Below are 258895 nucleotides of genomic sequence, written 5' to 3'. Positions count from 1 at the left end.
AAATTACAATAATAAAAATTAAAAATATGTTTTATAATTAATGACAGCGTTCAGTATTTAGGCGAGGAAAAGAAAATGTTTCAGGTCTTGCTGAATATTTTAATTGATATCAATTTCATCCCACACCAAGAGACCGTATTCGAAAAAAAATATATGAAAGATTATTATTTAATGTGCATAGACAATATAATAACAATAACAATCGATATTCACAGACTAAAATTTACTGTAATTGATTATATTACAAACTTGAGAATACGTAAAAAAAGTTTTAATACATTTAATAGATATACATATTCATAAATAACAAAAAGATATATCTAACTATAAGTTCTGCCCGCATCTTTCTCTACGTGAACTTTCCTATTGGCTCTGAATAGAAGTGTTCAAGAAGTACAATCACATTTTAAACTCGTAAAATTGTCTATCCATTTAAACTATCGGCTTTCAGTTTGACGGTGCGAACTATTACTGGGATTGCTAGAACACATCCCTATATTCAAATACGATTATGTACATGTAAAATTTAAATAAAGCTATTTAATAGATAACTCAAGTTTTCCTAATCATTATGCAGAAATGAGCATGAGCAAAACGTTGCATTAAAAAAAAAACTAAATAGGTATATCATTAATACAAAATTGTACCACTTCTTTAATATAAATGGCTTTCAAAAAATAATAATGACGATAGCTATCAATTTAAGATTAGTGTTCATCTTTTTAAACACTTAACTTAAACTTACTTAAAATGTTTCCTAAATAATAAATTATTGGGAAACCGGATTTTTTAAATTTTTAATTAAATTTCATTTAGAAACAAAGTCATTAGTATCAGAGCTAATATCTTTAGTAGTTCAATATAAACTGAAACCCACGAATATAACTCGGGTTTTGAACAAAATAGACAGGAAACGGAAATACGGTGAATTTTATTTTTAGAGTTCTGAGGTCACATGTTTTGATTTTTTTGATTACGGTTCAGAAATCCTATAAATAATAACACCTTAATCTTTGAGACGAAAAATACCCGAATTATTTATGAACTAGAAAAAGTACCATCACATTATAAAATTTTGTTATTCGAAAGTTTTATTAATACGAAGACAGTTTATTAATATAAGAACATCAACAATACAAATCAAGGACAATTTATTTGAAATTATTCTACAAACACAAACTGAAAATATAAATATTTTCACCTTATCTTTTGATTCCAAGAAAACCTACAACATACACCCGAAGACATTCAATGGACACAAGACGTTATACAATATGAATTATAAAGACAGTTTTCTCGCTAAATTTTCTATCGGAGATCAAAGAAATTTAAAATATTGTTAAGTTTGAAGGAGATAATAAAGAACAAAGCCATACCTGGTTCCGAGAATGTCTGTAGGTCGAATGTTTTGCATAATTCTAAAAGCTCGTAAAAAGCTAAAGGTCATCGGGACCCTACAATTACGTCATTGAATGATTTGTGAGAAGCTTATTTACATCCATAGCAACAGCGTTCAGAAATAAATATTAAATATAATGATTACAATATCCAAAGCAATAAATACTCCTGTCTGACTTCGCTTATAATGTGAATTGTTTAGCATACAAACTTTTTGGTTAATAAAAAAGTTCCTTAAAGAATTTCGTGTTGGTTGAATCTTTAGTGTTAGACTTCAATATACATATTAGTAGGTAGAATTGATTTTTATAAAATATTTCAATACTTTTTTAAAAATATCTAACAAAACTTTTATATATATAACAACATCTCTCTGATAGTTACTAAAACTAGTCGTAATTATTTTCCATTTCTCTAAACTCAAATCTCATAATAACAATAAAACTAAGTGTACAATTATTGTTCCTGTCCAAAATCACATGTTACCCACTTCACACGCGATAACAACATTTACGACAGATGTACAAAGCAATTGTACATAAGTACTCCAAAATTACAGGTACAAGTGAGTAATTGATTCTTTTTGTACAAAGTTGATTGGTCTTGTCAGAGAACTTGAACGTCACGGTCTCGGAAATCAGACGATAGATGGCGCTGTCACAATTTAAAGTTCATTTTCATATTATGCCGAGTTCTTTCGCTCTCTCCTTGTTAAATAAGACCTTACAGGGTTTAACAGGAATTCGCAAGCAGTTCCGTATATTAATAAAACAAAATCAATGATGTCAAAGGATAAATATTTATAATTATTTAGGTTGAAAAGTTATTGACTTTATAATGAAATAAGCAAGTGTATTTGTACTTAAATTATTTTTTGAAAATTAGAATATTGTTTGAATATACACAAATTAGGTTATTTTTGAAAAAAAATATGTAAAAACGTTATTCCTTTCTGTTTAAGTGAGATCCGAGTCTCAATAATATTTGTAAAAAATATGTGTCATGACATATCAGAGTACATGAAACGTACCCAATCGCAAGTAAAGTAAAACTAAATTAGAATTTAATGTAGATATAGAATATAATTTATTTTAATTTAAATGAGACTGGTTACAAATGAGAGCTAACAATTAAAATGTGAGCGGATCCAGTTCTTATAATAGCATCCATAGTATTCCATAGTAACGGTGAGACGAATCATTGTCATTACACGCAGCATCCGAAGACAAGAAGCAAAAACTGCACAACCATTGCAATATAACTGCTATGAATTGGCCATTTTAAAAATATAAAATTAACATTTATTTGATTACAATTTTCTGTAAAAATTAACGAAATGTGAAACGTTACCTAATTTGTTATTAACGTGTAATATAAATAGATTGTTACTTCATTAAACTATATATTTTTTCACATTTATTATAAATAATTTTAAACATGGTGATTAATTTTTACCATACTAAGCACATTTAGATAAAATATTGTAAAACTGACCAATTCAACGCGTCCGCATCGTAACCAACCGCCACGCGCGACAAGTGTTAAAGTGTCGAGATAAAAAGATAGCCAGAGAAAAATAAAAAAAAGTAGGAAAGCAAAGGTTGTCGTTATTGGTCCGCTTTCTAGCCGGCCATGCGAAACAACAGAATTAAATTGGTAAAACCTAAACTAACAGTTACTTGGACTAAGGAAACGATCTTATCTCGTTACACTTTATGATGCAACAACAATCATTCAATACAACAAGATAATAAATAAATGCAAAAACTATACTCAGCATTTGAACCAAATCAGAAACATTAATTAAGATTTAATTCAATAATTGATTATAAATTCAACAAAATTTCCATTAAAATTCCACCCACTTAACGAAATAAAAACGATACAAAGCAATTACGCGTGAGATTGCATAACAGTAATTATTAAAACAGAACAGGCGTCCATGAATGGGAACGAAATCGCCGGGAAAACGATAAAAAGCGCTCCATATTCGAGAAATGATTAAAAGAAAGAAAGAAAAAAGACGCAAAGAAAAGAAAAGGAACGAGACGCGGCACGTACCGCGTTTAAAAAGAGAACTATCTTACCGGAGCGTGAATGAAAAACGCGCCCGCTACCTCCGTAACCGTAATCTTTTGATTATTATTTTTATTTTCGGACCCGTGAACGTTTTTTTTTTTATTATTATTTCGTCTTATTATATCTGTTATTTTATTTCATCGTGCGTATGTAGGTCAGGTGTGCTCTTTTTATTCGTCGCAAGGTCGCCGCGTTGTTTTGCAGATGGGTCATTTGACTTAGATGTATAATATATTAGGTTTTGTTTAATTACTTATATTACTGTTTTATTCACTTTGGCTGTATGTGTAGTGATCACTGACGAGAATGTTTAATGACTTAAAAAAAATAGATAGAATAAAGTATAGAATGTTAAATAAGTATAAAATTACTATTCAGATTTAAATATAATTGAGACATTAAATAATGAGGTAAAGAGAGCGAAGCCTTCGCATACAACATTAATTGCCCATACACGTACGATGAAAGAAATTTTGACAAATGTGCCTTTTACATGCGTAATGATTTTGTTTAAAAAAAGTACATCGTATTTTTTTTTTCAACCTGCAAAAATAGATATTTGTCTTTGAGCTTAATTAAATAGTCAATTTAGAATAGGAATACAATGTGAAAACATGAAACTGACACATTTAAATATTTTTTATTATTTTTTTTATATTTAATAAAATTTTGAAAAAAATGAAAAACATATATTATTCACTTAAAATAAATTTTGTCATAAAAGGCAAATAAATATTTATTTTCGATTTTAATTTCATTTTAAGTAATTATTAAAAATATTATTTTATTAAAACTTTTGTAATAAATATAATTGACAGTTTTTGGACGAACTGATAATCATAAAACTTATAAATGAAGCGGTTTAGGAACATTTTAAACTGAAGTCGTTTTATAACCTCGCACTTACTAATGCGAATTTAATTCTAGCAGAGATGTGTCAATGAACTCGCTCGACACTGACACATACCTAAAAGTAAAATTAATCATAATATTACAATTATTTAATATACACATAGGATACCTGAATTATACAAAAATAATTCACATACAAAGGATTTTCATGATAATCGTTCGCTTAAAATTAAAAAAAAAAGTCTTTCAGCCAAAATCGATTTTGAAATCGAATATTATTTAATGATAATCAATTTTCTAATAAATAAAATATAATTAAAATAATAAAACACTCTCATTCAAATAGACTATGTGCTATTTATATCTATTTTTGTTTACCGTATTCATGATACATGTTTTGTTTCCGCCATTTTACATTAAGTGCATTTCAGTGATTTATTTCGTAGCCACTTGTTAATATTGTGTTTTGTGTCGCATTATGTGTTAATTACATTTATTTCATTACAATTATATTATTTTTAATCTATGGAAGTTTTATATTCATAATTTTTGATTATATATAGTAATATGATAGTTTTATTGAATACATCGAAATAAGTTTATAGTGTTGTTCTATGAAATTGTCGAATAAAACATTTATAAGTATACGAAAGTGATAATACAAATATGTCAAGATACTTTTATTTATCGTACGTATTTCAATAATGTTGAAAGAATATTAAAAAAAAAAGTATGTCTATCTTTCATGTAATACTGGAAGTATGGATAATGAGATCTTTTAATATAGTATTATAGATGTTGGTCTAAAGTTTTTTTCTACTCTTATTATATGACTTATTGAAAATTAAATATAAAGCAGTATATAAAAATTATCGAGTCTTAAGAAAGAGATTTTTAAAAGGCATATTTTTTTTCTACTCTATATCTAAAGTTTATAAAAGTTGGATTCATAATAAAGCCAAGAATATTATTATGCAGGAAGTTAATTTACCTGCGTCATTTACAATTTTGTTTTTTATTTCTGATATTATTACTTATATAGGTATATTATATTACGTATATATAATATGTAATATATTTTATATATAACGAGATATTATCTGATAAATCCTTGATTTTTTCAACCTTTATTTTTAACACACTTTCCAAATTTAAAAATACTTTTTCTTAGACCATTAGTAATAACCTACTTCTTTTGGTGAGGTGTTCGTATTTTTTTGTTTACTATTTCATCAACGTCCGTAATTATAATGCCTCGTGAATATTTACAATGATTTATGTTTGAAACATACATAGATTCAAATAATCATTAAGAGCCGACTCGCCGCTGGCTTCTTAACGTATTTAGTCATCTTTCTGAGTAAAAAAGTAAAAATAACTTGACCAGACTGCATCTCAGTCTCAAGGCCAGGCGAGAGCGGTATATGGGAACGGTGTGTGTTAGAAAAGGACGGAAGATCCGGTGTCTTCGTCCTTTGAAAAGGGAAAGTGGTAGTTGGAGCACTGGCGAGAGTGAGATGAAAAAAATACCGAAGGGCAGAGAGAAACGGATATAGGTCAATCTCATGTGTGCGATAGAGATGGATGGGAACCGGTTAATTTTGAAGGGCTCGTGGTCCAGTGATGCTGGCCTGTAATATTATATATTGATTCCAACTGAGTTATGATCAAACAAAAAAGTTAGGTCAAGTACTATTCCAAATTTGAATATTATAATCATAGTATTCTTTTTTTGGCGAATGTCATGTGAACTTTTTTGATGTTTTTTTTTTTTATGGCCATGTTTGTGTATCAGAATATATTTAAGTTTCTTTTTTACTTGTAGTGGATAGGTCAAGATTCTAATCTTCGACTTTTTTAATTATTACCTATGCTAGATATGTTCCTGCCACTGAGCATGTTTCTAGATTTAATTCACTTTCGTGTTTGTAGTTATTATAAAAGTAAAACAAACTCGATGACACTTTCGACTTTAGATTCTCTAAAACCGATTTTGATAAAATACTTATTTAGTTCATCAATATTAGATGAAAAATTTTAAAAATAGAATGCTTACGTTTTATTTATTTTCATTTTGAGTGATTTTTATCTTGCAAACTTATTTCACATTCCTTTAGTGGCCAAGTAATTAAAACTTTTTTTATTTTTACAATATTATTTATACAGTAGCTTATAAAAGTTATTTAAGTACCCGTAAAAACAGCTATATATTGTTGTTTACAACTTTATATATTTCATATTATTTATTTTCAATATTGCTCATTAAAAGACAAATCGAAAAAAGTAAAAACCTGAGCTATGTACAAATGTCATTTAAAGAAAATAGTCATTATAGTGTTTTTATTGTTAACCAAACAACAATTTATTAACTTAAATTATATTTATTTTATTTAAAACTTATTCTAAACTTCATCATAATATAGCTATTGTATGTTATAGTCTGTGTTTTTATCTGTACACAGAAACCTTCAATCCTTCCGTTCTGTCAATACCTAGAAAAACTTTTTTGTTAGCAACCTTTCCGGACGCGTGAACATGTCAAAAGTTTCATCGTAATCGATTGAATTGTATGAAACAGACGAAGTTCGAATAAAACAACTTTAATTTATATTTTTTATTTATTATAAAATACATTTAATTATAATAATTAAGTATTAGCAAATAAAAAATATATGCGGTCCTTGAAAACTGTTTTATGACAGACATATTTAAAGAACAAGGCTGCATAATGATACCCCTTGCCTATTTTTATGGGAAAAATAAAAAAGTTAGTTGTCATTCAATTAGCACGCTGAACGACAGAAGCTGGTGTAACTCTGGTTTGGTTTTGTGTTTTTCAATGTAATTTCATAAAGTGTGATTACAGCCAGCCAGGCCACAGGCTGATTCGCGGGAACGGGTCAGGCGAGCTCAAGGTCAACGGACAGGAAATTCGTGGAGACGAACGTTAAGAATAAATAATATTGGATTATTATGGCCATTGATTTGATCAAATTAGAGTACAAATAAGTTTTCATGGCTAGCTGAATATTGTTGTTAAAGTAGATGGATATTATATTATAAATGACACGGGAAGTTCGTTCCTTTTTTTGAGAAGCAGTATTTGCGACATATATATAAGTTCATCAAAAAAGTTCTTATATGTCATTAATTAAAATCGACATCAAAGGATTTTTAAACGTCCTCAACGACACACCTTCACAGATAGCGCTTGAACCTTTAATAGCATGTCATGACGAAATTTAAATCAAAGTCCAAATATGGCCGTCATATCTGTAGCTCCTTAATTAGAGAAACTTCAGACATCGCTATGAATGAAGCAGCAATTAGAGATGGCAAAGCTGTTGCATATAGTTTTTTATATGTATGTTACAATGATTGTCTATTAATTATAAGATGAACACAACATCCCTGTTCCCAAGTCAACGTTAACCAATAAGTATTTGCGTCCACTCACACAGGCGCAATGATATGTTTGCATGTGTGCGTTCTACACACTGCACAAGAATGCAACGCGTTGTTGACACAGCCAACTTCGATATTCCTTTATTTATTGCTATAAAAACCCTTTGACTATCAGTTATGTGAATTTAAACTTTCTTTTTATTAGCACTGAATTCAATTTTATATTAAGTCAGAAATCTTACGACCTTTCAGTTCTACGTAGATACCAACTGTATTATTTTAATTTTAAGCCGTATTACTAGCGGGTGAGATCGAGATTCGTTTGTTCCTTTCATTGTTTTAGGATCAAAGGAGTATAATGAGGTAGGTATATTTAAATAAGGATTTATGCGTTGTGTCTGGCATTTTGGCGAGATTCGTGGATAAAGAATCGTAGGGGATTAAAAACGAAAGATCAGCCAATAGATTTTGGGAGCACAATGGACTTGGAGGCGAATGAGTTATAACAGTTGTCCGTTCAAATGTACCGAACTACACGCGATGAATGAATGGAAAACAAATGGTTCATTCATAGCAAAAAAATATGTTTGAACTGTATTTATATTAATAAATATAACACAATAATAATAATTAAATGACAATAGTATTGTCAGCATGTGCGGACTATATCCCACGTCTAGTAACAGAGATCTCCAACGTGATAAAGTCCAAACAGGTAAGGTCGTGATGAAAACGAAAGCGCCTTATAAAACTATCGGAATCAAAAAATACTTTCATTAAACATTTCCCACCGAGGCCCCGAACCCGTTCCGATAGCGACAAAAAAAGATTATATTAATTTGGGATCACCACAAAAACGAAGATAGCCAAACGGGTAAAAAACCTAATGGCCACGAAAAAGAAAAAGGATTTATACAAAATAGAAGAAATAAAGGAAAAAAAGATTAAAAAGGTACACCAAAGAAAGGGTTCAGCAGCTACAGGTGGCTGGCTTTTTGTAGTTGTTGTTTTAAAAATGTAAATACGATTACGTTACAACTACGTGAGGCTCACGGGCAAGTGATACAGTTACCAAAACAGTGTTGTCGCTCTTTCCAAATAGAACTTAATATTCTATCTATAAAGATAAGGAAAGTTTAATATGTTCTTGCAAATAAAAAAATAGAACATTAGAGCTATAATGAGCTATAAAATTCAATACAGTTATTTGCTGGATTGATAATATTACTGGAATGTTCATAGTATGATCAGTTTCTATTTATAGAGAACTGGTGTTGAGCTTTTTGCTCCAACATGAAGTTGTTCGCGTTTATTTTTTTTTATTTTTTTTTTTTTTGTATGTAATTGAGCGATGGTAGGAGCAAATAAAATAGATTCAACACGATATTTTTACCTCAGCTATCATATGAAAGTGTAACGTCGATGGTGTGTACAAAATATTTGTACAAAATCAACATCCTGTATATGTTTGATATAAATCGTGTCAACTTTGTCCAGTCAAAAATTCTTTGTTAGGACCATTTATATGAATGCAGATATTTTATTAAGGAGACAACAGAATAGAGCATTTAGAGGGATAGAGGTTAATTGGCTGCAATATTTTTTCTTTGTCTTGTGCATAACAAAGTAAGAGAAGTCTTTATCACGCGATATTGCTTTCGAAGTGTGGTTCAGATAAGAATTTCCTGATTTAAAAAAAATTATTACGAATCGGTATTACTAGTAATGATTAATAAATTGCTGTATAGACATGTGTATTAAATGAATTCATTGCTTATAAAATTATCACAAACGAACAAAGTAGTATTATTTTTATTCCATTTTTTAATTCTATTATTTGTTTAACTGTTGTTTTTTTCATCACAAAAACCGATTATTCCTATTTTAAGAAGAAAAAAATTAGTATTTCAATTAATTTTACAGTCTTTATTTCGTTAAAGGATTACAGTTCCTATTTCTAATAATTTTAAAACAAAAGTTTGTTTCTTTCAGCTTTCTGATCTGAAGTGTTGCTAGTGTGATTTCAAATGCCTTCTACCTTAGTCATAAGGGAAATCTTTAAGCCATGCATTATCACAGTGCGTTTAATAAGAAAGATATGACAGTGGGAATGTTGGAAAAATGGTTTCCTATAAGAAATTCTGGTGCGAGCCTATTATCCCTAAGTGTTAAGACAACTAACGTTATTCTTGCGTATGCGAATGTGATAAAACTTTCCAATAATGTAGTTATATAACGAGAATATGTGAGCTGGATTTGATCCCGAAACTCCGTGTAAATAGCATACCGGTTGTATTTTATATGAAATCAGGTGCTGATCACAGATGGCGCTGATGGTTAATTAGAATATAAATTTTAAAAGCACTATTCTTTAATAATTTATTAATCTAATTTCAATATCTAGACAGACGAAGTTTCGGGTAGTTACTTGTTATTTTTATGAGTTCTATAGGAAATCGGGCTTTAAATTCAAAATTCGGTTAGTAACCGATGTTTGCCGAGGTTAGCCGATGTTAGCCGAACGCCTGCAGCTAACAGGTGCTCCGGCGTGATCGCCGGATGCTGGCTGTTAATAGTCTTCATACTTGACGTTAATATTGTGTTTTTTTTTCTTATATTTTAAATATCAGTTCAGTATATCGAGATACGAATTAACTAAAAATATTTATTCATGAGAATAACTCAAAAAATCGTTATGGATAAACAGTATTAGACCTTATACACATTATAAATAAAATCTCATATATGATTCTTAACTATATATGATAGCTGAAGTTGAATAAATAAAAGGCATAAAGTACTAATCGTATTAATTAGTAATAGTCAAAATATTTTATGCTTTAAATTATTATTATTACAGAATAAAATTTATTTCGAAAAAAAATATATAATATAAGCCAATCAAAATATTCAAATTAAGCCCAATGTGAACTCAGTGAAAAAAAAATTAAATTTAAAACTGAATAAGTTTAAGACTGTGTTTTAGTTTGTAAGTATCAAGACGGGACGAGCCGGCTACGTCTCACACCTGGACACACGATCGGATGGATCATGAAGTATCCCCGGATTTCTTTTCGTTGTTCTCATTATGTAATATATATACCTACCTGCCTGGGACTTGCCCTGGGTCACAAGTCCCAGGCATCGTTGAAGCTCCTCTCCCAGCAACGCGATGGACCCGACATCCGAGGTTTCGTCTCATGGTTATAACAAGAGATAATTATGATTTCACTTACCCGTCATAAAAAATTTCTGTTTTAAATATTTTCATCACCATATTGATAAAGTGTCTTAATTCATCTTAATTTTATGAATAAGTAGTTCTGTTTTTATAACAGTATATTTAAAAAAATGTTTTGAAATTATTAACTGGTAATACTGACTTTTGTTTTTCCTTTGTCCGACTTAAAGACCTGCTTAATAAATTTAAAATACTTGAACCCAATCGCTAATAAACTATTTATATTTATATTTACTGTATCTATAACTTTCTATGTTTTTTTATATATTATATTTGTGCCAGTGTCTAATTTCAATCTGTATTCCAAATGTATATAATTAAAAATTATGTAGTTTTTTAAAATTACAATACGTTAGAAGCTATCACGACAGATTGGATCTTTAGTTAGTATATAAATAATTGTGTTTAAAAATCAATTATTAAGAACGCTTCGTAAATTTCTAAGAAATGAGGTTGTTTTTTTTTTAGTACACAAAAAAGGCGATTCTAATTCTTCAGTAGTAACCGTGGGTCCGGCACGAGATCGAACTTTCTTATTAGAATCGATACAAAGCTCGGTTTTCTCGAATTAGTTTTCTGTTCAATTTATTTTTTTGCGAGAATTCACAAAATTCATCCGTTACTTGTGGAAACAACGCCAGCGTGACGTCACGCCCGGGTGAAAACGTCACGGATATTGAGCTGGTCAAAACCGATAGGTGCCTTTAATGATTTAATCGTCAAAAACAGTTCGTCATTACACGGAATAATTATGGAACCGTTTGTTCTTTTATTTTAAAACTATTTCTAATATAAGCCTTATATTTTGAAAGTAATATAACTCATTTCGCTCCACTGTTATTTCTTCAGTACTCGTTCACACTAGTCATAGTAATTTTCATCTCATCTTATCACCAATTATGGAATTGGAATAGATGGCTACGTCCATATTCCATAGCTTACAATTTGTTTTAATCACCAAACAAGATACACACAGTTTTAAGTGTCTAACTGTCTCATTATTTATATAAATAAACGTCCACAGATCAAACCATCATGAAATAAAAAACTCTTAACTGTCTGTATACAGTTCAAGGATACAAATTCATTCTAATGCTATTACTCCATGTAGCGATATCCATTACCCTTTATAAGTTAACATAAACCTTAAAATTTTGTTATAAAATGATTAATAAATTTCAAATTTTCTTTTAAATGTACCTCCTGATATTAAACCTCAATACATAATACGATTTCAAAGTTATACATATATTATTAAAGCACAGCTACGTCAACTGTCGAGGGATTTTTAGTTTTTTATTTTGACAAATAAATTGATATCAACATTAGTTTCTATACGTCGATTCTTAAACGATGATAAAGAATTCACAATCAGAGCACAGTTGACAGATGATATTAATTATGTAAGTATTACATTTCCCTTCATTTAACAACAGAATAACACAGATAGGTTCGGCCGCGTGTAGTTTATCTTACAACTGGGGAAACAAGCTGAAAAAATATCGTGCGCCAAGAAAAATATATCTAAATGAAAAAACAGCACCCAAAATACACTAAGGGGTGATACTTTTATATTATTATTACATTAAAATATATATTGGACGTAATTTCATTATTTAAATTTAATCATCCTTTATATGAACTGCGTTGTTTGTGTGATGATAAAGTTATACAGTAATTTCTTATTTTACGAGTGTATAATTGAAGTATGAAGATCGTATATGATTTACTCATAAAAAAATATATATATTATTCATACTTTACTTGATATTTTTAAACGATTCATCAACCCTAACTAACGTTCTGAATGTCGGTGTGCCTAGAAACGACACGCTAACATTAAATGAGTGTTTGAGTTTTCTTTCGTTTTTACATCAAAAATGTACAACGTGAGACATATTATTTTAAGGCTGTAACGTTTATTATTTTTAGCATACATATGGAAGTAGACTTAATAACTTATATTATTAATACGTCTAATTAAAAGTTACAAATTACATATGTAGAAATTTAATAAAATAGATTATATCACAATTGAATAAACATGGACGGCGGGAATAAAATTATTTAACAACAACATATCGTTGATAAGAGAGTTTATATCATTTATATATCATTTCAATAAGTTCAACAGATTTCGGAGGTAGATGAAAAAATTTGCTGAAAATCACGCAGGATGTTGATTTAGGTTTACCAAAATATTGGGGCCTGTAACAGAAGAATAATAATGGTAGGAGCGTTACTCCCGAGGAATACTAGCGACGCACGTGGATATGTTTGAACTCTCTGCTGGAAGGTTTAATCAACTTAGGTCCTTTAACTAGTGATTTCTTTGATAGAGAGATTCTCCAGCGGCAGATACAGCTAAAGGAATTTCGTATTGAAACCATTAGGTACAGCGAAAAACATTCGTGTCCTTAGAAATTTAGTTAGAATTTCAAAATTAATTAATAATTAAACGTTGTGGTTTCCTATAGTTTTGAAGATACACCTGTATATTTTTTAATTCAACTGTAAAGCTGAAACTTTCGAAAAAATATTACATATAATACAAACGAATAAAATACTCGTCAAAAACTCTGATGACAGAATGCTATTCCTTTGAAAATGTTTCATATTCGAAACTTATTATTGAAAATTAACTTTACTGAAATGTCGTAGAATATAAATTCAAATATTGTTAGCTATTTTCTAGAACGTAATTCGTATTTAAAAGGGCATGTAACTTTCTAATAATAGAAAGAAAAAAGTTGAATTACATGCACGAAAATGTGTTGGCTGAAGTGGTTTGTCATATTTGGAGCGTTCCGTTAATACAGAATCGATTTCTCGTGGACGCCACGCGCTCATCAATTCATTTCGCGTGTCGTGTTACGCACGATCTCCAAACTTTTTATATCTTTTTACATCGACTTGTTGCTTCCAATTCACCTGTTTTTTTTTTTTAAAGTTGTCGCAAACTATAGCTCTGGTTTATCATTTATCATTAACAGTTATAAATATATCATCAAATTTTACATTCAAAATTATTAAATCGATTTTTTATTTAATTTTTTTTTATATGTTAGTAATGTGTACACTTTTTATTTCACGTTGTAAATAAAAATATAGTATTCGTCTATTTCGAAATTTAAATAACATTGCAAATTATGTTTTAACGTGATTTTTTTTACATATTTAAAAAAAAACCGTTCAAAGAGACGAATGAAAGACGTAAAGCTTCATATTTGTTCATTCAGTCCATTGGCAAAGAAACTAACTCGTATAAAATCATTCAAGATTAATAGGTTTTTTCAAACAAAAAACAAATAGTCCCACATTAAAGACTTTCGATCTATTAATTATGTTTTGGTATAAAATTAAAAACACATTTGACTCTCACAGATACAAAAAACGACATACATTAGATTACTTCAATACTACTTTCTATTAAAACAGTCTGCTTACGAAAAAGCTTTGTCATAAAATATATCTCAAAATAAATTAAATATATAGCCGCTCAGATGGTTTTGGTAAAATGTGTTTTTTTTTTAACTAGGAAGGAAATGGTCGATATTAGTTGATAAAAATTTAGTTTAATGTTTTTTTACCTATATTTCAAGTTACTTTATTAATACTTCTTAATTGTTTGTTATATTATATAGTCAAGAATAAGAGCAAATATCCCTATGTAACGTTTCGATTTTGTTTAATTTTGAAATACAGACTGACTGACATTTAACAGCAATATTTCAAATCGCGTTTATCCGTGAATTAATGGCTCTATTTTGTGTATTAGTGATGCTCGTCAAACAAGCGGGTCAAAATGTTAAAATTACTTTTTAAGATCTATCAAATTAGATTGTAATATGAAGCAATTACAGTAATGATTGAAGGCATTTAGCGTCTGTACCGACTTCTGTCGGCGTGACTGGTTTAGGACGGTGCAACACACCAACATATAATATGTTAAAGATTTAAATTTATAACAATTTCTTTTTAATACCGAAATGTTTTTTTTCTATCATACTTCTTATTCAAGCTTCAGATTTATTCAGCAAAGGATAGGAAAAGACGATCTTGGTCTTTGTTTCGTTCCACTTAAATTTAGAGGTGTTTAAGGAAAGAGTGAATAGATTTGTATTGAGATGTTTCTTTTACCATCCAAGGCTATATCAGTGCTCACTATCAGGTAAAATAACCATGCATCATCCAGTAATAAAAAAATAATAATCATATAATTATTTTAATAAAGTCTTTGCTATAAAATTATATTCTAGGACTTTATTTTTCCTCCTGGCAAATTATCTTCAAAGATTTATTCTATTCATACTTTACGTTGTTATGGTTTAAGCATACACATACACACAAACACGCACACACATACACAGAGGCTTTTCGTGTGCAATCATTAACCTAGCACCCTTTAGGAAACGCTGTCAAATTTGATTAGTTACAAATGTTAACATGTCATTTACTGTCAAACATTGAATGTCAAAGTCAAAAATGGTTATTGTAAAACTAATTTCGAACGCTAATACAATCGCCTACAATCGTTTAGTGAGTAACTTCTTCAACTTTTATATCTTGACATGTGAGGAATGTAACCGTTAAGTTGAACTTAGCATGCATTTGTCAGAGCACGCAACCCTTTACCCTTTTAACCCCCGCAAACTTACTATCAAAAATTTTTGGGGTTGTTTGAGGTTGAATCCGAGTGCATAAAGGTGCAACTCTTGTGTTTAGCACATCGTCTTGGGAAAAGAAAAATATGAGGTTTTATATTTAAAAAATGCAACTAAAAGGCTTTACCTTTACCTAAGTGGTAGATAATTATTTTCAAACAAATAATGTTTTAACAATTTTTTTAGACCATTGCTTTGTCCCATATACGATAATAACAATTAAAAAAAATCCTTTTATTCTAAGACAGCATCAATTTGACAAGGATTCGAACTAGCTAGGAATGGCTTCCATATTACTTCTTAAATGTAAAGAAGTAATATGGAAGCCTTAATAAATTTACTTCCGCTATGAAAACTAGAATCTGGAAATTTTCAATCGATTAACTGTGAGAATAATATGAATGGTATAATGCTTTTTTGTAACTAACCATCTGTAAAAAAATCCGAATGTCATACAAAATGTTTGAGAATAGGGATCAGTTTACGTGGTAGTGAGTTTTAATGGTAATCGTCAAACGTAGACCCAACTTCATTGTAATTATTGACGGCGGGCGGTGTGCGAGTTGTCGGCCGAGGAACTTCTGACGGCATTGCACACGTGGGTATAGAGATCTTACCAGATATACGTACATACACAACATAAGATACGCTATAAAAATCTCTGTCCATTTCTCATTTCTGTTATGAACATGTAAAAATTAAATATTTTTTTTATTTGGTTGCGTGATATAGTCTTCTTAAAGAAATTATCACACTTCGCTCATAATATGAGTTTGTATTAGATTCTAAAACTATAGATAAATAAATCAAAGTGTTATTAATTAAAAAGTTAAGAATTTAAAAACTGCGATTGAATTATATAAAACTTAAGGTTTATATTTAAAAAATCAAGTATTCAAAATAACAACAAGATAAAACAACATTTAGGTACTTATGTATTGGTGTTGGTATTAAATCGTAGCTGTTTTTTTTTATTAAAAAATAACGATTTATTTGTAATGAAAATAAAAATTACCTTATTGAAAATACTGGCCATAGCTTGCAACATTTTTCCCATTTTTCAGGTAACTGTCGAATACCCCGTCGGAAAAACTCTTCGTCCTTGGAGGCAATCCATGAATCGATCCAATTTTGGCAATCCTCATAAGATGTTAGTTTTCTCCCTGATAAACCATGAGGCATTGATCGAAACAGATGGTAATCCAAAGGGGCAATATCCGGAGAATAAATTGGGTGGGTTAAACCTCTCATTTCATTGTTTTCAGGTATGTTTTCACTGGTTTCGCCACAAAAACAACTCTATCGTGCCGTTCGCTCCATCCCGGCCGTTTTTCCTTCAATGCATGACTCAAACGGATCAATTCTAACCGGTAGCGATCCCCAGTGATAGTTTCATTGGATTTTAACAACTCATAATAAACCCCACCTTGTTGATCCCACCAAATACAAAAGAGGAGCTTAGATCCATCAATATTGCGTTTTGCCACTGATGATGATGTTTGTCCGGACTTAGCCCATGGTCTGCGTTTCGAATTGTCGTAATATAATCATTTTTCATCGCCAGTAACAATACGATGTAGAAAACTTTTTTTGTTGTTTGTTGTGCAAGCAGTAATTCACAGGTCATAAAACGTCTTTCAATGTCTCTCGGTTTTAATTCATATGACACCCAATTTCCTTCTCTTTGGATAATTTCCAAAGCTTTGAGGCATTCTCCTATCGTGGATGAGACAACTTCCAAAAATTTAGACAACTCTTGAAGTATTTGACGTGAATTTTCTTCGAGTAAATCCTCTAATTCTCTATTTTCAATTTATTTTTTCGCCGTCCAGGTCGTTCCATGTTGTCTAAATCAAATCCACCACTCCTAAAACACGCTAACCATTTCCGACAAGTTTGGTCAGCTAAAGCATGTTCACCGTAAAGTTCTAGTAAAATCCGATGACTTTCTGCAGCGCTTTTGTTCATATTAAAATAATGCAATAAAACTCCCCGCAAAAACACTTTATTTGATACAAATATCGACATCATTAAATAGCTGCCGCTCGTTGTTATTAACAATATAAAAATAAGATGCGTCGTAAAACAGTACCTAATAACAGCTGTTCAACGATCAATTTGTTTCTGAAGGTAAAACCAGAACGCTATTATAACCACGCCATCTATCATCAAACGCTACGAATTAATTCCAACACTTTAATACTATACGCATATGTCTAATAACAAAATACTATTTATAGTATCAAAGTTCATTGTTCACAAAAACCGTTTCAACTAGATCAGCCGCAGGCTGTAGGGCAGACGGAAGGCTGTATAGTGCGGTGTCATACCAACAAGTCTAGCTCGAAAACATTATACATTAAAATATAAAAATAATATGATTTTTGCGTTCAAAAACTACAGATTACTAGATACTAAACATAGTTTTGGTATTGTTATATACATAAGTAGACTATTCAGAAGATACTGATATTTTATTTTTTTTATATTATATTGTATGTTAAAAAAAAATGTGTGTTAGTTTTAACCAAAACCAGACAACAATTAATTTTACACGATCGTATTAAAATAATTTCAACCGATTTTTTTTTCGCGATTATGTAACAAACGCACAAAAAAACATAAGTTTTTTCACGTTTTGATTATTAGTAACATTAGGAGCGGCAGAGCAACCAGCACAGCCTCAACCAATTACCACCCTGTTCTCTCTATCGCTGCCATCTATAACTGTATCGATGTAATTATTATATTATCTGTGATGGAATGGACTCGCCAAATAAAAGTTGTACGGTTTGTAACATAAATAATGTGAGAACAATAGACACAGAATAATATATGATTATATATATGATATATATATAATACAAATACATGTGTGACGCATAGAAAGAGTTTGAATTACTACCGAAAAACCGACAGTTTTAAGTTAATTATTAACTTATTTACTTAATATTCATATTAAGATTACAATTAAATTTTAAATTAACATCTGACACACGCATTACATTTCAATGGACGTGGTCGTATTTAAATTTCATTTAACAAAACAAAATGAAATGAAGTGTTGTAAGTTATGTGGTATTGTGTTTAATGTGTAATATATTATATGTTTTAATAATAATTTGTATTATTTGCTACCGTTACCGAGCGAGGCAATCCCCGCGAACACTTAAGACGCCCAAGAGCCGCACATCGTCGAATCTGACATTTCTTCATTAAAATTCTATTAACGGAAGCATTCTCCACATCTATTAGCTTGTAATTGTTTACAAACGCACTCGTACAAAAACAAACTCTGAACACTTACAATACGGTATCAATTCAACAATCAGATACACACAGTTATGTGCAAGCCCGGTTATTCAGATTTAAATAAAAATGAACCTAATTTTTATTAATCTAAGCATAAATTTCGCATATCCGATTATCATACAAACCGATCACAAATCGGAAGTTGATTTGTTACTATAAAAGAAAAAGTGCGAGCGTGGAAAGGCTTCTGAGGTTGTTAAAGAATGTATATTTTTGTTTCCAAAAAAAAACGGTAGCAGATACATTATAATGAGCCTTGATTGTATCTATCATTAAAATATTACTTGCAACATATATGCCGTATATAATACTTTCACATTCCTTCACAAATTGGTGTTAAGGGACTCTAAAATATCTTTAAAACATTTACATGTCAGTGGTATATTAATCGATGATTGAACAAATACTGTCACAGAATTTAAAGGACATAAATTTGAACATAAATTCATAACGAGAAATGCTTGTTAAATAATATAATAATATAAAAACAATTAAAACTATAGCAAAACTTGGCACATCCGCCGACAGCCACGCCGGCTACTGTGGATTTATGGTGATGTCCAAAGCTTGGAATCTGAATTATATTTTATGTGCTCATACGATTATATGAAATTCAAGAGATCACTTAGACTTTGGTACACACATAGAACTTATACGCTATAAGATTGACAAATTAATCAAAGCGTATGACTTAATTGGAAATAAAATAATGTATGTTTGTTTAAATTACGAATAAATGTATTGTTGTTTATACATAAAAATGCTTTGTGATAAAGAGAATGAAACAAAAATGCACTCTGCTTCAACTGTATTAAATAGTGATATATGTATGTATGTACGTATGAAACTAAAAATCTACCTATATTAGGTGACGGGTACCGTATGTACATCAGTTATCATGTTTTTTGATAATATTATTAATTATATCATTACAACAAAAAAATTGAATCCAGCTAAGTCACGCTGTTTAATAACGTATCTGCAAATATCTAGAAATCTAAAATGTACTAGAAAACATTTGTAAGCTTTTAGCACGACCAAGCATCTGTAACATCCGAGGAAGGTAACAGTACGAGATTATTCACAAAAGGCTGCCTACAGACTTCATTATATACAGGTCCTAAAGTGGTGGATGGACAAAATTACAGGATGAATCGTCTGTGAGAGGATTAACCGTTTATTATAATGAAATCTATTAGCAAGTTACTGCTACTAAATAATTAATATTTATTAGTTGTGGTACAAACTAATAAAGAAATATTTATTTCTATATAATATACTTATATAATTAGTTTTTAATTTTTTTTTATTTAAGTGTCTATTTTAGTTTTTTTGTATGATTTCGCCTGTAGTAAGCCTTCCACCACATAACAGTACAACCTCCTCAATGCTTGACATAATCGCGTATTAATGACCGGGTTTACCACAAAAAACCGAGCTAATGCACCTCTCAGCTAGATTTTCATTTCAAGTCATTTATTATTCTCCCAAAATATACGAGTCCGAATATAACCTTGATAACATCTCAGATCATAGTTTTCTCCGTGGACGCGAGATGAAAGTAAATGAAAGTACTAACAATTGCGGATATAGATTTAAATTAATAAGAAATGCATATACACTGAAGCCCCGATATGTCTTTTATTATATATTTTGTTCACATTATATAATTAACTAATATTTTGTACGAAGGTCATCTCGTTTTTAAACCACACAACGTTGTAAACACATTCACTTTTAATTTCCTCGTGCGTCAATTGGTTTATTTTATTGCATATAATTTTTATACGAATTTTGTTAAAATATTGTTACGTAATACATGATATATTTATTAATAGACTGCTGTAACTATACTGTCATTTTTTTTTTATTGGTATAATATGAGACCTTCTTTTTCGTTTGTCAAAAACAACTGGAACATTTGACGCCTATTAAGTCAGTTGAATTCCATTAAGTCACTGGCAGGACATTATAAAATAATTACAAGCATATACTGTAGCCGTAAAAACTTAACGACAACAAATATAAAATTTTATTATCCTGTTTCAAACCGATTTTAAAGCTTATCTTTAAATAAACTTTATCAAATTAAATGATTATTCTAAATAAGGTTCTACCACCGACGGCAAATAATATAATGGGTTGGATGTGCAATCAAAAACGTTTTAATATCTGAAGCTATTTATTATAGCAATTATATAGAAAAAACCAGCAAATTATTCGAGCAATAATAAAGTCATTTCAAAATTAAACGAAATGCCTTTCATCGAATGAATTGTAACACTCCGTCACATAAAAAATGAATCGAGACATAAATACTAGTCTTATAAAAAGACAACCCAAAAAGTTCTATCAAGACCACCGTTACCGCTTAACTACTTCTTGGACGGTAGCGATCTTTAAAACACCTTTTTAAAAGTTTTATATCAGTATTGTAACATGTAAACTTTTTGGTGCGACGTAATTTCGCAGGCTGAATGAGTTTAAACAAAAAAAAAATCACCCAATATAATCTATTTCCATTTATGGGTTATGTATTTTTTATTTGTAAACTTACAAGCTTGTTTACAAGGATACCTTTTGTTCGAATTGTACAATACGTTACTTAAAATATAACGAGTACGATTCCAAAGAGTTTTAGTTAAATTTTTTTATTGGCGTGTTACCGACTCAGTGTTGGACACCGGCCAAGATGTGTGATGAATTTATGTGCGTGAAGTCTACTGAAACTGGTTGTTAGCTTTCTTACCACTGAAACATGGCAGGAACGCATTGTCTATGCTCGATATATTAAAAATTAACAATACAATAGTAAACCATAAATCAAGAATCTCTGCAAGTAAAATTATAACGTCATATATTTCATTTTATTATTTATAACGAAGAAGTCATAATAATCGTGAACAGAATATTTCAAACATATTTATCAGGAAGTTTATTGTTAGCTGTGATAATTTAATAGTGTTATTTAAGTGTAAGTCATAATGAGTGACACTGATCAAACCATAGATTAGAAAATAAATAGAAGTATCTATAAATCCATCAATGGCTGGAAGCGAGCCAGCGCACTTAGCGCCTTCTAAGAATTATATGTATGTGATGTTGAAATAACGTTGCTTTGTAATTGAAATTTAATTTCTTTTATTATTATTTTACAATCATAATATTCAATACATTCTCGTTGGAACGAATATAGTAAAACGATTTTATTTAGGCATATTATTTGTATTAAAAAAAAAACTTTTACTTCTAGTATAGGAAATCAGTCGGAATTAATTTTCTTTATAGTAGTACTAGGCTTTATGTATTGTATAAAGATTTTATTATATCTGTATCAAACATTGACTCGTAGTCAATAGATCTGTAGTCGTTGGAGTGTTGCCAGTTAGTTCAGAGAGTTAGTCAGTATACAGTTTTCTTTCAGTGAGTAATTTTGGTTACAATGAAATAAAAAAGTACCTATTAAACAAATAAATTAATATGTTTCAATGCTTTGATCAGAGGCTGTGTCTTGTATTGTATGAGTCTTTATAAGGAACAATTTATACGTGGAATAAGGCGGTTTAATTAAAATAAATGCTAAACAAAAGGCTTAATGCCAAAGCTCCGATCATAATGAAGCAATATTCATAAAAAAATATATTTTAGGTCTGTCGTATTTATACTTTATATATAGATAATGACTATAGTCATAAAAATACTATGACTAGCCGGTCAACATATAAAAGTCATTTGTCAATTTAATTTTATACTTTCCTTTGTTTGATATCTGTTTAAATTATCATGAAAAATACTTAAACTTTATATTCAATATTAAGAATATATATAAAAACATTGAAAATAATCAATTCAAAACATATAGTTAACTATCGATTAGTTATTAATTATTTATAAAGCAATCTATTTGACGTATAGTTAGTTTATATTACTTAAGTTGAGAACAGATTAAATTATATTTATATAGTAAAATAATGTGAGAAAACGAAATATCCTTTTTACAAATTGAGGTAAGGATTATATATTATGAAAGTACGTATATATTTTTAACACTTTAGAGAGCTAAGTATATGTTTCTATAGTCAAAACACCTACCATTTACTGTTTTCTCTTTTTTCTATTACATATACACATCTAGTCTAAAATAACTCATGTTCTGAACCCGAATAAAAACCATTTTCCCTCTAGTCAAAACCATTACTATGATATCTTAACAAAATTTATTAATAATTAATTGCTTGTAACAATTGAATCAATTCTTGTTTATACTTTTCCTACAGGACAATATAAAGAGGATGTCAGTTGACTTATTTTTTTTTATCTCCTTGCGTAATAAACAAAAATATATATGCTTAACATTATGCGATTTATATATATATATGTTTGTACACTAGTAATTACTATCGGGTTTGCTTCCGAAATTTTTGTGCGTTTTTTTTTATTAATACTTTAAACAGTGAAAACTGTCTAATTTGGAATAGTTTATGATATTTGTGTCTAACTAAAACGTACAAACCAACAGTTCTGTTATGACTTTAGTTTTTGTAATTTTTTCGTCAATTAATGAAGAATGTCTCACGAAGTTATTTAATATATCAATACATTATATTATATATAAACTGTATTTTATCAAACATTTACCTAATTTCAAATATTATAATAGCAGTCATTCTATTAATTTATTAATATTAATTAAATCCCAAATGAATATTGTAATTTAAAAATGCATAACTGTATGCCGTTGACAGAGGCTGTGTAAAAAAATAAAAAAAAGACAGTTTAACCTTCGTAAAATAAATAATGTATATTTTCACCAAGGGATATGAAAATTTTATAACTTATTAAAAACCGTGCGTCCGTAAACAACGAACCATCGACACTCTTAAAACGTTATTGGTGTATAAAAATGGCCGCTTAAAAAAAAGTACTTTAAGGTCCACACGCGAATATAAATACTGTTTATAAAGAAATTAAGTTTACGCCTATAAGTTTATGAACATTTGTATACATTAATTACTGTGAGATGATGAGGTAATGTCATGCACATATAATTTATCATAAACAGGTCCACAAATCAAATTCCTAATACACAACGGTACCAATTAAGGGCAAACAGGGGGTGGCCGAAATGCCGCCAAAGTTCAACCCCCTGCCCCCAAAACGGTGCAATTTTTTTTATGGGGAACCACCCTGACTGTTTGGTGACGTTGCACCTCTTTAGTCACACCCATTAGTATTGGTCGTTTGGCATATTTAATTGTATATGAACATAATTGAATAATATCGTTTTATTTATATCAACATTGTTGACCGAGTTGACAATATCTAACATTGAATTTGAGTCATTTTATGAATAATTTAAATAGATTTATTACATATATAAGACATTTAAACCATTACAATATAATTTTTTTTTTAATAAAAATTATATAACACGAATATTTCACTAAACATCCAATCTAAATGCGTCGATGTGCATCGCGTCCATTTTGACGCGGCGATTTTTTCCCGCTTGTTTCGTTTATTTCGCTGCACACATGCGCCCGATCAGACGCGGCTTCATCGATCCATCAGGGGCCGCCCATCATATTGTACACCTCACATTGCACTTATTATATACAAACATAATATTAAGAGTTCGGCGAAACACCCTCTATTCTCGTTATTAAGTACTTCCATTACGAAGATTCGGATTTTAAATTAGTAAATGTCAAAAGCTCATTACTAAATGACAAAATATTTAAACTAACTGAGCTTTTACATCTTTTGAAACACAGACCTCGAAAAAAAAACATATTTAACGTTACAACTCTTCAGAACAACGTCTCAGGAATGCTAAGGATTATTAAAATACTTTCTACTTTCCCGAAATATTCTAATTAGCCTAATTGTAAGGCCAAATAATAATGAAGAATAAGCATAGAAGCTATAGTGGGAGATCCGTTTGTAATGGTCGTGATTAAGGCAAATTATTGGTAATGTATATATTAAGTATTAACCTAAAAACATCAGATCAGTCTCATACATGGTGCACGATCTGTAAATTAGCAATTAATGAATGCGCCAGGGCAGGAAGGGCCCCCATTGGGAGGAGTTTTTTACAGCTATAGGTAGCCTGCGATGGACTACCAGGCTCTACAGGAGATTGTACTCTAGAGATACATCTTAAGATATAATTATAATAGTACGTATTATAATTTTATACGGTGCATGTGAAAATATTTATTGTATAAGTCAATAATTGTTTTTAATGTTTACGTTTAATAACTGAAAAACAAATAAACGAGTGACCACTAATTAAAGAGTTGCTTTTACCATATATGGACTATTGACGTCAATGTAGAATTATAACGAATCAAAAACATTCTCAATATCAAAACATGTTTCAGCTTATGAAACATGTTTTGATTTTTTTTTTTATTTGTTTATGTAACAGTAGTATACAAAATAATAAATTAAAACCAATTCAATATCTCGTGATTGATCCTTGCACCGTACTACATGTACAACTGTCATTTTCAGCTTTTTTTCGCACAGAGTCCGCAGCACTCGTTTTTCTCATACCCCGTGCCTCTCCCCACAGCCTCCATAACCCCCGACCATCAGCCCCCACCTCCTCACCCCCAACCCCCGATAGCACCGTGCGCGGAATTTGATTAATGCAATGTTCACGATAATTATTCCTGTTACTATTTTTTGACAGGATAAAGTTTTTACGTTGAACGTTGATTTTTGTATGCATTTTTTTGAACGTTCTCGTGCCGGTATTGTAATAACGGTGAGGATTTTTATTTACAATCCAGGAAGTGCGTTCCCGTGTTTTTGGGAAACAATTCCACGCTGTGGTCGAGTCGACCGTCACTCACTAATATTGTTTATGGAATTAATCATGTTAATTGTTATGAATATTAAATATATAATTTTTAATTTCGTTTAAAATTTGAATAACGACTAAGTTATTTGTTAAACAAGAAGCACTAGGGCAGCATCACTCTGTAGGAGTGCAAGATTGATGCGCTCAGTGATTGATGACCCTTTATACGTATTGAAACCGCTCACTGATATAAAGTGCATTATGTTGATTCCATGTAAAATTAAAAGTAAATAAAAACTTATTTTAGAATATAATGACGTCATCCGAAGTTGCTGATACAATGTTAAGAGGCTAATCTTTATTATAACGACATGTAAGATATAACATAATTATATTTTAGTATAAAAAAATATTCATTTTAATTATAATTAAATAAAGAAACTAATGAATTGTATTGCAATATTGAAATAAAATGTCATTAAATTTTAGTAAATTCATTTACAAAACAGAAAACCAATTACGTTGTAAAAAAATATTTATATTATGGTTAATTAAATGAGTATCAAGGACTACCCAGGGTGGACTAAAATATTACTATGCTTACATACCGAGTACTGTCTTAAGTAATTCAATATAATATTATTAGCCCTTCTATAGGATCTGTATGTTTTATACACAAAGTCCAGGATCCAAAAAAAAACCTTTTTTATATAATCCACCTGTCGTTCTGTTTGTCCGGGATAATCTTTGAGCGGGGCAACCGGTTCTCATAGAACTTTCACTGAATTATAGTTTCTAGGGCAGCATGTACGTCACACTGTTTATCGGAAATCCCTCACAAAATACGCAAAAATATAATTTCCGTACCTTGGATTTCAATGAATAGTATGATAAATAATTATCTATGTTATAACCTTTGCATAAAACAATTAAAGGCTTCTTATCAAATACAGTATCCCATTCATTCAAGCGAAGCCGTACATAAAAGCTAGTTAAAAAAATTATCTCCAACCGGTAATGTTTCTTCACATTACATACAGTTTAAAGCGATTTTTAATATGCGTTTTAATAACATCGAAGTACTAATTAACTTTCTAAAGTGATGATAGCCCTCCAGTATGCTGTTATAAATGTATCAGACACAAATACATATATTTAGAAACAGAGGCGAGTTATATAATTGATGTACAACGAAAGAGTGTGGTACCAAAATGTTTTAAGACTGTCGAGATTCATATTAAGTCCACGTCTTGTTACAAGACATCTAGGTCACCCTTAACCTGAGAAACACGATAAGTGTTTGCGAACTGATGAATAAAAACTATGAAAACTTGTAACGAGGGAAGCGAATATACCGTCCGCTGTAAGAACGTGCTAATGAGTCAAAACTCAAGTTACAAACAAAATCATAATTATTTATCCCCTTCTTATTTATTTCAGAAACACTTTATTGTTAACATAAAGCTGTTCAACTTATCTAATCGTTATATTCTCATCAATATTTATTTATACATTTATGCATTGTCTATTACTATAAAAAATATATCATTATGTATCTATTGATTTCGTGAAGATTTAAATGTCATGTGTCTTTATAAATACTGTCAAACTATATTTAACAGACGAATATAAATTAGTATTTATATAAATTTAGTAACTTCTCTAATACCATTAGTGTTAAAGTGGTGTAAGGGTTAACATATATATAATATACCTACATATAAAATATATACGTAGTTGAATGATTTGTAGATAATAATTTATAAGATACGTTTTATTTATATATATTTCAATATTAATGTATTAATTTATGATGTTTGTGAATGTCAGCTCATTGTTCGTTCGAGGAACACGTGCAATAGTTTCAACACCAGAACCAGAACCAGTTACTCTTGGATCCCATTTTAGGAATGTCTCCAAGCAAATATTAAAATCTATATAAAAAAAAATCATATGAGATAACCTCTCAGCATTCCATGGCATCACCGTGAGGGTGCCTGGAGAGGAGCTTCAACATGTCTGGGACCTCACCCAGGTGTAGGTTTAAAGGCCCCTATCTAACGCGCGTTAAACGCTCACCTCCACTCTCCTTAAGCTCCTGTCTCTACCTAACCAGTAAAATGTAAATAGTTTTATATGCATTTTTATAACACGGAATAAAAATACAGTAGCAGTGTGGACTTTAACATAACAATACATTTTTTCTATGATCCAGCCATGACCACGGCACATAAGCAGCTGGCTCCAGTTAAAATTCACTCTTTATGATGACAGTAGTTAGTACCAACTACAAATATTGTGCACAAAATTTTAAATATTAAATATCTGTATAAAAATTAGTATGTTTGCGTCATTGTAACTTAAGTTTATAAAAATATAGAGTGATTACTTTAAATTAATTATATATATAAAAGTTTAAGTTTAATTACGAATAACCGAATTATTGTAATCGTGTTATTAAAAGGTTGTTATTGCTTTTTAATGACCGATTATATTTTTTTCGTAAATATTTATATTTTTAGACGCTTATAAGTAGTAACAGTGATTATTACGTGACATTAAAGTTTATTTGAAATTAAGATAGGATTGTAAAGAAAAAACGTTATAGCTAATATTAATTACTTGTTTCAATTTAGAGCAAAGAGTTTAAATAGTAGAAATCAAATAAGAATTCATTATTTACCTAATATTCTGAAATTTAATTCGTTGTATTTTTAAATCGTATAACGAAATAATTTTTATGAAAAATAAACAGTGAAAGTTGATAACTGTGACGCGACATGTTACAGTTTGAGTTCAGACTAAGGAATTTACTTTGTTTCCCGCATCTTGTAACAAGATTACTATTACAACTATTTGATCACTACGAATTCCCAGGACATTGGACATGACGGGTCAGCTCGACGATAAAAATCAAAGGAGTTATTCATAGGCTCGACAGCGTTGTAATAAGATTCATATAGTTATTATAATAAAATCTATAATCGTATAAATAGCACTTATCCTAACATTATCCTTCTTTTACAGGTCGTGACTGTCAATCGCTAGATGTTTTAAAGGATTTTAAGTTCTATTTTTTGATATCTTACGTCCTTTTCCGTTCGTCTGCTAGAGAACAGGTCGTCAGATGAGGGTGGAATCTTATAAAAAGCAGTTTGACCGGTTGGTGCGCTGGTTCGCGACCGATTTCAAGCCGAGTGAGGTATCAAATATTCTAATAATATATTCATATTTTTTAGATACCATTTTGAATGCATTAGGTTATATAAAGTTCGAATTAGAGCTAGATAAATAACAACCGCCGTTTATAATGAAAATAATGTATTTCGTATTGTTCATTTGTTTTTCATTAGTTCCTAATAACATTGTATCAAATTATTCAGAATTGATGTAACACTTAACCAATTCGTAGTCTATTGAATTTTTTATTTTATCTTAATAATAAAATGTAATCAAAAATAATGTCAAAGAAAATAAATCGAAACGAACGAAAATATATTCACAATCACATATAATAATTAAGCCACAGTAATAGAAGAACCTTGTGTTAGAAAATTTTTAAGTGTATTTGTATTAGAAATGACAATTATGTTAAAATTAAAGTCGTCCATCTGAAACAAATTAAATGAACAATTTCCAAGCCTTTAAAATTTTATTAAAGAAACAAGTTAATCGTTACGTCTGTATTGTGTTATAAATAAAATATATTCTGTAACGTAAATGTGTTTTTTTTTATAACATTTCTTTACGTCAAACGTTTAAGATCACACGTTGGAACCTTAGGACTTGGACATATGTTCAGTTCATAAAAATATACTCACCATTTTTTACGACACAAAATGATTTTGAACGCGACGATTTCAGTCGTGACTTAGGAAAATTTATAATGTATTTTGCAATTAAATATATAAATAATATATGTTTTTGTTATATTATTGTATGTATAAGTGAAATTTCAAGGAAGCCCGACCTTGGTCGGTTCAATATCAAGGCGAATCGTTAACCCCAGGTGAATGTGCAACTTGTTCTTGCATTCTTGCTCGTATTATTAATTTTAATGCGCCTGATTTTATATTGACTATAATGAATTAGAATTTAATATTATCTATACTTAATTCTGATAATATATATATTATTTTTAACATACGGAAAGTTATAATAAACAGAATTTTGTATATGAAATGTACACTAAATATTCGTTTAACAAAATAAGATATTATTATTAAAATAGATATATTAAAAAATGTATATATTTCTGTGTAAAAGCATCATGCGAGAGAATAACGAAACATAATTCCAATTTATGTTAAACAAAGCAGAAAACGATTTAACAGCATTCACGTGTCTTCGTGTAATGAGATGAACTCAGAAAAAAAAAAAACATAAAAAAAATTACGTACACACAAAAGGGCTTATGCGAATGTTAATTAAAATATAATTTGTTTTCTAAGAATTATAAATATGTAATAAATGATTTAGCTGTACGTTTGTCCTCCCGCGAATGTGTGTATGTAGTCGTATGTTAATCTCCTGAACCGACTCGTCCAGTCCACTATATGTATGTGTCGTTGAGACAGGTCGCGGACAAGGTGACGCTACTGACCATTACGACATATACACATATACATGTGACGGTACTGACCTGCCAGGTCGTCATATAATTATACCTTATATTAGACCGGTTCTATTAGAATATCATAGTTATTTTTATAAAGAAATTACATTAAAAGATCGTCAGGATGTTATCGTAATATATTACAATTGATATTATCTTCTGTACGTATATACAAACATATATATATACGTATGTGTGTGTAGTGTGTGTGTGTGTGTAGTGTGTGTGTGTGTGTGTGATTGTGTGTGTGTGTGTGTTTCTATATTGAAATAATATATCTTATATGGCAAGAATGCATCACAGACAATGAATACAAAGGTTAGTTTGAATGTTTTATTTTTATCTATAGGAAAACACTTGAGCCGAAGCGACTGCTGAGACTTTCAGAGATTTCCATAAATTAGCAGACGTCGGTATATCGTAGTTACAACGCGGGACAAACGAGAGTCCATACATTTGTTATTTAACAATAGATTTTTATTTATTCAGAAAATTATATTCCTTTTATGATAATAATGCAAATCCTTATTATTTTTTAGTCACACTAGAAAATATTTTTTTTCAAAATTCTTAGTGAGAGTAAATGGTCCTTATATTTATAATTATATTTTTTTTATATTAGTATATATATATATATATATATATATTTGTATACTTATCCTGTGTTTGAGTGTAGTCATCCGTCAGAAACTTCTCCCATGCATCCAACGAAGACTGATGATGTAAGTTGTTGAGAGTGCATAAAAACGTTGTGCCAGAAAAATACTAATCGCTTCAAAAATATATATCCTCAGCTTTTGATATTGTTATGAAAAATATATCTGACACTCGAGTAACATACTCTAAGACAGAATATCGCTCTTAGCACACACATATAACTTAAAATATATTAAATCAAAAACTTCATTACATTGTAAATATCTATATATCTATATATATTTACATCTCCCTCATAGCCAGCCAATGTAAAATAATCCAAAAGGCACTCCATTTTCCAAGTACCATCGGTCCAACGGAAACATGACAATTAACGTGGAACAATTAAAATGTGTATATGTTACGATGTAAAAATAATAGTCTTGTATTGTCTATGCTCTATAGTTTTGAATTACAATATTGGTTTTTGAACGATACAAAAACCTCTCTGTTCACGTCCACGGAGCCGGTGGCTGCATTTTAAGTGTTTTTCACGTTAACAATCCGTACGGTAGGAACATGCAATTAGTGCAATTACAAGTCGGGCCAGTTTGTAGGATAGGTCTTTGTTCCTGAACATAGAATCCTGTAGAGCAAAATCAAATTTGACAAATAAAATTTCGTTGCTGTTGTAACATGTGAAATAAATTGTCGAAGCCTGATCGCAAATTCAGTCGGACTGCATTCTATCTATTTGCGAGAGCCAATCAATTGACGAAAAAAATTTAAGCGGTTTAAGCTACTTTTAACTGAACGGGTTCCGGATGTTTTTACTCATATAGTGGATATTATTGTTCGATTTGAAAAAAATCTTTGAAAAAAAATTAATTTCAGTGAGTAATTAAAATTCCATCGTATAACATGTATTTTGAAACAAAATATAGAACATTTTTTTCTAAATAACCTCTCTGCCTTATAATAATCATGTCTGTTACAAAAATATATATATATTTAAGCGAAGTTGAAAGTTTTAGTATGTTTGTTTGATTATTATCAGCATTTTCCTCGGAACCCAACTATAATACTGTTTTCGATCCTAAAAATCACCTTTACCAATAAGGCTACATGAACAGAACGCGTTCAGTTTGTACGAATATTTTATATAAATATAAATCACTTTAAAATTTTAGATATATATTAAATTAATAACTAAATATATGTTATTTTCATGCCTTGTAATAAAGTTTCTTCTTTTACAATACAGTACACAAAATTCCAGAACATTGAACGCAGTTCGTAAAAAATTAAAAATGTTTTAAATTTCCCACATCAAAGCCGTAGTCTTCCGTTGCTATGAAAATAAAGAAAAATGAAGTAAAAATAATTAATATTTCATACAAGCATTTAAATAATATATGTACATAATAATTAATATGTTGTATTGGTCAGATAATTAAAGGGTATTTCTTCTGACTAATGAACGTCTAAATGCCAAACGTTTTTTGTCCATTTAATATATTTTAGAAAATTTTGTAATTATATTATTCACATATGGAAGGTGAAGTCATCGAGTCGACTAGAATTTATCTGTGACCACTGACGCTGCGGACTTATATATAAAAAAATTTATGCACGGAATATAGCATCCATGCAAAAATATTTTAATTTTGTATGCATCTTTAATACATCTACTTATTAAACCAGAATGCGCTAATATTTGCAGTATGTTACCTAAGACCACAGTTTTAGCGGACGCGTATATTATTCGTTTGAATCTACTAAAGAACGAATCGGTCACAACAAGGTCGCCCCCACACTATTACAATAACAAATATTAATAACATGTCTACTGTATATACAATATTGAGAACATTTCAACAAATATATAGTGTAGCATACAAGATACACGAAATATATGACGTCATTTACACTAATATCTTTTATAATCTTTCAAATTATTTAAAGCAATATTATTGTAATGCACCAGTATTTAAATTATTTAATAAATAACTATTTAAATCTGAGCTTTTATTGCAATCATTAATTATATTGTATGTTAGTTTTTAACTAATTAATAAGAAGTATGTCATCGGCAGAGTGATAATATTTTTATATTTCTCTTAACAAAGCGTGTAAAGACGGGTGTATCATTAGTTTATGTGATCTATTTATTACGTTTTACGTATTAATTACGTATCAAACATTACAGAGGTTTTAAAAATTCAATATTATCCTTTGAGATACACAAGGATATCACATCTTAATTCGAAGATGGTTGCAATAAAATGTTTAAAAAATACATATATTTTACATGCAATAAGATAATTTATTTATTACACATATTAATTTCACATGAATAAAATAAGAAAAACAATTTGTTACAGCACAAAGTTCTAGATATGTTTAACGCTGCCACCACCGGGTCAAGCATTCGTCGGATAGAAATAGCTGACCTCGTCTAAAGTGATTGCTTTAAGTTATCATCTGCAAGAAAGGAAACACACTGAAATCTCGAAAACGAAATTATGATTGATCAGTTATAGATAAAAATAATCAATATTAGATTAGAGATACAACAGCGATCGTTATAAAGTAATGTAAATAAAATAATCTTTTCTTTGAAACAAAAAAGATGGTGTTATAAGTTAGACGTTGATGTCTGTATGTGTGTTTGTGGCATCGTAACTCTGCAATGGGTCCACCGATTTTGATGTTGTTTTTTTTTTCATCTCAAAGACAGTTCTCTAGAGGTAGATTTAAATTACGTCTTGTTATTACTGGTACAGCGATATAGAAGTAAGAACCTTTTGTCAAAAAACTATTCTATATCATTTACCAACATTATTTGATTCGTTTTTATGAAATTTAATTATGAATCTAATAACAATAATTTTTCTAAGTATGTACTGTTTGTATTTCTTTCTACTGTCCAACGAGCAGGCAGTCTTCTTAAGGATGTGAGTAGTGACTCTCGTCTCTCATGAACATTTGATAGCAATAAGAATGGATGAAGAGGAATCTCAGGAGTTTTTGTACTGATCATTTCTTATTACAGATATTTCTTCATGAGATCAGTTTAACATATAGCAACAAGCTTTTATTTACGACTTCGCTCGTTAATTAAATGTTTAATGACCAGACACAGCAGCTTTAGATGATCAATATTTGTAATGTCGATGTAATTGGTTCGGTAGTTTTTGGATAATCAATAAACATACATACATACATTACAAAAGAAAATGATTTATGCAGAATATAATAAAAGCTCTACATGTTATTTAACTGTGTTGCCATAAAACGGAATATGCTCGTATAAAAGTAATATTTTATTTATGTTAGCTGCTATCTATACATTTCTCTGAAGTCTACATCATCTATGGGCATCCGTGAGCCATGGTTGGGTCATAACACAGTCTAATAATGATCTTAGTTCAAGTTAACCGTGACCGCTTCAATCCGCGCCCATATATTAAGGGCGAGTACGGGGATTAATGCATCATGCGGCGCGGTTTACGCTCTAATACTAGCGGTTAATGTTTAACGTATAAATAACAATAAATTTCTATGTATAAATTATTTGTATATCTCCTTCATTACCTATATAAACATGTTGTGGTTATAAAGGAAAAAAAGCAAAATAAAAAAACAATTTTTTTTATACGAAAAATTTCTCTGCTGAAAATATTTTTATTTATATAATAGAAGACAATTAAATAAAATGTGTATAAGTCATGTTCAAATACGGAAGGTAATTTTTATTAACACATTCTCCCGCTCTCACTAACACCACACACCAGTTCTGAAGTAGATAGATTACAGTCTCGAAAATCTACCAACACTTATAATGTACTTACTTCTAACTTAGACTTACCTATACATGATGTAATAAACTTATTTAAGTATACAATTAAGTCATATTTATCTATAGTAATATAAACATTGGTATTTATTTTAATAGTAATATGATTTATTTTGTCCAAGTCCCTAAATTCGTCTTCTATAGTTCTTACGTATTCATTGTTATTCTTGTAATTTGTTATTCATTCTATTTATTAATGAAAAATAAAGGAATGTGCTATTCTGCATCAGCACTTGCTTCGGAAATTCAATTCAGTCGTGACTGTTGAAGTAAAATATACTTTGTGATGATTATAATAGAGTTTAAAATTTATGAGGCTCGTCTAACATGCATTCTAAGTTAGTCGCTGAATCATTTCAGTGTAAGACAGAGATAGTGAGTTGTGTTTATTAAAGAAAAGAGACGGACTCTGTTCTGTACTTCAGCTTCAGTGTTGGATGCAAGCTGCGTCTCGGCTTGACGAAGATGGATGACTTCTCTTTAGCATCTGAATGAGATGCTGAGAAAGGATAAGAGATAATTAACACAAAATTAGACCTTACTTTTATTTATAACGAGTTATCTTAGAAAATTATTTAGTTCTGTCTAATTTCTGGTAACGTTTGATCGGTTCTTACTAAGAAATTATGTTTTGGTAAAAAATTTAAATCGGTAAACTTACAGTGGAAACGTTATATAAAAATACACTATAGACATTGTTTCGCTCGCATTTTGTATAGAAATAATTAAAATATAAATATCCATAATAATCTAATTCAGACGCTTCAACTTATGTCCTAATGTATCAAACTATAAGGCTCTAAACACGCGATGATTTTTATAGCTTACACATTATATGCTTGTAGCTACAAATATTTGGCAAAAAGCTAAAGACTATAAGCCGCCTGACCAGTAGTGCTTGACACTTTCATTTTTATAATTAGTAAAATGTAATTAGAATCACTCTTCGCTAACCCGCGGTTAAAACTAACACGAATTATTTACACGAGACAATTATGTTCTCACCTCAAGCATGTCTTCTCAAACATGACGTTACTATATAAAGAGTCTGGGCTGCGAATATGAATGTATTTGTCTATGCAAATGTTCATATAATTTGGAAGATTTTTTAGTTTTACAAGTATTTTCACGACAAATCCATTGATGGGATTGAATTTCAATCGGACGTGACTATCGGGAGACTTTCGCTAATGAAGATGTTTGTTTACTTATTATGTCAGCAGAGAATCCAGCGATTATTAAACATATGGGGTCCTGTCATCGGAAATAAATCCGTATCTGTAGCTCAACCAAAGATCTCAAGACAGAGTTAGCGAGTGCCTTGAATATAGAGAAATACGAGAGAAATAGAGAAATGGTTGACGGTGACAAGTAACGAGACTTAGTGATACGTGCTCTCATCTCGTCTCAAATAAACAGTTACCGAAATTAAAACTAACCGTGGGTTACACACGGAATAACATTACATATATTCATGATTGGTTGAGTTAATTGTGTTCTGATGTTTAAGTCTGTCGTTCCTATATAGTCTTGTATTTGTTTTATTTAAAAAGTAAAAGTAAAAAAGTTTAAGACCTTCCTTTTAAAATTTTAGGTCCTAATCAACAAAAATAGGAAAAGAGTATCAAATTATGTATTATAATTATAAGTAAGTTTAAGTTTATACGCAAAAAATTTTACATGATATTAGTAATTCTGTTTAGTATTTTGTACGATCTGATATAATATGCTATATCAATATTTCTTTGATATCTTCAAGAAAGTTATTACTATAGTAAATAGTTAATTGATAATACAAACATACACGCAAACAAACCGTCTAACACGTCGTAAAGACGTATAATTGCAGATTAAGCCCGGCCGAGATCATATCTCTGTCATTACTCGTTTTTATAAGGCGCCATAAATTAACATTGTTTTAATAAAATAAAAATATAATTCCCCCACAGTATATGTAGATATAAAACAATAAAAAACGCGCTGTATCCGAAACAACCTATTTTCGTTCAACTGTGTTTTGAAAATGTTATACGTCAGAATATAATTTGTTTATTAAAATAAAAGACTTCATTTATTTTAAATATAAAGTTGAGAATTAAAGAGCATTTTAAATATATTATATTTAATGTATAATAAACATTTTTAATCTAGTGTTTGAATGTGGATCGCGAGTATAGACGATGGGGATAATGACAAACAAACAAGAACTTTAACAAAATAATAAATTTTATTAGCAAAAGTGTAATTTAACTTAGATTTTACATCGCTACATAGCGTACAGTCGGGTTGTATTACAAAATTTGTCTGGGAATAATAATTAAATTGAACTTTTTTCATATGATATAAACCTTCCTTGAGATAGGACAAAAATATCTATTGAAAAATCTAAAATACATATGAATTCTTACACGATAAATATATATTAAAATATCATTTCTCCAATGTTTGTTTGTCCGTTTATTCCGGCTTATAGTAAAAACGGCTGGATCTATTTAGACTTGACTTTCACTAACGGATGGCTATTGTAATGAGGATAAATATAGGCTTCTTGTATTTAAGATTTTTGTTCATGTATAAAAAAATAGTAAGAGAAAGTATTTTCAATATACAATTGTAATAATTTTACCTATATATATATAGTACACATTGCCGTGTGTCTGTATCGTCACTCGCTACCGTGGCTCTTAGTCCAGTTATTGACCTCTATTAAAGTTTTTTCGGCCATTTTTTGTTTCATCTAATAACGTAGTATTTGGAAGATTAATACAGACGCTCTCGTATATAATTACACAGAGTGGCAGTTCTTCGAGGCGATGTGCGACCACTCTAATCAGAGCTCTGATGGGTGCCAAAAAAATATGATAGATTATATTGGGACATATTGGTCCCGAATTAAATTAAGCATCTCACTATGGGATAGTAAGTATGTGATTATTAAGATAGCTTTAGAATAATTTATGGTGGAAACAAAATATTTGATCAAATATCGCATCAGAGACCAGCGTGTCACAAGTGACTGGTCAGTAAAAGTGGTATTATTTGTGTGCTGTACGAATGTGGTCATTTAGTGCATTAAGATAATAGTGAATTGAGGAAGTGTATGAAGTGTATGAAGGCTGTGTGTACAGAGAGCGACACAGGTTTGTTATATATAATTTTTTCGATGATTTTTTTTTTTTGGGTAATTTTATGTCTACATTCTAAAGTACGAGTGCTTTATACATATATGTCATTTATAATTACATTAATCTTAATTGCATTCATAATACATAGAGTGAAAAATATTTTCTTCTTCAGAATTTTAAATGTTGTTTTATGTATTAGATTTGTGAAATACGAAAGTTATTTGATTGATTGTACGCCGATACAATTACAGTACTACATTCGTTTTTTGTCTTGAAAACTGCAACACAATTATAAAAATAATTAAAATAATAACAATTTGAATATAAAAAATATATTTTTTTATCACAATCCGTATGATTCCTATTACTATATATTTTATAATAATAAAGTAATTTAAAATCCATACTAAATGTTATGTATATGTATATAAATCCTGTAACGTAGAATCAAAGCTGGATGTAGCTCCTTAAACAAGCTGGTTTTTAATCAAACTTAAAAAATCCACTCAAATAATCTGATCCAACGAAAAAATGCACAGCGAAATTCAATTTCATATTAGTATATTCAAAAAGGGCACCGATGTATGAACAGAAAATATAGGCGAATATTCAACATGAGATTTTAGAGTAGGACCAATACCAATACCATTTCTATCTATCATTCATTAGCACAGCTAGAATCCAATACGACATTTTTTACAATCCCCGGGCACAAAGAACGGGCTGCCACCCACACAGACGGACCAGCCCGTACAAACATCAAGCCTGCGTGTGTGTGTACAGAAAAACTTGAAAAAAAATACAACTGACCCGCGCACACATGCGAACGCTCTACGAAAAAAATCACTGACACAAAGAACTTCAACCGAAAACTTCTATACGAACTTTTGTGCTTACACTATACCCGCACACACACACGCGCGGCCGCCGAGCGATGTGAGCCTGTGTGGGTAACTGCAGCTTGTACGTACGAGGGCTAAACTTAGCGCGCGTGTGTTGGTGTGCCTACAGTTGCAAGAGACCAAAACTTCGGCGGAACAACACGCAACATCCATTACCACCTACAATCAAAAATCAATCTAATGTCTAGGTTGTGAGTTCCATATTCGCTTGGGTGTATCTAATGTTAGGTCATTGTCGTTGTGTGTCGATGGGTGCGCAGCGCGGGTAGTTTTCGTATGAAACTTGTGGCGCGAGATGCAGCAAAGGGAGTTGATATATATGAGGAGTGCACCTGTCCCTGTCTCTCCTCCCGCCGCCCGCTGAGGGGGGACAGGGAGGGGGCAGAGCGGGGGAGAGTGTGAGAGAACGGGGGGCGGAGGGGGGCAGTCGTGTCGCGTTGATGAACATTTTTCTCATTTTTTTCCTTATTTTTACGCGAATCGTTTTTAAAGGGTTTCGTCATAATTGCGGAGCGTCCGATTATGTTGACGACCGATAAGCTGTCTCACCTTAATCATTCCCAACTCGCTTATTAGATAACTGACAACACATTAATTAAATTTTTTAATAAGATACTTAAAAATGTTGCCAATCTAACTTATATCTAGCAAGAGACGTATCGAGATATTAATAGACTTGTCAGCGTCGAAAGAAGTTCAAACTTATGATGTCATTACTTAATGTTATCAAATGTTTTATATTCTAAATGTAAACTGGTAACGTAACACTGACAATCTTAAGTCCTCCTACTCGGAGTCTTCTGTACGCATGTCTCGTCTCGGCGGGAAACTTATTTTCCCGCCTTTTCTCAAGGACGCGGAATTTCCGAAACATTCCGCCAATACGAATCCAATAAGAACAAAACACAAAATATAAACATTTCACATACAGCAGTAGTACTTATATAATAACGAACGGCAAAACAGCATTTCATCCAGCTCAAATTTGCTTAGATTTCAAAACGAAAAAGAATTCATATGTTAAAAAAAATAAATAAAAACCGATGAAAAGCATTCCCGAAACGTATAGAGAAATAGGAGTTGAAAATAAAAAATTATAAAAAACTTTTGGAAAAAATTCGATAATAATAAATGCGATCGGCTTATCCGCGTATGTTTCAGCATCTAGCGCTGAGGGGAAGTTGAAAAAAAAAACCCGTACAATCCCCAGTCTCGCTGACACCGCGGCGCGCGCCGCACGCTCCAACGTTATTTATTTTATTACATTTGTTACACGTGTTTCATTTCGCGTAGACATATCCGCGGTACATCGCGCGTCATGTGCACCAAATTGTGATTTCGGACGAAAATAACATTTAAAATAAATAATAAAATTATTAATGAAAATAAATATGGAACATCGTGAACACGTTTTGTCGACCAAAAATGATTTTTTCGGAAAAATTTTGTCAAACTAGCCGCAACTAAAAGTTTATCTGTATCGGTTGTTCGTTTCATTATTATAATTTATCACAAACTAATGCAGTTGGGACGTTTTCAGTTCGTATGTTTTAGTTGTTTTTATTTACAAATGTTTCTGTAACATAACTGACACTCGTTAGACAGACCATCGGAAGAATGGCGTTGGCATCTTCGGTGAGCTTATATTACTCCATAGTACAACGAGCTGCGAGGCACTACTTGGAAGACTACTGTCACACGGGTGAGAATACATTTTGGCGCCATTTACTTGCATCACACATTCTGTAACTTTTCACATTTTTTTTTGATGATTATTTCATTATTCATTCGCTTTGAAACTCAGACACAATTTCGTTGCGTTATTATTTATCTTTATTTATTTATAATTTTCAATATTTCTTTAATTGTTTATTTAATATTATGAATATAATGTTTTATTGCAGCGATTGTATTTTTGATTTAAATTATTCTGTAACTTTTATATACCTAAATCTGGATGTATCGACTTGTGAAGAGTAGGTTTTTTTAAGTTAAATTATTGTAATATTTACAAAAATATTGTTAATTATTTAAGAAACGTCAAAGAGAACTAATTATTGTTCCTATAGTCAATTTGTATAAACAAATTATTAAAACCAAAGCTAAATTTTACCCGCGGTTTCGCTTGCATGTTTAAACTTTATCATGTAGAGCAATTCCGATGATTTATGACCCGAAAATAGCTGATATGTGCTTCGTAATAAACTGTTGATCGACAAACATACACAAACTCTAAACGACGTTCTACGAACACAACAAAATTCCAAAATCTAGAATAATTTTACATTGTCAGAAAAGTTTTCCGACAATTTCAACAGAAATAAATAAGTAATGACACGTAGGAAATCCGGAAAAGCAATGAAATACTATGAGGCGATTACAAAAACACTAATACTTTGAACTTACGACCTACTTATTAATGTCATCCGAATTAAAATTACAGAAATTGTATACTTATAAAGTAAATGTGACGTTTAAAGACTATACGTCTAATAGTTGAAAACTTTTATTGATGCTGTATGTTATATTAATGTAGCTGACATATAAAACTTTAAGGAAAACATTCAAATTATATAACAAATGCAAGGAATTCATATTTCTATAGTATCGTAGAGACCTGTAAAAATTTTATTTATATTCAATATATTTTAAACATTACCAGATTTACTTTTAAACGCTATGAAGTTACTGATTTAAAATATTTTTTCTAATAATAAATGACTTATAGGCTTTCATCATATTTATCATCACACTAATATCTTAATATTTATTGTAACATAATTCATTAGTAAATTTTTTACTTCATATTTTATATAGAATAAAACGTATATAAGGATTTTCCCTAAACTTTACATTCTCTCAATGTTATTAAGCACAAATCCAAATGAATAACGAGAAAACATATGAGAGCCGAGCATAAAATATTAAAAGTATTATTTTATTTATGAAATTTTACATTATAACGGGACGTCATCTCGTCTGTCCGTGATCACGGCTGCTGCAAAGTAACCGAAACGTCGGGAATATGTAGTTAAAAAAAAAACATAACGCATAGTAATCCGAAAATATTAGTTTCATTTAAATGAATAGTCGCGAAAATCTATCAGTTAACATCAGTTAACATCGTGATAAAATTAAAAAAAAAATTTCCAATATAGGGTCAGAAGAATAAAAATATTAGTGAAAAGATATAGGTCAAAGTTAACACAATATTATGCAGCTATCATTTTCTATAATATGAAATTGTTAAAACTGTTTTTAAAGTAAAAATACATATAAAATACTTCACCTATATATATATTTTTCAAACACAGCGCCTGTTCAGGGGTTGACATTTAAGTAATTTAGCAAATAAAGTAAGCTGTCAATAATATCGCTCACCCGTTAGCAATATGTCAATAACTTAATAATTAAATTTGCAGTTTTTTTTTATATTTATTATGAACATTTTTAAGTGATCATAAAATTAAAAAAAAAATTAACGATTTTGACATACGAACCAAAGGAATTATACTTAAGATATAAATTTAAATATTGCTCAAAATTTTTACTAATGAGATATATTCAAAGATAATAAATAAGACGTGGTTAATGCTTAAGTAAAAGATATATAAAGATATGTAAAGATATATCTTTTGTGTATAACGAACAGAATCCAAACTCCGCACAACAAGTTGCGTACCGTCGCAACCAGTCCGCCGCCGGCTGCGTCTATATGCTAATGCGATGCACTAAGGTCAAGGTCGGATAGATAATGTGACCACTTTTGTTCACGATTATACTCAGCTTACACTTACTTTGACTTACTTATCAAAAAGTTTGCTCTAACTATACATTTGTAGTTTAAACTCAATGAAAGTTGTAATATATAGAACTCACTTGAAAAAAAAATTATTTAAGACTTATTGTATTTAATTACAACTATCTGTGCTCGGAAATTCGTCTGTACGGAATAGTTTTTTTTTAATTAGTTATATAAATAAACGTAAAAAAAAATTACATAAATGTACTCCCTACATCAGCTATGTGCTAAAATAAGCGTTTCAGAGATAAATCGTAACAAACAGATAGACAAAAAATAAAAAAAAACATAGGTACTTATATATCGTAAACTGGTACAAAATGTGAATAGGTAAAAACCACTCTTTTAATATAACAAACATTTAAACAAATTTTATTTATTGACCTTAAAATGCATTCATAATCCCTAATAAATCCACGTGGTTTTATATAATACAATAATAACGGATCAGTGGCCTCTAATAGATCAAGTACAGTTGCAGAAGCATGTGGTCAGACAAATTGTGGATGTTCTGCTTCACGGTACGTTAATAATCGGCGTTAGCACTTATACTTGCGGGCCCATTACTACATGCTCACAACGTCGACGCCTCTAATCTGGGTTCACAAACCAAAATTCATATAAAAAAACATATCTCTACCTATCTCTACTCATCTCTACCCTTCCGAATAGCCGTGAGAACTCGTTGAAGTTAATAGATTTATAAACAATTTCAGTCAAATAAATGTACTTGAAATATAATTTTAATGTATCATCTAAAAACATTATAATAGTGCAGTTTTAAATCGTTTTATTGTAGACGTGTAATGCATTTATTGCAGAAACCTGTTCCTATATTTGCTCACTATGTTTAACCTTTATCGAAAGTCATTTAAAGGTTGTTATGGATATTAACAAAAAAAACATCACATCCTATTTTATTTAGACGGACACTTGGCCACTTAAAATCTTATCTGTCGCAATAAAATCTTATTTTTAACATCATTATATATTGCTATGAAGATTTTATATGTATCATATGATGTATTGACATCTATTAATTATACAAAGTTATCTCAATAAATTACCGTAAATTATACAAGTTAATAATCATCATACAACCGTTCGCCATGAGATTAGTTAAATGCGAGATACTTATTTGCTTTGAGATTTAAAGTGATCGTTTAGACCACGTACACACAAACTGAAAACAATCGTTTTAACAAACTTCAGCGAGGAACCATTATCAGTTATAGAAAAACCTCATTTCACTAGCCTTTTTTATTGCCTTTTGTTTTGCAAAATTTATTACCCTGTTTTGAAAGACTTCAAAATTCTAAAGACGTACATAAAACCATGAAGTTCAAGTCATTTTGATAAGTTTAACATGTGATAATAACAGTATACAAGCCACTTTATAAAAATATAGTAATTATTTCTATTCAAGATATTAAAAATTTTAAGAACAGTTCAGAGAACGAAAAACGACTCCATAACAACTTACTTCGCAGACAGCCTTAAGGCGTGTCCATCATAAAATTCTATAAACAATTATAACAACAATAAGGCACTTATAAGAAAATGTACGTCCATTGAGAACGAAAATAACAGGAACGTTATCGATCACGTGCTAAGTCACACTTTTCCCAGTTTGTAAACATGACTAGTTTACCGAGTTAGAGATTAAACGTCCGGTAAAATTTTATTGGATTGTTATTACTATAACCGAGCGTGACGGGTAACGTGCTAGTAATGTAGCTGATGAAGTAAACATAGCTGGAGAGTGAAAGTCGATCCACTCCCAGCACCTGTATCCCTTGAACGCGACCTTGAACTTCCTAACCTTGAGAAAGTGCACAAATGTGCACCCCACGTTATAATAGGGGTGCCATTGTTCATTCCAACAAACCTCAACACAGCTCACAAGATACTATCACTTGAACTCTGACATAGAAACTAAAAAACAAAAGGTTTTCGTGCATTTTATTTAAATGTTAATTAAGTTTTTTCATTTCAAATAAAAAATTTAAAGAACTAATACATCTTCATTATAAATGAATTACAGTCATTTAGATAGTAACTAACTTTTTATGAAATATAATATTTTTTCTTTCATTTGCATCGTTTTCATATATTTAATAGACCAGAAAAAGCCAATTGGACACGTGTGATGCGCATTAAACCGTGAATGGGCATCATCCCTACATATGTTTTGTGATTAGTCGGACATGATATAGACAAATAGTTAACCCCAAAATAGTAACCCCTGACTAGACAACCCCCATAGATACGGCCCCTCTATTTGGTTAGTTGTCATAATGTTAGTGTTGCGAATTAACCAACTTTGGAACTACTGACCCGCGGTGATGTTATTGAATTAGAACACTGCTCGTTAATCTTCATTTAAAATATTTATTATCTCCTTGCATATAGCTGTCTCACACAAAGTAAATCATATAAAAACTATACGTTTGATAAATAACTTAATTTTTATGTCGCATGCAATGTAATGTACCTTCTAAACGACATCTACTCGTATAGTACACTGACTAAATATAATATTAATTCTGTTCCAACCAATTTGTAAGCACCACATCAAACACGTCAGCGCATAAATAATGTTGTAAAAAGGCATAAATAAGTCATAACGGAGTTACTATGTTTGTCTATGACGTGTTCGTTGGACTTTGAATCATATTACAACGGCTTATGATTTGTTGTATGTTCTGTGGTCGAAGACTCGTAGACACGCGACCACCGGTGGTCCCACTGGTGGCGATTTGACTTTTATACATCGAGAAGTTAGTTAATTTGATATAAAACAGGTCAAATATATTTACAAATAAATCGTGACATTACAAACTCTCTATTAAAAGTATACAATTTTAGTTTATTACTTTTATTTATTTCTATAGTTTCCGATGGCATCCTAACAAGACAATGCATATAATAATCAGTTCAACTAAGTACAGTTCCTATTTATCGCTGTAAGTGTAACCACGGACGGTTACATCGAACTATAAAGCGATAGTCCTTACAACTTAAGTTTGATACGCACAGCTTTACGGAAGATATGTTTGCTGGCATTTAAAACAAACGATCGTTAAAAAATTCATTCATATATTTAAATTACCTGTATTGTTTGTTATACTTTTTATACTGTTCTATTATATAGTTTAACCCTTAATATCGACAGTTATAAATTTTCCATTTGTCGATTAATTTTCATAACTGAAAATTACAGTTTTTTAACGATGTAATATTAAACTGAGAAAATTTATAATTTAGGATAAGAATATTAAGATATTTAATATATTATTTTTTAATTATTTCACTTCACATCAGAGTAAAGTTAAAGTCAGTCTCGTATGTATATTAATGTCGTTGGACCGTCCGTCTGTTCGTATATTTATTGATGTCAAGTAGTTGCGTAAGCGGTCAATGCCAATCCAACGAACTCTGCGTTATTTACAACACTATGCAACACGAACTGCTGCATACAAATATTAATGAGATGTTTTTTCTGAAATTTCAGAAATGTCCCTTCAATGTTACGGGCGGTTCTGTGCGAGGTGTCAATGTATAATATTATAAAACATAAATGTCTGTAAAAGTTGTAATTCGCATCGATAGATTCTGTATTGAAATCAAACATGGGTATTACATGAAAAACCGGGGGCAAAGCGTTGTCGTTGTTCGAGAGCGAACTCGCTGGACTGAAGGAAGGATTTAATTGATGGGCGAAATCATTTGGGCGAATAAAAGTAGACAACATTCAATTCTCATGTGAAAGTGTCTATTTGTATTTGTTTCAATGGTCCCTTTGTTCCCCATGGCAATAATTCGCAATTTTGCAAGAGTGTGCGTAATTAGAGGCGGAAATGCGTGACGTCACGTCCGGAGTCAATTGAGCCACTTGAGCCATTACAGAGGTCAGGGTTTTGCTTATTGGTTTACGAGCCGGGGTTTTTACTTTTTAATGACATTTTTGGTTATATTCAACATTTTTTGCTTCAGAGAGTTTCCTCTTTGTGTCCGAACAGCATTTTAATGTAATTGAAAACATGCATTTTGCTAAATTTGTGAGTGGATCACAATTTTGATTTCCGAAAAAGCTTGATTGAGTACTGCACCAAAACAATTTAAAACTTTAATAAGGATTTAAAAAAGGAAGAAAAATAATAATGGCAAATTATTATTAATTAATCTCAGTATATTTCGCTAAAACCGAAAACGAAACAATGAACGGCGGGGTATTACAATTCCTCATTAAAAAGGCCCAAAAGAACTAAACCGCGGTTCAGATCCGTCGCCTGGCAACTGAAAAATGCATTCGGTAGACAAAAGCAGGCTATTACGGCCCCAGGATTAGCCCTATTGACACTACGTTACCAATTAAAATGGGAGGGGTGCTTTTTCGTCTCGGTTTTTTCAACAGACAGTTTTTCAGGCCCCGGGCGGGAACCCCCTCACCCCTCACCCCCCTCACCCCCACAACGCTGTACAGAAAAATCAATAACGCAGCCGTTTTTTCCGCGTAAAGCATGCACCGACACGGGCTTTGTGTGTGTGTTTGTGTGTGCACACACGCGCGCGCTGCATCGGGATGTCAGGCGTTTTTTTTCTTGGGCCATTGTAATTTGTTGCGCTCTTTCTAACATACCTTTGATTAGGATGCATCCAGGGTTTAGGATCTGGGATGTGTTGGTTTTGATGGAAGTCTACGTCTCTAGATGGCGATATCCATCAAAGTAATGAGTTTTATAATGGATGGATTTATAAGACCTTCTTATTTAAGATATTATTTTATAGTAATCATGAAATAGTATAAAAGTTGTCCGAAAGTTGTCGCGTTTTTATTTTAAGCGTCCCGGCAAAGGCGAAAACAATGCCCTCATTATGTATAAAGCATGGCCATACTCCAATCTACGAAATGAAACAGTTTAAAACATTTTAAGGCCTTTTATCCGAATTCGCATCGAGAGATCGGCAGAATTCGTCCGCTAAAAGGATTGCTTGCTAAGGAAAGGACATTGAGACGTATCTATAAATTATATCGACTGTTGTTTGGGACAGACCAGTGTCGACCTTGGGCTCCGCTTCCTCGACAAACGAGAGACAAAAGCTCTCGACCATATCTATACAGTTTATTTGCATACATCCAATGCTCAATACAACCGCACATCACTAATTGCGAACGCAGACTAACGTAAAAAAGCATCACATCGAAAAAAGAAAGGCTTTATTTTTATTTAGCGTCGGCAGTGTCAGGAGTGGTATCGTCCCGCTTGCACCCCATTGTCCGCTATGGGAGCCTCGATCTCATCATCATTCCATCTTTGTCTTTCATACTTTTTTGAATGTGCAAAAATATAAAAACGAACCGGGCGGGGTAGGTGCAGTTGTGTGCGGTAATGGTTGTTTTAACTCTGGATCATAAGTCAATATAGGTATTAAAAGTCAAGGAATATACGAACGTGGGCCGTGATTACTTCGCATGATAATAGAACATTCATTTACGTCTCACACAAGCATTTAAATAATTAAGGCATTTCATAATTTAATGGGCTATTCATAGAAAATCGAAATGATATCTACGAAGATACAAACACAATACTAATACAATATATTTGGTTCACTTGAAGCTCAGTTAAAACGCATTGCAATATGTATGTACGTTAACAAAAAACTTTTAAACTTTTCTTCATTAATACTTGGAACAAAATATTAGCATCAAATTTACATAACAAATCATCACAGTCAAAAGTTCAATAATATGACAAAAACGTCTACAAGATGGGATTCAACTTTCACTAGCCGATTGTCGTTCATTATGCGCACAGCCAATGTTGCCATAATGATATTACGATTATAGTTTTTAAACATTGATCTCTGAACTTAATTTAAATTTCCACAAAGTAGAAATCATTCGTTAGTAATGAATTTTAATAATGTGGTTAAGTAGATTTATAAATAAAATGTGACAGAATAGTATAAAATTTAATATGAAATTAAATTTGTATCGTTAAATTAAAATGTCTGTGAAGAAACAAAACTAATACATATATATAGCTGACTGGTTAAGGAGTAAGTAAGCGAGTGCCGGAAAAAAACTACAAGTTGTTGACATTCTGTTGAGTGATAAGTGAGGATACTACCATTCTATGAGTACTACTACACTACATAAATAGAATTACTACTTGAAGCTATAAATGATTCATATTGGATTATAAGTTAAATAATAATATCATTAGTTCAATGCATTTTACAATTATATGTATATATGTTATATAGAATATAGAATCTCGCAACAGTCATAAGAGTTAGTTCAATAAGTCTATACACAAATAAATAGAATATAATGAAATATTAATATAAATTGTACGTTTTAAACCGTGCAAGTAACATTTTCTTTACGTCGTGTTCCTGAACGTGTAGAAAAAAGACCTGTCCATAAAAAGTTCAGTTTCGCCGACCTTACGCAGTATCGTTTTATTTCGATCGCGTCCGTGGCCTTCTTTCTTACCTCCTAACACAGTTTCTCTTGCCTCAGTTCCTTTTTTTCTTTCCTGTGTGTACTAAACTTTCCCGCCAGCTATCGAACTTTTCGAACGCAGTGTTAACTTTTGTTTTTGAGTTTTTGTTGTCAATTATCGAATGCGTTATACGTTCATCATCCGTTCGGGGAATGTCTCGAGGAAAACCGGCAATTCATTAAACCACTGTAAAAAGAAATTTCCTTTAAGCATTATAATTACGGCTTCGTTAAATTCTATACTTTGCTGAGTAAAAGGCGCTTTGAAAGGACGGTTTTAAAATTGAAAACGGAGCTTAAAAATACGTTTCTTAATTGACTTTCAGAACATAGTAAAATGTCCGGGGATTGGAAAATCTAAAATATCTGTTCCTGTATGAATGCCCTTAGGAGTAGTCCCATGTACGGAACAAACGTCGCATATATTCCTTTTTTATATAAAATACAACTTTAACATTTAAAATTCCAACATGAATAATAATAAATAAATTTCAAAATTTAAATTCCATCAGTGTCACTTTATAGAATCATGCAGATAATTCGTAATTTAAAACTACATGACACATAAAGGGGGATCGGCGTTATCCCTCGACCAACATAGATTGACCCGTACATAAAACAAGAGCGCCGGCAAAAGATCTATTTGTTCATGAATCGGGAGAGGGGTGGGGGGTCATAGATAGTGGTGTGTATGCACATTTTTGCATGGCGCTCTGCACGCGATGAGGCTTAGCTCGAGCTCGGCTCTGCACACACACACACACACCCACACACACTGCCATGCAAACACATATATATGAAACAACTGTTTGTTTATACACAAAACACGACCGAAAAAAGATATGGCTTCTGAAATATTTGACGGTATATCAATTTTTTACGTCAACCAATACTTCAGTATATTAATTATTTTATGTCTCTCTACATTATTATTTAGGAGTATTAGTGTGAACTATAGTAATACGTAGCGGTTTGTAGAATTCCGCTACACGGAATGTCGTAGCACTGTTAAGACGGAGAAGTAAAATATTCGCCTTAACAATAAAAACATACACTCTGATAATGTTTTTGTTAAGATCATTGTTATAACGTTATATGAATCGGAATAAAAAGAATCATACAACACATTTTTCAAATAACATTCCATATAATCACCATTCCAATATTAAAAAAACATAATACGAGGAGCTTTTAAATTCACTCACATACGAAAACTTAATTAAAAATGCTATTGTACATACACTGATACATAATATGAAGCGATCATTATTATACAGTACCGATCGGGGGTGACGCTCGAAAAAATCACATCTCCCCTACAGACTGGTGGTGGTGGTGAGGAGGGGGGGGGGAGGTTCGCGAGGTGGATGCAGGTGGGGCTGGCAGTGTTTTTATTTTTCGATTGGCGGATTGCACGAAGTAATGATCGATGGAATTAACGTGCGCTACTGGCCATCTAGACGAACTGAATCCTGTTCGATCATATTAAATATATCTTGTTTTCATCATTCATTTACAGATTCCCTTATTATTCTCACGATATAATTTGTATCAATAATATTCTATACATTTTATGCTGCTTGAAACTAACTTTTGTTAACCCCCAAAATTTTATGTGTAAGTAAATGCTGAATATTCTTAATTCTTGAACGTTCTAAATTCCTCGAATCTCTTGACAGTTCAACACTCGTATTAAATGAAAGCCAACTGTCAGATTTGACAGCTTGACGGAAAACGTCATCCTCTAAGCTTTACAGTAAATTAAAAAATAGTTCACCGCTTCGAAGAAATGCTAATAGCGCTTTTAAAAATTAGTAACTCTACCCGCAGAAACTTGATAAACCTGGGTTAATTGAAGATAAAATTTTAATAAAAAAAATTAAAAGTTAAATCAGAAAGTTCATCCAAATAAAGCCTTATGCAGTAAAGTAGTATTGTTTAAAACTTGTATAAAACTTATTGTCTTACGTATATAAACATCTAAACCACTAAACATTCGGACGGATGTCAACAGGAAAATATAATAATCATTTGATTAACAGTAAAGTACCTCTCGCGATATTTAAAAGCAAATCATGATAACCAAATGGGACAAATTTATTGAAGTGGAACTGGCAACATCCATATTCATAACAGGCCGTAACTGACGTAAAACGCTATTTGCTTTGTCCGATGCTGAACCATTAACTCACTCCGCCATTTTTCAATTATACCAAATGTATACGTCGTATATAAATCATGTTCACATATGTACAGGGTGCGGGGCCGGTTATGTACAGGGTGTTTAATTTGTAAACGAAATATGGATCGAGACACAATTTATCCAATACGAGGGGTGCATCGTATGAACTTTTTGTGGTCTATGAAGGTAGGCTTTCAACGGGACGAGATTTTTGGATTGTTCTTTTATGGCGGTTGCAATGGGATTGGCATTGATCGTACATACGTTCTATATTTGAAATAGAATTAGGGTTTTTTTTAATCTTTTGCAGTTATGCATTAAAGCACAAAGGAAAAAACTACATAAGTGATTAAAGGAATGCCCGATTAGTCTTGAATTTCAAAATACAGTGAGGTAAAGCGGATGTTTTGGCCAACTAAAGTCTCTGGCCAGCAACTTGACCCTCGTTAGTTATTTAGAACAAATAGTTGACAAATAACTTTCGCTCTCATCTGAATATTTAGGAATGTGAGGAACGCTTCCTGTGTTATAGTGAATGTTCTAAATAGGCATAGAATCCTTTAATGCTTTAAAATACTTTTATTTTTAACTAAGAATATACATGCAATATACATGAAAGGTTTAAAGTCAAATTAGTAATATTATCGTACAAAACTGATCTTTGTAAACTTTCCATAGTTAGATGTGTCGGTGATTATGATTAAGGCGTTTTATTCTATAGCCGCTGCAAATGAAGGCCCACCCATAAAAATATAAAACAAAATTCTAGCACTCAAAGCTTCAGGAAGCGGTGCCGTGTCTCAAACTTGTGAACCGCGCTTTCAGCGGCCATTCACCCGTCCAGACATTCTTACAAAATCTTACCGCCGTCATCTCACACTCTATTACGATAGTTGTAGAGTTCATAATCACTTAAACCGTCTGTCACTATAGTTTGTTCCAGGACAAACCTCATTCATCTCTCGTGATGCCTATGTCAATGAGGAAAGGTGCATTTTAAGTCACCACAACTTTTCACACGAAAGGAAATCACCCCGGTTTCTTTTGAGGGATTTCTTTTTAAAATACTAAATATTCGACATGAAAGAAAGCAGTTGTTTTCCCTCGATCAGTATTGAATTAAACATATTTCATAAAAATAATAAGAAAAGTTTGAAAAAACCTTTATTATATTTATACTTTCAATTGTTTTGTCTCATTACTATCAAATTATAATTTTGTTTGTCTTTATATATAAAAATTATAGAAAATAATGGAAGTATTGCATGTAATAAGAACAATAACAAAGACAATTTATCTTCACCTTTTCAACATGAATCTCATATTTTCGTGAAGGCATGTAGAGTACAGCTATCAAACATGATGTAATTCAGTTTATTTGTAAATGCCATTTAATTTAAAAGGCAAACGAGCATTTGTATGAGCACCTTTAAATTGAAAGCAAAACATCAGAAAGCTAAATCGTAAATCGTGCAGACCACCCTTTCTTATAAAGCACATAATTGGTCCTGTATCCAAAATCACGGAAGGTTCGCGTGCAGGCGCCAAACTCGTCCGTTGATCCCGCCGTATTTATTACTTTTACTTTTTAATTTATTGCCTGCAGAACATGCAATGCCACCGAAGTTTCAGTAACTTCTGCAATGCAGTTTGTCTGTGGAATTCTTTATAATCGAATGTGAAACAATACTTTAAATGTTAGGATATTTCGAGTTGCTTATTCTATTCACTGTAAAATTATATTATATTTTGTAATGGATGGATACAGAAGTATTTATTGTTATGGAAAATCATTTCAAGTTATTGAACTTCAATTTTATCAGGACACCAAAAAAATCTGACCGAAGTATAAAATGCAGTCTCATATATACCTTCTGTCACCGAAATCTTTCACGTAACAAAAAAAAATGTAAATGCATCTAGTGTAACCTAAATTAGTATCTGGTCTCATCAAACGAGTCAAGTGCACAAAAAAACCAAGGCATTGTGACCAGCGAATCTTCAGCACGCTTCGTCAGCGCGTCCCGTGCATAATCTGTTAAAAATAGAGCCCCTTGTGAACCAAGAGCTTGTCTACGACACCACATGTTGATACGCGAGGGATTATGACCCCTATTCCAAACACCATAAGTGTCATCGCGCCAGTAAGGCTGTAGATTTTTTTTTTTGTGCCTCAATGATGCTTTATTATACGGCCACGATAACTAATACAATGATGCAGTGAGTTTCTATTGAGATATTTTTATGAAATACTCTCGAGATGTTTAAAGTTGTTGAGACATTTTTAAAAGCCGTCTGAGGTTCAGTGATAAGATTTAAATTGAGACAAAAGAGTCTCAATACTTTATTTCGCTCATATGCAATCTTAATATCGAATGATAGGAAATATATAAAAAATAAATAAATGATGTAATCGAAGTTTCTACGGAACGAGGTTTTCAAAGTCGCTTTCTTATCAGATTTGAATGCGTTCGACATTAATATGTACAAAAGAATCGAAGATATATCTGGTGATATATCTCGTGATGCAGCGTCCGCTTCGTGCCGGTCATTATTAACAGAAATAGACCCATCTCTCTCCGGTGAGTACATACCGACATCCCCTCGCACCTCGTAACGACTAATTATATACACACTATAAACAAACTAACATTACTTAAAACATATCTATACGACAACATTCCCAAGACAGTGCGAACAACGGACAGTTGTTTATCGTTTGTTTTGGGCGAACTGTTGATATGATTATACTTACTAAACAGCAACGACATTAACTATGTAATCGTTTTTGTTATAGAAAACATACAACAAATAAAACTCTAAGAAATGCGCTAATATGCATGGATATATAAATTATTAATTTATGTTGAGCTCAAATGACTTTTAGAACCGAATTATCCTTCTGAGAATCTCGACACTATGAGTCATCATGTTGCTTTGTCCTAACTGGTCGATTGGTCAGTATATCGAAGACCTTGACGCCGCTGTAGGTTGACAGCAATTAAAATATATTAAAAAAAAAACATAAATCTGATTTATACACATATGAATAGTGAATGCTACGAGTACTAGTGACATTTCTTCTTAATATATAATCTATTTTTTTTTTTTACAAATACATGCAATTAATATCAAATATTTAGGATAGTTTTTAGTCACTTTTGATGATTTTTAAATAACTTAAAAAATCAAGTGCGATCATAATTTGTATTATCAAAAGTAAGTTCCACGTGAGCCGCATCTCGTTCACGCTCTACATGTTCAGAGTCGTAACCGGAGACAAAAACTATGTTCATATTGAACACATCGCCGAACCGATAACAACATATTCCAAATAGTTATATTCCGTGATATAAAGACGTATTAAATAATTATTGGTACAACAATATCGAGCCTACTATTCATCAAGATTATTTATATTTACAAAACTTTATAAATATCTTAAAATTGAATGAATTTGGACAATTGAATCATAACAAAGGGTTTGATTCTGTAGTAGTGTGTGGAGAACTTAAGTCTAATAAAAAGTTGAATATGTTAGGGCGGTAAGCGTTTATAAATCGAACAGCAATCACTGGTGTCCTAGAGGACGTTAGCATTTGTCGGGAGGCGTCTTGGACAGATATAGCTCGGAGACGCGTCGCCGGAGCACCAGCTTAATGCCGGTTATTGCAAGCTCTCACTTTAATTACACCAAACGCCATTTCAATGATTTGTGACACATTCGCAGCCGTTACAAATCATAAGCCACGCACAATATAACGCCTCCGTATAGTCCTACGTCGATCCTGTCACTAATGTTGTATAAAATCGTTCTGTTGTTGATCGCATTTAATTAGTATCTGTTAAATTGCGTTTCCATGTCGCGATACGATTTAGGGCGAGTCCAATTCATTTATTTCAGGAATAACAAACTGCATCCCGGTTACATCTCTGTATTAAACTTTTATTGGCTCCAACGCCATTCTTTAGTCGCCGCGAGTGTGAACACGTCGTTAATTACGGCCAAAACCATTTAAGAGATTTATTATTTTACCGAAAAAATAAAGAGAGCCGAGGCATTATATTACGTTTACTGCGGCCTTCAGGGCTTATTCCGGCCGTTACACACAAAACACACGCATAGAACGTGCGAAATTAAATAATTGAAGGCAAAAAATATATAAAATAGAGTGTCCACATCACAGGAGGCGCGTAAGGAACAAAACGACATCTCAAAGCCGCGCAGTCTCGCTTCATGTAAACTAATTTTAATCGCCTTAATTCGTTTGTTTTTCTTTTAATGTTTACTCTCGTTTATTCGCTAAGATCTTAGGGCTGCGAAGTGCATTGCCCCGAACCAAAATAAATCGTCGCGACGCGGTGACGCGCTTACAACCGGTACCGATGTCCAGCTGATAAAAAATTAGGGATCTTTAAACATTCTTGTATTTTATAATTAATTATGTTAATGTTTATTTTGTTCGATAAAACTTTGATAGAAATAAACGCATTTTTTTTATTATCGTTACATTATTTTCTTCTCATTCAATGTCATCTGATTCTTAACCTATTTATACATTTTTGATATTTGCAAAACGTACTAAAAAAGTTGGAATGATTAATGTATAGCAGTAAAGATATATGGTTATTCAAAATGTCACTTTCGCTTCCTCGCAAATCGCAATACACGTTCGACTCGTAACGACTAATGAATACTGAATTAAAACTAAACGAGTAATGCAACTTGTATCATGTATTATTGTCGTATTCAATGTACCAGCCGTACGTTCCACTTTTTATGCACTGTTGACAGTTGACTTTTTATAATGTAACGTCTTCATTTCATTCAGTGAATTCACTTACGCATGTAGTGCCAATGTCTTCATTTTGAATGAACGGTTACTTTGTGAATGATTTCAATTTAACAAATTTTAAATGTTCATTTCATTTTTTTTTTTTAATAATTATTAACAAATTTAAATAACGTATAATTAAAAACTATACTGCATACACCGGTGTGTTATTTTAAAAATAAGCGTTTGTGTTAAGTAAACAATACCAAAATGTGTATTTGTGAAGTAAGTCGTAACGAGGAGTGAAGTTCACTTGCCACCATTTTCAAAGTCACGAACCTTCAATGAGTCAGACATCCTTTTCATTGTTAAATAAGTTAAGTTAACGTGAATCAGCAGCTGAAATAACTCAAAGCGAACTCAAAACATTCGATAAATTACAATTATGAGTCGCCGCTGACTTATGTCTCGCGAATCCATTAAGTATCAAGACGTCTTGCGTGCCCCGGTCTCAAATCATACAGCCAACATTTTTTCAATACTAAATCGCGAGTACTCATTTAAATGAAACAAATTTTTTCGGATTACTTCGCGTTTTTTTATTATTTTTATAACCATCATCATCTCGTCCGCCCGTGATCACGGTTGCTGCAAAGTAACCGAAACGTCGGGAGTATGTAGTTTAAAATAAAAAAAATGCGTTGTAGTCCGAAAAAAATGTGTGTGATTTAAATAATGAAAGTAATCACTATGACATGATAAAACATTTAGAGACGCCAAAAAAATGCCGCGGAGCACCACATACCTCTCATCACTTCAACCGTTCGATGGCAGCAATCAAAAATAATTGTCCAAAAACGGAGGACAAACCACAAAAACTCTATTCAGATTTCCATCAAGTAAAAATTATGTTTAGTTTCTGTTTGTGTGTGAAATATAAGTTGTTTTAGATGTGATTTATTCTGTTCAGTTTAATCCCCGACTTTAGGGTGACGGATTCAACCGCTCGTGAAACATCCGTGAACCCGAATACGGTGCACAGATAATAAATATTTCGTATAAAAACAGATACAGACTTTAATATGAAAATCAAAGAATAATAATTATTATATCGTTCATATCCTTTATATACAAAAAAATATAATCTGAAGGTAAAAAAACAAAATTACGTGGTCTACGTTCTATACCAGTGTTACTGAGAAATAAATTTAATTTTATATAACCTTAACATTGAGATCAGTCAGATGTTTTTCTCAATCTGATTTAGCCTATGCCTAAAAAATATGGACACAATTTTTAGATTAAATATCGCGACGAGATAATTATAAACTAAATTCGTGTAATGTCCATTAATTTGACGTCATTTTGTATTTACATTAAATAAACTTACTGTATACAACTGTTGCTGCATTTTAACACAATGTAAGTGAGAAAGTAAATTGTACAAACCGGTTTCTCTAAATATTAACTAGTCATCAAAATCTAAAGTATCATAATAAAAAATATTTTTTCTCATTCAATGATAACGTAAGACCTTCTACATTAATAGATTTTTTTTCTTCTACTCATGAACTTATGCAGCGCATGTTTTGCTATCCGTACTTCACGGCTTCAGACGCAGGAAGGGGCGGTTCGTTTCGGACCAGTTTTAAATCTCACTGGATCCACCACTGCCTTACATTCGTCATACGTTTTTTATAGCGATTGTGATCAAGAGGAAATATTACAGATAGTTTTACTCCTATTGTCCAGTAACAAAAGAATTAACTCGGGCCATTAATAAGAGCTTTATTTCCGTTAACAATATAAAACTCTTCTCACCAAACTCCCGTTCAGCATATGTCCCGCACAAGTAAAATGTCATTACTGAAATTATACAAGTAATAAAAACTCAAGCCACATGGAAAGGGGTTGGCTGATATTCCCAGGCTCTCCCGACGTGATCTGAACGATATAATTTAAAAGGGTTAAGACAAAAAGTCTTAATTCGATATGACACCCCACATGTGAGAGGATAGGTTTAAAATTACTCCGCGTCATTAAAATGTCGCTGTCAAATAAAATCGCCTGGACGCTTCCTCCCTTATTATTTATCCCGGAGATTGTGAACAGATGTAATTCAGTTATAAATCATTGTCTTCCATAAAAAGATCTACACTCACTATCTTCTGCGCACAATTATTGTAAGGAATCACAAAGGGTATCAAATAATAAAACAAAAGTCGCCCGCGCCAGCAAACGACACATTTAATAACAATAAATATTAGAGCAACAAATTGTAAAAAAAGCACTTAAAAGATGGAAAGAACTAACCTTTACTCACTAGTTTGTGCACGGTAACTTAGCAATTAACTTAAAAATAAACGAATAGTATGTTTAAAAGAAAATCGGTTGGTAGCCAACTGGTAGCGCCATCTATCGATTCTATAGAAAATACAACAGTTGCGTCCTTGTCCAAAATATATACAAGCATAAATTATTCTCTATATTATATTCTGATGTATTACGGAAATTACTCGAATTTTTTTTTACTTTTGAGATAAAAGTAATGAATATATACATCCATCCAGTGAAAGTTGGTTGCTATTAGGATATTAGTAGAAATAAAAAAATGATACACTAAAACTAGGGGGAGAAGCTGCAAGCTAATTGGATATTTTATACCAAAAAGTTGAATCACGATAATATTATATCGAGATATCGACAAATCGATTGTAGCGATAAGGGAGTAGTAGCACGATTTTATCGCTTAGCCCATCCGAGAGGTTATTAACGATATTAAAGATGGACGTCCGACCAAGATGGATGGAATTATTTTTTTAGGATGCGTCCCAGCAAAGTGTTCTTTGTTTTCACATTATTTATAAACCGGTCGCTCTGGCTCAATTGAATTTAATATAAAAAACATTGAAGAGTTCACTAAAATAAATGTACGAAATAGTGAATGTCACAATATAGACAAATTACTTTTCACCACAGACTCAAATTGACATCATAATCTAAACCTCATACTCGTATAGCAACTATGCGGTAAATGATAATGACTGAACTTCGTTCGTTGTTTGCATTTCTTCAGAAAAGAAAATCATCGCATTTTCCGGCGTTTCGTATTAGCTTTGTGAATGAAGAAAGTGAGTGAAATTAGAAAATTATTTATTTAGTTTCGTATAAAGTTTTTATTGTTTTATACCAATAGAGAGTATCCGTAATCACTGCCGATCGATAATGTGATATTAATTTAAATTTAATATGAAGTTGGTCAGTATATTAATCATGCATGAGCGAGGCGATCTTATAAATTAATGGAAAATTTTAACGTTTCATAAAATCACTGTATTATGTGACGAGTATGTCATAAAAGCATGCAACCATCAAAAATGTCTCACCCGAATGTGACATTTTATTAAATTCTTATTTGGCAGCAATAGAGTGTTGAGACCGCGTGGCACGACATCGCCCTCGATGCACGACACCGGCGGAGATATTCCCCGACATTAAATCATAGTTATTGATTCATGAAAATAGTCTAACACTTAGTAATTTTAGATATAAGCGAACACAAAACAATTCAGCATTCTTTTCGTTACCACCACCATTTGCTATATTTTCTATAAAAAAAGAATGGTCCATAAAGTCATGACAAAGTTGTGTATTTAATTTCCTCATAGAATAAAGAGGGAATATATGGTTATCTCAATAACATCAAAAATCAATGGTTTCTTTTTGGTTCCAGATACGACAGCGCCCTACGTGCTCTATAAAGATGGCGTGGAACGCGCGCCTCCTGGAACACAGTGGGGTGGAGCGGTATTGGATGGAGGTTATCAGGCGATGCAACACCAAAGCCCTGGGGGTCCTTCCCCTCAGCCGGAACCACAACTCGCGTCCCCGGCCCCCTCCCCATACCCCCCTGCGCCCCCGCCCCCCGACCCCTCCGCGGATGAGGCCGCACAACTTGCTCAACAACAAGCGCAACAACAAGCACAGCAACAAGCGCAGCAACAAACATCCCCAGAGCACATGCAAGTCGAGCAGCAGCTACAAAATCAACCTCAGCCTCAACAACCATCGCAAGACCATCTAGACCGAACGCCATGCTTCGTCACGCAACCTGACTTACAACAGCAATACACGCCATATTTCAAAGAAGCGAGACCTGCGAGCCATATGCTCGGAACTGGTGGTTTTCCCTTACACTACCTAAAACAGAACGGCGGAGTCCTATCGTTGGAGGGTCCACTTGACCAATATGCAACGGCGGACTTGCGCCACTTACCAGATATCGTGCAACCTGAACCACCGAAACCTCGGAAGCACAACCCAAATACTGAGCTTCGTCTATTCAAATGCCTGACCTGCGGCAAAGACTTCAAACAGAAGTCCACCCTGCTCCAGCACGAGCGGATCCACACAGATTCCAGGCCATATGGATGTCCAGAGTGCGGCAAGCGGTTCCGGCAGCAGTCCCATCTGACGCAGCATCTACGCATCCACGCCAACGAGAAACCGTACGCGTGCGTGTACTGCCCGCGCTCCTTCCGCCAGCGGGCCATCCTCAATCAGCACCTACGCATCCATTCCGGTGAGAAGCCATATACGTGCGGCGAGTGCGGCAAACATTTCCGCCAGAAGGCCATCCTGAACCAGCACGTCCGCACACACCAAGGCGAGCGCTATTCACACATATATGCCCCGCCCCGGTCCTCGCGTGCGTCGCCCGCACTGACCCGACCGGCTCGCGTCAATGCCGGCGACGCCAGCGATCCTCACCGCCCTTCACCCGTTCGATTCGGTCTCGCATCCATTGGCCTTCCTATCAGACAAATTCTCGGTCCCCTCGTCGCCCGCTTAGCGGAGGGCGCTCGCGAGACGCGGAACCGATCGCCGGACGTTCCCGTAACCGTTCCTCAGTTCGATTAACCCACTCGTCGATTTACATCCTTTTGCGGACGAATCGGGCAAGTAATTGACCATAGTATTCGATTTTTCCAGACGTTTCACCGCATCTTATCTTCAAGAACGGGACGACGCCGACTTTGTGGCCTCAGGATGTACCATTTCCACCGGATGAGAACAAGGAAGAAGTTCAATCGACTTATGGCGACACAGATGGTCAGAATGGTGAACAACGAGGATCTTGCTTTTCACCAGGAGATACTGCACAGTATCCTGCTTATTTTAAAGATACTAAAGGCCTCAACCATGCCGTATTCGGTTCTAGCCTTTCATTGCAGTACCTAAAAGGAGGAAAACTGCCGGATGTATTAGGGGGACGTGCTATGCCTTTGTATGTGCGATGTCCTATTTGTCAAAAGGAATTCAAACAGAAGTCAACATTGCTGCAACACGGCTGTATCCATATTGAATCACGGCCTTATCCATGCCCCGAATGCGGAAAACGTTTCAGGCAGCAATCACATCTTACTCAACACTTACGCATTCACACAAATGAGAAACCATACGGCTGTGTGTATTGCCCACGATTCTTTAGGCAGCGAACGATTCTCAACCAACATCTTCGCATCCACACCGGCGAAAAGCCATACAAATGTACGCAATGCGGGAAAGATTTCAGGCAGAAGGCTATTTTAGATCAGCACACGCGGACTCACCAAGGCGACAGGCCGTTCTGTTGTCCGATGCCAAACTGCCGTCGCCGCTTCGCCACCGAACCCGAGGTGAAGAAACATATCGACAACCACATGAACCCGCACGCGGCGAAGGCTCGGCGGGCGGACGCGAAGACCCCTCGGCCACTGCCGCCGGCCTCGGCGGTTGTGAAGCCGGAACTGTACTTCCCGCAGTGCTACGCGCCGCCGTTCCAGCAGTTCCCCACAGGCGGCGCAGGTGAGTTCAAGCCGGCGGTCGGTGGCGGCGTAGCTTGTCTGACGACACAGTGACCCGCGCCGCCGCGGTGGCCGCCGGCGCCGCCGCACGCCCCGCACGCGCCGCCCGCGCCCCTCGCCCCTCACTCGCACCACGCGGCCCTCGCCCATCACGACCTCTACGTCTCCGAGCGGCTCTACAACTGAGGAGGAACACCAGTATACGACTCTAACCCATAGTAACGAAGTGTATTGTTAGTCGGATCGCTGTAAAACACGCTTCGATCTGTAAATAATCATTTATATATCGATGGTCCGTCGCGAATGTACAGTTGACGAGTACGTACACCATTCATTGTGTTACCGTTCAGAAAGCGAGTATAGGTAGCGTTTTTTGCCCCGTAATATTAAGTTACCACGTAAGAGTTAGGTTTGTCGGTGATTCTTCTGTCGATACGGACACAGATCTGATGAAATCCGAGCGGATCGAACCAGAGATTAGATTTAAAACTCTTCGTTGAAATATAAAGAATTAAGATTTTGCTCTTTTACCACTTAACAACAGTATTTCGCGATGAATGCTTCCGGCGCCTCGTTGTGCCTATTTGTAATGAATTATATATACATATATCTAGACGTTATGTTAACTTTATTTAGGAATGTTAGGATATAAAATCTGGCAGACGAAGTGTAATGAAAACATGAATTGATGATCGAAACTTAAAATTTTTAATAAAATTTAAATTTGCTTAACATTTTGACTACGATGAGAAAATTAAATTAAAACATAATAAATGAAAATACAAACCAAAAATTTAGGTTACCTTTTGCCATCAATACATATTTCTTTTATTAGTAAGTACAATATACAAGATTTTATTTTAAATGGAAACTTTTAACATAGCATAGCGTTTATCAATCATCAGCTAACGTGTAGGTGCCAAATAATGTAATTTCAATTGCAGTGTATTAAAGGCCTAGATAAGGTTGTTACCAGTTTTTTCAACGATATGACAATTTGAGATGCATTTATATGGACGTGAAAAGGGTCAGACTGAGAAAGGACTGTGATAGCTAGGTAGGTTAGGCGTCTATTTCGCTCACTTAGCATTAAAATTACGTATTTTCTATTAAAATGTGTTCGAGGAATCCCTTTTGGAGTCGAGTGAATGTTTTGTGAGATTCTGACTTATCTTTTTGATTGTACTATTATTTCGTTTTAACCTCAATCGACTCGTTAAAAATTGAAGTTAGTAATGTGTGTTGTATTTTAAATTTCGAATTTGTTTTGACCGACTGCGCTCTCCGCCGTTCGGCTGTAGCCTGTACGACTGATTTGATGATATAAATAATAAAATGAGTGAGATTAGCGAATTTTACCAGGTAACATGTGTGAAGACGGCAAGTGATTTTGGATGTTGGAAAGGAAAGTGAAAATGCCAGAGAAAGTTTTATTAATTTTAGCTTAGATTACCATTCGAATTACCAAGCAATTCGACCATTCATCGCGAAATAATCTTAAACCTAGAGAAATAAATTTATATATGAATTGTAAAAACTTATTCGAATGTTTTGGTACTGGGGGAGGCCTCATTTTTGTCGCGTCCACAATAGATACAGATTACTCGGAACAGCACATTTATTTCATTATGTATGACATGTATGTAAAGCCAATTTTAAATGAGATGATATATAAAATATATCAACTTGATAACGTATTGTTATAGAACACTTTCGTCGAGTCTCAACGACTATAAACTACATTCAGTATCAGAATATTCGAATAGAGACGGCGTTTTATCATCTCTGTTTTATGATAGCTTATTTTATGATATTATTTTAATGGTTTCTTTTCCTACAGCATAAGGGATGTTACGTATTAGTAGTGTTATAGCATGCAAGTGGGAGCATTGAAGTCACAACAATCAGATACCATTTATATTATTTACTACTACACAGTGTTTTCAGTTTTGTTTTACAATTATATATATTGAAGTCACAAAATCAACGTATTGGACAGTTATATGAAAAATTCTGTTTGTCAGTTTTGGCGCCAATATTAATGAAAGTTATCGTAACAGCTAACAGACACCTTCAAGGCTGATTGTTCAACTATGTTATTTGACAGATGACAGTTAATGTCTTCATTTGTTGGTTTCAAAATTGCCAAACTAAGCCGATATACTTATGTTTCTGATTAATTTTCCTATCAAACTTTTGGAGGTTTACAATCTTAAAAAAAAACATCATTATCGAAGAATATTGAATACCGTTATCTTCCGTGACTAGAATTTTCCACAGCATTTAATGTGATCCTCCTAAGGACCTATGTACCGCTCCCGACTCCCGAGGTTTACATATACAATAGACTAGGAATCAGTTCAGAATAGTTTTAATTTTCTTATCTGACCGCGACGAAATGATGTTCCGAGGAAATGAAAATCATCAAACTACAGACAACTTTTCATTCCATTTCATCAGCGTCAAGTAAAAGTTCAGTTTCCGAACGAATACAACAACCGATTGACGTCTCGGTCAGATAATTAATATTGAAACTTATATATTTTTAATTATACCTACCACAATACAACAGCCTTACAATAATAGCTATAAGTATTTTTATACAATTTAAGGTAAATATTTCTGTTATCGCCGTCGGGAGCGGCGCTTGGGCCGTAGTAAGTTTGAATACAAACACAACACAGTGCCATAGCCGAGAAATAACCTCAAATTTATACTTATTAGATTTTTATACCGAATACAAATGGATTTAATTTTTAAATATAAAAAGGTGATTAAGTATACAGAGATTAAAGATGATATTTTATACATTTATTACAAACAATATTATTAAAGGTAAATGTGGAATAGACTTAAATTATAGTGTCGTATTGCAAAGTGCTAAGTACCTTACTTAAGTAACTTGAGAAACAGGTTTTTGTAAGTTATGAGAGACGCGTCGCGAGTGGTGGAAAATTGATATGAATATTACGCGTTCAATTTTTCTCGACTTTTCCGTTGTCTCGAATATATAGGGTACGTTGATTTTAATGGTTTTAGCGATGTTTTTTCAGCGTGTTTATTGTAAGTACATATCACAGTTACACAGGCAGTGTACCAGCTCAACCTCCTTATTCTGGTTTGTGCTGTAGTCGAGTACTGGTCATTGTTGAAATTATTTACCGCACTCGATGAACCAGAATAGGAATCCTTTACGAAAGTGTCTCTTAATGATTATATTCCGATGTGTTTTGTTAGTATTGCTCACTGATCCGTTACGTTTTGCTCAATTACTCGTGTATGTATATTGTATTGTATACCGTTACTCGTCTTAGTTTGTTACATCTTCTATGTATCTTTTAATATATTATTTTTTGTATAATACTTAATAGAGAGCACGGTTTTGCTTTTCTTATGATACTACTTGTTGAGAGCTTGAGTTATTATTGTCAGTGACATTCTTGTTTCATCACAACAATCCCGAACACCATATCGTTTGGACAGTACCTACTAAAGCTGGCGTCTGGTGTCAGTCAAAGACTGCATTGACTCCGCTTCGTATTTGTCTGCCGTCCGATAATCTTTCGTCACCGGCTCGATGGCAATACAAGTTCTTTCGATTATTTTAATTAGCATATCGTTTGCTTCAACCGATACCACTGACATTTAGTTAGGTTCGTATCATGTTCCTAGCCTTTAATACGTAAAATTTATTTATAAATCGTCCAACATTGAATGGTATGCCGTTCAGTAATGGCGATTCGAATGTATTATATTTTGATTCTCGCTGCGCTTTTCTCTAACAAATGGAATCAAATTCCTTTACTTTTATATACTCCGCTTTATAAACCTAATATTATGAATATTTCTGCAGACCGAGCAGTTTTAATATAGTCGAGTGCTCCCAATTATATATCTATACCTATTTTAAGTTGTTAACGATTAAAAGGAGAGAATAAGATTGCATTGTGGATTATATACTTTGCATAAATACTTATTATATTATTGAGAGAGCGTCAATTGTATCTAATACAATAATAGAAGTGCTTGGCCAGTGCGTGGCTACGAAAATAATTTAGTTGATAGATTTGGAACGCATTGGTTGCGATGTCTCACTGGTTGACTACCAGCGCTTTTGGGAAAAATAGATTTAAAAAAAAACACGATGCTGATGTGGAATCTTTTATTATATATGTAGAATAAAACACTCTTTGGCTTATTATAATGATAAATATTATTTTCGGTAGATACATTGTGGTAGTCAGCTAGTTCCGATTCCTTTGTACTAAAATGCATTTATTAGTGATCTCAGGCATTGAATACCTAATTAATAAGATTTGGCAAATATTAAATAAGAATGTGTTTCCAAACTGTTTATATTATAGCATTTAATTTTTAAAATATATTGTATAATGGCTGCAATAAGATCAGAATATTCAAATGTAATAAAAAAGCTATATTGCACCTGTAAATACAAAATGCAGTCAAAAGGAAATTGATCGATTACAGAATATATCAAAGATGGCGTAAATTCTTTTTTATTTTTTGTCTGTATTAATGAAATTCGAATAAAAAAAAATTAAGAAAAAATCGATCAATTTCTAAGTTCTATATTATAATATAATTATAAACATTGTGCATGCAGTATGACAGAATAAAAACCCACAGAATTTATTAATTTGTACCAACTGTATCGGAGAAAATATTACTTTTTCGAACATAATATTTTCACACAACCATTGAGAATCAAAATGTGGGTGTGTATTTTTACATGCACAATTATATGGTAACCCTTAAATCGAATGTAATTTAAATTATCTATATTATAATAATATCGAACCAACCACGCGTAGTGATGTAAAACGGATTGTATTTTTTGAAAGTTGGCTACGAATTATTTTAATCGTCTTCCATTTTTAAAGTAGTTTTATGAATTTTTTAGATCTTTCTACTGTTTTGCGATACTTTTCGGTTCAACCGTTACTTGCAATCATTCGAATTGTCGCAGTGACTGCGGTTTAGTGCAATACACTTTTATTTCAGTTATATTGTATATTATATGTTAAAATAGTTATTTTTTTTGTGATTGTACAGTAGGTTTGCAAATAATTGGTAGCCAACACGGACGGCTTATTATTTTTGATCGGGTGCGATCACCGAGCTACACTGCCACACTCGCCGACCGCTGTCACAAATATTATTAACAAATAATTAATTTTTATCACAATAGAGACTTGTTGAAACAGTTCCACGATAAAATAAGAGTTGTTGAATTTTTTATAAAAAAGTAAAACATATTAGATATATGATCTTGTAGTCTGGATTGAGTTTTTTTTACAGATTTTATTAGATTCAACACTTAAGTTGCGCCGCCTATTTAGCTTATTTTTGCTACAATACTTATTTACTACAAATGTTTACTTATACCGGATAGTACAATAGATATACAGATTTTACAAAATATACAATACATTTTTATACAATAAAGCAGTGATATATTACAGATTTTTTTTATAAGGAGCGTAATGGGCGGCGTAGCTTCGCCGATATATGGTTTCAGTGAAATGGGTGCTGTTATATTATGACTTGTACATATTTATTGTAATATTAAACAATAGACTGGTAATTTTACAATGTTGTTAGGTTTCTACAGATGTATCCACCGGGGTTGGCGAGGTACGATCCGAAAGGGCGATCCGCGCGGAGATTGCACTCTCGTCTTCCATATAGTTTATAAATATATATTATTTTATACCATTTATGTTATTCATAAACAGCTGAGATTATCAAACCTGGGTTTTAGCTCATCACCTGTTATTATTACAACGAAGTCAGACGTCAATAGTTACGACAGCTATAGTTTCTTGACAATATGTGCATAGTGCTTTATGCATTGATACATTACCTGATAGGAACCCGCGTAATGCAAGGTTTGACGACTCTTGGTAGTTGGAGCAGGCAAAGGCCTAAGGATCGCGCCTCTACAACCCCGACCACATGTTACAATAGAGTATATTTTCTTACATACAATACCGCCGAAATAGACTATATACAATTGATTTTAGACAATCCCAGAATACAAGATCTAACTTTTTACACAACAGTTGAAAATCAGATTAAGTTTTTATTTGTCCATGTGTTCGTTTATTAAACAGTTGGTTGCGATATGGTCACAAACATCCAGGCGATAAAAATTAAACGTTGGCGTATTAAGAAAAAAAAAATTAAAAATAAATTGTAAATATTTTTTCTAGTTCTTCCAAAATGATATCAGTATTAAATACAAAATTCGACTTTGGTTAGATCAAAAGTGTATTTGTGATCTTAAGAGAATTTTGAATTAGAACTTCTCGGTGTAATTTTTTTTTTTTTTTATAATAGTTATTTTATAATTACATTACTTTCTGATTAAGATATATTTTTTATTGAAATTAAACTATCTTGCCTAGATTTGCATTTATGTTAGTTACGTATTATCCGTTTGAAGTTGATACCATCGTATTTATGTATATTATTATTGTATTAAGGGTTTTGTTTGTTTTTTTTTTTTTGTCATTAATAGAAGTAAAATGTTGTAAAAAGTAAGCTCGTTGTATTTTATCAAATAAACACTTTTTAGTCCAACTGAAGCAAAATAAGGCAGTTTTATTTTCTTCCCCCTATGAAAGACAATATGGACGTCACCAGTTCCTTCGCAGAGCCAAATAGCTGAATATCCTATAAAAAATAACTTAAAATTTAGTATGTTACCATGATCGTTTCTTTTTGTTCTTGTGTCTTATTGATCTCTCTATTTATCAGCAGAGTATCCAATGTAACAACAATACAATTATATTTATTTTTAATTAAGTTAAATGTCAGATAGCTAAAAATCTTTAAAAGGAAAAGCTTACTGTTGAAACACTCTCGTTAATTGTAAAAACCAATCACTGACTAGGATATAGACTAAGCAATTACGATTAACTTAACATTTACAAATTTTAATTGATATAAAATTTTAAACATACGTAACATAACCCTTATTTACCAATATCAGTGTAAAAAAATTATCATATCAGTAGGTAGCTATCAGCAACTGCTACGAAGAAAACCGAACGAAGAAGAAAGTATTATATTAAAAAGTAAAAACGTATAGTCACCGATAATAAATAGGCATATTTCATTTAAACACATTAAATACTTTTTGCGTTCTTGCTACTACTTGTCAAGAATTGAGAGATAACTTAGTAGCGACATCTATACTTTAGTTGTAGAAATCGATTGAAAAAAATTTGGATTAAATGTGTTTTTGCCCGAATGACCGGCTTTAAGAAGACGTGTAAAACAATTTTGATTTTATATGCATATATACATAAATCTTATTAAGAAAATAATTTAAATACCAATAAAACAATCAACATGCTGTACATTTTATTTTCTGGCCACTATTCACTACGTTTCAACAATTTATTTATGCTATCACTATTTCTGTACACACATATATCCATAAAGGTCAAAGCCATAAGAAGACAGTGTCCCAGCATATCTTTTTGTAGATCTTTTTGCTGTCGGAACATAGTGCACAGGTGTTCTGGAACTTTCACTTGATTCTTTGCTTCATTTCTAGAAACTTCTTGAAGTAAATTTTCTATAGTCTGTTCTGTTGACACACGTTCATTGCCCACTAGTGTTCCGTATAGTCTGCAATGAGATATGTTTCATTATGACATAAACATACATACAATTTTATCTTTTCAATAAAATTATATTTCATAAAACAACCTTTACATATCATAGAATGTCTTCTTAATTGGTGTGTATGTGACTTTATTTAAAATATTTCTACTAAAATATATTAATAAGTAATAATTTACATAATTTATCAACATCTTATAGGAGTAGGGACTGGTTATATACAGATATTAACACAATAATACGATTTTAGAATTAAGGAGGTTCTTGTTAACTCATTAAACTCTTTGTAAATGTTTTGCAAAACAAATTGAAGTTGAAAACAACTCATTCATCTGATTCTTTATATTAAAAATCACAACTAACTTACTAGCAATTCTGTTGAATCATACTGAAATAGTGTTGTGTATAATCCAGAGCCATTATATACAGATTATAAATGCTTTTAAACTTCTTGCATATTATTTTTGTAATTTACCAAAAAGAGAATTTTTGTTTAATTTTTTTTTTATATTTAAAACATTTTGACTACACTGAGGGTATCAGTAAATGACTTGAGATTGATGGTTTTGACCAAAATAGTATATATAGCCTAAAAAACCTTTTTCCTGTTTGCAAACATTTCTTTTATTTAAAAATCAATATTGGTGTGATTTTTTAAATAAGAATAATATATTTAAATTATAGCAAAATGTTTGCAACTTAATTGGAATATTTTAAACAGTCTTACTTACCTAAATGGTAATGTAGGTCTGAGGAAGTAAACTTTTTGGCTAATCTTTGTTTCGTCTTCGGAGACATTCCTAAAGAGAAAAATAATGATCAATCATGAGTTGAAGTTAATTCACCTATATGTACACAAAAAATATCCTTTCTTATACAAGCATTAAAGTATAAATATTCCAGTCAAATTGCCTATACGTATATACCCACAACATCATTAATGGAACTACCTTTTTGTATTTATTTATTTTCTTATTAAAATCCTAAATTTATATCTAGTTTCTAAGACTTTAATAGAAAATTGCAGTTGCAAAATCATAATTTTTTTAAAAAAGATCCGTATGAATAGTATAAACTCTAAAACATACCAATCTAAATGTCTAGCATTAATCAATGCCACAATCATAGCAACCAGTTGGGCTTTCTGCAGATTGACCGCTAATACTTTAGCATTACCGGGATCATTGCCACTTGCCCTTAATGTAGTAGCTTCAGCCTTTGTCACATATATGTCAGCTCGAGGCAATATATTTGTTATTTTCCATGCCTTTAATAAGATACATATATGTATATCAAATATCTTAATAAAATCATTGAAAAAATAATAAAGATCCTATAAATTCATTCTCATAGAATAAGAGATATTATTAACTTAATAAATATTTATATTTATTTTACAACTTACAATGTTTAATATGTCAGTGATCTGCATTTTCTTCCCTTCGGGATAGTCAATGCCATGATAGACCCATTGCTGTAATTCATAATTACTTCTATTGATAAACACCCAACAGACTGAACTCGCTGTTATGTATACAGCCAGCACAGACTGACAACACTGAAATTATATTAATGATTAATTGATTAATATCATGTACTTACATGAAATATACTCTATTATTACAGTTTAAAAATCAATAATATTATGAGTTCTAAATTTCCTTTGTGTTAATATGTATTAAGAAAACAATAATAGGTTTTTTTTTAATTTATTTTCCACAATACCTGTCTAACACTTTCACTTAAATTAGGTTGTAATATCTGTCCTCTAATTTTTTTAATTAAATTCTGAGTTTTTGGTTTGTCCTCTAATATGCTTTTGAATAATTTCTTAGTGTTCCTCTCTGTAAAACCTTCTATACATTCAATATCTGCTAATGCTTTAATTTGCCCATTTTTTTTCACCCACTCAGCCACATTCTTTGCTCTGGCTTTGGTTATGTCATACCTAGTGAAATATAATTTACATTTTCTGTAGTCTACTATTTTTTCACTGTATTTTTATTTCCTTAATATTTATTTAATTAAAATATTAATATAATTATCCATCCAAACAAACGTATTAAATACTTTTAGACGTTATAATACCTATCCAATCCCGACTGGTCTTCATTTAGAACTTCTAAAATCTTTTCTTGTTCTATTTCGGAGTAGTTTTGTTCGACACTATAAAATCTTTTAAACTCTGCCGATAACCTACAACGAACCTACAAAATGAGATAAAATTTAACTACAACCAACGAATTCAATACAAAAAATCTGTCAAAAAAAATAATACCAATCGGTTTCTATTTATTATTGTATGAAATATTTTAATCATGTTTATATTTTTTGTAACATAAAGTAAATAAAAGATATTCAGTACATTTTGAATGATACTTTGTTATTTGTATACATATCAAGTTTTTAAATTGCAAGAGACAATTTAATCTTCACTAATCACTTTGAAGTTTGAAGTACCACTTCTCAATGTCAAAAATGTAATTCGTTTATAAACTTGTACAAATATATTTAAATAAGTCAAAAATATTAATAAGACTGTTTTAGAAATATAATGTCTATATAAAAATCTAAATCACAAATACTCATAATTTTGGATTACACAATTAAATTCATTTTGATTAACGATAATTTTACTTTCAATGTCTCCGTAATTTATTTGGAGGCTTTAGCAGCCTCCAGAACCAAGTATGTCAAGTAAAAATTTTAGTAATATTTTGTATAGTAACTTACAGTATTATAAAAATTTTAATAAATGTTTTCGAAAAAGTCTAGTACAATAACAAGTGATGACTAAAATAATATAACTGTTCAGTGAAAATAAAAATAGGGCTTTTGTAAATGATATTGCTTTTTATATTTGTGCTAACAAGTCAACATTGGTAAAGTTTTTTTTTATATTAAAAAAAAAAATCTTCTATATGGAGCTCAATTGCATAGCGCCATCTAATTTCAACAAAGAAATTTTTTCTCTGTGTATATCACTCAGAAATTTTATTAAAGAACTAAAGATGGAGCTACAGTGCGTTGATTCATAATGTCGTAAATTATTTATTATTGGATTGCGTATTCACGGACAACAAAGTAATAATTTGCCTGTTAAAAGAAGAGAAGAATATTGGAATGCATATATCCTATTCCAATAAAATTTGATTAATGTAGGTAAAAAGATTAAATGTAGAATACTACCTACAAAAAAATAAATAGAACCTTTCATAGTAGGCTCCTAGCAACGAAAAACAATAATTTCAAGTCTCCTTATCGATTTTAAAAAGCACTAACAACCCAATTATAATCAATCAACCTAAAACAACCGAGGGAATGACGACCTGTCAATTTGACTATGGCTGAAAGCTGATAACAAAACATTGTACTCATCCTTACCGGCCATAATTTTAGTTACAATGCCTTTAATGAAATGCAATAGAGAAAAGGGAGAAGTACTTCAAAGAAGACAGACCAGAACAAACAACAAACACCTACTTAGTTGTACAAAAGTGTAGAGTAAGAATGAGTAAACAATATCTCTGTACTCCTCTAACTCGTGTAATTTCGTGTTCACGACAAAATGGCGGATCTGCCGCGCGAGCCGAATCGGCGCACGACTGTGCATTTGATTACTCTTACTCCTTAGCGTTACTTCGACCTTTACCCAAAGGAGAAGTTTGGCATTGGCGATTGAAGGTTACGTCATGTGCTGCTAGAAAAAATCTTCTACATTTGTTTCGGTAAGTGTGGAAACTAACAGGATTTTTTGTATTTTCAGGTCCCTCTGATTATTTTGTCATAAGAAGAAATAACATTTTCTTTCTTTAGTTATATACTAAAATTTGTAGAGTTGCTATCTCGATTTCTATCACTAAGTTGAAAATCGAGGTAGGTATTGCCTCCAATTCATTATGTAGATTATTCTACTTCTGTCTACCCTTTCGCTTTTGCAGGAACTGTATTTCATATTTTTTCATTTTGTAGACTTTATATTTTGGAAACATTTGCATTTATGTTTTTTCTTTTTAGTTTATCAATCCTTTCAAGAGAATGTCTTATACATCAGGATGTATTGGCCGTCCACTACAAATTATATTGTGGATGAGATGATCTGATTCACTCGTAAGACCATAAAAAATTTGCACAAATTTTTCCGTAAAACATAATATAGCTAGTTATCTTAACAGCAAACTATAGATATATTACACGTTCACCAAGTCCGCATACTATATCTGCTGCAGTAAGAGCGGCAACGTCGCGTATCGCTTCCAACGCGACACAGTGCGACGTTGCTGGCATATGATTACGTGCACAGTTGGCCATGCACAAGTTAAATGTGCTCAATTTAGTGTTTTACGATAAACCCTGAATCAATCCCTGACAGAGCTCACTCTCATTGTAATCTCATACAGCTTAGCCAGCATACTAAAGACAGTTATGCGCATGTCATGACCTTTGATAATAATTTATTGATGTCCTTCAAAACCCTCGGAAACCTGGACAACCTATAGCTACACCACCACTCGTTTTTGTTTTTCGTCTTTACTGGTTTAAATTACCTTCTTGGTTCTCCTCCCCCTGGATTCTCATGACGGTTGAAGAGTCTTAAACAGAATTTCAATAGCAAAGTATATCTATATGTTATTAATCTTCGGCTTCAATGGGTCTATCAGGATACACCAGTGATATCCTGTTCTCTCTCGTTGATTTTGCGTTTCATTAAATTTAAATCCGATTTAACCAAATATGATCTTCTAAAAGGCTGTGAAGGTCATCCGCTATTTTCATTTTTATTCACTTTATACACAATATAGTCTGAATAAATTTTTGCTTTGTCTCCAAACGCATGGCTAGCTTTTTTCCCAAAAGTAGATACTTATATAAAGTAACGATGCAAGTCATAAATATGACATTATTAAGAGATACATTTTATCGATATAAACTGTGGTACAACTCCTATTGTAATTGTAATATTTTTAGTTTTGTTACTATTCATTGCTGAATTAGTTCATGCGATTGTTTGGGAACCGGCGCTACGCGCAGTGTTGTATAACTTCCACGATATTTTTTACCTTTTACAGCATGTTTCGTTAGTGTTATATTTTTGAGTCGAAAATAATAAATATTGTTTCATTTTCCTTGGCGTTGGAGAAATTATAACCTTTTATGTGTAAATGAATATTAAAAAATTGTAAACTAACTGTACCCTTAAATTTCTATTGTAATGTTAATAGGCCGTTATTGAAGTATATCATCCATTTCTTGCGACGCATTTCATCAGAAAAAAATTAATTCTTCTTAGTTCTAGCAGCTACATGTTTCTTCTTTGGGTATTTTCAGAGTATTTCCTAATTCTTCGCGTGTATGGTTAAATACAAATGACAAAATGCTGTTAATTCTGCTAGCAGATATATCTATTTTTGTGATGACGTTTGTGTTTGACCCGAGTTCGAGCAAGTTCGGCAGTCGTCGTCATCAGTCGGCCGATATCGGTTGAGACTCAGACATGAGCAGCCCACTCGACATTCCCTGGTCCGTCCGGAGCGGCAACATCGCATTGCTTCCAAATTATGACATATTTACTTTATTTCATACCAATTATTTTGATTTTTTTTTAACACAACCTAAACTACTTTTATGATTTTTTTGTTATTTCATACTAAGACATAAATTTTATAACCATAATGTGAACACGTCATTAATGGTGATACTTAATGTAATATATTATAAATAAACTGAGTCCGATATATGAAAGTGATCCCAAACGGAGAATGCAAGAGAATGAGATTGCAGTGACGTGTCCGTGGTTGATATAACTTGGCAATCGTCACGAATAATGACGTGTATAGAGTAATATTAATTCTAAATTGAACTACAGACACACTGACGAAATCAATATGCTATCTCTGTTTTTTTCGATGTTTTATGCTATTGCTGTCCCGTTTACACGTACCTTGTAATTTATGGAAGTGTTCGCGAGACTCCCTCTATACTCGCCTGCTCTGTATTTTTTAGTTTCCGCTATCGCCACAAGGAGCGTTGCTATTTTGTCGGCCGCCATTTTCTTCTCTATCCTTCTGCTTGTCAGTGGTGTCGAAGTCGTGTGACAGTGTGCTCGTATTTCGTGTATTTAATTATCTTCTTAATTGTTCTTTTACTTCTGGATTACTCTTTGTAAAGTTATTAGGTGGGTTCTTTCATTTGATGTGAGTTTTATCGGTCACTGGAGTTCTTTTTGCCAAGGTTTATGATAGTGCATCTTTATTATTATGATTTTTTTTTATTTTATCCTAACGGCGTTATTTTTTATTCCCATGAATTTTATATTGTGTTAGTGAGTGTTTTTTATCGAAGTTACCCTACTTTAAAAATTATGGCTTTGGTCTCTTGTTCCGGTCAATACGGATCTATACCGGTTCCACCTTTATCTTTATTTTTTCCTCATCCTTTTCGCACATGTTTCAAGTCTCGTTGGTGAAAGTGGGATGGTTCCTTATTATATTTTTCTGTACATCGGACATGCATCTTTATCTACTCCATTTTTCGGGATTATTGTATTTTTACCGGCAGCTGTTGTAATTATTACATTGTTTTTGTTTTATTAATTCATAATAAGTCCACACTTTTTTTTTATATTCCATAGTTTTTAAAGTGTTATTTTTTCGTTACGTTATTTGGTATTTATTATGCATTTTTGTATTTTTTTATTTAGGATTTCATAGTATTATTTCTATTCTTTGGTTATTCGATTTGCGTGTTATATTTCTAGTAGAAATGGTGGTTACTACGAGGAATACTTATGGTTTTAATTATGAGGATAGTCCTTAACACATTAATAATTGGAAAACATCTTTGGACAAATCGATTCGCAGATTATTGTTTTATTTTGACGTTAAAGATTGTGCGGATTCTTGTGGACATACCGTAATATGTCAGATATATGAACATAGACTAAAATTCCTAGATGCTATATATAATTTAATAACACAACGATCCGCGGGTTAAGCTGCCGGAGGGATCTAGACGATTTTATTTTTTAATATTGTGTTTTATATGTTAAATGCCTATCATAACATAGTAATGTTTACTATTGGATAGTTTTGTGATTTAGATGGTTTGGTTATAAATTGTCCGCTTTACGCTGAAGTTATTACATTTGTCTTTAATAGAAATTTAATTATCTAGTTATAAAAAACATCGATTTCATTATTTTCTATAGAAACATAATATATTATGCGATAAATTCTTAGATTATATATATTTTTTTGTTTCAATTTCAGAAAATATAGCCGACAAGTTCTAAGAAATGCTGAACAATGCAATTAATTTTAACAACTGATGTAGAAACGGGTATACAGAGTAACATGTCAACTATAGAACAGAAATCTTTGGACCAGAAATTTGACCATGCTGCCTTAATAGAAAATTTGATCAAAGATTACGAAGGTCACAAGGATGGTGATGAGAATACCGAAAAAACTTTAGATTCGTGTAACGAAACACTAAAAGATAATAGCAATGGGGACGCGACTGGGGATAAGGAGGTACTATCAGACGGAGAGGACATCATAGCGGATGAAAGGGTTCAGGTCAATTCAGAAGAAAACGAAAATAAAGTTTCTGAACAATCAGAACAGTTGAAAGATTTGGATAACATTGAGAGCGATGAGCCGGGATTGAATAATATTGAAAGTGGCGATGAAGTGCAAGCAGAGGAAGAAAATAATGATCGAATAGGAAATTGTGATCTCGAAACTGATGGTGCTCAACCTGATTCGTGTGAAAAATCTAACGATGCAATTTTAGAAGTACAAAATAGGGAACAAAATGGTAAAGCAGTGGTTGAAGACAATGAGAAACAGGTTACTACTATAGAAGAACTAAATGAAAATCAGGATGTGGCAATGGATGTGGACTCGACGTGTCTGGATCGAGATTGTAAAAATGAAGATAGTGAAGTCTTTAATACGAATGTTACGTCTTATGATGAAACTAGTCATGTCAGCACGGCCAATGATGAGATCATAAACATATCAGACGAGAAAGAAGAAGATGCAAGGAACTCTGTTGAAAAACAAAACCATGACCAAAAACCTATTAACACACACACAGAAATGAAATCAAGCGAATCTGATGTATTATGTGAGCCAAAGAATGAATCAGACATAAAAATAATAGATAATGCTACTCCTAGCGAACAAAAGACTGGAATTATAACTACTAAAGATGGTGGCAATTTAAGCGTTAGCCCGGAGAGAAAAATATCTACGGAAAATAGTAGCGAAGATAAAAAAAAGCTTTCTCATATATGTAAACTTTCCAACACATTAGATATATTGTCAGACGAGGAGGACGAAATACCTCAGAGAGATGAAGAAAATGAATCTCAGAAGGAGAGAATTGGTGATAGTGACAAGGTCTGTATTAATATAGACGACGATGATGATATTATGTTGGTCGATGACAACACGCCGCTGGTGAACAGAGAACTCGTGGATGCTTCTAAAGCCGGCGATGTTAGTGAAACTTGTAAGGATGAAACAAAATTAAACATGACCCAAGAAACGAAAACATCAACCATGAAAGAAGGTATGATTATATTTCAACCCTTGTAATGTGATATCAAAATAAATAGCTACTGTTAATAAATCTGCTTAAAATAATTTAATGTTATCAATGAAGTTCCTATCATTTGTCAAAATTCATTAAAATCATTCATTCATCTCTTTTTTGTTGCAGAAACTCTAGTAAAAGCAGAAAACACAATCGAAAATGAAAGGAAGGAAAGTGAAGAAAATTCAGAATTAAAGTCTGCTGTAGATTGTAAAAAAACAAAGCCTTTGTTACCTACAAATTTCCTTAAAACATGTAAGAAGAATTTAGCAGATATGACCCGAGATGAGCTTGAACAATTCTGTATCATGAAAATAGTGGAAGGTGTTGTTGATAGAAGCAATTTGGCAGAAATAAAAAATCAATTGAAAACAATGGCTCAGAATCTTGATGAATACAAGAAAAGGACACAAATGATATCAAAACAGAACAGAGATTTGCAGGTTGTGTTGAAATCTGTTCAAGAGGAACAGAAGAAGGGTCCAGATCATGTCATTAATCCATTGAAAATTACAAGATCTGTCGGCATGCAAGTGCTAATGACAGATAAATGTGCAGCTAGAAGGAAATCAGTCGCAGGACCAAATAATAATACAAATAACAAACAGATTAAATCACGATTAATTAATAGTAAGAAGACTCAAATGATTCCCGTACCTAGGTTGGTGCCGGCGGTCACTACTACTAATGTAAGCAATAAGTCACCTACAAATAAACAAGCTTCTGGGTCATTCCTTAATGGAGTATCTGTTAAGAGTTCACCTCCGGCACCAAAGACTGAGAAAAGGACTCATAGTAAAATGCAACAGAATAATCCAGATACAGTGGACCTAACAGATGATGAACCACCAAGTAAACAACCCCAGAGAAATATTAACCCACCAGTCAGATTGGTCCCACCACAAAATTTAATGGCTACACCAAGACAAACGTTTTCTAGCAATATAAATAGTCCCCGTAAAGTATATATACCAATAAGTGGTTCACAGACTCAAAGTGTTCGTCCCGGACAAACATTCATGCTTAAAGCTATATCACCTGCACAAGGTAAGTTGTGACTTCTCTACAATCAATAGTTAACATGCAGAATATATGAATGTAAAAAAAATTTTGGTTATAGGTCCTCGGCCAAGAATGGCATCGTCACTGATGTGCAAACAACCAAGTAATGTTAGAGTTGGAAGACAATTGACAAGACATCCTGCACCTTTGCCTGAATCAACAAAGCAATTCGAACCACCAAATTGGAAATCATTGCCTCCAGCACCTGAATTAAAACTATCCAAAGTTGAAAATGGTATTGTTATTTCATGGAAGATTGATGGATTTATAGAGGAAAATTATGAAGAAATAGCAAGTTTTCAACTGTACGCCTATCAGGAAACCACATCACCTCCCAATACAGCTCTATGGAAAAAAATTGGTGATGTGAAGGCACTTCCACTACCTATGGCTTGCACATTAACTCAATTTATGGCTGGTTATAAGTACTATTTTGCTGTTCGGGCTGTAGATGTCAAATCCAGAGTAGGTCCTTTCAGTGAACCAGGCAGTATACTTCTTTTGAATAAAATGTAAGACTGAAGAATATTATGTTACTCATGAGAGCTTGCAGTGTCATACATTGCGGCTCTAATTTGAATTAGGTGACCTCACAGGTTTTTATTTATATAATATGACCTGTTTCTTTTGTTCTCTTAGAATAATAATCTTTTTGTATCGTTGTTAGTGTTAAATGTAAATATTATATAAATATAAATAGTACAGTTATAGGTGCATATTCTTTCCTCTCCGTTTTTGATAGCTTCGATTTTTTGTAGCTATAACGGTAGTCAACATGAAAATAAAATATATAACCTTTCGTTTTATTTTATGAGTATACCTATATCTAACATTTATATGCAATGAGAGCCTTAAAAACGTGATTTATTATAAATCTGGCACGTATACCCACTGTATAAAATGATTCCTGTTTTATAACGGATATAATTTCCATATTGTAAATAAAAGAAAAAATATAATTATTATATCTTTATGAGAAATTGTAAAATTTTCAGAAAAATTTAAAGATAGAATTGTTCCGCTCATTCCACGTAGACAATTCTCTTCCTGCATGGCACCAAGGTTGCCAGTATGTAAAATTCCGAAAATCAATACTTGCAGTGTACTTTTTAAAAAATGCATCTTTTTAATAAAGGTAACATTGTAACTGTCATCTGTCACTAAATGTCAGAAGTCAGTGCGGTTAAGTTGAGCAGTAGTTGTCTGTAATCCGTTGTGAATTTTACTCTTCCAGACTTCAGTTGTCGAAAGAATCGTGTCGTGGTAGTTAGAATACATGTTCAGGCCGTGATTGCAGACCTATTTATCTGAAACATTGTGGTTCATTCATCTAATATTCAAAACTTGCTTATCGTGATTAAAGTGTAAAAAAATATATACTGTCGCGACTAAAATACCGAATGTTTTAATAGATTGTCGAAGATTTGACGTCGATTGACAATCTTTTCGCAAATATTTTTAAAGGAGGTGCTTTATTTGTGTACGTTCAGTGAAAACAATACGCCAGGTGTTTTGGTGATATATGTGAAGTGTTCTAAAAGCAGTTATTAATTTTAACGAATTGTGTTGTGACGTACTGGTCGCGTGAAAGTTCAGTTTTATATTGGTGTTTGTAATTCTTGCGTCGTGTGAAAATGCTCGAACGTCGATTGTGCTACAATAATGTTTCCATGAAGGTATGTTTGCAGTGTCACAGTTAATTCTATCGAATTGTTTGTACAAGGTTTATTTGTCGATGTTATTCGTTTAATGAGTATCTTAATAGCTACTCATAACTTTAACATTATTAGTGAAACAAAGTAAATGTACGTTTCATTATCTCTAGACACGAAATTTTGTGTTGTTTAGATGAAAATAAAAACAGTAAATATACAATGTAATTCTCTTAAATTTATCACACATTATTAAATTTCACAAAAATACTTGATTGTTACCACAAAGGTAGATGAGAATAGGGTCGCAGGCCATTGTTGTTTCAAGGACTTTTCTAGTCTTGTAGGACTATGATGAAATCATAATCTTAAATTACAACCACATATAGATACAAATACATTACTCTATTTGCTTAATAATTGGTACAATTTAAATACACATATCATTATACAAATACAGTTGTAAAATTGGTACACTTATTTTTATGCTTGTATATAATTGTTTAAATATATACTAAACATATATACTAAAAGAAATCCGATCATCTCATAATAACTTATAGGAACTTGTTAATTGAAACTTTCCGAAGGCATTCTTTACCGATTCCATAAAGGAAATAAAAATAAAAGATTGAACAAGATGAAAAAAACAACATTTTAAACTCTTCAAAACTTATTTATAGTTCTAGAATTCTAGACAGCTCATGTAAATACAATTAATGATGTGTGAAATTTAAATGGAACCACATAAGTGCATGATATGAGTTGGTATTATATAGAACTATCTTAATAGTGGACACTGCCGATATAACATTTTAATGTCTTGTTTAATTAAACTGCCAACAAATGAATTACCAATCTATTATCGTTTGTGATGACCTTTATACTATTATATGTTAAGAATGTAGAATCAATTCATGTTTGTACAGCGTATAGATCTAGTTAGGACAGAACATTAAGCTAAGGGAAGAAAGCCGTCGTAAGTCGTCTCACGTTACTTTCTCTCTTTCCTGGCAACTTTCGCCAGTCAAACGCCGCGACTGCAATCGAAGCTAATAACGATTTAAATGATTGTTGAAATATTTCAAATATATCATTACGTGTTTATGTTTCATGAATTTGATAGTGTTTTATATAGATTAGATGGATCCGTAATATTGTTCTGGTGTAGGAATTATTGGAAATTATTAATTGATTGACGCTTTTAATTTTAATATTTATATACATATATGAATGTTATTAAACAGATAATAACGGCTTCGCAACTTTTTCAACTATACATTTTCTATACAATTCTATAAATAATATCTTAATACGTTTCTTGATCTTTAAGTTACGTAAGTTGAATGGTTTAAGGATATCGATTTGTTTCGCTTATTCTTTTTTTGTTTTTGCTCTGTTTATTCTTTTCTCATCACACACGACTATTAAGGTTATCTCAAAATCGTTAAAGTATTTATTGCTCTATATAAGTAATAAATTTATGAGATCATGTATCGGATACACTTGGGTCCCTTTTATGTCAGCACTAATCTTACGTGTTATGTAGTAATATAAAATGAATGGAAAAAAAATACTTTAGAAAAACGACAGCTGCAACTTTTAATATATTTATTTGTGGAGATAATTATTTACTTTCAAAGCATTTCCGTCTTTAATGACTAGTGGATAAGGATACAATTTAATCGTACGTAAAAAATTCGTACCTATAAGTACCTAAAAGTAAAACTATAAATACCGATACCAAAAGTGTCAGTTTAATATTTAAATTTTAAGTACATCTACATTAACTCAAGTGCTTACAATTACATTATATACAGAATGTGATCATTATTTTTTATCTTCTTCTAACAGCTAAATAGATTCTAATTGGACTTGTACTAGTTAGTAGCTAATTAATAGGAACGTCTTTATATAAAAATTACATAAAAACAATGTCTATAAGTAATGAGCAAGGCATAGTGCATACATATGAATTAAATTTTTTAAATTGCATACACTTTTCTATAAAATATTAAAGCGAATCTGCGGCACAGCCAGTGGGTAGGTACATGAATAATTTTCATGTAATACCGGCACAGTCGCGTCGCTAGAGGCGAGTTAATTTTATTATCAAAACATAAATATTTGTTATGAAATCAAACTTCTCTGTTCTGTGATATAAGCAAAACAAATGTTACCTTCAAAAGAAATTGACACGTAAATTCATATTAAGTTGTGATTTTATCAAATCAAATTCAAACAATCTGTTTATAAATCATTATTATCAGTTGATTACATTCAAATAGTTTGTTTGTACGCATACAAGTAAGTACGGTAGATAACTTAAATTCATCACAATTGCACGGCCGTACTAAGATCACGCGTTGTGAACACACCTGGCTTCATTAGTTTAAGCCTCACAAATTCTAAAGGACTTAAAATTTAACGCGTTGCAACTAGATCCAACTGGTTGTAACCGGTTTTGTTCGGTTCTTTATGTTAATGAGAAAAGGAACAGACATACATGAAGCTGTTTATGAGTATTGTTACAATACTTAGTGTAAATGTCGTTATCTTAGATATTAATCCTAACTACGTATATAAGCGTTATGCACGTATTCTATTTCTTATCTACGTTAAACGTAACTATAGATAACATATCTGATAACATCCACAGTTTCATTGTAAAGTGATTTCTTTACACTTTAATATTCATAGAGTTGTGAAAAACGAGTGAGTTTCTTTGCGGACTGCTGCTGAATCTAACAATGTTTTAAATGAGCAAGTTTTCAATTCTATTGATAATTTTCTTATCCCTCGTCAAATTGTTCAAAAGAATATATTTCTTAAAAATCTCATTACCTTATAAAAGTTTTGAATTTATGAAAGTAAAACAATGTTTAATGATAACCAACTATTTTCAAATAGGATTTAGGGTTCCTATAATTCACAAACAAGTGAGTAGGTAAGGCGAAATGAATGTAAAAATATTTTAATTACTCCGAGATCTATATCATCAATGCATTAAAAACCTGTTTAAAATAAAATCTCGCTTCGACGCATCAGGCAAATGTCAACTTTTATTAGACTAGCCATGAAAATTGGTTTCTTATAACAAACAGTAGCTACTCTCAGTCTTGAAACTTATAGATTAATTATAACTAAATGATGTGGTGATTTTATTTATTTATACAAAGTATTATAAATTTTTTAAATTTTCCCTAAAATCTTAATAAAAAGTTCTATTATATAAATCGGATAAAAATTGCTTTTCATTAATACTTCCGTCCCCTGTTTAATCCTCGGGGGACTTTTCCTACAAACCGGTTTTCAGCAGTTGTTCCCAATCTACTTATTCCGTGCTTACTTCATCATATAAATCTCCGGTTTATCCTAAACCTTCGTTATAATCTTCATGACAGTTCTGTTATACAATAGTATAAATCTTATTAATAGATCAAACGAAATATGACCATTGGTTTGTCTAGATATCACCAGTTTATAGAGAATTAACGAATCTGTTAAATTAATAAGAAGACTTATTTTTTTTTTATCATATCTATATAAAAATATCAAACGGTTTCTCACGTTAATATGAATACAGAATTTTATTCCGCGCGTGTATTTTTCCGTACCCCTGAGTCCAGTATATAGAGTAACGTATTCTGTGACACGTTATCCCCTCTCAGCTTTTCCAGGCGAGTGTGTCAACAGCTTACAGGTGTAAGCAGCTTTACAGTGAACCCTTGTTATTAAACTAAAAGTCATACGCTCGATTAACAATGTTTATATAGATTAATTGTTAACATCAACTTATATATTTCGTCGAAAAATTTATTTTATTCCGTAATATAAATTAAATATCATATTGTCCTAATTAATCATATCGTCATATATATTTTAAACGAATCCATCTTATCTTTGTTGAGGTGGCAATTGATTTTCTCATTAAAGAAATACCATTGTTCGGTGATAGTTGCGTAACAATTATATATATATATATTAAAGTACCTAATATATTAAGCTGACTTTGATTAACAAACATTATATTTTCCCCGCGCCTCTCTAGGACCAACCTTAAAAGAAAATTTACTTCCATCATTGCTATTAATACTCAATCAACTTTGAAGAAAAGTTGAGGCTGAGCATAAACTCATGAAGTGCATCAGTGAATAGAGTGTTTTATGTGGACTAGTTTCAGATTATTTTTAATATAAATCAGCGATGAAACGTCCAACTAGTCACTGACGGCGGATGTCGTGATGCGTATAAGCAATATACTGTTTTAAAGGGAATTAAGTTTATGAGATCGAATGGAACGTATAGACGAACAGATCGAGTGTGCTCTCGTCTATTAATCATAACGACAGTCACATCCAGTCCGTCGGTATTTGAGAAGCTGTTTAAAATCTAACGACAGCTCAGATTTTGTTTATAATGTATTCTAATATATATTTCTTTCGTTTCAGATGTACAAAGGGGCCAATATTCGTCTCATCTCATTATCATAATGGTATGTCTTATTTAGTAGTTAAGTTTAGCGATCTTTGTAGGAGGAAATTTCTGACTTTAACTGCAAAATACTCATGTATATAAATCATATATAAGAATCTATACACATATATGTATATTCTTAATTACGGCTTCTCGTGATAAGTAACGCCTTTTTAAAATAATTTTTGTACAGAACATAAATTTATATTTTTTTTTTATTTAGTAATGATAAACGTGAGTATTATATGTATTTACCTCTTATTTTTTTCTGTGAGTAAGTCCGCGTGGACTTCAGAATCAGGCTCAGACACAAATGTATATAGTTGATTAACAAAACATTCGGCAATAAACTATCGGCGACAGTTACAGTATGTGTCAGGTGACTACTTGTGTAAGTAAACTAAATACGCAAAATATTTTGTGGTCATCTGGAGATTACACTATATTTATAATTCGGGATAAATCATACCTTATGTCTTATTCTGATACAAAAACTACACTGCTGCACAGTTTAATCAAAATCCGTGTAGTCGTTTTAACTTAAAGGGGTAACAAGCAACCATACATAGTCAACAACTTTATTATATTATTATAATGAATTAATAAAAACATCTCATTATACTTAATTAAATTAAATGATATTTTTTTTTATAAATCCATGTAATGATATAGAAAATTCAACAAAAAAAAACAACATCTCTTCTAAATATTATAAATAAATACAATCTTTAAATGTTATATATCCTTTGTGGAATGTTCTATAACAAAAACTTTAAATAAAACAGTACTGTATGTTTATTTATATTTTAAAAAGGAAAATACCGTAATTAGGGTTATACCTATCATTTAAGTAATGTTTAATTTATAGCCAGTGTAAGAAAATTATAATGTACATTTGTTTTAAATGCAAATTGTAGCTTTGAGATAACTAAGAACCTCCTTTGGGTGTAGCTGTTATTAACATATCATATATGACACTGCTCTTTAAAAAGCCAGAGCAAATTTTTGAATATATATATATATATATATATATATATATATGGGGTTTTCCAATAGGGACGCTTGAACTTTGACAGCTGATTGCGGCCATGTTGTTTGAGTGACAGCTGTCAAATGCAGTGTGTTATATTCATTCCGTCCTCCCAAACCACCATGGCAGGTTACAGTGTCGAGCAGCACGTGCAAATCATAAAATTGTTTTATGAAAATGGGTCTTCAGTTCGAGCAACGTTCCGCGCACTTCGCCCGTTTTACGGTCGCGATGATCGTCCTGCCGAGTCGACTATCCGTCGATTGGTGGACAAATTCGAGTCAACCGGGTCAGTTAACAATCAGCCGGTTCCCGTGCGTCAACGTCACGCGAGATCTGCCGAGAATATCGCCGCTGTGCGCGACAGTGTCCTCGAAAACCCGCGGCAGTCAATTCCGCGTCGCGCACAGGAACTCGGCCTTTCGCAGACGACAACTTGGCGAATTTTGCGTTGTGACTTGAGCCTGCACCCGTACAAGATCCAGCTGACCCAAGAGCTCAAGGTTAATGACCATAGACAGCGCCGTGTGTTCGCTGACTGGGCATTAGAGCAGTTGGAAGTTGACGCCGATTTTGGCAAAAAAATCATCTTCAGCGACGAGGCGCATTTTTGGATGAATGGCTATGTCAACAAGCAAAATTGCCGTATTTGGGACGAGACCAATCCACACGAGGTTCACCAAGTGGCAATGCACCCGCAGAAAGTGACTGTTTGGTGCGGATTTTGGGCCGGAGGCGTGATTGGTCCGTATTTTTTCGAAAACGATAATGGTGTGGCCGTCACCGTCAATGGTGAGCGATACCGGTCGATGATAACCAACTTCTTTTGGCCTGAAATCGAGAATATGGATCTGGACAACATGTGGTTTCAACAGGACGGCGCTACGTGCCACACAGCACACGCTACGATGGAAGTTCTGCACGAGCAATTTCTGGACATGGTCATCTCGCGCGGAGGCGACGTGAACTGGCCACCGAGATCGTGCGATTTGACCCCGCTGGACTTTTTCTTGTGGGGTTTTCTTAAGTCGCAGGTCTATGCCAACAAGCCGCAAACCACCGATGCCCTCAAAGTCAACATACGCCACGCCATCGATCAAATACAGCCCGATTTGTGCGCCAGAGTCATCGAAAATTGGACCTTTCGTGTGCGCGCCACCAACCGAAGCCGTGGCGGTCATTTGAATGATGTCATATTCCATACATAATGGGGTCGATAGACCTTCCAAATAAAAAAAAAATTTCGCAAATATCTTTCCTACATGTATTTTTTTTGCATTTCAAAGATCAAGCGCCCTTAATGGAAAACCCTATATATATATATATATATATATATATATTCTTAGAAACAAGGTAAGAATTGACTTTTTAAAAAATAACATTCGATACAATTCCACTGCAAATTTATTAAATTTACATAAAAATAAAAACAATTCTAAATGAATAACTTTCAACTATCTTGATTTAAACTAATCGTTAAATGAAATCCGAATATAATACAATCGAAAGATTTAAACACACTTCGAAAATCTACTAACGACTAAACTATCACACCAACGCGCGTTACGAACGAAAAAAGAGCCCTGATGTCCTCTGACAACGGCTTATATGTCGTTTGAGTCTCTCCTACCCTCTCATATTCCTACATTGATTCTCTTCTACCCTCTCATATTCCTACACGGCCTTTCCTGACATAAGCACGTCCCCGGGCTCCTTTGTGTTTAACTTTCTTGACGTCCAAAACGTAGTATTAGCACCAAGGGCAGGAAATTCTTTTCATTCGCACTAGAAGTATTCAGTTTTGAATGTCTTGACATTCCAGACGGGCTTGATTGCGGCTCAGTCCCCTCCACAGGCAGGTCAACCTCCGGAGGCAAGTTGGCGTCATGACACAACTCTTCTCCCTCATTGTCTACGTCTGAAATTGAGAAATATAACGGCAGAAATCTTTTCGATTTTTGATTTAACTCAACAGTAACATCATGGTTAACGTCAATGTAAAGTGAGCTAAACAAACATAGCCCACACAAAGTGGTTGTAAAACATCCCAATAACCAACCACTTGGGGCGGGACTTGTCGGAAGATCGCCCCCTCACACCTCGTCAGAGACCCACAAGGAATTGCTTGAGGCATGACTTGGTGTGTGTGTGAAGGTTATTATAAAAACATATTCCAAAACATACCATCTGATACAGGCAATGTTGGCCGACCAACATCCCATAAATAAACTCATGATCTTTTACAACCACAGCTCGATAGACAACTCACTATCAAAGTCAAGCTTCCGAACATACTAAATTAATTCCTAACCAAGAGACCAGAACCTCAGGATAACGTATCCGATGCACTCCAAGATAAACAATTATCCCAGGCCTATGGTCCCTCCTGGGATAACCGAACCCGATGCACTCCAAGGTAAACGGCTATCCCAGGCTCAACGTACCTCTTAGGATAACCGGCCCGATGCACTCCAAGGCAAATGGTTATCCCAACCTAAGCGTCCCCCCCTCCGGGATAACCGGCCCGATGCACTCCAAGGCAATCGGTTATCCCAGACACAACACCACTTCTAGGACAACCGGGCCCGATGCACTCCAAGGCAAACGGTTGTCCCAGGCACAGCGCCACTTCTGGCATAGCCTGTCCGATGCACTCCAAGACAGCTATCCCAGACCCAGAGATCTAACCTCTAATACAGCGTGTCCGATACACTCCAAGACAAACGCTCACATCGTAACAAGAAACTCATGTCTCCTCGCTTTAACCCCAATACATTTAGAGATTTGTGTCAAAACAAAATTAAAATAAATAACACAATGGGATTAAGTTTCAATAAAATCTCAAAAGGAGTTTTAGTCAAAATTTCAGGCAGAATAAGGCAAATACCTCACCATCAAAGAAAGCAGAACACACATCGGGAGTCCATTCTCACTTCCACGGGACCATATATTCCGCAGCTGCTCGAGTCGATTTGCCGTATGAGCCAGCTAACATCTGCAGCTCATATCGGCAGTGTGATAGTGTCTTCATAATCCGGTATGGTCCCCGCATACATGAGTCCAGCTTCCTTGTTGACTGAGCCACCTTGGTAACAAAAATTAAGGAATTTAGTTCAAAAGAGTGAGCTGTTTACGTCTCTAGTTAGCATAGGCATCTTGACGAGTTTAGTTGGCACGAAGGAGTTTAGATGCCCTCTGACGACTCATTTGACGAAGGACTTCTCGATTACCACTTGAGCCTTCAACAGTAACGTCTCGTATCAAACTACGTATGAGCGGTGTGGCAGCTTCAGCACCTATAAGCAGGTTTAAAGCAGAATATTGAGTTGTCTTGCGTTTTGTTATGTTTAGGATTAGCTGTAACCTCAACAAAACAGCTGGCCAAGTCCTTGACCCAATTAATAAAATCAGTGCTTTGAAACATTGAAACATGCGTCCCCGATCAGTGACAATTAATTTTGGAGTTCCAAAGAGAGACACCATGGTAGTGAAGTGTTGCTTTAGTTCGTCAGTGTCTTGTCGGAACATGGGATACAATAAACAAAATTTTGAAAACGCGTCTATAATAATAAGTACATGACGGTGACCGTCAGTTTCTGGTAGGGGGCCCAAGGTGTCCATATGGACTGCCTCAAATGCTACGTCTGGTTTTCTCCCATGAATGAATGAGCCGTGAAAGAGCACGAGCTACCTTTTTATGAGAAAGGCAAACCAAACAATGGGAAATGTATTTTTTTTTCTTTGCAAATGTTCTCAACCCTGGGAACTAAAAGTGTTTTGTTATCAAGTCTACAGTTTTATCAACCCCTTGATGATCATGTTCGTCGTGAAAATACACATAAGACAGTCTATGGCCTTTTGGAATATAACAACAAAAATTAGGATTTTCACCAATAGGTGAGAGCTTGACTTAAAGGATGTCATAACGACTGAGGTTTAACTGCCCATTCACCAGTTTTTGTCTTAGAGAGTGAGTTTTCTCGTCAGAAGCCTGAGCAACTTGCGCCCAATTTAGCGGTCTTTTAATGGTACATAAGTTAACCGGATTGCGGCTAAGATAATCTGCATGGGACAAAAAACAACCTTTTCTATATTCCAGGTTAGAATCGAATTCTTGGAGGTATACCCACCACCGAGCCACCCTTGGCAACAAGTCTTTCTTACGTTGGGTAAGTTTTAACGTTTTACAGTCAGTAACCACGATGAAGTGTGCAACCACAAGCTATGCCTGAAATACTCTAATACCTTAATCACTGCCAGCGTCTTCAGTTCGTACGAGTGCTACTTCCTCTCAGCCCCCTGAGTGAGTCTACTACAATAAGGCAGTACTCGTTTACGATTTCCCTTATGCACTCTCATCATGACGACTCCGTAACCAATCAAGCTCGCATCAAACGGGGTTCTCAAGGTACGTATCCCACTTCTGATCTTAGAAACAAGGTAAGAATTGACTTTTTAAAAAATAACATTCGATACAATTCCACTGCAAATTTATTAAATTTACATAAAAATAAAAACAATTCTAAATGAATAACTTTCAACTATCTTGATTTAAACTAATCGTTAAATGAAATCCGAATATAATACAATCGAAAGATTTAAACACACTTCGAAAATCTACTAACGACTAAACTATCACACCAACGCGCGTTACGAACGAAAAAAGAGCCCTGATGTCCTCTGACAACGGCTTATATGTCGTTTGAGTCTCTCCTACCCTCTCATATTCCTACATTGATTCTCTTCTACCCTCTCATATTCCTACAATATATATAAATATTAATATGGAAAATATATATTCCCAGGGAAATCTCCACAGAATTTGTTTATGTTATCGTTTCTGTTATTCCACTTTGTAACGCGCTGGTAGTTTTAAAAATAAAACTAGTTATCTAATAACATCCGAGTCTTAATACAATTATAGAACGTAACTGTGTGCAATAAAAATAAACACGGAACCGTATGAACTATTTAAAATAATACTCTATGATAGTAAGTCACCGTTTTAATAAAAATAATATAATCTTATATTCAAAAGTATTCAATAATTTTCTTTTTATCTCTTCGTGTATTTTTTACTTAATATAGAAATACTGTTACTGTGGTTTTCATCTAGAGAAAATACTATTTCAAGGTTAGAGAATTCAGTTTGCTGTAAACTACGATGTTTAGTTATATCGTATAAAAATTATACAATAGAATAAAATATGTATATGCAATCAGAATTAAAAATGCATGAAAATCATAAAGTAATAAAATATTTATTATATGTATTTTTTAAATTTTAATTTTGATTGAAATTTTAATATGCGCTAGGTGTGCTTCTAAACGTTGCACTCGCGTCGCCTTTGACGATATGTTGACATGTGACGTCACTAGCTAAGATGGCCGCCCACACTGTCATGCGTGTTAATTGAGCGTCGGTAATATAAATATTAAAGGCAAATGTTATGAGATTCTAGGATCAGAACAAAAATGATGACGTTATAATTTAGCTTCATCTTTAATACTTCTCTTCATGTTTATTTTGTTAGTTAGTGATTCATCGGAAATAAAGTTGTAAAAGTCAAAATTTAAATGTCTTCTGATTCAATTTTATTTTATATATTTCATCATCTTTATTTTTTCTACTATACCTACTTAGTGTTAGTGAAGCGGTTACTAATATTATGATTCATATATTTATATATAAAGAAATAAACTATAATTTACTTTGCATGCGCCCTTGACTTTGTAAATTTTACTTAACAATGTCTCAAGACTGTTTTGATGAATCTGAGAAATGAAAACGAGTATTTTAAACCAGTAAGTCGACCGTCCGTAGGATCCCGTTCATTGCACACAGATGTTTTTATATTATTGACTAATACCAAGTTCTAACACGATGGTTTGTCTCTCACAGACATACAAATGACATACTTATCTGTATGATAAAGAAATGTAGTGTGATAGGAGGAATTGTAGGTAAATTGTTGATAATCTGGAATACAAATAAAAAACTTGCAATTATGCTGCGATAAATCAACTGGGATGTGACCAACTACAAGTTGTTGCTTCGAACCTTGCTGGTCTTGATGAATTCACCATCCACTAACTTCTACTTGTTATTTTGAATCACTCAGACTTAAATTGATTGAATGTTAAGAACTTACTTAAAGGAATATAGCTCTTCTGGTACAAATAATTTTAAGTATGTCACGAATATCTCTTAAGGATCCTTGGACGAGCATAGTAGAGTTACGGAGAAGCCGTGGTGTTACTATATTAGAAAAAAAAAAACAAAATGTCATATGACCGTCTGTCAATTCTACCGTCCGTTTTGCATCACAGAGTAAAAAGTTATACCTAAATCTTATTTTATAGTTACATGAACATACCTAAAGGCGTTATACCATTTTTATTATGTATGTATTTAATTTGTTGCATAATTATATTCTTTAGTGTTATGCTGCTAGTGTTGATGAATTTTTCATTCCGCACTATCAATTTGAATTTCAATCCAGGCATGCACTGCTTAAATGTCAAGTGATTATAGATTCCTTCAAGTATTTGTTGTACAATCTCGATGTTAGTAATGATGTTAAGGGTGTATGTAATTGTTTTTAATTACTTTACAAACATACAAATTGTATAACGCTGCGGTCTTTATGAAGGGTTGAACGTTTTAACGAAATTGTTTCTCGCCGAAACAAGATGGAGGGTGGTTGTTGAGTAACGAACACAAATTACTTACATTGTTCTGTCTGATTGTGTCGTTTTTTTTTATTGGTATAGAAATAAATATTTATAGACGTTTTATTCAGATAGCTTTTCAGTAAAATATTATGTAATGAAAAAGAGTTGTTAATAGAACCGTTTCAATTTTAAATTATTTTCATCATGAAACAAATCGAAATGCAAACATGATTTTGAAGTACACCTAGAACAGAAGTATTATGTATAACGTGTCATTACGTAATTATTATTAATACAATTATTACTTACTAGAAGTCATTACTGCGACATTTTCGTATTACAATGCCACTATTGGGTGGAATCCTTTGGTGGTACAACTTCGTATTCGTTTTTAATGTCAACGATAACAACGACATGGCACAAACTGTTATTCCAAACGTCGAATTCACTTAAGAGTGGTTGAATTCAGAAGACATTGCAGAGATTTCATAGGAGGACGTCGCTCTGACGTATTTCCGGGTTTTAATTTTCGTTAATACATCTATATATAAATACAATATTTAGTAAGAAGCTTCGGCTGTATATTGCATGCCGCAGCCGAGCAATCTATATTAATCTGTATTCGTAAGTTTTCTTGTCCTATAAATACCTCGATGACAACGCGATTGATTTATTATTTAATAAATTTTCTATGTGATTTATTACTTAATAAGTGTTCGTCCCATAGGTTTTAAATTATTATTCCACTTATTATTTTATAATAGGGGTCGATTTAATATGGTCGCGTTCGTATTGTTTTTTTATTACGTAATATTATTTGCTCGATATGTTATCGTGTGACGTCACCAGTGCTAGATGTAAACAAAACGGTTATTCATACACAGCGAAGTGTACACAAACAAAGAATAAATCATTTAAATTGTTATAAATTAAATTAGTATAGTAATTAGTTTGTCTGAAATAAAAGAAAAAAATATTGAACATTATTAATGATATATTAGGTATCGATACATTATATGATACGGCTTAATTGGTAAGGCGTTTAGGTAATACAACTTACTTCCTACGGTGTTGCTTACCTTTCCTTAAAAAGTGACGAAATCGTTAGGGAAGACAGTGCACTCAGACCCTCACTGACACTTCCTACCTACAGATAAAACGTTTCGTTTTTCCTCTATTTTATTTCTTTTTGTAATAGTCCTATCTTATTCTTACGAATATTCCCTGTTTTGAATATATAAATTTAAAAAATAATTCATAATATATGAACCTAATTGTCAATAAAATACCTTTATGTCTCAAATCTTTGACATATAAGTAATTATACTTGAAATATGGAGATGATTAATGATATGTAATTTGTTTCAGGGGGATCATACTCCGCGGCAGGGTCAGACCGCCAAGCATGTTGCGCCCGGAGTCACCCCTCGCTGATCACCGCAGCCTTCTGCCCCGCCGTCTTCTACCGGCCAAGGCACAAATCGCACCAGTTGATAAGAAGAAGAACAGACGATCTCTGGAACTAAACCCTCCGTCCAACGACCACGCCCCATACGACTATCCCAAACTCCTCATATCGAAGACCACTGATTCACTTAACACGGAATGCCCTCGGAAACTGATCAACAAACAAGACTCCTCTGATAGTCTCAAGCGAGCGTTGTTATCCAAAGAAGATAAGAAATGTGCATTGAAAGAAGTAGACAAGAAGGTCTTAACTAAACAGGACTCAAACGAGAGCCTCAAGAAGAACCCGCTCAGCCGACAAGATTCGAATGATAGCGCGAAAAGAAGAGACTCGGATCCGAAATGGCTGAGATCAGATGAAAAGAAATCTGTGGAGATTAAGAGAGGCGGTGATAAGAAAGGTCTACTGGAGACCGATATAGATGATGCGTGTAAACGTATCTACGAGAGGAGAACGGGCTGCGCTCGGCCTACTCTGCCTCCTGTGGCGGAGAAGGGCGTGTCCCCCAAATCACCGAACGGAAGCCCCATAACGCCGGGGGTGGTCGCTGTCGCTGAGGGGGTAGTGCGATGGGGTAGTGGACTACTGTCTCCCAAAGACGAGCCAAGACTGAGACCAGCCAGGAGCTGGTATGGATATGGAACACTGCCCACTGACGGTGACAAGGTAATAATATATACATATATATACATTTACAAATATTTATATTAAACCAATATGTAATAAATATTGTAGGCATTCCTAGACGAACTAATTAATTAACATATCAATAAGAAATGATAATTTAAATGTTATAACATTTCAAGGTATCAATATTACTTCTTCATAGGTGTAAATTTACCAGACCAAGTATAGTCACTATATGGGTTTAAATAAAGAAATATAAAAATCTATTCTCAGCGTAAAAATAATTGATCTAGCTGTCTGAGATGTTGCTTGGGTTTTCTGAAATGATCGAGGTAATAACTGTTTTAAATATTACGATATATATTTTATGATATGCGATAAGGATATTGTGTTATGATATCGTTATAATGATATTTTCCTCGTTTCAAGTTTTTATAATAAACGTGGGTTATTTCGTTGGGCTTTTACACTTCATTTTGTGTTGATATGTGAACCCCGCTCTGAAAGTGACTTGTTTATAAGAATACACTACAAAGTCCTTATAGTTTTTTACGCTGCTAAACAGCTCCTGTTCGCGTTAATGTTGATAATTTTAATTAATATTCTAATGTGTGTACGTAAAAAATGATTCGTTCGTTTAACTGCTCAGGTATTTTTCTTGAAGACGCTATTAAAATTTGGCGTGTATGTTTTCTTCGCTTAAAATTTGTTAAAAAAAAATATAAAGTTCTTGAAATATGTTAATTATTAAGTGATTTTTTTATTTTTAAGTATGCTTAAGATAGTTTCACTGTTTTATATACATATATGTATATTTATTTAAAAATAATAATTTGACAATTATTATGATATTTCCTTCAAAAAGGATAACAGAAAAAAATGGTTCACAAAAAATATAGTACAATGAGTTTATATTTTAGTTAATGAAATGCTCATTAAAATTAGTTTATTCAATATGATTTTTTTTTTCTATATAGTCGTATAAAGTCAGTATCGACTTAAAAATTTTATTATGAAAAAAATATAAAAATCATCCGAACGAAGACTTGACAGTGTTAATTTAATAAAATAAAAAGATCGGAGAAAATAAATCAATAAAATATTCATAAACAAATGGATAAAAGAATAAAATTGCAAATTTATTATTAATTTTAATGTCGTGTAATGTACGCTAGTCGTCACGATTCGAGCTCATGTAAATTTTATCTTATCAATATAAAATGCACTCGCTGCCTTATCGCCGACCGGTTTAAGATAATCTCTATGTTATTTCATTTCAATATCGTAGCGTTTGTGTTTTCTTTAAAATAATGTTATCTTTTATTATCTTTAATGTGACGTTACGATAACAGCCGTTTCAGATTTCGTCTTCAGTTGTCAGTATGAATCGTTTATGTACATGTATTTTTTTTAGTTTTCTTATGAAGAATTTAAAAATTTTACTATTAAATATTTTTTTAAGTATAAGCTGTGATTAAGCCAACGAAAGGCTGTTTGTTGATTGCACTAAGACTATCGTGAACGACATGCCTCGATGAGCGTTGGTTAGACACGTGTATAAATTTCATTACTTATAAAAGTTTTGTAGTTTTAGACAAAGATTTAATAAAATTTAATATGTTATACATACAGACGGACACATTGTTAGTCATGATGCTCAGAATCACAAATATTCGTTTTTAAGAAGGATGTGTTTTTGTGGAACTCGGTTTGTTACTGAAATAGATCTATAAAATACATCGTCTGATAAAATATAGTTAAAACATGGAATAAGATGACTACGTGATGTACAAAATTATAGTGAAGTATTAACATATAACCGCGTACCGGACGTCCGACTTATTGGCTTTTATCTCAGCTGTTTTATATAAGAATTGCGTTTAGAAAAAAACATCACTTTTTAAATTAATATACTGTCAGATAGAGATTTATTATATATATATAGAGAATAAAAAATAAAAAATGTTTCTTTTTATTGACGACGTTCTTAATGGCATATCGTTGCTTAATATTAGAATGAAACCTTGGAATTTGAATAATATTTTAATGAACTCATTAAAACAGACGAAAAAAAAATACAAGAAACATCTAGGCTGAAAAAAATATTAAATTTGAATTTTTTTTTATAGTTTTTTTTTGCATGCCTTAAATTGTGTTGTAAATATGTTAAATATAATAACTCTATATAATTATTAAAAAAATTCAAGGTTAACACACAATCTAAAACAATTTTTGATTTCCGATAATTTTTAGATCTGGTCAACTCATTAAGGTACATAATTAAATTTAAGTTTGTGGTCTTTCCACAAAGTCCTTAAACTGTTCCGCGTATTTGTTTTGTATTTTCGTTAATAGGTATAATTACGATTTTAAAGAATTCCAGCGTTTTCACCAAACGTAAGTGATGATACGAATATATCTTCAGTTTTACCTCGCGTCTATACCTATATCAGATGACAAGAGGACATGACGAACTCATGGACACTTGCATCTCGTCTCCATTTGAACACGGTTATTGCAAAATAAAAGAAAGGTCGGCTTCAAAGTTAAACAGACTTTAACTAGAAGTTAAACAGATTTTTACTAGAGAAATCGGAGAATATGGCTTAGTTAAAAAAAACAGCATAGAAAAAGTATTTCGATCAAAAGTGGTTATATGAATGATCTCGTCTAATTTATATTTAGATGCGATTGATTTGATTCTGCGAGGCTTTGTCTAGACTCTAGAGTCTAGACGAATCCCATGATTAGCAAAGATGGGCCTACGTCTACAAATTATTCGGAATGTGGAATAACAGCAGTCGTCCGTGAACTATAGAGAACATTAAATGTAAAAGGCCTTTTAGAAATATATTAATTCTGTGTTTCTTGTTCAGTGATAAAAATATATACGTTTAGGCATCAAATTGTACATCTATTATCTAGTCATGTTTTATAGATATACTAGGAAATGAGCTTAGCCATATTAAACTCTGATAAGATGAGCATTGTCATCGTTATGAGGTTTTTTCTATTTCTCAAGGGTTTTTGAATCAGATCCCAGCTTGGTAACATTACACTACCTGGGGATTATGCATTTACGATTCAAAAAGTAATCTTCATTATAGTCTTTTAATTGATGTATTTAGTAATACCGTAACAAATGTTAAGTTGAATTGTTAAAGTCCGTCTGTTGAAGTCTTTTTAGGACGAAGTAACTAATGACCTACCTGTTAGTGAAATTGCCGTCAAAATCGCTCTGGCCGTTCTAGAGATTAGTCGGAACAAGCAGGCGGACAAAAATTTTAACAATTGCAGTTTTGGTGAAGGTGTCGTATAACTTTCATGAAAGGTTGTCTTTCATGAAATGTGATTACAAACAGACATATCAATTTTATTAATTAGTACAGATAAGGCTCTGTTTAAAAAGTCATGTCACTTAATGCTAATTAGTTATAATCCGAATATGGCAGATATTATTGATTTTTGGTGGGCTTAACCAATTGAATTGTAATATTTGCACCAATATAATACTGTCTGACTTTCAAACCGTTGTCACTTCATAATTAAAAACAAATTTATATTTATATTGATTAGTTTATGTCGAGAATGTACGAAGGTATCATTAAACCACGATACGAGTATTATTTCGTCGCATCAAACGCGTGTCATGCGGACGTGGTTATTTACTGATGACTCTCATTTCGAATACATTGTTTTCTTAGCGATTACTTTGTCATGTAATCATTTGTTGCCGTGATGCAACCTTCAGTTTTATAACATATGGATGCATTTACTATATCTTTTAACTTTCTGGAATGTAAATTTCATTTAATCGCTTAAATGCTAGTTCAAATTATTTCTTACAACACAAAAAAAGATCGACAATGGATAAAAATGTCTTTATGCGTTGTTTGTACATTAAAATAGTGTATATAAATAGGCGGTCAATTTTAAGAGTTAATGTAATCAAAGTAACATAACTAACCTATAGCTGAGGCCTCGTCCAGTCGCCCAGTATAAATGTAGGTCAAAAGTCGGAACATCATTGTGTATTATAATCTGAGGTCAGTGCCTCCTGAGGCCTCTGTTCTTATTAGCCTCTATGTATACCGCTGACCCGGTTAGGTTTTAAATTTTCCTTTGTTGCACTGTTCGTATAATATTTCGTAGTGTTTTGGCTCGTATCTTTTTTGGTTTCAACGTAACAGACTCCAACTCGCTCCATGTTGATATACAAGTGTCTCTAACGCCTCACACAGCTATATAGATTGTATAAATAATCGTGCACGGCAACGAACACGTTAAGATCAAAGACGTTGAAACCTTGACAGAGTCAATGAAATCATATTCATGACAACTGTAGGAAGTGATACGGTTACATGAACCGTATAGGGCATTTAAATTCACGTATCCCGGTTTTTATATTATCAAGGAAGCGTTTACACGGCATTAAGCGGGCGGCTGTCGACGCGTGCGCACGTTACCGTGCTACCGTTCTTATCACGTGCTATATATACGTATATATTATTGTAATAGTGTCTGTGATTGTGTTGTTCTTATACTTTCTGGATTATTGCTCACAAAGATATGCCGAACGATCGTCGCTCGAGGGTGAGATAATTATGTTTATGCTACCATTTATTTTTTTCGCGGAGTTCGTGGCCCGTCAGTATTGGGGTCATGAGTTATATTTGGCACTGATAAGGGTCATGTAAACGTTACTGAAGAACGGACTCAGAACTCCTCAAAATAACTGATGGTTTGTCAAGCATAGTATTTAATTTATTTTACATTTATTACTATTTGAGAAACACTAACGAGGTTTAATTTATCTTTTATATATTTTTATTTAAGAGATCCTGAGTTAATCGTTTATTAAATAGGTCATAACACATTCACTAATGCGTTTAAAATTCCAATTGAATAAAATATATAATATATTTCTCAAATAAATATATAGTGTAAGGTCTTTATATGCCTTTTCTTGGATGTATACACATTTGGACCTTGGTGTGTTTATACATTTTATCTTAAATATGATATTCATTATATATGAATAGAGTTATTGTTGACCCACAGGTGGGTCCTTGGACTAGTGATGATTTTCTTTATGGAAACCATTAAATTATCGAGGTCCATCATAAAATATTATTTGACATTTTTTTTTATACGTTTATTATTAGTTTTCCGTAAGTTATGCAATATGCATTATTAATAAGAACCTTTATAACTGCCAATAAAATTATAAATTAAAAATATTTAATATACAATTCAAGTGGTAAATGAGTCCGTAATAAGCTGATATTGTTAAGGGTTTGTTTGTCATTTGATTACTCGAAACGGTAAAACATATTTTGGTTACAATAAAAAAAATTAATTCGCAAACCTCGCGCTGTCTAAGTTATGGTCGGAAGCCTATTGTGAAATTAGGATTTTTTTTCAATAAATTAAATTATGACCGACAAGGTTGAAATTATTTCTTTAAAATAGATTTAAGCAGAAAATAAATTAGAACATTTTATTCGGACTCCGAACGTGTTACTTATCATCATCTTAATAAATTTATGTGAATTCATAAATAGATAATGTTCAATTTCAATAAAAAAAATTTTTTTTGTCGCTTATAACTTTTTTGGGGTTTCGCTTAACAAAAAAAAACCATACAAGCATACTAACTGAACAAGTCAAGACGGACAATATTTTTCTGCTTCATATAGTATCATAGTAATATAACCTCAGAAATATAAATATTATTGTTATTCGCCATTGATATAAATACATACGATTCACGATAAACATAACCTCGACATATATAAATATATAGCCTTCATATCGATTATAGAATTTTAAAGACGTATCATGATGATGTCGTTTATAAGTTTTCGCCTATAAATATTATGAAATTGTCATCATAGCAAGCAGATATCTAGTTTAAGTAAATTTATATATATAACTATGATAGAGATAGAGTTAAAAATATGCATAAGAATTTAGCAGACGGACATACAATGAGATACATAGTTAATATAGGCTGTTAAATGTTTGTTTGTTTGTTTTATGCGGAACTTGTGTTACAGCCATAGTGCTACCATCGTGTGAGGGGAGATTTACCGAAACTCGACACACTGACCTTCATCTCGCTATGAGCGGAACACATTAGCAACATAACATATATATGTACGGTCTCATTCACAAATATATTGCATTCACAATACACGGAATAATTTACAAGGTTCTATTGTTTAAGATATAAACCCGTTAACTCAATGTATCACTGTGCAGAATTTTACATTAAGTTTACCTAGAAATACAAAATTGATAGGACTTACTAGAAAACTTAATTCGTACTGCAATGTGACGAACAGTTCGTGGAACGTTATCAACATTTTGCTAAACTAATTTAGACTTTGGTTACTCGTGAAACAATAATAATATGATCTGCGACAGAAACAAACGAAAAGACAAAAGAAACAAAGGTAAGGGATAAGTAGGAAGCAGAAACGACGGACTTATTACTGATTGACTATTTGCATATACATATATAATATATTCAACCGTTAAACAAAGAAGTGACGGAACAAATGTCCTTTGTTTAAACAAATAATTTATGCATATAGAATAATACATATAAAATTAATGGCCTATTTAAGAAGAGATATTCTGAGATGTCAATAGAACATGTTATTCGTCTGTATGTTTCTCACACGCTGAATCTAATGACGCTTACAGTGGTCAGTAGGAGTGTGACTAAGACTCGGATAAAATTAGTATGGTTTGTGACGTCACCGCTTTAATAATTGTTATCAGTGATACAATTAAAGTCTGTATGAATCATTAGATAATAACATGCTAAATATCATAACGTAATTGTTTCTTAACACGTATATATATAATAGTTGGGCGATTGTAAAAATATTAATAGCCTTTTATGTATATGAATATTTGATAAATGTATTGTTATAATCTGTTCACCAGGTAGATGCTGTAATATTGGACCTTCATGGAGAATTTATATACATAATTTATGATCTGTAAGCATGAGTTTTAGAAATAATAATTTGGACAACAAAAAATTTTGAAATCGTCCTTCGATGTAAGAATTGTAAATTATAATATATTTGTTCTGGAGATAAATAGAAGTTGTACATATGAATTAAATAAAAACCTTTGAAATAATTCAAGAAAATAAGTTCGTTTTGATTAAAATTTTTAATATTAATGAAGTCTTTTGGTCGTGTTCCTTATAAAAACAATTTAAAATAACAACGGACAAATAATTTTCAAAGGAGTCTCGGCATTTACTTTTAATTTAAATATCAATAATATTAAAGTTTTTTAGGATTCTTTTACCGCCAGCTCTTTGTTTAATATTAAAATTGCGAATTTCTAATGCAAATTATTCAACAATTTTGAAACAACAACATCTATTAAAAATATGTAAATCAGAGCATAAATTGATAAAAATCAGCACAAAATAACATTAATACTGCGTTTTATTTATCTTTAATATCAGTAAAAATAATATTTTTGATATCAGTGCATTGTTCTCTTCTATGGCAACCATTTTATTTCGATGCACATGCCTTCGTTATAGCTTTCTTTATAGAGAGTGTAAGTATCGAATAAGAAAGTAAAAGATTTTTTTTGCTACAATTCACCATCAATATTCTTTTTATGAAACATTCACTATTATATAACAATTTGAAAGAAAATCGTTTCAGTTGATTTTCAGGTTTTCAACTAACATTCGCCTAAACTCTATATATACATACATATAATAGTATGCTCTAGAAGCGTTTTTTATATATATACTGCTGAAGAATATTTTAACAGTACCAGAAATAAGTGACAAAGATATATTCATATTCATATAAATAAGATATGTATATTTAAAGTAATTAAAAAACTTCTTTTGTGAGTTATGAATATTTTGATCTCCTAGTTCAAGGGATCACAAATAGTGGTGCGCCCTCAAGTACTAATAACCTGTTAACTGTCGGTAAAAAATTCTGCAGGTGATTTGGTTTGATTAGACTGTAGGTAGCCTGAGATGGTTCATATCTTTACTTTAAGACAAAATCTTCTCCTATTTCTTAAAACCTGAAGCCACCACATTATGAACATCATTTCACGGCATCCACTACTGACGGAACAAAAACATTGTTTTAAATCTCTGGATCACCAACCTACGTGGAACCTTTGAAAGCTCCTACTCAAGCTTCTTATTCTTTTCATTTAAAATGCATCGTTTAGTACCATCCGTTCCGTTGGTAACCATGGTAACCCGCTACGCCGCGGTAGGTGCTGCTGGAAAAAAAGACATCGCTCTGGGGAATGATGAGTATCAACGCACGAGCACTCGTACCTGTGGTGTAGGGTTTGTGTCCATAGAGTCCTTTTAACTAGTCAAAAGAAAATTGCGGAATTTTTTATATTAACGATACTCTTAAGATTTGCTTTTTTTTACTTTTAAACTTACAGTCTGCTCTATTTGTTTAGAAGTTCATAGAATCATTGTATATTGTATATTTATTAAATATCTTTAGTCGTATTGTGACCTCACGCATCACCGTTATGTTGCTTCTTGTTTGTCAAAATTATTATATCAGAATAGCTAAATCTTCACCTTTATTTCACGGTTACCAAATAAACATTTATTCTACTATTTGATGATCCGAATCTTTGGCAATGTTCTCAAAAATGTATAGAAATATTTTCATCGGTTTAAATACACAAACGATTGGACAACTTCCTGTTCGCTCTTGATATTTGTAGTAAAATTGTTATCTCACATTTATCTAAAACACTGCAAAATTTTATAAACTTCTGTTTAGTAGATTTTTGTAAGAGAAACAATCATTCATACATTTTAATTTTTTGCTTCGAAAATTTTACCAAATGTTTATCGCTAGTAAGAGTTATAAATAATACCAAAATGATAAGTAAGAAATAACTAAGATTATGTTTTTTAATAACTCACCTTTTAAAAGGCGATTTCGCAATTAAGTTTGGCAATACTTCAAGGCTGTTTTTTTTGTTAATTTTCTTTTAATCTTTTTAATTGTATTTCTTGCTTCGGTTTCTCAATGCTATGTGATGTAACCTGTCTATTGTTACTTTTTTCCTATTTTATTAAAACGATCGAACCACCAACAGTTCTTACTTTGAGATGCCTTAGGTTGGAAAAAGCGTGTTTTTTTATTTGACTACTTGTTTCTTATAGTGAGCATTAAACGATTATCTGCTGGTTTCCGATCAGACTTTTAGTTCAAAAGAACCTCGTGAATCATAAAACTTTTAATTTTTTTACATCGTCACAAGATAAATCTTAATTTTATCGTATCTTAAATCCGAAACGTTTTTGTGATCTTGAAACAAAATAAGGTTGTTTGAAAAATTTTATATAAAAGAAGGGTGATGCTGTTTCATTACGATACCTCAAAGAACTTCCGAGTTTAAAGGCGGAGAGTTTTAATTCATCTCGAATAGGATTTTTATCTCATGAACGCCGGCGAGCCAAAGTTAAGCGCGCCATTGTGAGTCTGTCATAAGAGTTCCATGAATTACATCTCTAGATTTAATGCCTGTAAATGATGAAATGATTACAATTCCTTATACCTAAAACGGTAATTATATTTGTGTTTGAATTGTATTAATTTACTCTCTGTTTTCCTCTCGAGTAACGTATGAACAATGTTCATTGCGATCAGACAATAACGGTGAAGTGTGATTTTATCTCCTGAACTACTTACCGCTATCTCAATTTATATCATGAATATAAACAAGAGTCTCGGTCGATGCTAACAAGGAAATGTAAACATGGGAAGTGAAGTTGGCATTTTAAAATCTTAAGTTATTAAAATACAAATGTTTATTTGAATGGTCGTGTACGCAGAATGGTACACACCATACAGTATTCACCTTGCAGTGTCCGAAAAATACGTTTTTTAAGCAATCCAAATATTTGTTTCGGTTTAAATATTAAACATAATCACAAACGAATAATTTACTGAGTGTTTTTTTATATATTCCAGTGATTTTATTATAAATTTTGATCACAGTCCAATCAGCGATGATTTAGAATATTCTTTGTAGATGTTATATGTATTTTTTTTGGTCTCTTTGTATGACTGTAAATGAAGTCAGATTGAATTCTAAGAAATTTAACATAAGACATCAAGCAGAACAAATGTAGTGGTCTTGTTAATGTATGAATAATATAAAACGGAGCAATTTAAGAAAAAAGTATAAACAAAAGAATTTAATAACCGGTTTAGACAATTATGGTAATATAATCAGTCGTTGATGAGATTATTTCTCCCACTTTTTACGTCTTTATACATAAAATGCTAAATTCACGCAAAAAATGTTTGCTCTGTGGCATAAAAAAAAACATAAAATATGAAATACACTAAATAACTGATAGTTCGTGGACATTTGTACACACCATACGAATGACAGCTCAGTTAAAAACAATGGAGATATTTTTATTGAAGCAGACTTAAAATAGCTGATAACGTTTCAATGGATTGAGCGTTAGAATAATTTTATATAAAATGTTTTAATTGAAGCTCTTAGGATAATTTATTAATTAAATATATTAAGTTATTTTAATGAAATTGTAGTTAATTCATTAGTATATATGTTAATGGACAGCTGACACGTTTGTAGCCGACGCGACGGATAGCTAACAATTGGTTCGCCATAGAAATGTCTTGTTAACACGCACTGAGCCATAACTTTATAATTGTGTAAGTTATCGTTGAACAGTTCATTGATATTGTCAATGATTAATAAATTTTACTAGACCTATAAGGAGGTTATAGAAAAAAGTTTCATTGAGAACGTTTTTTTTTTTCAATCTATTCTGAGGTAGATGATGTCATGAATTAATGTTATAAATAAATTATCGCTCAATAATGTTTTTTATGCTGTTTAATAGTTAATTTGTACTAAATTATAATATTTCAGAATATATATGTATCTGTATATCATTTTATCGATATGCCCGCAAACGAAGTTTTACGTTTGTGTTTATAATGTCACGAAAGGTAAATTCTTATCAAATCATTTAGTTAACTGATTCCTTTTATTCGACTGTGAGTAGGCTTACAATAAACAAAAGTCCCTATACAAGTCTTAACTTATATTTATTCAATTAAAAATAATAGAAAGAAAAATATCGTTAGTACCGTTCGTATTGCATAGGACACTGGCTTGTTACAAGTCATGTATTGTATTAAAAGCAAATGCGATTAATTTATTGTTCAGCGAGTACGAAGGAATTGCTCACTGGAATCGAGCCAGATTTTTAACTAAATGTATATAGTGAATGCCAATGAAAAATCCGCATCGCCCTGTCAGTGGCCACCGCCCGAATACACTCAAACAGATCTCATGATACGACTCACGTCTCACACAGCAAGCGGAAAAATACACTAATTTTAATTGATATTATATTGTATACGAAATGAGATGATTACACGCCCGGCCTATAATATGAGTGTGATTAAAATGAAACTAATATTTTTCGGATTATACTACGCGTATTTTATTATTTTATGAAAATTACATACTCCCGAAGTCTCGGCTACTTTGCAGCAACCGTGATTACATCTCGTCTGCCCGTTTCTAAGTTACATCACGGTTTCTGCAAAATAGCTGGGAGTAAGTAGTTTTTTAAAATAATAAAATACGCGTAGTATAATCCGAAAAATATTAGTTTAAAAATATTTGAGTGAATACTCGCTAGTCTTAGATCTCATTATGATTGTGATTAGACGACAAATTTTAAGTATATAATGCCGGTTAAAAATTACGTGTTTTTATCCTACACACACATATATAAGAAAGTTTAATAGGATGTATGGGTGTTTGTTGCTCTTTTACATAAAATATATTTAATTGATTTCGAAGAACTTTTCAATTATGTCGTTTAGACATCGGAAGAACATAAACACTGTAATTTATCCCCAGTTTCCATGTAGCTTGCGTGGGAAAACATCGTAAGAATCGTATAGTATGAACACACGTATCGCAGCCGATAGATGTCGCTCTTTGCTGTTAACATGCGTATTTTTAACTGCTCAACTTGTATTCCTATATAAACACAATGCCAAAGACGACGGGGACGAAGTCGCGGATAAAAACTAGTTTTGAAATACATGATAATTGTTTGTGTAAAAGAAAAAAAAAACGGATGTTGAATATTTTATAAATTGTAACAGTTTAGTTGTGACGTCTGTATTATTGTATGTTAAAAAGTTTTTCCTTTTAACATTGTTTTCTTTATTTATATACAATAATATGTTGTCTTACATGTCTATACTTATAGTTGCATTCTGTTTAATATACGACGTTTCTGTTTGTTATTATCGTGGTTTTAAAGTATTGTGACAAACATAGATGTAACATTATATTTATCGAATCGCCTTTATAAATAATATTGTCGTTTGATGAATATTTTTATTTACATTTTTGTATAATTTGGTTTGTATACATCTGCATATGTTAGGTGACGTTACACTTCCAGCGTTTTGAAACGTAAATATTTGTGTTTGTTACGCTTTCTTAGTGATTGAGATTATATACTTACTCCGATTATATTAACATAAAAAGTAACCTTTCGTTATGATGATAAGGTTTAAAATAATAAAACACTTGGTGTAAATACGTCATTGGCATTATACGCCACCGGAAGCGGTAACCTTTCAGTGAGGCATTCTTTGTTTTTTAATCTTTGTGCTGAATTGTTGTGAACAACCTTCTTTCAAGAATTTGTTATGAAAAATACTGGAGAGACAATATTGTTTCCTTTGACAATTGGTAATTTTTTCTTAACTTCATATTTTAATATAATCAATGCTCTAATCTACTAGTTCAAATAATATTCAGACATCTAGTATTTCCGATCTTACGAGACAGTGTTATTCGAGGATTGTACTTACAAAAAAAAGACTTAATATACACATAAACAGTCCCATTTTCTGTGGTTGTCACGAATGAAATTTAATTTAAATTGACATACTTTTTCCCCGTCTCCCTCAAACACTACAAGTTAATCGAAACTTTTACTTGAATTGAACGCATGTTGTTTGCAAAATAATACATTGTAACATTAAATGAACGGGAAAAGTATGATTTGATTATTATTTTATGTTATCAGGAGCAAAAATATAATAGGAATTATACGAATAAGATCCGATTTAATTGTGATGAAGGGTGGAAATCTAGATAATATCGTCACAGATCATAATAGGAGACCTGATGATACAGTGACACGCTTATAATATTATAAATTTATGAGATGAAAGAGACGAAATTATCAACATTCCATAGATTCACCGTGCGGGCGCCGGGTCCATCGCGTTGCATGGAGAGAGGCCTTATCTAACGCGCGTTAAACGCTCACCTCCACCGCCCAAGCTCTATCTACCAATCAAAGTATAATTAAGGAAAACAAATTTTAAATGAAACTATGTTTTTCGGATGTACTTTGTCGCGAAATATAAAAAGACTAACTAACAGACACTTTGATCTCGCCCGTCCATGATCACGCTACATGTAACTGTCGGATAAAATGTAAAATATAGTAATAAAAGTCCGTAGCATATCCGATAAACATAGTTTCATTTAAATTGTTACTCGTGTATTGAATCGTAAAGTAGATTTTATGACGAATCAAAGGTCCTTCATAAGGGAATAAATAATATTTGTATTTCACTATATTCACACTACCCAGATGCTGATATAAGTAAGTTATGGATTTTCGCCTACCTCATAACGATATTTATATCTGTCTTTTATTATGTTGCTAGAATAATACTGGAGTTTTAAAATAACTCTAATAATCCTAGACGAAAACATCGTGAGGAAACCTGGTCTTATTATTAGAAATTATAAGATTGAAATCGTTAACCCGTCTTGAGCAAGCGTCGTGATTGATGCTCTAACCTTCTCCATGCGAGAAGAGCCCTTTGCTCAGCAGTTCCGATAGGCTGAAGATGAATGTTCCTAGCATTCCTTAATATAAATATTAAATTTTTCATCAGTTACAAGTTCAACCTTCAACATTATTTATACAAAATTAGCAATTAATTTTTTTCGCATTGTCAACGGTGATATAATAAGCAAGTACAAGTGCAGTATATTTTTACTCTTACTCCCACCACATAAAGCGTGCATTGAAATATTTAAACACTATGGTAAATTTTTCAGCCGTGCAAAACTAGCGGCAGCAGTATTGATTTCTAAATAGCACCGACAGCACACCTTCTATCAAGTCGTATAAGCGATCAGATGTTTCCGTTATTGATTCAGAATTCAGATATCCAATTGACTAAGTCTAAGCGTATCGGCTTTTAGATATGTTTTCTCGTAAAATAGAACGTCTTTCCTCAGCTAAGGAAATTATATCCTCCTTCATGTATACACATGAAGGAGGATATAGAGGATAAAATTATTACATATATTGTTTTAAGTAACATTAATCAGATTGAAATTGTCTAAGATGAAAAGCGATTGTTTAGACTCTGTTATCTTAGTATGTACTAGTGATGTTTGTATTGTAATAATAGTATCTTCATTCTCTTGTATCAGATGGGAGCAGGCGCGAACGGACCTGGGGGTCGTCGTGCCCTGGAGCTCATATTAAGTGGAGGCCTCAAGTCGCTCGCCAGGCCCCCCAAACCGGTCCGAAGGGCAGCCTCCAGAGACTCTGTCCTGTCACAACCGCAACCGTTGCTGGAAGGTCAGTCAAATATACTAACCTCTGAACAGTGGTAAAAATGTATTAAAAATATATACTTAGATAAAATCTTTGCAATTAGTATAGTATAGTTCTTCTCGTAAACTAATTTTACCTAAACATTTTCAAATTCATTAGTGTTGTAAAGCCTTTCTTAATATAATCACTTAAGAGTTAAACACGAATCCGTCGTGTTGCATTTTTTCCTTGTTTCACATTTATTTTGAATTAGTTTTGTTTAAATAACAATCATAGTTAATTAATATTATAAAAAATATATATCGTTGAGTTTTCTCCACATATTTGTGTTTCTTTTGGCACGATTAAAGAAAGCTCAAATCATCTGGACTATTATTTTAATATCGTTACAGATAATTTTATTATATAAAACTAAATTATTTAAAAATTGAAATAACCTTTGTTACTGTTCACTGAACGGTTCCAGAGATTGTCATCATGGTAACGTCATTGAAATATCTCAATTACTATTGATATTATTTTTCCAGGTCTTCGTAAATGTTCCACCGTGCTGGCTCTAACTGATCGTGAGAAGGCCCCAGAACCGATCAGAGCTCATAACAAACTGAGAGCACCCTCCGTCTGTTCCAGGTGTTCGTCATTACTCTCACTCGCCGGGGCTGGAGGCTCCAGGTGAGATTTAGTTTACCTACAATTTTTAATATCAATCAAGTTATATAGCTTTAAAAACATTCTTTTTGGAATTCAATTACCAATTTAGTTATTTTACCTGACGATTCGATAGCTGTTTAGCCATCGTGGCCGTGAAAAAATAAGTTTTGCTTTACTTTAGTCATAGTTATAGACGAAACCTCTTAGCATTCTATGGATATACCGTGCGGCTGCCGGGTCCATCGCGTTACAGGGAGAGGAGCTTCAACAGCGCCTGGGACTTAACTTATATTCAAACGTGTACTCGCGGAAATGTTTGATATCAATATATCTAGTCTTCGAGTATTGATCGACTTTGAATTTTTAGCCTTTTATATTCTTTTAAAATATGAACAATTCTATTGGGACTATGTTCGTCGTGTTCAATAAAACTTGATAGTCAAGAATGGTAGAGCTTCGCTTCCGCTTTCGATCGTTATGTCTGGGAAAATAATGTTAGGTTTAACCAACTATAAAAATATGTAATGGAACATTTTATAATATTACCCATTATTAATTGATTCGAGGGATGAGAGTATAGTTTAAATGAAACTAATTTTATCGCATTACTACGCGTATTTTATTATTTTTAAAAACACATCTTGTCTGCCCGTGATCACGGCTGCTGCAAAACAACCGAAACGTCGGGAGTATGCAGGTTTTATTGATAATAATATACGCGCAGTAATCCGAAAATATTAGTTTAATTTAACTGAATACTCGCGACAGTCTTAGATCTCATTATGAGAATATAGTTTCCCGTCTTATACCTTATCAAGGATATCAAATGTTGGTATGTTTGCTTAAACTTAACTGCGTAACTCGCGTCATCGTGTGTGTAATATCCCGTAGTGTATGTTATCGATTTAATATTTATATTTAAGTTAAATTCGTAACTCGAACGTCCGCCCTCACTCAAACTCGCATTCGGCACGCTCCTTGCTATCGGTAAGCCTCTCAAAATATCTGACATAGTTTCATACTAACAGAAATTTTTGTACATAAATATCGTATACAGATAACTGTCATCGGTGTATATGTATGTATGTTGTTCTGACGTATAAGCAATATATTTAAGAAATCCTTTAGACATTTTTAAGGCATTGTCAATGACAATCGCGTGCTCTCCAACGTATTATCTTTTTATTACTGTCATAAATTTTAATTTTTAATGCATCATCAGGCAACCCAACAAGTTATTACAATTTACGTTTCAGTTACGTGACAAATTACTATGAAATAGGAATATTGTGTTGTCGAGTAGCCATTGTAATGCTACACTCATTTATTCAAAGTATTCAGAGTACTGCAGCGGTCTGTGAATATTCCTCTTAATAGTACGTCGCTGAAAACATACGTTTTAATATGTCAGCAGACAGTCTTCTCATTGCGCTACACAGTGAAACGAACTCGCCACGCATCGCAACGTTAGTCATACGAGTGTCCTTAAAACATTGCTATTGACAAGTTGAAATAATTTTAAAAACACCTAAGACGTGCTCTGTTTAACGAATGCTTCGTTGTACGCGGTTCTTGAATTATATCGCATCAATTATTCGTAAATGTACGATCTCATTTAATTGTTTAGGAAAGACGAATGAAGACATCAAAGAAATTAAAGTTATTGTACAGCGTGAAATTAATCAATTTGTTAGATGTTTATTATATGCTTTGGACTGTTATAACTTTGATAACATGAGTAAAGCAGTATCATGACTATATTGGATCTGTTTGTTTATATTATTTTTCGAGTTACTCTTTACTATATCAGCGTAAAATCGACTTGTGTAATGTCTTAATGGACAATAAACGTGTCTAACGAAATCTGCTCTAAAACAATTTGTTTCATAATATTAAATCATCAGTGAAAAACTATACAACGAGCGTTCTTATCCGATTCAGCCCGGTCTGAATCTAAATCTTTTTCTAATCTCTTGTTGATATCTGCAACTCATCAAACGGTTCGTTACTTGTTAGTTAGTCGTGTCTCTAAAGGCACTGTTTTCTGTACGTTTGTTTGTGAAACTTTATTTCCTCCCTTCTTGCAGCGCCGTTTTTTTTGTTTTGTTTAACTTAGAGTTTGGTAGAATAGTTTAGCATTAATCATTACCTACTTTACCTTACAGTTACTTTAGCTGTCGAGGTCAGTAGCTTCGAGTTAGAGTTTGTGAAAGTCAAGAAATTATATTTTCCCATATATATTTTGTGTTTTTTTTTTCTTCAATAAAAGTTTTTGAAATTTAAGTCCATTTTGTCACAGAGTAATGTGCATTTAGAAGCTTGCGATAGTTCAGCCGATGTAATCCATGATCTCAATAAATCCTGTCGTGAAACAGGTCATATGTTAGAGTGAATGTATGTATGTTACTTTTATGAAAAGTACATATGTATCTCCAAACCAAATCATTCCTGACCGTGGATAATGCCGCGTGTGATATATCTGTATTAAATAGGTTTTTATTAACAAGCATCACCTTTTATTTCGCTAATTGTAATGATGTTATAATTTCGATGTAAGTTAAGTTTCATTTTAAATAGAAAAAGAATACTTATGTGTAATGAAGACATCAAGAAAAAAAACTGTTTTTATAATTAATTTAGATGAATATAATTAATACAATATGAATCGTTTTATTATATTTTTTTTTTGTAAAATGAATATATTTTTTTATCACTATCTTAAACAAAATTTCAACTTCTAATATTTTTTGGCTTGAATTTTTATGATTAAATTACACGTTCGCGTTGAAATTATAATTAATAAGTCGTTTAATATGATAATTAATATTTTTTTTCGTTTCTGGTTCATAGTAACAAAATTTAATGTATAATATATTTGGTTAAATTGTAAGTACATAGGCTTGTCAGAAGAGCAACGTTTTATCATCGTTTATTTTCTCCTCTAGTCACAATATTAATTTGGTTTTTTCTAAATATTTTTATCTAATAAACAATCCTCCCAATAGTAATGAATTATCGCCAATCAATTTTGATATAAGAGGTTTGGCTATTATGTCGCCAACTGTAATAAAAAATTAAGGTAAATAAAAAATAGCTCTTATTATATTAAAATGATCTTGCGTTAGAGTTATGAAATAGTTCAACGAACTCGGAACTGTCACAAATATTAAAAAAATAATCTAAATTTAAGGTATTCGTAACTTGAAACGAGGCCCTACATTGATAAAGATTGATTTATAGGAAAGTATAAAAGGTATTTTGAACATAGCGTGATGATAATTTGATCTCATATTGGAACAGACCTATCAGAATGCGACTCCCCCTAAAGGCCTTTCGATGTGTGTTGGAAAAACAAAAGTTATTTGATCGCGTGCTTTGGAATTATTCCGTGTCCTTGTATATAAATAAATACGCAATTCTACATGTTAATGAACTTTTTTAAATATATGGAATTTAGATGTCTTTTTGCTGTAATTCGTTACTTGTCGTTTTGCACTTGAATAATAAAGTAAATGTATTTTTTTTTTAGTTACATTTACAATTACGTTATTCATTAAATAAGCTTGAAACCGCGTTAAAATACTCAACACCAATATATTGAAGAACCACTTAAGTTCACAAAAAAATATCAAATGGAACTAGAAAAATAACATTCGTAAGGCTTGCTTCAGTCGCTTGTGATAAGAACGATTCATTGCTTGTTTACTCGCATTGGAAGCAAGGTGACCCTTTGATGAAAGTAATTAAATATACATCTGAATCTACTTTGGAAGAAAATTAAAGCACCTCATTCATCTGAAATTGCGATAAATTTAGTTATCTGATTCGAACGCTGTAATACAATAGACGGTCATTGAGAAATGATAATCGACATTTAAAAGAAAAGGTTCAGCCTTGAAAAGAGTATCTGGAAAGGTACTTTGAATAAACTCTCAATCATACGTTTATAAGATATGGAATGGATTTGGAATAAAAAGGAAACTAACGACTGTCTGACAAGAACTAAACGTAGCATAAAGAAAATTAAAAATATTGACACAATCACATATAAAGCTAACGTCATAAAGAAATATAAAAATTGAGATTGGTTTTCAACAATGGCATCTTGGAAAAATCGAGGGTCAAAAAAATTAATTGAGGACATGTTTCTAGGAAGATACTGGACCTAAAGAATACTAGTCGTATTTAATGTAAACTAATACTAAGATACTATTCTCGTTAAACTTGATTGAAGTTAGAATTTATAAAAATACTTATTTGTTATTAGCTATGTGTGAAGTGAGAGACGGAGGGTTTTTTATGCAAAACATTTTGATATTGTTTCTCAGATACTCGTTAGACCACGCCGGTGGCTTCGTCCCAGCCGCCCCGATCAATTGCAAGCTTTGCTTAGACGACGCGACCTCCGATAACGTGACCGTCATCTCGGGATGCGGGTGCAGCTTCTGTACCAGGGTAAGTACAAAATAATATAGGAATTATTTTTAAAAACATATAATTTTATGGCTAGAATGTTATCAGGTTATGAAACTAATATACTAGGAGTTGAGCAATTTTCCTTGGGAAGGTCTTGTTTTGATATGATGTCTCCTATAGGTCTCCTTATGAATATAAATTTTAGTTGTTAAGATTCTCTGTTATTCTTTAGTAATAATTTTGTGTATTGTTTACTATTTTGTATCGGGAAGGAATGGGAAAGACATCGTCGTTGTCAACAATTTTCCTTTATAAAAGATTAGTGTTTCATCTTCGGGTTTGGTATAACATATTGTTATTTTATCAATTTTAGTCTGACTTAAATACAAGTGCTCGTAAATCGTTTTTTTATTAGATTATTTTTTTTTTCATTTATTAAACACAATAAGTGGATTGTTTCGTGACCAAGGTCGTGATTAATTTTAACGTCTAAATGAAAACAACGAACTATTAATCATCGTCAAAACGTAATTGAACTTTGCTAAAATTTAACAATTAATGGGTTTTAAGGAAACGCATTAATCTTAAAGAATGAATTAAATAACAAGGTCTCCGTAAGCCGGAGATAATTTCTTATATATAAATTGTTTAAGTCACTCGCTTTGATACCTAACGAGATCTAAGACTCTCGCGAGTATTCAATTAAATGAAACTAATATATTTCGGATATATTTCGCGGATTTTTATTATTTTATATTACATAATCCCGACGTTTCGGTTACTTTTGAGCAACCGTGATCACTGGCAGACGAGATGTCGGGATTATGTAGTTTCAAAATAATAAAATCCGCGAAATATATCCGAAATATATTAGTTTCATTTAAAAGGCAGTATGTAGTTTTAAAAATAACAAAATATCGCGTAGTAATCTGAAAATATTAGTTTAATTTTTTGCTTTGATACATTTTTTTTAACCTCTGGATAGTACTTGAAATAGGTAAAATTATAATATACATTGGAAACACAAGCTGCAAACTGTTCAAATTTTATGTGAGCGTTATAAAGGAGGAAGTCTATCCCTTCTTTAATTTTGTGCGCGTACTCCTGAGAGTTTATCCTGTAGAGTACTGGCTACTCTAGGCCTAAGCTCATGGCTCTCTAAATATATTTTTACTAAGTTTCAGCCACGAGTAGACCTTTGTTCACCCTGCTATACATTTTGGTTACGATATAATTGTAATTTTGAATGTTTGAAAAACAATTTCCGAAAGACATCAAGGTTTTGTCTTACTTTCTTCGCGTTATTCTGCATTCTTACTTGTAACAACTACCTTATATATAAACTGGTAACCACTTCCGGTAAAGAATGTTAATGCGAGCCCAAAAGCTATTCATCGTTAATTTTAAATATTTTCTACTTTCAAATCCACAATTACGGACAAAGTATAAAAGTCCTATAAATATGCTCAGTTGAGCATAAATAAGCTGAAGAAATATCTCTACTTTTCGCTAATTTACATTTTTCATATATTTGAAAAAGTACGAAAAATAAAATATTAATTCGATGAATATCAGACTTGATAGGGCTAAGTAGGAGTTCTATGATTAAAACATCGCTTTCATTATAAGAAATAAAGTTCATTGACACCATTCAAATTCGCGTGATCTCGTCTAGACGCGTCTTATAATGTTGATATTAATGTCCGAGGGTGGAGAGAGTGTAATTCATTCGGACATCCCGTGGATTACATCTCATTCAATCTATACAAATAAATAATTAAAATCTGTCTGCCAACAAACAGCAATATAAAAATTAATGCTTATTTCATAATAATTTTTAACGTCTTCAATATAATTTATAACATCTTTGTTTGTCTGTCTGTTCCGGCTAATCTCAGGAACGGTTTTAGAAAAAAATTATTTAAATTACTTCCATTTTTTATTTATATAAACTATAAAAACATTATGCTCTGTAGAAGTTTAAAAATTTTGTTTTATAACAATAATAAAACGCTGATCGTATTCAGTGAAATGAAACTAACGATTAAATATAACATATATGTATATATAACGATAATGATATCTAAATGGCAAACATGGGGATGTGGAGATCGGTGTGGGTCGGTAAGACCGGCTCGGGGTCATTCAACCAACGGGAATAGACGCGAATATTAACCTACAACTAGAAATGCGGTCCCTCGCACCGGATTATAACATTTGTCTAATGTCAACATTTCACTTTATTGTATAAAGTTATAAAATATTTGATTTCCGCTTAACATCTACAATCCTTAACAAAACCATAACATTAATTTTGCTATAAATATGTTTTTATATGAATATTCCTCGTGATGATTATAACTTTATTTTATTAATGATTTCCTGATCCGATCACATGATATAATCTTTTATATTATTAATTTTATTAAGTAGGAAATATGCTAATGACTAGTTCCTTATGAACCCTTTCCTTTTATCAATATAATTTTCTTCCTGACTTTATCTCTACTGCGCTATTAGAACATTAAATTTATCTTATACAAGTCTGACATCTATATAGTTTTATGCAATATTATAGCTAACATATTATGATAATTCTCAATATTCGATCATAAAACATAACTTCTTTTTTTTTAAATTTAAAATGGCCTTCATCCGTGCAAAGACGTGCACAGTATATTCTGCCAGTGTCATGTCGAATGGAGGAGACAAACTTCTTTTCTTTCTGTGGAGTTTTTAATGACGTAAATGTTAGTGATTTGTTTTATTACTAAATGTAAATATTATTTATTTAAAAACACACTGACATGTCCGTCAACGGTTAAAAATCAATGTCACATAGTGACATAAATGAATACTTTAAAATAATATATTTTTTGTAAGGCAATAAAAATATATATGCATATTTTTGAATTTTTACATAATATCAGGATTAAAATTTAGCATATTTTATATACTTCAAACTAAATGACGCTAATTATATGGTTTTAAGTATGTAAATACGAGGCTATGATATTTTTTACATCATTTATTATTATAAGGTCTGCTATCGGTTTCTTAATCGTCAAACAAATTATAATCGTACCATAGTAATTTGTTTCAAACATTTATCAGTTATAAGAAAGTCTGAAATAAGACGTGAATTACACTGCTATGAACCTTTGGGATCTAGTTTTGGTAGTTTTGTTTAATTGTCTTTGTATAAGAATAGATCAGAAACCTGGTTTTAGGAAAGCAGCGATACATTTTAAACTCGTCTCATAATTGAACGTTCGCTGTTTATAATATAAAAAGAGTAAAAGAAAGAAACGATGGAGTGATAATAATTCTACTTTAAAATAAATTACATATGTAATTAAGACGAATGTAAAAATTGTCTTAATTTTTGTATAAATTTTTTTGCTATTTTCCAAAAACGGTTTGCTGTTGTAGAATAATGTTATATCAGTGACTAGTTGTTGCCCGTGAATTCGCTCGCATATTTAACCTCCTTTTAGATACGTGTATTCATTCTTTAGGATTTTATTAGATTTCACAAGGACCCATTCATCAAATCCTTACTTCATGGTAATGAAACTAAGCGAAGACAATGCCCTATCGATTAAAAAACAAAAATGAAAAACGGGCCTTAATTGAAGGAGTAATAGTAATAGTAAGAAAATCAGAGTCGAATTGAAAACTTCCTCTTTTTGAAGACGGTTAAAAGTGGCCTAATATATAAGTTTTTCAAATGGCTAACTACATTCTGCGAACAAAATTCTCATCAAAATTGGTCAAGCCATTTTAGAGATTAACCGGAACGTGCAGAGGAACAGACAGACGAAAATATAAGAAAATGCAATTTTTGATGTAGTTACCGTTTATACTTTCATTTGTGTGTAGTGAATATTATAGATTTAAGACTATTTTTAATTTTATTTTAATGTTAAAGCTTTAGCAAATAACGAACCGGTCTGTACGGATGAAAGTTGAACAGTTTTAGAACTGGTGGCGTCTTATTTGCGTTTTTTTTATTTAACACAATCAATAGTTATTATCATTCTCGCTTTGAAATCTCTGCGGGGTTATGTTAGAAGCATCTGTTTATTTTCTTTTATCTTATATATTTTATATTCTTGTTTATAAATTTGAACTGTGTTTTAATTGTGAAAATATTCCATCACGGTTTTAACAGATGATATCAAAGTTCTATGTATGTATGTACGTCTTAATTATCTTTAATAATAATTACAAAGTTATAATATAACACGCAGGCTATCACTGTCATAACTCACCGATTGAAATTTATCTCGTCTAATAATTTAAGTTTGTTTTCGGTTATAAATGTACGCTTCCATCACTATTTGATTTTTTTGGATATTATTATTAATAATAATTCCCTGGTCTCATAATTGTTGTATAAAAGTAAATTAATTTTGATATCAAGTAAACACATACGGCTATGTTCAGTATATGGAGACACGTTTGATCGTGTCGTATTTGATAGTCTATTTACGAATATATTAACAAAAATATAGTAAGATAATTTAGTTGTATATTTATTCAAGTGTTCTCAAATCTTAAATATTTGTATATATATAGCTTCTATAGTTATATGAAGTAAATAAAACACATGAATTTATAGCTCGTTCCTATTAAGGCGTTTCATTCTACGATGTTGCAAGGCTCGTTTACACGTAGTTTTGATTTCATCAATAACATTATAACATAGTATTCAACCGATCTATAAATTTTATTTCCCTATTTGTAATATCTGGTTCATAAATACATTTTAATACATTACTTTATCTGTTAATCATTAAATGGAACATTTAACGTATAATTAATTTTTAAAATATTTTTATGAGTCCTGTTTTAATTGGTTCCATGGCCAGAATTGATTTGTTTTCATGTTATATGTATATATTTTTGTTGTAAACTTATAGCCATTATAAAGGTTAACTATTTAATCGACCTATTTTATAAAAAAAAATTAATGTCCTGACCTTATCATACGTAGCTTTAATATTATATTATTTATAACTTTCTCTGTTTCTTTATAGTTAAACAAACTATTTTTTTTTTTAATAAAAATAGTGAGGAATATTCCTTTTGGTATAAAATACATAGAATATTTCGGGTCACTTCCGACCTGGCGCGTTCGTTGAGAAGTGTTATGGAGACTGACATTATTTTTATTAAAGCGGAAGATTACAAAATGTTTAAGTATATTTTATAATTAAAAATTGAATCTTAAAAGTCTTTGTGACATTAATATATTTTGTGTCAATTATTGTGAGTTATTTATTAATAAAAAGGTGATGTCTATTATATTTCCATAGTGATGTGTTCCATAGCGTGCGAGTCAAAACCGACAGATATGTTTCAAATATATCTTGTATGGATGATATACAAGGCGTGGCTTTGTTTTAGATACACCCGATGACTCTAGACTTATATAGTATAGTACTTATATGTACTTCAATTATTGATGCTAACAGTAACAATTAACTTGTTTAAACTTTGTGTTTCATTATTTTGTATTTTTTTGTAAATCAATATTTATTTTGTGTCTATTCATTTGAACGGAAGATCTTTAATTGATGTTTATAGTGATCGTCGTTGATTGTCAGTCACGCGTATTGAATTATTGAACTAACGTCTTACTCATTGTAACTGAAGACGTTTTATTTTTTCCATCAAATTACATACAAATCTTTTTATACATTAGTTCAATGTTGTAATGAAAAGGAAAAAACATCAAAACATCTTGTGTGTTACCACTCTTTGATTTCTGTATTCAATGGCGATTATTTTTTGCTGGCAACACTGGCTCGTTAGAGCTGGTTCATCATTAACTTAACCTTCAAATCCTTTTTTAATAACCTTAAGATTATGTCGCGGACTTAATTTAATCCTGATTTCATTATAGAGAATCGATAGAACAAATTGTATCGTGATTTGAATAAATTTATTTATTCACTCAATTACGAATATTAGCTAACAAACACGTTAGTTTGCAAATAATCTGTTTATATTGTAAAGTTGAGATATAATATTATTAATGTACAGTATCTGTAAGATTTTAGTTCTCGTCGTTGTGTATAGAGGTTGAATCGGGTCAGCCAGCCGACCTGACTGGCGGCAGGCTAAATGGTAAATGGGTCGCCAGTCACCTGCTTTACTTGTTCTATGACTGCAAAGTGAATACTAAATGGGTTGGAAGCTGGGAGAGGAACAGAAATAACACGTTTTAACGAACGATTTCGGCGCATCGCGTTCAATGTTAATGTATAAACATAACATAGCATTCTATGTGAGAGAACTTTTATAAAATTTCATTCTATACGGTCGTATTAAATTCATTACACTTTAGGGACGTCCGCGTGCAGAGGGAAAGATTGGAAATTGAATAATTTATACGTTTCGTAAGAGAGCGGGGTCGGTGATGTTACGAGGAACATTTCTTTGTTCCGTAGCTCGTTTGGAACTTATTAAATGTTATGCTGTTCTTGAATTTGACTTGTTGTTAATAAAATTCTATGTACTTAATTGAAAATCAATCTTGAATTGTAATGCCACGTTCTGTTAGGTTTCTTCTCGTGATCGGTGCATGGTGAATATGCCAGTCGGTTCTATAATATAGTTATATATGTACATTAATTCGCTGATCTAATACCGCTGACAATTACACCGTAAACTTATTATAATTTATTTCATTGCTCCGTTCCCTTTGAATGCTCTGATTGAATTCACTTATTGAGTGAGTCGGTGTCAAACGGCCGAGGTCACCGGTAGTTTTGGCATTTATTTTTAGATTAACAGCTTAGAAGACGTGTTTGTAAATAAGCGTTCCTGTTGTATAAAATGTATTTTAATTAAATTTATTTGTAACGATGTTTTTACTGTTGGTTATTATGCAAAATGTATATGTGAATTGAACATTAATATTATAATTGATGTTATATAAAAAAAATACTATCGATAATATCAAGTAAATGACCGTTGTTAAACTGTATCCGTGTACATCAATAATTATCATTAATTACATTATTAAGTTTCATGTTATATCTATGATTGTGTGATTCATTACAAAATATCAATTAACGCACAAATAGATGTATTTAATTATTATCTATTCGTAATTGTTGTGACGTCACATCACACACAAACAAAATAAAACAAATATTTTAACAGAACTTCATTACAGAGTTATATTTATGTAAACGTTAATATATTTTTTATAATAACGATAATTTATGATATAGTTTTGAGTTTTGACCGCAGAGTAGGATATGGGATACGATTTTTTCAAGAATTTCTCTTAGTCCCCGCGTGTTCATAACAATTCTATTGTGTATGAAGCTACGTGACACATACTATAGTCTATAACTAATGTCGGTGCCGGTTGGTTACTATAACTATTGTTTGATTACACTACACTTCATACCCATCTCTCTCGATCCAGTTTCAAGAGCAATGCGGACGAAGTCGCGGACAACATACTAGTCGTATATTAAAATGTATCCGCTAAATTATGTTTCAATACAATAGTTATGTTACTGAATGTTAACTTCAACAACAATTCTATTTATGGAATATTCTTCGTCACAGCACTTGTATGTGTCTGTGTTATAAATCGACACATACTCAATCGATGTATTGTTTTCCTGCTCGTTGTTAATTTATCCTTCCTCATTGTTATACTATTTGATTTTATGTTAGTACATATCTAACTATATTAAAAGTAAATCTTTTGGTAAAATAATTATTATATTCAATATGTAGTTATGTTTATTCTCGCCGATAAATAAAACGAACTACGTTACTATTACGCAACCCACACATCTCTCCAGGTACTTGTAACTTTACGATCAAGAGTTAAGGCGCGACGCATGCGGTACTTTGGAAGATCAATATAATATTAAATCTAAACAGTATACATTTGGTAGGAGCAGATATTATAAGTAACAGATAGTTTTCACTTCATGTTTCTTTAGTATTTTTAATGTGATTTAAGATAACGATGTTAAAATATTGAAATGGATTAGCTAGATTGACTTAGTTTAGACGAGGCTGACCTCTCCTTGTTAAATTATATATGTGTCATTAAGAAATAAAATAAATAATTACTTTATTATTCTAATTCCTACATGAGGTCGCCCTTGACGTTATTCGGAAGTGTAAAATATTGTTACGATAAACCTTTGACCTTGTGTGATCTTCGGCCACAAGTGTAAACTTCACTACAATGTTTGCTTATGTATAATATCTGTTTGATCAAGTAATATAAAAGCAATATAAAATTGACCTCAGTAACAGGTCAAGATTCAAATATGACGACATATGTTCCGGATGGTAACAGGATGTAGGTAACGTTTGGTACCTCTTATATCTGCAATGGTTAAATATTAGTTAAATTAAGAGGAGTTCTTAATGTCAGTATAATAGTTAGTGCGGTAGAACCTAACTGGGTTAACCCTCATGTTTAAACGCCTTCTGAACGAAGTTAAGTATTTTAAACTAGAAAATATGTTTTCTAACCAGCTTCTGCCCGCGACTTGTATTGCGTTGGAGAAGAAAATGTTTGGATATTACTATATTAAATAGTTATTTTAGGAGCATGACGCATTTTCAGTTCAACTGGAATTTTACTTTGTATTTCAGGAATTGTATTAAAACAATATTTTTTGTAGCACATTTGTAACATATCGCTCCTATATATGGCTGTATGAAAGTGAAAAGTCTCCGAGATAAATGGGAATTTCCAATTCAGAGCTCTGAAACTAGTTTTAAATTCTTTCGTATTTCCCAATATCACCTTTTAGTGACACAAATAAACAAACATTTTAACATTACAAAAGACATGCTGAGATAAATACAGACATCGCAACTGTCAACATCTTGATTAAATTAAAAATATAATTTTCATTATTCCTTTTGTAAATATACTTTATATGGATGTTAAGTAAACAGAAATTAAGAGTGCGGCAGTCTCAATCTAATTGGAAAACAATCTCCAAGCTAATGGAAAAGTTCTATTTCGTTTGTTGACTTCTAGCCATTCTTGTCAGTTTAATTTATTTAGTTGTACAAAATCTTATTAATTTCCTCAACTTTAAGTGAAAACTGGATGATTTATGGTATTGTATTTTGCAAGTTCTTGTGGTATAAATGGTTTGAGATTAATTTGTTTCTTGTTTGGACAAGTTGTTAATTCATTTAAATGAAACTAATATTTTCCGGATATACTACGCGTGCTTTATTTTTGTAAAAAAAACTACATACTCCCGATCACATCTCGTCTGCCCGTGATCACGCTTGCTGAAAAGTAAGCGAAAAGTTTTAGATCTCATTTTGTTAATTCATTATCGGTACAAGCCAGTCAGTCATCCTTCTATACACTTTTCATTTGACTCGGTCTACAAGTATTATCCAGATAAGTCACTGTTTCAGTACAATTCTATTTCCTGTAGGACGTTAGCCAGTATCATAAACATTTTATTTTATATTATAAACTTATACTAATCTGAATATTTGGAACTTATATATGTATACTGTTCTGAAAAAATATATATTAAATTGTGTTCTGACATTTAATTATAATAGCTGAAGATGAAGTCAGATGTTGATATTTAGACGAAATTAATTAAAATACTATATATATTTATATTATTCGTCAGTTTTTATAAACATTTAGTATGGTCGAATAGTTTAAGAATGTTTTTTAACATAACGGCTAGCCTTGTGCTGTCCGTCTGTTTACAACACAGATATTGACATAAGAACATTTAACGTGTTCCCGGTAATTGTGTAAAACGATTCTAATTTATCATTATTCACGGTATTTATATAATTATTTTTGTATATATTAATACATTAGTATTATAATAGTCTAATAAATTAATTTTATTCAATAGTTCTATTAATGTATTGTTTATGAGATTTTCATTTTGTTATGTTGTGTTAAGAAAAATAATACGAAGTGATGTTGTTAGGTCTTGTAATGGAAATATAATGATTAATGTATGTTGAATAAAATTTTCCAAAAAGTACCAAAAAATTTTCAAATTGAAAAAATCATTAAAGTAGAACTTTCTATCTTGTTATTCCATTAAACCTTAAAAAAATTAAGTTCATTGAAATATCTTTTAAACCTAACCAATTTAGAATCAATTAATTTAAACATTCCTTTAGTCCTTACTCCCCCCTAAACTTTATTCATTTAGATATTTTTTATTTCATTTACAAAATCGTCTTACACAAATAGTATTCAAATAAATATTTGATATGCATCATTAAGCACACTTCACGTGGCGGAGTTGAGGACTCGATGAAGGACATTTTAAATACACATTTAGTCATACATATACCTACACACATCATACTCGACACACCAGCCGACCATACAGACGTAGGAAACAATTACATACAATATAGTGTATTTTATTATAATATGGAGATTTGCTGAATAAGAAAATACATAGATCGTAGTCTTTATATACTTAAAGTTGCATGTACTGAATTAAAAATAGATAAGCCATCGAAGTACCCGTTGAGTATTTCATTGATTCAAACATAGATTTAATATAAATTTTTATATACGCGATTAAACATTTTGTATGTCCTAACCCTGCTTTACCTTCGCACTGACCTTGTATATATAAATATTTTCATTTATATTATATATTTATGTCACTCAATTAATTAAACTGTTTTGTAAACAAAGTGAGAACATTCTTTTCATCTCTCTCTTACGTAAAACCAAAAAAAATTTTTTTACTTTGTACGTTTTTGTACTGTTTGTCTATTTGCTTTCTATTTATAGTGTGCCCGTAATCTTGCTACTTCAGGTCTGTATAAAATGTAACTAACATTTAAATATTCTTTAACCGTAACAGACAAGAATCAATCAATAAACGTTGTACTTTGAATATATAATACTTTCTTAGTAACCTTATCTAAGAGATATCAAATTTAACGTTCAATTATTTTAAAGGTACGCTCGCGAAACGATCCTCGCGAGTAAACAGGAACATGTTACTTTAAACGATAATAAACTATTACGTTTGATGAAAATAAGCTGATGTCTCGACAGCATTCACCTTTTTCTGTTCTGTTATTTATTATTATTGTTAAAAACTCGAAGTTTGACCGTGTGTGATGAGTTAGCGAGTTATGTAAAGAGTTTATTGTACATACACGTTTATCTACAAACTCTCTAACACATATAACGATAATATAAATAAAGTTTTTTAAAGCAATATGGTATTGTAAATTTATGTATCACCTTTGTTTGAGACCAAACAAAAAACAACACAATAAAAATCATTTGTTTTATTCTCGTCATTATTTTCAATATGAATAATGATCGGAAACTAATTAAGGTATCACGGCAATAAGTGTGTAGAAAATAATACATTTGAATTATAAAAACGAGACTAATATATATTTATATTACTTCTCATTCTAATCAGGAACGTTCAAACTGTTGTCGCTGAATTGATAAGGAAAATTCATACTAGGGATAATAAAATATGTCAGTCTTCCTCAACAACAAAACTATAAATATATATATTTATTGAGTTATATAGTATATTATATAATATTATTCTCTATTATAAAGAGGTGCAGTATAACAAAGCCTAAATTCGTCTCGTCAAATGTTGGTCACGTTAAAATGTTTTTAACGTAACAACTAAAACTTTCACTTTAATACTTAATCCGAGTTTGTATCGTCACACAGCGCACGAAACGTCTCGCGTTTCTCATTCAGTAACACACGTTAATACTACAATGTGGGAAGATTTATGAATGAAAATACTATTAACGCTCCGTGTGCTGTGTGACGGCAATCTTTGGGTAGGCATACAGGATTAATGACTTTCACTGACATGTAGCAAAGTTTGTTCGCCTAAAGTTTTAATCACTGTTTATAATTTAAATATGGACGTTAATATCGTTGAAAGTTTGTAATCGCGATAGTTAACAATGTACATACAACTTTTATAACCATGCTGCACTTTATGTTTTTTTCTAACTTTTAATTTATTCGACATTAAAACGTCTCTAATTTCTTTAAAACCTTTTGAAACTTCCAATGCAAATTCCCAAGTATTTACCATTTTGATGTTATTCAATTGACATGAATAGACTTTGTTAGAGTCACGGCTGCCTCTCAATGTAGATTTATTTTCGCGTGAAGTAAATAAAATTTCCTTACAATTTTTGTTTCACCGTAACCATAATAACCGAATGTAGGTTAAGTTGAGAATTAATTCGTCGCTTTATTATGTAACCAAAGAAACATTTTTTTTGAGTTTTTTTGCTCATTTCTCTCTGAACTGTTATTCGGGGCGTTTCGAGTACTAGGATAGCATAACAACGCCGTCGTTTTAGCAACTGGTCCGTGCACACTTGCACAACTTACCGCGTTCGTATTCCGCACACAGCATTATGAGTTACGTCAAACGTTTTATTTAACCTTATATGTAGATCTGTTACGTGCGGTCGGCTCGGTAAAGCACTGAATGGTTCCTATGCAGTCATGCAGTCCTGGTACTGTTTATTCCAGCAAGGATTATAAAGGATTCTTATAAAAGAAATTCTCAGTTAAACCCGTGCAGTAAATAATGTGAGATTTGTTCATCTTCATCAATTAAAACTATTGTGATGAGCGCCTTAAATCTTAGTACATAACCATTATATATAATGAGTTGTTTTATGTATGAGTGTTGTCCGTCAGTGGGTAGTTTGTGTTCTGTAAAGGTAACAGGAAAAGTTTATACTATCTGCGCGTGTTTTATGTAAAGTTTAGTAGTCTCTATTGTGATATTTGTGTGTTCGTCCACACCGGTATATTATTACTATGGACCAGGTTTTTTTAGCGTCTCGTCTATAAATACTAACTTTTCAAGATTTTTAAATTAATATACTCTACAATATTACAAGTTTAAACTGTTTACTATACAAATGTCTCCGTTTCAATATCACCTATGTCTGTAAAAGTATAGTGATTGTCATTCTGGACATAGTCGCTTATGTCGTAATTCAATATATACATATAACTGTCCTAAGGATTCGACTGGCACTATTTTAACTTATGTCAAGAGCACGTGTTTCACATTTCCGTCACCCAAGTCTGTTGTATTATATGTATACGCCATTGTTTTTCAAGGGCGGTTCTTTATATCTATTGCGGTTCAAGTTGAACAGAAACTATTTTTTAAGTGTTATTTTTCACGGCCTCGTAGCTCGGGTGATGTTTTATGTTGTCAAATGTTCGGTTGCTTGCGTGAAATATTTCGTTACTTTCTTGTATTCATATGTATATGTCTTTGTGACGAGTTTAGATTAATTCGTGATTTGAAACCAATATACTGTATATCTTTATAAAACCTTCTGTATTTATAAACACTGTAATTATTCTGGTACTATTTTAAATTACTTCCCTCGTAATAAACTACGTGATTACAGAGAATTTTCGTCTTCAACGCCAACAGACAGTGAACAGTGATTCATTCATAGTCCTTCCCACGCGATGCGATCGATTTGAATTGAATTCTTATACTTATAATCGTACTGTAAGTTTTATTAATGCCTACTCTATAAAGAAAAGAATGTATACAATGCTTCACATAACCGGGTATCGTTATGACAATAAAAGTAACGACAATTGTCAGTAATCACGAGAACGGATATTAACCGAATCATCCAGTAATTCATCCGCATTAGAGTCATTCTTCCGAAATGGTTCATTGCACGCGATGGTTACTTACCTCGAAGGTAATATGCATTGTTTAATTTAAAAATCATTAAATAATATATAAAACGCATATAATATAATAGTAATATTAGTTTCAATAATATTCCAGGTACATCAGGTATAGGTAAATGTCAAAGTTGAATAGTTATGGACACACAGTCAGACACACACATATATATATATATATAATATTAACAGCAACATAAGTCTCTGCTACGTGACGTGACAGCTGTAATAACAGCATATTAAAACGTTGATAGCAATCTGAGCTTTATTATAAATAAATGTATGCAATTGATATGATTTATAGTTTTCACGTTTTTTTCTCTCTCTCTTGTCATCGTCTATTCATTGTTGACGTTAGTCAATAATTATATTATTAATAACTGTAATGTTTTTATATTTTTATGTTCGTTTTATTATTAGCAGTACATTTGTATGTATTGTGGCATGTATGGATAGAATTGATATAAAATTTATGTTTAATTGTTAATTAAATGTCACTCGACGTATATCCTTGACGTATTTTCTTTTTATATTAGTCGTAGATATGGCGATGTTGAAATTTTATGGCGTAATGTTAAAATCTAATAATTAAGTAAATTTAAAGGAATATTATTATATTATCTTATATGTATTTACATGTATGAACGTTGAAAACATTATCAGGTACAGAGTCGAGAGTTGTATGTCGTTCTCATGAAACGAAAGTAGCTATATGAGAATTCTGAACAAAAGGGAAGTTGATTTTTTTTAAGTCAAACTCAACCAACGATGATATTTTTTTTATTTATATTACTTTTAAGGATTCCTTATCTTTCTGAGCTATTCATTGCATAAATAGTATACCTACATCTTACCCCGTCTCTGTTCGTTAATCTGATTATTCCTACTTATTTCAAAATACTTGTACTCTAAGAAGTACTTTAAAAATGCAATTTTATTTTTGGAGATAATTAAAGACATGATTAGGATAATGTTAAAGTGCTTGTTAACTCAGCCGTCATTATAGAGTCAGTGACATCTAAATGATTTAACTGCTGTTAAACTGTTGTTTGCCTTGCTATATTTAAATTTTAATTGTTTTTCAACTAAAGATTGAATTTAAATTTCAAGCTTCATAGTATTAATTCGTTACTAGTTGAAACAACAATTTAACTAGATGTCGTCTTAATAACATATTATTATCTGTTGTGAGTGGAATATTATTTATCTGAATGTAGTTATGATATGTTATTTGTTATTAAATAACTCTATGTTTTATTCGTCCATGTTTTAATGATCGTGGATACAATTTCTTATAAATTCATTTCTATTATCATAGCTAAACTCTATTTAAGTTCCTAACTTGATTGAAGAGTAATTTATTTAGTATAATAACCTGTTTCGCTCGGAATATTTTTAATTGATTTTCTTTATTTCACAGTGCATGAAAGCTTACGTGGAATTCGAAGTATGCAACGGTGCGTATGAAGTGTCCTGTCCCGATGACCGCTGCAGCGCTGGCGCAGCGCTGTCCTTGGACGAGATAGGACTACTCGTTGAGCCATCCGTGATGGAGAAGCATCTCAAGTTCAGGCTTAATCATGGTGAGAACGAATCAAGAAAATATACTTTTCATTATAATATATATATGTATATGATTATTAGAATTTTGATATAAACATCTTGTTCGAAGATGTACATCGGATATCATTAAGGTATTCGTAATAACCAATAATTTGTAACAGGCTAAACTAACGTAACTTGTATACACAAGCCTTAATGTAGCTCAAGTTACATGAATAAAATCATTAAGATGAACTAAATATATATTATTTTTTATTCATATTCTATTAGTGTTAAAGTCGATGTTTTAAAAAATCTATTCTCCCATCTGAAGTAGTGTATGAAGTATAAGCCATGAGGAATATTACCCGCTCCCGAAATACGTTTCATATTTTTGGCTCCTAAATAATGTATCATAATATTTTGTTATTACATAAAAAAAAGGCATCCGTTAGAAACATTCCAGTCATCCACTCATTTATCCAAATTTTTATAGGATGTTATTTTTATCTTTACAGTAGTAAAATAAAGCTGTTATAACTGCCATTATTATAAATATGTTACAATATTATGATGAGTGAGTGTAATATATCTCTTCTTGACTATATATGTAAGACTTACTCGTTAATATTTTGATTTAGTAATTTCCATAATTACCTTATTCTATACCAGGGCTTCCCAACCTTTTGTCCACTGCCCAGTTTGATAGTTAATTATTTATTTGCACCCCCATTTTTTGACCTACTCAAAAACCACTATAAATTAGCCTTGCTAAATGAAATTATAAACCAACCCCGGCCTCTACAAAACGCCCCCCAACTTACTAATAACGATCTTGAGTTATGACCCGTGCATGTATGTCAGAGACGTCGTAGCTCCTGAACGTATAGTTTTATTGAACCAGCCACTAACGAACACGTCGGTTATTCGAACCACTCTCCGTTGTTTGTGTACTGAATGCGTACTAATTTCAAGCTCAAATCACGTGAATGCACGGCTTCCCACTCTGATTGCTGTAAAGCTGTGTTTACATGACAAAATATTTTACATAAATAAGTTTCATCACAGAATTTTTTTGTTTTTTTTTTTTATATAAAAAAGTACACAATACTAAATAATTTGATTTTTATTAAAAATATAATTCGCAGTTATTGCTGAAAAATTTAAACATTTCTAGTTTTTATTTTCTGTTGAATTGCATTTTTATTTAAGAGTAAAACATGAATGTAATTTCTGATTTAAAGTATTCTATAAACTTATGGTGGATTGGAACAGGGTTGTAATTTTATCGGAACCGAGAGCAAATTCGTTATTTTTAAATTCGATTTTTCAGAGTTGGGACAGAAACCGTAGTAGGAGATATTTTTTTTATTTAAGGACCAGGACACAAGGAGAAATATTTTTTATTCTTGTCTTCGTTGTCGTACCTCCTTTTCTTGAAAACGACTTCTTAAACAGTTTACACTCAGCCTAATCTGAATTAACTTCAGTGAAGTAGTTCTAGACACAACTTGATTTTGGTTTCATAGTCCAACACAAAAACATATTACTTTTATTAAGTCTCAAAAAATATAAAAAATCGCTGCGTATCGCTATAGCAAGTGAAAAAATAATTGGGGATAGAGCGCACGGGCATGTATGAATCTATTCATAACAGTTCTGCTTCGACCTCCGATTGAAAACTCCGATTTAAAAGTGTCTCGGCTCCGACACTTTTTCGAAACTTTTACGTCGAAACCAACGGTGTCATTTCAATCGGAAGTTCGGACTTAGAGTAGCAGTCGCAGCTCCGTAACATCCGTAGATTTTAACTGTTACTTTGACAAGTTTCATCAAATTCTCATTAATATTTTCCTAGTTAATTGAGAACAGACATTATAAACGTAAATATAAAGATAAATCTTAATATTGTTGTATATCGTATATCAGTATTTTTTTATATACGCCTTTATCTAAATATAGATGATCTATCGGTTGGTATAGTTTACTCAGTCACACCGAGATGCCAAGTTACTAGTGACCGCCCACTTCAAACTAATTTTCTAACACATAAAGGTGTCCCTACGGCCTACACTGATTAAAGTTAAATTTGACCTTAAAGTTGCCACTACTGGGTTTCCCGATTCCTATAATCAAATTTATATATACTTATAGGTGTGTTCTTCGTTTGTGAAAGATCCGAACGTTTACGACTTCAGCGATTGCTGTTGAAAAAGATACAAAATAGCACATCAATAACTCTATAGTTTCTACTTTAAATGTAAACAAATGGTTTCTCATTAAAAACTTATTAATTTTTACGATATATACTTCGCACCCATCTTAACATTAACAAATGAAATAACAAAATACGTTTTAAAATTGAGAGCAAGTGATACTTTCTCTAATATCCAAATAAAAAGTACTTCTGAATCGAATATATATATATATATATATATATATATATATATATCCATATAATAATGTTACATGAATATTGTCATTATTACCGAGTAATTTAAAAATAAATGAGTTGTCTTTACATGTACATTATAATATATTTACATTTCAAATACTTATAAATGATTTTAATGAGCAAAAACATTATTTATATTAATGTATGGACATTATAAAAGGTTTTTGCCACATAATATATGAGCAGCTTTACAATTCATGTACGTGTTATTTATTTGTTTTATTCATGTTAAATGATGTCTTTCAATAGCAATTATTGTATGTCTTCAGACAGAGAAACATGAAGTATTCTCTAATAGTCTCGCTTTGTGTACAAGGTTGTATTAACGCTTGATAAAAATACATAAATAAAAATAAATAGTGAAAGGTCAACGACCGCGCGAAGTGACCTTCTGTATTCAATTATTACAGTCCCGTGTGAGTTCCTACTTTAATACGATATTAAAATGGATACTATATTGTTATAATGATTTTTAAATTGATATCAATAAAAATATTTAACTCTAAATACAAATAGGTACATGCTGTGAGTTAGAAGTGCTTTATGGAAACTGTCGAATTCCATACGTGTAGTAAAAAATACGAGGTCATTACGTTTTGTATGATTTAAGTTTGCATCTTTTTTATAGTACACGTGAAAAAAGCTTTTTGGAAACCTGATCATACATAAAATTATTGTAAGTATAGTTTTATAGTCGAACGCTTTTTACTATATGCAAAAATATCACAAAGTAGAACCACAAATACAACACCTGTATCATAGAAATGTTGTCAACTTTGAAACGTGTATTACCAATCAACAGTTGACCGCGACTTCTTCTTTGCAATTAAATGAGAAATATTTTTTCCGTCTACGTTCACTTCTATAAAACTAGATATCTCATGTAATGTGCCACGTAGAGTCGCGTGCTAAAGTAATGCACCCCAATATTTTTACCCGCCGAAGAGCCTCACGAACGGATAAAGTTTTCTTATATTTATTGGCAGTTTTTTGATATACATACATGATTACCTATATATATTATCAAAGCTTATATAATAAAAATAGTTTTATTTTATATTCCTATAATAATTGTCAGGGTGGGTGATAAATGTCTACGAGAATGTATCTATTTATAAAAATATAATTTTTTATGAAAGCTGAGAAAAAACGATTAAACATATGTATATGTCGTAAATAAGTAATATGCACATACAACATATAAAACAATGACTTACAATGTATGAATCTCTTTGAAACATAACAACAGCTGTTGTTCCATGTATACACCACATTTATCTAAATAGATTTATGGTTCAACTCACTATCAGCCTATAGGGATTAACATTTTGTTGTAAATCGGAATTTATTTTTACGTGATATTTTTAAAATTATGTATAATATTCTATAATATATTTCTTTTATTATTGTAGTTGGAGATATTTTCAGTATAATTAGACTTAAATGTATAGTGTGAAAGATGGCAATCCGACAGTCGACGTTCTCAAGTGTTGTTGCTTTTGGTTATTATGAAGCTCGCAAATTATTTCGTCACGCTCTACTTAAACCGTCCTTGAATTTCTTGGGAGTATTCTCACTCATTATACCTCAGTCGCACAGCGAGCAAGCGTTACTGGGAGACTCGAATATCAATTAACTAGGTACGGCCTTCAAATGGCAATACAGTCTAATAGGAATAACATTTTCGTTCTGCATAATGTTGAATGTGCCATTGAGATACTTTAAATGAAATCTAAATAATTACATTCTGTTGTATATGATTGGATATAATTTATATCGGATTCTATATATATATGTTAATTTCACAATTAATTTAGTAATATATGTGTATACTTCATAAAACTGTGTAATTGAATCCAACGGGAAACAAAGTAATTATCTTCATATGCAAGTTTTATTATTATTTAATGGCTAACACGATCATTATTAATTCTTCATCATATTGACTTCCTAGATGTACTTTTCCCGGAAATCAAAAGTAATTCCTTAGTCATCTGAAGGTGAAAAGAGGAAAAATATTTTTAACATCATCGATTGTCTTCTTTTGTTGTACAAACTTTTCTTTGTCAGTTTTATTTAAATATATTGGGGAGTTTTTAAAATCTTTTGTGTGTTCAGGTTCTAGGTAAAATCGTCTATTTGTGTTCCAGACTGAGTAAAGTTAATTAATTTTTATATAAATCTAGTATTTTATATAACATTTATCAAGATATTAAATATAGACTACAGCCTCTACTTATTTTTCCGTTTATTTGTTATAAATTTCTTATTTCAAGTTTACCCGTTGACTTTTATTGCAGTGAGCATGTTCAAGAGATATAACTATTTAAATCTGTGTTACTAACAAAAATCGTTCGAAGCGGACAGAAAATCCGTATTGCCAGATAAGAACTTAAGTGGGAACTATCAACAGACATACATACAGTCTTCATCGCGTTTATATTACTAGTGCTGGAATATTAAATTAATCTCTATCCCGATGTAAAAATAATATATTTCCATGTCCGTGTGAGCGATAGCTTGCAATCACTCCCGATCATTACTTTAAAAAGTATCTTATATGCTTGACTCATACATAAAAAAATATAAGAAATTAATTAAATGTAATGTATATCCAATCGAGATACGAGGAAGTTAACAATAATCACGTCCCGTGAAAACATTTTTCATGTCGTCGAAGCCAACGGCCGGCCGTGACACAACCTCCGCTGGTAACTTTAATGCAATGCGGAATCATTAACTCATTGAACTCACTGACTTTTTAGTAACCTATCAAAGAGACATTCACGATAACGTTCCGTATAATTTCGTAGTCGGAAACTACCGACGTTAATGAACTAAAAAACATTTATAACTCTTGCAAGAGATCACTTTAGACGATGTAGTCTTCGTTAGTTTAATTTATTGGCCAAGTTATATCTGTTTGAGTGATATTTTTGCTTTGGTGAATATTTTCATTTTGAATTCTGATATACAACTTGATAATTTAATCCAGTGTTTTTTTCTCAACCACCTAAAATACTATAGAAATCTTTCCTACATATGTCTGTTTACATATTAAAATAGTGCTACCTTTTATATCGTTACTCCTAAGATAGGATAATTAAATTGTAATATCCAAAGTATATCAAATGTAATAACTTATATTCGAAACTTGAATGTTCTTGGAAATATATATTTATGATACAGTATCTAATATTGGCGGAAAAATCTTTTATATCAGGGATTCAATTCCCCGAATAATCTAGGTAGTCTCATCTATAGGCGGCGAGGGACTTGCACATTGTAATAAAAGTTGGCAAGCGTGAGCTGCTTGAGGGTTGGTAAATAGAAATAAAATAGAAATGACAGTTTTATGATTTATTGAAGACTTAATTTACCTAAGTCCTTACTTAGGTAAATAATGCAGAAGGATAACATATATGTTGTAAAACAATATATATTTATATATATTTTTACCAATATGATCATATTAAGAACGTTCATAGTTGAATGAGAAGCAATATAAAATCCCAGACGATATTTGTGCGATGGCGCGAGTCCAGACCGGACATATTTTTATATTCGCGAATTTTAAAGCGCGTTGTGATAATAGAGCTCACGGTCCCTTGGGAAACCAACATCCTCAAAGACCATGCCATCAAGATCAACAGGTATTACGAGCTTGCTAATGAACTCACTAATAATATTTCCATCGTTAATTTGTATGCGGTAGAAGTAGGAGCGAGAGGTATAACAGCCAAATTTTTCTACAACCTTCTAAAAGACTTGGGCCTGCCAAGAACTAACATCAGTTCATTCTTGGAACGTTAGTCGATGGCAGCCCTAGTAGATTCGTTTCAAATTTAGTTAGTTAGAGAGATGAGCTTGGACATCGCAGTAGAGCATTTAACGCGCTTTAGACAGGGGCCCCTTAAACCTACACCTAGGTAGCAAGTCCTAGGCACTGTTGAAGCTCCTCTCCCTGCAACGCGATGCTTCCGGTAACCGCACGGTGAATCTATGGAATGCTGAGAGGTTTCATCTCATTTATTGAACAATGTAAACGTGACAATGTATCCTGGATACATTTAAGACCCAATGCCATGTAACGCTGGCTCAAACAAGATTTTTCAGCACGAAATGTATCAGAAACTCTCGTCCATCAAATGTCGAAATATTTATTATATTTGATACAGACGTCAATGATAACCGAAGTGCCTAAAGTCTCTATACGTAATCTACGATCATCTCCTGTAGCGGATAAACTCTTATGTATAAGAGAAATTAAAATATTGAACATAATGAGATCTAAGACTTTCGCGAGTATTATTTATTTAAATGAAACTAATATCTTTTCGAATATACTACGTTCTTCTGCCCGTCTCGTCTGCCCGTGATCACGGTTGCTGAAAAGTAACCGAAACGTCACATCACATGTTTAAACTTCATCTGTATTTTCTTTGACACAAAAAATATTTATTAAAGGATAAATCAATATCATTTTTCTCGAACCGTAAATATTGGATATGTTTGTATGCGAATCGCTACGAACAGGGTTTTGATTTAAGACTAGAATAAAGATATCATTGAACTAAGTTATTTTAAAATCATGTTATCAAATAATTCACGTGCCTACTTAAGATTGTGAGCGGTTATCAAATAACGAAAAATGGTTGTTAGTTATATGGAAATATAAATATATATATTTATATAAATAATTATACTGACGCCATAATGTTTGTTTGTACACTCTGGTGTTTTTTCACACGAATGTTGGTCGGCTCATAAATACCGAACATGTTACAATATTAAATCAGTTACTTAGGAATATAATATGTTCCGTGTCAGAGACAACACCAGTAGCTATGGATAATTATTGAAACACAATACAATATGTGAAAGTCGAGATTAATTGTGCAAAACGTTGCATTCTATTGCATTACAAATAATGTACATCTCATTAAGATCTTACAGTTGAACTTAACCTTAAAAATCGATTTAGATAAAACATCAGAGGATATACATTGCTGGTTAAGTATGTAAATTTTTGAAATATTTGTGTTGTTTGTAACAGAAGTGGCAATGGACGCGATGCGTGCTTTCTGCCCTCGACCCGGCTGTGACACAGTGGTACAGGTCCGAGCAGCCAGTCCAGCACATTGTCCAACATGCAGACACGACTTCTGTTCACAGTGTAACCAAGAGGTTAGTATAAATATTTACTTACTATTATATTATTACTAATATTATATGAGACTATATTAAACTATCTATACATTCATTAATATATAGAAGCATTAATACCAAGTTTATTCAAACGAAAACACTTGTTCGTATCTGTTTTGTAAATGATTTAATCATTCAAGATCATTTATCTTAATTGCAAGTTAAATACTTGATTAGTTTAAAATCGTGAATCCTTTGATTCCATTAAAATTAATTGCCGCACTGGATCTCTCCGCGGTGACTTGGGAGGAAGATTTATCTCGCGGGATAAATGTATTAATGTCACTGCAGTCCGCTCGCTTCCACTACAGTCCAACACTGCTTCAAACCTTCCACTGAGCACATCCGCACCGAGCATTGCATGTTATTCATTCGGACGCTTTACTCTTATGAGTTATGACGTCACTAATACTCCTAATTCCATGGAGTGTTCAGATAAATCGCACCAATAGATTATTGTTAACTAGCTTTATACCGACGATTTGTTTGCAAATTTTGATCTCGTTAAATTGTGGAATGTTGTCAGAATTTGTAGTCTTTGTATTACTTTTATAAATATATATATATATATATATATTTTGTACAGAAATGTGCTAAATAGTTTTTGTGTGAGAAAATCCAAAATAAGAATACCTTCACTCATTAATTCATACACACGAACGTCAAGAAATCATTCATAATATCAAAATAGTAAATATGTATATAAATTTGAAGAAAACAAAAAATCATTCCAATTGTGATCAGTTGATCGAAACAGTTTAGTTTATACGTTTTGTTTAAAATTCCCAATCCCTGACTCGGTCAGAGTTACCCATCTACAAGTTAAAAAGATCAATTCCACATACATAATATCATTAATGATTAATATTATTATTGTAAAGCTGTAACATATTATTCTTAACTTGTATATATCAGCTGTTTAGTTCTGAACCGAGTCTTCGATCACACTAAGCCGGGATCGAACATATTGTAATATTTTATATTTACATTAAACAAATTCAATATGTCCACGAAATCAGAATTAAAGTGAGGCCCTGTTATATAAGATCAAAATATATTTTCTAGCAAAGATGTACGTTCCTAATAAAATATATATTGGCCGTTTGCCCGCTGGTATCGTATTGACCGTGGCTTTGCACATAAAGTGTCTGACAAACTTATATAAGAAGTACACTCTTATATAAATCTATTAAATTTTTATTCCGTGTTTGTTTATTTACATTTGAAACTTTGTATTGTTAAATATATGCAATCATAATAACTATATTAGTTACTAAGTTCCTAGTAACTCTAGATATTCCTCTAGATGTTTCTCGCTTGTGCCTCACAAGTCATGTTCATTCCTGTTACATTGGTATTTAGTGCGACACGGAAATGATAAATAAGAAATCGTGCGAACGTTTCATAACGGCTGTGTGTCGCTTTCCCTCCTTTGTTTTTCATCGCTTCGATGATAATATACGGAGAAAATATTCAAACATGTAAACTCAATTTAACTATGAATAACTTATACATTTTATTTAACTTCCTCAACAGTTAGCACTAAACTGTTTTGTTAACAACCCTAATAGAACTCAAAATGTTAAATAAAGTATCGTCTCAGTACTTTATCTTATACAAGATTTACTAAAATTTTAAAGCAGACCTCGCTAAAACTAAGAAAACTGCAAAAATAAACAATGCAGCGCTGAGGGTGAGTTCGGCATGATGTAGGTCGAGTTGAGTACTGAGGGCGACGCTGGCAACATTCCTGAGATGTGAATCCATTAGCTAGCTGGGCGTTTATGAGTGCCTGGTACCTACTAGACGAACTACAAACACACATACACACACTAACTCACACATATAGGCTTTTTTTAATGTCATACATACATGTTTGTACTAAACAAGATAAATAATATTTTTTCATATAATTTATATATTCTATTTATAAGTTACGACACAAATGTACTATATAATTTGTTTTGTTATAATGGGCTTGTTTCAAGACGCCGATCGATTAGATTCTGTTTTTTTTTTTTCTTTAATTATGTACGAAAACACGTAAATATATTTTATTACAGTAATTTATTACGACTATAACATATCAGAGATTATTAAATAAACGAGCTGTAATAATAGTCTCGTGATTATAAATAACATCAGTTATAACTTAGAATGTTCCCATGACTGCGCCATTGACATATTTACCCGAACAAGTTACTGCAGTTTGGGAAAGTTATGAAACATATAAAAAAATATTAATTATTGAACAATATATATATCATAGAATAGATTTGGGCCAGCAACAAGGGAATAAATAGAATATCTGGTTTCTTTTTTACGTATGATTAAGTTATAAATAACTTAGTCTTCATTTTTTATCACATAAAAGTTCAAGGCCAATCTTCACTTCACTTCACTTCATTTGTTGAGGTAACATGGAAGTTCAATCTTCGCTTCTGTTTGAGGTCTTTTATTTTTCTTTTAAACCTTTATCGGAGGCCAACAGACCTATTACATAAAGTGTCAAATTTAATTCCCTTGCACTTTAAAAGTTGATGCAGAAATTAAAATGATATTTTTTTTATTATTTTTTATAGGCGATTTGATGTTGTAGATTTCGGACGGACTTTGAGTTTTAAGAGAAATATTATTGTAACCTGTTTCACGGGTGTTATTGAAACACGATTTCTAGAATAGAAGTCGTTGAACTCGCGTGTCAAAAGGTTTTACGCGGATTATATAAGTAAAAAGAAAATATGTTTATTTAATATAAAACTAATATATTGTTTGTGTTTGAGGGACGCCAACAGACACACCCTCACACTATACTGCCTGAGAAAACCACTCAGCTTTATATTTTAGGGCAAAGTTTGTCTATGGTGTATCGTCTGTATAAAAGGCAAAAATAAACCATAGACAAATGTGTATAAAGTTGATAATTAAAGTCGATTAATAATTTACGACTTAGGTCATTCATTTTTATTGTTCAATTATATAATTTGATTTTTTTCTTGTGGGATCATCATTAATTAAAGAACATAAAGATTTTATTGATATTATCGTTTTTTCATCACTTTTTTTTGTATAATTCCTTTTTTTACTTCTACACGTTATCATCTAGTTGAAATAAAACGCAACAAGAAATACATGAATATAATGTTTTTAAATTAATACTAGTAATAAATTAATTCTCAAATTTTGTTTAACAGCATTATTGTGGTCGTTTGTGTAAAACGAAATTCCTATATCTTTTATTTTTCTGTGATATTCAAAGTGATTGAGATTTATTTTGCATTTTAATCTTGCCTTTATGTAAATTCTGTAAATAGAATTTAAATATTTTTTCATTCGGCTGTATACTAGTTGATATATATATGTATATGTATGTTTAACCCCAGTGGCACGGCGGTATATCCTGCGAGGCAGCTGCGGCGTCATCCTCTATGGGTGGTGCCGGAGCTCCTCTTCTGCCAGATTCCGAGCTGATCAAACTCTGTCCCATGTGTCGAGTCCCCATAGAGAAGGACGAAGGCTGCGCTCAGATGATGTGCAAGAGATGTAAACACGTCTTCTGTTGGTACTGCCTCGCCTCGCTTGATGTGAGTATTATATATATATAAATTTAATGTGCTAACAGTTATCTAATACTAGTTTAATTGAAATTAAGTTTTACGGACGTTTCGGTTACTTTACGGCGACCGTGATCACGATCAGACGAGAATAAGATGTCACTAAAATACTAGTTGTTGCATGCTGATTTGCATACTAAACAGTAACCACCATTTGAGATACGCGTTATAGTCCTTATGAGACTTCATTAAATTTTTCGAGGACTCTTTCGTCTGATCCTTACTTGATGGTAATGGAACTGACAAAAATTTTAAAATCTGCTTTTACTGAAGGAGTTACATCGTTACAAACATTAAGATTAATTGAGAAGTTTCTTCTCTTTTAAATAAGTTAATAAGTAGTTACTCCTTATGACATTATCTACCTACGAGTTAAATTCCCGTAGAAATCGGTTCAGCCATTTTAGATATAAAAAAATTGTACTGTCATTTATTATAATTAATAAATTTATAATTTTTCTCTCGACCTTATTAATGATATCTCAGGTTTTCGAGTATTCATTGAAGTAAAACCAATGTCGTCCCGACGCTTTGGGAGTGAGAAGTGTAAAATAATAAAACGCGTCGTGCAATCGAAAATATTAGTTTTTATTATTATATTTTTTATACTCGTTTTATAATAATATTCACCTGTAAGTTACTTTATAAATTAAAGCCTAAATGTTTATATGTTAATATAATCGCTCAGAATATATCTCCCTAACGTGTAGTGTACCAGGCCGGCTGGGCCGCCCACGTCTGCTTTATTCATGAGTTTAACCCATTGTAATTCGCTAACGAGACAGGTTGTTGGCTGTGTTTATTAATAAATATTTACTTTGGATACATCGAGCAACCCTTCGCAGCATCTAAGATCTGTATGAAGATGATTTTGATGCAAGTATGTTAGCTAAAGCCTCTATTACGGGAGCAAAGAGGCTGTTTAAAGAATATTCTGATTTATTGTTACTCGACAAGACATGTTAAGATTAATGTTTGTTATATTATTGTATGGGTCATTAATATGTGTTGCGTAATATGTCACGAATGATAGATGTTTATGAGAACGGGTTCCTTGAGATGAAAGTATAACGCTTTCTAAACATACGACCGGTTCTGCTGCTCGATAGCTTACGTCACTTTGATGTCACTTCCGTTTTGCGAACAAGACATACCAAGAACCTACATCAAATACATATACAAACTTAAACACAATATAACAGTGAAGATTAATATTGAAAAATAATATTAATTCCTTTTGTTATAGTTATGGAAGAATAAGGACAATTGATCAGATTTGTACCCGTATTGTGTTATGTCATCCTCACAGACTAAGCGATATATTGAAAAAAAATTGTTTGATGTAATAAATAGAAATAATATCAATAAGTAAATAATATAAGAGTCTATAAATTTAAATGATATTCAACATTTCAGGACGACTTCCTTCTGAGACACTACGACAAGGGACCTTGCAAGAACAAATTGGGCCATTCTAGGGCATCAGTGTTATGGCATCGTGCACAGGTAAAAGTTTTATAATAGATCTACAATTTTATAAGTTAATGATCATTGTGTTCATAAAGCTATCACCCAATACTCAACTGTGACATTTGTATGTATGTTTGTTACCACTAACCCGAAAACAAGTAGGCGGATTCTCACGAAACTACATAGTTGGGGTCTATCCAATATTGAATGTGTTATATATAATAGCAACCGAACGTTGTTTATACGTTTTTGATTTGAAGATACAAGAGATCATCAGAAACCTGCAACAATTAATGTAAAGATCAAAAATTGTACGCACCATTGGGATTGCAGATAATATTCACGTTACACTATACATTTTTCAACTAACCCTTCAAGGTGCTAACTACGTTTTGACATAGACTTAAATACTGAAAGTTTAAAGTCAAGCGTTAGTTTAAAATCGTACCAGAGCGACAGATCTGCTGCTGAGTTGTAATAATTAAATTGGGTTGCGTAAATTCAATTTCAATGACCAAATGTTTCACGTTGAAGGATTTTCGCAGCAATCTTACAATTAGGGTCAATTGTTTAAACGGAGCTGGTCCCATGATAACTTATTAGTGACGGAGAACTCTTTGCGTTTATATTATATATTAGTTTATTACTTTTCTGTTTAAATTTTTCAATATTAAACACATTTGTTCAAATTAAAACTTCGCCTTTGTATTCTCGAAAATCTTTTAAGTATGGATATCCCCAAAAATGTAATATTTTTACATAGTAGTTCGGTTTTCTTAAGGCAACGATAGAATGCGTAGGGAGTATCGTTAATAGACAAAAACCATAAGTTCTAAATAAAGTGATATCTAAAAATTTAACTGAATTTTTTGTTCCCGGTTCTAAATAATAAATCGATAATAAGGAAATTATTGAATATCAATTCCTGTTTTTGTAATATAATAATAAAACAAAGTCCATAATAAAAAGTACCAAAAGTTTATATAAATATAATTAATAAATCTCCGACAGAATAAATACTACCCTATAGAGTATAGAGTCATAAGTCATTTACACGCGCTGGCTTCGAACCTGAAATGTGTTAAATATCGTCTTCGAACGACTTTCCCAACTAAACTCTCTCGCCCTATTAATGTTCGTATATTTTCTAATAGCATAAATTTAACTCAAGTATGGGCTTAACGTTTCTTCAATGTGACCAATATATTTATAAGGCTTGTATTGTGATAGTATATTTTGTTTGCAGGTGGTAGGTATCTTCGCTGGTTTCGGTCTACTCCTGCTCGTGGCCAGTCCACTGTTGCTTTTGGCCGCGCCCTGCATCGTGTGCTGCAAGTGCAGGTATACAAACACACAACAATATTCTTTATATCCGTACATATAACAAATTAAATTAATCTATTAACATATTTATTTAATGTATGTTTTAAATTTAAATCCTTATGATTTTGATATTAATGTTTCAGACTCTGCAATCCCAATACGAAGAACTTGGAGGAAGTGGATGAGATAGAGAGCATCAGTCCCGGCCGAGAAGACGACGACGAACGTACGAGATACATCTCAGACTGACGATACTAAAGTAGACCTTATTACAAGGTATTACAGTTGCAGTTTGATCATATCGAACTCTTAACACATTCAACTGAACCTTTATCAATACGAACTATTTTTACTTACCGACAGATTTTAAAACCAAAAATCTGTTAACACTTATTCGGGCTTTAGTGACTTAATAAAAGCGGAGATGAAAAGTTGTAACGTAAAGTGAACTCTGTGCTGTTGTAATAAAGTTCACTATGGCATGTCGGTTGTAAAGTATGAAAATGATAAAGACTTAAGATTTGATCGTAAATTATAATAATAGTTTAGATGTCACGGTAAGGAGTACAAATTAAGGAACTAGCTGGTATTAGCTATCGTTAGCTAGTCATAGATACGGAGAAATTTAAACGGAAAAATAAAACTTAAAGTAATAGCTGTTAAAGTTATGCTTGAGTCATATTTTTTATCTGTATTTAATGTTGATTATATAAAAAATTAGAAAATGGCGTTTGACCTAGGTTAGGATAAGTTATTGTGCACGCGTTGTCTATGGTTAGTGTGAGGCCTCCAAAGGTGACTTAACATCGTGACGAAAATGGGCCAATTTATTATAATTATATGATCTCTGGACATAAATTAATGTTATATATATAAAGAAATAGAGTGAATACATTGCAAATGTTCTCTAATATTATATATTTTGACAGTGACGTCTACAGATAACAAATAATTTTATGACATTAAATTACGAGACGACACATTGTGGTTATTGTCAGAATGTTTAATGGAAGGTAATACGTTTAAAAACTTATCTTCATTATAGATTAGCGTTGAATTAAACAAAAAGAACTTAATGATCTGTGAGAACTCTTAGTGAATAGTTCGGATATTTGGTACTCAGTATTTTTGATGCTTATTAAGGACCTGTCGAGAATATATTTTGAAATCAAGCTGTATTTAGTGTTAGTTCCGGTTTTTGATATTCTTAAGTGTGGATTCATATAGACGTGGCTGAAAACTAAAGTCGGGGGGGGGGGGGGTATTAATGTCAGTGATAGAAAATGTCACACATTAATTAAATCATATATATTCTTCTAAATTATATTTATGTCTCACGTTATGTCAGAATGTTGTGTTTTATTATGATGTACTTACGAACAAATCCCCTGCTCTTAAAAATATCAAAAACTATTAATATGTTAGTGTCATTAGAAATATCAAATATTTTCTATAGACATTGATGTTTATTTAAAATTGTATAAGATATATGTCATATTCATGGTGATGTGGAGACGGAGTGGGTGTTGCTAGTTGTATATGGTTTGACATAGATACTGTGACTTACGTGTAAAAGTTGACTGAAGTTTTGTTAAGACAATGAGACTGATGAAAGAAACTGTCGATTGTTTGTGGATCAAAATGGACATGTAACTCAATGTTAGGGATATTATATTATGATTTGTATGGAAAACTATTGAGGTGATTCTTTATTTCATGTCATTTGAGTTATATGTTTTGTTACAAACTAGGTAATTATACATCAAGATCACAGGAGTGGCAGATATTTTTTATATAAATTAAACTACTCGCTGTTGTTATATATTTCTTCTTTGTTTTAAGTGAGGACGGGAGAGTGAAACCTTAAAATTTCATCTGTAGAATGGTTATGGATGTATCGTGTGTGGTGTAACTTGTGTAGTCTGCTGTGTGAGTCGTGAATGTTAGTGTAACTGCAATGCAGTGATACAATGCATGTTAGTTTTAATAAAATTAACTCTATATATGTGAACAGAAACGTTCGACAGCTGTAATTTATATCAATTTTATTATAAAAACTTGCACTGCTTTTTCATTTTTTGCTCTAACAGAGCGTTAAAACGTAACTTATTCATAGTTATATAATGAATATTAATTTATTGTAAATAAGGTATATTACTGTACTTAAAGCGGATCCATTTTAATTGTTATTCTCGATTTCTGTCGTTAAAAAGAAAAGCTCAAAAAAAAAAACTCGTGAACTCCAGTAACCGTGTACTGTAATGTGTTTAATGTTGTAAGATTTCTTGTATATATTTAACGAGTCTCTTTAACTCAATCGATAGCTTGTTGTAGCGAGCTAGTTGAAGCATTTGTAGATTTAGATTGGAAATTGTCTATAGTATAGAATAAGGAAGGAATTCATCACTTCTATGTAAGTCAATGGTATGTAGCGAGGGCCGCCACCATTAAATTATATTATTGGACACAGTTATATTCCAATCTGCCAATCATTTGATTATAACAAATAAAGCTTAAGTGTATTTAAAATTGCTATTCAATTGTGACAATTTATTTAGTGAATGATTTAAAAAAAAACTCTCTTTTTGTTATCTTCATATGATTTGAACTAAGTCTATGTGATTAATATCAGAAACACATATATCTTGTGTCCAATAAAACGGCAGTTGTGTAAATAAAATTACTAAAATTTATTTTTGTTATAAAAATTTTACTTTGCGTTTATTTTGTGTTGATAGAACATCACTTTGAGTTAATTATTTTTTTTTTAAGTAATAAAGATTTTCAAATAAACAGCATTTTTTTTATTTCCCTTAATTTAATCCAATTTGATGTTTAACAGCAGAAAAAATTTCTTGCTCTTTTTGTTCTGGTTTCTTAAAACAATATTTATATAGACACCTTACAAGTAATATTTTAAGCTGAACACTGTTTAACACTGACTGGGGTGATGGTCTCGGACATCACAGATGTACGATAGAAGTAAGTACAGCAACAAGCTTTGATTCTGCCAGGCGTCACCAACCAAAATGTTTACATTTTCATTGTGTATATCAATCATTCGGTCAATGAGTGGTAAATTATATATTCTTTTAGATGTAACCACGTAATTATAAATGTATATAAAATACCTACTCATTAGAAACACGTATGTAGCCATCAGGAGCGTTTAAATAATGATCCTTTAGCAATAATTTCTAAAATGTTTGGATCATTTGTGTCTAATTCCCAAAATAAAACAATGCTCCTGGACCAAACACTGTTGATGAGATCCTTATTCCTTTCAGACGTCGAAGCAAATTTAGAATGTATATCATATATGCCAAATATGGGATGATAGAATTGATTTTACGTGACCCAGAAAAAATCTTTGTGATTTAGAAAGAAGAAGAGATTTTTTACTACCTCTAGCAAGAGAGCTAGTCTTATCTGAAACATTAAGTATACAATGATTGACTACCAAGAGACCTGTGACTTACTACAAAGAGTTTTGGGTAAAGATTTGCCCAAGTCAATTCTGAAACAAAGTGATTATAGTATGTATAAAAATAAATACACATATCTATATACACTTATAACATATTATATTCAATAATGACACCTCACAGACACCAGCTCAGTTTCAAGATTTTAAATTAATTATAAAGACAAATAAGTTTAATTGATTTTGTACATAATAACATCACTCTATACATTTCTACCATGTCCTTTTCAAGCCAGCGGTTGAATCAAACAGCATTGGATTTTTGAATTCACCTCTCATATCCAACATGTAATGCATCATAGTATTTTTTACTTTTATAGGCAGCTGTACTCTAGCAATTTTCCTACTTTCTTTGGAGCACACACATTCCACTGGCACCTTCATAATCCTGTTCTTACCGAAAGGGCCGTAAGTGATAAATGTCAAATGTCTCCCTCCTTTGTTAAGAATTAAATAACGTACTGACTTAAGGGTGTACAACCATATCATGGCTAATGATCCAGTGCCTGTAAGGAAAACATGCCCATGGGATAAACTTATTTCGGATTTTTTATACTACAATTGATATTTTGACTAAATAAAAAATACCTATTAATATTGCTACTGTTCCTAAAGTATTTCTGTATTTATTTTCTCCTAAATTAATTCTTCTGAACCATGGAGTGTCTTCAGTTATTTTTGATTTGTCGACCGGTGCGTCTCTCAGAGTTTTCAAGGCGAATATCCCCAAGTATGTCCAAAACATGTATTGAACGATTGCAAATACATTCATATACATGTAAAATTTTGGATTCTCATATTTAAACAATACAACATCTTTAGCAACATTTGTATTTACATCATGAACAGTTTTGGTAACAACAGAACTAAATGGTTTTATACTAGGTTTTATTGGATTATTATAAAGTAAACATTTAAGAGCTTGAACTCTTTTTAAAGCTATTGAGGCGAACGATAAAACAGACATAATTATCACTTAAGTTACATAAATAAAAATAGAAGAGGTTTCGGTATCATAACCAAAAATTGTATTTGACAAATTTACTGTCAAGTGTCAACAGCATTAAAAGATTAAGTTTGACCTGAGATTGAAGAAGTTTACGGTTTTCAAATCAATTTTAGAAACAAAATTTGAGAATATAAAATATAATTATATTCATGTAAAATAATTTCACAAATAAGTTAATTAAAAGAATAATGCTGAAATTTTAGTAATAAGTAATTATCAATAATTCTAAAGTGATATTCATAGACAACAATCAAGGGCGTCTTATGTCTGTTCAGTGTCTATGGTTAGACGAGGAAAGCGCGGGAATTCAAAAGTAGACGCGGGCTTTTGAAAATTTTAAATATTTTAAATAGTTTTATAATATAATTTGGAAATATTTATTTAATTTTTTTGTACAGAAGGTAAATTTAGGTATTATATAGGTGATTATTAGTGAAAGATGGTGAAAAAACGCAAAAAAAAGGATACGGGTGAGTCCTTGCTTTCCAGTACAAGCAGCGATTCTGATTATGAAGAATCGCCAGCATTGCAGGATGCAGATGCCTTCGCTCCCTTTAGGGTCGCTGATTATTGTCGACGATACCCTGAAGATGCGGAAGCCAAGTACGAATTCATAGTATTTGTTGAAAGTACTAATGAAGTTCCACTCGGCAATAGGGACATGATGTCTCTAAGTGCTAGTTTCATACGCTCTGTAAAAGGCATACAATACTTAAAGAAAATCAACAAATATAAGGTCGGTGTTGTGTTCCAACGTGCGAATTTAGCAAATGCATTTTTAGACAATGCTACATTCCTTAAAGAGCAACGCCTTAAGGCTTCAATACCAGCAGGGGCCACCGAACTTGCAGGAGTTATCCCTTCGGTACCCACTCATTTATCCAATCACAAAATATATAAAGCCATTTCTACAACAAAAAAAGTAATTTCTGTCCGACGCATAATGCGTAAAGTCAGACAAGAAAATAACACATTCACCCTGCAACCTACTCAGAGTGTTGTAATAACATTTGCGTCAGCTACGTCACTGCCGGACTATGTGCATATTAAGATGTGGCGTCTGCCCGTCTCTGCATATGTCCCACCGATAAAGCAGTGTTTTAAATGTTTACGGTATGATCATTTAGCTAAATTTTGTAAGAATTCAGCACGATGCTCCATATGCACAGAGGGGCATTCTTTTAAAGAATGCAAGGTTAATATTGAAAAAGCTAAGTGCATTAATTGCAATGGCAATCACATTGCCATCTCTGGCCAGTGCCCTATAAGACAAAAGAAAATTGCAAACAGTAAACCCAAGTCTTACGCTGACACCTTAAAAAATCCATTAAATTTTCCATCATTAAACAAACATCTGAATACTCAAGAAGTAATCCAAGCCATACTTTCAAACTCTGAAGCAATGACTCTACTAACTGAATCTATAGTAAAAGTTATTACTTTAAATAAAACTCAAAATATTAGTATAAGTTCACAATTTATTAGCTCAGCTATTAAAGAAACCATTCAGAATAAAAATAGCAAATCGTCACATTCAACCATCGAATCTTAAATATTGTACAGTGGAACGCTCAAAGTCTGTTAAGTAACAGACTTGAGTTCCAAAATTTTTTATACCAAAATAATATACATGTTGCTCTTATTTCAGAAACTTGGCTCAAGCCAAGCATTCAATTTAATATACGTGGTTATACCATTATTAGGAATGACTGCGGTAATGACCATAACGGCGTAGCAATATTAATTAAAAATGGTATAAATTTCTCTAAGCTCGATACTTTTTACGATGATTCGTTACAAAATGTAGTAATTGTTATTAAACTAAAACGTAAATCCATTTCTTTGGTTAGTTTTTATAGTCCTGGTAATAGTTTTCCTGGTTTTGAAAAGGCGAAGTTAGATCGTTTATTGTATACTATTCCGAAACCGTTAATAATTGCAGGCGATTTTAATGCCCATCACACTTTCTGGGGTTGTAGTCGTATAGATTCTCGGGGCAGAGCTATTATGGATTCCATGGATGACAATGACTTAATACTTTTAAATAATGGTCAACCAACAACTATAGGCTCTCATATTTGGAAACCGAACAGTCTAGATTTAACTATGGTATCTTCTTCTTTGTTTCTTTCTTGTGAATGGCAAGTTCATCAGGAATCTTTAGGCAGTTATCATCTGCCCACTATCACAAGATTTACTCTCGTAAGAGACGAACATGAACCCTCTATTTCCTTGAACAACATTCCTTTTCACAGCAACCTGAAATTAGTAAATTGGGATAATTATGAACAAATTGTTAATGAAATGTTAATGAACTTTGAGATTGACAACTGTGATCTGCTCGATTCATACAGAAAGTTTTGTGCAATTATTCTATCGGCAATCGAATTTTCTGGACCTAGCTTAAACCATAATACAACTGATAGTAGTAATAACCGTCTTAGAAAGAGGCGTCAAGTACCTTGGTGGAATGCCAAATGTTCAAAAGTAGTAGAAGACTGCAAGAACGCGTACATTAATTTCAAAGCTAGTCTTAATAGTCAAAATTACATTATTTTCAAACGTGCACAAGCCTTCAAAAAACGTACTCTAAAAGAAGAACGTCGCAAAAGTTGGTCTGAATTTTGCTCCTCAATAAATCGTTTGACATCAATAAGTCGCATTTGGGCTAAAATGAGAAAATTCAAAAAAAGCTTCTCAAGTTTTAATCTATTTTCTGACCTCAATTGGGTTCAGACATTTTTATATAAATACACACCTGATACTGTTTCACAACAGATAAGTATAGATAATGTTCTTGGAGTAAATAGTGATAATTCATACATGATTGGTCGTTTTACTTTACAAGAGTTAAAGTCTGCATTAGCTTCTAGAAAAGATTCCTCATGTGGCCTGGATTGGCTTTCCTATAGAATGTTTAAACTTTTAAATGTTCAAAATCTATCTATTTTCCTAAGTTTGTTAAATAGTCTATGGTCGTCTTCTATTATCCCAGAGGATTGGAAAACTGATTGTCTGGTACCAATATTAAAACCTGGCAAAGACTCAAATTTGGCTGATTCTTATCGTCCCATTACGCTTAGTTCCTGCGTTGGAAAAATTTTCGAACAATTAATAAAACAGAGACTAATTTTTCACATAGAAAGTAATAATCTTTTACCTTACAATCAGTTCGGCTTTCGTTGTGGTCGTTCTGCTTGTGAGAGTTTACGTCATCTCTGTCTGGATATCCATGATGCTCGTTCCGAGAATAAAGTATTAGTTGGAGTTTTTTTAGACATTGTAGGGGCATTCAATAATGTAAATCTGGAAAAACTATCCTCAATTTTATTATCACTACAGGTACCTGGAAAAGTTGTAAATTGGATTTTTAATTTTTTGAACTACAGAAAAGTGTTTGTTAAGGTTAACAATCGGTTATTTGGTCCAAGGTATTCTTGTAGGGGTGTATCACAGGGTGGTGTATTGAGCCCTCTACTCTTTATCCTATTCATACATCAGCTAAATTCAATACTGGGGAGTGAAGTTTCTAATCTGCAGTTTGCAGATGATTTAGTTGTTTATTGTTCTGATACTAGTCTGTTACATGTACAATCAGTCCTCAATGTTGCACTCCAGAAACTAAAGAACTATTTTGATAGCCTTGGGCTAGAGGTCAGCATTGACAAAAGTAAAGTTGTTGTCTTTTCAAAAAAGGCTATTAGAAATAGGAATGTCAATATTTTGTTCAATAATAATGTAATGTCTGTAGATAGGTCTGTAAAGTTTTTAGGTGTTATTTTTTCAAACAATTCTAGATGGAATAAGTATGCTGAAATCCTAGAAGCTCGTGCTTTAAATGCTTGTAATGTTTTAAAATCTTTGACAGGCACATATTGGGGTGCTGATCCAAGGATTTTATTAACATTGTATAAATCGTTAGTAAGGAGTCATTTTGAATATGCTTACTTTTGTTTTGCAGGAGTAGGTACTATAGTGGATAAATTAGAAAAGATACAAAACAAATGTTTGCGTATTATAATGGGTGCGATGCGAACTACTCCCATAGTGTCAATGCAGGTGGAATGTAATATACCTCCATTGGCACTTAGGTTTAAATACTTACAATCAAAATTTTTTGCAAGGTTGCTCTCCATTAGTAATCATCCACTTCTTGTTAAACTGAGGCACACTAATAACAGGACTGCCAATATTAATTCTTATCTGTTGCAAGGTTTTTCTGAAACAGAACAAATTTTTAATGAACACAACATTTTTTCCAGCATAGTATGGCCTTGTTACTCTGGGTCATACAAATCTAAATTTATTCAGATTAAAATTGTAGTTAAAAAATTTTTAAAGTATAAGGAAGACATTTATAGGGAACTTGATAGGTGGCAGGGATATCATCAGATATATACAGATGGGTCTAGGAATAATGAAGCAGTCTCTATAGCTGTCTATGATAGTCAGGTCAAAAGTGGATTTGGGCATAGGCTGAATCCACTCACAAGCATATACTCAGCTGAATCCATAGCTGTATACACAGCTATGGAGCACATTCAAACACAGACTCACCAAAAGTGGATTATAATAACGGACAGTTTAAGCTTATTAATGGCATTACAAAATCCACAATTAAATTCAAAAACTAACTATATTATATATAAATTAAGGGAGTTGTATCACTTGCTGTCACAAAACAAGCAAATAGTCCTCTTCTGGACACCAGCCCACATTGGTGTGAATGGTAATGAGCAAGCAGATTATTTAGCAAAATTTATTACAAACCCGGCCCACAATCAATTAAGTAATAGCTTTTTAAACTTCCCAATTCCTTCTTCAGACGCTCTATCTCTTTTCAAACTCACATTACAGGAAGAATTTTATAACTTATGGCATCAGGTCGTAAAGGTAAAAGGAAAATGGCTAGCTACAATAAAGAAAAAGATCTCTTCCCCCTGGTTTACCCGGGGTAACAACTATATCAATAGAAAGTATTATACCACAATCTGTCGTTTGCGTCTAGGACATTGTAGTTTTGGTGCTCACCTTTTTAGGATTGGTGTTTTTGACTCTTCAACTTGTAGATATTGCAATAGTGCTGATGAAACCCTTGAACATATATTTTTTGATTGTCCACAGTTTAGTATTCAAAGGATGGTCCTTGTAGATCAACTTTTAAGTATTTTTAAAACTGCTGAAGATATCCCGCGCTCCCTTCAGCAAATATTAAGCATTCAAGAATGCTTCTCGGCAGTTTATGGCTTTATTGTTTCTACTATAAATGAAATCTAATTGTTATTTGTACATATGTATATAATACTAATTTGTTTGTTTTGTTTGAGATATTTGTTTTTCAGCTATTTCAGCTATATTCAGGATTTGACCGTTAAGTATATTGATCTTGACAAATGAAATGTACCAAAAATGACATTACAAGGATTTGACATTGGAAAAAGATGGAATGTGATAATACAAGAATTTGACAAAAAAAAAATATTTTAAAAGAAGACATGGCTTCGGCCTAATTTAAAAAACATGACTCAATGAAAAAAAAATAAGAATAAGACATGGCTCCGGCCTGATATATAAAAATATTTAAGACACAAAATACAAAAGACATGGCTGTATGGGCTTTGTTCTCTTTGCCTGTTCTGAATGGAACGAATTTAACCAAAAAAAAAAAAATGTCTATGGTTACTCACGGCGTCTTTGTCAAGAACGTTGTTTCGTCGCTGATGAAGTTTTTGCTAAATACGGCAGTGAAAATGTTGTTTTCTAAAAGCTAATAAATTAATAACCTGTAGTGTCTTGTATACAAGACAATCGTGCGAAGCGTTGATCGTTCAATGTTTTTTGAGCACGACTCCCAAGATGGCTGATATTAAGGTAAGCAATAATCTTGGCGGCATTTTGAGTGGTAACGGTCGAATAATGTTTATTAACCGACTTCATTTTTATCCATATATTAAAATGTTTAAATGTTTTATAATAAATAATGTAGAACATTGCTTTTTTAATATGAGCAAAAAACTTATGCGTATATAGCATGAAATATTTAATTTGAAGAGTTATTCTTTTAAACATATTTCATGATTAAAAAAATCTTCATTGTATTTATTATTTCATTTGTATATCACTTACCTGTTATTGATGCTTATTAAATAAAATTAATTTAAATCTACCTTCATTTTTTGTCAATAAATTCGTTATAGTTTAAATAATCTCATAATACAAGTGCAGTTTACTTGGCATCGTAAGAAAAATGTTCTGCTGGAGTTATAAGAAAACTACAATTTCCTTAAATTATTTCTTGATTATTAAATCAGGAGTGCATTTGCAAAATCCTGTCTCTTGTTTGAGGCTACTTACTAATTTTCTTGTTTTCTGATTTATTTCAGTATTATATATATATATTTAATGTAGTACCTAGATTAATAATATTTTCTCTTATTTACCGGTAGATATTTGTAAATTGATTTAGTGTTTATTTATGCCAATGACACATTTCTTGTTTTGCTAAATGTTTATGTTATCTATATTTTTGTTTTTTCTCTTATTTCTTGAAACTTCCGTGACTGTTTAATGTCTTTTCGTCTATAAGTAGTTATTATAAGACTGTAATCATTGTAAATGGTTTAGTAGTAAACTGACTATTAAAGTAAAAATAAATGTGTTCTCATTACTTTGATTGTATTATACATTGGAAACTTGTAATGATAAAGCTGCCAAGCTCGTTCAAACATCTGTTATATTTATTTTATGCATCATAACAAGTAATAAAATTACTCAAAATTATTTGTTTATTTAAATCCATATATGTTTTTTTGCCATGCATAGCCATATGCTAATTTCATATTTTTTTTTTAGTCAATGTTCAATAGAATGAGCAATGGCACTCAGAATGGTACATCAGAGGCTGCCAAGGGCCAGAAAGGTGCTATTGAAAAAATATATCAGAAGAAATCGCAATTGGAACATATACTGTTACGACCCGACACTTACATAGGGTCGGTTGAACGTTCCACAGAAACAATGTGGGTCTATGATAAAGAGAAAGAGTGTATGGTCCAACGAGAATTGACATATGTACCAGGTAATATGTTGAACAATCATAGTTTACTTTAACTTTTATATTAAAAATAGTTTTTGCTAAATTAATTGTAATAATATTGACTGATTTGTGTGTAACTGAACTCTAAATACCGTATTCACCCTCAAAGTTTTCTCTTGTAAATTAGATTTTGACCCATTTTTTTTTTTCAGGTTTATATAAAATATATGACGAAATATTAGTGAACGCTGCTGATAATAAGCAAAGGGATCCTAAAATGGATGTCATCAAAATAGACATTAATCAAGAACAAAATACAATATCAGTATATAACAACGGATGCGGGATCCCTGTGGTTATGCACAAGGATGAGAAAATGTTTGTGCCCACCATGATCTTTGGACATTTATTGACATCTTCCAACTACAATGACGAGGAAGAGAAAGTGACAGGAGGAAGAAATGGATATGGAGCAAAACTATGTAACATCTTCTCAACAAAGTTCACAGTGGAGACCGCATCCAAACAATACAAGAAACACTTCAAGCAGACATGGGGTTCCAACATGACAAAGGCCTCGGAACCCAAAGTTAAGGAGTCCGGTAAAGATGACGATTTTACAAAAGTGACTTTTAGCCCTGATTTGGCTAAATTTAAAATGGATAAGTTAGAAGACGACATCGTAGCGTTGATGTCACGGAGAGCCTACGACGTGGCCGCCTCTACGACGGGGGTCAAAGTTTATCTTAATGGAGAAAGATTGAAAATAAATAAGTTCAAGGACTATATCGATCTATACATTAAAGGCAAAGAGGACGAGAACGGCCAACCCCTGAAGGTTGTATACGAGAAAGTTAACGACCGGTGGGAAGTGGCTCTGACTCTATCCGACAGGGGCTTCCAACAAGTGTCCTTCGTGAACTCCATCGCCACGACGAAAGGAGGCAAACACGTCGACACTGTAGCCGACAGTGTGGTCAAGAATGTATTAGAAGTACTGAAGAAAAAAAACAAAGGCGGCGTTAACATCAAACCGTTCCAGGTTAAAACTCACATGTGGGTATTCATAAATTGTCTGATCGTCAACCCGACCTTCGACTCACAGACCAAAGAAAACATGACTCTGCAGGCCAAGAGTTTCGGTTCCAAATGTAATTTCTCCGAGAAGTTTATAAATGCGGTGACAAAATCCGGTTTAGTAGAATCTGTCCTCACGTGGGCCAAGTTCAAGGCGCAGAATGAATTAGTTAAGGCGTCTGGAAAGAAACAGAGTAAGTTAAAGGGCATACCGAAACTAGAAGACGCTAATGACGCGGGTACCAAGAATGCTCATCTATGCACGTTAATCCTCACCGAGGGAGATTCGGCCAAAACTTTAGCCGTTTCTGGACTTAGCGTAGTCGGTAGGGATCATTACGGCGTCTTCCCACTGAAGGGTAAACCGCTCAACGTTAGAGACGCATCACACAAGCAGGTTCTTGAAAATGTTGAAATTAATAATTTAATTAAGATCGTAGGCTTACAGTACAAGAAGAAATATAACACTGTGGATGACTTGAAGTCGTTGAGGTACGGCAAGGTGATGATTATGGCGGATCAGGATCAAGACGGGTCTCATATAAAAGGTCTCATCATTAACTTCATACACCACAACTGGCCGGAGTTACTCAAACTACCGTTCCTAGAGGAATTCATTACGCCCATAGTGAAAGCTACGAAGAAAGATAAGGAATTCTCATTCTATTCCCTGCCAGAGTTCGAAGAGTGGAAGAGGGAAACCGACAACCATCACACTTACAATATCAAATACTACAAAGGTTTGGGTACCTCCACATCCAAGGAGGCTAAAGAATACTTCCAGAATATGGACAGGCATAGGATCAGATTCAGATACAGCGGGCCCACGGACGATCATCACATCGAACTGGCCTTCTCAAAGAAAGGCGCCGACCAACGCAAGGAGTGGCTCACGAATCATATGGACGAAGTTAAAAGGAGGAAGGAGATCGGTCTACCGGAAAGATATTTATATACCAAGGAGACTAAAGCCGTCACTTATTCAGATTTCGTCAATTTAGAGCTGGTTCTCTTTTCTAACGGCGACAATGTCAGGTGAACCAGCTAATATCTCATTACTACTTTATATTTAAATATGCACGATATTATAATACATTTTCCACTACATTTTAGATCCATACCATCAATGATGGATGGTCTGAAGCCTGGCCAGCGTAAGGTGATATTTACGTGCATCAAACGTAACGACAAACGAGAGGTCAAAGTGGCTCAGCTGGCTGGTTCCGTAGCAGAGCACTCGGCGTACCATCACGGTCAGTATACTTCTAACAATAAATAAGATTATTATATTACTAAGGAATTTACTAGTAATATTTTATAACAGAAGAGGGATGGCCCCTGAGTTTATAGCGCGACACTTTCACCATGTCAGTGTCAGAATATTATTTAATAACATGAAACAATATATAATTTCGTAATATTTTATGAATGGTAATTAACCACCAATCTATTATTTAAATTAATTTTACTCCAACAGTTAATCAAGATACTTTTTACTTATGCGCTCTTGCTATAATATCCTCCGCTTGAATACAGCTGTCACGAGATGTATCACCTATTATCAATAACGTATAACACAGGTGAACAGTCCCTGGCTATGACGATCGTTAACCTGGCCCAGAACTACGTGGGATCAAACAACATAAACCTGCTGGAACCGCGCGGTCAGTTCGGTACGAGGCTCTGTGGCGGCAAGGACTCGGCCAGCCCGAGATACATCTTCACGCTCATGTCGCCACTCACGAGACTAGTCTTCCATCCTCATGACGATCCGCTGCTAGTGGTATGACACATTGACATATATAAGTCCCAACGAAACGAGATAAAACATGTAAACAGGATTTTATATAGCATTGATCAGTTAAGATTTAAATTACACTAAAAACATGTTGGCATACAATGAGTCCAACAAAACAAGATAAAATATGTAAACATGTTGCAGTTTATAGGAAATATAATATTATACGCTATTCCTGACCTCACTGTGAAACTATAAATGATTGACTATGTTTGTCACAAGTTGAAAAAAATAACGCTAGAAAATTAAGTACTATTATAAAGAATTTTTTTAATTGCTTATTTACTTAATTAATTGTAACTTTCAGCACGAATTCGAAGACAATCAGAAGATCGAACCCATACATTACGTACCAATCCTGCCCATGGTCCTAGTGAACGGTGCTGAAGGGATCGGTACAGGGTGGTCCACTAAAATACCAAACTACAATCCGAGAGACATTGTAGCTAATATCCGGTAAGATATAACATTAAGTGCTTGGATGATCCTATTAAGTTAGATTGAATAAGAAATCTCTCTAGTGTTATACATGTATAGCTTGTGAGGACGCGTGTCTGTCTATGTATATATGGGATATGGAACTTTAGAGTGATGTAGCTCAGACATCAGACTAATAATAATAAATGGGCTGCAGATTGGATGTCTCTACAACCATGTATTTTGAATACAGTGACACAGATACTCATTTCTATATTTCTATTCGGGGTCGCATAAGAAGCCCATGACAATGCTGTGCGCCAAATCTACTGTAACATAAATTAAAGATTTTACACAAGCCTTTACAATAAGCGTGTGAGTTGTTGCATAGATATAATTATGATAGTAATAAAATTTTAACATTCGCATTACAGTCGAATGCTTGATGGCGAAGATCCAGTGCCAATGCATCCCTGGTACAAGAACTTCCGCGGAACTATCGAGAGCTTCGGCGACAAATACGTCATTTCCGGCGAGGCGGCCATTTTGCCAAACGAAAAGATTGAAATCACAGAGCTTCCTGTTGGCACTTGGACGCAGAATTATAAGGAGAACGTGCTAGAGCCTATGCTCGGTACAGACAAAGTTAAACCTTTGATATCCGAATACAGGGTGAGTACACTGCGTATACGAAACTATTAATAATTAATAGACACGAGCAGGACATAGGTCGCAGGTTCGAATCTAGTTCGTGTCGATGGATTTTTCACTCTACGTCTCTTATTTAAATTTTGTATCCAGGAATATAACACGGACACGACGGTGAGGTTCGTAGTGACCTTGCTGCCGGGCAAGCTGGCCGAGGTGGAGGCGGAGGGCATACACAAGGTGTTCAAACTGCAGACTACGATATCAATGACGTGCATGAACGCGTTCGATCACAACAACTGTCTCAAGAAGTGAGCTCGTTACACTACATATATCGCAGTAGTTTTATATAGGAATAAACTTTTCCTAGTTTTTAGTCTATTTACGCATAATTTTATCTGACCTTCGACCTGTATGGAAAGTAAATTATTACTTATAAAAATAATACAATTGTCTCTTTAATTTCTTTAGATTTCATAATTAAAATTTTTAAGTCCTTACAGTATTGAATTTTCCAAACATACGACATGAGAGTAGACTTTAAAGATACATTAAAATTAAACACAGCATTGTTTATATTAATGAAGACTCGTTTAAGCATGAAATTATAATATATAATTAAAAAAATAAATAAACATTGTTAATATTCCAGGTATGATAAGGTAGAGGAAGTGCTACACGAGTTCTACGGCATTCGTCTACGTTACTACGCTCGCCGTAAGGAATGGCTAGAGGGTCAGCTGCAGGCGGAGGCGGACAAGCTCTCCAACCAGGCCAGGTTCATACTGGAGAAGTGCGACAAGGGACTCGTCGTGGAGAATAAGAAGAGGAAGGTTCTGGTGGAAGAACTCATCAAGAGAGGTTCATTTGTTTACACGTTACCTGCGTCTTACTACGAGTCTTTACAAACTACATACGGAATGTTTGCTGTTTTTCATTCGTAAATCTATGATACTATCTGTGATTTATGAATGAAAAACTTTTAACGCGCCGTATGTAGTATGACGATTTTGACTGGTTGAGTTCTGATTGATTTACATTATTCTAGTTATATTAAGTACCACATGTGTGTGAAAAGACACAGAATTGATATTTAATTCTTATTCTTGAGTCCAGAAAATACCTTTTTATTTGTCACCTAATAAGTACAACAATCCAAATGTATTACTATATTTTATTTATGACAAACACTTAATGATGAGTATGTATAGGAAAAAAAAACAACATTTTTTTTCGGTTTCTAATGTGTTCCTCGGTTCCTAGTGTGCCATATGTTTATTTACTTATTATAAAAAGTATATTCCTAACAGATTATTAAAAATAATAATTGTTCAGGATATGCGCCCGATCCTATCGCTGATTGGAAGAAACGAGCGAGTAAAATGCAGGGATTGACCGCCGTGGAAGAGGAACCGGAGTCCGAGGAGGAGTTGGAACAAGAGGAAGTGAAGGGGAAATCAGCTGATCCTGGTAACAAATATAATGTAGTAAAGAAAATATGAATAGGATGAGACTTCAACAATACACACATAACATATATTGCAGAAAAAGTGTTCCAGCAACTGAAGGAAGTAAAGAAATTCAACTATCTCCTGGGAATGTCCATGTGGATGTTGACCAAGGAGAAGAAAGACGAGCTGCTCAAACAACGAGATCAAAAACTCACGGAGCTGGAAACGCTGAAGTAAGATAAACTACATACTCCCGGCCTGTCGGTTAATTTGCAGCAACCGCGAGAAACAAAACAAAAAATACACGTAGTAATCCAAAAAATATAAGTCTAATTTAAATGAATACTCGCGGAAGTCCTAGAGCTCGCTGTACTAGTCTTTATAATATGAGATAATGAATCATAGCCGTATTATCTCCCCGTTAGAGCGAAGACCCCGGCCATGCTGTGGCGAGAGGATCTGGATTCCTTCCTCATTAAACTCGACGAGGTGGAAGAACAAGAGCGACTCGACGAGAGCAACACGAACAAGAAAACATCAAAGGCATTGGTATATACTGAATACATATAGACAAAACGACTAGTTGTCCTGATCCCGGGCGCGCTGCTAACTAATAATACGCCTCTGTTTCATTGCTATCATACGTTAAGATGGACAGAATAAAGGTAATGTTTTGTAATCATTTGGGTTCTGAAGAATGTCAGCATGATATATAATAACTGTTAGAAGAGTTTTAGATATAAAAAATACAAAACTTTCCACACACACATATATAAGGCCGTGTCTTTTATTATAATGTAACACACAACTAAACAATGTCATGTTTTAGGCCGCGAACAAAAAGAATCGCAAATCGATAATGGATATAGTGCCTTCCGACAACGGCAGACGAGTGGAGCCGAAGATATCAGAAGATCTCATCAAGAGGATACAAGCGGCGGAGAAGGCGAAGATAAAGAAGGAGGTCAAGAAGGAATACGACCCGGTGAGAGGATCTGTCTGATGATATTTATGTGATGAAGCATTTAAACATTCACATCTACGACTAACTAGATCTCGCGTTGCAATCGCTCCAAAACAGGGTTTTTTAAAGTGGGTTCGCGGAAAGATTTACGCGACTTAAGGCTTGTGTTGTGCGTAGGGAGACTTAATTGTACCCGCCGTCATTCGCGTCACACATTTCGTGGAGATATTTTTGTTTCATGGCGATAACTTTGTTCGAATAACAATTTTGACAATGAGGCAGGGGCTGAAGAGAGGGCTATTAAAATCACCCTTCTGGGCGAAGCCAGACGAGGCCTTGTTTGGTTGTGAACCCAAAGTAACTAAACACGGTATTTTAAACCAATTGTACTCCAGAAATGACTTTACTGTGTGTGAAGAAAACTTACTTTCGGTTTTGATGTTCCAAAAGTTGATATTATTCTTAGAGAATGTGCTCCAAGAGATTTTGGTGGACACGGCGTCCAACATTATAACAGTAGGCGTGACCGCACTCCGAAACGTTGTAAACACGGGAAGTCAAACATTCCTAGCAATATCCATTGTCACAAAGGCTCATCTCGCGAGAATAAATAATTCTGAACTTAATAACTTGTTCGCACTTGATTATGAGCAATTTCTGTTATTTTTTCTCAGTTCACTAATTTTTAAACGATCGTTCTTAAATAATATTTTCATCAGCATAGAAGTTGGCAACATTTATTAAACAAAAACACTATTGTTCCACTATTTTATTACTTTGCTCAAACTAGGGTGGGTTCTGTTCATAATGGTTGGGAAGAGTGATTGATTGTTCTTATAATGCCATTGTCTTTTTAAGTCGGGCGTTACGAATATAGGCCGGTCATTTCGAGTAGCGTCCGGACGCGTCGAGTCGCCCGGACGCTAATACTAATATACTGTTTAATGTCATCAGGACGATCCGACCGGCGTGAGTCCCGCCAGCGGAGAGAAGAAGCCGAAGGGACGAGTGAAGAAGGAGAAACCTGAGAAAACGGAAAAGACAGATAAACCCGATAAAGAGGGTCTCAAACAAACCAAATTAACGTTCAAGAAGGAGCCCAAAAAGGTTAGCAGTTATATCGGCATTGTTGAATCAAAATATCCTACTCAGGAATCTGAACGTCCCGTAACACGTTACGAACTACGACACGCGAGTTACACTCTGACAGTGTATTGCAATATACTGATGTTATAACATATACATTACATAAGGCGAATGATTATCGCATAGTATTAACACGGACATACATTCCTTGGCTATATATATATATATATATATATATATATATATATATAGATTCTTTATGCTATGATAATTTAAAAAGGTAATACGTTTAAATTTGCTTTCCATATGTTAAAATCAATTCCCAGGCTCGAATCTTGCTCTTGGCGATGAGTTTTTCATTAAATAAGTGAATTGAATATTAACTCAAAAGTTTTTTAATTATAAAATTAATTTTACAGAAGAAGGCTGCTCTTAGTAACGATAGTTCCGACGAAATGTCCGTAACATCGGACGTGGAGATAACGTCCGCGCCCGCGCCCAGAGACAGGACGATCGTCAGAAGAGCCGCTACTAAGGTATGTCTGATAATTCATATAATATAAATATTAAAATAATGTATACAGAAAATTATACCTTTAAGATAACCGAGAATCACTTGTACTGTATAAAAAATAAAACAATATTTTGAAGATTTTATTTGATGATATTAATGTCGCGATGAGCACTCATCAATAATAAAATGTTATACAATAACGATATATATTTTGACACCAGGTACAAAAGTACAAGGACGGTTCGGACGAGTCGTCGGATTCAGAGCCAGAGCTGCTAGACAACAAGATCGACTCTGATAGAGACGTTCCCGAACCGATGTCCGACGACGATTTCACCGTCAAGAAAAATAATAAGAAACCTGCTGAAATGGACTCCGGTACTTGGCACTTATATGATTACTGTCGTTAAATGATTAATATGAGACAAAGAAAAGATATACCTCTCAAGAAAGGGGGATTTGACGAGCTTTGTAGTTATTTGATTTGAAATTCTCAAACGTAACGATGTAAAAATGTATTCTGTATTAAATCTCGTTTAATGGACGGCTGTGTTTTGATAAATTTATCGATTTTCCAGATTGTCTATTCGATTCGTTAATCGAGGACACCAAGAAGGAGGAGTCGGCGAAAAATAATGAACCGATACCAACAACGGTCCTGTCGAGTGACGACGATTCAGTTCAAGAAACTGCTCCCAAGAAGAAGCAGACCAAGAGGAAGTTGATGAACGTCGAGAAAGAGAAGCCTAAAGCGAGGAAGAGGCCGGCCAAGGTGGTGTTCAGCCAGAGCACGGACGGGGAGGACGAGGAGGCCTTCGAGACTAAAAAGGTTACCCGCACACACTGCATCTGATAACGTACAGTGATATGCGCTAAGGATGCCTGTAACGAAATGATTATGTATTGTTGTGGAACTTGTAAGAAAAGGGTTTTAACGTAGTTGATCTTAAATTAAGGTCCAAAAAGAAATTTTGTTTTGTCCTCGCTTCATTATTTTTATTATAATTCTGTCTCTTGGCCAACAGACAAAGAAGAAGGCCAATCCGAAAAAACGACAGAAGAAAGCCGACTCGGACAGCTCTTGCGAAGAAATTACTCGCGGGAGAGATAAGGACAAGGTGTACCGCTTCAGCGACGGATCCGACAGCGATCTATAAGGATCTATAGATCATAGATCACTCTAATGTACTGTTGTATAAGATCGGACTATTCATGTCGCATGGATGTTCTGTGTAAATATTCGTCTAGATGTAAGAATTTCTGACAAGTATTTTAATATTAATATTTTGTAAGTTTCTTTTAAAGAAGAATCTTTTAAAGCCAACGCTCACTTCGACGTAGTTAAGTTAACTACCCGCGGGGTTGTAGAGCCCGTTTTTAATACAAAGTTATATGACTGGTTTTATTTTCTTATCAACTTTTATCGTTGGGACGCGTTTGTTTCATGGATTATGAAATATATATAATGTATAGTGTGTGCGTCACGTCCGGTACGGGACTGCTCAAGGATGACGTCATTATTTACACTAACTTAATATATTTTAGACAAGTGTAAATAATTCTAAATTTTATATCACCTTTCTCTTCCTGTGTGTTCCTTGTTTGTGTTGTTTTTCGTTATTTTCCTTTTCCTGTCAACGTAGCTTTACTCCCGGCCAATCTTATTGCAGCATTCGTCTCATTCGATGTTTTGTTTGACATTCAACAACTCTCATTCCATAATTATTAATAGAATTAAATATTTTGTTATCAATCGGCGTCTATGAATGTACTATGATTTGTTACTTTATTCCGTCGTTGTAATTTTTTACGTAAACATTGTCGTAATTATAATATTGTAATTTGTAAATAAATTATACTTTTACAAGGATTTTTTTTAATGTATATTAGTAAATTGTTTACTTAATAAATTAATTTACACAACAAAGTAAAATAAAAGGAAAAATACTATTAGTATAGAGTTACAACAATATGCCATGTGTATGTTATGGGCCAAGTGCTTACTTACAATCTAAACTCGCATATTAATCACATCGCACACGCAGTGGTGCGCCGCGGTGTGGGGCCGGAAACAAAAACCTTAGGTTGGGTTACCTTATCTCTATCGCTGCAGACCATTGCTCAGTGGAGGCGACGGCGCATGAGGAGGTCCTGGATGAATGTATTTGTGTCAAGTGTTACAAAAAGAGCCTACAACCGCGTGCCATCACTGTGGAGTCGAAGAAGACACAGCACAACATACACGACAGGTATGTCCTGCCTGGAACGATTTTCGGGTGGGTCTTGTGTAATTCGTTGGGCCCGACCTATCTGTACCAGCTTTCATTGCTTCGATGGATAGCAATGAAGAAAGTTAGCAAGCCATGTCGGTATTCACCGAAAAGATATTGCTTAAAAAGAGGCGACAGAGAAGGAGAGGGAACAAAATCGTAACTCTCTCCCTATCCGTCGTAGTCGAGTAGAACGACGACGTAGAGCCTACTTGGCAGCGTCAGTAGCCTCGTAGAGTCTTACGTCGTCGGAGAGGACTAATGTCTTTCGAACGGGGGTCTCTGCCACCAATATTTTAATTTAAGGTCCTCGGCCGTTGTGCGCCTCTATTGGGTTCCGGAGGCAAAAATATGTAGAGTGAAGTATCTCCTCTACAGTAGTGAGTCTTGGTACGGACAGCCGCTGACGAGGTTACTGTGCGTTTTTTATCCCGCAGCCTCGTCCGTTTCGCGGAGCGCAGGAACTTACCAGGGTTTAATGGATCAGGCTGCCTCCTACTTAGGTGGTTTTTCTTAACCATCCTCACATAATCAACACCCTGCCCCTACAGGGCTCAATATGTGTAGATCTCATTCCTCGGTATACAAAAAAAAGGTTATCTTATAAAACTAACGAACTAAGTATTAATTTGAAAGAATTAACATCACTCTGCCCATCCATAGGCACTGGGCAGTATTCATAATGTCCGGGCAATGTGAAAAATTGATTGGTTATAATAACATCGCCCGCCCTTATCGGGCATTACTCATATTGCCCGGGCATTATGAATAATGCCCGATTAATCACTTGGCCCATAACATATACATAATTTAGTGTATATTGTTTTGTTCATAGTCAGAGAGTCAGTCAAAAACAAAAACTTCTTACAATGGCAAATATACGCGTGTGAACATGTGAGCTCAGATTTAGTTTAGAACTTATCGTTACATTTTTTGCATCCTTTTAAACGACTTGTGGCGTCTATTCATTAATAATCAAAACAAAAATCAATTTTCTAAATAAGGATTTCTGTATAATAATAGGAACGTAACTAAAATAGTACAAAAAAAGAAAAGTAATATAGAATATTAAGGAAACAATTGTCTTATGTCTTATCGGTGTTGTAATTTTTTGCGATATTTTTATTCAACCATTGTTAGTAAATTCCGTTTTTAGTTTCTCTATTGTAAAATCTAAATCTGGAACTGACAGGTCGAAGGCTTTTCATTTCTTTTCAGCCATGTGCAACATGTTTCGCAGCTTGTAATACAAATGGGTATTAATTTCTCGCACTCTTAGTTCACCCAAAGTTGGTCGATATTAGACATCCATTATTAAAGGCAACGGCGTCGCGGACGTTCTTTTGTTTTTGGCCCTTTGTCAAACACGCCTCAAAGACAAACCCACTCTATATGTCCCATGTGCATATATTTTGCCCACATATCAAGGAAGGAGAGGTTCCTCGGGAATTGTTACAGGTCGATTCCTTGCACTTGGTATCGCTGCGCTTATTCCCCTCGGCGCGGGAATTTGCACTCAGTTTGCCCAAGAGGTCTGTCAGGATACGTTTTGGTAAATGAAAACAATTCCTGATCCCTTCTCTGTGACAGAGAGATCTTTTTTTAAAGCAACGAGCGCAATGTGCCATCTAGGTGTTTTGGCCAGCTCCGATGGAACGGAAAGTGGCTCGCAACCCAACACTATTTCAATTTTCCACTTCGTCATTGTAATTTTGAGTAACCATGATGGTCGCGATCTTAGTGAGACGAGTGACTAGTGCAACCTCGTCTAATGCTGAATGTACCTGACAGCCAGCTTCTTTCTTAGTCAACTGAGATTATTAATGCTTCAGAACTCTATCCGGTATTTAACCGATAGATCAATATACCCCGGTAACAACGGTTACACCAAAGACTATTTTCAAAGCCAATCCAATTTCGACTCCAAATTTGTTAAATTTATAGGGCGTTATTATGTGATCAGATGTTATTATATTGATTAAAGGTACAAATTAAAAAACAAAAACAAACTTTTCAGTACTCACGTAATAATAATACCATTGTTGTGGTGTACCGTTTTTCGGTTGTGAAGACAGGAATAGGAAATACCGAATAAAGAGGAAACTCAATAATTTTGATGTCCAATAGAATTGTATTGAATGAAGCTCCACCTTGGGACTTCCACTTTTAATGGACGCTTTAAGATGGCTATATACTAAGAGTAGAGAAAAAGAGATTTCCTTATTGTGAATTTTATTCCAATACAGCGATACCTTGTTTCTGAATATGAACATAGTGAACCATTAACTGGAAACTACCAGGAGTCCAGTGACATCCGGAAACGTCTTAGCATTCCAAACATGAAACAATCGACTTGGAACTTTCACGACGATCATTTAACGGTCCTGTTAGAGCTTCCGGGCGTGAAGCAGGAACAGAACTCGAACATGAATTAATGCTATTTGCTCTAAGATGGTACAACTTTCCACACCTAGTTATATGATCGCGTCAAATTAATCAAAATTAAAGTTTTCTATAATAACTAAAGAAAGCGTTTCAAAAACTTTGAGTTACATTGTAGGACTTTATCTCCAATAGTATTTAATATTGTAATTAATATCTTAGTAGATAATCTAATCAGCAACGAGAAAAATGGAGGTGCCCCCTTTTTTTTCGGTTCAAGTTTATTAATATATAAACAGAATCCATTTAGCTTTCGCTGACGGTCTCGCCATACTGATACGTAACCCCTAACACTGTCAAGTAATACTATTGAATGAAGTGGATAAACTTTGTCAGTGGACGGATGGATTGAGGGCAGAACCAAATAAAGGTTACTTACTGTCTATGTCTCGGTAGGCGGAATACAAGATAAAGCTCATACGATCCGAGATTATCGTTGGGCGGTCAATGCGTTTACAGGGTTACAGAGAATGCACCATTTAAATTTCTCGGTCGTAAGATTGATAATGCAGGTCCATCCATCTTAAGAAGGAATAGTAGATAGCTTTTTAAACGATCTCAACAAGGTAGATAGCCAACAGATCAGTAACGTCAAAAGCTTGAATCTGCGATGATTACCTAACTTCACGTTTAAATTGGCATTTCCTCGTCTATGATTTAAAAAAAAACCCTTTGGAACCCAAATGCAGGCGTCATAAAGATGTTGAAGTTGTGGCTCGCGTTCATGCTATCAGCTGATTCATCTGCTTTATTTAGGGATCGCAATAGTTTTCGGATAATACATAAGAGCTTCCAAGAGAAATTTTCTGGGGAAATCTGTAGATGACTTCGTTACATCACTCCCAAAAGACAAAGATGCCCCAGAGCCTAGATCCAAGACTACAATTCCATAAATAGTTTATGATAAGAGTACAAAATAACAGAGTAGGGTTAGGATAAAGTAGAAAAGCCCAAGATATCGATATATTAAGGTCCTTTATTCGGCAAGACGAGAATGCTAGATATAAGATCCATGCAATGAGTTTAAAGATGCAGAACGAGTGGTTAGACATAGGAGATTTTTGCATCTCCTTAGAACTAAAATGGCGCACCTTGATTCATGATTGGTCGCCAGCATTGCTAAAATTGCATCTCATTGGTTTTGTGAGAGAGAACACTAGGGCTATAAAATCAAACGTCAAGCCTTAGTCTATCCTTAAAGCGACTTCGGATTGGACTATAATGATGGATACGTATGAGAAACAATACAAAATCCAGGAAGATATTTGTGCGTCGGCCTCTAGGCTAGACATATTTATGTAGTCGTGAATTTTAAAGCGAGTTGTGATGAGAGAGAGAGAGAGCTCACGGTTCCTTGGGAAACCTTCATCCCCAAAGCCTATGCCATCAAAGTCAATAAAGTTAGTAATAATTATTTATAATAATTTAAAATGTGATGTTCTTTATAATTCTAAGCTTAACGTTATTTATATTCGGATATTAACTGGGAGCTCTCATGATACTGAACTAGCGCCATCTGTATATTTGTTATAATGGTATAAACTAGTGTTGACAATGTCAGAAACAGTAATTTAAATATCCAAATACAATTGGTTTTATAATTTATAATGAGAATCTTAGCATGTTTTACGTAATGTTTGGTGTTTTATTATTCAATGGAAACTCTTATTAGGGAAAATAGCGCCCTCTGTATGATATTGTAACCTACCCTCACCTACATATGTTACCTTTGAATATTATAAATATTATAAAGTGCTAGACTGGGGTTCTGTTACGAGTTGTGGAGCAAAAAACATCTAAGTGGAAGTACTGCCTAAATTTATTTCTAACAATAAATATTTCGAACTCACTCGAAATAGGTTCGTCGTGGATTTGTACGCGGTAGAAGTGGGAGCGAGAGGTATAACGGCTAAATCTCTCTACAATCTACTAAAAGACTTGGGCCTGTCCAGAACGATCAGCAATTCATCCTTGGAACGTACTTCGAAGGCAGCCCTAGTAGGTTCTTTTCTGATTTGGTCAGGTAGGGAGAGGAGCTTGGACAGTGGAGGTGAGCGTTTAACGCTCGTTAGTTAGGGGCCCCTTAAACCTACACCTGGGTCGCAAATCCCAGGCACTGTTGGAGCTCCTGTCCTTACAACGATGTACCCGGCACCCGCGCAGTGAATACACGGAGAGAGGTGTCGTCTCTTCATAGGTATATCTTGAAGTACCTTAAAGTAAAGCACTCATCAAAGAGAATTTCAACATTGACTGGACAATATAAAACGACTGGGTTCAGTATAAAATTCATTTATTACATATATAAATTATACAGCGATACAACAAATATAATTGAAAATATATTAATAAAAATTTTTATCTGACGTCATCAATCTCATTTCCCTTATATTCAATGACAGGTAAATTAATATGGCATTTTTATAAAAAAACTTAAAATATTATTTACAAAAAAATTGTTATAAATACACGCTTAGGTTAAATATTACTATGTTAATTATAAAATAAAAAAGATCACTAACTAAAAATATGTATTTAATCAGATCTTATATTAATTTTATTTTAAAAATCGTTGGAGGATTCTATGCAGACAACACAATGACATTTAAATACATTTAAAAAATTGTATATTTTTTTAAACTATGCCTTCATGCGCACTGGGACCAGGGAGTTTGCCAATGCCAAAATTATATTCATATTCAATGACAGCTGTCAAAATGACTGTCAAATTCAATTCAACACGTCATTGTCAATGTCATTGTCATCGTTCGGATACTAGTACCGGCTGAGTTTACTCTCCCTGTCTGAGTAACCTTTGGCGCTCTCTCTGTCTGAATATTTTCCGTTATATTTATTGTATCTGTGTTCCGTCTGTCTGTAGGGCTTCTCGCTGGCGCTGTAGTGGATCTCCGAGGGTCCGATGGTCTTGGACCAGTGATGAGTCCAGTAGAAGTGGTCGGGGTACCTCGGGTAAGGGTTCTCCCTGCACAGAACCACGCAGTAGATGAGGCTTCCCACCAGCGTTATGAACCCGAAGATGAGGAACACTATACCCAAGATCCTGAAACATACAATGATGGTATTAAAACAGTTATTTCAGGTAAAATTCCGTAAAAAAATATATGAGATCATCAAATTAATACTTTCTACAATCAAAACTATTGTTAAACTAGTAATGTGTGGACCAACTGTAGCGTCGTGAGAAAGGTTCAGATATCAAAAAGACTTCACCGAATGTCGCATCAAATTACTTTTACCGTTTCTTTGTGCGGACTATTTTAAAATATAAATTGTTTTTTAATGTCCTCCGAAGCCTCCATTGTGTGTCATTGGGACGTTCGAGTGTAAACCGCACCGCGATCCGCTGTGAGTGACCCACATCCGACGTGGGAAGCTATTTATATGATTAATCGGCTTTTGTGATATATTTTTTGCAGTTAAATCGATTTGACACGCAAACAGGTTACAAAGAACTAGGTTAATTAATTCCAAGCGCGGTTCAGAGACAAACTAACACTTAACAAATGTATCGAAATATTCGGTTTTCACGTGTTTTGTGTTTCTTAACTCACCAGACGAAGAGAGGTTCAAAGAACTGCAGGACGATGACGAAGCCGAGCGTGACGAGGATCAGGCCGAGGTTGAGGAGCAGCATCAGACAGCACATGCCTTTCACGTTGGGACAGAAAGGGTTGGGAGCAGACATCGCCTCCACACGGACACCGGCCTGGCCGATATAAACACATACACACATATATCTCATTCTTGGAAAAGTTTTATTTTAACATTTTATTTAGTATAAAACTATTTTAAATTTCTCACAAACATTTTATATTTCTTTGTAAATATTATACTAAGTAAACTCTTACGGAATTTGTTGTTAAAAGATAGGAACTTACCTTCCTGGAGACCTTGGAGCGGTGTGTGGAGGCGAGGGAGGGTGCCACGGCGCTACGGTAGGAGTACACGCTGCGAGGGGCTCGAGACTGACGACTGTACACACACACACACACATACAAATGTACATACATACATAAATTATATACAAGAATAATTGTGATGGTACAAGATGTTTCATCATCCCTTGCTATCTGGACGCTGCTAGTAATGATTGAATTGTGTTTTATTTTACATTAAATTTGAACGTTTTTTTTGGTGTTTCATTGATTAAATGTCGATCGTTATAAGTATGTTATAGTCAGCAGCGTTACGGACACGAGTTGACGTAACATACACTAAACTAGTTGAGAACCGAAGTCGTTAAAGGAGAATCCATTGGAGTTTGAGAAGGAGAGGGCAATTTTTGCAAACAAATTTAGGGAAAGAAAAGACGTCATAACGACATTGAATGGTGAAGGTAGTTGTGATGAAGAAATAGATGCTGTACGAGAGATCATCACGAAATTCCCTCCCGGAGACCCGCCTGGTATATGTAAGGGAAAAATTAATATGGAAGAAGCGACTTGGTCCAATACCTGGTGTTGCACACAACTAGGAACCGATTGCTGTAGACGACCCTCATAAGGACGGTCGCTTAATTAGAGGAGGTCTATATATTTAGTAATTAACGTACTCATTAAAAACTTCTTTAACAGATGACAGATTTGGTAATGTTTTTGAGAGGAACTTTTAAACTTCCCATATCAATATGAAATGCTCTCAAAGAATTTAGCGTATTGATATAAAAATATATTACAATACTTACACAATCCAATTGATTAGATGTAATCTAACATCAAGTGAAATAATGTCTTTCTGAGTTTATACGAGTATGAGGCATATTATTTCATCGTATGTAATCCTTTCATATTTCTATGATACAAACACGACCAATTTATATAGATCTCTATTGATCAGAACATTATTCATGCAGTTTCCTCTAAGGAGGATGCGTGCATATAAATTTACGTCCAGAATACGAGTACATTTTTTAAGAGTAAATTTTTTTTTGATACTTTAAAAAAAAAAAAAATTAGTAATATTTTTAAGATGATAAGAATTCTGTCTGATTTCTCCCCGGTCGGATCTTCTCCCAGTAACCCGTCTACCACGGCATGTTTCCTGGGATGTGATTCTAATTTTGAAGCAGTGGACCAATTCTCATTGCTCATTTATTTTGTTTATTTCTTCAACTCCACTTGTATTCTTATAAATTATTATAATGACGCTCGTTTATTAAATGACTTAATTCCATTAAACAAACATAACTAATATATTTTTCATTTTGTTTTCTTCACACAATAACAAATTTAGATTTTATAGCGTTTAAGACGTGTTCCCTTGGTTTCACACCTTAGTATTTTCATTACGAATCATTAATTACTGCTATTTATTGAATAGGTTCCGCGTAAGAAGTGACAAGGAGAAGTACTCGAGACCAAGACTGTCATCTTGCGCGAGATTTAAAGATCTGTTATTTTGTATATAAAAATACTCAAATACAATAGTAGGTATCATCGTCAGTTATAATTGCACCATTGTATACTTATTTCATTTGGTTAACTCAACTTGATAGGTCGATACTTAACCTTTGACTGATAAAGTAACTTAATTAAAATAGCCCGCGTGCTTTTCAGTTGTCACATTTTAACTTTTAACAAATTCCGCCAGCGGTTCTTTACACGAGTTTAAAATGGCTATCACAAAGAAATATATTAAATATTCAATATAAACGTAATGTTTTTCACTCACAGATGTTCTGGTTTATTTTGGAATGCTTTGTCCTAGCAGAATTAACATACTCTTCCGTAATAAGCCCTAAATGTTTTTTACGTTAGGCTTCATTCACACTTCATCTCTTAATCTTTTATCACTTAGATTGACAATTAATTCACGTCAAGGTCACTGGCCACTGACGCTGTCACGCACTGTGACATAAATTACAGATTTGTCACACATTGACGGACAATGACATTGGTATTGTAGAATAAAATTGTTCTCTGAACTTTGCTGAGATTATTGAATTGAGATCTAAAAGGATATATTTGGTGATAAGTTGTAATGTTGTTCTTTATATGATTTATAATTTTACCTATTTAATAGTAATATTACTACGTATAAAATACGCGTTAGAGGACTTAAGTTAAGTTAGTTTTAACGTGATTACTATAACTATCTCATTTCATGGTGAGTCAATGAACATAGTAAGTGGATTTTTAAAAACTTTAATGTTATTTTTAAATTTCTAATACTGTTTTATATTAATGTGACTTTAAAAAAGTTGGCTCTATATATATAGATATAAACCAAAAATAATAACAAAAATAAATAATTAATATAAAGCACACAATAAGTAACAATTTGACAGACCGTCTAATTGTTCCTTTGGAACCGGTGAAGACAAACTAAAAGAGAAACTAACGATGGTTCAGTTAAAAAACTGTTCACTAACGAGTAAATTTAACCTGAGTCACGATCAAACAAACGCAGAGTAAGTTGTCAAGACATCAACAAAGGATCCCAACAAGGAGTCCTTAAACAAAATATTTGGTAAAAAAAATAAAACCAATCAAGTTGAACAGATCTCGAGGCGGACGTGTCTAACTTATTTTTTTTCCATGTTCCTAAACGTTTACCGTTGTATTAGTTATTATGTATGTGTATCTATTAGTCTTTAATACCAAAACCATAAAGATGGATTTTATATTGCAAGTTAAATTGTTAAAATTTATTGTTTATCATATGTTTAATGTGAAAGTAATTTACACAGTTAAGGCGTCGGTTAAATAGAAAGCTGCTTCTGATCGAATGGCTACGTTAAATTCACTTAAAAACCTGTCAATTTTCCAGTGGACACTGAATTATCTGAGCCAGTTACCTTCACGATGACGTCACTGACTCCGCGACAGTGGGAAACGGAATGGAATTAATTTAGGAAAGTCACCCTCATTATGACAAGGAGGTTATACTATATTAAATTCCATTAGTCTATATACGAATGTCACGTAAAACTTATTACATTATTCTCTTTATGCTTAAACAATAAAAAACATAGCATTTTATTTGGTACACACAGACTTCGACATAGAATTCGCGATAATTATTTATTTTATAGTGTTAATAGTTTAAAATAGTTATACATATATGTATAATTAATTTAAAATGAAACAAGATTTTTAATTGAAGAATATTTTTTTTTAAATATGACCTAAATTGGAATGACGAGAACGTGATTGTTATGTTTTATTTATAAATGTTTGTTTTTAATATTTTATTTACGAATTAATACGATTTTTAAGCATTAACTTATTTGTTTTATGTGAATAAAGATTTATTTTATACTATAATGATAGTCACACAACGACTGTCAAGTGTATTACGTCATATAAATTATCTATTATATAGGAAGAGACAAGAGTTATTTGACATGATTAAATCGAGCGTTAGTTAATATTATATTTTTACGTCCAAAAAATATAGCTTTTTAAGTTATTTTCTCATGTTGTCTTTACTATTAGACGCCAATTTTGCTTTATATATAGCTGTAATTTAATTGCTATTTATTATATTGCACGCGAACCGTTACTCGCTCTTATAATATCAGTACGGGATGCTGCATGTGATGATTGCATCTGCACCGATTGCCTTTATGGCCAATTTTCCATCAATCCAGCCATAATGTGGTTTTGTTTTGTGTCGCAGTAGACGGGCGTTTGAAACGCTGCGTTTTATTAGCATTCAGGTATCTATTGTGAACCCGTTCTTATAACTTTAACTAATTCATGAAACCAGGAATTTTAGGATTAAATCAATCCTTCATATATATTTTATATTATTCTGATATTAGCGATATTTCGCAAAAAATACTGTTCGTTAGTGTTTATTAAAATATATTTACCTACTGTTTTTTATAAAAGAAAATCACAAGTGACAGATAAAACATCGAACTATTTGTTGTACATTAAAATCACTCAACCCAACCCTTGACTGACAATTAGCTCAATTAATATAACGGCTGTCCAAAAAATAAAATCCAGTACGAATGAAGCTATAGTATAAAAAAAAATCACTCACTAATCTAAATGAAGACGTTGTTAAGTGTTTTATGTATATTTTAGTAGTTTTTAAATTATCCTATATATATATTTAGAACTTTTATCATATTAAGGACGTTTTCAGGGCGTTTCAACCGCCCGTGTGCAGCGAGTAAAGCGAACGAGTCTTCAACACGTTAGGGGCTCCGTTGCTTTGAAATAGACGAATCATCTCAGGATAAGAGACGCTAAATGAACAGCGGTGCCTTTGAACACTGCATACACGGCCTCAGTTTGTACTGAGAGAGTTCAGCTATTTATAGGATTTATTGATAGAAAAATAAACATAAATATTTCGGCAAGTGAAGTAAATACGAAATGTAAAATAATGTAAACTAATTAAATGTTATAAAAAATCATAAATAAAATAATGCCGGACTTTAAATTGAGATAGTTTAGATGTATTAATAATAAGTCGTAGTTTTTATATTGCTTAAAGAATATTTGGGATGTCGAAATGTGGGTATACTTTTTTTTATGTGGGTATACGTATGGGTATAAATGTGAGTATACGTAGAAGATTCTTTATCATATACTGTTTGAAATCATTAAGTTACTTTTAAATCATATTATCACTTATATCAAGTACATACTTGACAAAAAAGAAAGAAGGGACACTCATTTAGAAATTCAATTAGGTTCCCTGGTGTTATCTTACCTGATCTCCGAGGGTGGTCTGTAAGCGGCGCTGGTGACGTACACCTCCGAGCCCGAGTCTCTTGGAGATCCATTGGGCCTCTTACCATTTCGATGCTCGCCACCGGAGGGCGAGCGTTTGCGTTCGTCTATCGTCTGAAAATATAATTACAATATATTGATTTTGTAAAACGATCTTTAAGCTTTTAATTTTAATATGTATATATTTTATTATTTACAAAGTAAAAACCAACGTTAAGTTCTTTATCTATTACCTAAACCTTAATATTTTGTCAACTTAAAACCCTTTCAATCATAATTGCTGCATATTATAAGAATTGGGATGTTAATAAATTGTAAAAGTTGTGATTCTCAATTAAAATATATTCATAAAATCAATTTAAATTATCACAGACATTATAAAATATTGTCCGAACCATTTTTAGATTATAATATTTTAAAAAAGATCGTCATTTGAAGTTAATTCTGTAACTGTATTAAAATTGAATACGAAATTTGTGGAAGATTAAATTAAATCGAATTCACAACACCGCACGAAATTCTTTGTTTCAATTAATCACTAAATCTGGAATTAATTGATTGCACCCGTTTTAGAACAATCGTTTGATTCGCAATAAACTTTGTTATGAGCAACGTTTCTCGTCACATTCGACAAGTTTACAGCACGCGTTCCAAACGTTACACTGGTCCGAATTATACGATATTTTTATTTATTATTGGATGCAATATAATTAAAATACATATATTTTTAAGCTGTATTCAAAAAGACTATATCATTTAAAGGGAAAACGTCTTACTTGTTTAAATTTTAGTATACTTTTTTTTTCACTCATCCATGTAACGATTCAAACATAAGAGCCATTAAAATATTAATCAAAAATTAATTGGCACAGAATAATCTTATTAATACATATTTAATTTGCACTTTTCGAATGCCCAATTTCATATATTATTATCATTTGCGTCATTCGTCACTATTCACTCACGACACTAATCCATCAATGCGCAGTGTTCATAACGTTGTAAACAGTTTTCGCGCCATTTTAATCCTCAACTGCGTCTTATGCGTTCAGAAATAAATTTGTTTGTTTGGTGTTCAATGTAACGTTTGCTAATAATTCAAGAAATAATTTACTGTTACCGCGTGATGTTATTGACGACTTCGATATGTTTATTTTTTAGAAGCCAATTTCGTAAACTGAATTTCTGTTAAATTATTAATCGCTAGACTGTATTATTTTTAAAAATATTATTAGATAACTTATGTTTTCAATGTTTTTACACATTTTAACTAACATATCAATCAAAACATTACATTTAAAATGTATTATGATTTATTAATATTATTTACAAATACGGTTAAACGGGTAACTATAAACAATGTCTTGAAGTGAATCGATGTCAGTATCGAGTTCACTGTGAATTATTATTCTGTATTTTAAATCGATGTTCGATCTCGGTCCATTAATCAATTTAATGTTTTGTAATTATCAAAATCTCTTACAATTTATGAAGCAAATATTCTTGTAAGGCCTTGAGTAAAGTTGCCTAATAGCGTATTTAATTATTAACATTAAGATATTATATTAAGATACCGTATGATATTTTTATCGATAACCTACAGTTGCCGGCGACTACTAAAATGTTTTTTCTATATTCTATTCGATATTTTTTTGGGCTGAATGTAAATTGACCTAGATCATTCCCGCTACTATAGTAAAAAATCAATCGAATCGTTTTGGTAATTATGCGGAACAACCGATAAATTTGTAAAGATAGAAATATTTTGTTGATTGTTGTGAATTATTAGTGTATTTATTGATTAATATGAATAATGGGATTATTGGAGCGGGCATTCCATGATTTATGGTAAGGAAACGATTTTATGCATTGAAGTTATTTAGTTTTAATGTCAGTAGGAAAGTAATTAAGAGCGTTCGGCGCAGTCAGGTTTGTTTTGATTCAAATTTTTTATCACTCGCGTGATCCGGTAAGATATTTCTACTGCAGGAAGTCTTATAGAAAAAAAACATCGAAAAATTCGATTTCATTCATACTACTAAACAAGCTATTAAGGTTCTTGTGACAGAATTTAAACTTTAGATAATTTTTTCTCCAATATGTTTTAAAGAAAATAAACTGTTTTCTTACATTGTTGGTATGGAAAATAGATTTTATTATCTTACCGTATATTCCGATAGCGTCCTCTCAGAGGGTGCACGGTGACTGTCATTTTCATCTCTTGAAGATGCTCTGTGTAGAAATCCTCCAGAGGAAGGGGAGTCCACCCCTGACCTATGCGTAGCGACGTAGTGGTTGGTTTTAACTTTGTGCGCCATTTTGTTTTCAAGTGACTTTCAAAATCATTTTCATAACTAAAACTGGGACGAGATCGAGGCTAGTTTTCTGTGTTCAACACATTTTATAATCGACTTCACGAATTCAATAACAGTTTCGGTGTTCCGTGGGTAGCTGGATCTGTAACAAAGAATGGTATAACTGACCTTTGAATGGTATGATAACCTTGATCGAGTAATTTGCGGTTAATATCGATATTGACCTATACGATTCACTTATTTTGATCGGAATGAGATTACAGATTGCTTTTGTACTAACAGCGATTATGGTTGACTGTCCGTTCACACGTTTTTTGGTCCTTTAAGTTACATAAATATTTTATAACGTTGTTTGATAATAATCATAAGATACAATAGTATGGATATGTATTAAAAACATGACTAGCCCCTCGTTTCCCAATGACGGCGACTGATACCTGTTACGTTTATTATAAATGGATTAATCAAATTAACTTTCAAACAAAAGCGTTAACTGAGTGATGGATGTTTGGTATCGATTGATCTCTCGATTACGATATGTGTTTGTATCGACTCAATGAATGGGATCACTCTCACTTGACAGTCACTGAGTAATGATAAAAATTGGGGTCACAAACAGAATTTTTTTTAGTTAAAAGACATATGTATATATTAGTGGAAATGTTAAAAAGTTTTTTGAAATAACTATTGTGTATATGCGAACCAACTCACGGGGTCAATAAGTCGATAAATATTAAGTGACACTAACTTCTAACACAATAATCATGAGAACGTATGTTTGTAGTTTCGTGGGAATTCTTTACTTTTATAATCTTGTTATTCATTAAATCACATTGTCTGAATAATCAAAATGGGATAGCGCTCAAAAATAAACAGCTTTTGTAATATTTTTTTTTGTTCATCAAATCATTTTGCTTTTGATGACTCTACCACTACTTCTGTTTGTTAGTTATAAACATACCATATTTGGCTGTATTGTTTTTGGTATCGCTACAAAATCAAAAATTCTGTTTAATATATTTGTTTAATGTTTTAATAATTATCCTATCCTACAATTATTTCTACAAGGATTTATTTCGGTTACTCCGAGTCATTTTAGGTGATTGTTTTCAGAACAGTATAATTCACAACCAAAATATACCTAGATATTAAAAAAAAAACTTTTTTTTTAAATTAATTTTGAGCTAGGTCATAATATAGTAATTTAAATGAAACTTATATTTTTGGGGTAAACTATGCGGATTTTTATTATTTAAAAAACTACATAATCCCGACGTTTCGGTTACTTTTCAGCAACCGTGATCACGGATTATGTAGTTTTTTAAATAATAAAAATCCGCGGAGTTTATCTGAAAAATATTAGTTTCATTTAAATGAATAAAACTCGCGAAAATCTTAGATCTCATTACATAATATAGTAATCTTATTCTTCTTCATTAATTTAACGGTTGTAATATACCTACATGTCCGCGCAACTACATTTAAAACCATTATAAGGGGTAGTTGTTTCATAAGTATTTTACTTCAGAGGGTAGATGTGACAAAAATAATGTCAAGGCATTAGTAATTACTTTAAGAAAATTATTTATAGATCGTTGTATGATCTATATTAAAGAATAGTAAATGTCATTTCGTATCGTGATTCGTAACATGTGAAGATAAGCCATTCTGTAAGTTTTATTAAAACACAAACTTAAACAGTGACCATTTTGTAATCAATGATAATTGAATAAATTATGTTTCCTATAAATTTTAAGTAACAATATAAAGTTTAGTTGGTTTAATAATTGATCACGAAAACTTATGTAATGATTATTGATTATTTGAATTACTACCATTATTCATTGTAAGTTATAATTTAAAATTAAGAGTAAATGTAATGACTCCACAAAAATCACTTATATTAGGAGACGTTGCTGGTGAAGATAAAGTAGTGTGAGAGCTATCCAGGAGGAAGCTCATTAAATTACTTAGAGTTAGTTATAGTTGAAAATAAAGTGGTGCAAGTAAGTGAGAGTGGTTTATTGGTAAAAATGGATAACCCGACAGGTGGAAAGTGTTAGTGCCGACAGCATTGCTGACGTCACAGCTCTTAATAATCAACGTGGACATGGTTCTCCGACATACACCGGCTATGAAACGTAAAATCATATGTAAGTAACTACCTTCATTTTCGAAATAGTAATTTTAAACTGGAGTAGAAGTTATTTCTCCATCTTTGTGATGTGACTGACACGTAATTCAATAATATATGTATAGAGTGTCCTTAATAACAAAATTTCCTCATAGATCCTACGACAGTGTTCTATAACTAATAACTGTACAGCCTTGATATGACTATTTGGGAATCCTATCCTAAATACATTCATAAAGAAATTTGTATTGTTCCCAACAACACGTAACTTAAAAATATCCAACGTTCATCGTATAAATACAAAATGTGTGATGTATACAGGAATTATATATTAAACTAGCTATTGCACGTTTCTTTGCCTCTTTGAGTTACTTATCCTCATGCTTATGAGGTGTCATTGATTATAACAAGGACTCCTTCATGAAATCTTGATTAAGTGGTAATGGAAGAAATAAAGAACAATATTCGTTCGATGAAAAAAAAAAAACAATTTAAAAAATCCTTTACTTGAATATAAAGTCGTAAAACCTGTGAATGCTATTCCCACCAAATCAGTCCCGCAGTTCTAGAGTTTAGCCGGGACAAACAGACATACAAACAAAATAATTATAAAATACATTTTTGCTCCGCGTATGCTACTATGTATGTATGCTATGTATATATTTTGCTAAATGTACATTCAAATGCGTTTAGCTTAAAGCTGTCAATTTGAAATTACAAACAGACATTTTAATATTATTTATTAGTATATATAGATTAGAATTATTCGCAATTGTACAGCTAGTGTGGCATTTAGTCCGTAACAAGAACTCAACTTTTGTGTTGGACCTCTATTATAGAGTCCGCAGTGGAAATTACAGATCCCATTAATACAATGACCTCACGATTTACCGCATTAGAAATAATTTAAATAACAAAGATATCCAATGCGTTATCAGAATAACAGAACGCTACCAACGTCGCTTCCCACGGTTCAGTGGACGTTCAAGGTTTGAACTTTCATAACAGAATTATAATATGCTAATATTATATTACAAGACTTCCGCGTTTGAATATTTTCAATACATATCTCTGTGCTCAAGATATAAATTAACTTATTAATGTATTTTTCTATACAAGTTGCTATAGAACAAACATTCTCTTTTTCTGAACAATGTAGGTATAACATAAAGTGGTTAACAATTTCTATAGAATTAGTAGTCTTCAATAGTTGTTTCATTTAAATTTAAGTAAATTTAAATTACTATTTATACATCTATGACTCCAAAAAGATGTCATTCAAATAATATTATTTATCTGTAACATGTATTCGTTAATTACTTTTAACCTTTGAAATAATCCAACGATACAAGCAACGCAACTTCAATTAGTTTCTGCACTCAACGGTTTGTAATAGGTATATTTTTATGGCGCACGATTTCACGGGATTTAGTTAATACCATGCTTTTATAATATTTCCCTCCAAGGCTATAAACCTTGACCTGGATATAGCAGGCATTTAACATTTTATAATTAATCCACAATATCATTTCATGTGAAATCATAGACATTTTTTTTAACTTTACGTCTTTATTATATAAATAAATTTGAAAAGAAAATAGAAGAGAAGAATATTTTAGGATTCTTTAAATAAGTATTCCTTCTTATCTTCACCTTTTATAATAAAAGATATACTTATTAAAATTTACCTTCTTTTCATATCTGACTTTTTTGTGAGTCACCCGTATTTGAAAATTTTAATAAGTACCTCGTCAAGTTTTACGTTAGTACACAGAAAAAAAATACGTTGTCGATGTGACAATTTCCGTTTTATGTCCGATTAGAAACTAAATTTTCAACAGAAATAATAATATAGTTCAGTCCGGTGAGGTAATAATAAAAAGAAACAATGTTTTATAGATATGGTCAGTAGTTTTGTACAGAAGCTACGGAATCGAATCGAACTTAAATAATTTTCGTAACATTGCATTCACTATTTGTTTTGACATCTCGGTTACGCATTCGATTTTTAAAAAAAGAAACCTGCTGTCGACCTTGACTTGACGTATAGAAAAATATAGATTCTTGATTGTATTCGACATTCCTATTACAATGGCATAACGTATAAAATCAATGCCTGGAGAGGAGATACACGTAAGATTGCCCGCCATTAGACACCAATTTCATAAGGTCTATAAAACATGTGATTTATTATGACACGGCGGGTTTTTATCGATTGGTATTTAACACGGAATCAACATATAAATAACTTTCAACTTTGTTTACATACATAAATTTACAAGAACAAATTTCACACGCCCGTCAAAGTATTGGTACATCAAGTTATTAAATATTGGAAGCTATAAGGTTAAAAGTGACTTCGTTCCCTGTGGATGTTTAATTCATGTGATGTTGCTCGTTTTATATGACATACTGCTATTTTACGTTTATGTCTACACAAAAAACTAATTTTATCGTCTGTATAGAACGGCACTTGTTTTGATGGTAAATTTAGAATTTTATATAAAATTAGAAACAAAAGAAATAATTTCCTACGTAAACCTTAAATTATGCTTTAAATTTTTTAGGAGCCGGGAAAAAAAAATTAAAATCAAAATAAAAAAAATGCAGGAAAAAAAATTAATTACATCATGCTTTAGATTCTTTTAATAACAATAAAATCGCATTAGTTAATCTTAAACGCATTTCTAAAATACGTAGTCTGTGGTCATAATATTCATAGTGTGTATGTGTGTATGTGTGTGTGTGTGTGTGTTTGAACCACTTATCGTTGTGAAACATTGCTTTTGCGAAGGTGTGGTTACTTAAACAGCAACTTACAAAATAACATTTGAATGTTACCATTTGAATTAATTTTATTGTTTGTCTACATTTTAACAGACATTAGGATAGAGTTATGTATACAATTTAAAAGTTTTGAAGGCAAATTCTAGGAAGGAATATTGGATAGTTTTTGGTTCTAAACTTATCTGTTTTCTCATAAATATATTTTATTGAGAGGGAGCTCTAATTACAATTTATATAAACTACGATAAATTCGATGGCTGTTTTTGAATCTTTGAGAGAAGATCTTTCCGATGATAACGTTTACAACGTAATTAGAGATGAAATAAAGTCTCAGCGTTATTCTAGTACGTTTACGACCGGATAAATAGTTTTAGTTAAATAGATGCAGGAATGAATATATATGTATTAAATTAACCAAATTATATGTAATATAATCTTTATTCAAACCAGCATGGTATTAAACTATGAAAGACATTGTAAATATACAATGGCAATACAATATATTAATATTATTACAAACTGAGCATAAAATTAAAGTAAGTCTGGTCTAGTCCAGTCTAGTCTAGACTGAGCTAAGCAATAAAGCTAACCGTTTCTTTGTTCAGTCGTTATCTTAAATCGTTGCGGCAAAAGGATACCATCGAATACACACGAAATATAATTATCGCCCGGCAACGGTTTGTTGCACTTGGTACTATATAAATGAAAAGATATATTATGTCTATTATAGTTGATGGAACTATACATTGAGAGCTAAGTGGAATAAATCTGATTATGAATGTAGAGAAACTGAACGATTTGATTCCACTCATTAATATAACGTAACTAGTAGTGCGACTTGGAATAAAATATTTTATTAAATATGTCATATTCTTGACGTAATTACGTTTATAACACGAATTCGCAAGATATTTGTTTGGTGACGAAGATGAATATTTTTTTCGTCGTCGGCAGTGTAAGTCAACAGGCGTTATAAAACAATTCTCATGCCGTTCACAAGGAAAGCCAAGTACCGTTCGAACTGAGTTTTATTAGCGCGGCAATGATTTTCGATTTAATAGCTTCAGACATTACGCTACTGACGTCCGAGTCGTAAGTCTGAAGATAACGCCGGAATGGAATACGGATGTCTGAAGGGGGTTCAATAATAGTTCTGATACTACGGATACTTATCTATACAGTTTCTGGGATAGAACTTAAACATTACTATTGAATGAAATATTTTAAATTTATATAATAGATTCTGATACGAGATTGTGTAGACGGCTTTTATTGACGGTAGTTTGAGAAACGGTAATAATGTTAATATTATTATAAATAATTGTTATCTGATTAAATTTTACAATAGCTTTAAGTTATTGGGACACAAATAATATTAAATAATCGAATTCTGTAATGTTTTGAAAGGAATAAGACAAAGTAGAAGGTCATGTTGGGGTTTAGAAGATTTTTTAATTTTTTTTAAATTCTTTCACTTTATTTTAGGAATATATATATATATACTCTGTAGGTTACTCTGTAGGTATACAATTTATTTAATTTTTTATGCAAATACTAACATCGATAAAAATAATGTGGCCTAGTTATTGATATCTTGCCAAATATTCGCTTCACAGGTATGGTTGTATTGTAATATATATGGTATAATAAACTAGTAAAATGACCGAAAATATATACTTAATCTTGATATCAAAGTATATTTATTACAGGAACTGGTATGTTTAATCTCGTAAATCATTTCACAACATTCACATCGCTTTTGGTAAGCAATCTCCGCTTATTTGGCTCGCTGTTTGATACAATAACGAACAGTAAACGCTATCGTCCGTTAGCAGGTGTATCTTTTAATTGGTGGTTCTGCATTTGATATCGATGTGTACCATCTACACAAACGCCGTGAACACGCTAGGTTATTCGCATGGTAATGAGAATAAAACATTGATAGAGACATAATATGCTATCGAGGAGGCGTGGCGTATGTTGATGAAAATTGTATAAATAGTAGGATGTTAAAAAAAATAAGAAACGCCTTTAGAAAAAATCTTAGCAAGATCATCATATTCTTATAGGAGATATGTGGTGAAAAATTTCTACCTATTAGTGACTTGGGTTGGAGATGATTCATCACTGGTTATAATCGAGCATTTACTCGACTGACCGCACAAGATGGACGCACCGAGGCGATAATGCACATCTCGAGGAGTCAAAACGAGGGTTGACACTCTAAATGCTCGTGGAGAAACTAAACGTGCTGGTCAAGTGCTATCAAAGTTACCTTGGACACAACACGTGGGCCATTTTCTCTGATGACTTGCGTCTTATAAATTACTTAATAACCGAGAGTTTAATAATCAACTCTACATGTGAATATTATTATATTATGTATCCTAGTAGGTGGGCAAAAGTGCGAACAAGACAAAGAGTATTTATATTACAAAACAGGACATTATAACACAGAAAATAGAAAGACAATAGTGACTTAGTGTGACAAGAAACTAATAGTAGTTTCTTGTCTCGTATATTTTAATTTGTATTTAATGTTGTAAATATTCTTAAATTTAATAATTACGAGATAGTTTTAAACATTATTTGTCTATAATTAAACTAGAAGATATCGGATAAACGACATTTGTTATTTTATATTTGCATGAAGTAAAAAGCAATCTTGAGCATCTTTTCGTGTGTAAGCCATGTAAGTCATTAGCGGCAACTTAATTGGAAGCCGTGTTTTGGTATCGATTTTGTAACGATGTATCGATGTTGGAGTATGTTCAACCAATTTACTCAGCAAACAGAGTTGGTCTGTTCTTATTAAATGATAAATTCGTCAGATTTTACTATGATAGCATTCATGCAAGGTTATTTATTATGAAGTAAGCAGCTGTATACATTGAGAATTATTATTGGAGACCTTTAAATACTTCTATGGCTTGTTTATGAATGGTTACAAATAATTCTTACATTGATTTCATCTTATAATATGACATTATCATAATTTGAACAGATAAAGAAATTTTTTTAAGGTACTGGAAATTATTTTTAAGTATTTTTTAAACAGCAACATTTATATATTTAATATGCATTACACTTAACCACTGCACTTACTACTTGGACATGATTGAATTTGAAGAACCATTACGAAAAAATTTGTGCAAATTGGTTGATTTATGAGCATATAATTAAGAGAATTGCTATAAATTGCTATAAATTAATCCGTTTAACTATAATAATAAATAAACACACTATTTAACAAATAAAAATGTAATGATCGATGCAACGCATGTGGCATTTATATTTATCATCTTAATATGAACTAGAAATTTCAGCATCAGTGAACCAGTGATATGAGTTAGTACACTAAATAAACTATTACACTCGAAAATTATCCTTAAAAAATTTGCTTATAATTCGTCTTTTTACGTATACAAACATACAACAATCTACATTAACATTAATGATAAAAAAAACTCTTAACGCCGAGTTTGTAGTCCGATGAAAACATGAAGTAAGTATACCGGTGAGGTGTTTCGGGCAATGCCCTTAAATCGGCAAGGGCGTTCACGAGTAAAGGAAGCTAAGATAACGGTCTTATTTGATACATTGTTGATTGTACCTGTTACTTAATAATTATTTCGTACACAACACGTCAATATTAATTTTATAATAACAATATTAATATCGTAATAAACCAAATGTCTTAATTTTTTAGTATACATAGAGAACTTGAATTAAGGTAAACTTTAAATATTTAACCGTGGAACGTCCAGTAATGTTAGTTTACTGTACGTAGTAAACAGTAAACACCTCATGGCTAAGAATCGACTGAGATTGTAATCGTCGTAATAAATAGCTAAGTTTGTATTGTTAGAAGTACTGTTTGCTCTCATATTTTATATTGTTATGGCGTATAGAATTGTAGTCTAGAATTTATATCGATAAATTGATATAGTGATAGGAATAGTTATACAAGGCATGTAACTGAATTGCATTTAATAAAGTCCTACTTAAATAAATAAATAATAAAAAAATATATTTTTTAACAGTTCTATTCCAGAACAAAACAAGATATGTCCGTTAATGTAAGATCAATTATCAGTATTTAATAGAATTTTATTAAAGTACAATGCTTTGCAAGTATCTATAAAAATTGAAAAAAAAGGAAACAATATTTTTAGTATAATTTTAGATAGAACCCCCAAAAAAATGATAATCACAATAGATTTAAAGATAATAATGAAAATTTTTGCTAACGTTAAGAAGACGAGAAGATATTGAAATTTTAAACTTTCGAAACATAACTGTAAGATAAATAAATACTCCCAAGTTTATTAAATTATTCAAACACGTGTGTATGTATGTGTGTTATATGTATAACTCGTAAATTAGGACCGTACCGCAGGTCAAAGTCAGCATTTTTCGTAATTACGTAATACAGCGTGAAAAGGGCTTAAGAATTCCCCGACGTGAGAAAGGAGAGTAGCCTGTGATGGTGCAATTATAAGGCGTTTGAATTCGCTGATATTTTCATACAAAGCGTATATTAAATGTTGTATAAAAGAAAAATATTTAAAAGGGAAACAAACCGATGTTAAAATCCTATTATAACGATCAGCTTAGTACAGTACGAATTTTCATGTCGATTTGAGAATTATAGAATTATAGAAATAATGAAATAAAATTATGAAGTAATAAAATAATTATATATATACACATATAGTGATTTAAATAAATTTTTCAATAAATACCGTAACGTAAGTCCGTTCTTTGAACTGTCAATATATCTAGATCCCGTGACTTATAACCCATTGAAATGAACACACGCAATACGAAGTATAAATTGAACGTTGAACATTAACGTAATATTGATCGAATTAATAATAATTATGTTTTGATCGGAATCGTTAAATTATTTTTAACGGAATTTGTTAATTTTGTTGTATTGTATTATTATTTGTAATGCGAAAATTTATTTTCTGTTATTGCACTTATAGGCAAGATTGTTCATTGTAATAACAAGTTATAATATATATTAGAAATAATAGGATAATTTAATTCATAATTTATATAATTAAACTAACGGATGTAACGAATTGGTAAAATTTTTAACAAAAATTTTTTTAATGTGTCAGCCATTTCGTTTAATATGACGTAAATGAATACGAGTGGAGGTTATTTATATAGAACTGTATTAAAGTTAAAATTAATTGAAGAAAGTATTTTTAATACTGGCAGTACGAAATGATATATATTTTTATTAAAAAAAAACATTAAACTGTTAGAACATAAAATATTTAAAAACATGTGTTTAATTTGATATTTTATAATACCTATTTTTTAATTTATGTTGGAGTAGTATAATCTGTTGAGATGTGCGCTGGCTGTTTTGTTTTATAAAAAGTTTTTTATTGTCTTTCAAGGAATAAATTTCCCCATGTAAACTAGTGTTCTTCATAAATTTAATGATTCCTCGTAACGTTTCATCTCCAGTCATTATTACGTATATATAGTATAATTAATAAGAAAATTAACACTGTAATTACATTTCCATAGCATGCAAATCACTTGATTGTGTTAATAGCGTTCTGGATGTTGTTATAAATTACTTAACACATTACAATTATTAATGATTGTCTCAATCTATTATTATTCAATAAGCGGTAGATGGAAATATAATTAAGGTTTAATTCTATTAAGTATTTAAAAATATTTTTTAAAGACTTTGAGTAAAGAGGTTAATTTAACGAAGTTTTATATTTTTCATAACAGATGTCACTGTCACTAAAATATTTTTTGTTTAATATTGGCAGTTTCATTGTCACACATCATTTTGCCATTTAAGTTACCTTATAAATAATATTAGACTAATATTGTGTGTTAAACTTTAAATATAATTGTTAACCGTAGACTAAATATAATAAAGTGCAAAATGGTTTGAAACCACAATAGAAAGTCCGTTTAACACGTTCCACATTGAGGTAGGTCGATATTCGACCGTGTGGGATAAATATTATAATCTCCTTATTCGTATTTATCATTTTTACCTCACCCATATAATTATATTAATACTGATAAATGTCTTTCAATGGAACGAAATAGAATTTCTTAATCTTATATAATGTGAAATATCCTTCACATTCATTACAAATGAACCAACAATACCACGGTTGTGTATAATGAAAGTAATTTAAAAACTAATTAAGTTAGAACTACATTAGACGCTACAATTAAGATGTATACCGGAATGTGTGCATCATCTATAATAAAAAAAAAAAACAAACCGCTCGGTCTTGACTGACATATTAATTAAAAACAATTTATTTACAATATGGCCGCCGCGTTGTCGATATTGATCTACAAGCGGCATCACTGAGCTGGGCTGTTGTTACATTTCCTTTTGTAAATGTAATTATAGATGTTATACAAAGGCTACACGCGTTTTGAGAATCATTCAATTATATTGTAATGAACTTTATTAGCTTATAACAAATTTACGTTCTGTTTGAATGGTTTTTGATTATATTCATTTTGATGCTAATCAAATGACTGTGTGGTTTCTTACGTGTGGGAAAAGGAATGGGGATAGAATATTTATCAATCTTTTCGGGCGCTTCTTGACCGAACACTGAAAATGCGTTTTGTTGTTGCATTTATAATGAACCTATATCTAAATATTGTGTTTAATTCAAACTTATTATTATTTGTGTGATCGATAATGTTTATATTTTTTGTTGTAAAACCTCGTATTTCCTATATAAAATGAATCCATTACTTTTACAATATCTCCCTATAAACAGACAAGTTAAAGTAACAGGTTCTAAGTACTAAAAGGTGAACCTAATTTACCTGCAAGTGTTCAAGTCTCCTTTGAAATATAGCCTGAGTGTAGTTAATCTAAGTTATCTACGTGCCACTTATCTAGCCATCTAGATTTTCTAGGTCAGGTCTTTAGGCTATATTACCTTTGGTAGTGATGGTATGAAGCGTACACAATTCATTAGGTTTTTGAGGCATGTTGTGGTGTGGTTGAATTGAAATAGAAAAAAAGGTAAACGCAAATAAATGTAAACAATGTGAAAAAAAATAATAATTTCATTAAAAAAGGATCATAATTATTCTTGCAGCATTTTATGTCGATATAAAAATGTCCGCTCGAAATAGTGAACAATGTGAATGAAAAGTTGATCTAATAAACGAAAAAGCTTATTTAAATACATACTCACTTTCATTGGAGATGTCTGGGACTGAATTTAAGTCTTATTCTGTAACAAAAAAACACAAAATAATTCAAATTTATTAATTAATATTATGATTTTACACGTAATAATATTTTCTATTTTATTATCGCGGTCTCTTGTGGTTTGAGGTATTTACTAATATAAGACACGGTTTAAACAGGCAAATCGCATTTAATAAGGTTTGTCCCTTTGTCAAGATGTCCATCCTTTAGAGGCGGAAGTCGGGAAATCGAAGAATTACACTACTGATAACAGAAACATTGAATATTATTTTAATGGAGGACTGGTATTCTGTTGCCTATTGACGTGGACGAAGTCATGAGCGGCAGCGTTTAGCGAGGCTAAAAAAAGTATTTGAAATAATTTAAGAATGTTAAATTTATTATACGTATGCGGGTATATATATAATATTAAATGACAGAATGTTTTGAGATCTAAAATAATTTTAAGAGCTATTTAATACTAAACTTTGCAATAAAAGAATTAAGTAAAGATATATGTATAATAGCGTCCATCTGACGGAACAGGTCTATTCATAACTAAAGCTTGTATGTTTTCTGATGTCTTGAACCAAATGATCTAGCTCTCCGAATGCATATAAACTCTTCACCTTGTGACTTGCACCACACACCAGTGCCTTCACTAAAACTGGTAACAAGATAGCAGGACGATATGTCGGCGTTGTCGGATTATAATGAAGAACATCTTGAGACTATGACGGACATTCTGATCTGGAGCCCCGATTCGTCGCTGTTTTAACTGTTATTGTCGTTGAAAATTATAGTATAATTATACTGCAACTTATTTAATAATCTGTGCATGAAATTTGTACGCAAGCACTGTTTCTGTTAATCTCTTTTGGATTCCACACATTGGTTACACAAACGTTACCTTCAAATTAATTTGTTGGTAATATTTACTGTAGAAATTAACACACTTCAAGACACACCCTTGACTAAAACACGCGAGTTTAGTTATATTCGAATTTAGGTATTCAAGCTACAAATTTGTCTTCGATATAAATAAACGACGGTTTCATAAAAAAAGGTGCCATTAAATTTTGCACCGTGTTCATTATAAATATCAAATAAATATAAACCTTGATAGCATAAAAATAGAGTTTTAATTCCATGTATGATCTACTGTAAGCGTGCACAGTGAATCGTGCAAAAACGCAGTGAGATCATCGCTGAGGTCTCAGTCATTAGAGTGTAGACAAGATCTGTAGAGGCTGTGATGTTGACAAGAAACGACAGAGCATCGTTGACAACAAAGGTTTAGTGGCATTCTTTTTTTCAATGCCACAATTAAAGGACACAAAGAGCCAACCAAACAAGATAAAATTAATAAATAAACTAACATATTTGATTTACTTCGAATTTATGACTCCTAAACCCAAATTATGGTCTGTGTTTTTAATCAAGAGGACCAACAGCATTTATATACGAACATATATGGTGAAAATTGATTATAAAAGATAATAATAATAATTGATATAAAAATATGAGAGAGTATACAGAACTTATTTGTTAAGAAATAATATAAACTCGATGGCTCTTAAAGTACGAAAAAAAAAACATGATTCATTTTATTAAGATTTCACAAAATGCTTTTTTAAAGGGCAATCACAACACGACATAATGTTGTATCCACACCAGATGACCGTGTCTAACTTTACATAACGGGTTATTATTTAGTACTAAGACACTACACTACTACTATTCTACTAAGACTACTCTACTACGACACTATTAAATGTGTGACTTGATCTAAAATCATTATACATATATCAATATTTTTATTACGATATTAGTTTTGTGTTGGTGTACATAAAGCCCATTCTATAGAAATTGTCATACTTTTCTCGATACCTAAGTGTGAGCATTTTTTCCTTATACATTTATTTTTTTGTAAATTTTTGTAAACGTCATATTAATTTTATTACGAAAATACTTTTGATTTATGAATAGTCAAGAACGTTTTACTGGTTTTGCCGGTTTTTATATACATATATCAATATTAATCTAATCAAAGATTATATAAAACAATATTTTAAAAGCTGTTTTGTATATAAATTAAAGTTTATATATTTTCAACAAGTTATCATTCTTCTATAATTTGTTTTAGAATAAGAAAATACTTAATGAATTTTAAGAGGGAGATTTTTTCGTTTTTTTTTTTTTTAAATTACAAATTTTGGTCTAAATGTCGTAAATACAAATAGCCACGTTCCAATCTTTAAGTACACAAGAGAAGAGATGATACAATATCGATCTATCTCATTTTCTTTTTTCAAAAAGAGAGAGATAGAGAAAAATTGATACGACTTATTTGAGGTATTATATTCTTATAATCACGTAATTTGAAACGAAAGTTAAAAATTATATGTTTATGTAACATCTTAATATGTTTAAATTAATACTTTTCATGACAGTTATTTACTTTGCAATGTGAAGTTATGTTATATAAATAAATCAAAATGAAGACGGAAGATTCAAAAAAATATTATATATCGTAAATGAAAAATGTATCAAAAAAGTAAAAAAAAAGTACCGCTATAAACAATTAGGTATTATTTGTAAAAAAAAAAAGTAATCTCGTTAGAATTTTGTTGAATGTTATAAAAGTATAATAAAACAATTAATTTGCCTGTGTTAAGACACACCTGTAGTAATTTAAGTACAGATACCCCTACTAAAGAAATCTTTAATTATTATTATTGCTGCTTACATGTAAAATGGTTTTAACGACTCTGTATCAATAATATAAAATTTCGAGTTTAACTTAATGTTTCGCTATAACAGACACAAAAAGACAAATTATATCGCTCACATTAAAAACGATATCAAGGTGAGTTCCAACGGTAACTGAGATTGTATATAACAAAAAAAAAAATCGAAAAGAGTATTTATTGCTACGAAGTTTTAATTGGTACTGACCGGACGAAACAATCTTTATAACTGTACTGACATGGGAAACGTATTTCCTTGGGAGTGGTTCGTCGAAATCATCTCCAAATATATTAATCATTCCCATTAATTAATGCCAAAAACATCAAGACATTTATTTCGCGGCTAATGAAGAGCTATGGCTTGTGTTATTTCAATTTGTCAACGAGACGTTGAATTATGTATGAGAAAAATTTTAATGCAATCGAACGTGTACATTGTGTTGAAAATATTTAGTAAAAATTGTATGAACATATAACTACAAGATTAAACAAGATGTTTGAACGTCCGCTTTCTGTGAGAGGGTCTTGAATTAACCCTTAGAACGAGTTCGCGGTCGAAATACGGCATTTTTTTAAATTTATAACTCAAATAAAACTTTTCGTTCAAAAGTTTGTAATGGTGACGTGCACTAAGAGATCTTTATAATCTTGTTTATTACATGTATCGTTCATTACGCTTGCATTTTAATAGAACAGCTGTTACTTATCTATATTTAGGGAGCTGTTCATATAAAAGGTAACCAAGAAATCAGACGCAAACAGAAGTGTCATCGGGCTGTGTCAAGTTCTCAACCTTACATTGATCTGTGGTCTACTAACGGAACAGCTGTGGTTTATATGATATACGAGAAATAAGGCTTTATGACGAACCGGAACAAGGAACTAGAGACATTATAGAAATATTATATCGAGGAATATTATTAGGTAAGGCTTTCGAATATTAATAACTGTGTGATAATTAAACTAATTGGTCGTACTGATTGCTGTTGATATATTTGTAAATTATTCATAGAATATTGTGGGATATTGTACAGGTTGTATTATTGGTCTTTTGTTAGACGTTTCGAGTATAAAATACCAGAATCTGACCGGAAATGACGAAGCGAGACCACAGGTTAATTTAATTATCACGCTTTTTGACGATACGTTGTTAGTTTTTAGTAACATATACTGTAAACAAATTTTAAACACAAATGTTAAAAAATCTTATAACTGTAAACAAATTTGTTGGTACAAAATTGCTTAAAAAAATTAAAATCGTAGAATCGTAGACATGTAATTACATCATTATTATTTAATTTCACTGAATTCACAGTTATGAAGGAAAAGTTATTTTTTTCTATTAAATTTAGTTTCTCATTCAGATAGATGCGGAGACGTAGTGGATCCGGGATTATAAAAAAATAAAAAAAAGAATTTGAAATATATAGATTTAAAAAAATATCGTTATCTCCAAGCAGTATATATTTATATTATCTGTGTTTCCTAGTATCCCTGTTTAATATATCATTTTCTCAGCTATATTTAACGTGGCTCCAAAATAAAGGTCTGACTCACAGAAACTAAACATATATAACGCACAGGTTCATAAGAACAAGCTTTTGAATTTGAAAACTATTTCATATGTTGTTTGGAACTGATTATTATTTTTTACTAATAACTAAATTTTATTAAAATTTAATTCATATAAAATATTTTAATAGCTGAACTTAATTTCTCTATTCTGTTTCCAACACTTTTTGATTTAAATGAAACGAATACTTTCGGAAGTACTATGCGTTTTTCTTATTAAAAACTAGATGCTTCCGATGTTTTGTTTACGGTACAGCATCAGTGATCACGGACAGACGAGACGAAAAACTTTAAACTTTTAGTTTTTAGTAGGTATATAATATGTAACTAACATTTAGTATTATTGTTTTAAATATAACGTATGTGTGTAACCTGACAAAGAAACCTCTTTCAATATTGTTGGTCAAACGCAAAAACCTTTATTGCTGTCAAAATAAAACACTTGGGTTAGTCACATTATCTTGACATAGGTGAAAACGGTTCTACGCGCGTATTTAAGTGCATATTGCGTTTTAGAGAAATAAGTAACAGGATGTGTATGGGAATGGACTGAAACGCTAACTCGTTAAAGACAGACGGACGGCGTATTTAGAATAGTTGAAAGGTTAATCGAAATCTTTAACTTTAACGGAGGGTTACGTTTGGTTAAAGGATTAAATAACTAACGGTTTAATCGTTGACTCGTTTTTAATAGACGCTTCATTTTATAGAAGTGCTTCAGTACATCTATCCAGTATAATCGATATCTTTTTCATTGAAATCAATTCAATTTATGACTCCTGTTATTGTTTGTTACTCGTAAATTTAAAAAAAAAAAAAAAAAAAACAATTTATAATGAGATCTAAGATTTTCGAGTTACGAATTAAATTCCCAGATAAAACAACATTCATTAGGACTAATAACGAACCTTATTTTTATGCAATGAATTTATATGGAATGAAAATTATAATTAATTGTGTAATCTATAAACACGAGCAATCCCCAGCTATAACATCTCATTAGCCGGTACATGTGTCGACGGCCTAATAACATTCCGTCCATAATTCCACAAAGATATTAAAAAACAGCACGTGAATAGCAGTCAAATTAGACGTAGCGCTTCGCTGGCATTAAAATAACTTTGATGTTATTACAAGTCGGTAAAATAAAAGCTTCAACAATTATAACACGCTCATACACGAACATTAATTACATCAATGATAATTGTATTTAGAGTGATTTGAGGATGTTACACTTGACAGTTATGTAATAACCAGTCATTATTTGTCATAACTAAATGCCTTTCTTATTGTTATGTCCGCGAATTACTTGGAGTAATTAGTTGGTTACTTAGCACCAATCCAAAGGATTTTTATATTATAATACTGTATTAATAAATCGTTCATATTAATTTTCAAACCTTTTAATAGTTTTATTGATTTTGAACGGTGATTAAATTTTACTTAACTTCTTGTCAGTGTTGTCATTTTAATTAAATATATGAGGTCAAAAACTGATTATCGACTTATGTTTATTTCATAGAGTTTAATCATTTGCGAAAATAAAAATAGTTTTGACTGAAATAATCTGTTATTGTGACTCCGGCTTATCTAAACTTACGCAAAAACTGTTCCAGACTGTAAGTAGATATATAATTAAAAAAGAAGAATTTTTATTACGAAATGTTTCGTGTAATAGCAACAAATAAATAGAACCACATTCAAATCCAAGGCAATACATTTTAAACTCAATTAATGCATTAACGCAATGTTACGCCACTTGACAGATAGCACTCATCTGTCAATGTCACGCAACTCATCCCTTTGACAGCTCGGTGACATTTGTAACGTCAACAACCTGTCACGAAAAACGAAAGTGGTTTCCGAGGTTACTTTTTCATAAAGAGTTTGCATGTAAACATCGATTCTGGTTATTGAGACCTTTTTTTTTATATAAATGGTTCCTGATTGCGCATGTTTAGTGAGTGTAATATACCGGTTCGCTGTTGCACTTTCACTGGCGGCTTTGTTTGTTTTCACTGTACTGACGTGTCGATAATTTGTACGTTTGTTACGTACAGTATTCATTTTTTTTAAATATTTTTTATATACATATATACTTATTATAATTTCACTTTCTATGAAACTAAATGCTCTTATGGATATGTTATTTAATGTGCTCTTACAGATAAGTAATAATACTTGTTAGTTCAACAATTATTTCGAAATGCCAAACGAGGCAATACCTATAGTAATTAATTACCTCAAAAAGCACAGCAAATTTTCACCCTAGTAACCTTTGAGATCGAAGACAGCCTTGGATAGAGATTACAGTCCGAAATAAATCAACCTCCTACATAGCGTTCACTTGCCATTATTTGAGATATGGAGCGCGTTATGCAAAATGCACAGTACACACGCCTAGAGCTTATGAGAGAAATCCTTAGAAGGCTGTACAGTCCGCCGCTTGTGTATTACAATTTTATTTTTTATTTTAATGTACTTTAACAAATAAAAAATGTAAAATAGATTTAAAGTATACATAATATTCTTACTAAATGTACCCTACTTGTCAATTCTCTGTATAATTCTGAATAAAATTCCTTATATAAATCGTTAGTTATGGTGTTTTGTACACGACTGTATTTAGTTGGTAACATGTAGTATACTTTCGGTTTCAAAACTAGGCAACGAGATATAATATCGTTGAGCTTGATTGCTTACAAACCGGACCAAGAATGAGATAATATTAGTTTATGAATCATTCATCACATAAAATATCATTGCGATTCGATTTTTTATTTTTTATAAAAAAAAAAGTATATTTCCTGCTGGGTGAGTCTTAATTACTGCAATAATTTGTTACGACTTATCGCACAGTAATCCAAACTCATTAAGAGGTGACTGCTATAATAGCTATACAAGTCTGTAATCAATTTAAATACTAGGAATGTATTTACTTAATACTACATAGATTATCTATTTCAACGTACTTAGAACAATTTGAAGTAATATTCAAGGAACTCGCTGCATATGGTTGGCTTATTATACATTCAAGTTGAGCGCCACAATTATTAACATACCGACATAAATCGGATTCTGAAAATGAATAATCAAGCCAATTTAGAAATACTAAGACAGACTTGATCTAAATAGTGTGGGACTGTATATATACAGCGTTACGCTAGAACATGTCGCTCCAAAGGAAACGAATTTTTAAAATAACACTATTCCGACATAGACATCGTATTAACCTACAAATGAGATTATATTTAAATTAATATATGTTAAATTTATTTCTTATTTAAAAACAACAGTACGAAAATTAAAAAAAATATTTTTATGATTTCTACGTAAATAAGACTGATACAATAACCGCTGTTAATTTAATAAAATTAATATATGTTTATATGACAGGAATGCAAAAATAGTTTTATCGTATGATAAATGTAAGATTTAATAACTCTCGTATAATATATGAAATCGTGAACGTTCTCATTTAAGACAAATAATACAAACGAACTAATGAAATGTCAATGATAAATAATTTGAGGAGAGAACAATAAATCCAGTTAACAAGACAGTTACAGTGTGTAACAATCTTACTTTCATCGTTAACGTTCACGATTCAACCGACAGTTTATAGTCTGTTGACTTGACTGTACTGAAGAATATAACTGTATTAATGTATAATAAAACAATTTTTATTAAAAATAATGTTCATTCCAAATAAATAGACATCGTTCGTTTATTTCAAATTAGAATGCATCCAAAATCTGTTATGAAGAATTTTAATTATTTAACATTCTCATATACATAATATATAATATATGATTTTAATCTTCATACCAAAACGTATGAAGTATCGGGATTATGATAAAAATATATATTGCTTCCAGACTGAGATGCTTGCATAATTTCCTTTAAATATTATCATTTGACGTAGAATTTTTACATTCCGTAATATATTAAAATAACCCAAAAACTTCGTGACCCTCAAGTTATCTAAATAACTTTGCTGATGTCACATAAGTACTAACTCCGAATACAAGACGTCAGGATATTCAAGCAATTACGTGATCCACATTGAGCATTATTTAACCAGTGTTCAATACCGAGGACACCTGACCGAATGTTAGACGCGTTTGTATCATTGATACGTCATCGATCGGTTCAACGAAAGAGGTGTTCTGTGTTCTGCATAACTTTAATTGTATTTTAGCATTTTAGTACATTGTCCTTGAAGGACTTTTATGATTCAAGTATATTCCATAGTGTTCTCAATTTGATCAAATATGTACGTTTCTTAAAGTAAAACAATATTTGCAATTTTCTTTATATAACAAATAGATAGAGTTTTTTATTGCAATATCAAAGTATTTTTTATTAAATGATAATGACAAATAATGACCTATGTCCTTATTTTGTTGAAGGTACTCTAAAACCGACTCTACTACATTCATATTAAGGTATATATGATTGAATGGCTGCTATAAAAGGCACGAAGGCTGAGTATATGTGTCGAGGCTGTATACATATGGCATACTAATACTATTACTAATGTATTGTTCTCTGTAACATCACCTAAATAGGTATGCATCGGCTTAAGTCGGTATTTAAATACATGCACATATATAAAGTTATATTTTAACAGTTATAAATTGAGAAGAACGTTTTTTTCGCATTTATTTACTTTGTTATTGAAAAAAAAAAAATAATTTATGCTCGAATAAGTCTGGTGAGTATGAGACTCCAACTGAGCAGGTATTTCCGATTTCGTATTCTCATACTTAAAATATTTTAATAAAAAACACAGAAATGAAAATTATACATTATATAGATGATGGCAATAATTGTGTAAACAATTTATTTTTCCTTTAATATATTACAGAGATTGGGATAGTTCTATCTAAGTAACGATCGAACCCCTCTTAATGGCTAAATGTTTCTTTAGGACAAAATCAGTCAAACAGCATATGTATTGACTTTAACTTTTAACATATAAATATAATTAGTCACAATATTTTCTAAATATAAAATTAAACAACATAATTCTGTTCGTTAAAGGCACCTTCCTGTGCATTTCCTGATCTTATAAACCGCCCAGGCCCCAGAGCTCTATAGGACAGTGGTTCATAATTTAGAATTTCAAAGACCCAGCTAATTGAAAGTAGTTACTGCCTGCTAGGTTTTCACAGGCCGTCATTACAATAACTGTGAACGGATTACAGTTGGTAGGAACTCGGATTACAGGGATGTTAGCTTTTTATTTGTAACTTAATTATGTGCTGGCATTATTGTCATAGACCTAGTTATATTATGACGGCGTAATTTTGTGCTTTGCATCTTATTATATAAAAAAAATATCTTTAATAACTGTTTAGATGTAAATTTCGTATTAAGATAAAATAAGACGAGCATTAACATATAAGTAAGCTCTTTATGTGATGCATAGAAATTTGATAGAGGATGAATATTGATAAATATAGTAAGCTTTGATAACCTTATAAATAAGTCACTAAAATTTATAATAAAAATTCAGCTTTTTAAAAGTAAATTCTCACTTTGATTTCTAGCATTGGCGCCAAAAAAAAAATATTTATAATAAATTAATGACGATGGTTTATGATATACATCCAAAAGCGTTCTGGATTATTTACTTTGAATTGTAAAATGTTTAGAAAAGTTTGATGAACAAAATTAAACTCGATTGTAATTTATGTCATTTCAAAAAAAATAATCCTTAAACCATAATTACGAAACTATCCTAAATCCTGAATGAGATTAAAAAATTCCTTTAGGTACCTGGAGCTATTAATGAAGATAAACTAAGTTCTGTCAGCACAACTTTTTTCTTTCATTTTTTCATTCATTCTTAGTCTGTATAAATCCAGAATAAGCTTTTAATAATGTTCACCCATAAATAATTGAGAATTGTCTATTGGTGGATACTTTTTTATTTTAATAACACAGATAATAAAAACTGTTTTAAAATCCGTCATTTTATTCAATAATTTTGTAGTTTACATAAAAATTGCAAATATGTTAATGAGTACACATTAAAAAAGTAGTGGTCGGCTGTAATCCACATTGATTTTTAATTTATTTTACATTTTTTCTATGTTTTAGAAATACGATGTATGATCTTCATCTCGTCTTCCCATGATATAAAAAGCGAGCTAGATCTAAAAAATATTTTATTTCAATTAATAGTTTTAAATAAGTTAGTAATAAGTAGTACGTTCGTTATTCGTACAAAAAAATCTCTCATTTATGTCAGTTGTGTTTGCGTTTACGTAAGCGACATATTCATCGATTTTACAAAGGAAATTTAAGGAAAACAAATGCAAGCAAACATTCCGTTGTGTAATTAAAATTTGTAATGCAAATGACTAAGTTCACTTCACGGTACTTTCTCCGCTAGCAATTTCTCTTTTTTATTGTAACGCAAAGGATGGTATCGAATGGTCTGTACGGAAACGGATGTTGATATGAGTTTCCTTTTAAATTAAGTCGAAAATTATGTCGTAGTAGTTTAAATGATAAAACAAAATTTAAGAACAGATCATTAAGGATTTATATTGTCTATATAAAAATAATTGTCAGTTCAAAATTAATAAATAAATCATATGAATATTGTTAGTTCATTTAAACATAATAATTTTCAAAATAACGTTCCAAGTACTATAATAAAACATTAACATCGTCCTCAAACACAGTCAATTATGTAACGATGAGTTACATGACATAACTCATCATAACTCACAAGTTAAACAATGATTTAAGTTTTAATGATATTTCAATCGTTTTGATTTCCAAAATGATATTATATCTATTTCATATTTGTTATACAGGCTAATCAATGATAAATTTCAGCGTTTATTAACATAATAATCGATATTTCGTATTATATCTGCATAATTTTGAACATTCCAATATCGATGTTGTAGACTGTGCTCCGCTATATTCCAAGGCAAGTTAGCGTCACCCACGCTATAGCAGCTTGTAAATTAATCTTACTTGAGTTATAATTGTGTTTTACGAACTATAAAGATTTATTATTTAATTCATATAAGTTTCAATAAAATATAGTTAGTATATTTAAAAAATATACGCATTTAATACACGTTTTATTATTGTGTATTAAAATGAGATATTAGATATATGTTTTAAAGCAATTATAGTACTGAAATAACACGTATAATTTATAACTAGAACATATTTAATTAGTTTACATGTTAAAGAAGTATTAAACGAAACATAATCATTTAAATTTTACATAATATGTAACACAAGGTCGGTCAAAAAGCATTTCAAGTGTGTTGAGAAATATTAAAAGATTCGCCCACAGCTCTCGAAACCTCACTAGAAATACATGTGGCTAAGGATGTTTTAAAATTAATAAATCATCATCATCATCAGCCTATCGGAGCCCACTGCTGAGCAAAGGCCTCTTCTCACATGGATAAGGTTAATAAAATATACTTATAAGAATTATTTGAAAGAGCCATGACAATATGATCTACTCGATCAGATCTAAGACTTTCGCGTATATTCATTTATAATCGACTTATTGTTTTTGAATTAAATAAATTAAGCAATGAAACTTTGAAACTAAAATGGTTTACAGGAAATAAAATTTAAATATCTATATAACATGATAAATTTAATCATGTATTCTGAACTTTGATGACATTATAATAAAAACTAATTATGTTAGAAAGTGAATTCGGGAAGTAAGTTTTGGATAGACGAAATAAGTACCTAATAAATAACACGAAAATTTAAGTTTACCTTAGACATGACAAACATGAAATATATTAATTAGAGATTTACGGTATGAGAATAGAATATTGTTAACGAGTATTGAACGGACACGGAGGCAGAGACTAGTGTAGCATATACGTAATTCGTAGTGACAATTTGTAACAGAATGCTAAGTAAATATGGAAAAAAATTTAAGGCAAAATAAATCAATCTAAATCAAGTAAAGATATGCGTTAGCGCGTACTTCGAACTGGTGACGTCACCGATGGTGTGACGAGTTCATCGAATTACGTCATCGTTTTTTCTAGAATTTTCCCTTATGCTGTAGGTAGTTACTTTGTTACTTTTATAAATCTAACTACCAATTGAGTTGGAATTCAAGAAATAATAAGATATTTAAAAAAATCTTCTTATTATAACTTTACATAGCCTTTTGTTTTTGTATTTATTTTAAAACAAATTGAAATTATGTATAATATAATGTAGGTTATTAATATTATTCATTTAAATGAAACTAATATTTTTCGGATAATCTACGCGTGATTTATTTTTGTAAAAACAACATATTAATATTATTCCCTATTTTTAAATATCATTTAAGGTAAAATACGGTTTCTTTGGCCACGGAGTCCCTAAACGTTGTCCCTTTCTTTGAGAGAGAACGAAATAATATAAAATTTGTCTTTCATTTACAGTTATCATAAGTTATTTATCGATTGTTCGTCTGTATTTGTTCCGGCTATAACCCTAAACGTTATTCATTTGCCATTGATTAACCTAAATAAGTTTTATGTTTATATATATACTAATCACTGTGTTCATATTTACAACCTATTAAATAATAAATCTAACAAATCGATTAAACTATCTGATTTTCGTATATCGTAATTTTAATTACGTAAAGTGGAAAACATTGAATCATAACAAGACTCACACGGCACTGAGGCGTTTTGCACACGACAGTATATGTACATATAAAAACGAGGCGAGCGTTATCTCTTATCATTGGCCGGTAATTCGTCACTCAGACACGACAAAACGTGAGTATTATATTGTTCATATCTATATCTTTATTTATATTAATGTTATTGTTTCTTAGCATGTCCCGTTTATCAAATCTAACCGCCTGCCGCTGGTTCACTGGCTATTAAATTCTAAATTTATCGCTATAATTGTAATCGAAGTATTTGTATCAACACGATTATTAAAAAAAAATACATGTAAAATTTTATTGTAAATAATATTAATTATAAAGCAATACATGTGAAATTAATGACGTTCTTGTATTTGCCTTTTTACTTATTCCTTAAAAATGTCCGGTCAATAACTGCCATCCTTTTTCACTCGCTTTAATTCCAGATCCGATGTTATTCAGCTTTTTAATGAGTTTAATATTTTTAAGTTAACCGATAAATTATATTAGAAATGGAATTTATTTTCTCTGTTGCAGTTTTTTTCCACAAGATGCCTTGCTGCAATAAAACTGTTGCTAAGAAGAGCTGCGAAAAAATATGTAATAAAGCAGGTTGTTCCTGCATTCAAACCGATGGCAAAGCCTGTGTTTGTCTTTGCACCGACAAGGAAGGAAAGATAATTCGCTGTGACGATTGCAAGTGCCAGAACACTTGCGATAAGTCTGGATGCGAGTGTGTTCTGACAGGAGGGAAGTCTTGCATTTGCGTTTGTACCGATGGAAAAGGAAGCTTTAAGGTCTGCGACGACTGTACTTGCACCGGAGAAGCTCCCAAGTGTGACAAAGCAGGGTGTGAGTGCATTCCAACTGGTGGCAAAGCCTGTGTTTGTCTTTGCACCGACAAGGAAGGAAAGATAATTCGCTGTGACGATTGCAAGTGCCAGAACACTTGCGATAAGTCTGGATGCGAGTGTGTTCCGACAGGAGGGAAGTCTTGCATTTGCGTTTGTACCGATGGAAAAGGAGGCTTTAAGGTCTGCGACGACTGTACTTGCACCGGAGAAGCTCCCAAGTGTGACAAAGCAGGGTGTGAGTGCATTCCAACTGGTGGCAAAGCCTGTGTTTGTCTTTGCACCGACAAGGAAGGAAAGATAATTCGCTGTGACGATTGCAAGTGCCAGAACACTTGCGATAAGTCTGGATGCGAGTGTGTTCCGACAGGAGGGAAGTCTTGCATTTGCGTTTGTACCGATGGAAAAGGAGGCTTTAAGGTCTGCAACGACTGTACTTGCACCGGAGAAGCTCCCAAGTGTGACAAAGCAGGGTGTGAGTGCATTCCAACTGGTGGCAAAGCCTGTGTTTGTCTTTGCACCGACAAGGAAGGAAAGATAATTCGCTGTGACGATTGCAAGTGCCAGAACACTTGCGATAAGTCTGGATGCGAGTGTGTTCCGACAGGAGGAAAGTCTTGCATTTGCGTTTGTACCGATGTAAAAGGAGGCTTTAAGGTCTGCGACGACTGTACTTGCAGCGAAGTAAAGTCATAACTATATTTAAACTCATTTAAACTCCCCTGTTACGTTGTATATGAATTATATGAAAAGGTTATTGTAAATGAAAATATGTTAAAAGAACGTTACTGGCAATTGTATATTTAGATTATGGTAAGCAATGGCAAACAATAAGAAATAATTCGAAGGCAAACTAATAAGTCGTTGTTATTGTGTAATCTTACAAGTTGGCAACGCCGTACTACATACGGTTTAGTTTATAAATTAATTTAAGGTTGCTGAAGTCAATTTGTTTCTTGTTCAAGAATATATGCACAGTTCGACTTAATATCGTAATTTTTTTTGACTTATATTTCTATGATCATTTATTTCAATGCCAATAGTACGTTATTCTTGAAATAAAAATAATAAAAAATATAACCGTTTATAGTTTTACGATCCCAATTTTCTATATTCACTATTTAGGATCTATTATTTAATTCTTTTCGTCTCGGTCCGAATGTCAACGGAGTCAGCGATCAAGATAATCTGAATGTTCGCGGCACCAGATAAATGTAGAACTCCAGGTATAAATATAACTTACTGAGCTGCCACAAAAATTTGTTCAAACGCTCAGTCTTCGTGGCAAACTTGTGGCATGCAAGCGATCCGAACGCGTCAAGCTTGGCCGCGGTTTTTCAACAGTCCCTCGTATATCGATTCTCGACAAGAACTTTATTAACAATAAAATATATTATACGTGAAACATGTCTTCGAATATTTTAAGTTCATTATTTAGTTAATAGCATTACCGCTAAACATTATGATGAATGGAGGATTAAGTATTCTTTGGTTACATTGCAGTTCAATTCTTTAGTAGATTACGTTTAGTCAGTTACTTATTTATGAGTTTTAACCATCGTAACTAAAAACCAACAGTTTGTAGTAAGAACCCCTACTTACCTAAGGAAGTCGATTGGAAGTACATCTATCAATAAAACAGGAATAAATTACTGGGATATATTTTTAATACGTGAATATGAATATACTAGGCGCATACCGTGTGCCCGCTCGAGGGAATATACGTTAATATACCTAAATCCTATGATTTTTTTTGTGTGAAAACAAACGATTATACAATTACATAAAATTATATATACCTAATTCCAATGTTAAGGAAAATGTGCTGCTATATACAAACATTTTCATCTAAATTCAATGTCTGGAAACAAAACTTTAACATACGATATATGAAAAAGTCCCTACATAATATTCTTTGTGAATTTCACTACGAGATCTCGTACTATAATTTTATTTTGGTGGATCGTGGGAGAAATCTCGCTTCGAGCAATAGAAAGGATGCTGCGTTTAACTCCCAGCGACATACTTGTGTTGTTGAAGTGTGTTATCAATGTTATTGTAAGTACATAATGGGTCTTGTTATGTGTTTAAGTTGTTTATTTAATATTTGTGAATACGTGATAACATATAATATGATGTACATATAATATATCATATAAATTCTTATCCATTCGGTTGCTCTTTCGTTTTGGTACTTTAAGTACCGGTTAAAGTTTCATGGAATTATTTCACTTTTTTTTTTTGGTTTTAATTTATTTATTCGTATTTCCAAATAACGTTCTGAAGTTTTTTCAAAAGAATTTATTTATATACGAAAATATATATTATTATATAAACTGAATTGAATTTAATAAAGAAATAATTAAGTAAATTAAACTAAGTGTGACGCGTTTCTTATTATTTTATATTTACCTAATCCCCAACAGGATACGTTCTAGCATCCGAAAAACTTAGCTGTACAAACGAAAGTCTTAAATATCATAAAAGGAATTAATTGAATAGAAAAACGGAATCTAAATTACATTTTTCCTCTTTTTTCGTCCAAAATAAGATTAATAATTGAATAAATCATCATCATCATCATCATCAGCCTATACTGGTCCACTGCTGGACATAGGCCTCTCCAATTGAATAAATGCATCTCTACAATTTATATATATTTAATTTGGATCACAGAATAAATTTTATATTCATCTTGAAAAGTTGCTATTGTGAAATATAAACACGCGTTTGCAGAATAATTTGGCGACACTTATACATACAAAAAAATACGTTTATATTTAAGATTAATTTAACAGCCAGTTTATGGTTGTTGTCGAAAACAAATCAAAATTTTACACATTTTTATATGTATATGAAATAAGTCATTATGAGAAGGGAAGTGAAACATTTTAAACAGCTGTTATGTGACTATTATTTTCATTTCCCCATTAACTTTTCTCTTACATACAGCACGCGCTACGGAACCATCAATTGCTGGTGATACGCAATTTGATGACCGTTAGTTTGTCGCACCGTGTGGTACAATACCTGAGATATATAGAATATACTTCAATAATTTTTGTACTCTAAGATATATGTATGTTTATATGTTCCCATTGATATCAGACTGAATATGTTAACAGTTATAAGGAAACATTAAGTGTAACTTAACTAAATTTTAGAAAAAGAAACTACGAAATACATAGACGAAGTCGGAGGAGATAGCAGTAGAATATTAATTAAAATAATGATTTTGCATTTTATAAGACATTTGAAGATCGAAAGATAAAGATGAAAAAATTATCTCAGATATAACGATAGTAATGTCAATCAATTAAAGAACAATTCATTGCCATTCCCACTGTCATACTGACCTAAAAATTTTTTTTAGACAACTTATATTTTTCGTTTAGAAATCAATAAGAAACATAGTTTTGAAACGTGTTGTATTAAATATAGTTAATTATATAATAAAAATACAAATATACTTAATATTTAACTTACTTTTTACTTAATATTTAACATTTAATTTATTTATTTTAAGATATATAGGTGTTCGATAAGACAGGAATCAAGATTAGAATAATGTGTAAATCTTTCAAAATCATATATCAAAGTATGTATAGAACAAAATATATTAAAACAAAAACAATATATAATATAACTATCTTTGAAAATATATGCTTAGGCTGTTGAATTCGTGACGTTTAAATGATACTAAATAATCCAAAGCGGGACTTCCTTTATCTTGAACCACACATACAGATAAGATACACTTACAGTTCAAGCGGCAGGTTAAACAAATCTGCGACACGCGATAATCGCTGAAACACCGTTACTGAACTAACAGTTAACTTAAACCTAATACAATTACTATCATTGAAAAAAAAAAGATTCGACGCGTTTAAAAGCCGTTCGATTTTCAAATGTCATAATTTGAATTTAGAATCTTTGTCGTGACGTTATATTCTAAATTCGAATTTCGTAAATGTTTGTCATTGCTTCTATAGTTATAATAACACCGGCTGTTTGAAGTTAAATATTATGCAGAAATTTGAATAAATTTGTAATAATAGGCATAGCTTTTTTCAACCAATTATTTTTTTTTGACAAAAACTCAAAACGAAACCATTTAATTTATAGTACTATTAAAGCATTATATTATAGATAATGTAGATTTAATTTTGATATTGAAAACCGTCATTATAAATATTCTGGCCGTATTTGAATATTTGATCCCTACGAACCATGTATTTAACTTGAGACTGAGTTGATAGCTCCTTAGTGTGAATTTAAAATATTAAAATTGTAATCACTTAAATTAATAGTATTCGTAATACGAACACATTATTTCCTAATAATATTCAATTTTTTTTTTATTTTAAGAGACTTCTACACTATCGTGAAATATCAATTATTTTATGTCATTAACAATCTGATTTCTATCGAATTTAGTTACTATAATAAATACATATACACAATACTACAAAAGCAATCAGTGACAAATACCTTAGTAATTTATATCTCAAAATATACGTAAGAGACCTTCCAGCCCACAACCATATTTACATAACACATCACCCACTTCTCCGTACAAAATATATTTATGAAATTTGTGAGTGACCTTACGTAATGCCACATCCTGTATACATAATTTTCATGTATTCTTTTCTGTCATACTTTTTAATTCTAGTAAACCAACCGACATATGGTCCGTGGCAAAATGTTCTCAATGTTTAAAAGAGATTTTAAGAATTCGTTGTTGGCTGTATATATTATGCCAATGCTTGTTACAGTAAAAAACTCTTGAGGTACAATATTTTCGCAGGGAAAGTTTTTTTAGCTACCCTTTACCTTAACTTCGGGTAATCAGTAGATGAAACTTTGATAGACAAGTGCATTCCGTATTATCTACTAACCACGACTTTTACCTAACTCGCAATGACCTTACCCATACCAAGCGGAAGCTTTACCTGTAATACAAAAAAAAGCTATACCCACAACGTAGAATAAGAGCTTTTTCCATGAGATACTTCAGGGCTTTATTCATAAAGTACAATAAGGCTATACCAATAAGGCATAAGATAATATAACAGCCAGATCACTTCAATGACGATATTCTTCAAATTTTGTAGAAAACGCTATTACTTTAAGGGGTTTCTGAACCAGATAAATAAGTAGAATTTATCACCATGTCTATACATCTTAAATCTACTGTCACTTTTAGTGCTGCCATAGTTGTAGAACATATAGCGTCAGAATTCTAGGTTCATCCTGAATCTTATATTATTAAGTTTTTAACATTAAAACAATGATTTTTAATAGAAAATGTAAAATTAAAACTCATCGACAAGAGCAAAGATCAAACTTACGACCTACGTAATTTGATATTCAATATGCTATGTCCACTGAGCTACAATGGCCTGCAAAATGTTCTGCCTAAAACTAATGTCATTGTCTAAAACGGTCACAACAATCTATGAATGAGAATTGATTTGTTATTGATGCAATACATTGTTTTATAAAAACAAATGACAACGTGTCGAAGTATGCAGCCGAATGTCACGGAAGTCGGCTGTTTGTTTAAAACATCAGGTATGTAAAGCGTCTGATTCATGTTGAGGTTGGATTGTATGAATGAATTTATAGCAATATATTATATCAATAACAACATATATACATATATGTTAACCTGTAGCGCAAAACTGAGAAAAATTCTGTGTAACCTTACTGTAGTATTGTATCAAGTATTTATTATATCAGAATAACACAACTTCAAATAGTAATTGCTATTAGCTTTTAACTAAATAGTTGGAGTTTCTAACTTAATTTTTATTAAGTTTATAATTTTAAATACTCGCATCTAATTTTAGCTTAATGAGCAAAAAATTACAAATTCAGAAATAAAAGAGATACATTTAAACGAAATGTTTACAAATGATCTTTAACGGCTATTTACATTGCATGATAGTTATACTTTTTAAAGCAGACAATAGCCGTAAAAGTCTGGACTCGAACAGAATTCGAAATTCAAACGGATAAATTCCAAATTCAAACTGTTATTGTAACTCTTTCTTTCACACTTTTTTATTTAAATAATACGCGTGAAAGAGATGGAGCTATACATTAATTAGAAATGAATTTATATAAAAAAAATGTCAATAAGTACCTCAATATATATTTGATTGCTACAATTTTTTTGAACTTTTACTTCCGAACTAGACCCCGTCTACACTATCGCCGAATGAAATAATATTCGGAAGTTGATCGTTGTTTTTGCAAGTAATTATGTTTTACGTTCGCTACATTTAAACCATGATCCATGAATACATTGTGTGGGTGTTTAATATTGAACTCTGGAATTTTGAATGACCATTAAAATGTATTTTATGACGTTATCTTCATCATTTTCAATTCGCTACCGTTGAATCGGTTTGTTGTTTTACTTTGAACTTTTTAATGTTATTATTACTTTGTATTTTTTATATATTGAACAAATACCAGAGTTCAGAGATCTTTTAATATCTGAAAAATACACTGACACAAGTCAAGTAGGAACTTGTTTGTGCCCACAAGCACAATGTCATTGCATAATCGCCCACAGATGATGTCATTTTACAAATAAGGCAGCAACACACGGAAACTTTATGACACAGAAATTTTCGTGGCATTGGGGCAGTGGTATTCCATATTGATAAAAAAAATCATACATTATAGTTTAATACATATAATATAGGAAATTATACGTTATTTAAATCTGTTACTTTCAGTATATATTCGTAATGTTTCGACTACGGATGTATATGAATTATGAGTTCAACGAAAAAAAATACCATAGCATAGCTTGCATACCAGAATAATAACATAACATGCATACTATTTGATTTAAAAATAAATGGCTAGTATTTCGTAAATAAGAACAAAGTTAAATAAACCATATAGGCTTGTACACATGACATTTTAAAATGTTTAGAAGTAGGTAAGCAGAGCTTTGTAATTGAGAACAAATATAAAAAAAAAAAAGTTTATAAAGCCACGGACATGTCTCGTTATGTGAAGTTCGAAGCTACTGTGAGAACAGAATAAAAGCCTTAACCTTTGTTCTAATTGTGCACAAAGTCACGTCGTAAGACCGTTTGTTGATAGGATCAAATGCTTCACAAAAGTATATTTATACCATTTATACCATGAGATATATGGAACAATTAGTTAACTATCAGCTTTAATATTTTTAAATAGCTCTTCTCTTGTTTGTACAATGGCTCTAACTGTATCGCATACCGATGATTGCGACTATAAGATCGCGATTTACAAACGGGTTAACGGTTTTAAAACGCTTTTGCTTTTATTAACACTATGATTTGACAGTTTCTTTATGTATTGTTTTATTTTATATAGATTATATAAAACAGTTTACGACACAGTCCATGATAAACAGCCGATGTTGTTATATTTAATCTGTGTTAAGTCTTTAGATAAACTATGCTTGATTATGTTTAATTGGCTTGTCTCCTAGGTTAATTTAACATTTATTGTCAGGCTGCTAAAGCTTTAACGTTAGTATTATTCGTATATTTATAATACTTAAAAGTTCCATCTCAAAATGTTATCATATTATTTGAGTAGAATTAAGACACGAATAAGGAAAATACCTTTAGATAACGAGAACACATTCTTCATCACAATGTACAGGAAGCGAAAAATAAATTTTTATTGAAGTACGTATAATTACTTATAAGATATAAAATATATATGTATATAATAAATAATCATTCCGGTTATATATTTGGTAAGGTACAAAACATAAATATATAATAATTTTTTCTCATATTTTTAGTGTATAATTCTATAGAATGTGTAAATAGTATATATATATATAATAAATCTTTAAAATTACTGTATATAATTTTTGCGTTAAACAAAGCAGTTTTTATATAAGTCCTTATTATTATCAATAGATTTCCTCCACCGCAGCGTTCAATGCAATCGTTCCTAAACACGCCACCGAAATACAATAAGAACCTAGCGTGTTATTATCTCCTGGTACTTTAATAAATAAACTATAACAATAAATTTAAATTCTAATACAACAAACCTTACCATAAGATTATATCGACACACTACACACGAAGCGTTTGCCGGTTTTCATTCATGATGATCTCATTATAGTATTAACGTAAGTTATTCAATAAGACAGAGAACACTTCGGATGCAGTGTAACGATACTTGTATTAAGCGTAATGAACCCAAAAATAAAATAAAAATTCCATGATATTATTTGAGAAGTCCTTCCAGAGGATAAAGGAGAATCATCCACAAAATTAACAGGTCTTTGACCTTTGCTAGTTACCACCAATACTAAACGAAACTTAAATTTTCCTCTATATTAAAGAATCCACAGTTTCTTCAAACTAAAACTTGCTAAGAATTGTATGTCAGGTTCTTTGATTGCTTAAGTCAAAAAAATATAACATTCATACACGAAATAAATAAATCTATAGGTTTGTAAGTAATTAAAATTAACCTGATTAATAATTGAAAATATCTTCTTTATTGCCTAAACTCATAATATTAAAACAACCCTACATTACTAAGCGTGTTGAGTATTTGTAGCAATAAATCTTTTTACCAATAACTCAGAGTTTTTATTTGACCTCTGGCAATGAACACGTCAAAGAAAACGATCTCGAAATTATGTTATTTATAAATAAAAGTCAATTACGGACATGTAGCGAGATCATTTTTATTATTTAACGAAGCGTAGACACGGACATAACTTTTATAATTACCCGAAAGCAAGAGATGTTACTGTTGAAACGATATATCGTTTTCGACATACGACACGACAAATGACTCCGATCCCTGGTTGTGAAGGGACATTATTAAATTATTAAAAATTGGTATAAATAAATTTAATAAAATATTTATTTAAATTTTGTACATATATATGACAATTTTATGTCGTATACAATAGAAAAAGTACATATCTGTTAATATGATAATACAGTGGTTATAAACATTGAAATGTTTTAGTTAAAATAGTTAAACCGCAGTAGTATAGACGCATTAATTACTGATTATCTTTTAATTATGAGAGTTTGTTATTATAAAAATATATCATCACGAAACTTAACTAGAGAAAATAAATGCTGTATGTGTGGTAGTTATAGTGTGCCTTATAATTTGAATCTTTTTTTTAATAGCTCTAATTCTCGGCACCGATTTTAATCGGTGGCAATATTAAGCGGGTAGCATTAAAGTAATGAACTTGCGATGAAAGATAGAAAAAGTCAGAAGTCGACCTTCGAGTAATGTCAGCACACAGCGTAACACTCGCAGAGTAACTAAGAGTATGTTAAAAAAAAGGCAACGATTATGATTAAAAGTTTTATTTATACATTAAAAACTCCTTACTGATTTTTAATGAATTTAACGACGTCCTGCAAATATTCAAGATGAATGAAGTAGTTATATTAATAAGGTGTTACAAAGATTTAATGAGAAATTGTTTTGTTTCCGTCTTTTGATTAACAATGTCGAGATCTAAGACTTTCGCGAGTATTCATTTAAATGGAACTAATATTTTTAAGATGTCATCTTGTCTGCCTGTGATCACGGTTGCTGCAAAGTAACCGAAATGTCGGGTGTATGTAGTTTTTTAAAAATAATAAAATACGCGAAGTAATCCGAAAATATTAGTTTCCTTTAAATTTACAATGTTATTGAATATGCCCTTCAATAGCCAACTCCAAGACAAAGTTATTTACTATCGTATTTAAACGTCAAAAGATTTTTTTATTCATTTAAATGAAACTAGTATTATTCGGATATTCGGATATTTAAAAAACTACATAATCCCGACTATGTAGTTATGTAGTTTTTTAAATAATAAAATCCGCGTAGTATATCCGAATAATACTAGTTTCATTTAAATGGATAATACTCGCGAAAATCTTAGATCTCAATTTTTTTTTATTGATAAGAGTTCAAAGAATTTATACGAAAAAAATTTTCTTTTATAATCTTAAAATAATATTATTTAAAAAAGTTTTCACACCGCTATCAAACAGTTTGTATGTATATAAAAATTATATCATCCTATTATTTTCTCCGGCAGGTGGCGCTGTGACCACATAATTTCAGTTTACTTTATTCTGATAAATAACATTAAGACTACATGAAATCCTTTCAGTAGTTTTAAAACATTTAAAGACACTACTTAACAATCACAATAAATTTAGGCTCTTTCGTTTCTGATTGGATTTGTTACATTCAGATAGATCTGATCGTAGATTATAATAACAATACTATTACGTATCAATCTTAATAAATTTAAAGCCATACGAATTCTTAAACAAAAACATTTGATAGTTCTAAAACGTGACTTATTTTATAAATAATTTATTTCATTTCAAGATAGTACAAATATTTGTTGTAAACAGATTAAAAATAAAATCACACAAAACTTCATTGTATAACAACTGCTAACTACAATACTACTACTACCGAAACTCTCAGTTCAATTATTTGATATTAATTATAAATTACATATTTTTCTGTTATCAACTGTTGTAAGTGATAAGACAGTAAGCCCGATTTCTGCAGCATGACCATATGAGTATAGTTTCATTAAACACATTATCAATACACAATAAGGTAGTAATTAAATGTATTAGAATTTTCGTTTCCATATAAGACTGGATATATAATTAATACGTAATTATACGACGATGGTCTGGGATGTTAATAGCTAGCCACATGAGGAAAGTAGTTTTTCATCCAACGATCACGTAACGATTACGTAAAGACGAACTCGCGAGCCAATAACGAGATTCCAGTAAAGACTTCATTACTTATGTATAGTTTTAAGAAGCTAAAAATGGTATGTCGTTATAAAACTCATACAGTTATATACAGTCAGGACTTAAATATTAAAACTTTTTTTAAGTGATATTGGCTGTATATTGTACGCATGTTTGCTGTTGACGACAACAAATTAGAAAAAAATATATTTATGTTCAGAACACATATGTTTATATTTTTTATCTAAAACGTGACTGATTTTTTTCTCTATGTCGAATTAATTAAGTGATCGATGTTCAGTTTTGTATCCTCGTTTGGATAAAAAACGAATTATTAAAAATTAAAACAAATCAAATACACGTATTGAATTTATAGCCAACACTAATATTACACCATTTCCAATACATATTGGAACATTCACATTCACGAGAAATTTTATTTATATTAAAAAAAAAACTGTTAAATGGTGCCTTACTTTTTCGATTTATTACTTTAAAAAGAAATGTCTTTGAATCCATGTAATAAATGTTGTAACCGAGATACGCATTGGCAGTTCTCTCCGGGTCAATAGTTTTGAGGAATTAAGATACAGTTTACAGTTAAATAATAATTATATAATATTTGATATCGCGATACAATATTTAACCCAATATTGATACTCTATACATACCAAAATTATTTGACAAACATTATTTTCAAATATAGAATTCGAAGTTAATGTTTAAAATAAGAATGTTGTTCTATACCCACTTTGCCCACCTTTAGTTAACTAATAACTAAATACAAAATTATATAAATCAGAAGCCACTCAATGTCAATTTTTTATGTTTTGTGTGTCATTAGATAAGTTCAAAAATTCCATTATGGATGGACACGTAATTATTCCAACTAAGAATATACACATTATTATACATATCTTTATTATTGTAATCATATTCGAGCAATTATTAAATAGTCGAAGATCATTTATATGTAATAGTTACGAGAAACACTGAAACACCTGTATAAGTTATGAATATTACACAACGTAATATTATATAAATATTATACAAGAATAACACAAAACTGTATGTAATTCTATCGATAATTTAAAATTAATATGTTGGTAGTGTCACATCACTAGTGTAAATCCACCCAAGTGTCGATTGTTTGAAGTGTAAAGTGTAAACAGTACAATTGTTACCGTTCCGAGTCGTCTCGGGTCGGCGGTCGCCATCTGCCGCTAACTGTTTTCGTGTAAACCACTTTTTAATTGCATTCTAATAGTGTTGTGTAACATCCGGTTACGATCGGGACATCCGATTTGTAACATACGAAACTGAGCTGGCAGCATTATTTTTTGTTGTTGTCATATAAACATATGCTACCTCATTTACATTTTTATTACACGAATTATGAGATACATTAACGTGTTTATTGAGAAATATACGTCCTTGCTAGTTTCTACGAACAATGACTTTCTTGGTGAAAACATTCCGTGACCCAAATCTGTTTTAGTTTTATACCCTATAAACCTTTTGAATATTATTTAGCGTCTATGTAAATTGGTAAACTATTTTATATTTTATTATCTCATACTAATGATGATACCGGATATTTTTATTGAATTTAATTCGTTTATAAAATTCATAGACTTTGAAGTTATTTATCAAAAATAAACACAGATACAATGTATGTGCTTTTTTTTTGTCTATGTCCATTATATTATAATAAAGTCTATACTGCGATCTCCAAACATTCCAACACAATACATACATAAAAATATTTAGATAATGGAAGGCTATATAAGCAAAAACAGGAACAAAACACTGAATCTCGATTAAAATTTGCATGACATTCCTAGTTAAAATATATAAAACAATAAAACAAATCTTACCTTGAAACTGCGAATATTTTGACAGCTGTTTCAAGTCAACAAAGCAAACAACTTGAGACTTTCGTGTAGTTTTCATTAAAAAAAATACACTGGAACAATCACTCGCACATTTGAATTTCGAATTCGGTTTTTAGTAATGTTCGTCTTTAATCGGTATTCGTTCAAAATCCTCGTCTTCTCGACCGGCGTACGCGTTCGGAATCGCGCGCAAGACTGACTTCACCGGTCGGCCATTTTCTTAGCGCGTGGTGGGAGCAGAAATAGGAAATAAATGAAAAGAGAATTATGATAGCGTTGCAGTGCGAGCCTGTACGATACAATCAGATGCTGTTAATAATAATCGCTCGATTTATGTTTACGAGTAGTCAATGTTATGGCTTCATACATTTAACTTAATCGCCGCTACTTGAACGTAAAAACTTATAATTTAATACCGCGGGCGTTACATCGTTTGTATGAATTTATTATTATTGTAACGTCATTTAAGTGTTTATTTTAAATCATATTATGTGTTTGAATACTTATTACCCGCCATGTACACAGATACAATGTTACAGAGTGTTTTTCGTGGAAAATCATGAGAAGTGCGGCGTCGAAATCTCTAGTCTCTGCCATTAAAACCTCAGCATTGCAAGCTTTTCTAACAATGTATGATATTGAGAAAATATCGCATAATTTCAAAGCTTTAATAGTTATAAAACTTGTATGGGATTTCACGCAACTTGTTGTAAGAAAAAAAGAATTTGACAAAAGGTTCTTTATAATCATAGAAATAAGACAGTCAAGGTAGCTTTAATGTTTACCTATATATAAAAGTAACATGACAAATGACATTTGACATATATCCATGACAACACAATGACAGCTGACATATATAAACCTTGGTAAGGATTCCTTAATTTTGGCGCTCAAACCGTTTAACTAACTAAACCAAAAAAAAGTCATGTTTTATATCAAAACTCATGTCAAACCTATGTCAAAGTTTCTGGGAACTAATTCTTCAGAAAATATTATTTTCTTTCTCAGTCATTTTAAAATTATACAAGTGTTTTTTTACGAATTCTTATTGGTTTCGTATATGTTTTATTTGTCTGGCCATGACGAAATGTCAGACACCACAAAAACCATGCATTCAAGATTTTTAGGATTACAGTTTTGCTCATTTTATCTTATCGATTTAGAATCATTAGTATTATCTTGTTCGTTAACTTTAATAAGAATAATTTAAAGGATTTTAATATATTAATGAATGTTTTAAGGAGGTGCAACAAATGAAGGTTTCCTATATAGTTTAATTTTTGTATGGTATCCACACTAACTACCGCGTAGACTGTTTAATGTTTTTTAGTAAGATACTGCATTGATACTATCGTATCGCCAAGGAAATCCTCAATACTTTCCATGTTTACGTTGTGATAGTTAACTTCTCCTAAGGATACAGGTATTTTTTATCGCTCATGGTCTTTTTCTAGAGGTAATTTAGAATTCTATTGTCTGCTAATATTCTGACTTCCATTCGTCCTTTGTTTTTATCTACTTATACTTTTAGTAGAGGTCAAATGTTACTTATTGATATTAAATATTTTTACACAATTAAATGACTTCAATGCTAAAGTAATCATATAAAAAGGATATGGTGAGAAGCGAAAAGAATTCAATTCTTAAATATTTTTTTTTAAGAGAAATCAATTCTCAGCATGCTAGGATGGCTTAGAGAGCACTTCATTTAATTATTACTCCCTCATAAGAACTATTACAAAGATGATGAATTTGGCTCAGATCCGAATTTTAAATCTTATTCCAATCCAAGTCAACTGATACGAAATAATTGTAAAATGAACAATTTGATCAACATAGGCTAATTGAAATGGCATGAAGAAATACAATTCTCAAATTGTACCAGCGTGATTAATGGATACTCACCATATCCACTTCAAGTTGAACCTGATTATTACAGTTTCCAGTTAGAACTGCGGTTCTGATACACTTTCTTGAAGACCAGAGCTGCTGACTTCTAGTTCCAATTATAATTTTCAATCAACAAATCAAAAAAGACAGACCCTCTGGACTTATTGTATAACAACGACCATAATTGATTACCTTATTATTTAAACGGAAGACAATTGATGATAAAAGACACATAACATAGTTATCTATAGTTTAATATCCGGTCAAATGTAGATACTATATCTTGTAACAATGATTGGATATGATACTCCCAACTTCGCACCTTTTATTGCCTGCCCACTAATCTATGGAACACACAAAACACTACCGTTATGCCTTTCATTCTTCAAGAACAATACTGTAACATTTCTGCTCCATAACTTCGGAGTTATTTTAGAAGGGATGACAGTGTAACGAAGCTTTCAAGACAGAATTAGACGTTGCTCGTTGAGAAAGGTCTAAGCGATTTTGATACGGTTAAGGCTTATGTGATGAGATAACAGCAGAGGTTAAATAATGGCTTAAAGTTAACGAAAAACAATCTCACCGTGGCTCTCTGCGATAGTAAATAACTTACCAGAATTTTTTTTCTAAGAAGATCAGATCTGAAGTCGTGTCCTATACTTTGTGATATGAAAAATGTAAAATAGATAGAACTTACATTGTGAATTGCCACAATTTCTCAAACATTTACTAAATTTTGAAATAGGTGAAATATAATTTCTTATGTTATACCTAACATATCTATTATCTATTCCAAACGGAAGTCAAACCCATCTTTTTAATTTATGGTGCGTTTGTTATTTGTATGGCATTGAGCTATAAATTGAATAATAATTACGTAATAAATTATTTTATGACTGCTTACAAAGGTCTAAATTTATTTTGATTTAAACAAGTACTTTACTGATTTAAATGAAACTAATATTTTTCGGATAAACTACGCGGAATTTTATTATTTAAAAAACTACATAATCCCGACGTTTCGGTTAGTTTTCAGCAACCGTGATCACGGGCAGAAGAAATGTGTCACATCTGCCTGGAAAGTAACCGAAACGTCGGGATTATGTAGTTTTTTAAATAATAAAAATCCGCGTAGTTTATCTGAAAAATATTAGTTTCATTTAAATGAATAAAACTCGCGAAAATCTTAGATCTCATTACTTTACTGATTGTCTGATGGGTTAAACAATGTTATTATGTGTATTTTGTTATTTTAATCCTAAAATTCATCCGAACGTATTGTAATTATTTTTTTTGTGAGTGAAAAACCAGCATACATTTATATTTTTTTAGAATACTCCTACAATAAAATAAAAGCAATATTGTATATAGTTTATATTGCTTTCGATGTTTAAACAGCTTGAGTTTAAAATAAATATGTATATATTTAGGAATAAACGGACAACCTTTAAACATTTTTCAAGAAATAAATTAATTTAAATATATTTATTAACGAACATTGTGACACTAATGATAGTCTCTTATAGAAAACTTAGCTTCTAGGAGGAGAGAGGACTGGTCAGAATACTAAGTACCTAAATGCAACTTTTTTATCCATTAAAAAAAATATATTGATTATACTTTATGTTGCTTTTTGTATAGGATATCCGATAATTCAACAAAATGAGAATGAAACTGAAGTTTTTTTTTTTTGTAAAATTAAGAAAGTTAAAGAATTATAATCATTAATAATGTTATTAATTTTAGGCTCTTGTTTTGAAGGAATTAATACATTAGTTTTAAGTTATATTTTAAACGAGTACATTGAAGTCTCATTTTGTTTTTTTTTTTCTTATTAATTTCAGATCTTATATTTTCACCCATTCATATTGGTATTGATTAGTTTTAAAGGATAACGTTGTATATAGTACTGTTTTATAAGGTATAATACATACACTATTATAGTAACAACCAGTATCAAGATTGAATGAAAAATATTGATGAGCAAGATAATATATTAATAAAAGCCACAGAGATATTAATTATAAAAGAATAATTTTAACTCTGCTATACTAGAACGTTAAGGACTTACAATATTCATATACAAATATTAAAAAGGAAGCCGAAGTCCTCTTTCCGTTTGTAATACCATAAATGTATAAGAGATAAATATTTTATATTTAAATAATTTTCAGTAAATATTTTTGTTCAAACACTCGTCAGTGTATTTAACTTAGATTTGGAAGGCTAATGTTTAAAAAAAAATGTTATTTGCTTATATGTATTGAAGGTTTAAAATACATATGTCGTGCTATTCACGAATAACTAAAATTTTTTATAAGAATTTTAAATATTTTCATGGCTTTCATTGCTTTTCTGTTTCCCGTCATTGTCAATCAAGCTCACAGCACGCCTGATGCTTACCAGTCACCGTAACATGGCAACTTCTGTGGTATTGGTATCACATAATCTGTGCGACCTTCCTATGCCTGGTTATTCCCCTGTTGAACCTTCACCATCGAGTCTGTTTTATTAGAGGAAACTCCTATGAAACACTATGAATAAAACATTGTTTATTATACTCAATAAAATACATGACTATATTGAACAAGGGTCATTCGATGGTTGTATAAATAATGAAAGTCACTGATTGCATATTTCTTTTAAATAACTAGTTCACAGACATATGGATATATAAAAAATTGTCTCTTTAACGTCAATTTTACTAAGTATGCAAGTTATTTCATTATTTTTTCTATATTTTTACAAGTTTATTAATTTATTGAGATATATTTCATAGCCTACTGGTGTCTTGTGCGACGAAATTTATAATCAAAGACATCGTGAGTAGACTACTCGTATGTAAACAGATTTAATTGACCATCGATAATTTTAATTAAACTATTATCAGAACATTTTAGGTATGTATGAAAGTTTGTAATTATATTCTAACTTAAAAACGATCTTCTATTTACTTTCTTTTCTTTTGTATTTTTTTTTCACTGATGTTGAAATAAAAATTACAAAAGAAAGAAAAAGATAATTTGTTTCACAGTTTCCTTTTGAGCTGTTCGCAAATTATATGCCAAGTTATGCAAAGTATAGCCCAATTTTATACCTACAGCTATACTATACCTTATATAGTATAGCCCATACTATACCTTAATACTATGATGTAATGACGTATGAAAAACTGTCACCGCTACGTGTGCCTTCCAAGTATAACGATAACCAAAAAAGCGGCATATTTGTTAGTATTTATATTAACATGTACATTTCGCGTCCGTCTTACAGCGAGCAGACATGCTGTATTATTTATACATGAAGGATTTGTCAAGATGCTGTGCTTCCAAAACATAGAGCACTCTTATTACATATGAGACATGTCTTTTACTCTTAACAATATAAAGTTATTCTGACGAGAATTTTCTTTGTTCATTCTTAAAATCGTTTATTCCATTCGCCCAAATCTATTCTAGAATACGAAGAGAGATTGACTGAGTCAATTAAACGTTTAATTGTTTAACTACGTGTGAGTTAATACAAGGCGATATTGATTAATATTCTGACATTTTTCAAAAACATTTTGTTATCTAAACAATGTTTTGATTAATTAAATATTTATAAATACCATGAAATACATATTTTATTTGTTTTGATGGGACAATGTATGTAAGAATTCATTATAATTTACACAAACTTGTAAATTATAATCTTGTTTATAAATATATATATATAAAAATAACTTACTCAGATGATTTGTTAAAAATTTTAGGCGATGTTCGTTCAATCATTTAGAATCCAAGATTTGTACGCGATAGAAGTGGGAGCGAGAGGTATGGGAGGTATGGGAGGTAGAGGTAGAGGTACTCTACAACCTACTAAAAGACTTGGGCCTGTCCTGAACGATCATCAATTCATTCTTGGAACGTACTTCGAAGGCAGCCCTAGTAGGTTCTTTTCAAATTTGGTTAGGTAGGGAGAAGAGCTTGGACGGTGGAGGTGAGCATTTAACGCGCGTTAGTTAGGGACCCCTTAAACCTACACCTTGGTCGCAAGTCCCAGGCTCTGTTGAAGCTCCACTCCCTGCAACGCGATGGACCCGGCACCCGCTCGGTGAATCCATTGAATGCTAAGAGGTTTCGTCTCTCCAGAGTTCCTATAACTTGGACCAAACCCTAGTATCCTTATCACTAATCTGCTATATGAATGAAACATTTTAAGTTGTCCAAGTTAAGTTGTTTATGCAAAAAAAAAAAACATTAAAATTACAGACAACTAAAGAATTATCCGGATTGAGTTTTCTCTGATCCCATTCCTTGTTGTTCATTAACTGAACATTTCTCAACAGCTGTCATATTGTGTCTGTTTTTATACACGGTTTATATTTAACGTCATTATTTTCTAGACTTGGCGAGGTCGTTACAATGATTTATAATTGATATCGTCCATTTTGTTTTTTTTTTTAATTCATGTTTTTCAATTAATTTTTATATTCATATAATTTTTTAAAACGAACACGCTGTAAGTGTCAACATTATATTGAGAAAAATATAAAGTACAAAATGTCTTCACAGCTATATAAGGGGATCATTTAGCGTTCAGACATATTTAACTTTGGACGTATAGGCTGGTGATGGTGATGAGACCGGTGATGGATTTGGTGAATATGTTGGTGATATGTATCCTGGTTGTTATCGGTAGTGGACATTGTATGTATAGTAGCAAGGAGCTCGAAGGTTACCCAGCAGGATTTATGGCAGATTGTGAGTAGAATTATATCTATATTTATGTATTTTCAATATCATTTTAAAATTCATTTTTTTTTTTTTATAAAGAAAATTAACGAAACTTACAATCGACTGAAGAATTTAATATTTTTTTCGTCTGTATTTATCGTTATTTGAATTATATTGAAGAGTGTTTAGCTTTATCGATTGATATAAATAATATTTTTTTATACGAATATAATAAAAGGTGTGGTTGCCTGGAGATTAAAAGGCCCGCCTCTCGTACGTAAGGGTTCGAAAAAAAGGTTCGAGACCTGGCAAGTACCAATGTGGTTTTTCCGAGTCATATGTACTTTCTAAAAGTGTATAGACACCACTGGCAGACGGTCTCACCGAGCAGTGGCGGGATGACCACAAGCCCAGCCGGGAAACTGGCTGGAAGAGGGGCTATACAAGCAAACCTTGGAGTGTAAATAGCTCCAAAAACTGCTGGCGCAGAGAAGTCAAGGGGAAACCACTTCAACTATCTTCCCAAGAAAATCATCATGTATGCGGATTGCTGATACGTGATGCTCACGAAGAGTCTGCAAAGACTCTTGTTACGATGATGATGATGATAGGAATATATAATTAAATTGATAGTAATTTATAAGTCATAATTAATGATCTATTTAAAAATTCCCTTGGACTCCGATAATAGCACAGATCTGACACATATATAAATAAAGCCGGGTTCATAAACATAAATTGAAGGCTTTCATCATAATCACCGCATGTTCCCTTGAGCTACTTCTGTATTGCTAAGATACTAAAACAATGTCAAACTAGTTAATATCTTCGACATAGTCGGAGTGTACTTAGAAACTGCGTTCAGAAATGAATGCTCAAAAAATAAATTGTTACGAACTAACGCCATCTATTGTCAACTTCACGTGACTGTATAAAATACACCGGTTATGAGATATTCCCGCCAAAATTAATCGAAATTCGGGATAGTTATAATATAAACACAATGTTTGAAAAAAAAATCAAACAGAATGAGAAAATAAATATATTTAAAATTTCTTATAGCTACAAATATTTATATTGCTCATACAAATTTAAATGGTGTTAGGTTAAAAGAAAGAAAAAAAATTGAAATTGTAGTGTGTATTTTTTTTCTATTTAAATTAATTCCTCTAATGATTTACGATGTAATAAATAATTATACAAAAACGGAAATTTTATATCACCAAGGTTAATTTATTACGACGTCCTACAATAGTATTCGACTAACATTAACGACGCCAGTGACACGAGCAGGATTCGAACCTGCGATCCGAGGAATAAATAAAGTTTTTTGGCGCCACGTTACATTTGATATGTATTTTAATAAATTATCAATGCACCTTTAGATCTTGAAAGAATTGGATTTCCTTTGATCATTACAATGTTGCAGAAAAGTATATTTTTACAATATAAAGCCATTAAAAAAAATTCCTGTTACATTGATATTGTATAAGTTTTTGATCCCTAGATGAAAATCATTTTTCTTATAGTATCTGGGAAGATTAATATCACCCTATTTATATAATAGTTTATCTTTAGGACTAGTTTGCATTATACTACATACGAAGCGTTTACCGTTTCCCATTCAATAACCGAGGTTAATACTTAATACTATGTGCGAATATTGGAAGGTAAAAAACATTACCTGTCCGTGTGTATTATACGATGATAGCTTGGGTAAGCATACTGATTGTTAATGTATATTTATTTAAAATCATTAACATTTAAATAAGTCTATACGTTTTAGACTTAATAAAACGTTGGGATCATAGACAAAGACCTCAAAGCATACATCCCTACACTTTTTTTCCTCTTTAGGTTCTGTCAAAAATATAGATAACAATATAACATTTTTAATTTTTGGACTAAACCTGTTACCAAAAATTGCTTTAATCTTGGAATGGTTTAAACACTATTAAATCAACAATGCCCATGTTGTACTTATCTTTGTATATGTTTAACACATGGACATTGTAATCATATTTAGCCTCTGTGAACACAAATACTTGGTTACGGTCGCAATCAAAACTAGGATAATATTAAAAAAAATAAAAAATTCCAGGCCCTGGTTCAGATAAGGAAGCGATCATCACGAAGAACACTTTAAAGAACTTGTCGATGACAGTAGTTAGCACGAGCAATCCAATGAAAGAAATACGAAGGAAATATAATTACTATCAAATGAAGGAGCTAGCTAAAGATCCGTTGTTAGATTTTAACAAACGTACCGTGCTCTACATAGGAGGTTTTCTAGACAGCCCCAACTTTCCCATACCAGGGAGGGTAGCGAAGGTCTACGATAGTATAGGATATAACGTCTTGTTATTAGACACCAGCTATTTTACAACATATGAATATCCAAGGTAAGGTCCTTGAATAATATTTAAAAAACATTTTTATATTTCGTTTCTTGATTGTTAAACTTTCGTTAAAATTATTTATAACTAATGTAAGTAATTTTATGAATGTAATATCTTTCAAAACATTGAAATCAGTCTTGTTTATCACATTTCCAGAGCGTCACGTCTAGCTCGCCCCGTCGGTGTTCACGGAGCGAAAATGTTGTTCGAACTCAAAAAACAAGGTCTAGACCCGAAGAAGTTAGATGTAGTTGGCCTCAGTCTTGGAGTTCACACTGCCAGCTTTATAGCCAAAAACTTTAGACTCATAACTGGCGTGAACATATCAAGAATAACTGCGTTGGATCCTTCGGGACCTTGCTTTAGGAATTTAGGTCCAGAAGACAGAATCGACAAATCCGATGCCGATTTCGTTGAAATGATTGCTACTAATATAGACGGTTACGGCATGGCGGCCCCCGTGGGTCATGTCAATTATTACGTAAACGGCGGAGAGTTTCAACCTGGAGAATTAGTTTGGTTCCTCTGCATGACCCTGTGTAGTCACATCCGGTCTTATATGGTGTGGCTGTCAGCTCTGCAGCACCCCAATTCATTTATCGCCATGCAGTGTGACTCCGTACAACAGGCGAGATTCAAAAAATGTCGGGAAAGGAAGCCTTTGGTGACTAATTTGATGGGACTAAAGGTGGATAAGAAAAATGAAGGCATATTTTATCTAGCCACTTCCGCTGCATATCCTTATTATTTAAGCGAGAGAGGCTTAAAACAAAACTCTGACCTTTTCAAGTCATTAGCAGCGTCATTTAACAAAGAAAAACTTATTAAAGTTAGATGAAATTTAAATTGTATTTTTTATTAGAACGCCATCTATGTTGCTTTGGATGAACTTCAGAAGTTAGTTTTTAGTTACACTTTAAAACATATTTTAGTTTCAGTATCTTTTTCTAGGTGGCAGTGTTTTAAATAACACTTAGTAAAATTATTTTATTACAAAATAAAAGTGATTGATTGGTGAGCGAAGCAGTAATGAGGCTTTAAATGTTTCTAAGAGGTTTTATTTATACTCATAATAAACTGGATCTACTTTTTAGGACAAATATTTCAATGATTTCATACCTTATAAAACCGATACTTTGGAGTTGTTATTTTAATTTTAAACTGTATATATTCATATATATACATATAATAAGAAGTCTTCAAAATGGTTAAAGGGTTTATCCAAGTTCCCTTATTTCTGAGATATAATATTATCGAATTAAGTCAATTGCTTCTGTATTTCACGTAATCATCGGCTAATTTAGAACATACAATATTTCAACATTAAAAATATTTTGTAGGAATTTTTGTTTAATTAAATTATAATTTCGCAACAATTTAACGATCATGAATTTAAATAACAATAGCTTTGATCATCTCCGGCCGATGCTTTTTCCATAAAAAGATAAATAACCGTTTTTTTTCTTTTAAATAATTCTATAAGTAATAAGTATTACTATGAGAAAGAATACATACTATTTAAAAATAATTTATAGATATAAAAGACATTCGGTTGCTTAATTTTACAACTAAAGTTGATTGTTTAAATAATAACCGTGAGTTATTTAACCGGAGTTTAATTTATTCCATTAGAAATGTTATAATCTGTGCAAGGTCAACGCTGGTCTATTAAAACGCATTTAAATCTGCAAACATCTGCTTACCTGACGGCTGGCCATTCTTTGTTTGATTCAACACTCATTATACTTACTCGTCAATAGATGGCAGTGAGGGTCATTACAATGAAGTATTTGGACAAATTGTGATGGTTCGCTTACCGCCATTTTGAATAATTAATATTTTAATTACGTCCGTATTTGAATTAGGATAAGGGTTAGTTTGTTATAAATAGAAGGGTATATTTTTTAATGGACGGGGTCAGTGAGCGAATTGTTCTGGCTATATTTAGATGGTTCCTATTGAGAGATTTTTTTTTTATTTTCGGGATGCTATGGACACCTGGACCTTGTTTAAATATTATTATTCATCTGCGACATGACAATTTGAATCATCATTTCGTATCTGGTGCTCGTCGTTCGTACTCTCTAAATATCTTATAATTTTAGTACATTCAAAAATTTATTTAATAAAATTTGTGAGTGATAGTATATTGATAAAATTTTAATTGAATGCTGTTTCTAAATCGGTGCGTATTTTTTTTATAATAACTTAAAGGCAAATGAAATGGAAAAATGACAAACATGCCAATTATCTTACTTAATTTTTAAATATAACTAAAGAAATCTTTTATACATTAAGATTTTTTTGCAATTAATCTCTACAATGAATTTTTATTTAGACAAAAGAGTTAAAATGAATCTTATATAAAAATGTCCTCCAATGAAATTCTTTATATAAACCAGAAATAAATGACTAATATTGGTTTCTGAACGATTTTTGTTTTGTCAATCTTTGAAGTTAACATTGAATTACTTACACACAGTCTGTAGCGACTTAGACGTAATTATGATTGATGATTTATTGTGTACAGGAAAAATTATGTTAGGTAGCTATTTTTTTGGGAAATAAAAAATACAGTAATTTGATAATAACTTTGATAAGACGAGTGACTGATGAGCTACGTTGAAGTTAATATAACTATTTGTTTCAACTCGAAATATATTTCCATTTAACATACATACCTTATTTAAATTAATCACTTGTTATAATAAAACATTTACTTCATCAAATTAATATGTTTACTATCTGTTTGGATCTTCACATTAACTACGGAACGTTTTGCAGTTTTTGTTTTATAGAACTTCGCACGCTATAGTATTAGCGTAGGTTATTTTATATAAACGGAATACACGTAGTGCGAAGTCTGACGATGAAACTTGTGTTAAGCAAACGGATTGCTCACGGAGGTTGCTCTGTATATGTATATATAATAAGTTTTTCATTGATTTTAATAGCAGCAACAATAAAAATAGTTAAAATTTTTGTTTTTCCGAACCTAATATGGTTTGGAAATGCCTAATGGGCTTATTTTATATCTGGTATCTTCGTTTATGAGCAAACAATCACAGTAATTTAATAATAGAGCCATGAATGATTTATTTGGCGGTAATAATTCGAACATCGGTATTAAAATCTCAACTTACTTAAGCATAATTTGAAGCGTATTTTCTTTTTTTTTTTTTAAATTCAGAGCTGTCAACGTCTGTCACTAATATTTTTGACATTGACATATTTTCTCAGGGTTATTAAACATAAAAAAAATAAATAAATTAGAAAACTACTTAGAGTAATTTGTTATATAAATGGATGTGTGGTTATATCATTGGAACTAAAAGTTACAGATAAATATCGATAAGTTTTTGACAGTTTACACAGCGACCAATCGCCCTGAGCCCGGTGGGAATACACCTGCCTTAATTATATTGGTTCGATTAATGTTGGCCGGTTGGCTAATATTGGCCCACTTTCACAACCATTACTCAAATGTTGAGGTGTGAAATAAATTTACAACATCCTTATTATTTTTATCTCTGTACTACCGTATTAATGTAGACTGTACATCATTTGTTAGCTTAACGTTTATTATCTGTGGTCGTTCTCTTTATAGTTTTATATACATATATTTTTAACTATTCATTACTTATCTATTGAATCTTTGTATTACCTGAACTTGACGCGTTCTTTCTTGTTTAATAAACGGAATCAATGATAGCATATTAATATACCAGGGCTACAGGGAACGGATAGCAGGTAGGGATTTTAATTAAATTACCGTGTAACGTACATTTTATGATCCCTTAATATATACACATAAATATACTTAGCGGCTTGTGTGAGATCATATAAAAGTTTTTAAAGTAAATTAACCAGTGTCCATTATATCTAAAAGTATGGCCTCTACTTTCAAGTCTAATCATTTTGTCCTCCGATATGTAGATTATATTTTAAAATGTATAAGTTTTGAATAAAAAAAGTATTGTATAGGATTGTAGGTGTATTCATATTATTGTGCTTACTATACGGGTACTACGAAACGAATATTTGAAGAAAAATTAATAAGACAAATATTATTTCTTTTTTATGAAAATCTAATTTATTATTAAATTTAAGAATAAGAAACCTTTATGGTAATTAGTAAATAACATATTAAGGTAATAGATTTTTTTTTTCTAAACGATTAAAACTTAGTCTGACATCCGACGAAACAAAAAATTTTACAAAAACAAAAAGGTTAATTAATTTCAATAAAATAATTTTTAATTATGTTGTTCAATATATATTTATATTAATAACATATAAACATATATATAAATAATCGATATATCTTTTAATGTCTTCCCTCGTAAACCACAGTTTATTTTTTACAAGCTCAATAATGTTTGGCTTGAGAAAGTTATTTTCATATTACAATCTACATACAGACAAAGTAACCAACTTTTAAACGCTATATATATTGGACATTGGTGTTTTAATTCTAAAGATTTATAAACATATATACTCATAGTGATATATATTTTTAAAATCAATGCAAAAAAAAATATCTTGATGTATTTTTAAGTGTAATTTGAATAAACTTATTTTTATATTCGATAAGTGATGTTATCGCCAAATTAATTACCGTCTCAAGTCATATTACCGGTTGTTAACCCGAACTTACACGCTTCGTTAAATAATGCTTGTACAAACATACGGAGGTGTATTTGTTTTTTATTATTTTTATGTACTCAATAATAATGCCTCGAAATAAAAGAATTTGAGCAGTTCGGCGTTCGAAAGTTAAAATTATGAATATTTAAATATACTTCTATCACATTTCGAAAAGAGGCTATTGAAAAAAAGGTTTTCGTATCAGAATTAATATTTTTACAACGTAACAGTTATATGTGAGAATAGTCATTTTGGTTCAATGCTGTTTTTTAACGATAACTTGCTATTAATATTAAGTTTGACAGGTTCATTGAAGGGAGCTGTCAGTTAAGTGCTCTATGGAGAGGTCAATTAATAAACGAATTTTGTGTTATCTATGAGTGACGTCACCGTCGGGACAGCTTCCGCCCGGAAATTGCCTCGCCCGAACACACTAGATTTTTAATGCCAACCTCCTCTAATATTGGCTGTATGTCCTTTATGTATTACACTATTTACTTTATTATGATTTTAAATCAATTACGACACGTACATATCAGATATGCATTCAGCGTCCATATACAGATTTAAAAGTAATAAGTACCTACAGCTTTTACATAAAATAAAGTTTTTTTAAACAATAATATATCATTATATTATTCTAGCTAAAATAAAAATTATCTATGAAAGAAAGCAGTTTTAAATCATTTAGCCAAATTAATTTTCATCGATTTTGCGAATTATTCACTCATACCAAATTATCTGTTGTTATTTGTATGTCCTGTCTAAAAACGGTTTAACCTTTATTTAGAAAAAATAGGCGGGAAGATTTAGAAGTCACATCACTGTTCTAATTATTTCATATACGTCAAATTAAATTAGTTTTTAAAAATAAGTATGTTTAAATTATTCATCAACAGATAATTTTACGACGAATCCAGCCAGTTACTTTGACCAAATCCTCGTGTCAGAGGGTTCAATACTATTTCCGCTGTATTTATAGCCCATCACAAACAAATTGTCCTTAAATCACTAGCACCTATTGCTTTGCAAAAACATGAGAACATTCGCAATTATAGTCATTTTCTGATAGAGTACGTTTCTGGGCGGGTTTGTTTAAAAATATTAACACAATGAAATAGACAAAACTTGACAAATATTAAGAGCATCATTCCTGTACAACAAGCCGATGGCAATGAATTTGATTTTAACTAGCTTGTCATTAACGAGAATGCAATCGGTGCCAGGGTTAGTGTATACCTATTCATTTAAAATAAGTCTGTTTGAGTCAGCTGTGTGTATTAGCTTTAACATTAATTTTGCTTCTAAACTTATAAAAAAAATCTATGTAAACAAGGATTAAGAACTTTAAATCTCATAAATGTGACTGCACTATGAGACCTCAAGACACTAGTAGCGTGTTTGTATGTATGTGTTTGTATGTATGTAGCTATACGGTAGGAAATCAGAAATAGAGATGGCATGACAGTAACAAAACTAGCTGACAAGATATGTCTTCAATAAATTTAGAACCTTAACTTATGTATTACAAGTAGGAAGAAAATATATAAATTGTTAAACAGGATAATATTAAACGTACACGTCAAGTTAGCCTTTGTTATATCAGAGTATTTGAAGGTTTAACATCAAAAGGTTGTATTAACAAGTTTATGTTGTCTCCTAACAGCGTAAACTCTCCATAACGTTGGAGATCAATTCGATTAGTTGTGGAGTTATTCACTTAGGTCTTAGTGAACCTTTATATAGACATTAATTATGATGTAGAATATTCTATCATCATAGTCCAGTCGAGTATAGTCCAGACTAGTTCGGTCTAGCCCAGTTAGAACTGTTTCTATTTTCAAATTAAAAATATTACCATAGCTTCACAGAGTTAGCGTTTCGCCAGCCCGTAAAATGTAGATACATTGTTGCGAACATAAAAGTAGAATATACGAATGAGGCTGAGAGGTTGTTCACCTAGAAATATTTAAATTACGCCTTTTGTTTATCCATCTGTTATTTAGTAAAGCTCTTAAATGTTAAAAGTACTAACGCCTAATACAATTAGCGTTTAACCAGCAAATACCTAAACCGAATGAAGAGTTTAAACAAATTAGAAGTTCAACGAATAGATTAATTAAATTAATAAATATTAAAAGTCATAAATTATTTTATAATAATTAGTAAATTAAACGTACATTAATGATACCTAGGCTTATTTACATCAAATAAATCGATGGCTTTCGACGGGAGAGGTTAGTGCGCGTGCGTGACAAAAATGGCGGACGAAAAAAGTGGAAATAAGAGAAAGAAAGCTGGATTGCCCCCTGCTGCTAAGGAGGGCTCGGAGTGTCGTCACACCGACTGAGGAGAGGGAGGTGCTGTGTTTGATACAAAGCCAACGATATACATACGTTTCTAACAAGTATAATATTATAAAAATGTTTAACGTAAAGTAAAAGTATAGAGCTATTGATTTGATAGCAATTAATATATGTCCGTGTGCCATCAATTGATGTGATATTCAAGAAATTTGATCTGCATTAAAAACTATATACAGAGACACGTTAATATATAATGTTATAATATAATATCGCGCTTATTTCTTTTGACAATTTATATATTATTTTGATTAAAGAACATAGAATATAGAAAATAAAATATTATTTTGCATGAAACGACACCCCGAGCCCGAGGGTGTGTCAGGGGTTGCGCCCATGAGGGGTGATCTCAGTCGTGCTGCCTTTAAAACCCCTTCGTCAACGCTGACTACTAGAGAATACAGTATTGTAGAATGATCTTATAACATATTTACATGTTAATATTACCAATAACTCATTTGTCATTCTAATTCTATAATTAAATTAATTATCTGAGTGTTTTTCATGAAATAATATATTTTTTGATCGTCCATTTCAACTCTGAATTTATATTTAGGCGATTTAAAATTTTTGAACGTAAACAAATTATTACTATCTTCATTTAAATCTTATTTCATAGTTTTTATTTTTAGTTTTTTATTCTATACATAGTGTAGTATACAGCAGTGATAACTGATACACTAACTACTGGGATTACCTCGGAGACCATTTTAGCATTATTAAGTACGGGAATCACTCGAAGCCACTTAATTGATGCAATCTCTAGTGTGGGCGAAATTAAAACGCTAAAAATAAAGTGTTTCAAGTGACAGGGATTCTGCTGACGACGGCAGGACTCTGTTTTATATGATAGACATAATTCGGTTATAATAATAATTCCGAATTAATATGTTAAATGCTTATGTAATATATATATGGGTATATCTTCAGATTTATGTCGAGATGACTGTGCATGTATAGTTTTCTGATAAAAATATTACATATATATTTTTATCAATAAGTGCTCGTGCCAGAACTCTACCGGACTGCATATAGTTGAAAGACGAGCCAACATCACATAATCTATTTATAACTCTGTCATCCCATTATATACATTCACTACGAACACATAAATTAATTAAACAGATAATTATAATGATTATAATTAACAGTATAGTCAGTTAATTATTCATATATCAAATATACAACCTCCTTTCAAAGCTATGGAAGCAAATATTTTTATTACAAACTATGCGAGGTGACTTCTCATTAAAAAAATAATAATAATCTGAAAGCGACCTCTCCCGTGGATCTTAAAAATGTATGTGAGATCGTAATTAAGGACCATAAGTCATAATTACGATGTAATAAATACCTCGCAAGCCTTTCTCTGAGGAAATCTTAAATATTAAAAGGCGAGTTCATACAATAATACGTTAATTAAAACCCAGCCGAAGTCTTCCAATTAAAATACACTCATTCTGTTTAAGTCAAAATAATTTTATTTTTTCGTTAAAAAAAAAAAGCCGAAATAAAACTGCAGCGAGGGGGCGATGGGGGTAAATAGGGGGTAAATGCATAAACAGGGGGCGGTGGGGGTGGCAAGAACACAAAAATAGGGTGCTAAGAGTATAGCCGCCATCTTTCAGAGCGTCACACCCCGGTGTCGATTCTGCGATGGAAAAATGCTGGTTTGTATATTATATTCAGATTTGCCGCGTTTTTTAACTACGGTTAAATATTAAACTGGCATTGATTGACTGTTATTATCACTACATACATATACATAGGTAATAATCATATTGTTTACGGACTTAAATAGACGTCTGGCTGATTATAAATGTAATAAAAACGATAATCTAAACTGCCTATATTTAGTCGCTCACAAAGAAATATTTTAGCATTGATTAACAGTTTAAATTTTATGTAAGTTTTCATTAAAAACACGCTTATTAGTCTTGCTATAAGTGTTCCTACTAAATATTTCTTGACAATCGATCAATTCGGAGACTAAAATGACTATCATATAAATATTCAAAACTACTTTTAAACAGCTTCACACAGGTTATTGTCTCTATCTTCTGTCACTAATATTCCTAACCGATGTTTAAATATGTGTATATTAAATAACAAAGTTTAAATTGAGATTAAACTCGCTAAAAACATTCAAGACATCGGTTTATTAACGAGACGTTTATTTAATGTTATATAAATTTCAAAATCAAACGCTCCTTAACAAATCCACCCCGTACATAGGACACAAAGAGACGTCACCGTCCGTATTTGTCCGACGCTCGACGTCCCCTTAGAAAAAGTGATGTAAAAAATCGGGGTGTGACCCTCATTTTTTTTATTCGTCACCCCACATTTAATGCCTCGTTTGATATCGGTACATAATGGAGGATTCTTATTGATTTGTGGCTGTTTAGGGGATGGATTTATGTGTTTGAATGTATCGAGGGCTGAGTAAATACTTTACGTCTTTACATTATTCTTTTTAGTCACTCCCATGTTATTTATTTATCATATCCTTACTATAAGTCAAAGAAGTTTGTTTTTTTATAAATTTTCATGAAAAACGAAAGAAATTATTGAAGTAATTCATATAAATATATGTATGTATATATTGAAGTGAAACTAAGCTTTTCGGGTCAACCTACGAGCTATATACATTATAGTAACTGTTACTAAAGTGATAACAACTTATTCTCGCTTTAAAATTGGGAAACATAATTAAATTTTATGAAATATTTTAAAGCCAATGTATCACAGGTGAAGATAAAATATGGTGTTAATGAATATAATACAAATATTTTCTACGTACAACACTTACATTATTTAATTTATTATGATGTTCAAACAATATTGTTAAATTAGTAAGTTATGTTTTTATTTTTAAAGATATAAATATTTTTCTAAGACGTGATCGCATTTGTTCCTGTAATTAAAAATAATACAGTTGAAAACGAAACAACAAAACCTTCACCATTTTCGTTACAGTCACTAGATGTTCCAAATTTAAAAAAATTTGTGCTAACTCATATTTTAGAAAAAAAATATAATCTTCATACTTATGTGAGATATCCGTTGTCCAGTAACATATCAGGGAAATAAATATTTTGCCGCAAAGCCACATATTTAAAGATGCGTATCTCTGTATTAATAGTTATTTAGATGTAATTAATTTAAGTCGCCATTGTTCCGCTTGCTGGTCACCGACGCCCACTGTTTCTAACCAATAATATACGTTCGCAACCACGCCTTTGGTATTATAAAAGTATAGACAATTTCATGTTCGAAAAAAATCCTGGGAAAACTTTCATTGTAACACACCTATATCTTTTTATTAATTGTTAACGTGCTCAGAAGTAGTATGGCGTTGTTTACGAGTACGTTACGTATTTTTAATGTCATATACAATTCAATGCTCTCTCTCTCTTCGGCATAGAAAATTTTAAGATTTAATGACAGTGAGACAGACTAAACTAAATGTCCTAAATTTGTATTTCGTTATAATGTTTAGATATAAATTTTGACGACAAACAGACAAAGCAGATAGATTTAGGTATGTTAAATAACGTAATAGGCACATGAATTTATTTTAATCACAACGTATAAGTTCATAGTCGTCAACTTGTCGCAAACAATGTACGCGCTAAACGCCATAACACGGAATGACACAAGAGATTCCTTCTGAAATTAATTTAAAGTTACATTAGTATGGCGACCTTCCGATGCGATGTTTATTTCCCCTCCGGGAGATATAATTCACTCCGATCCCACTTTTATAATGCCATTTATTATAATCTTAATTGAGCGTGACCAACCACCAGATTTCATATTAATTTTTTTTTTTTGGCAATCAGATTTACGACCTGAGAGTGTTTTTATCGTTCCCAGTTTGTAGGTTATATCAAAATGTAAAAAAGTATAACTGAAATTATACATAAAAAAAGTTGTATAATTTTGTATAAAAAGTCAGGTTAATGAAATTTTAAGTTGTCATATAGCTATATAAATCTATTTCTAGTATAAATAATAATTTAACCAAATTTATTGTCATGCAATAGGTTGAAGTCGCGGATTCCTTGCTGCTTCAACTAAGGGTTTTGAAATATTTATACATTGTTTTATAAGAAGTATTATGGTGTTTATGCGTTTATATTAAGGCCTATTTTAATCTACACGACAAGCATCCGTTTTTTTTTTCCTTGGCAATGAATTGTTTGCGGAATGAAAAATGAGAACCAGTTTCTTAAACTCGGAGGGATGAGACTGAACAGGAATTGAGAGCTTTTGCATCGAGCACTCATTAAAAAAACAAAAAAAAATCTATCAAACAAAATGAAACGAATAGTTTTCTGATTACTACGCGTATTTGATTATTTAAAAAAAATACATACACCAGATGTTTAGGTTCCTTTGCAGCAACCATGATCGCGGGCAGACGAGATGTGTCAAAATATATGCATGAGGATATATATCAAACAATTCTTTGTTTTTAATAAATTTAATGACAGATGTCATAATTAATTCTCCTTGTCTCCTGGATAGCATGTTTTTTTAATTTACCAAGTACGTCTAGTGTATCTTAGATTTGTCTATAAATAACTTAGGTAAACTCAGCCTCCGTGTAGGGCATTGTTTCTAAGTAATTGTAGATATATTCCGTAATTGGCTGTTATAAAGTCGACTAAGTATACTCCAGTAATTAACATCTACATGGAAGATGTTTTTTTTTTTTTTTTTAATTCGCTTCTTAGTAACTTATAAATGGTTTACTTACAGTTCTTCCTAACTGTCACAGAAATATTTTATGTCATTATTATTATCGTTTAATTTCTTTCAATATTATTCTCTATAGACGTAATTTTTTTTATATTAGCTCAGGTAGGTATATTTTTTATTGCAAAAAGTCTTAATTTTATATTTTATGTGCATCGTAAGTAATTATTTTGACTGTATATATCAGATCAATATATATTGTTTTTAGGTGAATGGTATTCGGGACTACGTTATTATGATCAAAGCTTTTTATTAGAGCTTTTATTCGCTGTTAAGGAACCCAAAGCACCACGCGTTATTTATATCCGTATAAAAGATTATTTGGTTGTTAACAATTTGTATATAATATATTCAATATATAAAATATATATTTTTTGATCGAATTGAAGTGATCGAATTTTTAAATTATATTAATTAGAATAATAACGTTGTCATGGAGATGAAGACTTAAAATTACTACAATTTGACAGAATAAAGTATAACCAGTTAGTACAGAAAGGTTGTTAAGAAAAAAAGATCTACCTGTTAGTGTCGCGACATCTCCGGAACTATTAATAACGATCTATACAAATCGATAGCTCGTGCCAATACATTTAAACTATCAATAGCGTAAGGCCAGGTATCTGTTGTTGAACTGTTTCTATGTAGAAAAAATGAAAAAAAAAGAGACGACCTTATCACCTCTATATAGAGTCCCTAATGCGAGTAACCTTTTTTTCCAATTTTTTTTTTGTTACACTAATACGATGTGTGAACGGAATATTAATGGTGAGAGTGAGGTTTTTTCTGTATTTTTTTCTTTATTTGCCACTTAACTCTATTACGCTGGATGTGTTTTGAATGAAATGTTTGTGACGGATGCCTTTTTTTTTGAGGTTAAGTTTTTTTTTGGGTTCAAATAAAAACGTGTGAAGTTAACAGGGTTTTTAGCGTTTGGTTCAAGTGAAATATCACACTGAATTGAATTGTTTCAAACCTGACATATTTTTTTTATTGTATTTGATACTTTTTTTAAGGAATAATCAATTTAAATTCAAATAAAACATTGAAGACAACATTTTCAACATATTTCATATCGCGTTCACATTGTTTTCAAAGAATCTATCGTTGCATTTATTCAAAGTATAATTTTCGACTCACAACTATGAACAAATAAACAAAAATTCTTTTCATTTTTCGAACAACATGATTTTTCATTTAAAACTTACTAAACTTACAAAAAGATATAACGACAATTGTATTACTACTTTTAAATGTCCCTTTACTATTCACATATTTCTTAAATTTCGAGATATTACCTTTAAGCAGAACGTCGAACATATAAAAATCAATACAACCCCCAAGAACACATCCCCTCGCAAATTAAACATCATCAGAAAGCGTATTACTAATTAATTTCCTAGCGAAAAAAATTGAATTACGGGGTGGAAAAATTTGTCGAAACTTAAATAAAAATTCAGATAGGTAGAAGTTTGTTAACAAGGGGTGTTCTCCCCCCACTTTTGAAGTCCACGGACGTGAGGGTGCATACTTAGTTGGAGATGAAAAATGAATCTCAAGACGTATAGCATCAGAGATGGCTGGAGGCTCTTATATACACCGCGGTTTAATTATAGACCTAATTGGATTTCGCCTTTTGATGTTCTAAACTAGTTGGTCTATTGATAAAAATGTTGTGGTCGTGTGTATGTATGTGTGTATGATTCCTTACATATATCTCCTATATATTATTTTCCAGACATAATAAAATAGTCTTCTGAAAGTTTGTATATCAGTAAAAATATTTTTTTTTTTTGTGAAAAATCAGCATGGTTTACACATTTAAATTTATATACCTACGATGACTTTGGTAAGCGAATAATTATATTAAAGCCACAGTGATGAGCATATACAGCAGAAGAAAGTTATGTATAAAGTTGACAATAATAAAAGACCCTCTGAAGATCCCGCGATAAAATCTCACTTAATAACTTTAAGCCTGAACGAGATCCCGAAATGAAGTGGAAAAGAAGACCTGTTTAAAACAATCTCCAACAATCATTTTCGGGTTCGCCCCGACGCGGCGTCTCTCTCAGATGTTTGACAGATTGTGTGGACTTTTAATAGATCGGATTTCATTATGAAGTAAATAACTAAGTTTCGGATACGTTTGAAGTTATTAATGTATGTATATATATATTTGATTCATTTTTTTAAGGCCATTTTACTAACGCGTCTGTCAATATAGCTTGAGGAAGACACGACACAAAACATTTAGATATTTATATTCAGCGTGTTTTTATTGTGTGCACCCTGTATATACAATTTCAAAGAATTAATTAAATAAGTTATGTATTTTCCAAGAACTACATAACTAACTATAGAAAATAGTTTACCATACAAATGGTTTCTTTATAATAAAAAGTGTAGGAGCTATGAAGAAAAATCCGTAATATCCCATCCAGCATGTACTCTAACCCCCGGATAACAATCTATATAATACATAATTGGTTTGTCAGGGTTGTACCCCATTAGATACTCATCGCCCCCGCGCCGCGTGCTCAAACATGGTGGTCGATGCCCCATGTTACCCCATGCTACATGCTCTTAACGTTATTTATAAAATAAATAACTTCAACTAAGAAATTTTTGAAGAATATTCCTGCTAGAAGTTAGCTCGTTATTAATATAGTGAAGTTATTAAATTTTTTTTTATGCACTTGCCAAATTACGTAATATAATTTAACATAGATAAGTGCTGTTATATTATTATATGGTTAAGATAAACGCATGTGTTCCGATTTTCATGATATAATTAATATTCTACAAACGAATCATCACTTATTAAATCATGTTGTAAACATGTCTATGAAGTAAGCAGAATAAATAGTAAGTCTGCGTTAAGTAATTCTCAGTTATCACATCAATATTTTACTTATTTACTTTCTGACATAAAAATCATTAAGCAGATTTTAAATATATATATATATATATATATATATATATATATATATATATATATATATTTAATGTATATAATACTGATTTATATTCAAATTCGAAAGTCCCGTCGATAATGAGATAGAAAAAGAAAATTCGCCCCTTATAAGGTATTTATTAAAAAGTCCCAGGATCTCGTCCGGCTTCAAAGTAAAGGGATTGGTTAAAGAAGATGAAATGCTCATCGAAAGCAACTGGGCTCTGGATTGAGTACAGTCGGTGACATAACGCTTACAACATTATATTATTTATTTATTATATCCATACTTTATGAGTTTATTTTAACATTGTTAATATCAGCACCGGTTTTATGTTAAGGTCTATAAGTTAAATTCAAAGTACATTTTAAGGGATGTAGGATGTCAAGTGCGAAAAACGTACATGTTGTATATGAAATTTCACTTACGTAATACCTTAAAATATCTGAATATAATTCGAAAGTACATATGTAAATAATGTATAAAAAATATTTATCTGACTGTACATGATTTACCCTCTTGACGAAGTTTTTCAAACTAGATGCACTCCCCAGCCTGTTGCGTAGGTATTATTGGGTTTGCTAACAAGAACGTACACACTGTACGCGATTGTCGACCTTAATGTATCAATAATATATAGAGATTAATATTATTTTGGTTCGAAAGTAATTTAACGCAATATCTGAACCTTTGATTACTCTCAAATAGAACCAATTGATTGAAAAATATATTAATCTATATTTTTTATTATTTCTCTCATTATTTAAACAATAATAATTATAGCAAGACCGATTTTTTTATATACTTGTTAAAATTTAAGAATTAAAAGCGGGCTTTGATTTATAACTAAATAACAGATAAAGCAAAAATTTATTATCTGTGGTATTGTTTAATTATTACACTGTCACACAGTCAAGCATGCATCGTTCATTTCTTTCATTCATGGAATAGCAATATGGAGAAACAAAACGAATTACGACGCCATCTGCTTACCATAACTAAACCGGTAGTAAGGTAACGACTTAAATAATAAAAAAAAAAAACAACAAAATTCGTATCACAATACCGACGTCCGAAAATGGGGTCAATGATTCCCACCGATATAAAAAATATATTACAATAAAATCTGCATATTACACCTTAGTTTTTAAAGACAATAGTCAACACGCTAACAGATGTGAAGCATTTTGGGACCCTCTATTGTTTATGGTAACGCATTTGAATGTACGTTGACACAATTATTTAACCCTAAGAGCGAAGCTAAAAACAAAAAAAAAAAACGTGATTGTTGCAAGGAACAGGTTTAAATTATCATTAGAATGGTTTGAGTAAGACGTATGAAGTGAAGTGATTCTTTATAACGAGGGTTGACACGGCAGCGTTACTTTGATATACTGCAACGGTTTGGCCGAACTGTGGTTTTGCAAATATATTAACTCAAACAAATGTATTAAAAACACATGATTTATAAATTATATAGATATTGATATCGTATTTTAATTTATTAATTTCTAACGTATTATATATGTACATTCGTATATCTATAGTTAAAGTAAATGTCACATTAGTAGCTATAAAGTTGAATGCAGTTAGTAAAACTGTAAAAATGTACAAAAGTCTCAACCCTATGTAACACAGTTTTTTTTAATTGCATCTCGTCCCCATCAAGTCGAAGACATTGTGTTTTCTGTAATTTATTCATGCAATTCATTAGAAATTATTCCGAAGTAGCTGGGTCTGAATGTGCCGAAATTAAAATCATAGACAATAAGTTTTTTTTTATTCTTTTTAATAAAATATTGTCATTGCATCCGTTCCCACCGAACGGGTTTTTGTCTTTGAATTCCAAATAAATACATATATATATTTATTCATTACGATTTTTAGTCCTATTATTTTTTTCTATTCAATTTATTTTACATATTGTTTATTATTTGGGGATATTTTTTTGTTCTATTTTATGAAATGGAATATTTTATAAATTTATTCGTCCAGAAACATGAAGAAAACAAAAATCCGGTACTTACGAATAGTTTTAGTACGTTCTAAAGAATTTCTAGTAATATGATTGTAACATAATCTTGTCCTAGGTCTATTCTTAGACTGGCTTTACGTTATCGAGCCTTAATTACCGAGGAGCCTTCTGATTAGGATGCGTAACTTTTATGCTTTTTAAATCGCCTAATGAAGCATGCGGCAGGAGTAACATCTGCCCGGAATAGACCTGCCTAGACAAAATATACAGCTGCTAGCTTTTATGTACTATATATACATGTTTATATTAATTGTATTAGCTAGCTAGTTGACCGCGACTTTGTCCAGTAATAATATTTCGCAATATCTTTTTTTTTAACTCAGGATAGTTTTTTTACCACACTCAAACAGGTTGCTATGTTCAGCCTCTCAGCAGTTTCTGGTATTAATCCCAATTAATAGATAAACAACCTAATTCTCAAAAATTATTCTATTTTTATGAGTACCATAGAAACAATCTATAAACCTGCCCATATAAAGTAGGTTAATATTAAAGAGAGACGAATATATATTTGTATATAGTGATTTTATTTGATACTATAAAACTATCTTCACTGTCTTGAAACGTCAGTCTCTATATATGTATTCTTCTTCTTTGACACTTCCCACGTTAGGTCGGCTAGTCTCTATGCATTAATAATTTAAATAATTATCTACATCTATTTCGTTTCGCAATTCTTATAATCGTTTTAACTTTGTCTTTAATTGACAATTAATTTATTTTGATATTTATAGTTATTGTACTACACATATAATTCTTTCCTTTCGACGTTTCGGTTACTTTGCAGCAAGCGTGATCACGGTCAGGCGAGATCTCGTCCGTGGCCGTAGTAAATCCGATACTATTAATTTCATTGAAATGAAGAAAAATTATTATAATTTACAATAACATTGTCGTATTATAGTCAGTTAAAAAAAAGTAATATTTTCTTGTTTTCACATCACAGAATCTATAGTATAAATAATTTTATATAGTAATAATTATATTTTTATACAGGTGGTTTCTGTCCAATTAAGAAGCCTGTCTTTCGCTACACTATTTATCCTTAGTTTTGTTAATTTATACTTTATACGAACAATGTTTTAAACATCACTCCATTTAAACCTTCTTTATTGAGGATGTGTAATGTTCATAATTTTTTTTTTGCTCGTTCATTTCAACTATCGATAGTGTTAAGTCTAGATAATATTTAAATGTACTAATACTTAATTATACTATATAATAAATAGCCCTTCATATTAAAACATCTGCTCTAACGTTCAAATACTAGTGCGTAAATTTCCTTATATGTATTGCGAATAAACAGAATAATGAATAGCACAGAGGTTTTATACATGTATACCTATATAGATGTATATACAATATATAATTTTTATATATAAATAAGATATATCATGAAATTTTTTCATTGGTGTGCTGTGTTTTAAGAAATTGAGGTAAACATTTCGTTTTCATGTTTATCGAAATTAAAATTTAATTCTGCCTTACAATCATTTTATTACGATAATTATGAATTGAAAAAAAAAATGTCGTTTGGAATCCGAGACATTGAGATACTTATCTCAATGTTCATTAGCAAATATCGCTAGTTAAGATTGAAACTTTCTGTGTAAACAAAATTCACGATGTATAAAATAAGGTATACAACAAATTTAAAATCAACGTCTCTGACATTTTTGTATCAAGGGAATATTAAATATATTTTTTGTTCGTTTCCTTTAAACTTAATGGTCGAATTAAATTTATTTTTATTCTGTGTTAAATGTAACTTGTGTCCTGTCAGTTGGTGTGTTTTAATATATTTTTTGTAGGGATCAGTTCTAGCTAATTGCACGCCCTCTGTCTTCTAAACTCAAACAGATGTTGCCGATCTAGAGTTAGAAATATAAAAAAGTTTACACTCAAATAAATATTTCTGTTCTATTTGAATTCTATTAAAAATGTGCTCGTCGTTAGCTTTATTTTATTTTTTAAGTTATTGGAAACGAATTTAAAGAAAAAGACGGAAAAACAATATCTAAGTTGTAAATAAAATATTCTATATTTATTTCTGTAGATATTTATAGACGCGGTTAATATTTTCGTCTAGATATAATCTTTATATACCTTTAATTAACATGGACTTGTCAAGGAATTAAAAAAAAATAACACTATAATATACTTTTATAAGTTATTATCCTAATATTGTTCTGATCCTAGCGCACGCTACAGGGCGTGTTTAAGGTTACAATAAAATTTAAATTTTTATAATTTCCCTCGAGTATATTACATAGTTTTTAGTTAATACACACCCTTTATATGATATATTATAATGAGATTATAATATTTATATGTTCTATGTACAGCTGGCTGTTTTAAAAAGTTTTGAATTTGGCGGTATATTTCTTTCTTAACCTCACAAATGAATGATTACCATCATTAATATAGACAATAAACATGTCGTACATCATTTATTGTAAATAAAATTTATTTGTAGATTATTTTTACACAAACAAGCAATAGAGCGTTAAGACCTGTCATGATATATATTTTTAAATATATTAATTCATTTGCCTTTGTCGGTCACGCGACGACGGCCATATTGCAAGCGAGCCATGACTCATGCTGTATTTATTACTTACCACAGTTGACTTTGTTGATTAAATCACCTTTTTATACTTTATAACATTTTATATGTTTTGTGACGACCATGTCATAACTCTGTCAGATCGACGAAGATTGTTGATTATTAAAAAGCATATTGACGTTGACATTGACACTATTTTTTTCTTTTGGCGCCAAGAATATATGCCAAACTTTGTATCATTCAAATAGTTATTAGGTATTTTCATATAATATAGTTTCCCAATAAATAAAATATGTTAATATACTTTAATATCATAAATAATAATCTCGATATAAAAATTGTAATTTCTATAATAGGAATGTCGCTGTTTAAAAAAAAAATATGTATCATAAAAATTTTAAAATATAGCTTAATTTATTCGGTGAGTGTAATAAAATATAATTTATACTTGTATTATTTTAAATGTAAAAGCGTTACTGATTAAAATCTAAATGAAAAAAAAAAAAACCTTTTTGTTCGAACCTTTAATACGTATTCGAATTTCAACTGTTTTTTATTGAAGGGTCGTTTTTTTTTCGCAAAAAACTATTGCAACAATTGTCAATGTGTTTTTTTTTAATTATAATCAAGCACGGAGTCATTTTTCATGCATCGTCTACTATCTGATTTACCTCCTTTGTATTATTTTTTTTTCGTCAAACAGCAGGGGGATGATTTTGTCATAGATTCCTGTCTATGACAAAATTCGCTATTTAAATTAGAAAGTAGAATGTCATTCGTGTTTGTATAAAGTACCGAATAATAGTGTTCATTCAGTAATGTTTAATTTTTTAAAAGTATTTAATTAAATTTATTTTAATATTGGTCTTTTTTAATCATATATTGGTAGTAATATATATATAATATAGTAATGAGACTAAGTCGATTTTATAAAATTTGTTTTAATTTTTTAAAATAATTTAATATTGAAATTATTACTTTCAATTTTATTTTAAATTTAAAATATATTCGTCATGTTAATACAAATAGTCTTTCTTAGTCAAGTTATACGAATAATACATTATTCATAAAATTTATAACATAATTAATAGTTTTTAATCTGTAGTAGTTATAATTAATATATTTATAGTAATTATATTTATGCCTTTTTATATGATCGTGCTGGGGCTGATAGTTATCCAATTAATGATTCTAGATGAACTAATGACAGCATAAGTTATTGTAATTTAAATTTAATTCTATTAATTAACTGAAATCAATATAAACATAGTTATCAGAATACAAGATAATATTATTCAAAAAGATGTCCATTCGTTTGTCTGTGAAATAAAACATCAAAAATAAATTGTCGCTCATTTTTTTATATTACACAAATATATATAAATAGTGTGAAATAGTAACTCTAACAGTTAGTTATACCTAATATACATATAAATATTTTTATTCGTTTTCGGTTATATTTGAATTGTTTCCTTATGTGTATTTATATAATAATATTGACAAACCTTCACAGTTTTTGTTGTTTGATATAATTTTGCGTCTTTAAAAAGTCTACTGCATAAAAAACCTTATTTTATAGCTATAATATATTACGTCACTGAGAAGTCAAGGAAAAACATTTAAATTTTATATAACCTAATTGTTAAGACGAGGTTTTATAGAAAAAATAATACCGATAGCTAATTTAACGTAGTTTATTCTCACGAAATTCAATGAAGTAAGTACTTATAGAATTGTAAGTGGCTATTATATTATGAGGGCTAAGAACTTTTCAAGTCTTTTTAAACCTAACATCCTTTGTGACGGAGGCCGCAAAGAATCTGGGCTAAGAAATAATCAGCCTGGAGTGATTGTTTCGTTCAAGAAAATGTATAAAGAGACGTAGCGACAAAAGGTTTAATGACTATCGAAATATATAATTTGATTTCTTTGATCGAAATTTTAGTGAAACTACTTTGAAATTCGAGTTATTTTCGTGGTTTTAATCAAATTACCAATTAATAATAAAAATGTCAGCACTCGTTAAAATTCAAAATAATATGCAGAAAACTATGTAATTAGTACAATTGTTATACTCAAGCAGTTTTAATTTAAATTACGCCAGACGCCATTTTGAATTTCAAGTATAAAAGTCTATAAAATGTTTTAAAATTTCCTGCGTCAAATGCTCGCTCTTTTGAATTTTGAGCGCCACTTTTGGACACGCACACAAGCAAAAGTGGAGAGGGGTGTGCTAGTGTTCAATTTGACGGTAAAACAGTCTTTAAATTTTGCTATTCGACGCTAGATGGCGATAAATGGGACTAAACATTTATAACCCTCAAATAATTTGAAAATTCTAATTTACTTTACCATTTCTGTTATAAAATTATAATAATGTAATGAAATTGATTGTAAAGAAGGAAGTATACTAATTATAGATAGAACTTTATAATTATAATCTTTGTCGCTAGATGTCGCTACTTGTGTCTAAATAAAAGTTAGTGGAAACCATACTTATAAACGTGTATATATTTGCATCTAACGCCTCAGTACGTGACTTTCAAATAAACTGGTTCATTTTCTACCCAAATTGCTTCCTCACATCTTATTCGGTACGCTTTTACGCATTTATATTCATTTCTACGCGTCTTATAAAGATGTATGTGTCTCGGTAACGACCAATAAGAATTTCTTGCATTGGTTTGAGTCGGAATTAGAAAATTTGATGAAATAAATTCTTATAAGACTTAATAGGGAACGCAATTCGATTCCTTATAAAGTTACTGTTATGAAAAGTTTCTACGTTGCAACGTGGCTATCATATGTTAATTTATATTTAGTTCAATTATGTTTAAATTAGTTCTTAACTCTAATTTAATATTCGCTGTAAAAGTCATCACACAGAATGCTGATATTAACTATGATTATAAAACATGATAATTATAACCGCGAGTGGTTGCCTCTGATCGGCGGTACTTTGCTTATTTGCATTCGTAATTACATGCGTTAGTAATTAAAAAAAAATCACTATTATGTAAATGCCTTTATTTAAAAGCGTTCTTCCGTCTCTTTCATTCGACATGATTTTTTTTTGTCATATTTCCTTTCTCTTTCCCCCCTCATAGCCAACTCCGCCCTATGTTTTTTGTGCGTTTCAACGGCGGCGTGATGTGCGCAGGAGTTGATTCACTGAAGCTAGTTTGAATTTAACGTATAAATTATAACAGCGCGGAGGTCCGCCGCTGTAGATGTATATTTAACGTGTTATAATAACGTTTTAATTGCGAACAGTAACCGGAGGTCTATCAAATGATTTCATTAAACACCGCTCGTTGTATCTCACACTTCTTTGTGCTAACTCAGAGCCGTTAAGATTGTATCATTTTTTATTATAACTGTATTGTTTTTCTCATTGCGTTTTTTTCTGTTGGATTTCGACGATTTATATATTAATATTATTTTTATGACTCGATCTGTGTAACATATATCCGTTGTGTAGGTTATTTGATTTGAAAAAGCTATTTTTTAAGCAGTGAATTTAATTAAAATCACCCTATGTTGGTAAATATATTAAATAGTTGTGAGATGTATGAAGTTTTTTTAACGGAAACAAAGAAATAGATTAAAGGTTTAAATGATTCACGTTTAATAGCTTTAGCGGAACAGTGGAAAATAAAGAACAGTCCATAGAGACGACTCGCAATGTCCACATCCAATGATAATATGACATTTATTGAATGTATTTATGTCAACGCATACTTACAGTTTCGATACTTTAAAAAAGGAGTTATTTCTCAAATTTCTTCGTAAAGTTATTTAAATTATAAGTCTTTGTAATTATAGAAACAGTTTAAAACGTCATTCGTAATAGACCTTCTATTCACCTTGCGAAAAACGTCCAAACTGTCAGTATTTCGTTAACGTTGGAACTGGTATTAGGGATACGGATCAGTGATGCTAACATATCTCTCATCTCGTAAATACTTTTGTGTATATTTTTAATACATTAAATCTTTTACGAGATGATTCTTGATAAAGAGCAGTGTGGGATGTTAAATTTAATGTTTGTCGAGAAAATTATAAAACTACGTAATAAAAAAATCACATAAACACGTTTGTAATGTCTGTCGGTTAGTGTTCCCGTGTAATGCCTGTACTATACTTATTTTTCATAACAATTTATAAATTTAAATGCTTATTTGACAAAATCGCTGTAAAGGACATCATAATTCAACAATATTGCTGTTTAAATTAAACTTAGAAAATTTTTATTTACGTCTTAATTAAGAATAATTATCTTAGTCGTAAGTATTTTATAATATTGTTTAAAAAATCATCAGGAGGTTATAAAATATTGAGTTATGAATCTCAAGCGAGAATTTTCATGTTGAAAGTTTAAACAGTCTTACCTACTCTTAATATTGACGCAATATAATATAATTTATATCTAGAAATGAGATTTAAGGTATTAATGATCCAAGTCTACATATTTTAATTGATATACCTTTTTTTCAAACTATAACTTATCAAAAAAAATATTTTACTGTTATTTTTGCTAGCTATTTGTTGATAACAAAACGCGAGAAATCTTTAATTATCTAATTGTAAGAGATATTAACAAGACAAAATGTCAAGATGGAGAGATGAAAATTATATACATTGTAAACTTACTATAAGTTTATATTGCGAACTACATACTCAGCGTTTTAAGTTTCTTACTCATAAATCTTCACAATTTTTTAACGAGCTCATTGAACCGATGACAATCTTGTTTAATCACTTTATGTCACTGACACGTAAATTATTTACGACATAAATTATGATAAAAAAATATTAATTGAAAAGTATAAGAATGAAATAGATTTTCTTTACGATTAAAATAAACAACAATGTATTAATTTTGTTAATTAATGTGAATATTTGGTAGACGTTAGTTATTGGTAAAAAAATTCTATTCTTAGCTTGAAGGTCCGAAGAAGTTGATGAGGAAAATCTTTCCAGATCCCACATTTTAGTTAATTAAATGACGGAAACGTGAACATAAGTTAGAGATGAATTCGGTTAAAGTTTCTTTGATTATAACAGATAATAATAAGATTATTACGGGAAAGCATCCCAGTGTATTTAATATTTCGTCCGCTCTATTTATATTAATATTAGTATATGCAATGTTTCTAACAAATTTAATTAAAATAAAAACTACTTCTATCTATCTGTCCAATGATCTCATTCACATCCCGTCTGACCGTGATCACGGCTGATGCAAAGTAACCGAAACGTCGGGAGTATGTCGTTACTTTCGTTTAAACGATAACTCGCGAAAGTCTTATATCTCATTATTTAATTAATATACTTGAAAATTTATATATTAAATTAGTTATTGGAATTATAGAGGTTAGTTAATTAGTTATATAGATCTATACAGAAGTTATCAGGCTGCATACAGCTGTAGACCTGTCGTGTTATCTACATACATTATTAAATTACTCAAATAGCTATGTATATTTCTGTATGGAGATTTATTTAAGGAATTTAATAATATGTTAGTATAACTATTGAGACGGCGGATGAAAAAAGATGATTGTAATGCTGGCATATTCATGAAAAAATATTTGAAATATTGCAAAAAAAAAATAAAAAATAAATACGCGATATAAAATAATCAGTTTCCAAATAGAGAGGATACAAGTGACGTGATGTCGAATCATAAGAAGTCATTATGCATTCGAGCGAGTTCCCGAAACAAGCACCGGAGGTGAAAGCGAACGGAAATAGGCTTTAGGTTGTTGGGAAACGGTCGATATTCGCTTGCAATGTTTCATAAGACAATTGTTTGGTAGTCCTCACAAAACCAGTCTAATAGAAACTCTATTATCATTATGTAAGGTGTATATTTGCATGTTTGGTATATAGTCAACAAAACGCGAAAGAGAAAAAGAAGCTGGCATCTTTTTGCGTCATTCTCTCACCCCTAAGCCGGGGGAAGAAAAATCCGTGGGGCGCAGGGGTGAGGAGGGTGCAGGGGTGAAGAGGGTGCGGGGGTGAGGAGGGTGTTGTAGTAGTTTTTCGTCGGAATCACGCGTTCGCGACACCCTTCGTATTGATTTTCCCAAGCACATGGTTCAGGTATGCTTGCGACATATTCGTATCTTTTTAGATTCGGTTATTCGTTAAAAATTACGATCGCAAGTTAAAATTAAACCGCAAACATCTATATCTCACATCGACTTTAACAGCCTGTAATATGAACATAATTAACAAATTGTTAAAAAAAACGACGCTTCGAATTCAACGCGAATATAACTTTTATAACTACTTAAACTGTGAGTTAAAACTCACGGTTAAACTCGAGAACATTATGTTAATGTACTAAAGGTGTTAAAGATTATAAGATATTGTCTTTTTTATTTGAATTAGATTCGTCACGGACCGGTGTGACCGAGCGTCACAGATAAATAATAATATAAAAATTTATACTAAAACATACAAACATACTTATAATATGTTTGTATGAATGTAAATATTATATAATTATAAATATTATTTAAGTGTTTGCTATAATCCAAGATCTTAATCTTTGTATGTAACAGAAATATTCCAAATCTAATTTTTGTCTATACACTAATAGCTGGTAATGCAAAAATATGCAAATGCTTGCATTGCGACACTCTAAATCATAGGGAATGATTTTTATGCTGTTATTACAAATTTTACACATCCTTATGAATTGAAACAATCTATTGTGAACCGTATCTACAAGTGATACGGTAAGAATTTAATTGTTCGCGAACTCAACTACAAAAGGTGCGCCATTGTTTCGACCCGGCGATTTTGTTTTCAATTTAAATATTTTATTCGAGTGACAATAGACGAGAATAAAAAAAAAAAACCGGTACTTGTAACAGTAAAAAATTAAATATCCAAAAATTATGACGGTTGACGCTTTGTCTTTTAATGTATGCAAATTCAGAATTCAGGGTTGCATTTAATGCTGTACGGTTGAAATTTTTGAGTCTCGTACAACAAAAAAATGTGTAGCTCAGACATTCCTTGTTATAAAATAACATCCTAATAAAGTCTTGTCGTAATACTTAAAAGCGCGGTAAAATCGTCATATTTCAACTGTATTCACGAACGATTAACCTGTATTAGACCGTCAGCTATTTGTTTTCGCCATTTTGTTTTTCGCGTGCTTAATAATGCGTGTATAAAGGCTCTCGCTCTGACAACTTATTTTTTTTTTTTTTTAATATTTTGCTTCGTGACATATTTTTTTCGTTGCATTGCCCTTAATATCAAATAAAAATTATACATTACACGTCATAATGTAATAAATAACATTAAACAAAAAGATATCAAGACAATCGAATAAATATAATCGATTGTGTTATCGATGCGAGTCCTTTAATTTATTCAAACCCATTTTTATTATCTGCCAACTGTTTATTGAATGAAAACTTTTAATTGTTATTATAATAAGGACTATTAATCTTGTGTTTCTGTATGATTATCACGTTGCGTGTTCGATTGCCATTTATTGGGTTAAATATTTATTTATGATTAATTTTTTTGTCATAATTTTGCAACAAAGTAATGATTCTTACGATTTAGGTAAGTTTCTCGTTGATATCACACAATGTTTCACAAGAAATATAAGATATGTGTAAATTTTGTGATCATTTATAGGAAATTTTTGGGTTACGAATAAAACACACATCAATTATTGATCACAATACAATAACAACAAATATGACAACCGAACGAAAATATTTAATCTCATTACCATAGAATATATTCAATGTACAAACCATCTGACGTTTTGTTATCTTTGTACGGCAGTGTGAGAAGTTATCTAACCCTTCGATATATTAAAAAAAAAATACATAGACATGCAAAATAGGTTCGATATTCAAATTGGACGTCTCGGACCGGATGAGGAAGAGCAATTTTGACACTCGGAAGAATAGATCACCCTTCACCATTTTTATTCAAATTTGGAATAAGATTCTGAATTGCATAATAGGTTTTTTCTTAATAACACATTAATGTATTCATGGATTTTAACGTGAGAACGGATGGATTCTTGTACGTGAGAATTTTGTCTTTGTGATGTTTAATCGTAGGGGTTGTGTGTTATAGTAAGCTGTGTCAACATTAGCTGTTATATGATAATTAGTTTCAGTTATGTAAGGGCTATCGTATATATTATATTGCAAAAGAATTTTTATAAGAAATTTCTAGAAGCGTGCAAAAAATATCTTGATTAAAGCAACAGTTACTAGGTCAAAATATAATATTTCATAACACTTTCTATATTGCTAATATCTTTTTGCGTACTATTGCATGTCGCATTACAGTCGGTCGCGATAGAGTCAAGACAAAGACGGGTATTATAGAGCGATTTCCTTTCAATAGATTTTCTATTACTATAACGGTCTTCTCATTACACCGTTAATTTTAAACTATTAAAAAAACAAATTCAGAATCTACAATGCGTAGGATGTTTTGATTAAATCCTGTATTTTGTATCTTTCTAATATTTGTCGCATTTCATTCATTAAAGTCGCTATTAATGTACATTTGTAATAATAAAATAATGGACCGTATTAAATTATTCTCTCCTCTCTATCAAGATCTGTATGAACCGACGTCTTAACCCTTCCGAGTCATTCAAATTCAAATACATATCGCAGGTGCTGGTGATCTTGAAGGGTATTTCTTCTTTTATAAAATCTTTTCTCAGTTCTATGGACATCTATTTTTCGTTTATTTTTTGTTCTATTTAAGATTTAATTTATAACAATAATTGTCATTTTATACGATCTTACCAAGTGTCGGTGGTGATAATTTTTTTTAATTTATTTAAAACTGATATACATCAAATAAATTCTATCATATCTTTAAAATTAAATTATTATTGTTAATGAAAACTTTACATATATATGTAAATGAATAAAAATGTCATGCTCTGTGATATTAATTATTATGTAGTTCCATTGATATATATATTACAGATAAGAAAAAGTGTTATTCAAAAAATTTCCGTCTAATGAAAACTTTTTGAAATTTCAATAACATGAAAAAAAAAAAAAAATCTGTTTAAATCTAAGTTTCCTTGTATTTTTTTTTTCAAAGAGCATATTCTCTTATATTTCCGATACCCTAATAATATATCTGTAACAGTGTTCGTTCATCGCGTCACACATTCGCTGGTAATTTGCATGCAAAGGGTTAATTCCTTATGATTATTTGGGTTCACGCGTATTTTTAATTATTCGGGGGTTAGTTATAATGTATTCAAGTTTTGTGATGCAGATGTTGGCATTTTTTTTGAAGACTCAGTTCGTCATAGTGTGCTGTCGAGTGTGGAGCGAAGTGCTGTGTAATTATTATGAAGTGTCGCTGGCGTTAATTAAAAATATATACGCAATTAAACTGAAAAACATCACAGAGGTGAGAAGGGCTGGGGTGGAAACTAGACGCGTCCTTACGGTTTTCAAAAAACGTAAAGGTGCGCATTTATAGATAATTATATAAAATTAATATTAAATTCTTCGTTATTAATTTTTTTTATATATATTTATATAAAAATTCGGAATCCTTAAAAGTATACTAAAGCCATGCATCATGTTAACGATTGGATTTGCCCCGCCTACGTCATCAATCACCGCGACAGTGACACCTAGCGAGCGAATCGAATATTATATCTTGACCCATCACTTATTATACTATAGGTAGTTTTTATTCGAACAATTTCGAGAGATAGAGCTCATCTTATGTTTGTCAACTTGGGAGGTAGACCGTTGTAAGTTGGGCCATCACTTATCCAAAGATAAACCTCTTTTGTTTCATATTGCCGGGAGGTCGGAGGTCTTCGTATATTTGTTAGTTGGGAGGGTGGCACGTTATTTTGCAAAGCCATTGTGTCTTGTTAGGGCCCTAGTAATGTCTTGGATGGTTGGATGTAAGTAAATTATGTTTTTTTTCTTTGGGGTGGCTTCAGTAATTTGTGATTTAACATATACATCCGATATCTGGGGATAAATAGAGAATTATTTTTGATGGTGACAGTAAAGTTAATGTGGCATAAAACTAGATATATTTTTTTATTTTATCACCATATTTTATACAATAATGAAAAATAATCGATTAAATTTAAAGATTTTCGTCATCTTTAGATGAGGAAATCATTCTATAACATTAAAATAAGAAAATATCTTATTTTGTTCTCCTCAAAAACAATTTTACGACAGATCAGAGTCTTGTACCGCTAGATTTCTGTGTAATTCTTTTAAAAGAATATTATCTATACGTATTTTTCTTTTGTTACAAATCTTTCTATATTTTATAAGATGCTATAATGATTTTAAGTCACCAGTGCAGTGTGTAATATCATTTAATCTTGCGAGGAACAAAATATATAAATGATTATTTGAGGTATATAAAAAGTATGTAACTTAAACACATATATCTCATAGTAATGTCTTAAAGAAAAACAACTTCGTAAACCTAAGTTTAAGCGCACCTCTTACATTTAGGTTCATATAAGGCAACGTTCACAGTGAAGGGTCCTCCAGGAAATCTTATATGCGATATCTTTTTGGTTCTACCTGCTTCCACTCGAAATAAGGGGAAGAACAGCAGACTGGAAATAAATAAAAAACATAAGACTTTCCTGAACTTTTAGTGTATGTTTTTTCGTTTTCCTCCCATGAGGACGCAGCTTAAAAGCCATTTCCATACATATGAGGTAGTGACGGCAGCTTCCCCCTTTGTTAGATACTTTTTGTTGTTGCTCATCCTTTGTCTTTGCGTTTACCTTCAGGTTTAGATTAAATGTATATGCGATTTTATTTAAGTTGTAAATCTGTCCGTCTGTGCATACTGTATAATATGTTTTATATAGTCTTGATGCAAGGTATAAAACATAGTGTTAATAAATCAGTATTCTTAGTACTTCTGCTGTCGTCGAATAAAACACGAAGAGTGTTTAAGTTTTTCATTAAAATAAGTACTCAATTTAATGAGAAAAATATAAAACTTTACATTCAGAATAGAAAAGATATTTGAACTTCTTTTGTATTAAGGAATTTGCTTTAAGAATACTGTTTAACATCCGTTTTTTAAATATATATTTCCCATGCGGTTTCCATTTGTATACTAGCGACCCGACTGATTAATAATGATTTATGATATTTCACAAATACTCTATTATATATATATATATATATAAAATCGAAATATCAGTTCGTACATTTGACGTTGACATTAATTCGTGACGAAACTTCACGAGTGCTACTAGTTCAAAACAAACATCTTTGCTTATTTATTATTTCGGAATAATTTACATATTATTCAAGCTTGTATTTCCTTCAAAAGGGAATGGAATATTACCTCACGTGATCTCGTAACGTTTCTCCATAGCGAGGCTTAGCGGAGCATTTTTTAAGGCAAGGGAGAGATCCTTTCTGAACGACTTTGCTTGTGGTGTAACTCATGAATTATTAATGTTTAAATACATGGTATATGGAATATTTTTTGTGATGAAAAAAAATATATATCAATTGTTTTCATGGCAAATAATAGTTTCATAATAAAAAAATTTAAATATCATATATGTTATTATTTTTATTGTTGATACTGGCTGGAAATTAATCACTGTTTAAAAGTGGAAAAATAAAAAAAAAAGTGTCGCGACGTTCAGTCATCGCGATCTTGATTTGACTATTTTTGAAAAATGTGGCGTATTTATCGAATAAAAATTATATATAAAATCTTGGACCACACTTCATTTTCTTCACTTTCTTGGTACTTTTGACGCATCGCAATATTTTCATGTCAGGCACATGCGCCCCGTGACGTTACTTGATATATTGGCTTTCACCATCATTGTTATTGTAATAGATGTTGAAAACAAACTTAATATACCAATTATAATCTGGATGAATGAGGAGATAGAATATACAAAAATATATAAAACCTACATTGTATACATAGATTATATACGTATGTAAACTTATTGACAATTTAAAGGCTGTATATTATCATTGTACAGTGCTTTATTTAAAAAACAAATGCTGTCTTAAATAACGTTTTAGTTATCCTGGTAATAAAACTAACTAATTACTAACTATATAGATTGATTGTTATTTGTATAATAATTCGCTTGAATTTAAGTTACAATATAAAATGATTCAGAGAAAGATACCTTAGAAAACTAGGGTTAAGCGTTTATACGCGCGGAATCGTTTAAGGTTTCATTAGTGATAAATTTAAGCGACTAATTTATTGATCTGGCTTCGT

General features: G+C 31.7%; 9 protein-coding genes and 2 long non-coding RNA genes across 20 annotated transcripts; 7 read left to right on the top strand and 4 right to left on the bottom strand.

The window, feature by feature from the left end:
* Positions 1-40137: 40137 nt before the first annotated feature.
* Positions 40138-67379, top strand: LOC116772276 (myeloid zinc finger 1). The gene is made up of 3 exons (XM_032664397.2): positions 40138-40601; positions 59906-60754; positions 61165-67379. The coding sequence occupies exons 1-3, from the start codon at positions 40517-40519 to the stop codon at positions 62070-62072; spliced, it is 1842 nt and encodes a 613-aa protein (XP_032520288.1). The 5' UTR covers positions 40138-40516; the 3' UTR covers positions 62073-67379.
* Positions 67380-69384: 2005 nt separating this feature from the next.
* On the bottom strand, positions 69385-72096 carry LOC116772595 (uncharacterized). Its single transcript, XM_032664826.2, has 7 exons — positions 71950-72096; positions 71760-71878; positions 71397-71619; positions 71077-71229; positions 70760-70938; positions 70403-70471; positions 69385-69677 (listed from the first exon to the last, which is right to left on the bottom strand). Exons 1-7 carry the CDS (start codon positions 71989-71991, stop codon positions 69422-69424), a joined length of 1041 nt encoding a protein of 346 aa, XP_032520717.2. The 5' UTR covers positions 71992-72096; the 3' UTR covers positions 69385-69421.
* Positions 72097-73243: 1147 nt separating this feature from the next.
* Positions 73244-80128, top strand: LOC116772288 (activating transcription factor 7-interacting protein 2). Of its 2 annotated transcripts, none has more exons than XM_032664410.2 (4): positions 73244-73399; positions 76940-78248; positions 78399-79319; positions 79393-80128. In XM_032664410.2, the coding sequence occupies exons 2-4, from the start codon at positions 76976-76978 to the stop codon at positions 79848-79850; spliced, it is 2652 nt and encodes an 883-aa protein (XP_032520301.2). In that variant the 5' UTR covers positions 73244-73399; positions 76940-76975; the 3' UTR covers positions 79851-80128. The 2 variants fall into 2 exon arrangements, with proteins under 2 accessions (XP_032520301.2, XP_032520300.2); XM_032664409.2 differs by lacking the exon at positions 73244-73399 and adding an exon at positions 75703-75846.
* Positions 80129-80508: 380 nt separating this feature from the next.
* LOC116772290 (uncharacterized) lies at positions 80509-147191 on the top strand. The gene is made up of 12 exons (XM_032664411.2): positions 80509-81010; positions 85438-85481; positions 94536-95301; positions 109843-109993; positions 110497-110641; positions 114949-115075; positions 130207-130369; positions 137840-137970; positions 141375-141575; positions 143022-143111; positions 144322-144416; positions 144542-147191. The coding sequence occupies exons 3-12, from the start codon at positions 94573-94575 to the stop codon at positions 144645-144647; spliced, it is 1938 nt and encodes a 645-aa protein (XP_032520302.1). The 5' UTR covers positions 80509-81010; positions 85438-85481; positions 94536-94572; the 3' UTR covers positions 144648-147191.
* Positions 147192-147961: 770 nt separating this feature from the next.
* On the bottom strand, positions 147962-148921 carry LOC116772291 (transmembrane protein 223). The gene is made up of 2 exons (XM_032664412.2): positions 148471-148921; positions 147962-148388 (listed from the first exon to the last, which is right to left on the bottom strand). The coding sequence occupies exons 1-2, from the start codon at positions 148847-148849 to the stop codon at positions 148096-148098; spliced, it is 672 nt and encodes a 223-aa protein (XP_032520303.2). The 5' UTR covers positions 148850-148921; the 3' UTR covers positions 147962-148095.
* Positions 148922-150351: 1430 nt separating this feature from the next.
* Positions 150352-154063, bottom strand: LOC116770715 (uncharacterized). Of its 7 annotated transcripts, XR_009752770.1 has the most exons (7): positions 153923-154063; positions 152997-153110; positions 152052-152237; positions 151650-151977; positions 151480-151559; positions 151353-151389; positions 150352-151150 (listed from the first exon to the last, which is right to left on the bottom strand). It is a non-coding gene; the product is annotated as an uncharacterized LOC116770715 (long non-coding RNA). The 7 variants fall into 7 exon arrangements; XR_009752768.1 differs by having other exon boundaries at positions 151353-151559; XR_009752769.1 differs by lacking the exon at positions 151353-151389.
* LOC133319078 (uncharacterized) lies at positions 153488-154121 on the top strand. The gene is made up of 2 exons (XR_009752775.1): positions 153488-153620; positions 154016-154121. It is a non-coding gene; the product is annotated as an uncharacterized LOC133319078 (long non-coding RNA).
* Positions 154122-154567: 446 nt separating this feature from the next.
* On the top strand, positions 154568-165750 carry LOC116772257 (DNA topoisomerase 2). Its single transcript, XM_061522144.1, has 18 exons — positions 154568-154762; positions 155744-155969; positions 156140-158039; positions 158118-158257; positions 158585-158787; positions 159110-159258; positions 159654-159891; positions 160021-160178; positions 160520-160728; positions 161203-161337; positions 161413-161551; positions 161744-161867; positions 162148-162303; positions 163237-163389; positions 163788-163904; positions 164104-164260; positions 164461-164711; positions 164908-165750. Exons 1-18 carry the CDS (start codon positions 154748-154750, stop codon positions 165037-165039), a joined length of 4602 nt encoding a protein of 1533 aa, XP_061378128.1. The 5' UTR covers positions 154568-154747; the 3' UTR covers positions 165040-165750.
* A 5120-nt stretch (positions 165751-170870) lies between these two features.
* Positions 170871-218481, bottom strand: LOC116772489 (uncharacterized). Of its 3 annotated transcripts, none has more exons than XM_061522200.1 (7): positions 218251-218481; positions 191758-191800; positions 179471-179762; positions 177286-177419; positions 172494-172587; positions 172167-172321; positions 170871-171655 (listed from the first exon to the last, which is right to left on the bottom strand). In XM_061522200.1, the coding sequence occupies exons 3-7, from the start codon at positions 179621-179623 to the stop codon at positions 171370-171372; spliced, it is 822 nt and encodes a 273-aa protein (XP_061378184.1). In that variant the 5' UTR covers positions 179624-179762; positions 191758-191800; positions 218251-218481; the 3' UTR covers positions 170871-171369. The 3 variants fall into 3 exon arrangements, with proteins under 3 accessions (XP_061378184.1, XP_061378183.1, XP_061378185.1); XM_061522199.1 differs by having other exon boundaries at positions 191762-191800; positions 218251-218480; XM_061522201.1 differs by lacking the exon at positions 191758-191800.
* Positions 195256-228339, top strand: LOC116772500 (lipase member H-A-like). Its single transcript, XM_032664714.2, has 4 exons — positions 195256-195431; positions 224718-224906; positions 226981-227281; positions 227435-228339. Exons 2-4 carry the CDS (start codon positions 224777-224779, stop codon positions 228114-228116), a joined length of 1113 nt encoding a protein of 370 aa, XP_032520605.2. The 5' UTR covers positions 195256-195431; positions 224718-224776; the 3' UTR covers positions 228117-228339.
* On the top strand, positions 204740-207719 carry LOC116772488 (uncharacterized). The gene is made up of 2 exons (XM_032664698.2): positions 204740-204865; positions 205276-207719. The coding sequence occupies exon 2, from the start codon at positions 205290-205292 to the stop codon at positions 206283-206285; it is 996 nt and encodes a 331-aa protein (XP_032520589.2). The 5' UTR covers positions 204740-204865; positions 205276-205289; the 3' UTR covers positions 206286-207719.
* Positions 228340-258895: the final 30556 nt, after the last annotated feature.

This window comes from Danaus plexippus, chromosome 12, assembly GCF_018135715.1.
Source record: "Danaus plexippus chromosome 12, MEX_DaPlex, whole genome shotgun sequence".
Classification (NCBI taxonomy): Eukaryota; Metazoa; Arthropoda; class Insecta; order Lepidoptera; family Nymphalidae; genus Danaus; species Danaus plexippus.
The sequence above is the reverse complement of the archived record's forward strand: the minus strand, read 5'-3'. Positions and strand labels throughout refer to the sequence as shown.

Coding starts and splice junctions, on each gene's coding strand:
- LOC116772257 (XM_061522144.1), top strand. Junction 159,892..160,020: donor CTTTGATATCCGAATACAGG/GTGAGTACACTG, acceptor TTTTGTATCCAG/GAATATAACACGGACACGAC. Junction 164,261..164,460: donor ACCTGCTGAAATGGACTCCG/GTACTTGGCACT, acceptor TCGATTTTCCAG/ATTGTCTATTCGATTCGTTA.
- LOC116772290 (XM_032664411.2), top strand. CDS start 94,573: ATGTTGCGCCCGGAGTCACCCCTCGCTGATCACCGCAGCCTTCTGCCC. Junction 109,994..110,496: donor ACCGCAACCGTTGCTGGAAG/GTCAGTCAAATA, acceptor TTATTTTTCCAG/GTCTTCGTAAATGTTCCACC. Junction 141,576..143,021: donor ACTGCCTCGCCTCGCTTGAT/GTGAGTATTATA, acceptor TCAACATTTCAG/GACGACTTCCTTCTGAGACA.
- LOC116772288 (XM_032664410.2), top strand. CDS start 76,976: ATGCAATTAATTTTAACAACTGATGTAGAAACGGGTATACAGAGTAAC. Junction 78,249..78,398: donor AACATCAACCATGAAAGAAG/GTATGATTATAT, acceptor TTTTTGTTGCAG/AAACTCTAGTAAAAGCAGAA. Junction 79,320..79,392: donor AGCTATATCACCTGCACAAG/GTAAGTTGTGAC, acceptor TTTTGGTTATAG/GTCCTCGGCCAAGAATGGCA.
- LOC116772500 (XM_032664714.2), top strand. CDS start 224,777: ATGGTGATGAGACCGGTGATGGATTTGGTGAATATGTTGGTGATATGT. Junction 224,907..226,980: donor AGCAGGATTTATGGCAGATT/GTGAGTAGAATT, acceptor AAAAAATTCCAG/GCCCTGGTTCAGATAAGGAA. Junction 227,282..227,434: donor ACAACATATGAATATCCAAG/GTAAGGTCCTTG, acceptor TCACATTTCCAG/AGCGTCACGTCTAGCTCGCC.
- LOC116772595 (XM_032664826.2), bottom strand. CDS start 71,991: ATGATTAAAATATTTCATACAATAATAAATAGAAACCGATTG. Junction 71,620..71,759: donor GACCAGTCGGGATTGGATAG/GTATTATAACGT, acceptor ATATTTCACTAG/GTATGACATAACCAAAGCCA. Junction 71,230..71,396: donor TAAGTGAAAGTGTTAGACAG/GTATTGTGGAAA, acceptor ATATAATTTCAG/TGTTGTCAGTCTGTGCTGGC.
- LOC116772489 (XM_061522200.1), bottom strand. CDS start 179,623: ATGGCGCACAAAGTTAAAACCAACCACTACGTCGCTACGCATAGGTCA. Junction 172,588..177,285: donor AGACCACCCTCGGAGATCAG/GTAAGATAACAC, acceptor GTGTGTGTACAG/TCGTCAGTCTCGAGCCCCTC. Junction 172,322..172,493: donor GCTCCAAGGTCTCCAGGAAG/GTAAGTTCCTAT, acceptor TATATCGGCCAG/GCCGGTGTCCGTGTGGAGGC.
- LOC116772291 (XM_032664412.2), bottom strand. CDS start 148,849: ATGTCTGTTTTATCGTTCGCCTCAATAGCTTTAAAAAGAGTTCAAGCT. Junction 148,389..148,470: donor AACAGTAGCAATATTAATAG/GTATTTTTTATT, acceptor TTTTCCTTACAG/GCACTGGATCATTAGCCATG.
- LOC116772276 (XM_032664397.2), top strand. CDS start 40,517: ATGGCGTTGGCATCTTCGGTGAGCTTATATTACTCCATAGTACAACGA. Junction 40,602..59,905: donor GGAAGACTACTGTCACACGG/GTGAGAATACAT, acceptor TTTTGGTTCCAG/ATACGACAGCGCCCTACGTG. Junction 60,755..61,164: donor GCACCTACGCATCCATTCCG/GTGAGAAGCCAT, acceptor CGATTTTTCCAG/ACGTTTCACCGCATCTTATC.
- LOC116772488 (XM_032664698.2), top strand. CDS start 205,290: ATGCCTTGCTGCAATAAAACTGTTGCTAAGAAGAGCTGCGAAAAAATA.